At 36.2% G+C, this 244917-nt stretch overlaps 4 protein-coding genes, 1 long non-coding RNA gene and 2 pseudogenes across 16 annotated transcripts; 3 read left to right on the forward strand and 4 right to left on the reverse strand.

The window, feature by feature from the left end:
- Window positions 1-4183: 4183 nt before the first annotated feature.
- On the reverse strand, window positions 4184-52819 carry TSHB (thyroid stimulating hormone subunit beta). Of its 5 annotated transcripts, XM_047871259.1 has the most exons (6): window positions 52696-52766; window positions 49483-49533; window positions 8486-8581; window positions 5917-5979; window positions 4853-5015; window positions 4184-4438 (listed from the first exon to the last, which is right to left on the reverse strand). In XM_047871259.1, exons 5-6 carry the CDS (start codon window positions 5012-5014, stop codon window positions 4184-4186), a joined length of 417 nt encoding a protein of 138 aa, XP_047727215.1. In that variant the 5' UTR covers window position 5015; window positions 5917-5979; window positions 8486-8581; window positions 49483-49533; window positions 52696-52766. The 5 variants fall into 5 exon arrangements, with proteins under 5 accessions (XP_047727215.1, XP_047727213.1, XP_047727214.1 ...); XM_047871257.1 differs by lacking the exons at window positions 5917-5979; window positions 52696-52766 and adding an exon at window positions 52794-52819 and having other exon boundaries at window positions 49328-49533; XM_047871258.1 differs by lacking the exon at window positions 5917-5979 and having other exon boundaries at window positions 49328-49533.
- Window positions 52820-56218: 3399 nt separating this feature from the next.
- Window positions 56219-174777, reverse strand: SYCP1 (synaptonemal complex protein 1). 2 transcript variants are annotated; one of them, XM_047870822.1, is made up of 33 exons: window positions 174624-174777; window positions 174030-174161; window positions 170964-171048; window positions 170742-170785; window positions 170500-170556; window positions 168998-169162; window positions 168246-168313; window positions 159206-159279; window positions 149930-149988; window positions 148418-148487; window positions 147383-147456; window positions 144672-144780; window positions 137397-137491; window positions 136742-136926; window positions 135219-135286; window positions 128490-128551; window positions 121900-122004; window positions 120749-120852; window positions 119368-119485; window positions 118499-118569; window positions 115587-115668; window positions 112508-112570; window positions 110011-110073; window positions 109786-109848; window positions 101475-101591; window positions 100692-100802; window positions 99108-99200; window positions 98508-98582; window positions 77332-77391; window positions 70575-70754; window positions 64442-64585; window positions 56746-56835; window positions 56219-56648 (listed from the first exon to the last, which is right to left on the reverse strand). In XM_047870822.1, the coding sequence occupies exons 2-33, from the start codon at window positions 174135-174137 to the stop codon at window positions 56511-56513; spliced, it is 3000 nt and encodes a 999-aa protein (XP_047726778.1). In that variant the 5' UTR covers window positions 174138-174161; window positions 174624-174777; the 3' UTR covers window positions 56219-56510. The 2 variants fall into 2 exon arrangements, with proteins under 2 accessions (XP_047726778.1, XP_047726779.1); XM_047870823.1 differs by lacking the exon at window positions 112508-112570.
- LOC125172569 (60S ribosomal protein L12-like) lies at window positions 106653-107093 on the forward strand (annotated as a pseudogene).
- On the forward strand, window positions 174653-215530 carry LOC125172570 (uncharacterized). 5 transcript variants are annotated; one of them, XR_007154753.1, is made up of 8 exons: window positions 174653-174738; window positions 189703-189777; window positions 197644-197721; window positions 197876-197931; window positions 202366-202422; window positions 209034-209118; window positions 211999-212147; window positions 215272-215530. It is a non-coding gene; the product is annotated as an uncharacterized LOC125172570 (long non-coding RNA). The 5 variants fall into 5 exon arrangements; XR_007154752.1 differs by lacking the exon at window positions 174653-174738 and adding an exon at window positions 174916-175588; XR_007154754.1 differs by lacking the exon at window positions 174653-174738 and adding an exon at window positions 174916-175588 and having other exon boundaries at window positions 212003-212147.
- On the reverse strand, window positions 176811-227259 carry LOC125172567 (bile acid receptor-like). 2 transcript variants are annotated; one of them, XM_047870826.1, is made up of 11 exons: window positions 223198-223269; window positions 188832-188943; window positions 186352-186714; window positions 184608-184748; window positions 182588-182727; window positions 182378-182482; window positions 182115-182214; window positions 180905-181027; window positions 180376-180501; window positions 180105-180218; window positions 176811-177537 (listed from the first exon to the last, which is right to left on the reverse strand). In XM_047870826.1, the coding sequence occupies exons 2-11, from the start codon at window positions 188893-188895 to the stop codon at window positions 177290-177292; spliced, it is 1524 nt and encodes a 507-aa protein (XP_047726782.1). In that variant the 5' UTR covers window positions 188896-188943; window positions 223198-223269; the 3' UTR covers window positions 176811-177289. The 2 variants fall into 2 exon arrangements, with proteins under 2 accessions (XP_047726782.1, XP_047726781.1); XM_047870825.1 differs by lacking the exon at window positions 223198-223269 and adding an exon at window positions 227205-227259 and having other exon boundaries at window positions 176821-177537.
- LOC125171685 (microtubule-associated proteins 1A/1B light chain 3B-like) lies at window positions 223085-223485 on the reverse strand (annotated as a pseudogene).
- Window positions 227211-236713, forward strand: SIKE1 (suppressor of IKBKE 1). Of its 2 annotated transcripts, none has more exons than XM_047870827.1 (5): window positions 227211-227460; window positions 227686-227791; window positions 228659-228801; window positions 230424-230537; window positions 232618-236713. In XM_047870827.1, exons 1-5 carry the CDS (start codon window positions 227290-227292, stop codon window positions 232717-232719), a joined length of 636 nt encoding a protein of 211 aa, XP_047726783.1. In that variant the 5' UTR covers window positions 227211-227289; the 3' UTR covers window positions 232720-236713. The 2 variants fall into 2 exon arrangements, with proteins under 2 accessions (XP_047726783.1, XP_047726784.1); XM_047870828.1 differs by having other exon boundaries at window positions 227211-227448.
- The last annotated feature ends 8204 nt before the right edge of the window (window positions 236714-244917 follow it).

Here is a 244917-nt window from a genome sequence, read left to right on the forward strand (position 1 = left end):
CTGTACATAACATCCCCATGACTTAGTTATTTCATAACTGGAAGTTTGTACCTTTTGACTCTCTTCACCTATTTCACTCGCCTCCAACTCCCCACCTCTGGCAAGCACCACTCTGTTCTCTGTATCTCTAGCTTATTTTTCTTTTTCTTCAAGATTCAACATATAAGTGAGATCATACAGTATTTGCATTCCTCTGACTGACTTATTTTGCTTAATATAATCCCCTCAGGGTCCATTCATGTTGTCATACATGGCAAGATTTTACTTCTTTTTTATGGCAAAACAAAAAATAAGTGTTGATGAAAATGTGAAGAAAAGGGAACCCTTGTATGTTGTTGGTGGCAATGTAAATTGGTGTAGCCACTATGGGAAACAGTATGGAAGTTCCTCAAAAAATTAAAAATATTACTCTCATATTATCCAGCAATTCCACTTCTGTATATTTATCCAAAGCAAATGAAAACACCAAGTTGAAGAGATATATGCACCCCTATGTTCCTTGCTGCATTATTTACAATAGCCAAGACACGGAAGCAACCCAAATGTCCATCAATGGATGAATGGATGTATATATATATATATGCAATAGACTATTACTCGGCCATAAAAAAGAATAAGATCTTGCCATTTGCAACAACATGGATGGACCTAGAGGGTATTGTGCTGAGTGAAATAAGTCAGACAGAAAAAGACAAATACCACATGATTTCACAAGATGTGAAGTCTAAAAACAAAGAAAAAAAAACACAGCAAGCAAAATAAAACAGACTCATAAATACAGAGAATAAACTGGTAGTTGCCAGAGTGGAGGGGAGTGGCAGGATGGGTGAAGTAGATGAAGGGGATTAAGAGGAACAAACTTCCAGTTATAAAATAAATAACTCATGGGGATGAAAAGTACAGCATACAAAATATAGTCAATATATTGAATAACATTGTATGATGACAGATGATGACTACACTTATTGTGGTAAGCGCTGAGTAATATATATTGTAGTGTATACAACATATGTCATATACATATATATTATACTTTGTTGTATGTATAGTGAGAATTGTTGAATCGCTGTGTTGTACATCGGAAACTAATATACTATCATATGTCAACTACACTTCCATAATAAAACAAAAATATTTTTTAAGGTTGCTTTGGTTATTCAGGGACTGTGGTGGTTCCACACAAGTTTTAAGTTTTAGAATTGTTTGCTCTGGTTCTGTGAAAAATGCCACTTGCGTCTTAATAAGGATTGCACTGAATCTACATGTAGATTGCTTTGGCTAGTATGGATTTTAACAATATTCATTTTTCCAATCCATGAGCAGAATATCTTCCCATTTATTTGTGTCTTCTTCAATTTCTTTCATCAATGTCTTAGAGTTTTCAGTGTCTTTCACTTCCTTTGTTAAACTTATTCCTAAATACTTTCTTCTTTTTGATAGAATTGAAAATAGGATTGTTTTCTTAATCTCTTTCTGACAATTTTGTGGGTTTTTTTTTAGTGTTTGTTTTCAGTGCAACAGTTTTCTGTAGATTGATTTTGTACCCTGCAATTTTACTGAATTTATTTATTAGTTCTAACAGGTTTTTGGTGGAGTCTGTAAGGTATTCTATATGCAGTATCATGTCATCTGCAAATAGTGACAGTGTTACTTGCAATTTGGATGCCTTTTATTTCTCTTTCTTACATACTTCTGAGGAGTTTGGCTATTAGAAAAGCAGAGATGGCGGCTGCACTGATCCCAGATCCATTTACTTATGAAAAAACTCTTTATATTTCAGAGTCAAATGAGGAACAAAAGGGTTTTTTACAGACCTGAGTCTCAAACTTCTGTCAAGAACTGACTCCTTTAAACTTTAGGTTGAATTAAAAACCACTTCAGATGTTCCAAAGTCTCCATCTTTCCCTTATTCCACCAGCAATGATTCTTTATTTCCCATTTCTGAGCTCTCTATTCATTCCGCCTCTCTTAAACCCAAAGAACATCGATACCCTCCGAAAGAGCATTTCCATATACACGTGTTTCTAGATCCAGTTGAGGCAAATTGTTGATCATGCCAATCCCAAACCCTTCTCCTAAGGATTGTCTTAGACTACTTCACTTTTAAAAATAGTTCAGTATAACTTATACGTGCCCCTATTCTAAGTGGATTGCCTTCAGTGGGTGGAGACAAGTTGTCTCTGATATGCCATTCTAGGGTTCTGTGGCCCATGATGGTATAGGCCCACCACAGCCATGTCCAGGCCTAGCCTCCTCCCTACAGGTATAGGAAGCTAATTTATGCAATGTCTTCTGAGTGGAAGTCTGTTTAAGGGGCCTCCCTAAATCTCTCAGCGTAGTCACAGTTCAAGTCGCTGGAAAATATCTTTCAGATTCCATGAAAGCCATGGAATCACGTGATTAGTACCAGTTAGGTTTGAACATTAAAGAGTTTACTCATTAATCAGAGATCTATGTTTGATACACAGTTTTCAGAGGGGATGTTATAATCCTGCAGCTTTAACGTGTTCATGTTATCAAGTGATATAAGAACCCAAAGCCCCAGATTAATACTTGGAAACTGTACTGTCAACCTCAAACACAGTAAGGTAAGCATAATGTGGATTCCTGACTTTGTCTATAAGTGTGCAACTATTCCCTCCCCATTGACAGAGCACGGGCTTGGTGGTAATCCATCTATGCCACCCGAACACTTGCACACATGCGCACTCGCACACACGCGCATGCGCACTCGCCCAGCTCTCCCGTGACTGCATGCGGGCATTTACAAGAATGCCCAGCTGAATGTAGCCGGTGACTGTGGGATACAGCAAAGGTAACCATCCCTGCTGATAATTGATTTTTACCCTGAGGGTAGCAGTTTAGATGGAGAGAAATGGGCAAATACAGGATAAATCATCTTTTTGAGGTCAAGTCTTTTTGAGGTCAGACTAGGTCTGTCTCGCATCACAGGTGTGTTGAAACCAAACTCATGAAAGAGTACCTAAGGAAGGAAAAGAAAAATAAATGGCCACTTACCAAGTGCATTTTCCAGATAACAGTGTTTCAATATTGATGAAGGTTTAGAATTTAGGATGATTCTATGTTATTGAATCCCTTAGCATTCTCCCCCCTCCCTGAAATCTTTCAAAATCCTTCTAGTTTTTCAGGACATCAAAAGGCAAAGCAGCACAAGTTACTCTTGGTATAAATGCTGAAAAGTGTCTCCTATTACTTGAAAGAATACAAAGGATTTAGACTTCCACATGTAAAATGATCATGGCCTCTTTTCTAGGCTTTTGGGCGTATAACTTTCATAAGTCAGTTGGCCCATCAGAGTAATTAAATTAAAGAGAACAGTTTTTAGAATGGAATATACTGTCCTCTGAGTTTTGGTGAAGTTTTATCATATGCATTTGAGTAGCCTAGAATAAAAGGCTATATTGCAGATTTCACATATTCTTTACCCACCATTTCCACTCCAGTCCTGCTTCTAGCCTTTGGAAGTCAGTGTCTCCAGTACCCTGTTGCCATATATTCCTTCACTTTCTGATCACATAACCCTCTACTTATAACTCTGCAGCATCCCCACATTCATTTTCTATATCAGGACAAACCTCATGGCCTTCTGTTAAGAAAGCCTGCTCAGGGGGCGCCTGGGTGGCTCAGTCAGTTGAGCGTCCAACTTCGGCTCAGGTCATAATCTCACGACTTCGGCTCAGGTCACAGTCTCACGGCCTCGGCTCAGGTTATGATCTCACGGCTCATGAGTTCGAGCCCCATGTCGGGCTCTGTGCTGACAGCTCAGAGCCTGGAGTCTGCTTCGGATTCTGTGTCCCTCTCTTGCTGTGCCCCTCCCTCACTCACGCTCTCTCTTTCTCTCAAGAATACATAAAACATTTAAAAAAAAAATTTTTTAAAGCCTGCTCAAGGCTGGCTTTCCTCAGTGTCTGATATCCCTGTTCGCCATTTTACCTGCTCTCTGCCCTTCCATGTGGAAACCATCCTTTATGTGAGCTCAAAAGGCTGTTTCATTGACCTTTTCTTCTAAATCCCCTAAGCTCTCTAATGCATATGTGGGTATAGGTTTGGATGAAAGAGTACTCAAAATGTACACAGTGTGTTGTGAAGCATATTGGTATTTTATTAATTGTATTCCAGGTAAACACATTGAACTGAACCGCAAGTGACCTTGCTATTGAAGTTAGATAGAAACTCCTACCACATCGGACTTCCGGGGTTTGGTACAATCATTTGTCTTGATGGCCTCATGTATGCAGTCGCTATAGTCAGTATTACACTTGCCACATTTACAGCTTACAGCTACCGGGTAGGAGAAATAGGGAGTAACATGGTGTGGGCATCCTGGTATTTCTACAGTCTTGTACAGGAAGTCTCTGTAGGTGCAAACATCTTGGGACAGAGCATATTTGGGAAGAAACAGTTTGCCATTGATATCCTGAGGGAAGAACAGAAGAGGAAGCAAAATGTTAATTCGCTTACATCCCATAGATACAAATAGGACTGGGGGAGGATTCCTTAGTCCCATTCCCCAATACCAATTCAGCATATCCACACTGAATCCTATAGCGACAAAAATGACATACACACACACCTCTCTTTTATCCTTGATCGTGGGAACAAGATAAGGTTTAAATAAACTTTGGGAGTAAAACTATTGTAAAAATTATCTGTACCAACTGTATGGAATAGGTCTGTATATTATAACCTAGGGACTCTACCTCTAAGGAGCCAATGACTGTTAGGTCTGCAAAATGAGGTTGTGATTTATCTCATTTCCTTTCTGGATAGAAATGGACTGAGTCTAGGTTTATCTAATTTTCAGCTAAAAGAAGTGAGATGAACTACATACCCGTGTCATACAATATCCAGCACAGATGGTGGTGTTGATGGTTAGGCAATAAGCACACTCTTTCCTTTCGACATGCATCATATACTCAGTTGGAAAACAAAAAGACATCGCTTGTCCACATGCCAGGCCAAAAAGCACGGACATCATGTAGATTGCAGTCATGCTAAATCAAAGACAAAATTAAAGAATCTATTACATGAATCCTTTAGGACATTCAGAAGGGACATTTAGAAAGAGCTACAGTGCGTGTGCATATGTGTGTGCATGTGTGTGTGTGTAAATATATATATTTATCGAATGCCTACTTTGTCCTAGGCCCTATATTAGGTGTTTTTACATACTTAGTACTCTCAATAACCTTTCTTTATAATGTGGCCATGAGCCATATACGTCATAGTGTAGGAACTCACATAGCAAATGTCCTGCTCGCAAGTGCCACTTAACAACACTGGGCAGTGAAATGGAAGGCCTGAAACATCACAACAGAAAAGTGACAGACACATAAGGTCAACTCAGCATAAAACAATTCATTCAGTAGAAACAGTTTAAATACCTGCCTCTAATTATAAGAAGTGACTTAACAGGCCTCAGTAGGGGCTTTTCAAAACAGGAGTTTTCTAAAATCTTTGGTTCGATAGTTTAAAAGGCCAACAGACTAGTCGTAATTAGAAAGCATATAGAAACCAAGAAAATGTATAATCAAACTGTAGTGCCATCTCAATGCAAATAAGCTTGCATACAATTCTATCCAATGTCTGTCAAGGAAGATGAAGCTAGAGAAAGCCTAGAATGGGCCAACTATTCTAGTGTTATTCTAACCGGTGTTAAAGGGTTAACCCAGAAATCTAGAACCCCCCCCCTTTCCAACCCTGAGAATATTCTCTGATGGTTGAAAGAAGTGGAGTTGGACAAATAAAAATTATTTTACTAAGAAAATGTATGGAGCGCACTATCTTAAAACAAATTATAGAAACAAAAAATATAGGTTGACATAGTGAGAGTAATACCATTCAAGGACAGATCTACTGTGGGTTAGCTGGGAAAATAAAATGAGGTTTGACTACCTGGAAGATAACAGAGGGTCCACTGTGCCTCAAGTAGAAGGAGAATATGTATCTCAATAGAACCTGTTTAATGGAGAGTCTGTTCAATATTGATGGGTCATTCTAAGCAGATGGATAATATTATTATGACTTATAGCAGATAAATTAGATAAACATATACTGAGCATTTGAACCAGACGATGAGAAATACAAAATGGATAAGCTATGGTCCATGACTTCAAGGGCTAACAGTCTAAGGAGAGAAGTATGAACACTAATAATAAAAGCATTGTTCTAAGTGCTCTGAAAGAGTCCAAATCATGACTCCAAGATACAAAATTATATAAAACGTCTTCTGTATAAACAAGGAAGTGAAGTAACCCATTTAAAAGGGTTTTCTGGTTAACTCTTTTGGATAAAATGTTGCATATTCAAGTATTCTTTGGAATTTTTTGGTATTTCAGTTAAGGAGTGAAAATATAAGAATTTCTGGCTCATGGGTCTGGTTTTCTCAAGTGCTTCACAAATGTGAGCTCTATCTATGGTAGAGAATTGGTTCCATTATTTTAAAACCACAGATTTAGAGGATTCTCTAAGAATGATATAAAATATTCAGCCATCATGATCATATGGTTCTTGCCTGTCTAGCCAACTGCTGGGTTTTTGCATAAAAAATAATTAACTCGGATATTTTAACTATTAGCTCTGTCTGTGATTCTATATAAAATAGATCTGTGGTGATCTGGTGAGAATATTGGTCCTGGAGTTAGGAAACAGAATGCTATTTCAAGATCTCCCATAGATCTATGAGAAATTGACTAAAATATTTAATCTATCTGGGCCTTATTTTCTCATCTGGAAAACATAAAGAGACAAGTAAACCTAACCTTTTTTTTTTTTAATTGTAGGATAAAACACTGTTTTAGAACTTTTACCCACTGTTGCCATATTCATTATGGATACTGTATATGTTTTGAGAGTTCCTCTTATAAATGTAAAACTCTGAACTAACAAAAGGAAAAATTAAAAGTGCTGAGTTACTGGGTGGCTCAGTCGGTTAAGCATCAGACTTCATTCAGCTCAGGCCGTGATCTCATGGTTCCTGAGTTTGAGCCCTACATCTGACTCTCTCCTGTCAGCACAGGGCCCACTTTGGATTCTCTGTCCCCTTCTCTCTGCACCTCCCCCATTTGGATTCCTTCTCTCTCAAAAATGAATAAAAACATTTTTAGGGGCTCCTGGGTGGTTCAGTTGGTTAAGTGTCCGACTTCAGCTTGGGTCATGATCTCATGGGTTCATGGGTTCGAGCCCCAGGTCAGGCTCTGCGCTGACAGCGTGGAGCTTGGAACCTACTTCAGATTCTGTTTCCATCTCTCTGCCCCCACCCCCTCCCTCGCTCACATTTTGTCTCTCTCTCTCTCTTGCAAATATAAAATAAAATGAAAAAAAATTTTTTAATAAATAATTTTTTAAGTGCTGAATTACAAGCAATAGTAGCTGTATAATTTTGTGAGTGTAAAAAAAAGTAAGAATTGTTCTTTCCCCTTCATTGCAAATAGTAAAACTTCACCCACAGAATCTTTCTGAGCCTGTTTCTTCATCTATAAAAGGAAGGCTTAGAACTAGAAGATGATCAGGAAGGTCTTTTCAGCACAAATAGATTGTGATTCTATGTGATAAATTAGTGTCAGTTCCCTGAGCTATAAGAGTTAGTGATCTAGAATTCTGCTTCCAGATTTCATTATAATTATGAGTAACTGAGCAATTTAATATCATTTGCCTTCATTTTTCCACATGCTCCTTCCTAAAAATCATAAAAAGAATAAAACAATATGTGTGAAGCTCTTGGAATGCTATGGAACAAAGACTAATAACTATATAACACTATATAAATCACTATTAGTTAATACCTCCCTATATGATCTGCCATAATTTCTCCTTTATTGTCACCTGGATTCTCATCTCTGCAACTTAAATGCCTCTTTAAAGTCATCATAAGTGATTTATTAAGCACCTAAAAATAGAAGGCATGATTTCAGGTCCTAATAATGAGAGATGCCTCTTTCAGTGGTATGACCATCTGTCTACACTTTCAACATTTTTTCTTACATAAAGTAACTTCTTTCCTTTGCCATTTACCCCACCTTTTTCCTCCCTCCCTCTTTTTTTGCTCTCACTACCTTCATTCTTAATAAACACATTGCTCTCTACTCTGCTAAATTCCTTTGCCTATCTTTTGTCTCCAAATTCCTTACTATGCCATAAAAAAAATCAATTGCCCACCCTATGAGCAATCCAGAACTTTGCTAAAGCAATATTTTTCTGGAAACCAAAATATACTATAAGGCAGGTGTGTACATTAGACACTATCCAAAGTGAATTTACTGTAAGTTTTCCCAGAAGTATATGATCATGAAACATAACCATTAGTAATTGACAGGATCTAATACACTGATAAAAATGTTTAAATCAAAATGTAACTAGAGAAAGCCATGAACATCAATCAGCCTTCATTAGAGAACTGACCAGTTGTTCCTCTTACTTTAAGTCAATGTAGTTTTTCATATCTTTATATATGTCATTCACTCACCTCCACCACCATTGAACAATTTTGGAGCAGTAATTAGAATTCTTGGAGTCTATTGAAGCAAATTATCACTTAGCACTTGCCATTTTTGAGTATTGGCTAAAATCATGAAAATGAAGAAAGAATTCAAGTAAGAACATTTCATTTCACAAAGCCTTTTCAGTGTAGACACCTACCTTACTTTGCATTGGTGAGCTGATGGTATAATGACCCAGACTAAAAGCTCTTGGTTCATTTTATACCCTTCAGGATAATTCCTCTCTGATCTTCTTGTTTATATAATTGCGTTTGAATTACTGCTTTCTTATCTGAAAAAACATCTATTGAAAATTCATACTGAACCCCAAATAAAATGTGTTTAGACAAACAATTTCACAACATATTCTCCTGGAAACTCTGACATTATTGCAGCATGAATTTTCCTCTCTCCAATTTCAAAATAAAATTACCCTTTTAAATACATCCTTTATTAATATTTACTAATATTAACAAAGGATACACACAGAAGGAGAAAAAACATAACAAGAAAGAAAAACCCTCAACATCATCTAAGTAAATCTTGGGAATAAATTTATTTGGGGCCTGAGTGTCCCAAATTTTGCCTGAATGCTCCTTTACAGATAATAGAAAATTTTGCTCATCTACAAAACAAAGGCACCTTTTTTATGGAAATCCAGAGCAATTCGCATATGTGTTGTGGATTAAAAGAAAAAAAATATTTAATTAGTTAAAATATTTTAGTTCAAAATATTTTATTGTTCTATCTTTGGATTTGAAAAAATAATAAACAAAATTTACATGTGTGAAAGAATAGTCATTTAAGTAAATGACCAAATCTGACAAGATGTCAAACTGATCTGAGATCAAATCCTGACTCTGCCATTTACTATGACATTAGCATGCTTGAGCTTTAGTTGTTTCATCACGTACTTAAAGGTAGTATCAGTGTTTATGTAAAGCACTTAACACAGTATCTGCCATATAATAAGTGCTCGATAAATGATAGCTAACTTACGATAATTCAATACTCACTTGTTTAATAACTATTTAGTCAGAATGCCTGGTATATAGCAGGCAGTCGTTATATGTGTTTAATGTATAAATGGCTGAGGAAGGGCATGAAAAAATAATTATTGAATTTTTGAAACCGACATACACTTTTCTCCATCTACACAGCTGTAATTCAATTCTACTTCTTTTAACCCATTTGCCTCTGTGTAACAAGGTAATATGCCAAAAGTTCAATGAGAATTTTCTACTGCCCTCAGGAAAAAAAAGTCCAAACTCCTTAGTATCATTTACAAATCCGTGGCAATCTATTTTACCTCTCTGGTTTTATCTGTCACCCCTCACCCTGACTTCCCCACCCTGTCTGCACTTTCTATGTCCTTCAGCCAATCTAAATGGAATTCTCAAATTAGTCACATTCTTTCTTGCCTCCAAGTCCTTTCATATACCATTCTCTATCTCTGGAACATCTGCCTGATCCCCCACTGCGTGCCTCATCCCACCTAATTCCTACTCATCCTTCAATACTTAACTGAGTAAGCAGCCCTTCTGTAAGCCCTGATTCCCCAAGGCCTTCATCATGGTTAGTGGTTTTAAAAGAATTTGAGAAAATAATAGAACATCTGGCACATGGTAGATATTCAGTAAATTATAGATACTATTCTTGATTATTGACAATCCCATTGATCTTCATTTATCCTAGTCTTTCTTGTTAATAAAAGTTAATGCAAAAAAATGAGTCCTGTTATAGGTGAGTCGCTCTGGAGGTAGGATGGAGAGGTCAAGGCAGAATCTGGTATGTATACCAGGAATAGCTAGGCCAGAGGCCTCTAAATATCAGGAATATAAGTTACCGTGTATTAAGAGAAAAACTCTGAAAACAGGAAAAGTTGAAATGAAGGTACCAAACTTAACCTGTTTCATGTGATTCCAAGCAAGATGTTAAGACAAGAGTATGGTAACTGTGAGAAGATTTGATGTTTGTTTCTAGTGGAAGTAATACCTCTGTTGTATAAATTACTGATTCAGGAACTCAGTTTCTAGCACACTTGTATACATATTCCTGGGAAATATATTTGTATAATAGATACACTTGGCCTATTACTTAAAAACTATTAAAAATATCATATATTTGGGTAATGATTTTCTTTTCAGAGGGAATATCATGTATATGATCTGAATCCAGGCAGACTGAACTTTCACTTCTGGCCCAGATTTACCCTCCCATCTAAAATTACTGTAAACAGGACAAAATATATGAAATAATGCTTTGCATACAGTGGACCTTAGGCAATAGGAAAAAAGTGATCCCGGAGAGATGGGAAACAAACAAGAGAATGAGCTTAGTGCCTGGGGAAAGTTTCTGGCAGATGGTACAGTGAGAGGTACCAAGGCTGAGGCCAGTGTTCCCAAATTGAGAATATGGACTTGGGAGTCCATGGAATCTGGAGAGGAATACTGGAGAGGAGAGAAATGCACAGAGGGAGAATTCTTGAGATCTACAGATCTCTTTGAGTATTCAGCTGAAAACAATAAACTCATGCATGTGAAGAAATTAGATGAGGCTAGGAAAAGAAATATCTGGAAGGATTAAAGAGAACAGTCCTGGAACTCACACAGGGATAGGCATAGTGTTTGTACCCACCAGCAACAGTGGAAAATCGCCTAATTCATGGGAAATCAAGTAGTATACTTAGAATGGTTTTGCCTCAATTATGGGAAAAATTAGCCCTAAACTAATCCTGTTTTGATCCTGCAAAAAAAAAAAAAAAAAAAAAAGCTTAAAAAGCAAGACCTAAAAGGATCAACTGTTTGCAAGTAACATAATTGAGTCAATGAACAAAGCCAAAGAATATTTATAGGAATGAAATGATATTTGGTACCCAAGAAGGTATAATCCACAATATGTGGAATTTAATAAAAAAAAATAAGTAGTAATGCAAAGAAGCAGGAAAATACATGGGCCCCTGTGTGGTTCAGCCGGTTAAATGTCCAACTCTTGATTTTGGCTCAGGGTATGATCTCATGGTTTGTGAGTTTGAGCCCCACATCAGGATCTGCAGTCACAGTGTGGAGCCTGCTTGGAATTCTGTCTTTCCCCCTTTCTCTCTCCATCCCTACCCCACTCATGCACATGTGTGCACTCTCCCTCTCTCAAAATAAATAAATAAACTTTTTTTAAAAAGTAGTAAAATACAATTCATAATGAAAAGGAAATTAATCAATTGAAACTGACCCAGAAATGGTATAGAATTAGTAGACAAAGAACATCAAAACTTGACATCACCAAAAGAACACAAAATCTTTCCAGTAAATAATCCCAAAGAAACAGAAATTTGAGTTACCTGAAAAACAATCCAAAATAATTATTTTAAGGAAGCTCAGAGAGATTCAAGGGAATGTAGACAAGTCAATGAACTCAGGAAAACAATCATGAAAAAACAAGAAGTTCAACAACAAGATAAAAATAATAAAAAATAACCGAACAGAAGTTCTGGAACTGAAAAATATGTAAACCACATTGAACTCTAGTATGTAAGTTAAAAGACAGAACTGTTGAAAAAAATATCTGTTAATTTATATTGTGTGGATACACCATATAAAAAGATGTAAATTGGGCACCAAAAACATAAAATGGGGGAGGCAAATAAATGTGTAGAACTTTTTTATGCAAATGAAGTAAAGCTGTCAGCTTAAAATAGACTGTTATAAACATTACATGTTTTATATAAGCTTCATAGTAATCACAAAGAAAAACCCATAGTAGATACACAAATAATAGAAGAGAATCATTATTAAAAAATCATCAATTCACAAAGAGAGATGAGAAGAAGAAAAAGAACTACAAAATAATTGAAAACAATTAACAAAATGGTGATAGTAAGTGCTTTCATATCAATAATCATTCCAAATGTAAATGGTTTAAATTCTCTAATTAAAAGACACAGAGTGGCTGAATGCAAAAAAAAAATAAAATAAAAGACCCATTGATATGCTGCCTGTAAGAGACTCACTTAAGCTTTAAGGACACTCATAGCCAAAAAGTGAAGGAATGGAAAAAGATAGCCCATGCAAACGGAAACCAAAAAAGAGCAGGGGTAGCTATACTTGTATCAGACAAAATAGACTTTAAGTTAAAAGTTGTAACAAGAAACAAAGAAGGTCGTTATGTGATGATAAAGGGGCAAATCATCAAAAGGATGTAACAATTATAAAATACATGCATCCTATATCAGAGTACCTAACTACATTCAACAATAATAAACAAATCTGAAGGCAAAAACAAACAGCAATGCAATAATAATAGGGAACTTAAATACCCCACTTTCAAAAATTGATAGATCATCCAGACAGAAAATCAATATGGAAATAATGGACTTAAACTACAAGTTGGACCCAACAGATATATACACAAGATTCCATCCAACAGCAGCAGAATACACATTCTTCTCAACCATATGCAGAACATTCTCCAGGATATGGAGAGGTCACAAAAAAGTGATAACTAATTTAAGATGACCAAAATCATACCAAACGTCTTTTCTGCCCACTAGAAATCAATAACAGAAGGAAAACTGGAGAATTTCCAACATGTAGAAATTAAGCAAAAACAATCCTGACCTGCCAACTAGTCAAAAAAGAAATGAAAAAAAATCTTAAAACAAATGAAAATGGAAACACAACATATCAAAACTTATGGGGTAGAGCAAAAGCAGTTCTAAGAGGAAAGTTTATAGTGATTAATACCTACATTAAGAAACAAAAAAGATACTAAATATACAACCTCACTTATACCTCAAGGAACTAGAAAAAGAAGAACAAAGCCCAAAGTTAGAAGGAAGAAAATAATAAAATTAGAGCAGAAATAAATGAAGTAGAGACTAGAAAAATAGAAATCAATGAAACTAAATGTCGGGTTTTTGAAAACATAAACAAAATTGACAAACCCTTAGCTAGGCTCACCATGGAATAAAAAAGACATGACATAAATAATAATTATAAATGAAAGAGGAGACATTACACTGACAACAGAAATACAAAAGACCATAAGAGACACTATGAACAATTACCAACAACAAATTAGATAACCTAGAAGAAAAGGATAAATTTCTGGGAACATACAAGCTACCAAGATTGAACCATGCAATGATAGAAAACCTGAATAGGCCAATAACAAGTAAGGAGACTGAGTCAGTAATCAAAAATCTCCCAATGATAAAAGCCCAAATGGTTCACTGGTGAATTCTCCAATTAAAATATATATTTAAAGAAGAATTAATACCAATCCTTCTCAAACTCTTCCCAAATAATTGAAGAGGAAGAAACATTTCCAAATTAATTTTATAAGGTCAGCATTACCCTGATACTAAGTCAGACAAGGACCTACAAGACAAGAAAATTATAAGCCAATATCCCTGATAAACATAGATGCAAAAATCCTCAATGAAATGGTAGCAAACCAAATTTAAGAGCACATTAAAAGGATTATACACCATGATCAAGTGGGATTTATCTCAAGGATGTAAGGATGGTTTAACACATGCAAATAAGTCAATGTGATACACCATATTAGCAAAATGAGGAATAAAAATCACATGATTGTCTTAATAGAAGCAGAAAAAGCATTTAAAAAATTCAACATTCTTTTATGATACAAACTCTCAACAAATTAGGTACAGTAGGAATGTACCTCAACATAATAAAGGCCATATATGACAAGCCCACAGCCAACATCATGCTCAATGGTAAAAAGTTAAAAGCCTTTCCTCTAAGATCAGAGACAAGACGTGGAGGCTCACTATTGTCAAGTCAATGAAGTACTGGAAGTCCTAGCCACAGCAATTAGGCAAGAGAAAGAAATAAAGGCATATGAATCAGAAAAGAAGCAGGAAAATTATCTGTTTGCAGATGGCATAATCTAATGTATGGAAAATTCTAAAGGCTCCACCAAAAAAACATTACAACTAATAAATGAATTCAGTAAATTTGCAGGATATAAAATCATTATACAAAAGTCAGTTGCATTTCTATACACTAACAATAAACTATCTGAAAGAAAAATTAAGAAAGCAATCCCATTTAAAATAGCATCAAAAAAACAATAATATACTTCAGAATAAATTTAAACAAGGAAGTGAAAGAGATATACACCAAAAACTATAAGACACTGATGAAAACAAATGAGGAAGTCACAAATTAATGGAAGTTATCCTGCATTCATGGGTTAGAAGAAATAATAGTGTTGAGGCGCCTGGGTGGCTCAGTCGGTTGAGTGTCCGACTTTGGCCCAGGTCATGATCTCACAGTTTGTGAGTTTGAGCCCTGCATCAGGCTCTGTGCTGACAGCTCGGAGCCTGGAGCCTGCTTCGGATTCTGTGTGTCCCTCTCTCTCTGCCCCTAACCACTTGCATTCTGTCCCTGTCTCTCTCAAAAATAAATAAACATTAAAAAAAATGTTTTTAAATTAAGAAGAAATAACAGTGTTAAAATGTACATATTACCCAAATCAATCTACAAAGTCAATGCAATCTGTATCAAAATTCCAATGGCATTTTTCACAAAAAATAGAAATAATCCTAAAATTTGTACAGAACCACAAAAATCTCTAAAAACTAAGGCAATCTTGAGAAAGGGAAACAAAGATAGAGGCATCACACATCCTGATTTCAAACCATATTACAAAGATACAGTAATCAAAACAGTATGATACTCACATAAAAACAAGCACATATAACAATGGAACAGAACAGGGAGCCCAGAAGTAAACTCATACATATATGGTCAACTAGTCTTTGACAAGGGGGCAAGAACACACAAAGGAAAAAGTGTAGTCTGTTGAATAAATGATATTGAAAAATAGGATAGCCACATACAAAGAAAGGAAACTGGATCCTATTTTATACTAATCAACAAAATTAACTCAGGGGTCCTGGGTAGCTCAGTTGGTTAAATGTTCAACTCTTGAGTTCGGTTCAGGTCATGATCTCACAGTCATGAGATTAAGCCCCACATTGGGTTCTGTGCTGGGCATGGAGCCTGCTTCAGATTCTCTTTCTCCCTCTCCCTCTGCCCCTCCCCAACTCATGTGTGCACTCTCTCAAAAAAAAAAAAAAAAAAAAAAAAAAAAAAAAAAAAAAAACTCAGAATGGATTAAAATTTAAATGTAAGACCTGAAACTAGAATTCCTAGAAGAAAACATAGGAAAAGGCTCTTTGACATATGTCTTGACTATGATCTTTTGGATAGGACTCCAAAGGCATAGGTAACAAAAGCTAAAATAAATAAGTAGGACCATATCAAATTTTAAAAGCTTCAGGAAAGCAAATGAAATAATAACTTGAAATGGCAACCTACAGAATGGGAGAAAATACTTCCAAACCAGGTCTGTTAAGGAGAAAATATTTGCAAACCAGGTCTGTTAAGGAGGTAATATCTAATACACACACACACACACACACACACACACACACACACACACACACATATATACTCATACAACTAAATAGCAAAAAAGTAAATAACGTAATTAAAAAATAGACAAATGGGGGTGCCTGGGTGGCGCAGTCGGTTAAGCGTCCGACTTCAGCCAGGTCACGATCTCACGGTCCGTGAGTTCGAGCCCCGCGTCAGGCTCTGGGCTGATGGCTCAGAGCCTGGAGCCTGTTTCCGATTCTGTGTCTCCCTCTCTCTGCCCCCTCCCGCATTCATGCTCTGTCTCTCTCTGTCCCAAAAATAAATAAACGTTGAAAAAAAATTTAAAAAAAAATAGACAAATGACCTGAATTGACATTTTTCCAACGATGGCCCAATAATACAGTATTCCGTATACTTGAAAGTTGCTGAGAGTAGATGTTAAGTATTCTCACTACATAACAAAAAAAAAAAAGACTCAACTATGTTAGAAGACGGTGTATTTTTTTTTTTAATTTTTTTTTTCAACGTTTATTTATTTTTGGGACAGAGAGAGACAGAGCATGAACGGGGGAGGGGCAGAGAGAGAGGGAGACACAGAATCGGAAACAGGCTCCAGGCTCCGAGCCATCAGCCCAGAGCCTGACGCGGGGCTCAAACTCACGGACCGCGAGATCGTGACCTGGCTGAAGTCGGACGCTTAACCGACTGCGCCACCCAGGCGCCCCAAGATGGTGTATTAATTATCTTGATTTTGGTTATTATTCCACTGTGTGTGTATGTATGTGTGTGTATAAAATCATCATGTTGTATAATTTTAATATATACAATTATTTTGTCAATTATCCCTCAATAAATAAAGTTGGGGAAAAGGTATTATAACTAGTTTCCATATATTAGAGGAAAGATTAAGTATGTAGAGACATGGAGATATAAAAGACCAAAATTGAACTTCTAAAGGTGAAAACAACAATGGTTGTGAAGAAAAATACATTTAAATGAGTTGACAATAGAGGAGACATTGCAGAGAAAAAGATTAGTAAACCTAAAGACATAGCAATACAAATTATTCTAAATAAAATACACAGAGGAAAAAAAATAACAGTAAATGATTGAGTTGTGGAACAACTTCGAGATCCCAAACATATATGTAGTTGGGACTCCTGAAGGCAAGGGATACAGAAAAAAAATACTTGAAGATAATGGCCAAAAAAGTTTACAAACATGATCAAAGCTATAAATCTACAGATCCAAAAAGCCCCAAAATATAAGAAATGTGAAGAAAACCAAACCAAGACACATCATAATTAAATTGCTTAAAGGCAGTAAAAAAGAGAAAAAAATTAAAAGCAGCCAGAGAAAAAGACACATAATGCAGAGTAGAGCAAAGATAAGGATGACAGGAGATTTCTCACTGGAACAATCAAGTCAAACTAAAAGGCAGTGGATTATCATCTTTAAAGTACTGCCAAAAACAAAAACAAAAAACTAAAAAACCTATCCACAGAATTCTTAAGCCAGCAAAAATATCTTTCAAATATGAAGGGAAAATAAAGGCTTTCACAGACATGCACAATCACAATCTGAAAAGAATTCATCGCCAACAGATCTGCACCATAAGCAGAAGGAAATGATACCAGATAGAAATCTAGACATAGACAACAGCATGAAGAACACTGGAAATGGTCATTACATATGTAAAAAATTTTGTCTCATTATTTACATTTTTTTAAAGATAACAATGTTTAGGGGGAAAACAGTAATATAGGGCTCATAATATATGAAGAAGTTAATTATATAACAAAAGCACAATGGCCAAGAGGCAGAAATGGGAGTATCCTGTTATAATATTCTTATGCCATATGTAAAATGATATATATAACATCACTTGAAGATAGACTAAGTTAAAGATGGATAAAGATATAATCCTCAAACTATTAAAATACCACAACAAAGAATTATGAATAATAAGTCAACAAAGTAAATAAAATGAAATTATAAAACATGCTCAATCCAAAAGGAGTCATAAAAATAAGGGAAAAGGTAACAACAACAACAAAACAGATGGGACAAATAGAAAACATCAAGATGACAAATTTAAATCCAACCATGTCAATAACTGTATTAAGTTAAATAGTCTATGGTAGGCAGAATCTTAGCCCCCAAGATTCCTGACTCCTATTATACATACCTTGTATAATTCCCTCCCCTTGATTATGGGTAAACACTTTTAAAACAAGATCAGAAACAGAAAAAGTCAGAAAGACTCAAAGCTATAGCAGATGCCCTCCATTGGTCTTGAAGAAGCAAACTTCCATGTTGAGGAAAGTGCCACATGGCAAGGACCTGAGAGTGGCCTCAAGGAGCTGAGAGTGGTCCCTGATCATAAGTAAGAAAAAGAGAACCTCAATCATACAGCATTTAGGAACTCAATTGTGCCAACAACTTGAGGGAGCTTGGAAGTGGATCTTTCCATAATCAAGTTTCCAGATAAGGATGCAATCTACTGGGACCTTAATGTCAGCCTTGTGGGATGTACCAGACCAGTGACCCATGTAAACTATGAGATTATACATTTGTGTTGATTTAAATTGCTGTCTGTGGTAATTTCTCACTCAGCAAAATAACATATGTTATAAACACACCAATTAAAAGTACAGAATGTCAGTGTGGAAGGGAAAAAGACCCTACTCAATTACATGCCACCTATAACAAATCTACTTTAAACATGAAGGCACAGAGGTCCTAAGGTGGCTCAGTCGGTTAAGTGGCTGACCCTTGATTTCAGCTCATGTCATTATCTCACAGTTCATGAGATTGAGCCCCAGGTTGGGCTCTGTGCTGTTGGTGCAGAGCTTGCTTGGGATTCTCTCTCTCCTCTCTCTCTTCCCCTCCTCTCACTCATGCTATCTCTCTCTCTCTCTCCCTCTCCCTCCCCCTCTCCCTCTTCCTCTCTCTCAAAATACATAAATAAACATTTTTTTAAAAAAAGAATTAAACATGAAGGCACAAATAGGTTAAAAGTTAAAAGAATATAAAATGATAAACTATGCTAACATCAATCAAAAGAAAGCTAGAGTAAATATATTAATACAAAACACACTACATTTCAAAGAATATTACCAGAGTTAAAAAGGGTCATTTGAAAATGATAAAGAAGCCAATCCATCAAGAGGACATAGCAATTCTAAAAATTTATGCACATAATAACAAATCTTCAAATTTGTTGAAACACTGATAGAACTTCAAAGAAAAATTTCCAAATGCATAATTATAAGTGGAAATTTCAATGCCCCTCTCAACACTTGATAGACAAGTGGACAGAAAATTATTAAAGATAGAGAAGATTTAAACAACATTATCCAACATTTCCTAACTGACCTTTGTAGAACATACCACCCAAAACAATATGATACACACTCTTTTATAAAGATTCAAGTCATACAAAGTATAATCTCTGACAAAAAATGGAATTAAATTACAAATCAATAATAAAAAGTTATCAGTAATAACCTCAAATATTTATAAACATACTTCATATAACCCATGGGTTGAAAAAACATTCAAAGGGAAAATTATAAAGTATTTTGAATAGAATGAAAATTAAAAATTAAAACACAACACGTAAAAATTTGGGAAATGCAACTAAAGCAGTACTTAGAGGGAAATTTATACCCTTGCTGCATGGGAAGATAATACCTTAGAAAAGAATAATGGTCTCACAAGAAAAAATTTGAAAAGAACACAAATACTTGGAGGTTAAAGAACATCCTACTAAAGAATGAATGGTTTAAACAAGAAATTAAAGAAGAAATTAAAAAGTACATGGAAGCCAATGAAAATGAAAACACGACAGTCCAAAACCTTTAGGATGCAGCAAAGGCAGTCATAAGAGAGGTGTATAGCAATCCAGGCCTTCCTACAAAAGAAAAAATGTCTCAAATACACAACCTAACCTAATACCTAAATGAGGTGGAAAAAGAACAGCAAATAAAGGCCAAAACCATCAGAAGAAGTGAAATAATAAAGATTAGAGCAGAAATCAATGATATCGCAGGAGAAAAACAAAAAGCAAAAGACAGAAGAACCGATCAATGAAACTAGAGACTGGTTCTTTGAAAGAATTAACAAAGTTGATAAGCCCCTAGCCAGACTTATCAGAAAGAAACAGGAAAGGACCCAAATAAATAAAATGAAGAATAAAGGAGGAGACAGCACAACCAACACTGCAGAAATACAAACAATAATAAGAGAATATTATGAGCAATTACACGCAAACAAATGGGGCAATCTGGAAAAAATGGACAAATTCCTAGAAAGACATAAACTCCCAAAACTGAAACAAGAAGATATAGAAAATTTGAATAGAACCATAACCAGTAAAGAAATTGAATCAGCCGTCAAAAATCTCCCAACGAACCAGAGTCCAGGGCTGGATAACTTCCCAGGCGAATTCTATCAAACATGTAAAGAAGAGTTAACATCTATTATTTTGAAACCATTCCAAACAAATAGAAATGGAAGGAAAACTTGCACACCCATTCTCTGAGGCCAGCATTACCTTGATTCCAAAATGAAAGACCCCACTAAAAAGAATTACAGAACAATTACCCTGTCAAACTTGGATGCAAACATTCTCAATAAGATACTAGCAAATTAAGGTACCTGGGTGACTCAGTCAGTTAAGTGTCCTACTCGTGGTTTCATCTCAGGTCATGATCTCACAGTTTGTGAGATTGAGCCCCACATTAGGCTCTACACTGACAGTACAGAGCCTGCTTGAGGTCTCTTTCTCTCTCTCTCTCTCTCTCTCTCTCTCTCTCTGCCCCTCCCCCTCTCAAAATAAATAAATGATCTTAAAAAAAAGATATAGCAAATCAAATCCAACAATACATTAAAAGAATTATTCATCACAATCAAGTGGGATTTATTCCTGGGCTGCAGGGCTGGTTCAATATCATCAAATCAATCAACATGATATACAACATTAATGAAAGAAATGATAAGGGGCACCTGGGTGGCTCAGTCGGTTGAGCGTCCGACTTCGGCTCAGGTCATGATCTCACAGTTTGTGGGTTGGAGCCCTGCATCAGGCTCTGTGCTGACCGCTTGCTCAGAGCCTGGAGCCTGCTTCAGATTCTGTGTCTCCTTCTTTCTCTGCCCCTCCCCTGCTCACACTTTGTCTCACTTTGTTTCTCAAAAATAAATAAATGTAAAAAATGTAAAAAAAATTTTAAATAAATGATAAGAACGACATAATCCTCTCAATAGATGCAGAAAAATCATTTGACAAACTACAGCATCTTTTCTTGATAAAAACCCTCAAGAAAGTAAGGATAGAAGGAACATACCTGAACATCATAAAGGCCATATATGAAAGACCCACAGTTAATATCACCCTCAGGGGAGAAAAACTAAGAACTTTTCCCTTAAGGTCAGGAACACAGCTGTCCACTCTCACCACTGTTGTTCAAGACAGTAGTAGAAGTCCTAACCTCAGCAATCACACAACAAAAGGAAATAAAAGGCATATAAATTGACAATAAAGAAGTCAAACTTTCACTCTTCACAGACAACACGATACCCTATGTGGAAAACCCAAAAGACTCCACCAAAAAACTGCTACAACTGATACATGAACTCAGCAAAGTTGCACAATATAAAATCAACATACAGAAATCTGTTGCATTTCTATATACCAATAATGAAACAGCAGAAAGAGAAATCAAGGAATTGATCCCATTTACAATTGCACAAAAACCATAAGATACCTAGGAATAAATCTAATCAGGGGCTCCTGGGTGGCTCAGTTGTTTGAGCTACTGACTCTTGATTTGGCTCAGATCAGGATCTCACGGTTCATGAGGTTGAGCCCTGCATTGAGATCCATGCTAACAGTATGGAGCCTGCTTGGGATTCTCTCTCTCCCTTTCTATCTTCCCTACCCCACTCTCTCTCTCTCCCCCCAAAATAAATAAACTTAAAAAAAAAAAACCTAACCAAAGAGGTAAAAGATCTGTACACTGCACACTATACAATGCTTATGAAAGAAATTGAAAAGGACACAAAGAACTGGAAAAACATTCCATGCTAATGGATTGGAAGAACAAATATTGTTAAAATGTCTATGATACCCAAAGCAATCTACACATGCAATGCAATCCCTATCAAAATAACATCAGCATTCTTCACCAAGATATAACAAACAATTCATAAATTTTTATGGATCTAGAAAAGACCCTGAATAGCTAAAGTAATGTTAAAAGAGAAAACCAAAGCTGGAGCCATCAAAATTCTGGGCTTAAAGCTGTAATAATCAAGACAGCATGGTGCTAGCACAAAAACAGACACATAGATCAATGGAACAGAATATACATAAATGGACCCACAAATGTACGGCCAACTAATCTTTGACAAAGCAGGAAAGAATATCCAATGGAAAAAAGTCTCTTCAACAAATGGTTCTGGGAAAACTAGACAGTGACACACAGAAGAATGAAACTAGACCATTTTCTTACACCATACACAAAAATAAATTCAAAATGGGTGAAAGACCTTAATGTAAGACAGGAAACCTTCCAAATCCAGAGGAGAACACAGGCAGCAACCTCTTTGACCTCAGCCACAGCAACTTCTCATTAGACATGTCTCCAGAGGCAAGGAAAACGAAAGCAAACATGAACTATTGAGACTTATCAAGATAAAAAGCTTCTGCATGGTGAAGGAAACAATCAACAAAACTTAAAGGCAACTGATGAAATGGGAGAAGATACTTGCAAATGACATATCTGATAAAGGGTCAGCATCCAAAATCTATAAAGAACTTATCAAACTCAACACCCAAACAAATAATCCAGTGAAGAAGTAGGCAGAAGACATGAATAGACACTTTTCCAAAGAAGACATCCAGATGGCTAACAGACTCATTAAAAGATGCTCAACACCTGTCATCATCAGGGAAATACACATCAAAACCACAATGAGATACCACCTCATACCTGTCAGAATGGCTAAAATCAACAACTCAGGAAACAGAGATGTTGGTGAGGATGCAGAGAAAGGGGAACCCTTTTGTACTATTGGTGGGAATGCAAACTGGTGCGGCCACTCTCAAAAACAGTATGGAGGTTCCTCAAAAAATTAAAAATAGAACTACACTATGACCCAGCAATTGTACTACTAGGTATTTATACAAAGGATAAAAAAATGCTGATTCAAAGGGGCACATGCACCCCAATGTTTATAGCAGCTCTATCAACAATAGCTAAATTATGGAAAGAGCCCAAATGTCCATCAACTGATGAATGGATAAAGAAGATGCGGTATTTATATACAATGGAATATTACTTAGTGATCAAAAAGAATGAAATCTTGCCATTTGCAACAACATAGATGGAACTATTGTGCATTATGCTAAGCAAAATAAGTCAGAGAAAGATAAATACCATATGATTTCACTCACATGTGGAATTTAAGAAACAAAACAGATGAACATAGGGAAAGGGAAGGAAAAATAAAGTAAGATAAAAACAGAGAGTGAGGCAAACCAAAAGAGACTCTTAAATACAGAGAACAAACTGAGGGTTGATGGGGGTGGGGAGGAAGGCAGAAGAGAGGGGAAAATGGGTGATGGGCATTAAGGAGAGCTCTTGTTGGGATGAGCACCAGGTGTTATATGTAAGTGATGAATCACTAAATTCTACTCCTGAAACCAATACTACATTATATGTTAACTAACTTGAATTTAAATTTAAAAAAAAAAAGAAAAGAAAAATGGTCTCAAATCAATGACTTCTGCTTCCATCTTAAGAAACTAGAACAGCAAAGTAAGCCCAAAATGAGCAAAAGAAAGGAAATAAAGGTCAAAGAGAAAGTCAATAAAATAAGAAAACAGTAGAGAAACCTCAATGAAATTAAAAGCTAATCCGTTGAGAAAATTAATAAGATCAATAAGCCTCTAGCCATACTGATAAGAAAAAGACAAAACACATATTATTAAGATTAGAAATGAGAGAAGTGACATCACCACAGACTCCACAGGTATTAAGAGGGAGTATTATGAATAACTTTCTCTCAAAATCAACAATTTAGGGGCGCCTAGGTGGCTCAGTCAGTTGAGTGTCTGATTCTTGATTTTTGCTTGAGTTATAATTCCAGGGCCATGAAATCAAGCTCTGTGTCAGGCTCTGTGCTGAGCATGGAGCCTGCATGGGATTCTCTCTTTCTCTTTCCCTCTGCTCTTCTCCCCTTCTTGCTCGCTCTCTCTCTCAAATATCAACAATTTAGATAAAATTGACAGATTCTGTAAAAGACACAAATTACCAGAGCTAACTCTAAAAAAAAAAAAGGTAACTTGAATAGTTTTATATCTATTTAAAAAATTGAATTTGTAGTTAAAAACATTCCCACAAATACTATGCCAGGCTCTCTACCAAACTTTTAAAAAAGAAATAAAACAAAACTTACACAAATCTAGAAGGTAGCAGAAAACAGAACATTTCTCAACTCATTTGACGAGAACTGCATTACCACTTATATACAAACTCATATTCTTCAAAAAATGTGAAGAGAAGGAAGTACATCCCAATACATTCTATGAAGCCAACATTACCCTGATAATAAAGCTAGACAAAGACATTACAGAAAAGAAAACCACAGACAATAACCTTCATGAAATGAACATACATGCTAAAATTCTTCACAAAATTTTAGCAAATCAAATCAAATAATATATAAAAAGGATAAAACATGACCAAATAGAGTTTATTCCAGGAATGTAAGGTTAATTTGCATTCAACCAATGCAATTCACTATACGAATAGACTAAACAATAGGGGAGAGTCAAGATGAAGGAGAAGTAGGGGAACCAGAATTTCCTCAGCCCTCAAACAGAGCAGTACAGAGGTCAGAACATTTGAAGTTCCAGGAATCCAGGCTACAGAGTGACAGAAACATTTCCATAGGTGTATAGAGACAGTTTGGCAGGACAGAGGTGCATGTTTGTGAATTGGGAGAGTGAACTGGGTGGTGTAGGCATGGACAGGGGGAACCACTTCAGTGGAGAGACAAAGGGAAGAGAAAGGTTCTGGAAGTAAGGGATTGTATTTGGACAAGAGAAAAAACCTCTCTGGACCATGGGCCAGAGAATGAAAAATATGGAGAGAGCCCATTTCTACCTTGCAAATAGCATTCAGGGTGAAGATCTGAGTTTTGAGGGTTGCACAACTATCTCCAGACGGGAGCTGTGTGCACGAACTTCAGGAGGAGGGGAGCCAGCACTGTGACTCAGTAGCAATCTTGGGGGCATAGTGGGAATAAGCAGTCCTCCCTTGAGTACTGTGGGAAGAAGGGTATATTGCCCCTCCAAGGACAAAAGACCTGCAGGCACCAGCCAGAGGCCCTTTTGTTGACTGGGCAGAGTGGTGCTATTCCAGAACGGGTCCCCACAGAGTGGGATCCTTTAAGACAGTTGGTTTTGAATCCCATTCAAGCATCTGGGAGGAGCAGGAGATTGTAAAGCAGGACAAGCCTGCCCACCTGTACTGCTCTGTGAGGGCTGCCTAAACAGAATAGTTTGTGACACCTGGCCCAGGAAGGAGAGATGGGGGTATTGCCATTTTTCTGGCCATCACCAACACAGTGGGGCTTTGGAGAACAGGACAGTGGGTCCCAGTGGAGGCAGGACCCACTTACACCAAACCCTTTCACTTCATGCCTGGCAACTGCTTATCTACAGCAGCAAGATTGACACTGACCAAACCAGACGGCCTCTCCTCCAGACCAGTATAGCCGCCAGTTTCAAGGCACCAACAGACAACCATCCTGCGGTTTTGCATTTTCTGATTTGATTTTTGGCCAGTTCTTATTTTCTTATTTTCTTATTTTCTTATTTTCTTATTTTCTTTCTTTCTTTCTTTCTTTCTTTCTTTCTTTCTTTTCTTTCTTTTCTTTCTTTTCTTTCTTTCTTTTCTTTCTTTCTTTCTTCTTTCTTTCTTTCTCTTTCTTTCTTCCTTCCTTCCTTCCTTCCTTTCTTTCCTTTCTTTCTTTCCTTTCTTTCTTTCTTTCCTTTCTTCCTTCCTTCCTTCCTTTATTTCTTTTTCTTTCCTTCCTTCCTTCCTTTTCTTTTCTTTCTTCCTTCCTTCCTTCCTTCCTTCCTTCCTTCCTTCCTTTCTCTCTCTCTCTCTCTCTCTCTCCTTTTCTTCCTTCTTTCCTTTCCTTTCCTTTCTTTCTCTGTTCTGGTTGTTTGTTTAATCAGGCACTTTTACTCTATTCTTTTTACATCTTTGCTGTATCTCCTTCCTTATTTTCCTCTCTCTCTCTCTCTCTCTCTCTCTCTCTCTCTCTCTGGATTAAGCCTTATAGTTTCTTTGTTTCTCTGCCTGGTCTTTTTTTCCCACCCCTGTCATTTCTTTCTTTCTATGGGATAGGGTGTCTTCCACTCCCCACCTTTTTTCATTTTTTCAAGTGTTACTCCAACAAACAGATCAAAGCACACCTGGTGGAAGGTCCAAACCTCCACTACAAGTAGGGAGATAAAACAACCAGAGACACAACAACAAAGTGCACACAACACACTCTAGAAATGCTTCCTGAAGTTCCAGGACCTGGACGTGGATAACCCCTTTAAAATATAGTAGTACTCACAGGTGCAGTACACATAAAAAGCTATTAAAACACATAAAAGACAGAAAACTAGCTAAAATGATGAAACAGAAGAATTCTTCTCAAAAGAAATTCCAGGAAGAAATGACAGCCAAAGAATTGCTCAAAACAGATATAAACAATACATCTGAACATGAATTTAGAATAACAGTCACAGTACTAATAGCAGGGCTTGAAAAAAACATAGAAAACAACAGAAAATCTATTGCTGCAGAGATCAAGAACCTAAGAAATAGTCAAGACCAATTAAGAAATGTTGTAAATGAGATACAAAATAAACTAGATGCAGTGACAGCAAGGATGGAGGAAGCAGAGGGGAGAATAGGTGAAATAAAAGATAAGATTATGGAAAATGATGAAGCTGAGAAAAAGAGGGCTAGGAAATTACTAGACCATGAGGGGAGAATTAGAGACCCAAGTGATTCAATGAAACATAATATCCATATCATAGGAATTCCAGAAGAAGAAGAGAAAGGGGCAGAAGGTTTATTTGAACAAATTATAGCTGAAAACTTCCCTAAAGTTCTTGGGAGAAGAAGAAGACATCCAAGTCCACTGAGAACTCCCTTCAAAATCAACAAAAACAGGTCAACATCACAACATATCATAGTGAAACTGGCAAAATACAAAGATAAAGAGAAAATTCTGAAAGGAACTAGGGATAAATGAAACTTAACCTACAAGGTTAGACACATAAGGGTAGTAGCAGACCAGTCCACTCAGACTTGGCAGGCCAGAAGGGAGAGTAAGGAAATATTAAATGTGCTGAATAGGAAAAATATGCAGCCAAGAATCCTTTATCCAGTTAGGCTGGATACTCATTCAGAATAGAAGGAGAGATAAAGGCTTTTCCAGACAAACAAAAACTAAAGGAGTTCACGACTACTAAACCAGCCCTGCAGGAGATCCTAAGTGCAACTCTATGAGTAGAAAGCAGCAAAGACTACAAAGGACCAGAGATAACACCACAAGCACAAAACCTACAGATAACACAATGGCACTAAATCCATATCTTTCAATAACTCTGAATGTAAATGGACTAAATGCCCAAATCAAAAGATATAGAGTATCAGAATGGATAGAAAAAACAAGATCCATCTATATGCTGCCTACAAAAGACTCATTGTACACCCGAGTACACCTGCAGATTGAAAGTGAGAGGATGGAGAACCATCTATCATGCTACTGGATGTCAAAAGAAAGATGGAGTAGCCATACTTATATCAGACCAACTAGATTTGAAACCAAAGACTATGACATGAAAAAGGGCATTATATCATAATTACGGGGTCTATCCATCAAGAGCTAACAATTGTAGATATTTATGCCCCCAAGGAGGAAGAACACAAATATATAAATCAATCACAAACATAAGCAAACTTATTGATAATAATACTGTAAATGTAGGTGACTTTAATATTCTACTTACAACAATGGACAGATCATCTAGGCAGAAAATCAATAAGGACAATAGCCTTGAATGATACACTGGGCCAGATGGACTTAACAGATATATTCAGAACTTTTCATCCAAAAACAGCAGAATACACATCCTTCTTGAGTGCACAGGGAAAATTCTCCAAAACAGATCACATACTGGGTCACAAAACACCCCTCAACAAATATAAAAGGATTGAGATTATAACGTGCATATTTTTAGATCACAATGCTATGAAACTTGAAATCAACCACAAGAAAAAATTTGGAAAGCCTCCAAATACATGGAAGTTAAAGAATATCCTATCAAAGAAAGAATGGGTCAACCAGGAAATTGAAGAGATTAAAAAATATATGGAAGCAAATGAAAATGAAAACATGGCAGTACAAACCCTTTGGGATGCAGCAAAAGCAGTCCTAAGAGGAAAATACATTGCAATCCAGACCTATCTCAAGAAGCAAGAAAGATCCCCAATACAGAATTTAACCTCACACCTAAAGGAACTAGAAACACAGCAGCAAAGAAAGCCCAAAGCCAGCAGAAGAAGAGAAATAATAAAGGATTAAAGCAGAAATAAATAATATACAATCCAAAAAAACAGGAGAACAGATCAATGAATCTAAGAGCTGTTTTTTGAAAGAATAAACACAACTGATAAACTCCTAGCCAGACTTCTCAAGAAGAAAAGAGAGAGGACCCAAATAGAGAAAATCACAAATGAAAGAGAAGAGATCACAACCAACACCACAGAAATACAATTAGTAGAAAATATTATGAAAAATTATATGCCAATAAAGTGGATAATCTGGAAGAAATGGACAAATTCCTAGACACCCACACACCACCAAAACTCAAACGGAAAAAAATAGAAAATTTGAACAGATCCATAACCAGCAAAGAAATTAAATCGGTTATCAAAAATCTCCCAACAAATAAGAGCCCTGGGCCAGATGGCTTGCCAGGGGAATTCTGCCAGACATTTAAAGCAGAGTTAGTACCTATTCTTCACAAGCTGTTTCAAAAGATAGAACTGGAAAGAAAGCTTCCATACTCATTCTATGAAGCCAGCATTACCTTGATTCCCAAACCAAAGACCCCACTAAAAAGAACAATTACAGGCCAATATCCCTGATGAACACGGATGAAAAAACCACAAGAAGATATTAGCAAATCGAATTCAACAGTACATTAAAAGATTCACCACAATTAAGTGGGATTCATTCCTGTGCTACAGGGTTGGTTCAATATTTGCAAATCAATCAATGTGATACAACACATTAATAGAAGAAAAGTTAAGAACCATATGATCCTGTCAATAGATGCAGAAAAGGCATTAAACAAAATACAGTATCCATTCTTAATGGAAAAACCTCAATAAAGTTGGGATAGAAGGAACATATCTTAACATCATAAAAGCCATATATGAAAGGCCCATAGCTAAGATCATCCTCAATGGGGAAAAACTGAGGCTTTTCCCCCTGAGATCACGAACACTACAGGGATGTCCACTCTCATCACTGTTGTTCAACATAGTAGTGGAAGTCCTAGCCTCAGAAATCACACAACAAAAAGAAATAAAAGGCATCCAAATCGGCAAAGAAGAAATCAAACTTTTACTTCTCGCAGATGACATGATACTCTACATGGAAAACCTGAAAGACTCCCTCAAAAAACTGCTAGAGTTGATGCGTGAATTCAGCAAAGTCACAAGATATAAAATCAATGTACAGATATCAGTGGCATTTCTACATACCAATAATGAAGCAAAAAAAAAAAAAAGAGAGAGAGCTATAAAGGAATCGATCCCATTTATAATTGCACCAAGAACCATAAAATACCTAGGAATAAACCTAACCAAAAATGTAAAAGATCTGTATGCTGAAAACTATAGAAAGCTAGTGAAAGAAAAGGAAAAACATTCCATGCTCATGGATCAGAAGAACAAATATTGTTAAAATGTCGATACTACCCAAAGGAATCTACACATTCAATGCAATCCCAATCAAAATCGCACCAGCATTCTTCTCAGAGCTGGAAGAAGCAATCCTAAAATTTGTATGGAACCACAAAAGACCCTGAATAGCCAAAGTTTTGTTGAAAAAGGAAACCAAAGCAGGAGGCATCACAATCCAGACTTTAACCTGTACTACAAAGCTGTAATTATCAAGACAGTATGGTAATCGCACAAAAACAGACACATAGACCAATGGAATAGAGAACCAGAAATGGGCCCACAAATGTATGGCCAACTAATCTTTGACAAAGCAGGAAAGAATATCCAATGGAAAAAAGACAGTCTTTTTAGCAAATGGTGCTGGGAGAACTGGATAGCAACACAAAGAATGAAACTGGACCACTTTCTTACACCACACACAAAAATAAATTCAAAATGGATGAAAGACCTAAATGTGAGACAGGGAACCATCAAAATCCTAGAGGAGAAAACAAGCAACAACCTCTTTGACCTCAACTTCTTACTTGACATGTCTCTGAAGGCAAAAGAAATAAAAGCAAAAATGAACTATTGGGGCCTCATCAAGATAAAAAGCTTCTTTCTGCACAGAAGGAAGTAATCTACAAAACTAAAAGGCAACCAATGGAATGGGAGAAGATATTTGTAAATGACATATTGGATAAAGGGTTAATATCCAAAATCTATAAAGAGCTTACCAACTCAACACCTGAAAAACAAATAATTCAGTGAAGAAATGGGCAGAAGACATAAACAGACACTTTTCCAAGGAAGACATCCAGATGGCTAACAGACACATGAAAAGATGCTCAACATGGCTCATCATCAGGGAAATACAAATCAAACCACATCGAGATACCACCTCACACTGGTCAGAGTGGCTAAAGTTAACAACTCAGGAAACAACAGATGTAGGTGAGGATGTGGAGAAAGGGGAACCCTCTTGCACTGTTGGTGGGAATGCAAACTGGTGCAGCTGCCCTGGAAAACAGTATGGAAGTTACTCAAAAAATTAAAAATAGAATTACCCTATGACCCAGCAATTGCACTACTAGGAATTTATCGAAAGGTTACAGGAGTGCTGATTCATAGGGGCACATGTACCCCAATGTTTATAGCAGCACTATCAACAATAGCCAAATTAAGGAAATAGCCCAAATGTCCATCTACTGATGAATAGATAAAGAAGATGTGGTATACATATATATATATACATACATACACACACACACACACACACTCACACACACACACACACACACACACACACAATGGACTACTACTTGGTGATGAAAGAGAATGAAATCTTGCCATTTGTAACAATGTGGATAAAATTGGAGGGTATTATGCTAAGTGAAATAAGTCAGTCAGAGAAAGACAGATATCATATGTTTTCACTCTTATGTGAAATTTGAGACCATAGGGGAAGGGAAGGAAAGGTAAGTTACAAACAGAGAGTGGGGCAAACAATAAGAGGCTCTTAAATACAGAGAACAAACTGAAGGCTGTTGGGGGTGGAGGCTTGGGGGTGTGTGGGGGGGAAATGAGAGATGGGCATTGAGGAGGGCATTTGTTGGGATGAGCACTGGGTGTTGTATATAAGTGATGAATCATGGGAATCTACTCCCAAAGCCAAGACTACACTATATACACTGTATGTTAGCTAACATGATAATAAATTATTTTTTTAAAGCAATAAAAACTATGGTGAAATCACTGTGGAAAACAACATGGAGGTTCCTCAAAAAATTAAAAACAGATGTACCACGTGATTCAATAATTCCACTACTGGGTTTTTACCCAAAGAAACCAAAAACACTAATTCAAAAAGATATATGCACCCCTATCTTCACTGCAGCATTGTTCACAATAGCCAAGATATGGAAGCAACCCAAGTTTCCATCAATAGATAAATAGATAAAAAGATGTGATATACCAAAAGTCTCTTAACATTAGAATGAGTAATACACTGTGACATGTTTATACAATGGAATGTTATGCAATAGTGAAAAAAGAATGAACTACTGAATCATGCAATTGCATTAATGAATCTCATAGACATAATGTTGAATGAAAAAAGTAAAAAAAAACAAAAAGTATACATACTATGCCATTCCATTTACATGATGTTCAAGAACTTGTCTGAAAGAAGGCATGAGTGAACCTTGTGGGAGGGGGATATGATAAGGTTCTATATTTTGTCTGAATAGTCATTGATTATTACTCAGACTTTAAAAAGAAAGAGATCTTGGTGTGCCGGGGTGGCTCAGTTGGTTGCGTGCCTGACTTCAGCTCAGGTCATGATCTCACAAGTCGTGGATTCGAGCCCCATGTCGGGCTCTGTGCTGACATCTCAGAGCCTGGAGCTTGCTTCAGATTCTGTGTCTCCCTCTCTCTGCCCCTCCCCTACGCATGTTCTGTCTCTCTCTCTCAAAAATAAACGTCAAAAAAAATTATTTAAAAAAAAAGAGATCTTGCCATGTGCAACAACATGGATGGACCTAGAGGGTATTATGCTAAGTGAAATAAGTCAGACAGAAAAAGACCATATAGTTTCCATAAATACCATATAATTTCACTTATATGTAGAGTATAAAAGACAAATGAACAACAAACAAAAATCAGAAAAAAGACCCATAAATACAGGGAACAAACTAAACTGATGGTTGCCAGAGGGGAAGGGGTGTGAGGATGGGGAAAATGGGTGAAGAGGAGTAGAAGACACAGATTTCCAATTATGGAATGAATAAGTCACAGGGATAAAAGGTACAACAAAGGGAACATAATCCATGATATCAAAATAGCATTGTATGGTGACAGATCGTAGCTATACTTGTGGTAAGGGTTGCACACCTTTAGGCTTGTCAAATCACTATGTTGTACACCTGAAACTAATGTGACATTGTATGTTAATAAATAAATAAGGAAAAAACGTTCATCCTTGGTCTTAGGAATGTGCACATTGAATGCATATTCAATGATGTGCTACTGCATACTTCTTTGAATGTCTAAAATTTTTAAGTTGACCATATCAAGTGTCAGCAAGGATGTGGAGTAACTAAAATTCTCCTACACTGCTGGTAGGAATATAAAATGGTATAGTTTGTCAAACAGGCAATTTCTTAAAAATTTAAATACATACCTATACTATGATCAACCATTCCATTCTTACACAAGAGATATTAAAGGACATGTTCCTACACAAAGACTTGTACATAAACATTCATAATGTCTTTATTTATAAAAGCCAAAACCTAGACACTAATGCCCATCCACAGCTGATAAACAAATTACACACACACACACACACACACACACACACACACACACACACACAGGAATATTTTCCAACAGTAAATAGGAATAAACTATTGATACAGTAATAACATGGGATGAACCTCAAAAAGTAATTATCCTTTGTGAAAGAGCCAGATCATATGATTCTGTTTATAAAAAATTCTAGAAAGTACAAACTAATCATAAGAAAGAAAGAAAGCATATTACTGAGTGCCTAATATGGGGAAAGGGAAGGAACAGCAGAAGAGAGGGATTACAAAGGGGCAGAAGAAATTTTAGGGGTGATGAAAATGTTTATCTTGATTGTGATGATTTCACAGCATATACATATGTCAAAATGTATCATATTGTGTTCTTTAAATATATGCAATGTTATGGTTTGAATTGTGCACCGTCAAATTCATATGTTGAAGTTCTAACCCCTAGTATCTCTGAACGTGGCCACATTTGGGAAACTGAGGCATTGTAGATGTAATTAGTTAAGATTAGGTCATTCTGGAGTAGGGTAGTCTCCTAGCCCAACGTGATTGGTATCCTTATAAAAAGAGGAAATTTGGACACAGACATGTAGACAGGGAGAATGCCATATGAAGACTGGAGTTATGCTGCCACAAAGCAAAGAACTATCAGAAGCTAGGACACAGGCCTGGAACAGATCTTTCCCGGCACCTTCAGAGGGAGCCTGGCCCTACTAATTTCTTATCTCAGACTTCTAGCCTCTAGAACTGTGACACAAAAATTTCTGTTGTTTAAGCCCCTCGGTTTTGTAGTACTTTATTACAGCAGCCCTAGGAAACTAACACATACAGTTTATTGTATGTCACCTATACCTCAACAAAGCTGTTTTTAAAATCCAGTAGGTACAAATGATCTGTGGCCACTTCTCTGGCTTCATGTCATACCACTCTCTCACTCTACCTTTCACTTACAATGTTCCTTTGAACATGCTAAACTTGTTCTTGCATCAGGACTTTTCATTTGCTGTTGTTCATTATGAAGGGCTCTTTCACTAGATCTCCAAATGGCTTACTCATCATCTCCGTTTAAACTACTTAAAACTACTTTCCTCAGAAAAGACTTCCTTCACCACCGAATCTAATATAGCACTCCGGCTCTGTCATTTGTTAATCCACTATCTCATACGTTTTTCAAAACACTTATAACTTTGATATCATATCATTTGTTTACATGTTTATTCTGTTTCTCCCCTTCTAACTAGGATGTAAGCACTCTAAATAGAGGGAATTATTTGTCTTGGTCATCACTGTATCCTTAGAATTCAAACCAGCCTATTACATACATTAGATGTTCAAAAAATATTTACTGAATGCATAAATAAATGGAAATAGATATGCTTTTCCCAGAGTTTATAATTAGATACTCAGGGGGGCGCCTGGGTGCCTCAGTCAGTTAGGTGTCCAGCTTCGGCTCAGGTCATGATCTTGTGGTTTGTGAGTTTGAGCCCTGCATCAGGCTCTGTGCTGACAGCTCAGAACCTGGAGCCTGCTTGGGATTCTGTGTCTCCTTCTCTCTCTGCCCGTCCCCCACTTGTGCTCTGCCTCTGTCTCTCAAAAATAAATAAATGTAAATTAAAAAAAAAATATATAATTTGATACTCAGAGAGGCTATTAACTGCTCTGATGTTCTGAAAAAATTTTTTGCCCTGTTTTTTTTCCTTTTTAGGTAGGCTTCATGCCCAACATAGGACTTTAATTCACGGCCCTGAGATCAAGAGTCACATGTTCTACCAACTGAGCCAGCCAGGCACCCCAACTGCTCTGATGTTCTATAGATAGTTATAGGCAATGCCAGGCTAAAATCCAAGTTTCCTGATGTCCTTTTATTGCATTAAAATTTTAACTCATTTTCAAAGAAAAAAAAAGTACCCACAACCTTCAATTAGCTAAACAGAGAAACAGAGGAGTGGCACAGGAATATGAATCAGACATATAGTATTTTCCCCTCCTCAAAGAGAGGGTAATTTTGTAGTTTGCTCTGCTTCCATAAAATTCTAAAATCTTGTACAACAATTATTTTTTAATCAGTTTATCTATCTGAATTCTGAGTTATCTGTAAGCATCACATTAGAACTGTCTGCCATTTGAAACAAAATCTGTTTTTTAACTCCTTTTAATGTTTTTTTTTCTTAAACAATACAAATAAATGATAGCAAGTAGAGTTGGGCCTAATGTGCATATTGATCATTTTATTATCCTAAAGTTCCCAAGTAGAGGGACAAAATTGATTTAATATGTATAAAAATTATGTCAGTTTGCTTCTCCCATCTGGTAACAGGTTAAAGCCCCTGATATGCCAGATTTATATGAATTTATATAAGCTTTTTCCATCCTTTTCAAAACATTTCTGAAATTAAGGTCATATATTAATGTTAATAGGAATTGCTAGCATCTTCCGTATCAAGTTTTCTTTCCTGTATATCAAAACATATTTCTTGATCCCTTAGTGTACTATCATTCACTCTATTTTTGTTGCTTTGCATAAACTCTTGGTAATTAGATATTATTTCTCTGGCTGAATAATATGAGTAGTATTAACTGTACTCATAATAACATGTGTAGCTACTTCCTAACAGCTAATCAACAATATTAATCAACAGTGTTAATTAATATTAATTTTTGGTTATTAATCTCATCAAAACTTATTTTAACTTTTCTCATCTTTGTTTAGTACACCATTTATCTTAAAAGAAGTTCATAGTATTTTTATATGCAAAAGTCAATAAAAGATTCTGTTGGTGGGACACCTGGGTAGCTCAATCAGGGAGGCATCTGACTCTTGGTTTCGGCTCAGGTCATGATCTCACAGTTCGTTGGTTTGAGCCCACATCGGGTTCTGCACTTGAAGGTGCGGAGCCTGCCTGAAATTCTCTCCCTCTCTCTCTGTCCCTCCCTGCTCATGCTCTCTCCACCCCCCACTCTCTCAACAAAACAAAACAAAAAAAGATTCTGTTAGCAAATTAATCTGTGGTAGCCAAGAAATAATAAACGAACAATGCAGTTAAATTCCTTAACCACATGTATGTATAAAACAAAGTGAAAAGAAGCTACACACAAAAGATCACACATGGTGCAATTCCATTTATTTGAAATGTACAGAATAGGTAAACCCATAAAGTCAGAAAGCACACTGGTGGTTACCAGGAGCTGCAGGGAGTGGGAATGGAGAAATAACAGCAAATGGGTGCGGGCACATCCTTTTGGGGATATAAAAATGATTTGGAGGGTCACTTGGGGGGCTCAGTCTGTTAAGTGTCTGACTCTTGATTTTGGCTCAGGTCATGATCTCTTGGTTTGTGAGTCTGAGACCCATGTTGGGCTCCTCGCTGATAGTGTAGAGCCTGCTTGGCATTCTGTCTCTCCCTCTCCCTCTGACCCTCCCCTGCTCACTTGCACACATGTTCTCCCTCTCTCTCTCATTAAAAATTAAAAGATAAAAAGAAAATGATTTGGAACTAGATAAGGAACTACATTATGGAACATTTGGGACATTGTGAATGTATTAAATACCACAGAACTGTTCACTTTAAAGCATTTAATTTTATTATGTAATTTTCACCTAACTTAAAAAAAAAAGTGGGGGCACCTGAGTGGCCTAGTCAGTTAAGCGTCTGACTCTTGGTTTTGGCTCGGGTCATGATCTCACAGTTTGTGAGTTTGAGCCCCACATCGTGCTCTGTGCCATCAGTGTGAGTCTGCTTGAGATTCTCTCTCTCCCTCTCTCTCTCTGCCCCTCCCCTGCTCACTCTCTCTCTCTCTCAAAACTAAATAAAATTCTAAAAATTAAAAAAAAAAGACAATTGACAGCTTAAAGAAAAAGTGACAATGTTTTGTGGGATTTATAACATATAAAGAAGTAAACTATACGTCAAGAATAAAACAAAGAACAGGAATGGGAAATAGAAATATATTTCTGTAAGTTTCTTTAACTATATGTGAAGTGCTATAATATTATTTGAAGGTAAACTATAAATTAAAGATGTATATTGCAAATCTTAAAGCAATCACTCAAAATAAAAGTATAGCTAAAAGCCAATTGTGTAGAAAGAATGAGAAGACAGACTGGGAGGAAAATATTGGCAAAAGATATATCAGGTAAAAGATTGCTATCTGAAATATACAAAGAACTCTTAAAAATCAACAGTAGGAAAACTAAGTTTGATTTAAAAGATAACTGAGCAGACGCTGCAACCAAAAAGACACAGCAGATGGCACATAAGCATATGAAAAGGTGCCTCACATCATAGGTCATCAGGGAAATACAGATTAAAATAACAACACAATACCACTACTCATCTAAGAGAATGGTCAAGATCCAGAACAATGACATCACCAAATGCTGGCAAGGATGAGGAGCAAGAGGAACTCTCACTCACTGCTGGTGGGAAGGCAAAATGCTGCAGCCACTTTGGAAGACAGTTTGGCAGTTTCTCACAAAAATTAAACATACTCTTACCTAGCAACCTCACTCTTTGGTATTTACCCAAAAAAAGCTGAAAACCCTAGCCACACAAAAACCTATACACAGATGTTAATAGCAGCTTTATTAATAATCATCAAAACTTGAAAGCAACCAAGATATCCTGCAGAAGGTGAAAAATAAACAAATTGTGGCATATCCAGACAACGGAATATTATTTAGTAGTAGAAAAAAACAAATGAACAAACAAACAAACTACCAAGCCATGAAAAAATACGGAGGAACCCTAAATGCATATTACTAAGTGAAAGAAGACAATCTGAAAAGGCAACTTACTGCATTATCCCAACCGTATGACATTCTAGAAAAGGCAAAACTACAGAGACATTAAAAAGATCATTAGTTAGTCAACACAGTGTTGGAAGTCATAGCAGTCAGACAGCAAAAACAATAAAAGGCATCCAAATTGGAAAAGAAATAAAACTGTCACTATTTGCAGATGACATGATATTATATATAGAAAACCCTGACGACACCACCAAAATATATTAGAACTAATTTAAAAAGTTAACATGCAGTCATGCAGTATCCTGCAATAAAGTTGTAAGATACAAAATTAATATACATAAGTTATTGCATTTCTATACAGTTATAATGAACTTTTAGAGAAATTAAGAAAGCAATCCAATTTACAATTGCATCAAAAAGAATAAAATACCTAGGAATAAATTTAACCACGGAGGTGAAAGACTCATACACTGAAAACTCTAAGACATTGATAAAAGAAATTAAAGACGAACACAAATAAAAGGAAAAATATTCTGTGCTCATGGATTGGAAAAATTAATGTTGTTAAAGTATCCATACACTACCCAAGGCAATCTACATATCAAAACATCGAAATAACAATGGCATTTATCACAGAACTAGGATAATCCTAAAATTTTTATAGAACCACCAAAGACCCTAAATAACCAAATCAATCTTGAGAAAGAACAAAGCTACAGGTATCATGCTTCCTGATTTCAAACTATACTATTAAGCTATAGTAAATAAAAACATTATGGTACTGGCACAAGAACAGATAATAAATCAATGGAACAGAATAGAGTCCAGAAATAAACCCATGGTTTTATGGTCAGTTAATATAAAACAGAGGAGGCAAGAGCATACAACGGGCAGAAGACAGTTTCCAGTAAATGATGTTGGGGAAACTGGACTACATGCAAAATAATGAAACTGGACCACTTTTTTATATGATATACAAAAATAAACTCAAAATAGTTTAAAGACTTAAATGTAAGACAGGAAATCATAAAACTCCTAGAAGAAAACATCAGCAGTAAGCTCTTGGACAATCAGTCTCAGCAACAATTTTTTTGCATCTTTCTCTTCAGGCAAGAGCAACAAAAGCAAAAATAAACAAATGGGACTATATCAAACTAGACGGCTTTTGCATAGTGAAGGAAACCATCAACCAAATGAAAAGGCAATCTACTGAATGGGAGAAAATATTCGCAAATGATATAACTGAAACAAAATGTGGAAAAACACACAACTCAATATGAAAAAACAAACAATCCAATTGAAAAATGGGCAGAGCATCTGAAAAGACCTTTCACCAAAGAAGATATACAGATGGCCAACAGATACATGAAACGATGTTCAACATCACTAATCATCAGAGAAATGCAAATCAAAACCACAATGAGATATTATCTCATACCTATCATATTGGCTATTATCAAAAAGACAAGAAATAACAAGTGTTGGCAAAGATGTAGAGAAAAGAGAACCCTCGTGTGCTGTTGGTGGCAATGCGACATGATGCAGCCACCATAGGAAACAGTATACAGTTTCCTCAAAAAAATTAAAATAGAGGTGGTGAGGGAGCTAAGATGATGGCATAGTAGGAGGACCGTAGGCTCATCTCATAGCTCAAACACAACTAGATAACTATCAAATGATAACTACCATTCTAAATACTCTAGAAATCAACCTGAAGACTGACAGAACAAACTTCACAACTTGAGGGAGAGAAGAGGCCACATTGAGGAAGGTATGAGGTGCAGAGGTGTGGTATGAGGGAGAAACTGACCACAGGTGCTACAGAGGGGAGGGAGCTGTGGTTGTGGTGAAGTGTGAGGGAGACAGGAGAACACAGGGAAATGCACAAGGAGAACACTTTCCCCAAGCCAATGGCTGGGAAAATGAGAGGGGCTGATTTTGGGGAGTTCTTGCAACCAGCCAGGTTTAAAGACCGGTGTTTTAAAGGTGAAGGGGCTTGGCTGGAATAAAGCCCTGAGGGTACTTCCCTACTCCTAGAGAGAGGGCAGGCAAAAAACCTAGGGGCAGACAGGTTTTAGAAACAGGGATCTAAAGAACACCTGGGGCACACAGCTGGGAGATAATTCACTCTTCTTGGAGCAAGTCCCTGAGAGGTAGCATTCACAGAGATGTCTCTCCCCGGGGACAAAGGAGCTGGCTGGCACCATTTCCCTCCCCTTCCCTTCAGCATAAATGCAGAGCCACCTGTGGGAAGTGGTTCAGCCCTGACAGTGGCTGCCTAACCTCCTTACACCAAGACCACATCTGGCACAACTGACCTTCTCAGTGAAGCCCACCTCATTCCCAGCATGGTGAGACCCTCCCCCAGAAAACCAGGGCAGGCCTCTGTCCATACCACATCCCTAAAGCCTGGAATTTTCAAAGTCCGAAGGGTTAGCTGGGAACTGTTAAGAAGGCACTGCACTGTTCCTGGAGAGAAGGCTGGCAAACAACTCAGGCATAGAGTGTGGAAATAGCCATTTAGGATTGTTTGTTCTAGCTCTGTGAAAAATGATGTTAGTATTTTGATAGGGATTGCAGTAAATGTGTAGATTGCTTTGGGTAGTATAGACATTTTAACAATATTTGTTCTTCCAATCCACGAGCATGGAATGTTTTTCCATTTCTTTGTGTCACTTTCAATTTCTTTCATAAATGTATTACAATCGACAAGATAAAAATCTTCTGCACAGCGAAGGAAACAATCAACAAAACTAAAAGGCAACCTTTGGAATGGGAGAAAATATTTGCAAGTGACATACCTTATAAATGGTTAGTATACAAAATATAGTAAGAATTTATGAAACTCAACACCCCAAAAAACAAATAATCCAGTTAAAAAATGATCAGAAGACATGAATATACATTTTTCCCAAGAAGACATATAAATGGCTACCAGATGCATGAAATGATGCTCAATATTAATAATCATCAGGGAAATACAATGAGCTATCACCTCACATCTGTCAAAATGGCTACCATTAACAACACAGGAAAAAACAAGTTTGGCAAAGATGTTAAGAAAGGAGAACCCTCTTACACTTTTGGTGGGAATGAAAACTGGTGCAGCCACTGTGGAAAACAGTATGGAGTTTCCTTAAAAAGTGAAAAATAGAACTATCCTATGATCCAGTAATTGCACTAATAGGTATTTACCCAAAGGATACAAAAATACTAATTTGAAGGGATACATGCACCCTTATGCTTATAGCTGCATTATCAACAATAGCCAAATTATGGAAAGAGCCCAAATGTCCATCAACTGATGAATGGCTAAAGAAGATGTGGTTTATATATACAATGAATATTACTCAGCCATATAAAAGAATGAAATCTTGTCATTTGTGATGACTTGGATAGACCTACTCTTGGATAGAGTATTATGCTAAGCGAAATAAGTCAGAGAAAGACAAATACCATTTAATTTCATTCATATGTGGAATATGAGCAACAAATAAACAAAGGGGAAAAACCAAGAAAGGAAAACCAAGAAACAGGCTCTTATCTATAGAGAACAAAATGATGGTTATCAGAGGAGAGGCGGGTAAGCGATGAGTTAAATAGGTGATGTGGGTTAAGGAGTGCACTTGTTGTGATGAGCATCTGGTATAGTATGTAAGTGTTGAATCACTAAATTCTATACGGAAAACTAATATTACACTGTATTTTAACTAACTGGAATTTAAATAAAAACTTAAAAAAAATAGGGGCGCCTGGGTGGCGCAGTCGGTTAAGCGTCTGACTTCAGCCAGGTCACGATCTCTCGGTCCGGGAGTTCGAGCCCTGCGTCAGGCTCTGGGCTGATGGCTCAGAGCCTGGAGCCTGTTTCCGGTTCTGTGTCTCCCTCTCTCTCTGCCCCTCCCCCGTTCATGCTCTGTCTCTCTCTGTCCCAAAAATAAATTAAAAAAAACGTTGAAAAAAAAAAAAAACTTAAAAAAATAAAACTGTATACCAAAAAAATAAAGTAGAACTACAACTATATTATCCAACAATTCCAGTTCTGAATATTTACCTGAAGAAAATAAAAATACCAATTTGAAGAGATATATGTACCCTTGTGTTCATTGCAGCTGTGTTTACAACAGCGAAGATATAGAAGCAACCTAAACATCTATCAATAGATGAATGGATAAAAATGTGGTGTGTGTATGTGTGTGTGTACAGATACACACACATGGAGGCTGGAAAATGGCAGCAGAGTAGCAAGACCCTAGGCTCAACTTGTCCCACAAATACAACTAGGTAACTATCAAATCATCTTAAATACTCCAAAAATTGACCTGAAGACAAGCAGAACAAACTCCACAACTGAAGAAGAGGCCATATGAAAGAAGGTAGGAAGTGTAGAGACATGGTTTGGGAGAGAAATGGATTGTGGCCACTGTGGTAGGCCGAGAGCTGTGGTCAGAGAGAAGGGCAAGAGACAAACTGTGTGTACAGGGGAACTCACAGGGAAAATGTATCCCCATAGCAAGTGGCTTGGAAAGTGAGAGGGAACAAATTTCCTGACTTCTGGCAACCAGTGGGGCTTAAAGCCTGGCATGTTTTGTTTTGTTTTAATTATTTGTTCATGTTTATTTATTTTTGAGAGAGAGGGAAAGACAGCATGAGCGAAGGAGAGGCAGAGAGAGACAGAGAGAGAGTGAGACATAGAATCTAAAGCAGGCTCCAGGCTCTGGGCCATCAGCACAAAGCACAATGTGGGGCTTGAACCCACAAACTGCAAGATCATGACCTGAGCCACCAAAGTCAGAAGCTTAACCACTGAGACACCCAGGCACCTCCAAAGCCTGGGGTTTTGAAGATCAGCAGACTTGGCTGGGATAGAGCCCCGTGCTCTCGGCAAGACAGCAGGAAACAATCTGTAGGTAGGTAGTGTGAAAACAGTGATCTGAAGAGCACCAGGGACATACACTGGGAAGGTTATTTGCTCATTTCAGAGCATATCCCAGAGAGGCAGTGTTCGTGAAGAAACCCTGCTGGGAACAAAGGAACTGCCCCACAGCACTCTGGCAGAACCACCCTTTCCAGTCTCACTTGCCTCAGTCCCAGCTTTGTTGGACCCCTTCCCCAGAAGACCTGCCCAAACCCATGGTCACACTGCATGTCTCCACGTGGGAGTTTTCTGGAGCCTCATTTCCACTGGGGACAGGCCTCATTTCACACGCAGACCGGAACATATCTAGTTAAAATGCACCCCATTCAGGCCTGGGATCAAATACTGCCCACAAGATGCAAAGACAGCCTCTGCAGATGACTGGCCTGAAAGTTAAAGTGGCCAAGACAAAACATCAGAGAACACGTAGCACACATTGGGAGCACTCGAAACTGCCAGGACAGTACACCATAGGGCACTATAGGACTGCTTCTTCATAAGGATAGGAGACATAGCTAACTTTCTTAACACGGAGAAACAGACACAGAGAGGCAGACAAAATGAGGAGACAGAGAAATTTATCTCAGATGAAAGAACTGGACAAGGCTATAGCCAGTGATCTAAGTGAAACAGAGATAATAACATGCCTGATGGAGTATTTAAAGTAATTTATTGGGGCACCTGGGTGGCTCAGTCTGTTATGCATCTGACTCTTGATCTCAGTTCAAGTCATGATCTCACAGTTCATGAGTTTGAGCCCTGCGTCAGGCTCTGCACCAGCAGCGCAGAGCCTGCCTGGGATTCTGTCTCTCCCTCTCTCTGCCCCTCCCGCACCCATTCTCTCCCTCCCTCTCTCTCTCTCCCTCCTTCTCAAAATAAATAAACTTTAAAAAAATAAAAAATAAAGTGATCATATGAATACTCCCTGGATTTGAGAAAAGAATGGAAGACATGAGGGAGATGCTTAACACAGAGATAAAAAATAACATAGCAGAGATAAAGGGCTCAATAAACAAAATGAGAAACATGTTCCTCCTCCTCCTCCTCCTCCTCCTTCTCCTCCTCCTCCTCCTCCTCCTCCACTCATGTGCTCTTTCTCTCAAAATAAACATTAAAAAAAATAAGTTAGCTTTTTTGAAGGAAAAATATATACACACGTACATACACACAATGAAGTATTACTCAACTAAAAAAGAATGAGATCTTGCCATTTGTGACAACATGGATGAACCTAGAGGATATTATGCTAAGTGAAATAAGCCGAAGAGAGAGGGACAAATATCATGATTTCACTTAAATCTAAAAAGAAAAACAAACAGAAAAAAACAGAAATAGGTTCATAGATACAGAGACAAATCTAGTGGTTGCCAGAAGGGTGAGAGGTATGGAAAATGGGTGAAATAGAATAGGGGATTAAAAGGTACAAACTTCCAGTTATAAAATACATAAGACATGGGGATAAGATATAGAGCATACAGAATATAGTTAATAATATGTAACAACTTTGTGTGGTGACAGATGGTTGCTAGATTTATCATAGTAATCACTTCATAATGTATATAAATATCAAATCTCCATTTTGTATACCTCAAACTAATATAATATTGTATGTCAACTACACTTTAATTTAAAAATATATATCAGTGGTTATCAGGGATTGAGGGAAAGAAGCGATGAATGGGCAGAGAACAGAGAATTTTTAGGACAGTGAAAATATTTTGTATGATACTATAATGGTGGGTATCTGTCATTATACATTTGTGAAAACCCAGAAAATGTACATCAAGAATTAACCTTAATGTAAACTATGGACTTCAGGTAATAATGATGTACTGATAAAGATTCATCAGTTGTAACAAATGTACTACTCTGGTACTGGATATTTATAGAAAGAGTATGCATGTGTGGGGAATGTGTATATGGGAAATCTCCATACTTTCCACTCAGTTTTGCTGTGCACTTAAAATTACTCTAAAAAATAAAGTCTAGGGGCTCCTGGGTGGCTCAGTTGGTTAAGCGGCCGACTTCGGCTCAGGTCATGATCTCACGGTCCGTGAGTTAGAGCCCCACGTTGGGCTCTGTGCTGACAGCTCAGAGCCTGGAGCCTGTTTTAGATTCTGTGTCTCCCTCTCTCTGACCCTCTCCCATTCATGCTGTCTCTCTCTGTCTCAAAAATAAATAAACATTAAAAAAAAATTTTAAAAATAAAGTCTATTAATTTTTAAAAAGTCAATGATGAAGATAAAATGAAATCATGACAATACCATAATAAAACAGAGCAGGCGGAAAAAATAAGAACAGAGGGAAAATTGGGGCACCTGGGTGGCTTAGTCGGTTGAGTGTCTGACTTCGGCTCAGGTCATGATCTCACAGCTTGTAGGTTCAACCCCATCAGGCTCTGTGCTGACAGCTCAGAGCCTGGAGCCTGCTTCAGTTTCTGTGCCTCCCTCTCTCTCTCTGCCCCTCCCCCACGCATGCTCTTTCTCTCTCTCAAAAATAAATATTTAAAAATTTAAATAAAAAAAAGAATAGAGGGAAAATATAAAGAATAGAAAACAAATGGCAATATGATAAACTTAAACCTAACCACATCGACAATTACATTAAGTGTAAAGGGTTTAAACATTCAAAATTACAAAGCAAAGATGATAAGACTGCATGAAAAAATCAAGACTGATATACTCCATCTCCAAGTAATGCACTTTACATATAGGGACACACATGGGGTGACAATAAAAGGACTGAAAAAGATACATTATGCAAACATTAATTAAAAGAAAGCTGTAGTGGCTATATGCAAGTCAAAGTAAACCTCAGAGCAAGGAATATACTATGAATAAAGAGGGATATTCTACAATGATAAAGTGTCAAATTAGTCAAGACCAGAAAAGCAATCCTAAATGTGTATGCACCTAAAAACAAACTCCAAAATATATGAAATAAAAATTGATAGAATTTAAAAGGAGAAATAATCTGCAATTATAGTTGAAATTTTCAACACGTTTTTCTCAGTAATTGAAATAAATACACAAAATATAAGAAAAAATATAGAAAATTTGAACCCTATAAACAACTTTTCCTAATCGATATATGTAGAATATTCCATCCACCAAGAGCAGAACACACATTCTTTATGCACATGAATACATATGGGATATTCACCAAGATAAGACTATATTCTGGGCCATAATACAAGTATCAAAAAATTTTAAAAGATCATAATGATACTGAGTATAGATTCTGACGAAAGTGAAATTAAATATCAACAGAGGATATTTGGAAAATTCCCAAATAGTTGGAAGTTAAACAACACAATTTCAACATTCAATGGTGCAAAGCAAAAAAGCAAAAAGTTAAAAAGTAAATTAGAAAATATTTAAAACTGAATAGAAATAAAAATGTGTCAAAATTTGTGAGATGTAACTAATGTATAGAGAAAAATGTATAGCCTTAAGTGTACATATTAAAATAAGAAAGGTCTAAAATCAAGTTTTTAAGCTTCTATTTGGAAGAAAAGTAAATCCAATGTAAGCAAAATAAAGGAAAAAATTAAAATGAGAATACAATCAAAGAAATAGGAAACAGACAAAAAATCAACAGGAAAACCACTAAAACCATTTTTTTCTGGAAAAGATCAATAAAATCCATAAACATTTAAGTAGACTGGTCAAGAGAAAAAGACACAAATCACCAAAATCAGGGATTAAAAAAGAGCCCTCACTACAGATCCTAAAGACATTAATATGATACTAAGGGAATATTATGAACAACTTCATTTCAAATACACTCAACCATTTAGGAAAAAAATATGCATTTTGTGAAAGATAGAAATTATCAAAATTGACTCAAGAAGAAATAGTAACTGTAATTAGCCACATATTTATCAAATAAATTTATTCATAATTAAATATATTATTAAAGAAACTCTATTCCCAAATGATTTCCCTGGTGAATTCTATCATGCACTAAAAAAAGAATAATACCAATTTGACATAAACTCCAAAAGTTAGATTGCGGGAATGCTTCTCAACTCATGTTATAAGGCCAGCATTACCTTGATAGCAAACCAAACAAAAATATTACAAAAAAACAAAACTAGATGCCATTCCTCAGAAAAGCTTTAGCAAATTGAATCCAATAATATATAAATAGAATAAAATATAATGACCTTCACATTCCAGGAATGCAAAGTTAGTTTAACATTCAAAACTCAATCTGTACAATTCACCATATTAACAGACTAAAAGTAAAATACCATATGATCATCTCAAAATATTCAGAAAAAGCCTGAGAAAATTCAACGTTCATCCATGATACAATTTTCAACAAATTAGCAATAGAAAGAACTTCTTTAATCTGATAAAAAGATATCTAACAACGTACTTAAGGTTAAATAAGGTTAAAAAAAAGGCAAGGATGTCAATTCTCATCATATATATACAACATTGTACTGAAGGCACTAGCCTGTGCAATAAGGCAATAAAAAGAAAAAGTTATAGATTGAAGAGGAAGAAGTAAAAATGTCTTTAGCCATAGATGACATAATCATCCACATAGAAAATCCCAAGGAATCTATAAAAGTGTGACTGGAACTAGTGAGTTTATCAAGGTTGTGGGATACAAGTTGATTAGACAAAAATCTCCACCTCCCCAGGCATCATTATCTTCCCCCTGCCACACTGTATCTGGAGGGCCTGGCCATGCCATACTCACACCTCCTTTTGGATCCTAGGCTCTATAGATGGGTACTGCTAGGGGACCATCCTTGGGCCCATCTACTTGCTGTCCCGCTAGCTATCCTGCTTTAGTTCCCATACACCAAACACCATCTTCTGATTCCTCCAAACACATGCAGACCTCAGCAAGGCAGACTTCCTCAGTCAGTGAAGCTAGCAATAGTAGACCAATGCTCCATGCCAATTTGGCTTTTCATAGACTGTGGCCACCTATTACTGGCCAGAGCTGCCCTGAGGTAGCCCCTAATGTGTCCATTCATAGGAACAGTAGCCTCCAAGTTAACTCCAAATTTTTCAAAGAACCTGGGAGAAACAGGTGTGTGGTAACAATAGCTATTGCAGGCACCAGTCTGGCAATATGGATTCTGTTGACATTTCAGGTATTCCTAGGACAGAAAGGAGGCTTCTGAGGCGGGAGAGAGTCCACTTGGCCAATTTGAGCTAGGGAACTTCTAGAACACAGGTCCTTCTTTTTCACTGTCCCTGTTAAATTTTTACCTTCATATGGTGAGTCAAATTCATTAAAATCCACTGAAAGCGTACATGTCATGGGCATGCATAAGATTGATTTTATTAATAAAAATGAGAGGTAATCATGATTAGCACTTGCTTTGTGCTAGATACCTTTCAAAATGCCTATTATTTTTTTCTAGTTATAAGTATCATCATTTTTTTAGACCTAAAACTCAGCCACACAGAGGTTGTTATTCAAAACATGAACAACAGTTGCTAAGATTCCAAATTCAGTAGGCCAAAACAAAAAATAAAAAAACAAAACCCAAAACAAACCAAAACAAAACAAAACAACAAAAAAAACCACAATACTTTTAACTGACACGTGTAACATGCAGACTGGCCCAAAGAATTAGTTTTGACTTAAATAAACATGATAACCCCAACAAACTATATTTGTGATTTAGCTGATAAACAGAATATATAAAAATCTCAGTTATTATTATAAGGACTAGAAAACTTTTAATGTAATGTCATATAACATAGCAATAATTTTTAAAAATTAAAAAATAATTTAGAATAATCAATTTGTATTACAGTTTATAACTCTTGATTAGCACTTAATTTAATGTTTATTTTTTGGAGAGAAAAAGCATGAGAGGGGGAGGAACAGAAAGAGAGAGAGACAGAGGATCTGAAGGCAACTCCAGCTGACAGCAGAGAGCCCAATGAGGGGCTTGAACTCACAAACCACAAGATCATGACCTGAGCTGAAGCTGGATACTTAACTGACTGAGCCACCCAGGCTTTTATAAGAGAATAAGCTGTACTCTGTAGAATATATTGTCATAGAATATAGTTTCAACTATTAATTACAAAATGATTTGTACACATGATATATATTTCCATACCAATGATTACATATTTTTACTATCGCTCCTAGACAACACCTATTAAAAATTTTAATATGCATATCTGTAGGCCCATCAATTCCAAAATTAATAATTTACAGAAATAAAAGCACAAACATTAGCATTGTTCATAGTGCAAAAAACTGGAAACAAAGAGAATTCTCCTTATATCAGTTAAGATAGAGTAGGTTATGCCAACAATCATAGACAACCCCAAACTCTCAGTTGCTTAACGCTACAAAGTCTTATATCTTATTCATACTACATGACCATGATGGGCTAATGGGGAAACTTTAATTTATGTAATTTTTACTCACATAGAATGACAGGAGTTTTGTCATCTGTAACATCACAAATTGCTGCAGCAGGAGGAAGAATGTTCTAGAAGGTCTCACACTATTAATCAAATACTCTGGCACAGAAGTAATTAGTGCGTATCAGTTCTATCTAAACTCCCTTGGCCAGAACTTACAATATAGGCTCACCAAGATGCGAAGGGAAATGTAATCTTTATCTTGTGTGCCTAGAAGGAGAGAAGAAGTAGGTATAGGTGATCATAAAAGTCTCTACCATACTCTAATATATAGCTAAATTATGGTACATCCATGAAATATTACTACAGCCATTTAAAAGAATGAATTGCAGGGGCACCTGGGTGGCTCAGTCAGTTAAGTGACTCTTGATTTCAGCTCAGGTCATGCATGATCTCATAGTTGGTGGGATTGAGCCCTGTGTCAGGCTCTATGCTGACAGTATGGAGGCTGCTTGGGATTCTCTCTCTCCCCTACCCCCTTCTCTGCCCTTCCCCAACTTGTGCTCACTCTGTCTCAAAAATAAATAAACTTAAAAAAAATAATAATAAAAGAATGAATTGGAACTACACCATGCTTTAAAGAGATTGTCATGAGATACTGAGTAAAGAAAGACTCTGAAAAGCATATATATAATATTATCCCATTTTTGTAAATTAACCATGACAAGAGAATCCTGTGTGTATGCCTATGTAAAAGTATGTAACTAAATATACTACATTTATTATCTACATCTATCAGTGATTGAAAAAAACAGGAAAGGATTTTTTCCCCCAGGAGAGGGAGATTTGGCAGAGGGCGACCCTGATGTGTGTGGAGAGGTGAAGAAAGGGGGAAGACAAAAGCAAAAGGAAAAAAGAAGGCAGTAAGATTTTATGATTATATTTATGTATTGATGTAAAGTATGTATATGCATAGAAATTCAGTTTTCAAAACTATCTTTTCCTTTTAATTATGATTACTTTTATAGGCCTCAAATTATTGATCTATTGAAATTAAATTATCTTTTCAGTTCCCTCCAGCTCTAAACTCTATGATTTCATAACTTAATAATGGTAAGTCCTACCTGTCTCCTGTTTGTCATTTCCTATTTCTAACCCAGAGATGACCTACCACTGATTAAAGTAGATGTACTTCTACAGCCTGTGGACTACTAATTATACTGAATTCAGGTTGCCTAAATTATAAATAATTTATTTCTAACCTTTATATCAACCAAAGCAAGTTGTTCTTTGACATCATTAACTTACATTTACATGAAGGAGGGTTTAAAGAGATAAAATTATGGATGTTTTTCTTATGCTAGGTATTAGATATAATCTAAAAGTCTGTAACTTAAAATTTTTAGTCTAAGAAATTTTCCCATCTCTCATCTGGACTATTTCCATAGCTGCAATAACGTCACCATGTTCCAACTGACCTTTAATGAGCTTTCTAAACACAAAAGTCTTTTTCAATTATGGGGATGAATAATAGAGTTGGGAGACCTTATAAACACTTGTTACACTTTTGTAAAACTTAAATTTTAAAATACTGTATTTTAAATAATAAAGTCTTATTTTCCTTGCTTAAACTCTATTCAATTTTCCATATCAAAAAGTCCAAGCTTTGGAATATAACATATTACATGAAGACACCATGGTCTGGTTCTCCTACCTACTTTTCAGCTCATCCTTTATATTGCTGTTTCTCCTGCCTTAGTTTTCCCTTGTCCTTCTTATACACCGGTAGCATTCTTTTTTATGTCCAAAATTCATCTCTTCTAGAAGGTCTTCTCTGAAGCCAAGACATGAAATTATCTTTCACATCTCTGTATCTCTTACGTGCTGTTGAATTACTTACATTATAAGTGACTCATTTGTTTACACATTTATATTTGCCACTGGACATCAAGTCATTGATGGCAGAGATTGTATGTCATATAGATAAATCCAATTATTTGCTTTCAAGTATTGCCACTCAGAAGGATTGGACATGGGAGAATACTCCCTTCTTAAATCACTTTGGTCTTTAAGCTTCATGACCCCTTACACTTCACCTGTCTGTCCTTCTTAGTCTTTGCAGCAACTCCTCTATTGCTTGACTTTTAAATGTTCCAGTATCCCAAGGGTATTAACTCTTCTCTGTAACTACACACTCATTGTCCACAGAAAGAGTGCACACAGTCTTATGCTTTAAATGACATGTATATGCCAATGATTACCAAATAATGATCCTTCTGGAGAACTCCAGATTCATTTGTTCAATGATCTATTCGACATCTCCACTTAGATATCAAAGATAGCTCAAATATTACGTAGCCCCCACCCCCAAATATTACATCAAAACAAAACTTCAAGACCCAACTTTGTACCTTCTTTTTCTCTCACTTCATCCTTATTTCAAGCCAATCTGTCAGCAAATCTTTTTGGTGTTTCCCCTTTTGCAGCAACCTTGGAAGCCCGTTGTTAAACATGGCAGAACTAAAAGTTTGAAGTAGCCAGGTTTCCTGAATCACTGCTTGGAGGAATGCTTCTCACTAAATAGGAACATTTATGTTGGAGTTTAGATAAGTGACAAGTTGATGAATGATTAGCCAGAGAAGCTTGTTACCTTAATACACTAGCCTGGTGGCTCAGTTGAGCATCTGACTCTTGATTTTAGCTCAGGTCATGATCTCACAGTTTGTGGGGTTGAGCCCCAGATAGGGCTCTGCACTGACAGCTTGGAGCCTGCTTAGGATTCTCTCTTTGCCCCTCCCCAACTCATGTGCATGCACTCTTTCAAAACAAACATTTTTTTAAAATAAAATGTTTGAAAATATATAGCTTCAAATACAAAATATCACATTATCAAGACCAATAATCCTCTAAAAAACACTTGCTCAGGAGAATAATTATAAAATTTCAATTAAGATATCAGAAAGCTGAGGAGCATCTGAATGGCTCATTGGGTTAAGCGTCCGACTTCCGCTCAGGTCATGATCTCACAGTTGGTTGAGCCCGCATCCAGCTCTGTGCTGACAGCTCAGAGCCTGAAGCCTGTTTCAGATTCTGTGTCTCCCTCTCTCTTTCTGTCCCTTCCCCATTAATACTCTCTCTCTCTCTCAAAAATAAACATTAAAAATTTTTTAAAAAAATACCACAAAGCTGGAAATCCCCAAACCATTTCCAGTTATCAGAGTATAGTCAAAGGCTTACAAATTGAAGGAGGAACACAATTTCTGTAATGTCATAGCATTTCCATTTTTTCTTGGCACACAGAATTCCACACTATGAGGGAATTAGAGTTCTACTACACCAAAATTGTTAGAGACAACTGGAACTATTTTTTATCTACTTGTCAGTTGTTTTGACAGTTTATTTTCACTTCCCTAGTTTATATGAAACTTTTACCTGCTCATCTTTCTCCTCCATACTCATTCTCCATTCTTACTCCACTAGGAAAATTGAAGCTTTGAAACCACAACTTCTACAAACTCCTATCCACTTACCAACATCTTGTGTGATACACTCTTCTGTTTCTCTGGTTACTATGGTAGAACTCTCTATTTTCCTACCTAAGGCCCAGCACTTTCATTTTCCACTAGATTCTATTCATCTTGCCTATCATAGAACATTCTACCAAAAAAAAAAAAACAAAAAAAAAAACAGTAAAAAAAGCACTTCCCTCTCTCCTGCATAATCATTTCCCCCCATCCTGAATCCTTCCCTAATTATTAAACATGCTATTAATTATTAGATCTTTAAAAAAAATCCCTTGATCCACTTCCATTTCTAGTAGCTGCTTCATTTATCTTCTTCCCTTTAAAGTGTAACTTCTTCTGTTTCTTACACTTTTTAAAAAAATGTTATTTTTGAGAGAGAGCACAAGGAGGGGAGGGGCATAGAGAGAGACCAAGGATCCGAAGTGGGCTCTGTGCTGACAGCAGAGAACCTGATGTGCGGTTTGAACTCATAAATCATGAGATCATGACCTGAGCCAAAGTCAGCCGCTTAAACAACTGAGCCACCCAGGCATACTGCTTCTCTTTTTTTTCTTTTTTTTCAATATATGAAGTTTATTGTCAAATTGGTTTCCATACAACACCCAGTGTTCATCCCAAAAGGTGCCCTCCTCAATACCCATCACCCACCCTCCCCTCCCTCCCACCCCCCATCAACCCTCAGTTTGTTCTCAGTTTTTAAGAGTCTCTTATGCTTTGGTTCTCTTCCACTCTAACCTCTTTTTTTTTTTTCCTCCCCGTCCCCCATGGGTTTCTGTTAAGTTTCTCAGGATCCACATATGAGTGAAACCATATGGTATCTGTCTTTCTCTGTATGGCTTATTTCACTTAGCATCACACTTTCCAGTTCCATCCATGTTGCTACAAAGGACCATATTTCATTCTTTCTCATTGCCACGTAGTACTCCATTGTGTATATAAACCACAATTTCTTTATCCATTCATCAGTTGATGGACATTTAGGCTCTTTCCATAATTTGGCTATTGTTGAGAGTGCTGCTATAAACATTGGGGTACAAGTGCCCCTATGCATCAGTACTCCTGTATCCCTTGGGTAAATTCCTAGAAGTGCTATTGCTGGGTCATAGGGTAGGTCTATTTTTAATTTTTTGAGGAACCTCCACACTATTTTCCAGAGTGGCTGCACCAATTTGCATTCTCACCAACAGTGCAAGAGGGTTCCTGTTTCTCCACATCCTCGACAGCATCTATAGTCTCCTGATTTGTTCATTTTGGCCACTCTGACTGGTGTGAGGTGGTATCTGAGTGTGGTTTTGATTTGTATTTCCCTGATGAGGAGCGATGTTGAGCATCTTTTCATGTGCCTGTTGGCCATCTGGATGTCATCTTTAGAGAAGTGTCTATTCATGTTTTCTGCCCATTTCTTCACTGGATTGTTTTTCGGGTGTGGAGTTTAGCAAGCTTTTTATAGATTTTGGATACTAGCCCTTTGTCCGATATGTCATCTGCAAATATCTTCTCCCATTCCATTGGTTGCCTTTTAGTTTTGTTGGTTGTTTCCTTTGCTGTGCAAAAGCTTTTTATCTTCGTAAGGTCCCAGTAGTTCATTTTTGCTTTTAATTCCCTTGCCTTTGGGGATGTGTCAAGTAAGAAATTGCTACTTCTTACTCTTTATAGAGATGTTATCTCCACTTCCTCTACTCCCATTCTCTTAACTGTCCCTTTCAATCAAATTCCAGTCACCAAAACTGCCATTCTTAAGATCATCCAGGCTCCACATTAACAACACTTAACCAATTTTACTTTACCTCTGAGCAGTATTTAACACAATTTATCACTCCCTCTTTGTTGAAATACTTTCTTGCTTGACTTCACTATCACTCTTGGCTAATCTTTTGATGGTTTCTTATCATCTCTCTAATCTCCTCTTTTCTAGGTACAGTCACACCCATGATTATACATGTTCTCATCCAGTTTGATAGCTTTAAATATGCTGTTAACTCCCACCAAATTTATATCACTACCCTAAACTTGTCTCTAAGCCTATTTACCATCCCCTATTTGGATGTCTAACAGGCATTTCAAACCTGACATGTCCAAAACTACATTGCTCAGGCCAAAAATATTAAATTATCCTTGGTTCTTTTTCTTATCACGTCCCAAATCTAATCTTCACAGCAGATCCAAAAGTTGACCATGTTATTCCTCTACTGCTTTCACCCTTGTTCAAGCCAAATACCATCTCTCATATCCATTATTAAAATAACTTCCTGGGGCACCTGGGTGGCTCAATCAGTTGAGTGTCCAACTCTTGATTTCAGCTCAGGTCATGATCCCAGGGTCATGGGATTGAGCCCCATCTTGGGCTCCATGCTGGGCGTGGAGCCTGCTTAAGATTCTCTCTCTCTCTTGCTCTGGCCTTCTCCCTCACTTGCTCTAAAATAAAAAAAAAAAAAAAGTTCCTGTTTTGTTTTAGCCTTTTGTCTTCTTTTCAAAATCTGTTCTCAATATAGTAGTCAGAAAGGTCCTTATGTTAAAACTTGAGTCACATCATAGCTCTTCTTTGCTAAAAAATACTATTAATTTCACATCTTATTCAGAGCAAAAGCCACAGTTCTTACAGTAGTTACAGCACTACATAAACTGCCCACCCAAACTCCCCATCCTGATAAAGATAGACCTTTTCTCCTTCTACTCTTCCTTTTGCTCATGATTCTCCAGGTACAGTGACCTCTTTGCTGCTTCTCAAATACAGTAGGCACACTTCCACCTCTGGGTCTTTGAACTTCTGTTCCTTGCACCAGGAATGTACTCCCCAGAGAGCCACAGGCTCACTTGTTAGTCATCAGATCTTCAAATGTTATCTCAGTGAGGCCCACTCTACCTAAAAGTCCAACCTTCTTCATACTCCCTAGTACTCTTCTGTTTTATTTCTCCTAGCAATTACCATTAACAATACACTATCTGTTTTGGTCTTTAAATTTTCTGTCTTGTCTATTTCCCTCACTAACATGTAAGCTCTAGAAAAACAGAGGGTTTCTTTTTCTGTTCTGTTCACTGTCATATCTCCAGTATCTAGAACTGTGTTTTGCTCTTAGTGGGCATTCAATAAATATTTGCTTAAAGTAGTAAGTGTTGAATAAATAATGTTATGAAGGCATACTGGTATAGCCTTATTTCCCCCTACAACTAAATAGATACACCTATTAGTATAGCTCTAAAGTTTAGTATAGCTAAAAGGTATAGCCTTTTCCCCCCTACAACTAAATAGATAAAGCTTCTTCAGAATTATGAAACTTCACTAAAATGACCTTAAGATTTTAAAAACAAATATTATCAAAATTATGATAAGCTGTTCAGATGACCTCACAGAATCAATGAAAAGCATTTATTTGCATTTAAAATATTTTAATAGTAAAGAATAAAGAGTAAATCTCAATGTGTTCCTAGCATTTAATGGATAACTTTACAAATTTGAAAACTTAGCTAAAACAGTTTTCATAAATACAAGAAAAGGTAAAAACAAAATACAATCATCTTATTATTTGAATACAATTACAAGATTTCAGGTAACATGTGGTTATTTCAATTTAGGCCAAAATATACAAATTTTAAAAACCAAATTATTTATGCAAAAATAAAGTCTCAATTTCAGAAACTGTTTGGCTCTTCAGAAAATAAACATTTTTAATTAACTATAAATAAGATGTTATTAGGCTCCTTAATCACACTTATTTTCTGAAATTAAGCAAATAGCTTTTCTGCATCCTTTAGTTTTTTTTTCCTATCCATTTTGGCAATTACAGCCCAACGATCTTCCCTCATTTTCCTCATAGCTCCAAACTTCAGTGTAGATCCAGGGGTTGTTAGAGATGAAGGGGTCTGAATATAAAATAAAATAAAATCATAATATATTTAATTTAAAAAGATAAAGTCCAGCTTTTGAAATTTGCTTTCTGAAGTAAAAATGAAAAGATACCTGTTTTGGTGTTCTGACACAAAGATGAGGAGTTGGTGGATTATTAGTCTTGTACAGTTTTTTCGATGTCTCTTCTTCTGCTACCATGCCCTTAAAGGAAAATACAAAAATATTAATTTGGAGTCTGTCATCACTGATATTTGTTATTAAGATTTTTCCTACATATCACAGAGAGGAGGAGAAAAACGAGGAAGGGAAAAGAGGAAGAAAGGAGGTAAGAGAAGGGAAGAAAGAGGAGAAAGAGGAGAGAAAAAAGAAGAAAAACTGAAGACAATGACAAAATAAACCCTCCATCTGTCAAACAAGGACATAGATTTGGATTCTATTAACTATGTTCCTGAAAGGTTATGTGAAATACAAGATGTGTATGAATAGTACTTATTTTGTTATTTCTATTTCAGTTTCAGAGTCTTTATACTACTACCTTTCCTTCCCCTTCCCCCCAGCCCACTTATTCAAACTCACACTTCGGCTTTAGAATAAGCATTTATAATCCTATAAAGCTATAATGTTATCAATTATCAGTTTATGAGTATTGTAATGTCCCTACACAATAGCTAACACGTATTTAGTACTTTATGTTAGAAACTGTTTTAATCACTTTGTGTATTTTAGCTTTAATCCTCACAACAATTTTATGAAGTAGGTATACTATTATTATCCCCATTTTGAGGGTAAAGAATGAAGACACAGAAATATTAAGTAACTTGCCTAAGATTATACAGCTAGTAAGAGGTGGAGCCAGGATTCAAATCCAGATAGGCTGGTTCCAGAATCCATTCTCTTAATAAATATACTACACAGATTTAGTCAGGCAAGCAATCGGTTTACGTTATCTTTTCCTGCTCCTAATGTCACATTTACAGAAGCTTCATGAATAAAAATATTCAAAGAGATTTTCATGAATTCTAAGATTTCAGCAGAATTCAGTAATTCATAAAAAGCTGCCTTTCATATACACTCAGAACCAGTATGTACCAACTGACCAGCTTAGAAAAGAAAAAAATTTTAAATCATCCTGGAAACTGTTAAAATTTTACTCAGTACATAGCAAACTGATAATTCATTAATGACTGCCCAAATAAAAATAAATTAACCCAATTAAAACAAAACCTTATCTGTCCTTCTAACTCTGTAACGTTCACCTTTTCATGTGCTTGTTGGCCATTTGTATATCCTCTTTGGAGAAATGTCTATTCAAGTCTTTTGTCCATTTTTAAATTGGGCTGTATGGTTTTTGGTGTTGAATTATGGGGGTTCCTTATGTATTCTAGATATTAATCCCTTTTCAAATATATGATTTGAAATATTTTCTGCCACCCTCTAGCTTGTCCTTTCACTTTAATAGTGTCCTTGGATGCACAAATATTCTTAATTTTGAATTCAAATTGATCTATTTTCTCTTTTCTTGGCTGTTTTTGGTTCATACCCATTAGGTCCTTGCCAAATTCAATGTCATGAAAATTTTCCCAATATTTTCTTCTAAGAGCTTCATGGTTTTAGCATTAAGTTTAGATCTTTGATACATTTTTACTTAATTTTTATATGTGGTATAAAGTAAGAGTCCAACTTCATTCTTTTGCATCTGGGTATATCCAGTTCTAGCACCATTTGTTGAAAAAAATGTCTTCTCTACCCACTGAATGGTCTTGGCACTCTTGTCAAAAATCAATTGACTATATATGTGAGGATTTATTTCTGGGCTATTTTATTCCACATATATCTTTCCTTATCCTAGTATTAATCTGCTTAAATTACTAGCTTTGTAGAAAATTTGAAAGTTGAGAACTATGAATCCCCCAACATTATCCTTCTTTTTCAAAATTGTTTTAGCTATTTGGGGACCCATGTAGCTCTATATGAATTTTAGTATCAGAGGTAGTTTTGACATTTTAACAATGTTGTCTTCCTATCCATAAGCAGAATTTTCTCCTATTTCTTTAAGTCTTAATTTCTTCCCACAATGTTTATAGTTTTCATTGTATTTCAGCGTTTTACCTTCTTGGTTAGATTTGTACCTAAATAATAGTAGTAGTAGTAGTAGTAGTAGTAGTAGTAGTAGTAGTGGTGGTGGTAGTAGTAATTTCCTTTTGGATTTTAATCATTGCTGGTGTATACACACATAACTGATGTCATGTGTTCTTCTACCTTTCCATGTTGCTGACTTCATTTATTAGCTCTAGTAGCCTTCTTGTGGAGTCTTTGTGATTTTCAATGGATAGGATCATGACATCTGCACATAGCTGTACCCCATACTCCATCCGTATGCCGGCTTTTTAGCTCCCTCCCTCTCCCTTTGTCTTTTTTGTCTTGGCTATAACTTCCAGAACAATGTTGACTAGCAGTGGTGAAAATGGATATCCTTGTCTCATTCTTAATCTTAGGGGGAAGTTTTCAATCTGTTACCACTGACTATGATGTTAGCTGTGGGTTTTCGTAAGTACTTTTTATCATGCTGAGGAATTTTCCCTTTATTACTAGCTTTGTAAGAGTTTTTAATCATGAAAAAATGTTGGATTTTGTTGAGCGCCTTTTCTATACCGATTGAGATGAATTTTTTTCCCTTTGTTCTATTAATGTGATATATTACATTAATTTTCTTATACTGAACCATCCTTGTATTTCTCAGAAAAACCCTACTTGGTCATGGTGAATAGCCCTTGTAATATGATGTGGAATTTGACTAATATTTTGTTGAGGATTTCTACATATACAATCATAAAAGATAATGGTCTTTAATTTTTTTCTAATAATATCTGTATTTTGCTTTGGTATCAAGGTAATGCTGGCCTCAGGGAATGAGTTAGCCTGAGTTCTCTAATTTTTTTGAACTTGAGAAGGTTATATCCTCAAATGTTTGATACAATCCATCAATGAAACCATCTGGTCCAAGGCTTTTCTTTGTTGAGAGTTTTTTTATTACTAATTCAAATTCTTTACTTACTGTAGGTAAGTCTGTTGAGATTTTCTATTTCTTCTTGAATCAGTTTAGGTAATTTGTGTTTTGAGGATTTTACCCATTTGTCCATTTCTTCTAGGTTATAAAATGTGTTACCATACAGTCACAGTATTTATCTCTGAATAATTAGTAATAATGTACCCACTTTCATTTGATTCAAGTTATTTACATCTTCTTGTTAGTCTAGCCAAAGATTTGTCAATTTTGTTCAAATAAACAAATTTTGGTTTCATTGATTTTCTCTATTGTTTTCTATTCTCTAATTTATCTCCCCTTGAATATTTATTATATCCTTCTTTCTGCTAGCTTTGGGTTTAGTTTGTTCTTTTTCTAGTTACATAAAGTATAAAGTTAAGTTACTGAACTGAGATCTTTCTTTTTTAGTAGGAATTTGGGAACTATGCCTTTCCTCTGAGTGTGGTTTTTGCTGTATCACATAAGTTTTGATATATTGTGCTTTCATTTTTATTCATATCTAAGTCTTAATTTCCCTCGTGACGACTTTTCTGATTAGAAGTGTGTTAATTTTCACAAATTTGTGAATTTTCTAATTTTCCTACTCTTACTGATTTCTAATTTCATCCCATTGTAGTCAGAGAAGATACTTTGTATGATGGCTATCTTTTAAAATGTATTGAGACTTGTTTTGTAATCTATACGGCTTATCCTGAAGAATATTCCATGTGCACTTGAAAATGATGTGTATTCTGTTGTTGTTGAGTGTTCTGTATAGATCTGTTAAGCCTATTTGCTTTATTGTGTTTTTCCAGTCCTCCATTTCCTTATTTATCTTCTGATTGTTTTATCCTTTATTGAAGGTGGGGTATTGAAGTATCCAACTATTGATGTAGAACTATTAGTCCCTTCAATTTTGTAAAGACTTTCTTCATGTATCTTGAGGATCTGTTATTAGGTATAAATGTTTAAAACTCTCATATCTTCTTGCTGTACTGAAACTCTTATTAATATAAAATGTCATTCTTTGCCTCTTGCACTTTTTTGCTTTAAAACCTATTTTGTTGGATAGAAGTATAGCCAGCCCAGATCTTTTATGGTTACTATTTGCATGGAATATCTTTTTCCACCTTTTGACTTTCAATTTGTGTCTTTGGTTCTAAGATGAGTTTCTTTTAGACAAAACACTAGTTGGATCATTCTTTAAAATTTATTCTGTAAATCTATGTTGATTGGAAAGTGTAATCCATTTAAAGTAATTACAATAAAGAGAGACTAACTTCTGCCTATTTGCTGTTTGTTTTCTATATGCCTTAGAGGTTTGTTGTTTCTCTCTCATTTGCTCCATCACTGTCTTCTTTTATGGTTAGGTGATATTTTTTTTGTAGTGAAATGTTTCGACTCCCTTTTCATTTCCTTTTGTGTATATTCTACAGATTTTTTTTGTATGGTTACCATGGGGATTACATTTAATATCCTATAATGTTATAACAATCTAATTTGAATTTATACCAACTTCACTTCAATAGCCTGCAAAAATCCTGCTCTTATACAGCTCCATGCTCCTTTTCTGTTATTGATGTCATAAATTACATCTTTATACCTTGGGCACCCAGTAATGTAGATTAACAATTTTGATGCAATTTCTTTCAAATCCTGTAGAAAATAAAAGGTGGAGTTACAAACCAAATTACAATGCTAGCTTTTATAAGTTCCTGTGTAAATTATTTGGTAACTCCCTCAGCTTTTGTTTATCTGGGAATGTCTTAATTTCTCCCTCATTTTTGAAGAACAGTTTTTGCAGGTATCAAATTCTCGGTTGATGATTTTGTTCTTTCAGCACTTTGAATATGGAAAACTATTGTCTTCTGGCCTCCAAGTCTTCTCAGTGAGAAATCAGCTGATAATTGTATTGAGAGTACCTTGTTTGTGATGAGTTGATTCTCACTACTTTCAAGATTCTCTTTGTCTTTAGACAGTTTGATTATAATGTGTTTTGACGTGAGTCTGTTTGATTTTATACTACTTAGAATTCAATGAGCTTCTTGGATTTGTAGATTCATTTTCTTTCATCAAAGTTTGAGAAGTTTTCAGCTATTACTTTTTCAAATATTTTTTCCCTTTTTTCTCTCTCTTCTTCTGGGACTCGTACAAAACATATTGATGTTTGATGATGTCCCACAAGTCTCAGGCTGCCTACTCCCTTTTCCTTTTTTCTTTCCTTTCCTCAAACTCAGTAATTTCAATGATCCTATTTCCAAATTAATCAATTCTTCTGCTTACTCAAATCTTTTGAATCTCTCTAATGAACTTTTCATTTTAAGTTATTGTACTTTCAACTCCAGGATTCCTTCTTGGTTCTTTTTATAATTTCTATCTCTTTATTGGTATTCTCATTTTAGTCATACATCATTTTTCTGTCTTTGTCTATGTCTTCGTTTAGCTCTTTCAGCTCTTGTCAATCTTGGCTTCCTCAGGGACGTTTTCCGCTGACTTGTTCTGTTCCTTTGTATAGCCCTACTTTCCTTTTCTTTGTATACCTTGTGATTTTTGTTGAAAACTAGACATTGGAATCTTATAATTAGATAGGTCTGCAAATCAGATTCTTCACTTTCCCCAGGGTTTGCTGTAGTGGGTTAGTTTTGTTTTTGTTTTATGTTGTATAAGTTTCTATGCCAGGGATCAGGATGAGATGAAAATTTGAGATCTCAGGTTTTTTCTGAGCCTGTCTTTCCCTTGGCACATGTAGTGGTTTTAAATACCCCATAAATGTGAGTGCTTTTGAGTGTACTAATTCTTAAATGCCTGGTCCTCCAAAGAAGAAAAATGAAAAGAAGAGGAAGGCAAAACAAACAAACAAACAAACAAACAAAACAAAACCCACAGATACAGTTCACTTAAATCCTCTAAGAAGACACAAGCCAGCGAGGGTTGAAAGAACGACAGGAAGTTTCTGTGCCTGCACCTCAGTGGTGAGAAGCAACAATCATGATATGGAACACTGAACCTTGATACTCAGAGAAAAAGTCCTTGTTGCTTACCCTGTCTATGGCCAAGACCTGAGCATAGCTGTCTGCCACAGGCCTATGGATTGGATTATAGGTAGTTACTACCATTCTTAAGGTTGCAAACTTAACTATAATTTACCAAGTTGCAACCCTGGAAATTGCAAGCATTCAAACAGTCTCCAGAGCTCCAAAATAGTTACTTCTGGCAATTTCTGCAAGTACAATTGCTATCTAGGTGGAGAAATAAATTTGTGGTTATGTCCTACTCCACTATCCAAGATCACTTAGACAATCCATTTTTACATCTAACTTTTTATAATAATTTGAATCTTCATCAAAATTTAAACACAACAGTTAAGAAATTTACAAAAATAGTAACTTCAAATGATAATTATAACCAAATAAATAGACATGAAATGTCTTTTTAGACAAGTGGAAATAATTGTGTATACATATAATAGTGTAGTATGTTTATGGTGTTGCAAAGTTGTGATGCTTTTAAAAATGAGATGAGTCATTTTGAATCTCAGATCAGCTAAATTCACATTGCTAGAAAAATAGTAGGGATTCCAACCCTGGAGTGTCTAATCCCAGAGCTCATAGTCTTTCTACTAATTCTCCTTACATTTTTATATATCTGGACTTCAGTTTAAGCTGGAAGTTACTATGTACATGGTCTTACATAGGCTTTGGAGCTAGATGGTCTGTGTTCAAATTTTGGCTCCCTGCCTTACTAGCTATGTGATCTTGGGCAAGTATCTGTGTGACTCAGTTTCCTCTTCTGTAAAATGAGAACAGCAACATTGTCTATACTTCTTAAACAGGAGATTGTTCTAAGAAATAATCTATGTAGTCTTTGAAACATTGCTTGGTTCAGTTTTAATCATTAAAATGCTAATCAACATCTATAAAACAAAGAGGTACTTGAGTAAGGATTCTGTATGTTAACTTCAATAATTAAAGTTTTAAGACTTCAGCTACTCATTTTTCCAGAACAAAGCAGTCCCAAAAAAGCTTGAAGAATCTCAAAAGTTGTAAGTGGCAACAACGAAACAAGTGCTTTTAACTGGAATTTTGTAATTAGGAATCTTTGGTATATTGCTTCATTTTGTCTGATGAGATTTATTTCGTTTTAAATTAAATGAATCTAAGTTTAACTATTCTCACTAAATCAATATTATAACTTCAGAAAACACTGGTATGTGTGGATACACTCATGGTAGGGAGTAATTACTAATACAAACTGCTAGGGGAAATATCTTCCTTAAACAACTCATCTTTAATACATTAACTCTTTAAGAATAATAGTAATGTTAGACCTTGATACAGATTTCAACCAAAAAGTGGTATAAAATGAAGTAACATGTATATTAGCAAAATCAAAAGGGGCCCTAAATAACAAACTTGGCTATAGCAAGATTCATCTAACCTTTCTGAAAGAAATAAAGAGGAAAAAGAAAAGAAACAAAAAAAGAGAAAATGTGGTTAAAAATTCCTTGTAACACTCTGCTGGAAAACAAGATTGTTAATCATGTGTCAACTATGTTACATCAAGTAATTTAAAATGCCATGTTTACTGAAGTTAGATTATTTGAACCCTCTCTGAAATGCTGCAAAAGCATATAGGGCTCTGTGTTGTAGTAGAGTTCTACTATATTTTAGTATTGCAATGGTAGATGCTATGTGTATATATTATACATATACATCAAAAAGTAATGTATAAAAATAATGAATAATGTAAACAAGTAATAAATACTGATTTGTAGTATTTTACCAAAAGATCAGTAGTTTCTGAACTATCCGAGTTAATATCAAACTCAAAGACCATTTTTCTTTTTTTATTACTTTCTTCGGTAGGTATATTCTTGCTTTCTCTCTGCTGAATTTTTAGTTTCGTTGGTGTCTTCACAGTATATGCCTATCCAAAAAGAAAAACAATACATTTTCCCATCAAAAACCCCGTATTATTAATAAAGGCAAGTTAAGTCTTTAGCAATCAATAACTCTCAATTATTAGTGGAATGTATATAGAGATTTTTGATAAGAATTTAATTCAGGTATTTTTGATGCTAAAACTTACAACTTCCTTCCAAAAATTTTTAATAGAAAACTTTTTCTTTGTCCTTCCCTTCAACTTACTGAAGAAAATAATGGCAGGAGAGAGTGCGGAGAGACACTCTTCAACTTCAGGAGTCAACGATCTTAAGAAGAGGGATTTTTAACTTTTTTAACAATGATTCAGACCAAAAAACAGAATGAGTTTAGCTCTCTCTACAAAAATCCTTACTGATTTATGAGAAAATAGGTATGCTTATATTTTGTTGATTAAGTAAGTCACATTAGTCAACGTTTACTATTCCATATTTCCCTGTAAGTTTTACAATTTTTTTTTCAAGTACCTTAAAAAGTTAGGTCAGTGACATCAGCAAAAATGGCACAGTAAGGTACTCCAAAGATTTTCTCTTCCATAAAGCAATAAAATACTAGTAAAATGGTCAAAGTCCACTTTTTCAGAACTCTGGAAATTAACCAAAAGCTTGTCACAAACTGTAGTGTTTATTTAAAAAAAAAAATAATTGGCAGAGGGGTGCCTGGGTGGCTCAGTCAGTTAAGCTTCCGACTTCAGCTCAGGTCATAATCTCACAGTTTGTGGGTTCAAGCCCTATATCAGGCTCTGTGCTGGCAGCTTAGAGCCTGGAGCCTGCTTAGGATTCTGTGTTTCCCTCTCTCTCTCTGCCCCTCCCCCACTCATGTTCGCTCGCTCTCTCTCTCAAAACTAAACATTAATTTTTTTAATTATAAAATAAAATAAAATAATTGGCAGAACCTCCATAAGAACAGCAAGCTTTGCGGTGTCTTAACTTTTCTTCATCCTAGCTCCTATTCTCTATGTTACCCTTAAAAAATAACATCCCACACTCCTGGTCCAGACTGGCAGCCATTAGTCGGAGCAAAACAAAATTGAGAGCTCTTTCAAAGCTTTTATTCCCAAAGAGTTGTCATTATTTGACCTGTCTAGGGGTTCTGTGAAAGACCTCACAAGCTAGTCTGTATTTAACCTGATTCAGAACTCATTCAGTACAAAAGCTTTCTCTTTGGTGTTGAGTAGGACACAGCATTTATCAAGACAATTATAGACAAGTGTTTTCACTTTGCAGTTCCATGAGGCAATGATTTTAACAGGTCAAATGATAAACTAGACAAAAACTTCAAAAATTCTGGCATTCCTGGAAATGTAGAAAGCCACACATGCATAGGACTGTGAATAAGCACAGGAAAGACCTAAGAAGGCCCTAGTTGAGCTTGAAGATTCAGTTATCAATGGTATGGCTGAGTGCTGAAGGTATACCCTAATAAGTACCTACAGTCCATTGGTAAAAATTGGGAGATTTATTGGTACAGGCTCAGTTGGTTCAAACATTAGCTGAACATTAAGCTAACCAAGTAGAAACTTCAGTGGCACTCAAAGAATACAAACTTTACAGAATTAGTTTAGAAAAGTCACTAAACAAACAACAACTGTAACAAGCAGAAACAACAAACCCTAAGGACAGGGGTGAATCTGATCTCCACAGCTGTCACATTATGTTATTTTTAGTGTTCAGATTTCAAAAAAACATTATGAGACATGCAAAGAAACAAAAAACTATGGCCCATCACAGGGGTTGGGATGGTACAATCAAAAGAAACTATCCCTAAGGAAGACCTGTCATGGATTTCCTAGACAAAGGCTTTAAGTCAGTTATTTTAAATATGTTCAAGGAGCTGAAGAAACCCATATCTAAAGAAATAAAGTATGATGACAATCTCTAACCAAATGGAATTATCAATAAAGATAAAACTTATTTTTTTAAAAAGAACCAAATTGAAAATTGCAGTTGAAAAGTATAAGTGAAATGAAAAGTTCAGTAGAGGGGCTCAATATCATATTAAAGCAGAAAGAATCCATGAACCTGAAGAGAGTTCAACTGAAATTATCTGGTCTAAGAAATAGAAAGAAGAAAAATGAACAGGGCCTCAGAGACTTGTGGGACACCATCAAGTATACATAATGGGAGTTCCAAGATAAGAGCAGAGAAAGGGAAGAAGAAACATTTGAAAAAATAATGGCTGAAAACCTCCCAAATTTGGTGAAAACATTAATCTATACACCCAAGAAGCTCAACAAACTCCAAGGAGGATAAACTCAATTAGAACTACACTTAGACATACAATCAAACTGTCAAAAGTCAAAGACAAACTAGAAAAGCAGTAAGAGACAAGTGACTCATTACATACAGTTGATTTCTACCATAAACCATGGAGTTAAAACAGCTGTAGGTTGACTCCAAAGCACTTAAAAAAAAACCTGTTTCCAAATAATTCTATATACACCAAAACCATCCAGTAAAGAAAACTATATAATTATAAAAGATAGTATGCATGTATTTGTTTATAATTCTTTTTTCCTATCTAATCTAAAATATAGACACATAAGCAATAATTATTATACTGTATCAATGGGCTTAAAATGTATAAATATATGATTTGCATGACAATGATATCAAAAGAGAGAGAGAATGAAACTAAGTTTGGGCAAAGTTTTTGTATACCGTTGAAATTACATTGGTATTAATTCAAACTAAATCATTTTAAGATGTTAATACTCAGGTAATCACTAAGAAAATAATTCAAAAAGTATAGTAAAAAACAAGAGGATTAAAATGGTATACTAGAAAATACTTAGGGGCACCTAGGGCTCACTTGGTTAAGTGCCCAACTCTTGGTTTCAGCTCAGGTCACGATCTCACGGTTCGTGAGTTCAAGCTCCACATTGGGGTCCATGCTGACAGCTCAGAGTCTGCTTGGGATTCTCTCTCTCCCTCTTTCTTTGCTCCTCCCCCACTCATGCTCTCTCTCCCTCAAAATAAATTAATTAAATAAATAAACAAACAAACAAACAAACAAACAAACTTTAAAAATTTAAGATCAAGACTAGGGAAGTATGCCAACTAAATGCAAAGTGGTACCCTGGATTGAATCCTGGAAGAGTAAGAAAACATTAATGGAAAAATAAAGTTTAGTTAACAGTAATGTACCAATGTACGTTTCTTAGTTTTGACAAATGTACATGGTAATGTAAAATGTTAACAATGTAGAAAACTGAGTGACTGATATAAAGGAATTCTCTGTACTACCTTTGCAATTTTCCTGTAAATCTAAAATTATGGTAAAAATGTTCTTTTTAAAAAAGTAAAGTCACCACAGCCATGAGAATGGCTAAAATCAAAAAGATAAAAAATACCATGTGGTAGCAAGGATGTGGGGCAACTAGAATTCTCACTCGCTGCTAGCTTAGATATAAATTGATGTAATGATTTTTTTTTAAATGATTGGCAGTGTGGTACAATAAGAAACATACCTTTAGTTTTTGTCCCTGGTTCCTGACAGAGAACTTCTAAAACCCATGTAATTTTCTGAGTGAAAGGAGCATCTTTTGGTACAACATTTGGTCTTTGTTGACAGTAATGTGATAGGAGTCTTTTCCTATTCAGAATGAACTCCTTTCAACTGGACAAGAGTTAATGTTAATGAAATAATTGGCAGTAAAGGGCACCTACATAACTTCAGGATGGTGGCTTATTGCCGGAAAAAAACAAGGTTTGATTAGAAGTTTGTAACCTTTCAGTTCCACCCCCTGACCTCCTGGGAGGGGAGAGAGGTTGGAGATTGAGTTACCAATGGCCATAATTTAACCAATCATGCTAGGTAGTGAAATCTCCATTAAAAAGAAACCCTAAACGATAGGGTTCTGAGAATGTCCATGTTGGCAAACACACAGAGGTGCTGCTGGAAGGATGGAACTCCTGAAGAGAGCATGGAAGCTCTATACCCCTTCCCCTATACCCTGCCCTACTCATCTTTTCCATTTGGCTGTTCCTGGGTTGTATCCTTTATAATAAACTGGTAATAGTAAGTAAAGGAATTTCCTGAGTTCTGTGAGTCATTCCAGCAAATTAGCAAACCTGAGGAGGGGGTTGTGGGAACCCCCAATTTAGAGCCAACTGGACAGTAGTACAAGTGGCAAACCAGGATTGTGACTGGTGTCTGAAGCGGAAGCAGTCTTATGAGACTGAGCCCTAACCTACTGGGATTTACATTAGCTCCACGTAGTGTGAGAATTTAATCAAGTTGTAGGACACCTAGTTGGTGTCTGCAATCAGAGAACTGGCATGAGGGGGAAAAAACAAAAAACAAAAAATACATGTTTTGTATCACAGTAAAAAACAGCCCAGGCAATATCTATTAAAATGTAACATATTATGCATAATGTTATTACCCAGCAATTTCATTCCTAAAGACATACCCAACCAAAATGCATACATGTCAAATACTAGAATTTTTATAGCAACACTGTTCATAAAAGTCCCATCTGGAAACTACCCAAAAGTCCACTAACAATAAATAAAATATGGTACATCATACAATGGATTACTATACAGGAATAAAAACAGAGAATCTACAACTTAAAGCAACAATATAGATGAGTCCCACAAACATAATGTTAAATGAATAAAGCCAAAACAAAAATAATGATTCTGTTTATAGAAAATGCAAAAACAGATACATCAAATATTAGAGTTGGGACAGTAGTTAGCCTTGGAGGAGAAGCTAGTAAGGGGGGCAAGATCTTCAGAGATGATAGTAATGTTCTGTATTTTATTGTGAATGCTGATTACTAAAAAAGTCATCTTTAGTTTGTAAAGATTCATCCAATTGTTTAATTAAGACCTGGGCATTTTTTTTGCATATATTTCAATAAAAAGTTTTTTTTTAAGTAAGGTTCATTTTATACAAAGATCATTTCATGTGAATAATATAGTTCTAAATACAACAAAATAATTTTATATAAAAGCCTCTCTAAGCCATGTAGTTTACTAATTTTCATAATTTGCATGGTGTGGATAATATGTATAAACAGGATGTGAGAGACTCTTCTTTTTGCTCTGGAACTGTTAACTGGGGCACAAAGCTGTTGAAAAAAGTGCTAGTAACCCATATTCTAAAGAAAGTAACCTATGATTAAAGCCCGGATCCTTCGATCCTTCTTTCGGGCTTATTAAAAAGTGGTTAAACTGGCCATACAAGCACCAAACACCTCCTTTCTTCCCAGTTATCTTAAGGAAACTGAGAAGGAAAGGTACGAAATTTCAACTTAGAAGGATACAAAGAGGTAGAGATATTTTTCCCTTCAAGTTCCAAGCCAAGTGAGGAACTAATATAAAACTAGGGGCACCTTTAAGAAGATACACACTTAATGTATACCTCACTAGATACACACTTAGGGAGAAATTTCATTTGTCTTTGCATCTGGCTGAACAGTTTAGAGTATAAAGAAATTAGAGAGAAATGGATGGTGGGGGGGGAGGGGGACGGGGCCAGAGTAGACATTCTGTACTACCATTTAGCATGGAAAGGCTGAATGAATTCCCCGTGGATTAAGTGGGCATATGGAAGATAGCTAGTAACTCAGCCACCTCCTGGTGGTACCTGATCCACCAAGGATCTTAGCTGACTGCTAAGTAAAGGACTCTTGCAGCAAGATGATGAAGGGTAAATAGCAAAGGAAGCAACTGGGGTGAAAAATGCCAAGTCAGAACCAGATTTCCCACATCAGGGAATGCCATCTGGTGAATGCCAAAAATTTATGGAATCTGCCCAAGGTGTCATTAAGCTGTAGACAGTAATTTAAAAAAAAAAAATTTTTTTTAACTTAAAAAAAAAAAAAAGGAAACCATTTCATGCTGGTATCACAAAAACTGAATTGGTTTTATATATGTATGTGCAATACCAGATATATGGCATATGATACTAAAACCTTTTTTAACCAAAACGTTATGAACTTCTTAGAAATTTTAGCAACCAACCTTTGGCAATGGTGTGGATAAAGTACTTTTGGCAGATGTCCACAAATAGTCTCTTTTGTCTCTGGATTTGCCATTGTCCGCTGATGTGATGTTTCTGGACATATTTTGTGAAGGAGCTACTTTAGAATCAAACTTCCAATAATGAGTTTCAGGTGTTTCCAACAGAGATGTCTGTGTTTTCTATATTGAACAACAAATAGGAATAAAATCATCACTATATGTCATTTAAAGTGCAGCAACTACTAGAGATAACACTGGAATAAACTAGAATTTACCCCCAAACTTATTATTAAATAACTTTCAATAAATTATATTTATCACTTTATTTTCCCATTTAAGATGAAAATGGTATCTGCCCCTCTCTGTCTTCATAGAGCTGCTATAAAAAGAAATAAAACATCTCAACTCTCTAACTGACCAAAAGTTGAGGATTTGCTAAAGAAAAACCTCTATTCCTGGTGGCAAAAAAGCCTTTCTTTGTTGTTCATTACAATAGTCTAAAAGCCAGAGGGCAGTTTATTCTCATTTCTATCCATTCTCTTTTATGCTTTCGTATTTCCTCTCTCTCATCTATAAAAATATCGCGTTTCCTATCCACCAGCCTTACTCCCCACCAAAAAAAAAAAAAAAAAAAAGAAAAGAAAAGAAAAGAAAGAAAAATAGGTAAGAAAACCTATAAAAGTAAAGAACCAGAAATTTTTTCCAGGAGGAAAAAAAATGGTTTGTTTTTTTTTTTAAGAAAAAAAATTTTTTGAAGAAAAAAATTTTCTTCAATTCTGAAACAAATTGCAAATTTACTTTAAATACTTAGGTTTTATTTCAATTCAATGTCTTCCATTTTTTTTCTACCTTCATATGTATCTTCTCTTTAGCATCTGACCTTTCTAGTAAAAGTTCGCAGTAGCTACTTTATTGGAATTGTGTTAGTTGCTTTGTATTTTATCACTTCTCTTGGTTGCCACTGTCTCCATGCATGGCAATTACTCACAAGAAAAAACGGAGCACATACAAACCACACACAAAGGGCTATTCTCAAAAGTTCAGTGGTTAAGTCTGCCATAATTTAAATTAGGAGGGTATAAGATGCAGGATTAAGAGGTGACCACATGTGCTATAAAAATATTGGGAGTAGGGGAGCCCGGGTGGCTCAGTCAGTTGAGCATCAGACTCTTGATTTCAGCTCAAGTCATGATCCCAGGGTCATGGGATTCAGCCCCGTGTCGAGCTCCCTACTGAGCATGGAGCCTGGTTAAGGTTTGTTCTCTCTCTCTCCACCCCTGCAAGTTCCTCCTCTCCCCCTTTACAACTTTCACACTCTCACTCTCTAAATTAATTAATTTTAATTTAAAAATTAAAAAACTTGGGGCACCTGGGTGGCTCAGTCGGTTAGGTGTCCAACTTCGGCTCAGGTCATGATCTTGTGGTTTGTGAGTTCAAGCCCTGCATCAGTCTCTGTGCTGACAGCTCAGAGACTGGAGCCTGCCTCAGATTCTGTGTCTTCCTCTCTCTCTCTGCCCCTCCCCCACTCGCACTTTCTCTCTCTCAAAAGTAAATAAAACATTTAAAATTTTTTAATAAAAAATCCCACACTGGGGCGCCTGGGTGGCTCAGTCAGTTGAGCAACTGACTTCGGCTCAGGTCATGATCTCATAGCTCATGAGTTCAAGCCCCGTGTCGGGCTCTGTGCTGACAGCTCAGAGCCTGGAGCTTGCTTCGGATTCTATGTCTCCCTCTCTCTCTGCCCCTAACCCACTCGCATTCTGTCTCTGTCTCTCTCAAAAATAAACATTAAAAAAAATTTTTTTTTTTAAATCCCACACTGGACAAATGGATAAGGAGGATGTGGTATACATACACACACACACACACACACACACACACACACACACACAGAGGAATGTTATATAACTGTATAAAAAAGGATGAGATTGTGCCATCTGAGACACCATGGATGGACCTAGAAGCTACTATGCCAAATGAAATAAGTCAGACTAAGGAAAACCAAATACCATATTATTTCACTCATATGTGAAATCCAAAAACAACAACAACAGCAACAAAAGAATAAACAAAAAGCAGAATCAGACCTATAAATACACAGAACAAACTGATGGTAGTCAGATGGGAAGAGGATGGGAGAATGGGCAAAATTGGTGACAGGAAGTGAGAGATACAGGCTTCCAGTTAGGAAATGAATAAGTCACAGGAATAAAAAGCTCAGCATAAAGACTACAGTCAATGATATTATCATGGTGATGTAATAGGACAGATGGTAGCTACACTTGTGGTGAACACAGCATAATGTATAAACTTGTTGAATCACTATGTTGTACCTGAACTTATATAACACTGTATGTTGACTATATTTTAAAAAACAGAACAAAACATTAGACTAGGAGTCAAGGAATATACTCTTTTCTCCTCAATCTTTCTCCTCAATTCTCCTAGAATATCTTGCTGGGTATTCTAAGTAAATCTCCAAGTACCTCTTGGCTTAAATCTGTCCATCTATATAAATCAAGGAGCTAAATGAGGTGACGTGTAGGCTTCTGCCCAGTTCTAGTGATCTCACTTCATAATCTTTTTTCCAGCAGGTATAAATTTTGGTAGCTTTTTTTCACACACTTTCATTTTTGTATCCTCCTTCCTAAATATTTCTGCATCATAGTTGATAACACAATTTTGATGGAAGTAAATCTTTTTGTCTCTGGACTTATCAGGAGTCATCCTCAGAATTTCCAAAATGTAGCTGTTTTCATAGACAAATTTTTCTCTCTTGAAAGGACTGATAATGACAACTACACCACCTTGTGGCAAGTCTTGGAATTTAACACTTCCTGGGGTAGAAGGGTAGTTTGAAAGAAAATTCACCCCCATTCTAGAATACTGAAATATTCCCCTTCATAATAAGTCATAGAAATGTATATATTCTCCTACCAGTTCATTCTTTTCTGAAGGTTACATTTCTAGTGATGCATATACAGGCATATCTCCTTTCATTACACTTCACTTTACTGTGTTTCAGAGATGCTGTGTGGTTTTTTTGGTGTTTTTTGTTTGTGTGTCAAGCAAGCCTATTGGCAACATTTTTCCTTAACCATTTTGCTCACTTACTGGAACTTTTGTCTCTTTGTGTCACATCCTGGTGATTCTTACAATATGTCAAACTTCTGCATTATCGTTATATTTGTTATGGTAATCTGTGATTGGTGATCTTTGATGTTACTGTTGTAATTGTCTGGGGGCACCATGAGTCACACCCTCATAAGATGGCTAACTTAACTGTTAAATGCTGTGCGTGTTCTGATTGCTCCACTGACCACCCATTCCCCATCCTTCTCCCTCTCCTGGAGCCTCCCTATTCGCTGAGACCCAACAAAACTGAAATTAGGCCAATCAGTAATGCTCCAATGGCCTCTATGTGTTCAAGTGAAAAAAAGAGCATGAGCTATAAATGATTGAGCTTAGAGAGAGGAAGGCATGTTGAAAGTTGAGATAGGCCAAAAGCTAGGCCTCTTGCACCAAACAGCTAGGCAGGTTGTAAATGTAAAGAAAAAGTTCTTGAAGGAAATTAAAAGTGCTACTTCCAATGAGCACACACAAATGAGAAGTAAAACAGCTTTATTACTGATATGGAGAAAGTTTTAGTGGTCTGGATAGAAGATCAAACCAACCACAACATTCCCTTAAATCAAAACCTAATCCAGAGTAAGGCCCTAAATCTCTTCAATTCTATGAAGGCTGAGAGAAGTGAGGAAGCTGCAGAAGAAAAGTTTGAAGCTCGCAGAGGTTGGTTCATGAGGTTTAAGAAGCCATGTCCATAACATAAAAGTGCAAGGTGAAGCAGCAAGTGCTGATACAGAAGCTGCAGGAAATTATCCATGAGACCTAGCTAATTAATTACTGAAGGGGGCTATGCTAAACAAGAGAGTTTCAATGTACATGAAACAGCCTTATATTGGAAGCAGATACCATCTAGGACTTTCATAGCTAGAGAGGAGAAGTCAATACTTGGCTTCAAAGCTTCAAAGAACTGGCTGACTCCCTTGTTAGGGGCTAATGCAGCTGGTGAATTTAAATTGAAGCCAGTGCTCATTAACCATTCTGAAAATCCTAAGGCCCTTTAAGAATTACACTAATCTACTTGCCTATGTTCTATAAATAGAACAAAGCCTGGATGACAGCACATATGATTACAACCTGGTTTACTGAATATTTTAAGCCTGCTGTTAACACCTACTACTGCTCAGACAAAAAGATTCCTTTCAAAATATTACTGCTCCATGACAATGCACCTGGTTACACAAGAGCTCTGATGGAGATGTACAAGGTTACTGCTCTGATGCCTGCAGCCCATGGATCACGGAGTCATTCTGACTTTCAAGTCTCGTTATTTAAGAAATGCATCATGGGGCGCCTGGGTGGCGCAGTCGGTTAAGCGTCCGACTTCAGCCAGGTCACGATCTCGCGGTCCGTGAGTTCGAGCCCCGCGTCGGGCTCTGGGCTGATGGCTCAGAGCCTGGAGCCTGTTTCCGATTCTGTGACTCCCTCTCTCGCTGCCCCTCCCCCGTTCATGCTCTGTCTCTCTCTGTCCCAAAAATAAATAAACGTTGAAAAAAAAAAATTTAAAAAAAAAAAAAAAAAAAAAAAAAAAAAGAAATGCATCTTGGGGCGCCTGGGTGGCGCAGTCGGTTAAGCGTCCGACTTCAGCCAGGTCACGATCTTGCGGTCCGTGAGTTCGAGCCCCGCGTCGGGCTCTGGGCTGATGGCTCAGAGCCTGGAGCCTGTTTCCGAATCTGTGTCTCCCTCTCTCTCTGCCCCTCGCCCGTTCATGCTCTGTATCTCTCTGTCCCAAAAATGAATAAACGTTGTAAAAAAAAAATTTTTTTTTTAAATAAAAATTAAAAAAAAAAAAGAAATGCATCTTGCGTTTTTTTTAATGTTTGCTTATTTTTGAGACAGAGAGAGAGAGAGAAAGAGAAAGAGAGAGAGAGAAACAGAATATGAGTAGGGGAGAGCAGGGAGAAAGGGAGACACAGAATCCGAAGCAGGATCCAGGCTCTGAGCTGTGTGCACAAAGCCTGACACAGGGCTCGAACTTATGAACTGTGAGATCATGACATGAGCCAAAGTCAGACACTTAACTGATGGAGCCACCCAAGCACCGCTTAATAAGTGCATTTTGTAAGACTACAGCTGCTATAGATAGTGATTCTACTAATGGATCTAGGAAAAGTAAATTGAAAACCTTCTGGAAAGGATTCACCATTCTAGATTCCGTTAAGAATATCTGTGATTCATAGAAGAGGTCAAATATCAGTATTAACAGGAGTTTGGAAGAATGTATCCCAACCCTCATGGATGACTTTAGGGGTTCAAGACTTCTGTGGCAGAAATAACTTTAGATGTGGTGGAAACAGCAAAAACACTGGAATTAAAAGTGAAGCCTGAAGATGTGATTTAAAGGCTGCAATCTCATGATAAAACTTTAACAAGTGAGGAGTCACTTCATGTGGATCAGCAAAAAAAAAAAAAGTGGTTTCTCAAGACGAAATCTACTCTTGATGAACATGTTGTGAAGATTGTTGAAATGAAACAAAGGATTTAAACTATGATGTGAACTTAGTTGATAAATCAGCAGCAGAATTTGAGAAGACTGACTCTGATCTTAAAAGAAGTTCTACTATGGGCAAAATGCTATCAAACAGTATCCCGTGCTACAGAGAAATCATTCGTGAAAAGAAGAGTCAGTGAAGAAAACTTCATCGTTGTCTTATTTTAAGAAATTGTCACATATCCCAACCTTCAGCAACCATCATCCTTGATCAATCAGCAGCCATTAATATCAAGGCAAGACCCCCCACCAGCAAAAAGGATTACTACTCATTAAAGGCTCACATGATGGTTAGCATTTTTAAGTAATATTTTTAAATTAAGGTATGTACACTGTTTTTTAGACATAATGCACACTCAACAGACCACAATATAGTATACATGTAACTTTTATATGCAGTGGGAAACCAAAAAATTCATTTACTGTGGTATTTGCTGCATTGATCTGGAACTGAACCTGCACTATCTTCAAGGTGTGCCTACATACAGAACATTCACGATTTTCTGCTTTATTTTTTCAATGGAAATATAATTAACATACAGTATTATATTTGTTACATGTATACAATGTAATGATTCAACAATTCTATACATTACTCAGTGCTCATCACTGTATTTTTTAAACACTTATATGGCATTTTCTATGTGCCACGCTCTATTATAAATGCCTTACAAATATTATCTCATTTAATCCTTATAACGTTAAAAAATAGATACTATTAATTATCCCTATATCGATGAAGAAACTGAGGCATAAAGTAATTTTCCCAAACTCAGAAATGTTTCATAAACCTAATAGTCATTACATATAAAGATTGTGCTATTTCAATATTGTTGGAATAAGGCATAGCAAATAAAAGCTTATTAAAATTTTTTATTTCTTGTATTATTTCCTCATTTGTAATTTATATATCCAGAACCCCAAATGAAATATATGGCATTTACTAATCTAAATAATGGGCCTATATTACTGGAATTATACATGAATCAAAATAACTCCATAAGAATACATGATATACACTGGTATACTCTAAACACATTCTATATTTAGAAATGAATATTAGATGTTCCTTACATATTTATGATCAAAAAAATTTTTCAGGTAGATGTTAGAAAAACCAGGAGAATTATATAAAACTCTTACCTTGTCTTTTTTTTCTTTGAGAAGAACTGTGTTTTCTTTGGTCTCTTTTTTGAGTTTTTCCTATTAAAAATGAGTACACACAATGCAGTCATTACTGTTATCAAAAATTAATGCTATTATCAAAATCTTTGCTGAGAAGTATCAACAAAGAATGCTAAACTCTAAACATTAGAAAATAATGAAAAAAAGCAAATTAGTTTCTTTCTATAGAGCCCATTATTTAGTTTTGATTATCTTTTTTAAAAATTCTGATCTGTCTAGTATGTATCTGTGGAATCCTGAGTCTTTTAAAACTCTGAATCAACTTTCTCATTGGTAAAATGAAGTAGACGAATTGGATTATAAACTAAGGAATACACACAAGTAATAACTGTGAAGAGCTATAAAGAGATCCAAGTATCATGGGCCTTTAGATGCAGAATTCAATTTTTCTATGTTGAGAGAGGATACATCTCAGTTGGACCTTGGATAATGAACTTTCAACATGAGATAATCAAGGATGAGGGAAAAAAGAGTACAATATACTTAGGAAATAATATATCACTTTTGCTGGAGATTAGGGTATGTGTACTCAGTATAGAAAAAAAGTTACCCCTGGCCTACAGAAAAGAATATGTATTATGCCTTTAATATGACAGCCAACTGGAGAACAGAATTGTTACAGCCCCAGGGGAACTTAAAGGACTAAGAGAAGGGAAAGTTCCAACACACAGAACTTTAAGCAAACTTGCCGTGCCTGCCCATGATGCCTATGCCAATATCAATCCTCACTGAATGCCTCTTGTACATTGTGCTCTCTATCCCAGAGTGTTGCCCCTAACCAAAAAACTCACTTCACCAAAAAGAAGCTGGCAGTAAACTAATTTAACAATAGTCACTATTCTTATTATGTATCCTATCAACCACCAATGGTTGATTTTTAGTTATAGTGACAACTGGGGTCTCTACTAAGGGACTAGAATGCTATCTTCTAAAGTACATCCTCTAAACCAGCAAAATTGCACTACCTCTCTGAATATGTATCTTGGCTTCTAGAAGACAGAAGGGCAAAAGCACCTCTTATGACTGCAATGACTCTATTAAAGTCTGGAGACTTTTACTGGTCTGGAGATCTTAGTACAGTCTATTCTAATACAACATGTTTCCAAGGTGGGAATTATTAGCTCATACACAAACATGTATCTTTGGGAGTGTTTAATTGATCTTGAGTTCCTTAAGACCATACCAATGGGCAGTCCACTATGGTCCCTATTCAATCTAAATAACTAAAATATGCCTGTAATACACACTGGCAAACAGAGGATTGACTTCAGCCACAGGAATAGAGAATGACAGGCCTATACCCAGATTTCAGACTTGAACAAATTAAATTTATAAACCTAGAACCCTCTAAATTAAAAGAAAGCCTGGTAACTCTTGTGGAACGATTTTGTAATAGTATCACAAATAAATACTGTATTTTCTAGTATCTTGTGCGCTGAAACACTAAGACTTATGGGTAAGTGGACACTGACTATAAATTAACCCCATTTATTACACCCATAATGTTTACTATTATTTCATTAGATCAAGTGCAGGCGTTTGGGGATCAGGTGAAAATGACATTTAATCCAAGTCTACTTTCACAATGAGCGCATGGAACTATAAACCTAATCTATGGTCGTTTCTTTGGATCCTAAGAATAAAGTTTGATAGATAGTTTAAATTCAGTAAGTGCCATAATCCCCATACTGGTTCTAACCACAGAATGAGGGTTTTAAATTTGGAAGGATCAACTGGAAGACTTTGTTATTTTCCTCCATATCAAGAATGTAAACAAATACAAATCAAATGTCACATCTCACATAGGCAGAGACTAAGGTCCCATTAAACCATGGAAGATATAGAGAAGGTGATTTATCACAGTCCCACAGAGACAAATTTTGGAAAATTAAATTTGACTGTCATCTAATAACAATTTGGTCATACCAATGGGCAAGTAACAGAAGTTAAAATACGGACTGCCATAATGACTGGGATCAAAATTGAGAACTAAGAAAATAGTTTCATATAAAAGATGAACTGAAAAATAAATAAAATGTTAAAAAAATTTTTTTAAAAAAAAGGGGCGCCTGGGTGGCTCAGTCGGTTAAGCAGCCGACTTCGGCTCAGGTCATGATCTTGCAGTCCGTGAGTTCGAGCCCTGCGTCGGGCTCTGTGCTGACAGCTCAGAGCCTGGAGCCTGTTTCAGATTCTGTGTCTCCCTCTCTCTGACCCTCCCCTGTTCATGCTCTGTCTCTCTCTGTCTCAAAAATAAATAAAATGTTAAAAAAAAAATTTTAAAGATGAACTGAATTGGCGGGGGTGGGGGGAGCGCCTGGGTGGCCCAGTCAGTTAAGCATCCAACTTGGGCTCAGGTCATGATCTTGCAGTCCGTGAGTTCGAGCCCCACATCAGGCTCTGTGTTGACAGCTCAGAGTCTGGAGCCTGCTTCAGATTCTGTGTCTCCCTCTCTCTCTGCCACTCCCCTGGCTCGTGCTCTGTCTTCCTCTCTCTCTCAAAAATAAATAACCATTAAAAAAATTAAAAAGAAAAGATGAACTGAATCTATGTAAATATAAAGCTCAAATTAAATACCAGAATCATGGTTACAGAACAAATACATGTATTTATTAATCTTGACAATGTAAATTAATACCAAAATTGTATAAGCAAAGGAAGAAGCAGTAGGAGGAAGTGTTAGATACACTGTTTACAAATACAAAGGTAACCAGTAAAATAACTGAAAATACTACACACACCTTTCAAATTAACAAGATACCCACACACACATTTAGAGAAAAAGAAAAAATAGATATTAATACGTAATGTAAAATAAGAGGACAAAAACATGATATAAAGCATATCAATAAGGGGTTAATATCCAGAAAATATAAGTCAACAACAAAAAACAATTTAAAAATGGGCAAAGGATTTGAACAGACAATTCTCCAAAGAAGATGTGTAAATGGTCAACAGGGGAAGGAAACAATTAAGAACTTCCAAAATAAATTCAATAACATAAACATACAATCACATGCCATAATTTCTGATTCCAGTGAGGCTCAGCATGAGAGCCATTGTAGACCTGTGCTTATTTGATTCTAGTCAATACGGCTCTTAACCTAATCACCACTTGTATATAGTACTGGTGAAAGTGGACACATATAATAATGAGAATAACTGTCACTAGTATACCTGTATTGATAAGAAGTAATCTGAGGGGATAAGTAGGCAGTCCGGGAAAAAAAAAAAGAGGCCTATAAAATGCACAGAGAGTGAAAGTTTCAGGAAAAATGACTAAATTTTTTTCATTTTGGTGTATCTAGTCTGGATAAAGAAAGTACAACAAACATACCCATACAGAATTAATTATCCATGCCAATAAATAGAACATACTAGCAGTAAAGTCAAAAGACAAGTTAAAAAAAAAAAAGAAAGAAAGAAAAGATTCACCTGAAGGAGCAGAAAACACAAAAAGAAGAGATTCACTGAAAAAATAAATGAATTTTGTCCTTTTCCCAGCCTCCCTCTTACCACGCTGTAAGTAGAATATACCAAATCATGATATTCTTATCTTTCTTGCATAAACTGAATGAGGAAATACAGCTTGAAGAGAGACTGGTAAATGGCAAAAGTGAATACACACACTGGAATATTAGCCATGCAAGAGATCTTGCCATTTACAACAACATGAATAGATCTATAGAGTATTAAGTTAAGTGAAATAACTCAGACAAAGACACACATACCATCTGATTTCACTTATGTGGAATCTAAAAAACAAATAAACAAAGCAGAAACAGACCCATAAATACAGAGAACAAATTGATGACTGCCAGAGGGGAAAAGGGTGAAGGATGGCAAAATGGGTGATTGAGAATAGGAGATACAGGCTTCCAGTTATGGAATGAATAAGTCAAGGGATGAAAGGTACAGCATAGGAAATATAGTCAGTGATATTATAACAGCACTGTATGGTGGCAGATGGTAACTACACTTAGGGTGAGCATAGCATACAATACTAAATGCTTTCAATAGGAAAAGAGAAGATTGATGTCAGCAAAATGGCAAGAGTTTTCTACCATCTACCCCACCAAGACAACAGATTTTAACAAAGATCACTCCATCCATGATACTGAGGTTAACTATAAGACTAAGGGGTGAGGAGGCTTGGGACTATAGCAGCAAAAGTTTAGAATGTATTTAAGGGACACAGATCCTACTAACTACATCATGGACTCTATTGGAAAGCCTGCCCAAGAGCTGCTGAGGATACCTTGCTTGAAGATCTCCTCAACTGGCCAATGGGCATTCTCCCAACGCTCCACACATCTCACCCATACATGTCCTACCCCGCTGCCAACCTATGCATGCACCTATAAGTGTGGCAAGTGTGGGTCTTTATAGATGGCAAGTGATCATGTGCAGAAACCTGGGTCAATGCTGCATCATGCAGACATGATGAAAGTAGTCCTTCAAGCTGAAATGAGAGGATGGTAACTAGTAATATGAAAACATATGAAAATATGAAACACACTGGTAAAGGTCAAATTCAAAATACTCTAATATGTATGAAGGTGGTATGTTAATCACTTAACTATCTCTCATATAAAGGTTAAATAAGCATTAGAAATAGCTAGAGCTATAAAATTAACAAGTCAGGAAACAACAGATGTTGGCAAGGATGCAGAGAAAGGGGAACCTTTTTGCACTGCTGGTGGGAATGCAAACTGGTGCAGCCACTCTGGAAAATAGTAGGGAGGTTCCTCAAAAAATTAAAAATAGAACTACCCTATGACCCAGCAATTGCACTACTAGGTATTTATCCAAAGGATACAGAAGTGCTATTTTGAAGGGGCACATGCACTCCAATGTTTATAGCAGCACTATCAACAACAGCCAAATTATAGAAAGAGCCCAAATGTCCATTGATTGATGAATGGATAAAGAAGATGTGGTACACACACACACACACACACACACACACACAATGGAATATTATTCAGCGATCAAAAAGAATTAAATTTTGCCATTTCCAACACATGGATGGAACTAGAGTATATTCTGCTAAGTGAAATAAGTCAGAGAAAGATAAATATCATGATTTCACTCATAGGTGGAATTTAAGAAACAAAACAGATGAACATAGGGGAAGGGAAGGAAAAATAAAATAAGATAAAAACAGAGAGGGAGGAAAACCATAAGAGACTCTTAAATACAGAGAATAAACTGAGGGTTGCTGGAGGAGTGTTGGGTGGGGGATGGGATAAAGGGGTGATGGGCATTAGGAGGGCACTTGTTGGGATGAGCATTGGGTGTTATATGTAAGTGATGAATCACTAAATTCTACTTCTGAAAACATTACACTATATATTAACTAACTTAAATAAAACTTAAAAATTAAATAAATAAATTTTAAAAATGAGAAAAAAGAAATACAGCTACAATAATTTGTTAATGGACACACATTATTAAAAGATGCAAACTGTAACACTGACTGAAAACACAAAATGTAGAAGGGACTTGTTTGCACTACAAGTTATTATCACCTTAAAATAGACTATTAGAACTATATGAGTGTCTAGGGAGGCCTCATGGTAACCACCAAGGAAAAACTTACAGTAGGAACACAAAAGATAAACAGAAGGGAATCAGAAGGGAATCAAAATATACCAGTAGGTAAGATTATCATTTCACAAAGGAAGATGCAAAAGAAGAAACAAAGGAACTATAAAACAGCCAGACAACAATTGGATGGCATTAGTAAGTCCTTACCTAACATTAATTACTCTAAATATAAATGGACTCAATTCTCCAAGCAAAAGATGGAGAGTGGCTGAATGGAAAAATATGGGTAATGGATGAAAAATGGATAAATAAAGATCCAACAATGTGCTGCCAACTAGACTCAGTTATGCTTTAAGGACACTGGTGAGAGTGAAGGGATAGAGAAATATTCCATGCAAAAAAAAAAAAAAAAACAAAACAGTCTACTTGACAAAATAGACTTTCAGTCAAAAGCTGTAACAAAAGACAATGAAGGTCATTACATAATGATAAAGGGGTCAACTTATCAAGATCATATAACAATTGTCAATACATATGCACACAACAGCAGAGCACCTAAATATATTAAGCAAATACTAACAAACCTGAAGGGAGAAACAGAAAACAATATAATAGTAAGGGACTTCAGTACCTCAATTTTTTTATTGAAATATAATTAACAATGTTAAATTAGTTTCAGATATACAACATATTGATTCAACAATTCTATATATTACTCAGTGATTATCACAATAAGTGTAGTCACTATCTGTCACACTGTTATAATATCATTAGAACACTGTTATAATATCATTGACTATATTCCCTATACTGTAGTTTTCATCTCTATGACTTATTTTATTTTTATTTATTTTTAATGTTTACTTATTTTTGACAGAGAGATAGAGCATGAGTGGGGGAGTGGCAGAGAGAGAGGGAGACACAGAATCCAAAGCAGGCGCCAGGCTCTGAGTTGTCAACACAGAGCCTGATGCGGGGCTTGAACCCACGAGCTGCGAGATCACGACCTGAACCAAAGTCGGACGCTCAACCGACTGAGCCACCCAGGCGTCCCTGACTTATTTATTTTAAATTGAAGTTTGTCCCTCTTAATCTCCTTTACCTATTTTACCCCTCCCCACCACTTTCCCTCTGGCAACCACCAGTTTGTTCTCTGTATTTAAGAACCTGTTCAGGGCCGTCTGGGTGGCTCAGTCAGTTAAGCGTCCGACTCTTGGTTTCAGCTCATGTCATGATCTCACGGTTTCATGAGTTCGAGCCCTGCATCAGGCTCTGTACTGTCAGACTGTCAGTCCCTCTCTCTCTCTGTCCCTCCCCTGCTCACACTGTCTCTGTCTCTCTCAAAATAAATAAACTTAAAAAAAAAGAGAAAGAGAGTCTGTTTATTCAGGGGTGCCTGGGTGGCTCAGCTGGTTAAGCGTCCAACTTCAGCTCAAGTCATGATCTCATGATTCATGAGACTGAGCCCTGCCTGCATTGGGCTCTCTGCTGTCAATGCAAAGTCCACTTTGGATCCTCTGTAACCCCCTCTCTGCCCCTCCCCTGCTTGTCCTTTTCTTTCTCTCTCAACAAATAAAAAATTTTAAAAATAAGTAAAATATGAGTCCATTTATTAATTTGTTTTCTCTTTTAGATCCACATACAAGTGAAATCATATGGTATTTGTCTTTCTGTGTCTGAGTATAATACCCTCTAGATACAGCCATATTGTCACATATGGCAAGATCTCTTTCTTTTTTATTGCCAAACAATATTCCAGTGTGTGTGTGTGTGTGTGTGTGTGTGTGTGTGTGTGTGTGTCTGTGTGCGTCTGTGTGTGTGTGTGTGTGTGTGTGTGTCTGTGTCTGTGTGTGTGTATCTCATGTCTTCTTTATCCATTCATCTATCAATAAACACTTGGATCACTCCCACATCTTGGCCAGTGTAAATAATGCTGCAGTAAACATTAGAGTGCATATATCTTTTTGAATTAGTGTTTTTTGAGAAACAAAAAAACCTCCTGATTTTAAGATTTACTACAAAGCTAGAGTAATTGGCAGAATTACTGGATCATATGTTTATTTCTATTTTTAATTTTTTGAGGAATCTCCATACTGCTTCTCGCAGTGGCTACGTCAATTTACATTCTCACCAACAGTGCCTGAGTCTTCCTTATTCTCCATTCTTCCTTATTCTCCTTGTCAACACTTGTAATTTCTTATCTTTTTTTATTCTAGCTATGCTGACAGGTGTGAGGTTGTATCTAATAGTGGTTTTGAACAGTACTCCATTTTCAACAATGGATAGATCATTAAGGAAACATTGGAATATGAACTATGCTTTAGACCAAACAGACCTAACAGACATACACACAACTTTTCATCCAATAAAACATACTGAGACGAATATTCATTCTTCTCAAAACACATGGAACATGTCCATGGTAACTCATATGTTAGGCCATAAAACAAGTCTTAACAAATTTAGGATGACTGAAATCATACCAAGTATGTTTTAGAACCACAAGAGTATGAAATTAGAAATCAGTAACAGGAGAAAAACTGGAAAATTCACAAATAATGTGGAAATCAAACAATATACTCCTGGATAACCAATTAGTCAAAGAAGAAATCCAAAAGGGAATTTAAAAAATATATAAATCAAATGAAAATGGAAACATAACACACTAAAACTTACAGGATGCAAGTAGTTCTAAGAGGAAAAAGTTTATAGCAGTAAACACCTTCAACTAAGAAAAAAGAAAGATCTCAAGTAAACAACCTAAATTTACATCTCTAGAAAATAGAAAAAGAGGAACAAACTAAGTTCAAAGTTTGTAGAAGAATGCAAATAACAAAGATCAGAGTATAAAAACATGAAAGAGACAGATGAGGAAGGGGAGAGGATGGGAGGGGGGGAGGAGGACAGAAGGAAAAGGACAATGGCTAAGTCTGATCATTTGAAAAGATAAACCCGACACACCTTTGGCTAGATCATTAAGAAAAAAGAGAGAACTAAGAGTCAAATGAATAAAATCAGAATTAAAAGAGGAGATATTACAACAAACACCACAGAAATACAAAGAATCCTAAGAGACTACGAAAACAATTATATGCCAACAAATTGGATAACCTAGAAGAAATGGGTAAATCCCTAGAAATATAACCTACCAAGACTGAATCATCAAAAAATAGAAAATCTGAATAGACCAATAAGAATCAGTTGTCAAAAGTCTCCCAATAAGAAAAGTCCAAGACAACACCTGATTGCTTTTCTGGGGAATTCATCCAAACATTTAAAGAATAACTGACACCACTCTTTCTCAAAATATTCCTCCCAAAGTGAGGAAGGAACACTTCCAAACTCATTTTACCAGGCCAGCGTTACCCTGTTAACAAAGCTGGGGAAGAGAATTATAAGAAAATTACAGGCCAATATCCCTGATGAACACAAATGCAAAAATCCTCAACAAAATACTAGTGAAGAGAATTCAACAGTACTGAAAGAATCATACATCATGATCAAGTGGGATTTTTCCCTGGGATACAAAGATGGTTCAAATACACAAATCAATAAATGTGATAAACCACATTAACAGAATTGAAGGGTAAAAATAATATGATGATCTCAACAGATGCATAAAAAGCACCTGACAAAACTGAACACTCTTTCATGTAAAAACTCTTAACACATTAGGTAAAGTAGGAATACACCTCAACATAATAAAGGTCATATATGAAAAGCCCACAGCTTACATCATAGTCAATGGAGAAAAGCTGAAAGCCTTTCCTCTAAAATCAAGAAGAAGACAAAGATGCCCACTGTCACCACTCCTATTCACTTATTTCTCTGCCAAAGAAAGCAGACAAGAAAAAAAAAAAGGCATCAAATATGGAAAAGAAGAAGTAAAATTATCTCTATTTGCAGATGACATGATTTTATATGGAGAGAATCCTAAAGACTCCACCAAAGAGCTGCTAGAATAAACAAAGTTGCAGGACACAAAATTAATGTACAAAAATCAATAGCATTTCTATACACTAGCAACAAGTTATCTGAAAAAGAAATAAAAAAAAATAAATAAAGAAAATGATCCCATCGATAATAGTGTCAAAACTATAGGGTATTTAGGAATAAATTTAATCAAGGAGGTGAAATATTTGTGCATGAAAACTTTTCTTTAAATATAATTTATTGCCAAATTGGTTAACATACAGTGTGTAAAGTGTGTTCTTGATTTTTGGCGTAGAGTCCCGTGGTTCATCACTTACATACAACACCCAGTGCAATGTACATGAAAACTTTAAGGCACTGATGAAAGAAATCAAAGAAGACACAAATAAGTGGAAAGATGTCCCATGTTCATGGGTTGAAAGAGTTAACACTGTTAAAGTGTCCATACTACCCAACACCATTTATAAATTCAATGCATTCTCTATTGTTTCCAATGGCATTTTTTACAGAAGTAGAAAAAACAATTCTAAAATTTACATGGAATCACAAAAGACCCCAAGTAACCAAAACAATCCTGAGAAAAAAGAACAAAGCAGGAGGCATCACACCTCCTGATTTTAAGATCTATTAGAAAGCTAGAGTAATCAAAAAATAAATAAAAATAAAGCTACAATAATGAAAACAGTATGGTAATGGCATAAAAACAGACACATAAACAAATGGAACAGAATCAGGAGTCCAGGAATAAACTCATGCATATATAGTCAACTATTATTTTACAAGGGAGCCAAGAATACTCAATGGAGAAAAGACAATCTCCTCAATAAATGGTGCTGAGAAAACTAAATATTCATAGTAAAAGAATAAAAGACCACTATCCTATATTTACACCACACACAAAAATTAACTAAAAATGGATTAAAGACTTAAATGTAAGACTGGAAACCATGAAACTCCTTGAAGAAAGCAGGGGAAAAGCTCCTTGACAGGATCTTAGCAATGATTTTTTTGGATAGAACACTAAAGCACAAACAACACAATCAAAATAAATAAGTGGGACTATGTCAATCTGCACAGCAAAAGAAATGATGGATCACATGAAAAGATAACCTACAAAATGGGGAAAAATATATGCAAACTATGTGTCTTATAAGGGGTCAATATCAAAAATATATAAAGAATTCACACAATTCAAGAGCAAAAAAATCCAATAAAAAAATGGGCAAAGGACCAGAATAGACATTTTTCCAAAGAACATATATGAATAGCCAATAGGTACATGAAAAGGTTCTCAACATCAGTAATCATCAGAAAAATGCAAATCAAAACCATATTGAGATACCACCTCATGCTTGTCAGAATAACTATCATCAAAAAGACAAAAGAGGATGTATAGAAAAGAAAACCCTTGAAGGAAGCTAAGACAGGGGAACAGTAGGAGGACCCTAGGCTTGCCTTGTCCCTCAAATACAGGTAGATAAATATCAAATCATTCTGAACACCCAAGATATCGATCTGAGGACAGAACAAACTGCACAACTAGGAGAGAAGAGTACACATGACATTGGAAGGAAGGAGGTGCGATATGTGATTGGGGGAGAAAAGGATCTCAGGCGCTGCAGGGGAGAGGGTGCCCTGATCACAGAGAGAGGGAGGGAGAGGGAGGGGAAGGGAAAGAGGAAGAGGGAGGGAGGAAGGAGCACAAGGAAAACACTTTCCCAAAGCCACTGATTGAGAAAATGAAAGGGGCTGATTATCATGAGTTCTTACAACAATCAGAGTTCAAAGACTGGAGTTTTAGAGGTCTGTACCATGGCTGGCGTTGAGCCTGGTGGGCATTGCAGTGTTCCTGTGGAGAAGGAGGGCAGAAGGCTGGGAGCAGACAGCGAGATCTGAGGATCTCCTGGGATGCACTGGGAGAGACGGATCCTCCTTCTTGGAGCACAACTGGAAGAGGTGGCATTGCTTCTTGGCAGACAAAAGAGCCAGCAGGCACCATTACACCCTCCCGCTCCTTAGCATAGGTGCAGAGACAACTGCTGAAGACAGCTAACCTGGACATTGGCTTTTTGCTGAGCTTTACTCCAAATTCAAAGTTCCTGCATATTGGTGTGACTGCCCTTCTGGGATAAACCTGCACCAGCCCCATCATGGCAAGACCCTCCCCCAGAGGATCGGCATGGATCTGCTCCATGCCAGGTCTCTAAAGTTTGGAGTTTAAATTTTTTTTTAAGTTCATTTATTTATTTGGAGAGGGGGGGTGGGCAGAGAGAAGGGGAGAGAAAGAAGCCCAAGCAGGATCTGTGCTCTCAGCTCAGAGCCTGACACAGGGCTCAATCCCACAAACTACAAGATCATGATGTGAGCTGAAATCAAGAGTCAGATACTCAACTGACTGAGCCACCCAGGTGCCCCTAATGTTTGGAGGGTTTCTTTTCCTTAACGTGTATTTATTTTTGAGAGAGAGACAGAGCACAAGCAGGGGAGAAACAGAGAGAGAGAGAGGGACACAGAACCTGAAGCAGATTCCAGGCTCTGAGCTGCTAGCACAGAACCTGATGTGGGGCTTGAACCTACAAACCTCAAGATCATAACCCGAGCTAAAGAGGAATGCTTAACCGACTGAGCCACCCAGGCACCCCTGGAATTTTTTAATCTTAGCCATCCTGCATTAGATAAAACTCAGGTGTACTGCACTGCCAGAGTGAGCAGATCACCCAAACACAGGCAGGGTGAAGGCAGGGATCTGAGGGACACCTGGGACACATGAGTGGAGATGGTTCGCTCTTCCGTGAGGGCTTCCCAGACAGCAGTGGGAGCAAACTCCACTCTCCAGGGACAAGAGAGAGGGCCGACATCATTTTCCTCCCCTATCCCTTAGTGTAAACTAATTTCAGTTAGCAGGACAGCACCAAAATTGAAGGCCTAAACCACTTATGCCAAGCCCCACCCCCCAGTGTTCTGCAGGTGCTTCTTTACTAGGGTAAGTGTGCCTGAGAACCAGAGCAGCAGGCCCCTCCCCAAGAAGACCAGCACAAACCCCCCCACATGCACCAAGTCTGCTGACCTAATAGAATGCTGCAAAGCTTCAGGTCTAGTGCAAATAACTGATCAAGTCTATTTTAACAAGCAGACAAGAACACACCTAGTTAAAACTCACTACACACTCTGGCCAAGGTCCAAATACTCCCCACTGCAGGCAAGGAGAAACTGCAGAGGACTGACCTAAGGGAAAGAGCAGCCAAAACACAGTGTACACCAGAAACACTTCCTAAAGCACCAGGCCCAGAATATATGACCTCTTCTTAAAGCTATTACTCTCAGAAGCAAGAAACATAACAGGCTTTCCTAACACACACAAAAAATACAAAGACCTAGACAAAATGCCAAGACAGATGAATTCATCCCAATAGAGCAAGAAAAGATCATGGCTAGGGATCTACTGGAAACAGATAAAAGTAATATGACTAATCCAGACTTTAAAACAACAATAATATGGATACTAGCTGGACTTGAGAAAAGCACAGAAGACACCAGGGAGTCCCTTACTGCAGAGATAAAAGACCTAAAAACTATTTAGGCCAAAATAAATATTATAACCGCAATGCAAAACCAATTGAATGTAACAATCATGACAATGGGAGAAACAGAAGAAAAAATGACTGATATAGAAGATAAAATTATGGAAAATAATGAAGCTGAAAAGAAGAGGGAAAGAAAAATACTGGATCACAAATGTAGACTTGGGGAACTCAGTGACTCCATAAAACATAATAACATTCATACCACAGGAGTCCCAGAAGAAGAGAGGGAAAAAGGGACAAAAGGTTTATTTAAGAAAATGATAGCTGACGACTTCCCTAATCTGGGGATGGAAACAAACATCAAAATCCAGGAGGCACAGAGAATTCCCATCAAAATCAAGGAAAACAGGCCAGCACCAAGACATATCATAGTAATATTTGCAAAATATATACATAAGGAAAAAATACTAAAAGCAGCAATGGAAAAGAGGTCCCTGATTTGCCAGGGAAGACAAATAAGGTTATCAGCAGACCTCCACACAGAAACTTGGCAGGCCAGAAAGGAGTGGCATGATATAGTCAATGTGCTGATGGGAAAAATATACAGCCAAGAACACTCTATCCAACAAAGCTGTCATTCAGAATAGGAGAGACAAAGAGTTTCCCAAACAAAACCTAAAGGAGTTCATGACCACTAAACCAGCCCTGCAAGAAATAGTAAAGGGGACTCTTTCGGAAAGAAAGACCAAAAGCAATAAAGACCAAAAGCAAAATAAAAGAAAAGAATAGAGAAAATCTCCAGACACAATGACTTAACAAATAATACAATGGTACTAAATTCATATCTATCATTAACCACTCTGAGGTAAACAGGCTAAATCCTCCAATCAAAAGACATATAGTATGTCAGAATGGATTAAAAAAAAAAAAGACCCATCTATATGTTGTTCACAAGAGACTTATTTTCTCCTATTTTATTTGAGAGAGAACAAGCAGGTGAGGGGCAGAGGGAAAAAGAATCTTTAAGCAGGCTCCATGCTCAGTGCAGGGCCCAACATGGGATTTGATCTTACAACCCTGGGATCATGACTTGAGCCAAAATCAAGAGTCAGATGCTCAACCGAGCCACCCAAGCACCCTAAGACTCATTTTAGACCTAAAGGCACCTGTATACTAAAAGTGAGAGAATGGAGAACCATTTATCATGCTAATGGATTTCAAAAGAAAGCCAGTGTAGTAATACTTAATTCAGACAAACTAGACTTTAAACCAAAGACTAACAAGAGATGACTAAAGGCATTATATCATAATAAATGGGTCTATCCAACAAGAAGATCTAACAATTGTAAAAATTTATGCCCCTAACTTGAGCACACACAAATATATAAAACTAGTAAATAACATAGAGGAACTCATTGATAATAATACAGTAATATAACACCCACTTACAGCAATGGACAGACCACCTAAACAGAAAATCAGCAAAGAAACAATGGCTTTGAATGACACACTGGATTAGATGGGCTTAAGAGAAATATTCAGAACTTTTCATCCTAGGGTAGCATACATTCTTTTCGAGTGCACATGGGACATTCTCCAAAATAGATCACATACTGGGTTACATATCAGGCTTCAACAAACACAAAAAGACTGAGATCATACCATGCATATTTTCCAACCACAACACTATGAAACTTAAAGTCAACCACAAGAAAAATCTGGAAAGACCACAAGTACATGGAGGTTAAGAATACCCTAGTAAATAATGAATGGGTTAAACAGGAAATTAAAGAAATAAAACAATACACAGAAACAAATGAAAATGAAGATATGACAGCCCAAAATGTTTGGGATGCAGCAAAAGCAGCCATAAGAAGAAAATATATAGCAATACAGGCCTACCTCAAGAAGAAAGAAAAATCTCAAATATACAATCGAACCTTACACCTAAAGGAGCTAGAAAAAGAACAAATGAAACCTAAAGTCAGCAAAAGAAGGGAAGTAATAAAGATTAGAGAAAAATAAATGATATAGAAACAAAAAAATAAAACAGATCAATGAAACTAGGAGCTGGTTCCTAGAAAGAATTAACAAAATTGATAAACCCCTAGCCAGACTTATAAGAGAAAGGACCCAAATAAATAAAATCACAAATGAGAGGAAATCAAAACCAATACCACAGAAATACAAACAACTGTAAGAGAATATTATGAAAAATCACATGCCAACAAATGGGGCAATCTGGAAGAAATGGATAAATTCCTAGAAACATATAAGCTACCAAAACTGAAAAAGGAAGAAATCGAAAACGTGAACAGAGATAACTAGCGAAGAAATTGAATCAGTAATCAAAACACTCCCAACTAAAGGAAGTCCAGGGCCAGATGGCTTTTCAGGCAAAACCTTTAAAGAAGAGTTAATACCTATTCTTTTGAAACGGTTCCAAAAAAATAGAAATGGAAGGGAAACTTTCAAACTCACTCTACAAGGCCATCATTACCTTGATTCTGAAACCAAAGACCCAGCTAAACACAAGAATTACAGACCAATATCCCTGATGAACATGAACACAAAAATTCTCAACAAAATACTAGAGAAAGTCAAATCCAACAATACATTAAAAGAATCATTCACCACAATCAAATGGGATTTATTCCTGGGCTGCAAGGTTGGTTCAATATTCACAAATCAATCAATGTGATACATCATACATAAAAGAAAGGCTAAGAACCATAATGATCTTGTCAATATATGCAGAAAAAAAGGATCTGATAAAGTATCTCATCCATTCTTGATAAAACCCCTCAACAACGTAGGAATAGAGGGGACATATATCAACATCATAAAGGCCATATATTAAATATTCACAGCTAATATAATCCCCAATGGGGGAAAAACTGAGAACTTTTCCTCTACTGTCAGGAACAAGACAAAGATATCCACTCTTGCCATTATTATTTAACATAGTACTGGAAGTCCTAGCCACAGCGATCATCAACAAAAAGAAATAAAAGGCATCCAAATCAGCAAGGAAGAAGTCAAACTTTCACTATTCGCAGACATGATACTCTATGTAGAAAACCCAAAAGACTCCACCAAAAATTGCTACAACTGATAAATGAAATTAGTAAAGTCAAAGGATACAAAATCAACTTACAGAAACCTGTTGCATTTCTAAACACCAATAATGAGGCAGCAGAAAGAAAAATCAAGGAATCTATGCCATTTACAACTGCACTAAAAACCATACAATACCTAGGAATAAACCTAAGTAAATAAGTAAAAGATCTGTACTCTGAAAACTATAGAACACTGATGAAAGAAACTGAAGATGACACAAAGAAATGGAAAAACATTCCATGCTCACAAATTGGAAGAAAAAATATTGTTAAAATGTCAATACTACCCAAAGCAATCTACATATTTTATGCAATCCCTATCAAAGCATTTTCACAGAGGTAGAACAAACAGTCCTAAAATTTATATGGTAGCACAAATGACCCCAAATAGTCAAAGCAATCTTGAAAAAGAAAAGCAAAGCTAGAGGCATCACAATTCTGGGCTTCAAGCTATATTACAAAGCTGTAATATGCTACTGGCACAAAAACAGACACATAGATCAATGGAACAGAACAGAAAACCCAGAAATAGACCCACAACCATAGGGTCAACTAATCTTCTACAAAGCAGGAAAGACTATCTAATGGAAAAAAAGACAGTCTTTTCAACAAATGGTGTTGAGAAAACTGGACAGTGACATGCAGAAGAATGAAACTGAACCACTTTAATTTTTTTTTATGTTTGAGAGAGAGAGCATGTGAGCAGGGAGGGACAGAGAGAGAGGGAGACACAGAATCTAAAGCAGGCTCCAGACTCCAAGCTGTCAGCAAAGAGCCCAACATGGAGCTCGAACCCACGAACTGCAAGATCATGACCTGAACCGAAGTCAGACGCTCAACCAACTGAGCCACCCACACACTCCAAAACTGAACCACTGTTAACACCATACACAAAAATAAACTCAAAATGGATGAAAGACCTAAATGTGAGACAGGAACCATCAAAATCCTATTAGAGAAAACAGTCAACAACCTCTTTGACCTCAGCTGCAGCAATTTCTTACTTGACACATCTCTGAAGCCAAGGGAAATAAAAGCAAAAATCAACTATTGGGACCTCATCAAGATAAAAATCTTCTGCACAGCAAAGGAAACAATCAACAAAACTAAAAGGTAACTGACAGAATGGGACAAGGTATTTGCAAACAGCACAGCTGATAAAGGGTTAGTATCCAAAATCTATAAAGAACTTATCAAACTCAACAGCCAAAAAACCGATAATCCAGTGAAGAAATAGGCAGAAGACATGAACAGACATTTTTCCAAAGATGACATTCAGATGGATAACAGACACAAAAAATATGCTCCGCATCACTCATCATCAGTCAAATACAAATCAAAACCATGATGAGATACCACCCCCATACCTGTCAGAATGGCTAAAATTAACAACACAGGAAATAAAAGACGTTGGTAAGGATGCGGAGAAAGGGGAGCCCTCTTACACTGTTGATGAGAATGAAAACTGGTACAGCCACTATGGAAAACAATATGGAGGTTCTTCAAAAAGTTAAAAATGGAACTACCCTATGACCCAGCAATTGCACTAGGTATTTACCCAAAGAATATAAAAATACGGACTCAAAGGGATATATGCTCCCCAATTTGTTTATAGCAGCATTACCAACAACAGCCAAACTATGGAAAGACCCCAAATATCCACTGACTAATGAATGAATAAAGAAGATGTGGTATAAATACACACACACAAGGAATACTACTCAGCCAGCAAAAAGAATAAAATCTTGCCATCTGCAATGACATGGAGGAAGCTAGAGTGTATCATGCTAAGAAAAATAAGTCAGAGACAAATACTGTCTTATTTCACTCATACATGCAATTTAAGAAATAAAATGGATGCACATATGGGAAGGGGGAAAAGAAAGGAGGGAAACAAACCATAAGAGACTCTTAAGAACAGAGAACAAACTGGGGGTTGATGGAGGGAGATAAATAGGTGATGAGTATTAAGGAGGGCACCCGTTCTGATGAACAGTGGATATTATATGTAAGTAATGAATCACTAAATTCTACTCCTGAAACTAAGATTACACTATATGTTAACTAACTAGAATTTAAATAAAAGCTTGAAACAACAACAAAAACAAGAAGAAAAGAAAACCCTTGTGCCCTGTCGGTGGGACTGTAAATTGGTACAGCCACTATGGAAAACAGTATGGAGCTTCTTCAAAAAAATCAATAATAAAACTACCATATGATCTAGCCATCCCATTTCTGGGAATACATCCAAAGGAAACGAAAACACTATGCTAAAGAGATATCTGTCCCCACATGTTCATTGCAGCAGCATTACTTCCAATAGCTAAGACAAAGAAACAACTTAAGTGTTACCAACAGATGAATGCATAAAGTGTGATACACATACATACACATATATACACACACACTGATATATTATTCAGCCATAAAGAAGAAGGAAATCCTGCCATTTGCAATAACATGAATGGACCTTGGGAGCATTATGCTATATGAATTAAGTCAAAGAAAAACAAATACTTACATGTTTTCATTTATATGAGAGTCTAAAATTTTAAAAACTCCGGGCACCTGGGTGGCTCAGTTGGTTAAGCATCTGACTTCTGCTCAGGTCATGATCTCACAGTTTGTGGGTTCAAGTCCCGTGTTGGGCTCTGTACTGACATCTCAGAGCCTGGAGCCTGTTTCAGATTCTGTGTTTCCCTCCCTCTGCCCTCCCCCATCCCGCTGCCCTGCTTGTGCTCTGTCTCTCTCTCAAAAATAAATAAACATTAAAAAAAAATTTTTTTTTTAAACTCATAGAAAAACATCAGATTTGTGGTTACCAGATGCAAGGGGCTTGGGGCTGGGGAATTAGATGAAAATGGTCAAAGGTACAAACTTCAAGTTATAAGATAAATAAGTACTAGGGATGTAATTTACCACACAATGACTATAGTTAACACTGCTATATGGTATACGTGAAAGTTAAGAGAGTAAATCCTAAGAGTTCTCATGAAAAGGGAAAGAACTGGGGCGCCTGGGTGGCGCAGTCGGTTAAGTGTCCGACTTCAGCCAGGTCACGATCTCACGGTCCGTGAGTTCGAGCCCCACGTCAGGCTCTGGGCTGATGGCTCAGAGCCTGGAGCCTGTTTCCGATTCTGTGTCAGGCTCTGGGCTGATGGCTCGGAGCCTGGAGCCTGTTTCCGATTCTGTGTCTCCCTCTCTCTCTGCCCCTCCCCCGTTCATGCTCTGTCTCTCTCTGTCCCAAAAATAAATAAAAAATGTTGAAAAAAAATTTAAAGAAAAGGGAAAGAACATTTTTTTCTTTTTTTTTTTTTTTGGCATCTATATGAAATGATGGATGTTAAATGTATTACAGTAATCATTTCACAATATATGTAGGTCAAATCATGCTGTGTACCTTAAACTTGGACAGGGCTGCATGCCAAATATATCTCAATAAAACTGGAAAACATTTGGAAAGAAAAGAACTTTAAGAGTAGTTAAAAACAATGAAGAAGACCTCTTCTACTAAAACAGCAGGATAAAGGTAAGTATATGTTACTAATACAGGTGAAGAGAAAACCATTTAGTCATTCCTCTGACAACATTCATTAAAAGCAGAAACTTTTCAGAGCCTCGTGGGTGGCTCAGTGTTAACCCACTGAGACCTTTGGCTCAGGTCATGATCTTGCGGTTTGTGGGTTTGAGCCCCATGTTGGGCTCTGTGCTGACAGGCCTGCTTCAGAATCTGTGTTTCCCTCTCTCTCTGCCCCTTCCCCTCTTGCACTCTGTCTTTCTGTCAAAATAAACATTAAAAAAAGAATAAAAATAATAAAAAAATACATTAAAAATTTTTTCAAAGCACTGTGCTCAAAGAGAAAACAAAAATAAATAAGATATAATCCTTGCCTCTGAAGAGCCTGAAATATAATAGAAGCATAGAGTGACATAACTATTTTTAATATAAGTACAAACTGCTATGAAAATACTTATATACAGTAAGCTCACCTTTGGAAGTTGAAAGATGTGTCAGATTTGCCATAGTGAAGAAAGGAATTAAGTACAAGAAACAAAGTGAACAAATGCACAGGGTCTTGAAACTGAAAGTGCAAGTTACCTAGGCTGCTATTGAGTCATTAAGAGAACAGGTTTTGGAATCATGTAAAATAGACCTAGATTTGAATTCTAAGTGATTTTACTTTTTTATTACGTGATCTTGAATAAATAACCTAAACTCTGTAAAAATGAGGATAATATGTATTGCTTATACCATTGTTGTAAGGATTAGGTAGGATAGTCCTATAGAAAGCAAGAATAAATAAATAGTATCTGCCATTTTAAAATAAACCCATTATTTTGTCAGGGTGCCTGGGTAGCTCAGTTGAGCGTCCCACTTCGGCTCAGGTCATGATCTCGCACTTCGTGGGTTCAAGCCCCATGTCAGGCTCTGTGCTGACAGCTCAGAGCCTGGAGCCTGCTTCAGATTCTGTGTCTCCCTCTCTCTCCACCCCTCTCCCACTAACTCATGCATACGCACTCTCTCTCAAAAATAAACATTACAAAAAATTTTTAAGTAAGTCAATTCATTTTGTAAACTGCAAAACACTATACAAATATAAGGCATTATTCTTTCCTAAAACCTGATGAATAGTTTAAAAAACACATCTAAATATAAGCATTTTATAATATATGAGATAATATTTTCCAAGTACTTCTATCTAAAAGCACTCCTAAAGTATGGCTATATTTATATGTTTAATATTTCAATAAAGGAATATACTAAATATGTCTGAAAAAGAAGCTAATGGGGAAAACTATATTTTAAAAATATATGTTTATTATATATATATTTAATATAAATATAATTAATATTAATATTTAATTAATATTAAATATATAAAATAAATATATATTTTCTAGCATGACATGTTTATAAGAACAATGTTGCAATTACACTTCAGTAAAAAATTAAGAAAACAAAGTCACACCTAAATGGTACAATTAGTTACTTTAATGCCACAAAACCTACCTTTTCTTCTCTTTCTATTTCAAGTTGTTTCTTAACAGACAAAAGCTCATTTTTGAAATTAGATAGTTCAGCTTCCTAAAGAAAAAAATATATGAAATTTTCAAGTACATCCATGTATTTCTCAAAACAATGCTAACAAATGCTTCAGATATATTCGGTTTTTCAGAGAAATAAATTCACTAATAAAATATATACACTTTAAAAGTCTACTGATAGACAGCCTGCTAGCTGAACATGACTAAAGATTTCATTTAGACAAATTTCTTATAGTTTTCTCTGAAGAAATATTAACACCATGTATATTCTCCTCCTCAGCATCTCCTAATATATCCCATTCCTCCTCTCCCCATCTCTATCAGAGCTCCAAATTTATTTGTAACTGGAGTTTATATTTATTCATTTGAAAAAATAGTTCACTCCACCATACCAGAATATAAATTGGAAAACCACTTAACTATCAAACCCATAAGATCTTTTTCAAAATGTAAGATTCTTTGATTCTATAGCTCTAAAATTATGGCTTTACTTAATATATTACTCTTTACCACCAGCCATGCTGATATGAAAATTGGCATTAGTACTATTTGCTCTGTAACTCACCAAAGATGCCTTCATTGATGACTGTTCTTGTTCTTTGCTTTTATAAAGTCCTAATTCTGCATCTCTTTCTTCAACTATTTTATCATATTGGTGCTATATTAAACAGAGAAAATATTTTAGGTGTATCAGAACACAAATAGGTCATGTTTTATTAATGGTGGTATTCTTAAGCATTTAATATTTGTTAGACAATGTCTAGGAATTCAGTGATATATATCTGAGTTTTTTCCTAACTTTTCAAGTCTTTTTTATTCATATAATGTAATCAATGAAACATAAAAAAACAGTCTTGAAAATAATCTAACACAAGAGCAGCAAAAAATTCTTTTTAATTAGAAATGTTGAATGTCATAATTTAAAAACTAAGGTAGGAATGCCAGGACCTCTTAGAAAAGTAACTGATTCCAGATCTGGGAATACAGGATGAGTCTTGAGCATTTGTCACAATAGAAAGCAAAAAAGCTGTCAGAAATTATTAAGGACAAAAGGACTGGCCAGTGGGTTTGAAGAGCCTCCCGCTGGCCAAAAGATAAACAATTTGAGCATCAAGGATTATACTGGATTGAGATATATAAAATATACTTAAATCTATGAGTTCACAATATTTTAAAGTTAAGCTCCACGCCCAGCGTGGAACCCAATATGAGACCTGAACTCACGAACCTAAGCTGAGATCGTGAGTAGGATGCCTAACTGACTGAACCACCCAGGCACCCCGAGTTCCCAATATTTTTATGAATTTTGTTAATATTTATTACTTAAATACTTTTAATTCTTGTTGGTTACCTCATAACAATGTTATATTTCACCAACAATTAAAAAAATTTTTTTTTCAACGTTTATTTATTTTTGACAGAGCATGAACGGGGGAGGGGCAGAGAGAGAGGGAGACATAGAATTGGAAACAGGCTCCAGGCTCTGAGCCATCAGCCCAGAGCCTGACGCGGGGCTCGAACTCACGGACCGTGAGATCGTGACCTGGCTGAAGTTGGACGCTTAACCGACTGCGCCACCCAGGCGCCCCTCACCAACAATTTTTAACATGGATAGATAGATAGGTATAGCCTACCTCCTCTCCAAATCTTGAAGGGAATAAAGGTAAATTCCCCTAAAAGAATGACTACTTTTAGAACGTTACTTTTAGAACAAAAAATACAGCATACTCACAAACACAATAAACATGAAGTCTTTCATCTATTTATACCACTGATAAAAATTTGTTTATCCTAATATGTGCTAGCCATATAGATGATATAAATATTTACCAGATACATATCCTGGGGATGTACTTAAATAAATAGAAGGTGGCTATAAGAGACTACTAGGAAAATTCAGAAGAAAAGTGATTACTTCCATACATCACAGATGACAAAGAGAGATTCTACCAAGGAAGTGACACCCGAACTCAGCTTTGTGTAGTTAAGACCCAAACTGTGAGAAATGAGAGATCAAGAATATTCTAGCTGTAATAAGACATTCTTGCATAGCTTTCTGACATATCAGAATGTTATCCTGATTTCATCATTTTATTCATAAATATGGCTCCAAATAATAGTTTTCAATACACAAAAAGGGAAGAGTTACCTTATGTTTTTCCATAAGTGCTACCATTTCAGCTATTTTATGTTGACATCGTTTATCAATTTCTTTCTGTAATTTTACTGCTTCATCAGCTATTACTTTTGCTTTCTCAACCTATCAAATAAAGTGATTCTTAAAATTAATGCACAAAAAACAAATTTAACTTAAATCCAAAGACCATACACACTACTTACATAAAATGCAGAAATCAAACACAAGGATATTAGGAAAGCCAAGCAGAAAATGCATTACTGTTTTGGTTTATTTTAGGGTGTTCTATCAAGTAAGATGACAATATAACACTGTAATGTTATAACCTTTTAATGTTATAATCTTAGTCTTGGCAAAATATACTACTCGGTACTCAAATACTTACAATAACAAAGATATTTTTAAGCTTCATAGAAACTGTCTCATATAAATTTATTAAATATTTTAAAAATCATAATTTAAAAATAAGAATTGCTTTTCTCTTAAAGTGCTAATAAAAATATAGGGTTTTGGGGGGGGGTTTGTTTTTTTTTTATTTTTTTTTAACATTCATTTATTTTTGAGACAGAGAGAGACCGAGAATGTACAGGGGAGGGGCAGAGAGAGAGGGAGACACAGAATCTGAAACAGGCTCCAGGCTCTGAGCTGTCAGCACAGAGCCCGACGCGGGGCTTGAACTCACAGACCGTGAGATCATGACCTGAGCCGAAGTCGGACGCTTAACCGACCAAGCCACCCAGGCGCCCCATAAAAATATAGTTTTAAGATAACAAATTTTCAAACAGTTTTTCCTACCTCTTCCAAAAGATTTTCTTCTGATATCGTTTTGTCTTTAATTTCTTTTTGATAGATGTCAGTCATTTCTTTAAATTTTTGTTTGGCAACTTCTAGTTCTAACTCTAATTTATTGACCTTTGAGCAAAGAAAATAACATGAACATTAGTAAATGCTGTGCATTACTTAAAAATATTCTCTATTCATTTTGGGGTTTTGTGAATCTTAAAAGATTACTTATTCATTGCAATTGTGGTTAGATCATTTTCTTACATTTTTTATACGGTGAGATGTGCTTTATTTTTCACAAAATCTATCTTCTACCCCGAAGTATGTATGTAGTCTTAGCAAGTAATGTTTTAAAAGCAACCATATATATTTTTTAATCCATTCCTCAGCAATATTTATTTAGTCTCAGGTTTAGGTTTATTATAGTAAGTACTCCATTTGGATAGAACATCCATGTGACTCAAAGAAAAGTCTGCTCTTTTACCAAAACAAACAGCTTTACTGAGGTACAACTGATACACATAAAAAAAACTACACATAATGTATACAATTTGATAAATTTAGACATATGCATATACCGTAAAACCACCACGATTCAGATGATAAGACATAATGCATCACCTCCAAAAGTTTCCTGCTATCCCTTTGTTTTTTGCTATTAAGAACATTTTAACGTGAGATCCTCTTAAATGAATAAGTTCACAATACAGTATTGTTGACTGTAGGTACCATGCTGTACCATCTGCTGCTGTACAGCTGATCTTAGAACTAACTTATCCTACATAATGGAAACTTTATACAAATTGAGGAACTCTCCATTTCCCCGTACCCCTTGCCCATTCTAATCTCTGCTTCTGTGAATCTGACTCATGCCTCAAAAAAGTGGAATCATGCAGCATCTGTCCTTTTGTGACTGGCTTTTGTTGCTGAATTGGAAGTGTTCTTTATATTCTGAATACTAGATCATTACCAAGTATATGACTGGCTAATATTCTCTCTATCCTGTGGGTTGCCTTTCACTCTTTTGACACTGCCCTTTGATACATTCAATAAAATTTCTACCAACATCCCAACTATCTTTTTGTCAGAAAATATAGAAGCTGATCCTAAAGTTTATATGGAATTATTAGGGACCCTGAATAGCCAAAACAATCTTGAAAAAGAATGATGTTGGAGGACACATACTCATTAATAATTTATAATAAAACTTACCACAAAGCTACAATAATTAAAACAGTGTGATATTGACATAAGATAACATACAGATCAAGGCAATAGAATTGGGAGTCCAGAAATAAGGCCATACAGCTATGGTCAATTTGTAATTTATTTTCAACAAGAGTAACATGACAATTCAATGGGGAAAGAATACTCTAACAAATGTTGCTGAGACAACTGCTATTCACATGGAAAGAAATAAATCTGGACACTTAACCACATATCATAAAAAAAAAAACCTCAAAACAGATTAAAGATTTAACTGTAATAGCTAAAACTATAAAACTCTTAGAAGAAAACAGGAGCTAACATTCATGGATCTGGCAGTGGATTCCTAGATAGGATACTAAAAGCATAAGCAAATGAGAAAAATAGATTTCATGAAAGACATAGTCTTAAAGAGATTTTCTATAAAGAATTAATATCTCTGATTTCTATTTTTTTCATATATTTTGTACAAAAATGTACTGAGTTGTGTAGACATGATTCAAACACAGAAATTATCAAAAGAAAGAGAAACCTGAATTAGCATATCCACCCTCCAGAGTCACTTATTACTTTAGAGCTGAATTAGAAATGAAGAGTAGGTATATGGCAGGGACAAGAATTGGGGAAGGGAGGTATAAGTAATTTAACAATGAATCAGACCGTATACTGTACTCAAGAATCAACCAACTTTAAGATGGAATAGTATCAATATTGATAAATACTTCTGAGTGCCTCTCTTCATTGGTTTGCCCCTTCTGCCCCTCAAATGTAACAAATATCCTTAATATTCATTTTTCCTTGCTCTTCTTTATAGTTCTGCTGTATATTTATCTACCAATATTTCAGAGTTGTTTTTGAACTTTATGTAAATGTATGTTTATTTTTCTTTCTTGCATTTTTTTATTCATCAGTATATTTCAGATACTTATGTGTGTAAATACACTTCCTTCATTTTCACTGCTAAACGCTGTTCCATTGTATGAGTGTACTGTAGTGCTTGGTGATGAGAAAGAATGAAATCCAGTCATTTGCAACAACATGGACGGAACTGGAAGCCATTGTGCTAAGAAATATGTCAGAGAAAGACAAATACCATGTTTTCACTCATATGTGGAACTTGAGAAGCTTAACAGAAGACCATGGGGAAAGGGAAGGGGAAAAATAGTTTCAAACAGAGAGGGAGGCAAACCCATAAGAGACTCTTAAATACAGAGAACAAACTAAAGATTGATAAGGGGGATGGGAGAGAAGGGAAAATGGGAGATGGGCATTGAGGAGGGCACTTGTTGGATGAGCACTGGGTGTTGTATGTAAATGATAAATCACAGGAATCTATCCCCAAAACCAAGAACACACTGTATACGTTGTATGTTAGCTACTTGACAATAAATTATATTTTTAAAAAAATGAGTGCAGGGGCGCCTGGGTGGCTCAGTTGGTTGAGTGTCCGACTTCGGCTCAGGTCATGATCTCACGGTCCATGAGTTCAAGACCCGCGTCGGGCTCTGTGCTGACAGCTTGGAACCTAGAGCCTGCTTCGGATTCTGTGTCTCCCTCTCTCTCTGCCCCTCCCCCGCTCACACTCTGTCTCTCTCTCATAAATAAACATTAAAAAAAATTTTTTTTAATAAAAAATAAAAAAAATGAGTGCAGAATTTTGTCAGATGCTTTTTCTGCAATCACTGAAATGATTATATTGTTCTCTTTTATTACTTGATACAGGAAATTACACTGATAGTTTCAAATTTTAAACTACCTTCTCAAGATAAACCTTCACTCGTTCAATGTAAGATAGTTTTCATTACAAGGTTAAATTTACTATTATATTAAGGATTTTATACATATATATTTTTTAATGTTATTTTTGAGGGAGAGAGACAGAGAACAAATGAGAAAGGCAGAGAGAGAGAGAGAGGGAGACACAGAATCCGAAGCAGGCTCCACGATCCAAACTGTCAACACAGAGCCTGACACGGGGCTCAAACTCATGAGCAGTGAGATCATGACCTGAGTCGAAGTCGGACGCTTAACTAACTGGGCCTCCCAGGCGCCCTTATACCTATATTTTTAAGGGATAGCGAAAAAATAAAAGATATTCTTGTAATGTCTTTGCCAGGATTTGGTATCAAAAAAACTAGTTGGGAATTGTTCCCCTTCTATTTTTAGGAAGAGTTCATAGAAGGCTGATATTATTTTTAAAAATTTTTTGAATATACAGTTTTACATTACTTTCAGGTGTACAACAAAGTCATTCAGCGTCTCTATACATTATGCTATACACTCACCACAACTGTAGCTACCATTTGTCATCACACAATACTATTAACAATAGTATTACTATGTTCCTATGCTGTACCTTTAATTCCCATGACTTACTCATTCCATAACTAGGAAGCTGTATCTCCTACTCCCTAACACCCATTTTGCCCTTCCCCCAAGACGGGTATTATTTCTTCCTGAAGCATTTGTTAGAATTCACCAGTGAGATCTTCCAGATCTGGATATTTCTCTAGGAAATTTTTCATGACAAATTCAGTATCGCTGATATATGGTTCTTTAGATTTTCTGTTTCATCTTGTGTCCATTCTATTAAATTAGGTTTTCCAAATTTTCCCATGTCATCTAAGTTTCAAATTTATTGGCATATAATTGTCCATGACATTCCCTTATTATCTTTCCAATATTTATAATATTTATATTAATGTCCTATTTCATTCTTACCTTTAGTGAGTTTTATTATTTTTGTGATCAATCCTGCTAAGGGATTATCAATTTTAGTAATATTTTCAAAGAATCAACTTTTGACTTCATTGATTTTTTTCATTTTTTTTTCTCTTTGTCTCTCTTCTGTTTCTTTGATCTCTCTTTACTATTTCCTTTTGTCTACTTTCTTTCGGTTTAATTTGCTCACCTTTTCTCAGTTTCTGAATAAAAACGTGAGTCATTTCTTTTCTAAAACAAACATTGTTTATAAATTTCCTTCCAAAACCTGCCAAATGCATGCCACAAATTTTGACATGCTGTATTTCTATCATTATTCAGTTTAAAATCATTTCTAACTTTTCTTGTAATTTCTTCTTTGGCCTATGACTTATTAGTGTGATATTTAATTTCTAAATATTCAGACTTCTCTAGGTATCTTAAGGTTACTTATTTCTAACTTAATTCTATTGTAGTTAGAGAATATACTTTGTAAAACTTCAATCTTTTTAAACATATGGAGACTTGTTTTATAGCCCAGCATATGGTCTTTCTTGGTAAACATTCTATGTGTCTACAAAATAATTCACAGCTTAACTATAGTGTTCTATAAATGCAAATTAAGTCAAGGTAGTAAATGGTGTTGTTCAGAATTTCTACATTCTTACCAATTTTTTACTAGTTGTATCAATTGCTAAAAGAGGTGTATTATAATTCATTTTAGTTTAAGTTTTTGCTTCATGTATTTTGAAGCTCTGTTATAAAATACAAACATACTCATGATTGTTACATCTTCCTGATACATTAATGCCTTTATCACTGTGAAATGCCCCTCTGGATCTCTGATAATACTTTTATCTTAATCTATTTTGTGTGTTATTAAAACAATCACTCCAGTTTTCCTATTCTTACTGTTTTGCATGGTATACAATGTATCTTTTTCAACTTTATTTTCAACTTCCTTGTATCTTTACATTAAATAAAGTATGTCTCTTATAGGTAGCATATAGTTTGGTCTCAATTTTTTATCCAGACTAACAATCTCTGCCTTTCTTTTTATTATTTAGTTCATTGATATTTAAGGTAATTATTGATATGCTTGATTCAGATGTATCATTTTGCTCTTTGCCTTCATGTCATCTCTTTTTTTGTTCTCCTCCTCTTTTGGATTTATCAAAATTTTTTAGTCTTCCACTTTTTTGGCTTTTGGCTGGGAGGAGATGAAGGTGCAACTGTCTTTGGTGGTCCCAAATCCAGATTCATCCAACATCAACTGCTGTCACCATGCCAGTAAAGTTTGATCCCAATGAGATGAAAGTTGTATACCTGATGGGCAATGGTAGAGAAGTTGGTGCCACATCTGTCCTAGCCCCGAAGATCAGCCCCCTACGTCTGTCTCCAAAAAAGGTTTGTGATGATATCACCAAGGCAACTGGTGATTGGAAGGGTCTGAGGATTACAGTGAAACTGACCATTCAGAACAGACAGGCCCAGATTGAAGTAGTACCTTCTGCCTCTGACCTGATTATCAAAGCCATCAAGAAACCGCCAAGAGACAGAAAGCAGCAGAAAAATATTAAGCACAGTGGAAATACCACTTTTGATGAGATTGGCAACAAAGTCAGACAGATGTGGCACCGATCTTTGCTAGAGAACTCTCTGGAACCATTAAAGAGATCTTGGGGGCTGACTGCCCAATCTGCGGGCTGCAATGTTGATGGCTGACACTCTCATGACATCAATAGTGAGCAGTGGGGCTAAGCTGGTGAAGAACTGTAAATAAAAATATTTCAATAAAGGATCATTTGACAACCAATGGAAAAATTTTTTTCTTCATTCCATTTTTCTATTGGCTTTTCACTGTTTCTTTCCATTATTTTACAGTGACTGCTCTAGAGAGAATATGTATCACTAACTTATAGTCTACACAAGGACTTAATAGTGTACTACTTCATGTATCATGTAAAAATCCTACAACAAAATAGTTGTATTTACCTTCCTGCCCTTTGAGCCATGGTTGTCATATATCTTATGCACTGTACATAGAATTTTTTTATAGAAGCCGAATACACATTTTAAAAATTAAAAAAGAGAAAAATATATAGCCTTTTGTATTCATTTAGATATTTACTGTTTCTAGTACTTTTCATTCCTTCCATTGATTCAAGTTTTCATCTGATGTCATTTTCCTTCAGACAGAAAAAAATTCCTTCAGCAGGTCTTTAACGATTAGTGTAACTCTCAATGTCCTTATTTTTGCTGCATACAGAATTCTGGCTTGATGGTTTATTTCTGGCACCACATTACAGATGTCATTCCTTTGTCATCCAGCCTTCACTGTCCTAATGCAAGGTCAGCCCTTATTTGTGTCATTGTTCCCCATATGCAATATGATGTTCTTCTCTGGCTGCTTTTAAGTTTCTATTTTGGGTTTTAGCACTTTGACTAAGATACACCTGCCTAGGTATCATTTTCTGTTTATCTTCCTCTGGATTTGATAAAAGCCACAGATCTACAAGTTTCTGTTTTTTATTAAATGTGGGAAATTTTTCAGAAATCCTTCAAATAACCTTCTTTTGACCTATTCTCTCTCTACCCTCTTCTTAGGGTCTCCAACTACACACTTAAAACCACTTGATATTGTCCCGCAGGCCACTGAAGTACCATTCCTTTTTTTATTTTCTTCTCCATCTTTCTTCTGTGCTTCTCTGATCATTTCTATTGATCCAGCTTCAAGTTCACTGACACTCTCTTCATCCATTTTCAATCTACTACTAGGACACTTGAAGTTTAAGATATTTTACTTTTCAGTTTTAGAATCTCCATGTGATTCTTTTTTAAAGTTTCCATTTATTCATGGAGATTCCCCATTTGTTATTTCATTATAATCATACTCTCCATCTTTGAACACAATTAAAATAGCTACATAAATGATCTTATCTGCTAATTCCATCATCTGGGTCATCTTAGAGTGATTTCCTATTGACTTATTTTTATACTGCTAATGGTTATCTGTGTCATCTTCAGTTTAGGGCTACTATAAGTAATGCTGCTATGAAGATTTTGTACATTTGTCTTGATTCTACCTACAGAAGGCTGATTTATAGGATATATGTATCAGTTACTTTTCTACATAATTCCAGCAGTTTGAGACTTCTTTTCATTTTTAACACAATGTTTATATATTTTTAATCTCAAATAGTATTACAGGAAGGTGTAATATTTTTGCTTTCCTAGAAAAGGGCCATGTCTCAAACACCGGGAACCATTGTTTTCCATTCAAGACTCGAAAACTATTTGAGTACTGTCAGTTGTTGTTCAAAGACTTGGGCATATGATAACAAATTAGAGCTCTGACATCATGAGCTGACATTCCCTAAGTTTAATTTGTTTCTGCAAAATCAATGGTTCGCAAACTTCTTGGGCAGCCAGATAATATGTAGAGCTTCTATAAAATGTAGATTCCATGCAAATTGGTGCAGCCACTCTGGAAAACAGTGTGGAAGTTCCTCAGAAAATTAAAAATAGACCTACCCTATGACCCAGAAATAGCACTTCTAGGAATTTACCAAAGGGATACAGGAGTACTGATGCATAGGGGCACTTGTACCCCAATGTTTATAGCAGCACTCTCAACAATAGTCAAATTATGGAAAGAGCCTAAATGTCCATCAACTGATGAATGGATAAAGAAATTGCGGTTTATATACACAATGGAGTACTACGTGGCAATGAGAAAGAACGAAATATGGCCCTTTGTAGCAACATGGATGGAACTGGAGAATATGATGCTAAATGAAATAAGCCATACAGAGAAAGACAGATACCATATGTTTTCACTCTTATGTGGATCCTGAGAAACTTAACAGAAACCCATGGAGGAGGGGAAGGAGAAAAAAAAAAAAAAAAGAGGTTAGAGTGGGAGAGAGCCAAAGCATAAGAGACTCTTAAAAACTGAGAACAAACTGAGGGTTGATGGGGGGTGGGAGGGAGGGGGGGGTGAGTGATGGGTATTGAGGAGGGCACCTTTTGGGATGAGCACTGGGTGTTGTATGGAAACCAATTTGACAATAAATTTCATATACTGAAAAAAAATAAAAAAATAAAGTTAAATTAAAAAAATAAAATAAAATAAAATGTAGATTCCAAGACTCCACCCCAAAATCTACTCAATCTCAATTGTGGAGGTATGGGTAAGGAATATGAATACACACATATACCACACACGTTCATGTATTTTAAGCTGCTTATATTATTTTAATTCAGCTAAATCACAGACAAGTACTCTATTACAACTAAAAGGATTCCTGTAAACTCAAAAGATAATTTCTGAAAATAACTGCTACAATATGAAAAGTTTAAAATTCCTAAGTTCTCATCTACTTACTAGTATTTTAAAAACAAAGAGTCCAAATACCTTTATCTCATAAATATTCAGTTGCTTGCTTTCTGCTGTACCCTTTTTTTTTAAGGCCTTATTCTGTAAAAAATTAAAAATACAGAATTACATTCAGTGATTCAATTTTGCACTGCCACTGACTTAGACTGAAATTACCAAAGGAAAGAAAAGCATTATTCTCTAAAAGTATAGTGAAAAAAATAGTTTTCCTTTAATAGTTTGATTTTGAGAATCAGTACATACCTCTTGTTGGAGTTCTTCAATACACTTGCTTTTATTTTCAACTTGTTTCCTTAAATTGTTACACTACAAATTATGAGAAATTATAATTATTTTATTCAATATTCCAGTCAAAATAAGTAATTTTAAACAAAAATATTGCATAAGGTAAAAAAGAGGTCATTTCAAAAATCATGTGGTTAAGTAATTCCATTAATGTCAAAAATTATGTGATCAAGTATAAATTGTAATGAAGAAAATGTGCCTCTTGGTAAATTCTATACAGAAGGCTGTATTATATTAATTGGATTTTCAAAAGCTACAGCCAGAGATAAGATTAACTGTAATTTGTTCCCCATTATTACTCATTATTCCCCATTTCATTATTCCCCATTTCTCATTTCTGAGTCTCTTTTACTTGTTATATTTGGGGAAGGGAAATAATGTGATACTCTATGTTCTAGCTACATTCTAATTCCTCTTATCTAAACCACTTTTTTTTTTTTTATCTCACTTTAAGAGACTATTTCACTTGAGTACACAGGCATGATTGGACCAGGAGGCATTAGGGTAAGAAATATTTGGAGCACCATAAAAGTAGCACAGATTTCTAACCAGTCCTAAGACATTACAACTTTGTAAATTGTCCTAATTTCCATCAAAATAGAAACTCCAAAGGGGCGGGGGGAACTAACCTCTCTTAGCACAAACTATTCTGTTAAATATTTTTACTGCAAAACCCACGTGCAGTCATAGTTAGCTATTATTCTAAAGCTGAGTAATACACTGCACTGTTGTTTAAAGTAACTTATTTATCTCATTTTTAATATCCCCCACCCCCAAACCGTCTACTTCACGGAAGAAAAGTTAAAGAAAAGTGATTTTCACAGCAATTTTACTGGTATAAACATATTAGCGGGTACAACTATTTGTGTATATAATTTTTCCTTACTTCCAATTTTGACAGAAAAGCCAGCTAGATACTCTGAACAACCTTCCTGATAATTTAAAAGTAAATGGCTACAAAACAGGTAATCTGCTTACTTGAAATTATAATTTAAAGTGATAATAGTAGGTTTGGGGGTAGCACCAAAACCAGCTAAGGATGTATGTTGAAACTACCTAGGGTAAGGGAGATAGATAAAACTTAGAGCTCACTAAAGGTAAAGAATTCAATAACACAACCCCGCATAAAGCCATAAACTCAAAAGACTACCTACCCTATGAAAATGTAAACAAGAAATAAATCTGCCACACAGAAGGGTACTGTAAGAAAACTTGTCTGTCTTGATGCTAACACCTAAGTGAAAGGTATCAAAATCTTCCCTGAAATTTGTAGACATGAGGTGGCCTTATATGAGTTTATAGGCTGAATTCATGCTATCTCTATTATTTGGAAAAACTTAAAAATGGAGAATTTAATTTAAAATGGTTCCTGGTGAATAATGCTCCCAAGAAAATCTTTTGGGGAAGATCCCAACTTCAATACAAACCTCAAAGAAATCCCATAGATGAAATTCCAAAGAATCATTAAAAAACACAAAAGAATCAGCAGAAAGAACAAAAAGCAGAATCAGACCTGAAAAGACTTCAAATACTGGTATTCCTAAAAAAAACCCTTCTTTATTATTGGCATTACTACCATCCAAAAATTATATACCTTACTAAAATGATAGTGGCATCAAAACTATCAACTTTGAAGTCATTTTGACTGCCCCATCTCACTCTCCCTTCTTTCTGAATAAGCTAATGAAAATTAAAATAACAAGTTTTCATTCCTTTTAAGTTTAAATAATCTCCAAATTTAGGGCTAATGAAGATAAATATATTTGGTAGGATGTCCAAAAATTCTTGAAAAGTATTTAAACTATCACAGTTTTTGAAATCACAGTTCAATTTTAAATAAAATAATTCATGTGCATAGAAACAAAGAATTTTATTCACCAGAATTCTGGGTAGAAGAAAACAGTGTTGCTTATTAGAGGTCAGAACTTCAGAGAGTGAACTATACTTTTCCAGAGGACTACTCAACTATAAGGAAGGTCAAGTTTAGGACAAGTGTGTGGTGAGGGATAGAGAAAGGAAGAGTGAATTGGGATGGACAGCCAGGCAGTAAAAACACTTCATAACTTCACATAAAAAGACGAGAAAATTTTCTGTAGCTCCCTTGATTATAAGAATGAGAGCAAAGTCTAACAATAATGTTTAAAAGCATCTTGCTGCTCTAAAGATATCTGCAACAAATACAGCTGCTGAGAGTGTGAAATCTGGGGAAAGGGAAGAGATAACTAAAGAGGAGTTTAATGAAACTTTGCTGTTTGAAGCACTGTACAAAACTCCTGAACTAATGGCCTCTTCAAAGAAACCTGCAGTAAAAATCCAAACTTATTCCTTAAAGCCTTCAGTGGAGAATTGAGATCTCTTTCTACAAGACAGTGTAAAGATTCCTAAAGAATCTAGTCATACATATATTGTTACAAAGTCTCTTTTCTCAAAAACATTTTTTGCGATTTGGTAATACCTTGTTCTCTAATATCTTCATTTGTTTATCTTTTTTTAAAACTTCACATTCAATGCTGCGAGCCTAAAAAACATTATATGACATCAGATTAAAAATGCTAACAGAATTTTCTTCTATGAGAATCTTATCGAAATGGAATTATAAAACTTAGTCTTATATTTCTACAAAAATATCCATTCTCCCAGTTTATTTCAGTATTCTTTTTTTTTTTTTTAAAAGAAACTGTCTTTAATGTTCATCATTCTTATCTTGGCCCAATAATCACTTTATATTTTATTAACTTCCCAGTTTACCCTGAAATTTAAAAAAAAAGTTTATTTATTTATTTTGAGGGAGAGAGAGTGCATGTGTGTGCGTATGCACACATACAAGTGGGAAAGGGGCAGACAGAGAGGGAGAAAGAATCCCAAGCAGGCTCTGCTCCATCAGCACCAACGCAAGCCTCAATCTCACAAACAATGAATGAGATCATGACCCGAGCGGAAATCGAGAGTCAGACACTTAACCAACTGAGCCACCCAGGTACCCGCTACCCTGGATTTTTAACAGTTGTCTTGTATACAAATGTTTATAATTTTTTAAATATGTCTTTCACAAACATTTGTTAGATCTGAACCTTGTAACAACCCAATGATAAAGACAGGTCAGGTATTATCATCTCCATTTTAGAGATGAGAAAATAGGCTCAGATAAAGCATGCATGAAACAATATAAATGTCTAAACTAAGGTAGCAGATTGGGGGGAAAAGTGTAATGAATATCAATGCCAGGCAAATATCTGAGAACTACTTACAAACTGGATTCTTTCTGAGAAGCTGTTTCAATAGGTAAATAGAAATCCAACCATGGAAAACGCTTAAATATGCTAACAACTTGTTTTGCATTTGGGTTTTTTCCCTTAACTCATCACTAATATCTTGTACATTGATAACATAAATTTAAATTCTTGGTAGAGAATTTTTATTTTAAACACTAAATTCATGTTTTACCACATCACAAACAAAAGGACTGAGGTCTTGAGCAGCCTCCGATGCAAATTTTAAAGCAGTAAATTACATAGCAAGTCTTTAGGATAAGATTAAATTGTTTTTTTCTGGTTGAACATAGTAAATATGAAACTGAAAGTAAAAAATACGTTTTTGGAAGAAAAAAATATGGGAGAGTCTAAAGAATGGTAGAAGTCCAGCACTACCACTACTACTTCTTATTCATGACATTCAGAGTCTCAATTTCTTTTTTTTTTTTTAAGTTTATTTATTGGGGGGAGGGGGCAGGGAGAGATGAACAGACAAAGAGGCAGACAATCCCAAGCAGGCTCTGTGCTGCCAGCCAGAGCCTGATGCAGGGCTCAGTCTCACAAACTGTGAGATCATGACCTGAGCCGAAGTCAAGAATCAGACGCATAACCAGACTGAGCCACCCAGGTGCTCCCAGAGGCTTGATTTCTTAATTCATAAAAAGAGGACAAAAGTAAGTTCCAGTTAACTAAGATCACATATATAGAGAACTAGAATGTTCCTGGTACACTGTAAGCCCTTCAAAATATTAGCTCATCTCATCCTTAGTTGAGATGGTCTGACAACTTTCTAAAAGTAAACATGACATTCCTCAGGTCAAAACTCTTCAATAACCTCAAATTCCTAAATATAGTTTATGAGACTTTACATAATCTGCCCTCATCTCTCCCAACTTTCATTTCCCTATCCTCATCTCTCCACTCTCATCTTTCCCTACTCTCTACACTATTACCACAATCTTGAACTCTACCTTTCAACCAAGATGAACTTTTCATAATTGCTTAAATACAAAAGACTCTCTCATGGTCTGTATACAGTGTGTGTATACTTGTAAATTATAACACTCTTTTCCCTGATATATTTATGTCCACCTCTCTGACTTCCACTAATTCCTATTAATCTAAGGTTTCAAATTGAATGTCACTTCTTCCAGGAAACGTATCCTGATTAGATGCCCCGTACAGGCTCCAACAGCATCTATATAGAGGACCTATGTTTTGGTCTGGCCACCATTCTTTCCTGAGAAAACTCTGTTAGTGTAAATTCCATGATAATCCTGCTAAATCCATGTTGTTTGATCGAAGCTAATCTGTCTCCAGGAGTAGGTGGGTAAGTACCTCAGGCTTTGCCAAATTACTCTACCCCTTACCCACAATAATTAATTCAGGAATAAGTAAGTAAACTAAACTAGGCCAAAGTCCTTTCCAAGATTTTTTTCCCAGAGCTTTCAGGACACTTTTTTAAAGCCTTCCAACTGACTCCAGCACCTTTCATATCTCCTCATTCCATTCTTAAAGATTAAAAATATCATTTCCCTAATAACAAATCTTAATAGGGGGCACCTGGGTGACTCAGTCAGCTAAGCATCTGACTCCGGCTCAGGTCACGATCTAGTGATTCATGAGTTTGAGCCCCACCTTGGGCTCTGTGCTGACAGCTCAGAGCCTGGAGCCTGCTTCAGATTCTGTGCCCCCCACCCCCCACTCTCACTCTCTGCCCCCTCCCCCCATGCTCTCACTTGCTCTCTCTCTCAAAAATATATAAGCATTAAAAAAACAAAACAAAACACTTTAATTGGATCACACATTATCCACCAGAACAAATGAAGTCCAAGCTTGATACCCAGAACAGTGCCTAGAACATGGTGGAATCACATACTTCGTACTATTCCACTTTTGTGATATTCTTCCCGGAAAACCTTCTTCCTATGTCTATATATTGACATCATACCCACCAAAGCACAACACAAACTTACCAATTTTATCGGTATGTTATTTACTGACAAATTTTTTCTTGAGCCTCTTTAGCCTAAAAATGTATATCAACATTAAATGTTGAGGATTTATGAAAGAAATTTAGAATTATAGCACTATTTCTTTTACTCATAAATCCTATAAGCAAAATAACTCAGCTTTGCCTGTATTTTTAAGGTCAGCAGCCTACAATAGTCCCTATATCACTATTTATACACTAGAATATTTCACTTTATTTTTTTTTTTACACACGTGGTGATTTTATGATTTGAAATTCCATTCTACAATTTATTATTAAATATAACATACATTTTCTTCGCTCTTGTCCAATTTACATTTAACTTCATCTCCTTTCTGCTTTAGTTCTTCTCGCACAGATTCCAGTTCATTCCTTAAAGGAAATGGAAGAGTGATATAGTAATAAACTTTATATTTTTTGTTCTATTCATTTTCTGGGATTTCTAAAATGCTTGACTATATTTTTTTGTTGGTTTAGATTTTCATTTTGTTTGGTAATTATTCATGCATTAATGTCAACATATATACCTCCTCTCCTACATTTAAATGAATTTATACATTTAACTTGAAACTATCTAGATCCTTTTTCCACTAAAAAAAACCTCTAGAAAGAAGTACTTCTGATTTAAATCAAGATTGCACTTTACTCTGCCTTAGTCTTAAATTAGTCATCATAGTCAAGACATAGTTATTATTTTATACAAATAAATTAGGGACATAAATACAAGCGATTTTTAATGAACTACTACATGACAGATATTTACATAGACAAATATCCTTACATAGAGACAGAGAGAGACTATCTCTGGAAACACACATAAGAAACAGTGATACCTCTGGGGAGGGACACTAGACAGCAGAAAGACAAAGGAAAGACAGTTTTCTTTCCTTATGTGCCCCCCCTTTGTCGCTTTGAATTTTGTACCATATGCATTTATTATCCTTTCAAAATTTTGTAAATTAAAAATTTGTTGCACATGAAAGCAATGGTCTTTTGGATCCTTGAAGCTATTTCTTTTTTTTCTTTTTTTTAAATTTTATTTTAGAGAGAGCACATGAGCAGGAGAGAGGGACAGAGGGAGAGGGACAGGGAGAGGGAGAGAGAGAATGCCAAGCAGGCTCCATGCTCAGTGTGGAGCCTGATGCAGGGTTTGATCCCACGACCTTGGGATCATGACCTGAGCTGAAATCAAGAGTCCGATGCTCAACCAACTGGCCACCCGGGCACCCCTTCTTGAAGCTATTTCTATTTATAGAAATATATAAATATTATTCAATCATATGAAATAATTGGCCTTGTAAAAACTGAATTCAGGCTATTTACTCTTTAACTGAGTATAAAATTTTTAATTGGCATATTCTTACTTCTATAGGAGTATATATATATATACGTATATATATATATATATAGTATATAGAGTTGTGATATATGTTATATTGTATATATAATTATATAATATATATAATATAATATATAATTATATAACATATATAATTATTATATATAACTCTTCAAAGTGTATATATACATATATATTCAGAGTTATTTATGTCCGTAGAGTAGGTAGATGTACAAAAAGATATTTTCTAAGTAATTTTAATTCTCCTAAATAAAAGATAGCCTTTCCCTAAAATATGTCTTCATTTTTTTATCTCCAAAATGTACAGTGCTTTAATCACAGAGATTCAATCTAGAAATAACAGCTACTTTCTCTGAAGGAGAAAATTGAGCAACAACAACAAAAGCAATCATTAGAAGTGTAATAAAAGATGACTTTCCAAACCTAGAAAATAGTGACAGTCTTGTGGCCAGACACTATATGTAGTACTTTATTCACATTACCTCATATAATCCTCAATCCTATATATTAACCAAAATGAGAAGCCAAAGCTTAATACTTCAGGATATAAGTACAGACAAGGATCTCCAAGTATTTAGAAACCATCTAAATTAACTAATGGATTAAAAGGAAACTTAAAATACAGGAACAGGTTGTTTAGAAAATAAACATAAAAACACTATATATCAAAACCTAAGTCATAGATCCATAGCTGTGTTAAGAAGTAAACTGCTATCTTCAAATGTTTTTATTATTTGAAAAAGAGAAAGAAAACTAAGTATCAATATATCAATTTGAAAAAGAACTAAAGAAAAGATTAATATGTGATTTGAAGCAGGCAAAACATTTCTAAGTAGAAAAGCAATGGAAAAATTACCAAAAAAAGACAACTAGATTTAATTCAAATTAAAAAAATTTACGCACAACAAAAAATTACCCAAAATGCAAGGAAAACCACAAGTTGGGGGAAATATGTACTGTAATATATTGTAAATATATGTAAATATATTATTTAAAGCTTAAGTAAATCAGTAAGTAAACAAGACCTCAAAAGTATTAACAGGCAACAGATATAAGCAATTTTAGAAATAAGAAATTCTAGCAAGCAAACACAAAAAATTCCAAAACTTACCCCCCAAAAAAGAAAATTACAAGTCCTAATAGCAATGAGTTGTTTTTATCTATTATATGATCAAATAAATTAATAATAATACCCAAAACAAATTAAAAGATTGTTGGAGCCAGCATTTTCATACAATAGTGACTGTACTGCATGGTTTACAACTAGTATAACCTATTAGAAACCATTTGACTATCAACAGTTATTGAAATCGTTATTCCTATGACTCAGTAAATTCTCCTTGAAATGTATCCTATCAAATTCAAAATAAGGGAAAAAATCTGTATGCTCCAAGATGTTTACTACAATACTATTTATGATAGTGGAAAACTGGAAAATGTCATCTCTAAAACCAACAAGGATTAAAATAAATTGTTATATCCACTTGACTGGTTTATAGGCATTAAAAATAGACGATTGTGAAAACACCTAGAAACATGGACGTTTTAAAATAACATTAATTTTTTTTAATTTCGCTTCTAAATTTTCTTGCATATAATTACTTTCTTCAATATTAAATATAAGAAAGTTCATGATGCTTTAAAATTCCTGTCTAACCTATTTCAACACTAGAACAAAAGACATTGTTATGATTTTGTTTTTAAGCAGAACTCCAAAGCAATCATTCTAATTTTTTACTTTATACCATATCCAACATTAAGTGTAATATAAATTAAGCATAACAAATAGAAAAATACTAAAATCTTTTGCCAGACAAAAAAAAGCCAACTCATTAGTCTTGCCTTAATTGTGTTTCAGTTTTTTCCATATTTTCTATTTGTTTCAACATCCGTTCTTCTTTCTTTTTGCTATTCTAAAGAAATAATAAATGTTGTTTATGTTAATAATTCTGTTTCAACAAAAATAAAATTGAAACTAATATTTAAAACCTTTATCTGTCACCATGAAATTCAGTAAGTTATATATAAAACAAGACAGTGAGCTATTTAACTTGCATAGTTACATACTATTTTTCCAGCCTTATTTTAATTATTCCCCTAGTAATCTCTATACAGCAGCTAAAAAGCAAGTCTTACTTATTGTCTCCCAGTGATACTTTAAGGCCTTCTATCCTTGTTCATATTATTGTGACTTCAAGGAATGCTTTTCCATTCACTATTACCTACTGAACTTATAATCAGTCATCTTTTAAGACCAAAATCAATGCTATGTTCTCTCTGAAGCCTTCTCTTCCTCCAAGGAAGAAGATAACACTTTGTCCCCAAAACAACACATATAACATAGTATTTTAAGTTATTTGAGCATTTAGTTCTTCTCTTGAGTCATAAGATCTTAATGAGGAAAGAAGGTATTTTACATCGTTGTATCCTCCACATTGTCATATGATTTACCTGATAAATACTTGTTGAATAAATATTCATAAAAATCCTAACGCTTAAAATTACATTAACTTTATCAATGGGTAGTTCTACAGTCTGTTGCCCATTATCACCATCTAAATCAATATGCATATTTTTCTTCTGAAACAGAGGATCAGCTCTAAGATAATCAGATTTGTAAAGGGTAAAGAATCTTGGAAAGTCATCTATTCGAGCCCCCTATATTTACAGGTTAGAAAACTAAGTCACTGGTACTTTCTTTTCCAACTCACATCAGTATCTTCTTGCTGTTTCTTGAGTTCTAGGGCCATTTCACTTGTTTCTTGTGCTAATTTTTTGTTCTCCAGTGAAAGCCTGTTGCAGCTTGCATTTAGTTCAGTAGTCTTAAGCCTGTTTTTTAAAAACATATCAGACCTAAATATTTACCTATTAAATTATATGATGTAGAATTTAATTCAAGATAATCTTAGGGGAAAGGGAGAAAGAGCTGGGAATATAAATAAAATTGGCCATTAATTAATAATTTCTGAAGTGCAGTGATAGCTATGTGCTGCTTCATTACATTATTCCCTCTACTTTACACGTTTGAAATTTTCAACACTAAGTTAAGATGCCACAGATTTCCTTGCATATTCCCTACACCTCATCTCCCCATACTTTTCCACAAATTTTGAAGGGTGTCTTACTTTCTCATATAATTTTTTTTCTCTAGTAGACGGTCTCAAAACGATTCCAAACTTCTGGTGATTTGATTATAGTAGTACATGAGGCAAGAGCTATTTTTAACAAAATATTTTCATTAAAATAAGTAAAATGAGGTTTAATTTTTGTGCACAACACTTAAACTGCTCTTATAAGATCTCAAATACTCCACACTGGAAGAGAGATTACTACTGCTATTAGTGCAGTCAGGATCAATTTTAAATCAAAGAAGGGGGAACTGTGTGGTTCTATGGAATGATTTCAGTAGCAAGCACCTATTATCTTCTCCTACTTAACCAATACTGGAAATTCATCAAAGAGTAGATTAGAAAATGAAAGGTTGAAAAAGCAAACATAGCTTTGAAAGGTTGAAATAGGAAACATTAAACTAACGTATAAATAACCAGTCCATTTACTAAAAGGAATTTTGGTTAATAAGTTTTACCCAGAATTCAATGACGTGTATGTATTTTGTCACTTCACCAAAACAAATCTATGAAATAATTTAACAAGCAACCAAAATAAATGGGTAGAATTGCAAATAATTATTTTTATGAGGAACTAAGTATCGCCAAGAAAAGTAATATATTGATATTCTAAAGAAGTTCTCAACTTTGTGATATACTCTTTTTATGTCAATTATATATATATGTGTATGTATATATGTATATGTATTTATCTGTATATATATATTAACAATGGTGTGTGTGTATATATATGTGTGTGTATATATGTATATGTGTATATGTATATACATACATATATATATACACACACACACCATTGTTAATTTCATCAGCAGTAAAATTAATAAATTATTTTGATCTCTAATTAGGAATAAATACAACTTTAACCCCATTCAAATAAACATTGAATATAATTTACTAATTTATTAACTACCAGAAAGCTTAAAAATGAAATATGTAAGTTATTTATAGATAGAAAACTTACTTCTCATTTTCAAGTTCAGTTTTCAGCTCTTTAACCTGTCTGGAATAATGTTGCTCACTTGTCACAATGGCAGTTAACTGTACTTCCAAATCATGCACCTTTCTCTGGAAAATAAATGTGTATAATCACAGCAAACATTTTTACAATATTCTTATTTTAAAAGTATGGCCAATCTGTAATCAACTCATATATTAGGCAAAAATTTGGTAAGAAAATGTCACATTTTAAAATTTAATGGACTTAATGCCAAAAGCATTATAATTTTAGAATAATGAATAATGACAAATGTAATACAAGTAAATTCCATCTTGATATTCTAAAGCTCAACCAGTAAAATTATATTTACAAATTATAAAATATTTTCATCAGTTTTACTCAACCAGGTAATTAATCTCCATTAAAATGTTATATTATCAAGAAAAAATATAATAATTAATGAAGTCAGGTAGTATCTTAAAAACTAAGCTGTTCTTACTATTTTAAACTATTGTATAGTTACAACGTAATACTGTTATGGATTGAAAAAATACCTTTATAAAATAAAAAACATATTCCAAAATTGTAACATAAGCACTATAAAAATTATTGTAAACTAAGAACTTAACAAAAGTTAAATTTTAAATGTTTAAATTAAGAATATTGAAGACATCGGGGCGCCTGGGTGGCGCAGTCAGTTAAGCGTCAGACTTCAGCCAGGTCACGATCTCGCGGTCCGTGAGTTCGAGCCCCGTGTCAGGCTCTGGGCTGATGGCTCGGAGCCTGGAGCCTGTTTCCGTTTCTGTGTCTCCCTCTCTCTCTGCCCCTCCCCTGTTCATGCTCTGTCTCTCTCTGTCCCAAAAATAAATAAACGTTGAAAAAAAAAAAAAAGAATACTGAAGATATCAAAAATGTGATTGTTATAAACCATAGCATGATGCATACTCCTGATATCTTAAATGCTGACCTTGCTCTCCCACATGAGAATATGAAGATTTTCTAGATGTGTTTCACATTAATCATTAGTACATTAAATGTAGCAGGAACACTTCCTTTGAAAGGAATTTTGTGAAGAAATCTTTCACAAAGCTAATAGCTATACCATTATCTATTCTGTAAATCTGTACTCTACTAACAAAATGTTGCAGGACAAAATGTATCTTTTCTAAACAAACCTCTCTGGTGTGAAGAAGACCAGTCAGTTCTTGCTGTGTTCCTTTTAATTCTTCAGCAATCTTCTCAAATTGTTTCTTTTCATCTAAAAGCTTTTGGTTTTCTACCTATTTAAGAACACCATAAATCATGACAACCAAAGCACAAACGTATGCAAAATGATCAAACTACCTAACTAGAGTGAAGAGACTTACGAGTTTCTCTTTGGCTAAAATTTTTTAAAAAGAGAAAACAAGTAATTAATAAGTTAATTCCAAAACTAAATATGATAACAAAGGATTGAATAAACAGAGCCCTAAAATTTTTTATTTAAAAAAAATCAGACAGGTCATTGAATTCAAACTTTATCTTATGCATAATTCACTCCAATTTATTAGCATTTATTAGTCACTCACTATCCTACCAATCCTGTTTGTCTTTATATTGCACTAAAACGTGCTTCCCTATAATTTCCATGCAATTGTCATTGTTCTGCCTTTCTTAGTCGCATAGAAGTCTAATTCCTTTTTTACATGATAGCTGACAAATATTTGAAGAGAATTATCAACACTCCCTAACTTTTCTTTTTCTCTTAACCATTCTAAAATCTCTAATTCTTATTATCATTCTTCCTATGAAATGGTTTCAAATTACTTCATTCCCCGAGGATTCCTTTGTCAATATACAATTTTAAATAAGGTATCAAGAATTAAATTCAATGTTGAAATATGGCCCTTTGTAGCAACGTGGATGGAACTGGAGAGTGTTATGCTAAGTGAAGTAAGCCATACAGAGAAAGACAGATACCATATAGTTTCACTCGTATGTGGATCCTGAGAAACTTAACAGAAACCCATGGGGGAGGGGAAGGAAAAAAAAAAAAAAGATGTTAGAGTGGGAGAGAGCCAAAGCATAAGAGACTGTTAAAAACTGAGAACAAACTGAGGGTTGATGGGGGGTGGGAGGGAGGGGGGGTGGGTGATGGGTATTGAAGAGGGCATCTTTTGGGATGAGCACTGGGTGTTGTATGGAAACCAATTTGACAATAAATTTCATATATTGAAAAAAAAAAGAATTAAATTCAATGTTCTAGACAATCAAGGATCAACAAACTACAGCCCACAGGCCAAATCCAGTCCCTACTTGTTTTTAATAAAGCTTTACTGTAATAATACAGCCAACATATTTATGTATTGTATATTCCCATTTTGCCTTGTAACAACGAAGCTGTATAGATGCAAGAGAGACCAACCACATGGCCCACAAAGCCTAAAAATTTGCTACTGGCCCTTTAAAGAAGAATTCTGTCAATCTTTGCTTTAGATGGGTCCCATACAATAGAACTTTCTGCAATAACAGGAACATGCGGTAGCTACTGATCACTTCAAATGTGGCTACTGGAGCTGAGGAACTGACTTGTTTTTTTTAATTTGGTCTATTTTAATTAATTTAAATTTAAGTGCCACATTTGGCCTCTAGTTACCATACTGGATGGCACAGCTCTAGAAAGTGAGCAAGACTAAGTATAAAACAAACATTAACTCTTTACTCACAGGTGCTTAATTACTATCAACTCCTCCTGTTATCCAACATAGATTTAAGTCAATTTTCATGTTGTTTACTTAAGCATGAGATCACAACAGTGGATCTATTTAAAATTTTGATACAGCTATAACATGATCGCATCTGTGATTTAAAAAGCTAACTCTAGCAATAGTGCATAGGAAGACCCAATTATATACAGACTACATATATACATATACACAAGTGTTTACAAATAAAAGACTAATCCAGTTTGAAAGATATACCTTGCAAACCATAAACATTCTTCAAGACAAAAAGATACTGTCAGAGATAAAGAAAGATATTAATAATGATCAAAGGTCTATTTGTCAGGAAGACAGAATAGTTCTATATGAATGTGAGACTTATAACAGAAATTCAAAGTACGTGAAGCAAACATTGACATAATTATAGAGAAATAGACAATTACTAAATCAAAATAGGAGATGTTAACACCCCTCAGTAATAATAGAACAGGACAAAAAAAAATCGACAACACTGAAGATTTTCACAACACCATCAATCAAATGAATCTAACTAACATTTAAAGAACACATATAGAACCTAACAACAGCAGAATACACATTCTTTTCAAGTACACATGGAACATTTACTAAGACAGATTATATCCTTTATAAATTTAAATAATAAAGTATATTCTTGAACCATAATGGAGTTAGACTAGAAATAAGTAAAAGAGGAAAATCTCCAAATACATGGAAATTAAATAACAGACTTCTAAATAACCCCAGGGTCAAAGAGGAAATCGAGAAATTAGAAAATATTTTAACCTAAATAAAAATGAAAATACAAGATATCAAAATTTGTGGGATGCAGTTAAGGAAGTGATTAAAGTAAATTTAGCATTAAATGTTTAAATGGAAAAGAAAGGTCTCAAAACAACAATCTAGGTTTTCATCTTAAGAACCTAGAAAAAAAACAAAATAAACCCAAGCAAGTAGAAGAAAGGAAACAGTAAAGATAAGAGCCAAAACTGATGAAACTGAAAATGGAAAAACAGTAGAGAAAAATCAACAAAACACAAAGCTGGTTATTTTGAAAAGGTCAGTAAAATCAATAAACTTCTATCAAGACTGACAAGACAGAAGACACCAATCACCAATATTAGTAATCAAAGAGTATAGACTATAGACTCCATAGATATTAAAAAAAATAACAGAATGCTACAAACAACTCTATGCACAGAAAGTTGACAACTTCAATGAAATGGACTAATTCCTTAGAAACCACAAACTACCAAATCACCTAAGATAAAACAGGTCACCTTAACAGTTCTGTAATAATGAAAAACATTAGATTCATAGTTTAAAATCTTGCCAAAAAAGAATCTCTAAATCCAGATGATTTCACCAGAGAATTCTACCAAATGTTTAAAGAAGAAATAACACTAGTTGTATACAATCTCTTCCAGAAAACAGAAATGAAAGAAATGCTTCCCAACTCATTTTATGAGGCCAGTATTAGCCTGATTCCAAAACCAGATAAAGACCACTGAAGAAAACTATAGACTTCCCAAGAACACAAAACCAAAAATCCTCAACAAAATATTCATAAATTCAACAATTTAGAAAAAGGATAATATACCACACCAACTGGGATTTATCCCAGAAATGCAAGCCTGGTTCAATATTTGAAAATCAATGTATGACATTGATTAGAATATTAATATTCTGAATAAGAAAAACATGATCATATCAGTAAACACAGAAAAAGCACTTGACAAAATTCAACACAGATTCATAAGAAAAAAGCTTAAACTAGGAACAGAAGGGCACTTCCACCAAAAAAAAAAAACCAAAAAACTAGAATTAAACATCGTATTTAATGGTGAAACACTGAATATTTTCCCTTAAGATCACATCAAAGATGTACATGGTCACCACTCCTTTTCAACATCATACTGGGAAGTCTGAGCCAGTGCAGTTAGACAAGAAAAAAAGAAATATAACTGTCCTTATTTGCAGACAAAATAACTGTCTACATAGAAAATTATAAGGAATGTGCAAAAAACTCCAAGAACTAGTCAGTCATTTTGAAAAGGGGTACCTGGGTGGCTCAGTGGATTGAAACATCTGACTCAGGGTTTCCGCTCAGGTCATGACCTCACCAGCCATGAGATTGAGCCCCACATCGGGCTCAGCACTGACAGCATCTCTCCCTCTCTATCTGCTCCCTCCCTCTCTCTCAAAATAAACAAACATTAAAAAAATAAAAAATAAAAAAAATAAATGATTTTGGCAAGACTTTAGGATACAAGGCCAATGCATAAAGCAACTGTATCCCCACCTGCTAGTAATGTACAACTGGAAAAATACAGGTTTTTTGAGAAAAGTACTTTTAAATACTACTTAAAACACTTTCCAGAAAGGAAGTATTTAGGTATAAATACAACATGTACAGATCTGTATGTTGAAAACTAAAAAATGCTAAAGAATGAAGGAAGATCTATACAAATGGACAGATACCATATTCATATATTAGAAGACCCAACATAAGTAATAACAGCAATTCAACCTAACTTGATTTCACACAATCACAATCATAATCACAATTACAATTACAATCACAATTACAATCATAATTCTGGTAGGATTTCCTTAGATAATAGACAAGCTGAAAATCTAGATGATAAAGGAACTAGGATAGCTAAAACAATTTTGAAAAAGAATATTAAAGCCAGAGGAACCATACTACCCAAACCTAAGACTAACTACTAAGCTACAGTAATCAAAACACTAATATGTCAGTGAATTGATAACAAATAGATCAAGAAAACAGAAATAATCCAGAAACAGATCCACACAAATATGGCCAATTGATTTTTTATAAAAGTGCAAAAGCAATTCAAGGGGAAAAAAGAATCTTTTCAACAAATGCTAGTATCATCCTGGATCAACCTAAGTATTTAAATCTTAAATATCTCTCAAAACCATCCACTTTTTCTCACCACTACTTCCCAGCCTAAGCTACAATCATCTCTCCTCTAGCTACTATGATTGTCTAATTAACTGTTCTATCTTAATCTGTTCTCAATTCTGCAAGCCAAATGAGCTTTTCAAAATGCAAACCAAGTCACTCCCTACTGAAATTCTTTAGAGTTTCTCATACCTCTTGGGATAATACAAAATTATCCTGATAAGATTTAAAAGGCCATGAACTGCCAAGCTCCTACTACCTAACTTTCTGGACTCATTTTGTACCATTCTCTTCTTTTCACTCAAGGTTGTGCTCACCATACTCCTTCCTATTAAAGAAACTTTGCACATAAATATTTCCTCTACCTGATAAGCTCTTCCTTCTCTGAATTTCAGTTCAATATTTATTTTTTTAAAAAAAGACTTTCCTGACCTAACTAGTTCAAATTCCTTAATTATAGGCCTCATAGAACTGAAAAGTAATCCTTTATTGCCTTTGTCACCATTGTAATATTACCTTTGAATGACTGCTTATATTTAAATGTGATTATTTCATGACTGTAGATCCATGAAAGCTGCATATGCATCCATTTGCTCCCAACTGTACCCCCAGAGTATAGCATAATAGAAACTCAACAAATGTTTGTTAAAAGGGCAAATGTATTATTTTATTTATCCCTTACAACTACCCCATTAGCTATGTGCATTTCAGAGATGGAGATCTGAGGCATCAAGAGTTTAGTTAAATTGCTCTTAGTCCCCTCAGTTAAGAAGCAAAGAGCTAGATTACCAATCAAAACATAATTTTAAGGACCAAGATATTGTGTTCTATTGCTGTCCAAATATAACAAAACCCTAAACCAGTTCTTGTCTGCATAGGAGTGAATCTTCACAGTAAAAATAATGCTTTAGTATTCATTCATTCAACAAATATTCATAAAGTGTCGGTCACTGTACTAAGCACTAGGTTTACAAGGAAAACAGGGCATGGATTCTTAGCCCTTAGCCCTTATGGGAGCATACATTCATTCCACTATTTATTAACTGAAGACCTACTGTATACCACCTACTGTGCTAAGTAAGGGGGAATCAAAAGGGTGAATAAAGCTTTAAATAATTTTACCAAAAATAAAGTAATTCTATTTGTGATAAGTGCTATACAGGAAAAGTACAGGGTGGCTATGGGAACAGGCCATACAGAGACCTAAACTAGATAAGAGAGGTTTCCTAAACAACTGATATTCAAGCTGAAACTTAAAGTATAAGTCTGCATTATCAAATCTGAAAGCAATGTAAACACACTATTCACAAGAGTTTGAGTTAAAGCAATTCAGTGGAGAAAAGATAAGCATTTGGAAATAATGCTTCCCAAGAGATGGAAGAATCAGGAGTTGCAAAGTCAGGTAGAGACACAATAGGTTAAACCCACCATCAAATATCTATAATCATAAACAATACTATATAGCAAGGGTTGGCAAACTACAGCCTGCTAGACAAAATCAGCCCACAATCTCTTTCTGTAGGCCCTTGACCTAAGAATAATTTTTACATTTTATTTAAAAATAAAAGAGAGGAGGAGGAGAAGGGGGTGTGAAAATAGGAGGAGAGGAGAATTAACATTCTGTATATAGCTTATAAAGCCTAAAATATTTACTATCCAGTTCTTTAAATAAAAGTTTGCCACCCATGCTCCACACATTATAATCAATTAAAACATAATGAAGCCTACCCTAACAAATTCATTAAACGTGATTCTATCTGAACACTTAACATAGCTACTGAATATATAACATACATATCTTCCTTAAAAGTATAGCTTTATGGTTCAAAGGTATCAAAGGCATACCAAATTTACAACCAGCTATATCGTATGCATTGCTCTTACTTAAATGTACTGTCAACACATGTTCAAATAACATAAACACTTTAGCCAAGACAGATGTATAAAACTTGGTACAGATAAGAATGTGGTTTACTAAAACACAAGTGTATTTTTTTATATTTAGCTGAAAACACTAATATAAAATATCTGTAGTGTATGAGACTAGGTCAACAGATTCATATTATTTTGAAAAATAACTGCTCTATATTAATAAGAGAAACTATATACTTACCAAGATTTTCTTCAATTCTTCAAGTTCTACTTCTTTGTTATTTTTAAGCTTAGTCATCTCTTCTAAAATAAGCAAAAGAATAAAAGGTGTGAAAAGCCAGATTAGAAGAACAGGAAAGGAGAGATGAGAAATAAGAATACCACAGTTTGAAAGGGAAGAAAACCGAGATGGTTTAGCGCAACTAAAGAAAGCACCATAAAAGGACAGGTTTCATTCTTTCTCATTGCCAAGTAGTATTCCATTGTATATATAAACCACAACTTCTTTATCCATTCATCAGTTGATGGACATTTAGGTTCTTCCCATAGTTTGGCTATTATGGCCTTTTGTAGTAACATGGATGAAACTGGAGAGTGTTATGCTAAGTGAAATATGTTACACAGAGAAAGACAGATCCCATATGTTTTCACTCTTATGTGGATCCTGAGAAACTTAACAGAAGACCATGGGGGAGGGGGAGGGGGAAAAAAGTTATAGAGGTAGGGAGGCAAACCATAAGAGACTCTTAAAAACTGAGAATAAACTGAGTGAGGGTTGATGACGGGTAGGAGGGAGCGGAAAGTGGGTGATGGGCGTTGAGGAGGGAATCTGTTGGGATGAGCACTGGGTGCTGTATGGAAACCAATTTGATAATAAATTTCATATTAAAAAATAAATAAGTAAATGCCTTAGGTAAAAAAAATAAAATAAAAAAGAAAGAAAGCACCATAAAGCATAGAGGAAGTCCAAATGGAACTACGCAAAAATAATGGATATGTATTAATAGCAATGTTTGTATCAAGTTAATTCCACAACCAAATGAGCCCGGAGTTCATTAGTCAAAATAAGCAATACACACACACACACACACACACACACACACACACACTCCAAATATATTTGGAATGAGGTCACTCAGCATGTACCTTTACCTTTAATTCATCACTGTCTAAATACCTGGCCTCTTAATCTTCACTCTCAACTAAAAAGGACAAGTGATCCACTTTTCTCAAGCTAATTCTGACCATTGTACTCTGGACTTCAACATTCCTACCTCCTCTGAGACTTTAGTTGCTTATATAACCAATATATATACTGACTCTCTGTAAAGGAATCTTTCATTTCCCCCATCCCATCGAAACATCTATTTGAATACAAAACAATATCTGACTGACCTCTCTGCCTCTTCTTACTACTGTCCAATTTCTTTGGTTTGCAAACAAATTCCTGTTTGTTATCTACACATTTCTTTCTTAGTCCTATGCAAAACTAATGCCTATCTCATGACATTACATTAATTACATCTCTTACATTATTTTAAATTATTTATAAGTATTTATAAATATAAATACTTTAATAAATATTTATAAATAATTCATATTTTATATTATTTATAATTACGTTATTTATAATTACATTATTAAAACTATGATCCTCAATAACCATTCTGTGGTACAATTCTCAGTCCTCTTTATTGTGGAGCTTTCTGGCATTTAATGCTATCAACTACTCTCTATTTTTCTTTGATTTTCAAGACCTTGTGTTATTTGCATTTCCTGTTTTCTCTGCTGACACGCTTTTTTTTTTTTCCTACCCTAAATAATAACACTCTACACAAGGCTTTTATGTCTATCTGCTATTAATTCAGTATTAGACTAATAAATTTATAAAACTTTTCCAGGCCAAACCACCTTTATCCTTCTTTCTTAAATTCTTCAACTGCCTACAAAGTTCCCAAATGATGCCTAGCTGTCAGCTACAATTTTATTGTATTTGAAACGTTGTCTTTCTTCACTGTTAATTAAGCGTTTTTAATAAATGGAGATATAAGAGATTTACTGGAAATTTCCAAGACTCTGTACATTAAAAATAAACAGGGATACCTGGGTGGCTCAGTTGGGTAAGTGTCTGACCTCTGCTTGGGTCATGATCACATGGTTCGTGAGTTTGAGCCCTGCGTCAAGCTCTGAGTGGACAGCTCAGAGCCTGGAACCTGCTTTGGATTCTGTGTCTCCTTCTCTCTCTGCTCCTCCCCCGCCTGCACACACACTCTCTCTCAAAAATAAATATTTTAAAAAAATAATAAAAAACAAAAGTGAAAATAAAAAATATTGTAATAATTGCCCACAATTTTTAAGGAAAAATCAAACAAATAGGAAATGCCAGCATGGAGTCAAAAGAAACACCTGTCACAAGCAAAGCTTATTTAACCACAATTTTCATTTTAGGTAAAAAGAGTTTTTCAAACTCAAGGATTAATTAAAAATAGTTGACTAAGCATATCTTCACATTCTCTCATCCCCACTCCCATAAAATTTTTTAAAGATATATATATATATATATATATATATAAAATATAAATCATATATAAAAATATATGATGAGGGAGTGCAGGACAAGCTGAGGGCAAAACACAGGCTAATGGCACCACCCACCCCCAGGTGGGATATGTGTGATATTCCTCAGACAGTCCTGGCTACCCAAGAAAAGGAAAGGGATTTAAGTGTTTGCCATGATGATGTGGAAAACGAAGACAAATGAAAAATTAAATTGCCTAACTGTCTACAGCCCACTGACAAGTCCTTGGAACAGGCAGAGTGACCTCTGCTAGGGACAAAAGGAAATCTTGGCTTATCCTGACCCCCCAGGAATCTGTAAGTCTACTTCAACATATAAAAATTCCTTTGGAAACTTCCTTTATCTCAACTCCCCTAAGATATATGCTGGCAATTATACTCCAAGCTTATGGCCCCCTGATATACATATGAAGGGTCTCATGATAGGTTTTACTGAAAGGTAATAAATGGTGTTTTCCTAACACAGCTAGCCCCTCAAAGTCCTGGAAACCTTGCTTCCAAAATACCTTAGAGAGTTACTCTATCCCTAATCCCCTCCCAACCTGAGGGTATATAATCAGTTACCTGTCACAACCCCAGCACAGCTCTTCCTGCCCACGGGTCTTGTCCCTGTGCTTTAATAAAATCACTTTTTACACCAAAGATGTCTTCAAGAATTCTTCCTTGGCCGTCTGCTCTGGACCCCACCATCACCCCAAAACCTCATCCTATATATATATTTACAACAATAACAAAACCAGACAGACTACCATAAGCAAACCAAAATACTGAAGAATCCTAGAAGGAGGAGGGGTCACCTACATTAATTCATTGAAGACTATGTGCAACAACTAGACCAGGTGACTGTACCTCCTACCACAGAGTCCACCTCAGGTTAAATCAAAGATCCTAGGAATTGGAGCCCATGGGGTAAGGCAGTGCCCCCAAACAGCTCATGATCTCTACAAACAATCCCCTAAATCCAAAAGATTAGCTACCGAGCCCACCCTTCTTCCCTACAGTACCTCCCATCTCCCCCCAACATAATCAGAAAAATCACATCATAACATATATGGGAGAAAAAAGATTCTCAAATATTTAGATGAGTAAATAATCAAAAATCACCAATTAGTGAAGAAAAGCAAAACCATAAATGTTAGGCACCAAATTCAGAGAAGAACTAAAATAAAACTCAAGAAGGAATTAATAGAGCAAACAGAAGCAGAAATCTTGCTAAGTATAGTATGTTCCAACAGGATACAATATCCATGAAATTAATCACCTAGAGCTCTCAGAAACTTAAAATTTGGTAACTAAGACTTTAAAAACAGCAAAGTAGGGGTGCCTGGTGATTCAGTCATTTGAGTATCCAACTCTTTATTTCAACTCTAGTCATGATCCCAGGGTCGTGGGATCTAGCCCCATGTCGGGCTCTGCACTAAGCATGGAGCCTGCTTAAAGATTCTCTCTCTGGGGCACCGGAATGGCTCATTTGGTTGGACATCCGACTTTGGCTCAGGTCATGATCTCATGGTTCATGGGTTCAAGTCCTGCATGGGGCTCTGTGCTGATAGCTTGGAGCCTGGTTTGGATTCTGTGTCTCTTTCTCTCTCTCTGCCACTCACCTGCTTGTGCGTGCACTCTCTCTCTCTGTCTCTGTCTCTCAACAAATGAATAAACATTTTTTAAAAAAATTAAAAAAAAAAAAAAGATTCTCTCTCTCTCCCTCTGCCTCTCCCCACCCAGCTCATGCATGTGCTCTCTACCAAAAACAAAAAAAGGCAAATTAAACATATCTAAAGACTGAATTATTAGGGGGAAGCCAAAAAACTTTTTTCCCAAAATCCCCCTCAAAATAAACTAAAAAGTAAAGAGTTTAAGAGAGAAATTTTAAAATACGAAGATTGGGGCGCCTGGGTGGCTCAGTTGGTAAAGCGTCTGACTTCGGCTCAGGCCATGATCTCATGGCTTGTTAAGTTCAAGCCCCGTTTGGGGCTCTGTGCTGACAGCTCAGAGCCTGGAACCTGCTTCTGATTCTATGTCTCTCTCTCTCTGCCCCTTCCCTACTCGTGCTCTCCCTCTCTCTCTCTCTCTCTCTCTCTCTCTCTCTAAGAATAAAAAACATTAAAAAAATTTTTTTAAATACAAATATAAAAGATTCAGAATTTCTAAAATCCACCTATCAAAATTTAGAGAGAGAGAACAATGACACTAGAAAAGAAGAATTAAGAGAACTTTTCAGAGCTGAAGACAGTGTCCTCAGACTCAAGAGCTCACCAAATGCTAGCAAAAGTGGGATATGATTCCACTTTTAAAAGATAGTCTCTCATGCCTGTACCACTCAAACGGCTTCTAATATGATTTCTCCTCTTTGTCCTTTTCCTATCATCATTCCCCACCCACCACCAAATTTATCTGCCATACAAAAGTCGCAGTGATCCTCTAAAAATGTAAACCACAGGCACCTGGGTGGCTTAGTCGGTTAAGCGTCTGACTTTGGCTCAGGTCATGATCTCATGATTCATGAGTTTGAGCCCTGGTAGGGCTCTGCACTGACAGCATGGAGCCTGCTTGGGATTCTCTCTCTCTCTCTCTCTCTCTCTCTCTCTCTCTCTCTCTCTGGCCCCTTCCCCACTTGTGCACCCTCTAAATAAATATTTTTTAAAAAGACAAAGATTTGCAAGACAGAGTTAAATTAGTTAGATCTTACAAGCTAGATAGATATTAAAAGTTAGAAACAACAGCACTGGATAACCAATTAGAAGTGAAAAGTAAGGGAGAAAGAACAGTACAGAATATCATCCAAGATTTTGATTCTGAGAACTATACTATTAACCAAAGAAGGAAATAAGCTAATGCTCAGTACTTATGTCATTGTTAATGCTGCTCTCCTACAAGTAATGCTTTACACATTCCATCATTCTCTACAACTACCCAAAGCCTCTTTATACCTTAAAGTCTACTTTTAAAATCTACCTCTTCTAGAGAATCATTTCCAATTCTGCAGTCCACATTGATACCTTTGGTTTCCTCTTGTCATCAGCATTAACACATCTCCATCAGCAACAAGTCTGTGAGCATTCACCCCAAATATATAAATATGTATAAAACACAAATACATACTTATGTATCGTGTAAAATTTTAAAGTATAAATATGTGTACTATACTAGTCATTATGAAATATATGCAAAGCATAAAATAAATAGAAATAGAAACTCTAATATTCCCTTCTCTTAATAGAATTCTTGCTCATCCCCTCATTTTGGAAACATTGCTCTAATGATTTTATGTGTTCAACCTTTCTCTCATTAAATTAGAGAGTTCTCTATTATGAGAAAAATCACCTTATGCATTTGATTTGTTAATCTGACAATAACAGCCACTTAACTTCAATATCGGACTGAATTGTTACAAATAAATATCCACTAAAGATATTTTAAGGACTAAACTTATTCCTTAGTCTACCACATTCAATTGAATAATTCTAAGAAAGTAGGTATGTGCAGTGATTTAAAATACTACATTATGTTTTGAATGAAGATTTAAAAATTAGATGAAAAATGCATTTACAGTCATTGTAATATAAAATAATACCAAAGGAATTATTTACCACTGAAAAGTACAATTTTGGATGCTCAAAGATTGGTCTAGTCTATAGTGGGAGATTAAGCATTGCCAAAGGAAAGGCATAAATAAGTTTCGAAGTTCAACCAAACATCCTAACAGGGCAAAATTTCTTACAATTATTTTAATTACACAATTTTTCAAACCTAATAATAAAGTTTACAGAATGTTGTGTAGAGTCTAGAAAACACCTGCAAATTCCTGAGTTAATTTATAAAAATAATTCTTTTCACCAAAATTGGAAAAATGTTTTTATATCTTTATAATTCTCCACATCTGTATATATGAAGATTTGTAAATATGAAATACAGGAGTTAAATTAGGATTAGCTAATTAAAGGGTTATAAATTCACAACTACAGAACTTCTTTCTCTTTTGGCCATGAAATCTATTGAGTATTAACAATACTACGTGACAAAACAGGATAGCATTCTCCTATAGATAGTTCATAATCCAACATGACTAATCAGTAAAATGTCAAAATTCAATTAAAATATAACAGACCTTTTCCATTAAGAATTATGAAGGCCTCTAAATCCTAAAATAAGAAAAATAAACTAGAAACATCTCTTAAGCTCCTTCCACTTCTAGACATCTATGAATTGCATAATGGCACAGAATAGTCTTTCTTAAGGTTTAAATTTTCTGTCTTTGAAAATCAAATTAAAAGTTACAAAATAATTATTATTGATAAATGACAAAGGAGAAACTATATCATAATCTGAAATAGCATTTATATCTGTATAATAGACTAATATTATCACGTACATGTTATTCTCTAAATCTTACCGAGTTCACTTGATTTCTGCTGAAGCTTCATGGTAAGTATTTTCAATTGATCTTCACTTTTTTCCAATCTTGTAAAATATTAATTTACATGTAAAACATTCTTTTAATCACAATTCACCTAGTAACTAAAACTGGTGCAATTTAACAATATATCTTTCACATATTCACCCAATTAAACAATTTTTGAGTACCTACCATGCCATATAGTATAACATTTCAAAATAAGGTATCACTATTATTAATCCATAGTTGTATGTTAATTATATCTGCATAAAACCTTAAAGCTTATGGTCACAATTTATCTCTTAGCTATTGATGATAATCAAATTAATGCATCCTAGAACTTTAAAAGAGACTGAATATGTAACTACTGTTACATTGAATTCTGCCTTAGAAACAATGTAAATGTGAGAATTGGTCAATCCACTTAACTCTTCTAGCTTTCTGCTTCCTCATCTATAAAACTGAGGTAATTGGGGGCCCCTGGGTGGCTCAGTCAGTTAAGCATCCGACTTCAGCTCAGGTCATATCTCACTGCTGGTGGGTTTGAGCCCTGCATCGGGTTCTGTGCTGACAGCTTGGAGCCTGGAGCCTGCTTCAGATTCTGTGTCTACCTCTTTCTCTCCCCTCCCCAGTTCTCTCTCTCTTTCCCTCTCTCTCTCTCTCTCTCCCTCTCAAAAATAAATACTTAAAAAAAATTTTTTTAACTGAAATAATTGGAACAGATGATACTTAAGCTAACTTACAATTTCAAAATTTGAAAATCACCTGTAAGATCAACAAAGAATATATAAGATGAGCTGAAGTAGAAAAACTAGCTTTTCTTCCACCACCATACATAAGCAGTAGAGAAGAAATACTACTAGGTTCAGGTCATGAATTCACAGAAAAGCGTGTTCCTGTCTTTCATCCTACTAGATTTACTAAACCCTAATGCTAATGGGACAAAAATAATAACTTAGGCCTCATAACACAGCTTTAAAAATACACATATAGTGAAAACAGAGTAAGTTTTTAATTCAAGCTTTAGACAAACTGTTATTTAGATGAAATTCAAATGAATATCTTACATATAATATTCATTAATTCATTAATTTAATAAAAAAATGTTTTGAGTACCTACCCTATACCAGGCTAGTACTAATTTTATACATCAGAGAGGTTACAGACCCAAGTAAAACAAACCCACAACCTGGGAAGTTATTTCTATGAAGCTAATAATGATCCACAGTTTAATTAAATATGTCCTATCACTGCATCAGCACTTATGAGCTTGTTTATATAGCTGGACTCTGTGGCCAAGTATGCATGGGAACTATCCTAAAGAATACCTGCTATCTTTTCCCAGGACACCTGCCTACCTAATACAAACTTTTAAAATGTATTCCCATTTTATAAATTAAAAAAGAGACTTACTTGGTTACAGATACTATAGGAATTAGAAGTCACTTGACAATTAATAGAAAATACAGTGAATATTGGAAATAAGTTGTTTTTATCAGCTAAATAAAAAATAGCTTTACCTTTGCTGTTCTGTTGTCAGTAATTCTTTCAAGCTGCAGACAGAAGTTTTAAGTTCAGTAACCACAAAGGAATGAGCAGCTTTAGCTTTATTAAATTCTTCCATCTGAGTTTCTTTTTCTCCAGTGAGCTGATATATTTTTTTTGTTGCTACCTGTAAATCTTCCTCTAAAGCCTTCTGAGTAATCTAAATGAAATAAAATACAAAACAAAAGCTATAATCCAAGGGCCTTAAGAAAAAAACTGAACTCATCTGCCTTTGCCGCCTCTCCTCCCTCCTTATTATTCTATCACCCTCCTCCATTACCCCACCCTGGCCAATTTCAATGCCCATTCAGTATTCCTACTTCAATTTACCATTCTCCCAAAGCCAACCTATAGTCCCAACCTCCCAATGGAGTCTTCTTAGCCCACAGTGTTCTTTCCATTTTTAGAACTACTGTAACAATTTTAGCCTGAATCACTCTGTTGGTATTTAGCAGAGTCTTCTATCTTATAGTTTTGATGCGTTTTTACCCAATGTTTCTAATTAAACTATAAGCATTTTGTAGACTGGGATGAAGTTCCGGGTCCTTGTACACAGAATTAGCATTTTATAAGTATTTACTGACTCATAGTGTGAGGCTTATCACACACGAATCAGTTTTTAAATCATACCACACTTCTTTGCAAAGACATTTTAGTATCTTCTAGTTCTGATGTCAAATGATCCTGCTTCTCATTTGATTCTTTTAAGTTTTCATTCTGTAATTCTAAAAAAGAGAGTTGTGGATTGGTAGTACTTAATAAAAAAAAATACATACCAAGAAAACCAATTACTTGTTCAACTACTTTTCTTTCCTCCATGAGATACTCCAAAATGAAGGAAAATTATGCAAATATAGATGCACTGATATTGGCCATCATCTACTTTTACTGACTTTTCAAGACTATTAACTCCCAAGTACTCACCAGTAAACATGAGGATGTTTGATGCTACATTTTAATAACAGCTAAACAAAGGAAACAATCTAAATATTCAATAGGATATAAATTAAATTATGATAGTACATACACACAATGGCATACCATGTAACCACTATAAAAGATAATGGACTTCACTTATTCCAAATTGGAATACATATTCACAGAATATGTATTAAATAAAAAGGGCAGAATAAAAAGGGTAAGTTTAAATGGTATTTATAGACATAATGCATATGAAAGGAAACAATACAAAAATATTGCAAGTTATTTACCTCTTAATGGTGAAATTATTCAATACTTTATTTTTATCATTGCACATCTTGATTTTTAGAGTTTTCTAAAATATTACATTTATATATTGAAATATTATGAAAAAAGGCTTTTGACTCTATAGCTAATATTTATTAAATACTAAATGTTACGTACTAGTCTATGTGCTTTATATGTGTGCATTCTACTTTTAAACCTCATGGAAAAAATAGGGTGAAAAAAGAAGTTCATGCTCTTCCATGGATTCAAATTATTCTATGTCCTCTTACTAGCTACCTAAACTTAGGCATGATAATAAAGTAGTCTGTCACTACTTTTCTCAACTGGAGAAAGAGAATAATCATAGTTATTCATATCTTGAAGGATTAAACAAAATAATGCAACTTAAAATGTTTAACCACAGTGTCTAGCATATATAGTCAATTAGTGTTAATGATTAGTATGATAATGATGGTGTAAACTAGAAACTGGGCCTTAAAAATTCATGGTATTTACAATGCAAGCAGACAAATAATCAATGATAACTGCTGATGGGCACTCACTCAGAAATTCTGGAAATATACAGATGGGGAACCTAAGCCAAAAAGGATCAATGAAAGTTAGAGGTAAGGGGAGACAGACATAAAGAGGGAAAGTTCAAGGAAGGCTTCCAGAAAGTGACAGATCAGTTCAAACATTTGAAAGCCACTAAGAATTAATAAGAGTAGTGGGAGCTAGGAGAGAAAGAAATATCACAGACAGGTCAAAGAGCATGTACAAAGACAAAAATGAAAGAGACGAGATGACACATCTAAATGTCTAAATGAAATGCATTTCAGTAGCATGAAACATAAAGTAAGAGGGAAGAATCATAGCAATTATGGTTAGAAAAATAAGGACAAGATAACAGGATTTATATGACTTGTTCAGAGGTAGTTCAGAAGTCATAAAGACTATGAAAAATGATGAAAGATGCTAGACCACAGAATGTTTCAAGTTCATATTTTTTTAAAGTTCCACTCTGAAAATCTGTGTAGAAATGAAAAGGTTAGTGGTCCACCTCTGAAAACAAAATGGGAAAAATAGATCTGGAGAGAGGAAATGATTACCAAAGACTATGGTGTCTGCTATGGTACTATTTATTACAGTCTGGTAATAAATGTCTCCTCTGAGAAATCATAATCACAAACTAGTACTTCAGCATGTATGAGAACTGAATGTATGCTGCTTGAATGTCCTAAAAAGCTCCAAGCCGAAACTTAATTTGAAATGTCCTTAAGTTCACCCAGGATTCCAGAACTGCTAATGCAAATTTTCTCTGTAGAAATTTACTTCCAATCCAAGTCTTAAAGAAGTTCCACAGATGAAGTTACATGACCTCAAAATCACAAGAGAAAACAAAGCACCATGAGCAGAGTCAGCATAATAAATGAAAGGCGTACTTGGATCTGCAAAAATTTCAGATGTTAGAATTACTGGCTGTGGATTAAAAAAAAAAAGTATTATAACATTCTTTAAAAACTAAAAAAAGGAAGATATCTATAAACTAAATAAGACTTCTAGAAAAGACTTTTTAATTTTTTTTTAACGTTTATTTATTTTTGAAACAGAGACAGAGCATGAACGGGGGAGGGTCAGAGAGAGAGAGGGAGACACAGAATCTGAAACAGGCTCCAGGCTCTAAGCTGTCAGCACAGAGCCCAACGCGGGGCTTGAACTCACGAACCGCAAGATCATGACCTGAGCCAAAATCGGATGCTTAACCGACTGAGCCACCCAGGCGGCCCTAGAAATGACATTTATAAAACTGAAACTGAAAATTCCATTGGGGTAATGAGTAAGGTATGTCATTCAAACATTCCTCTAAAAAGGAATAAAAACCCAGGATCAAATATTAAGAATATTAAAATCATTAAGCTCCTGACAAAATCGTAAGAAATTACCAGGACCAAGTGAAGGAGAAAACAGAAACTTGGAGAAGTAAGATAAGCACAGAAACCCTCTTTTGCCCTGAAAGCATTTGCAGATCCTGGCAAAGTTAGACTTTTGATTTGAAATGAGGTGATGAAAAAATGAGGTCAGGAAAAGAAACATGAAAACCCAAAAAGACTATATAAGACAAAGAATCCAAGAACTGAGGCGCCTGGTGGCTCAGTCAATTGAGTGTCCCACTTCGGCTCAGGTCATGATCTTGCACTTCATGGGTTCAAGCCCCATGTCAGGCTCTGTGCTGACATCTCAGAGCCTGGAGCCTACTTCAGATTCTGGGTCTCCCTCTCTCTCTCCACCCCTCCCCAGCTTTCCTCGCTCTCCTCTCGCTCTCTCAAAAATAAACAGACATTTAAAAAGGAAAGGAATCCAAGAACTAAACCTCTATACAATAAGCTGAGACACTGTTTATGTAAAGGAAGCCAAAGGAAACCAATCCTCAAGCAGATTTGCAGCCCAGGTTCCCATGACCTGAGTGGTCCAAGGAACCCGAAGCCTTGAAACTGAAGCTCGGAGCCTGGAGCCTGCTTTGGATTCTGTGTCTCGTTCTCTCTCTGCCCCTCTCCCACTTGTGCTCTGTCTCATTCTGTCTCTCAAAAATAAATAATAAATGTAAAAGAAAAAAAAGAAAATTTGAATAGACCCATAACCACTAAAGAAATTAAATCTTACTCAAAAACCTCCCAACAAACAAGACTCCGGGGCCAGACAGCTTTCCAGGGGAATTCTACCAAACATTTAAATAAGAGTTAATACCTATTCTTTTGAAACTGTTCCAAAAAATACAAATGGCAGAAAAACTTCCAAACTCATTCTATAAGACCAGCCACTATCTTGATTCCAAAACTAGATAAAGACCCCCACTAAAAAGGAGAACCACAGCCCAATTTCCCTGATGAACATGGATGCAAAAATTCCCAACAAGATACCAGCAAACCAAATCCAACATTACATTAAAAGAATTATTCACCATCATCAAGTGGGATTTATTCCTGGGATACAGGACTGGTTCAACATCTACAAATCAACCAACATGATACATCACATTAATAAAAAATAAAAAGAACTACATGATCCTCTAAAGAGAGAAAAACCATTTGACAGTATACAGCATCCTTTCTTGATAAAAACCCTCAAGAAAGCAGGGACAAAAAGGAACATACCTCAACATCACAAATGCCATATAGGGAAGACCCACAGCTAATATCATCCTCAATGGGGAAAAACTGAGAGCTTTCCCTCTAAGGTCAAGAACATGACAGAGATGTCCACTCTCACCACTGTTGTTCAAGATGGTGTTGGAAGTCCCGGTCTCAACATTCAGACAACAAAAAGAAATAAAAGGCATTCAAATCCACATGGAAGAAGTCAACTTTTCACTATTCACAGATGACATGATACTCGATATGAAAAACCCAGAAGACTCCACCAAAAAACTGCTATAACTGATACATGAAATCAGCAAAGTCACAGGATATTAAATCAACATACAGAAATCTGTGGAATTTCTATACACCAATAATGAAGCAGCAGCAAGAGTAATCAAGGAATTGATCCCATTTACAACTGCACTGAAAACTATAAAATACCGAGGAATAAACTTAACCAAAGAGATAAAAGATCTATATGCTGAAAACTACAGAAGACACAAGAAATGAAAAAACATTCCATGCTCATGGATTGGAAGAACAAATATTGTTAAAATGTCAATACTACAGAAAGCAATCTATGTAGTCAATGCAATCCCTATCAAAATAACACCATCATTCTTCACAGAGCCAGAACAAAGAATTCTAAAATTTGTATGGAACCAGAAAAAACCCTGAATAGCCAAAGTAATGTTAAAAAAGAAAACCAAAGCTGGAGGCATCACAATTCTGGACTTCAAGCTGTATTACAAAGCTGTAATCATCAAGACAGTATGATATTGGCACAAAAACAGACACATGAATCAATGGAACAGAATAGAGAACCCAGAAATAGACCCACAAATGTATGGTCAACTAATCTTTGACAAAGCAGGAAAGAATATCAGTGGAAAAAAGGGAGTCCCTTCAGCATATGATGTTGGGAAAACTGGACAGTGACATGCAGAATGAACCTGGACCACTGTCTTACACAAAAATAAACTCAAAATGGATGAAAGACCTAAATGTAAGACAGAAAATCATCAAAATCCTAGAGGAGAGGGTGCCTGGCTGGCTCGGTTGGTAGAGCATACGACTCTTGATATCGGGGTTGTGAGTTCAAGCCCCCAAATTGGGCATAGAGCCTACTTAAAAAACAAACCAAACAACAACAAAAAATCCTAGAGGAGAAAACAGGCAATCTTTTTGACCACGGCCACAGCAACTTATTCTAGACATGTCTCCGGAGGCAAGGGAAACAAAAGCAAAAATAACTATTATATTTCATCAAGATAAAAAGTTTCTGCACAGTGAAGGAAACAATCAACAAAACTAAAAGGCAACCAATGGAATGGAAAAAGATATTTGCAATGACATACTGGATAATTGGTTAGTATCCAAAATCTATAAAGAACTTACCAAACTCAATACCCAAAAAACAAATAACCCAGTGAAGAAATGGGCAGAAGACGTGAACTTTTCCAAAGAGGACATCCAGATGGCTAACAGACACATGAAAAGATGCTCAATATCACTCATCATCAGGGAAATACAAATCAAAACCACAATGAGATACCACCTCACACTGGTCAGAATGGCTAATATTAACAACTCAGGAAACAACAGATGTAGAATTACCCTACAACCCAGCAACTGCACTACTAGGTATTTATCTGAAGGATACAAAAATGCTGATTAAAAGGGGCACATACATCCCAATGTTTATAGTAGCTCTATCAACAATAGCTACATTATGGAAAGATCCCAAATGTCCATTGACTGACGAATGGATAAAGAAGATGTGGTATATATAAACAAAAGAAAATTACTCAGCGATCAAAAAAAATGAAATCTTGCCATTTGCAACAACACGGATGGAACTAAAGTGTACTATGCTAACCGATATGAGCCAGTCAGAGAAAGATAAATATCGTGTGATTTCACTCATATGTGGAATTTAAGAAACAAAAGAAATGAACATAGGGAAAGGGAAGGAAAAATAAGATCAAAACAGAGAGAGAGACAAACCATAAGAGACTCTTAAAGTACAGAGAACAAACTGAAGGTTGCTGAAGGGGTATTGGATGGGGTGGGGGGATGGAGTAAAGGGGGAATGGGCATTAAGGAGGGCACTTGCTGGGGTGAGCACTGGGTATTACATGCAAGTGATGAATCACTAAATTCTACTTATGAAATCATTATTACACTATATGTTAACTTGGATTTAAATAAAATTTTAAAAATAATTTAAATATTTTAAAAATAAATTAAAAAGAAAAGCAAATTAGACACAGAAGGTGGGATTAGGTAACAGGTCAATAGAAGATCTCCCAACTGAAACAAAGAGAAAAAATAAAAGATATACCGCATATGGGACACAATGAAAAGTAACTTAAATGAATACATTTCAGTGCTTATGAGTCTGCAGAATCACAGAGAATTAGTTACTTAGTACCAGGAAATTGTTTCCAGTTTAAATGATAAGATTAAACATTCATTCATCCTAACAACTCTTTAGCTATTATGTACACAGCAATATGCTAGGCATTGAATTACACAGATACTTAATGAAAGACACCCATAGTCACAGATGAGTAATGGTTAAGCCATTCTTAAGAATAAGGAGTTCACTGGAATTTAGGCAAAATATTTGGAGTGGAGGTAAGAGGCTCATTTGTGGTAGAGGAAGTAGCCAAAATCATGATGGAGAGGTAAGAAGAACAAAAAACGTATGGGAAGTTAAACTATTTCATACCTGGAGTATACCGATTTAGTAATGACAGTAATGTAAAATGAGTGGGCATCGTTTCACCCAAACTATGTAATCATTTGCCATGTGAAAAAAAGAATTTTTTTTTAAGAGAGAAGTGACAAATATCACAAGATCTATATGATGCTCTGAAAGGTATACAGTATTTCACAAAGTGTATTATGCCTTTCAAGTGCCCTGCTACCTAAACAAGTTTGAAAAATATTCAATAAGGTGGTCTAAACATAACATGACATTCAAGAACCTTCACAATCTGATCCAAACATTCTTTTCCAGTCATGTACCTGAGTTCTCTAAGATATAAACACACAAATCAGTGTTTCAAATATACCCTAACTCTGACACTTCTATGACTTGCACAAGGCATTTCTTCTGCCTACATTCTCCCCTCCAATTCAGTAGAGAAACTTTAATCATCAAAGGTATATTTAGTTTAACAAGCAATTTTCCCTAATACCTTTCCCAATACCTCTAGAGTGTTCCCAGGGTATTCATTCATTCATGAAATATTTATTGAGTATGCTGTATGCCAAACACTGTTCTAGGCACTTGGAATGCATCAGTAAACAAAAGAAAGAAAATCCCTGTTTTCTTGAAGCATTCTGTTGAAATTCTGAAGAAAGGGACAGTATGGAAAAGTGAAAAGAGCATATGTACACTGAAAAATCTCCCTAAGTGACTCTATTACACCCTCCTCCAAAGATCCAATCCAGGTTGAGAATTACAGCACTAGAAAGCATTACGACAAAACTGTAATGAAAGCCAAAATTTTAAATATAACAAGAGTAATACACAAGACACATTGTTATATTTTCTTATGTAAATTCTTACTTGTCTTTTCCTCTAATCGATTAACTTTATCTCTGGATTCCTCCAGCAGAAATACCAAATTTTTCATTTCATTTTCTTTCTCAGTATTTTGGAGCAATAGTAGTGATACCTAAAATGAAATATTTAAATAATACAATATAAATATGAAAAATTAAATATAATACCTTAGCATTTACCATTACCTACGATTATTTATGTGTTTATATGCTTTTCAACTGGTTGTGCCTGGCATTTAGTACATATTTGCATAATAAACATTTACTAAGTGAATGAACAAACTAATATGATCTACCCAATGATCTACTCGATATTATAATATGCATTTAAAGTTAGTACTTAGAATACACAGATAATGAAATAGATATATAATGAAATCTATTGGCTCATTTATTCCATAAATATTATGGAGCACCTACTTCATTCCACAAACCATAATAAGCATTGAGTATACAGAGATAAGGAAACTTACCTTAAAGAAACTCAGAGCCTTACACCAGGAGACAACTATACTTGAATATTATTAGTAACAGGACAAAATGTTATATGAATCAGTGCGCGCGCACACACACACACACACACACACACACACACACACACACAGACCTAAATCAGTCTTAGAGGATGTAAACAAAAATTAATCCTTCTCAGAGTACTGAATTGAGTCTTGATAGACAAATAGAAATTAATCAAACACAGAAATTAACATTCTAACTCATACAAGAACACAAAGGATCAAGAGATCATATTTTATTTAAAGAGCTGACAATATTCAGATGGCTAGAGTATAGAGTCCATGTGAATAAAAAGGTAAAAGATAAACTTATAAAGACAAGCTGAAGACTCGCAGATTCAAGATGGCAGAAAGACCTCTCTGCCCTGTATTCAATTCCAAATCACCCAAGAAATAACCAGGAGAACAAAGACAGATTCCATTTCCCATGAAACTATGAGACTTCTATGACCCAAACCACGATATGTAACGAAGGAAAGCAGTTAAAAGGAACGGAAAATGATGTAGTATAGAAAAGCAAGGTCAAACCTAAGAGCCTACACAGGGAAGATACTATTGAGAAGCAAAACAATTCAATCCCAAAGGACTCCAGAATGTTTCAAGAATTAGAGGCAACAGACACTGTGGAAGGTAGGTATGAAAAAGACTAAGTATAAGGAGGCTATTTGGAAGTCTGTATAAAGAGTATGAAAACCTCCCCAGGTCCACTTAATCCTCCTTTTTCGGACTCTCCTCCTTGATAGCCAATGTAGTCAGAGAACTAACCTGACTAAAGATGCAGACGTAGTCATATTGAAAAAGAGAATCTCGGGGCGCCTGGGTGGCGCAGTCGGTTAAGCGTCTGACTTCAGCCAGGTCACGATCTCACGGTCCGTGAGTTCGAGCCCCGCGTCAGGCTCTGGGCTGATGGCTCGGAGCCTGGAGCCTGTTTCAGATTCTGTGTCTCCCTCTCTCTCTGCCCCTCCCCCGTTCATGCTCTGTCTCTCTCTGTCCCAAAAATAAATAAAAACGTTGAGAAAAAAAAAAAATTTAAAAAAAAGAAAAAGAGAATCTCTAAACCTAGGTTTTCTAATCACAGGGAGGGTTGTAATGAAAGGTCAGCCTGTGGAATAGTAAAACTCATCCTGTCCTTCCTACTCTGCCAGCCTCAATCCAAAATGCCATCAGTCAAGTCTGTATCACCAAGCAGGAATTTGGAGAATTAAAAAAAAAAAAAAAAGGTATTATAAATAATGACATTTAGGAGTCCATAGCAAAACACTAGTTGGCCACGCCACCATTTCACAGGGAACCCCACCAATCTATAAGCCCTGCCCATGCACCCAGAACTCCAACAAGCTTTTTAGCACTTCCTTCTTTTTTTGTGTTCTTTATAATACTCACAATTTTAACTTTTAAAAAGGCCTTCTCTCAGAAATCTGGTTTAAAAGTTCAGTTACAATATGGAAAATTATTAAGTCTTTCAAAAGATCTAAGCCTTAACACATAAATTTAACCAGAATTTAAAAATACAAGTATCTTCTTTGTACTTTCAATTAACTTTTGTTATTATTGTTTAAGTAGATATCCTTGTTATCTATCATTACAAGATATCTTATAAAAAAAAAAAAAACTCTGAAAAAATAGGGGGAGACAGAAAGAAGGGGATTCCTTTCTATAAAACATTTTCCATTGGTAAGCATGACTTGAAACTGATTAAGTTGGCATAATAATTGACATTCTTGTGAATGTCAAAGAACACAGACATTATTTTCACATTTTCCACTATGTGACATTAATAGAAAGAAGCAAAAGAGTATTTTAGTTCCCCCTCCTTGGTGTCATTAATAACAAATACATTTCAAAATAAACTGCAAAATAGGAGTTGAGTGGTCAACGATCATCATCTTTACATTTGATAAAATTTTTATCTAAACAAAAGTTCTCATAAAATATTTTTGCAGCAATGTTACCCACTAATATAAATATTGTAGAAAATTCACTGAGTTTTTAAAAAAGGGTTGCCATTCAGGGCATGCATGTTTGAATCAATGGAAATTAATTCTGCTAGGTAAATGGCTAAGTATTTGGAAATGTATATTTAAAATCTCTCACAGAAATTTATCATGCAGTCTGCAATACAGATTTCTTTTGAAATTTTAAGTATTTTATGAATTATCAAATACAAAGAATACAAAGAGTTGATTTTTTAAAAAAATACCTGCTTTTCCTTGTCACGTACTTCCTTCTTATATTCCTCTTCAAGGTGTTGGAATTTTTCATGATCTTCCTTTACTTTAAAAATAAAGCCGATATACTTTAATATCTTAACACAATTACACAATAAAATTTAAAGTTTCTGAGACTTTATTTCACCTCCTTATTTATGTAGATACTAAACCTCAAAGTTCTATCAAGTTAAAACTGCTATTTTCTTGCTGTTTAATAAAATATTGAATTTAAATAATATCAAAATATAACAAGAAAATTCTATAATTTTTATTACAGCAAATATTTAAAAGCTTATACTTTATAACATTTTTTTAAATAACAGATTTTAAATATATACAGATTTTAAATAACAGATTTTAAATATATACAGAGTTGACCCTTGAACAACAAACATTAGGGACACTGACCCCTACACAGTTGAAAATCCACGTATACTTTTGACTCCCCAAAAACTGAACTACTAATAGCCTACTGGTGACCAGAAGCCTTACCCATAACATGTTTTGTATGTCATACGTATTACAGACTGTATTCTTACACTAAAGTAAGCTAGAGAAAATGTTAAGAAATTCATAAGAGAAAGTACATTTATAGTACTATGCTGTATTTACTGAAAAAAATCCACAGAAGTGGACCTGCACAGTTCAAATTTGTGTTGTTCAAGGGTCAACTTGTTATTTTATCATGAAACTTTACCAAGAAATGTAAAAATAAGACCAAATCACCCTTCTAAAAAATTAGTACAAACCATAGTAAGTTTGATTTCAGGGAAAATGTAGCTTTGAAGCCAAAAGACTATTTTTAACATATATCAATTCCCTGCCACATTCCACAAGATTTTGAGGGGTTTACAAAACCCTGAGTACGAAATTTAAAAGACCTGAGGAATCAAGCTGAAGCTAGGAAAACATTAAAGGAATCTAATTTTTTATTATATTTACATATTTTTATATATTTTTATTTTATTTATTTATATTTTTTATAAACATCAGTAGAGTAATATAAAATTAAATAGGATCCATACATTTAAAATGCATTTCCAATCTGGAATTCTCAGCTTGCCCACGAAGTTCCTCAAAAGCTATTATCATTTTCTGAAATATAAAATTTAACTTTTAAGAATCATACTTACATTTTTTAAATAGGTTCTTCAAACTATGAAAATATTAATAAATTTGTCTCATGATCACTAGATATAAAACCACTCAACTTTGAATAATGAAATTCCCATAACTTGTAATAATTAAATAACTTACTAAAAATGTATTAATAGTGCCTACTAAATTAGCTTCCCAGATGCTTAAATGCACTGGAGACATGTTACATACTACCAAACAGCAGCAAAATGATTTTTGGTATTCTAGTCATTTACTTAATAGCCCATATCAAAGTCTATAATTTTACATATTTTTTTGTTTACTTAATTTCTGTCTTCCCCCCACTAAAGTGTAACCTCTGTGAGGTCTCCCTCTTATTAGAGTCCAAATTAACACTTACGTCATCTAGCAGTGTTAAGTTCATTCAGGATTCAACAAATCCTGATTTGCAGATTTGTACGAATTCATTTACTTGTTCAATAAATAGTTACTGAGTATCTACCATGTGCCAGCCACTGTTTTAGGCACTTAGGATATAGGACAAGGTTCTGATAGGGAACTAATTTATATTCCAGGGTAATGGAAAATACTTACATATACATCTATATCAAATAAATGTCATGTGGCTTTCAGCAAAGTTAAACAAGGTGAGGAGATAGAGAAAAACTGAAAGGAAAGGTATTTTAGATAAAGTAGTAAGGGGGATAATTAAAAAGGAGAATGAAGCTTAAGAGTTCTCATAAAATCTTGGACATAAAAGTTCTAGACAAAGTCAAAGAACCAAGATCATAAAGAGGTTACAAGTTTGAGAAACATAAGAAAGAATGGCTATACCTGAAAAAGCAAAGTGGAAAACAAGAGGGATAAGAAAGGTAAGCAGGAACCAGACACATTAGTAATACTTTGTATTTTTTTTTTTCAAATTAATGGTTATGTAACATAATGTGACAGTCTCTGACACAGAGTTAATACATATTTGATAAATTAAGTTAAATGGTGTCACTAACATGTAAATTCAAAAGCCACTGAATAACAAAACATTAACACACCTAGTACAGAATCTTAATCTTATTGGATATAATCCTATGTCAACAAATAATAATCCTTTTATCAAGAAGAGTTACATATATCTTTGTAGCTATCACTCAATTTGCTTAGAAATGTCTCTATTTAGCAGTGTCTATGTGGCTCAGTCAGTTAAGCGTCCAACTTCAGCTCAGGGCATGATCTCATGGTTCATGGGTTTGAGTCCTACACATCAGGCTCTGCACTAAAGGCTCGGAGCCTGGAGTCTGGTTCAGATTTTGTGTCTCCCTCTCTCTCTCTCTCTGCCCCTTCCCTGCTTGTGTGTGCTCGCTCTCTGCCTCTCTCTCTCTCAAAAATAAACGCTTTTTTTAAATGCCTCTGTTTAGAACATTTAACTTTTCACTACGACTTACCTCAATGTTATTATTTAGATCCACATATACTTGCCTAGTTTCTTCCCGTTCATATTCATCTATTAATATAAAATAATTCAGAATTAAATTTTAAAATGATTATAATGCCAATAATACTCCAAATGCCTCAAGAAAACATTAAAATATTTAAAATTCTGTTAGTGAAATGTATTAGTATATCCTGAGTCTCTGAAAATAGTATCAAATGTACAGAATTGTTGATCACTATGTTGTACATCTGAAACTAACATAACGTCGTATGTCAACTATACTTCAGTAACAAGTTTTTTTAAATAAGCTACTTCATAGTAGTCTCACAGCAAGGCACAGCAAGGCATAGTAAGGCATGATTTTATTTCAACCTCAAAAGTTCTAATTTTCTTTTACCGAATTACTACCCATGAATTTATTCAAACTTTGTAAAATATATTTACAGTTTTAGCCTTTAAAATGAGTAGGGATTTAAAAATTATTCTATTAAGTACTTTCTCCTGTGTATATTTATGATTCATAGAGTCCACATGAAAACCAAAGCCTACGATCTCTTGCTCTACTTCAGAGGAGGCAGAAAGGAAGATAAACTTGCTCTTCATGTCTTGAGGTTTAAGAATAGGTGTGGCTCCAGAGAGAAATCCCCTATAAATCCTCTACAACCTTTTTATTTTTCTGGGTGTTTTTTTTTTTTTTTTTTTTAACCTGAGCAATGATTCCCTCTAGCTATACTGAGGGGAATGAAGGTAGAAGGCAGTACCTTAATTACAAAGCAGTAACAGACAACGTGGCTGTTCCTTTATCATCCCCCCAAATGAGACCAGCATTACATTAAAGCATGTTAAATTTAAAGATGGTAGGGGCGCCTGGGTGGCTCAGTTGGTTAAGCGTCCAACTTCAGCTCAAGTCATGATCTCACAGTCTGTGAGTTTGAGCCCCGCATCAGGCTCTGTGCTGACAGCTCAGAGCCTGGAGCCTGTTTCAGATTCTGTGTCTCCCTCTCTCTCTGACCCTCCCCCATTCATGCTCTGTCTCTCTCGGTCTCAAAAATGAATAAACGTTAAAAAAAAAAAATGTAAAGAGGGTATTAGTCCCAGATTCTCAGTAACCACCTGAAAACAAGAGAATAGCAGCTGTCAATGGGAACCCAAATAACCAAAAAGAGGGTACATGAACTATCTTTAGAAGAATGCAGGTGTCCTAAACCCCTAAAAAATAATGGAGAAAGCTCTGGACTTACAGCATATGAAACAGGAACTGAACCAATTTTATCTGAATATTAAAGGGCTGGAAATAAAGGGCTGGAAAATTTAAGGAAATAGAGGCAGAATATATCAGCATTTGAACAGAAAGATAGTTCATACTTCTCACTCCATCTATTCTGTTTTATATTCACTACTTACACACTTAGTAACACATCTCTATTCCTCAGAAATGATTTGTGCCAAAGAACTGCATTCTACTGCCAACACCTCCAATTTTCCCATTACCAATACCATTAGTACTTCCAAGATACCATCCAGCCATTCTTCCAATAGAAAAGTACTGGAAATTAAATAAAACTACAGAAAAGAACATAAACAGGTATAGATATACTTTACAGTTGTCAGAAGCAAGACCCTATAGGTAGTACAAAGTAGGGACTCTGGTAGCTGTTGAGTGTTCCAATGTGGTAATGTAGTATTGTAAAAATATAACCCTACATTTTCTGTTTTTCTTCTTGATATTTATCTATCCATTGATCTATCTCCCCACCCCCCATTTCACTCCCTTCTCTTTACTACCCTCCTTCCCTCTCCCTTCACACTCTACCCCTCCTCCCCACCCCACACACACACATGCTTTGCCCCAGTTTGGGCAACTAGATCTTTCAGCATTTACTGCCTTAAAGAAGAAATGATTCAGGGGTGTCTGGGTGGCTCAGTCGGTTAAGCATCCAACTTCGGCTCAGGTCATGATCTCATGGCTCATGAGTTCGTGCCCCGCATCACGCTCTGTGCTGACAGCTCAGAGCCTGGAAGCTGCTCCAGATTCTATGTCTCCCTCTCTCTCTGCCCCTCTCCCACTCACACTCTCTCTCTATCAAAAATAAACATTTAAAAAATAATTTAGAAAAGAAGAGATGATTCAAACAAAAGCAAAGAAAAACTCTTTGGGTTTCAAAACACCAGATTGGGGATTAAGGGAAGGATTCAGGACATAAACACTAGGTTTTTTTTAAATATATGAGTCAGAACAAAGATTCTCATCCTCTACGTCAAAGAAATATTTACTAATTTGTGGGAAAAAGCCTTTAGAAGGGGAAGCTAAGAGAGCTTGGTAGGTTCTGGCAGACACTTAAGAAAAGGTTCTGGAGCCCTCTACACTCACCAGACTAAGCCTCGGTGTTGAGGACCACAAAACCCCCAGCGAGTGTGGGCCAACCAAGAGCAGAGTGAGACTATACTTTTTTCTTCAGTAGGGCTCTAGAAAGATGACAAAACCTAAGAAGAAATGCCTGTGAAGTATATCTAGGCAGATAGGGCTTTACACAGCTTCCATTACCCTTGTTGCAACACCCGATACAACTGAGCATGGTGGGACAAAGCACAGAGAACCAGCAGATATGAATGGGCCCTGAGGACAGAAATGAGGGAGGACTCAGCAGCAACCTATGTGGACCAGTTACCGAATACCAGTCGAAACGAGAAAAGTCTCCATGGATAACAAATGTCCTTCTCTACCACATGGTACAATATGGGAACTTCCAAATTTAGATTCAACCCCAGGGGGAGGGGGAAAGTTCCCAAATTAACTAAGATTATGTTTCTTCTATGTTAGCAGCATCAAGGCTTTAAGATATTAAAAATTAAGATTTTTTTATATTTTAAGATATCAAAGTGTTATGCATGTTTCAGTTTATTGATTACAATTATGCAGAATCATAGTTTCTACATTTATCAGAGCATCAGAAAACCAGCCAGAAGGGGCAGAGTCACACAAGGTGAAAACTTTACAAACTGCTCAAGGATCTGCCATACAACTGTAAATATAAAAAGAGGATTCAGCCACTAAACCAGAGGAGGTAAATCCAGACTAAAGTCAGTTTATCACCTAGTTTATTTAGTCTGGATAGTTCTTGCTTTTTTCAATGGCATATATGGTGAGAAAACCCACATGAGGCCTACAAAAAAATACTGTCAAACAAAGGAAAGGTAACAACATGAGAGATGTTAAAAGGAATAACCTATCTCTGAAAACAAAGTCTATCTAGAGAACCCAGATGAAGATTTCAGAAAACTATCCAGTATCCTCAACAGAACCAAGAAAATATGGTCAATGAAAGAGGAAGATACAGTGATAAAAGACAGAACAGGCCACAAGAGAAATGCAAGAAGTGGGATAAATCAAATAGAAAAATAAATGAGGAGGAAAGGGGCAATGAACTGGATGACACTACAAGAGAATTACAGGTTAGAGGCAGAACAGTACAGAATTGATATTTCAAAAGTCAAACTGGAAATATAAGAAACAAACAGGATGAGGGGGAAAATATTAAAACAATTAGAGAAAAGAAGAACTGAAGGCCAACAAACAAGTATTGCCCAAACAAAAATCAGACAGTGCCCATAGATATCATAAAGCTTTCATGAGCTAAAAAAAAGACCGGTACAGATGGAAATGGTTGTACTGACAAAACTGTGAATTATAATGATCAAACACACACACACACACACACACACACACACACACACATACACACAATATCTAGGTATAGATCTAGGGAACTGTGATTACCCCCATTTCACAGATGAGGAAATTGTGAGACAGAAAATTATGTTATTTTCCAGGATCCCAAAGCTAGTGAGTAGTGGGACATGATTAAAACACAGGTGTGCCTGGGGGCACCTGGGTGGCTCCGGTTGAGCGTCTGACTTCAGCTTAGGCCATGATCTCATGGTTTGTGGGTTTGAGTCCAGCATCAGGCTCTGTGCTGACAGCCTGGAGCCTGCTTCAGATTCTGTGTCTCCTTCTCTCTCTGCCCCTCCCCCACTTGTGCTCTGTCTCTGTCTCTCAAAAATAAATAAATGTAAAAAAAAAATTTTTTTTTTTAAACATAGGTGTGCCAGGGGCGCCTGGGTGGCGCAGTCGGTTAAGCATCCGACTTCAGCCAGGTCACGATCTCGCGGTCCGTGAGTTCGAGCCCCGCGTCAGGCTCTGGGCTGATGGCTCGGAGCCTGGAGCCTGCTTCCGATTCTGTGTCTCCCTCTCTCTCTGCCCCTCCCCCGTTCATGCTCTGTCTCTGTCCCAAAAATAAATTAAAAAACGTTGAAAAAAATTTTTTTAAAAAACTAAAAAAAAAATAAAAAAAATAAACATAGGTGTGCCTGATTAAATCTAGTTTGGATAAATGCAAAGAATGCTATCTGGATCCAAAAATGTAAATGTACATGCAAAGAATAAAGCAAAAAAGAAAATGTAAAGGTTTTAATTAATAGTGAACTCAGTAAGCCTATAATGCATTGTGACTATCAAATAAACTGACCTTAGAGTTCATTAAAGACACCTACAATTAGACAATAAATAGTCCCTTACACAGGTTAAGTTACAAAACTAGATTACCTCAGACAGATCTGGACTCTGTAACAAAGATGTTCAACAGATCAACCAAAATGCCAAAAGCACTTAAGAATCTTCAAATGTCTAGGCTAACGACAAGATTCAAAAAGGACAAGAAGCCAGCTTTAAAGATCTAAAGAGATAGCACATAAAAAATGACTTAGACTTTTTCCACATGCCCTAAGGAGAGCTACAATAAGAAGACAGAAACTATGTCAAGATTTCAGCTCAACATAAAAATAAAGAGCTGTCCTTAAATGACAATCTTGGGGTTAGTGAGTTTCCATCACTGAATATATTCAAACATAAAAAAGACTACCACTTGGTTAGACATGCTATAAAAGAAAGTAGATCAATGGAAATGTAAGTAGACTACAAAAGCTTCAAAGTCTTTCCCAACACTAAAACACTAACTACTTTAGGTTAGGACTTAAGGCTACAAAAAAAAAAAAAAAAAAAAAAAAAAAAAAAAAAAAAAAAAAGCTAACGCAATATTTCGAATGGCAGGCTAAATAATTCAATATCATTCAGTGTGCAACAGCCATTTAAAGGGTTTTTTTTTAAAGGTGCATCTAAGAACAGATTTGTTCTTTTTTTATTAATCTATCGCCTACTATCTTGAAAGACATTGTCTAAAGAACGGACTATACTGAATTAAGATATGATCCCTTGCCCTTAAGCTTGCAGTGAGATGTCTAGCATATAGTAGTAGACACTCAAATATTTGTTGAGGGAATTCATAAATACAGTACATGGTAAAGGTATACAAAGAAGAGGAGCATCTAAATCAGACTACAAAATTGGGGAATATTTCCCAAGAGTAGTAACATTTATTCTGAGTTTTGAAGGACAAATACGAGCTAAGGAGATGAAGGAAAGAGGATCAGTCAATAAAAAAAATACATTCAAAAGCTCAGAAGCATAATCTGTTTAGGGAGTAACAAGCGGTTCTCCATGAGCCTGTATATATGGGAAAGTGGCAAACACCATGCTATCCACCAAAAAACATATGGAAAGCCATTTAATGAATTAGACAGTAACATGATTTGGTCTATATTTTAGGAAAGCATCAAGGACTCTGTTTTCTGGTAATAGCTAAGTAATTCAGACCAACCCTCCTACTGCAGACAGTTAAAAATCTGGAGGATCTTTTAATTCTTAAAGGAATCAAAGATATAAAAACATAATGATGAAAACATAATCAGGCCAAGAATAGATTGAGGGTTATAATTCAAAAACACCAAACCAACTTCCAGTGCCAGTCAAGATGAAGTAATTCCACTATAGCTTTTTCTCTCCCATTGCTTACAGCTAAGATCCCTGAATGAAATACATAAAGCAACTACTTTAGGACTCTGAAAAGTAAGCAAAGGCAGATATATTGGAGACAAAAAGTAAAATCTTAAAGAAATGACTCATGTGAAGGTGAGTTTCCTGTTTAGGTTTTTTCCTATCTTCCCTCCTAACAGTAGCCAAAGTGTAAGGCCCCAGCAGAACTGTAACAGGAAACATGAGCAGCAAGAGGAAATCCTGATTTTTTTCTTTTTTTTTCCCCTCACAGCCCTGTCCCCAAAATGGCCCTAGTAGTGGAATAGTAGCAGCCATGGCAGCAAGGACATACAAAACCCCAAAAGAAATTCCACATTTACAGCCAACGGGCAGGGAAAATGGGCCCAAGGCTGAGCATGGGGGAGAAATCTTAAAGACAGCTCCAAAAGAGGATTACCTAAATTATGATATGAGTCCCATGGGAAAATTGAGAGAATATACATGTACAAGACAGACCCAAAACAAATACAGCAAGGGCTTTGAAAACTAAACTCCAATATAAACCACTACCCACATCCCAGACCTAATCTTGAGTGGAGCATACAAGAAACAGAGCCAGAGCAGTATACCAAAGGCTTTGAAAACTGAACTGATACTGGAACCCAGCACACAAAAGGCAAGATAGAACTTGTGATCTGATCTGGAGTTGACAAACTGCTAAAAAATAAACAAACAAACATACATTGTCCTGGGGATTTTAAAAGGACCCAGATTCTCACAACATATAATTTCAAAATGTCCAGGATATAATCAAAACTTTTCAACATTCAAAGAACCAGGAAAATGTGACACCATTCTAGGTCTCAAGCAAATAATCATGGATAATGAAATACACAATGAGATAAACAAGAAGTAGAATGTAGAGGACGACACACCAGAATAGACCCCTTTAATAAACTTTATTAAAACCTTAATAAAATAATGTTTAATTTATTATGTTCATGGAGATAAAAAAAAGCTGAACTTAAAAATTTCAGCAAGGAACACTAGTGGTGAACATCGCATATTAAATCACAATGTTACACACCTGAAACTAATGTAACATTGTCCATCAACTTTATGTTAAAGAAAAATTTCAGCAACAAACCTGAAAGTCTAGAAAGTGACACTACAGATATTTTTAAGACCAGCTAATACATACAAAACCAGAAAATGCAATAACAAAAATTGAAACTTCGACTAATGAATTAAAAAACAAACTAGAACAAGCTAAAAAGAGAATTAGTGTACTAGAAGAGAGATTAGAAGAAATGTTCCCGAATGGCACACAAGAAAAAAGATGAAAAACATATACAAGGCAGAAATACGAAAGGTAACAGCACAGTGGCCTCACTGACTTGAAAAGATTAAACAGGCTTTCATCTAAGGGACTTTGCACTTACTATTTCCCAAAATAACTACATGGCTCACCCCCCCACACACACACACACACTTACTAGGGTCCCTAAAATACTTCCCCAATCACCCTATCCCAAAATACTCTCTCCTTAAGTAGTTACCATCACCCAACATATAATTTGTTTATGGTCTGTGTCCCTCCACTAGGATGTATCCTCCTTAAAAGCAGAAACTGTTCATTGCTGTTTTCCTCAGCATTCAGAATATTTCATGACCCAAAGTAGACACTTTAAAAGCTGGTGAATGAATAAATGAGACAGAAAAATCCAATAGCAAAAGGAAAGACTTCAGGAAGAATCTAGATGGAGTTTACATTAATAAGTGTAAAGACTTTGTATAGGAAAAAACGATCTACACATCATATCAAGATACATTCATCGGTTCATTTAAGAAATCACCTAAAAATCTTTTTAAAGATTCTTCAAACCTCTCCCACCATCTATCTCTGACTTAGAGAACATAAAACTAAACAGAGAAAAAAAAAACCTAGCAGCCTTGTCTCTATGGCCCAGGTTACTTTCTACAAAGCAGTCAACACACCATCCCTCTACACCCATCAGTGTATACTTTTCACCATTTTTTATACATAGATGGGAAAGCTAATATTGAAAGTTGAATAAACAGGATGCAGTGGAGGAGATGGTAGTGGTACACTACATTCTGGAAAATATATATAGTTCTAAAAGCAAAGTACTATGTGCAGGGACAAAGAATTAAAAACACTAGCAATAGTGCATACTGGAAAGAGAAAGAAAGAAAGAAAGAAAGAAAGAAAGAAAGAAAGAAAGAAAAGAGGACAAGGAAGAGGAGAGGGGGAAGGGAAAGGAAGAGGAGGAGGAGGAAAAGAAGAAAAAGAAAAAAGAAGAGGGAGGAGGAGGGGTGGAGCACTTTGCACTGTTACAAGCAATTTATATTTATTAACAAATTTAATTCTCAAAACAACACTAAGAGGCACTTTATTAACCAATAAACAGTGGATCAGAGATTATATAACTTATCCAAGGTCAAGTAGACAGCAACCTAACCCTTAAGCCCAGGCTCTTAAGCAATAAGCTGTGTGACACTAAAATTTTAGCTATCCTGAAAAAGCAGATAGACAGTATATCCTAATAGATTCTTGGCAGAAACAAAGTAGAGCTAGTGTGAAAATAATGACAAAGATGAAAGTATTATTTTTGAAAATAAAATTTGTTTTTCATCAAAATGAAAAAAAATTCCTACAAGTAAAATCAAAATATGCATACAATGAAAAGGTGTACTTTCATATATATACCACAACCTTATTTGAATATTTTAAAAGCATGTTTCTTTAGGAGAAACTTGAGAATTCTATTTAGATAGGAAATAAATATTGCACTACTCTTAAGTACTATGCCTTCAGCATAGCCCTCCACCAGTCGTTTCTATTATAAACATGGTTATGCATCAAAATTCAATATGCTGGTTGTTCCAGACAGAAAGGTTAGTCTCAAGATCACATTTTAACTGAAATAAGAACTACAAATGTCAGATATATAGCTTTTGAAATAACTTATCTTTCAAAAAAACTCTGAGCTTTGAAAGCTCAAAGAACTGAGAATCAAATTACTACTTATGCAAAGAAATGGTATGAGGCACATGTAACTTGTTCAAATCAAAGTTGGCTCCAAAAAGTGAAAAAACAATTTCTTCCCTTCTCCATTAAAATAATAATATGTTGACAGGGCGCCTGGGTGGCTCAGTTGGTTGAGCATCTGACTTCAGCTCAGGTCATGATCTCACGGTTTGTGAGTTTGGGCCCCACATCGGGCTTGGGCTAGGTGCTGACAGCTCAGAGCCTGGAGCCTGCTTCTGACTCTGTGTCTTCCTCTCTCTCTGCTCCTCCCCCATTCTGTCTCTCTCTCAAAAATAAACATTAAAAAAAATTTTTTTAAATAATAACAAATTGAGAAAATCACATAAAACAAGAAAAATATTTACATTTCTTTGTCTTTTCTGCAGATCTGGCACAGGTTTCTTTGAGTAAATTGCATAAATGCCTTGTAGCATTATTCCTGAAAGAAAGCAAAGAGTCTGTGTAAGTGCAATCTGATCTCAAAGCAAAATCATATATAAAAGTTATGAAACATTATTTTTATAATTTTTGAAGAAAGTCTTATAATACTTTAATATATATATCCCATCCCTCATAAATGACTATATGAAAAAAAAATGGGTTGACTACACTATTCGCAAAGATGATTTAGTAACTGCTTCCCTTTAAAGTAAAAAGGATAGTTCCTTAACAAGTTTCTATCCAAGTAGCTATCAATAACCCTTCAGTAAACAGTTCTAGATTTGCAGAAGAAAAAATATGAGAAAAGAGGGTAGGGCTTTTCATTTACTAATTACCCCACATACACTCTAGCTGTCTTACCTTCAAAACAGTAAACAGGTAATTTTCTGACTAGCCTTTCATTACATGAATAAGACGACCTCTGATCATCTCAATAGATGCAGAAAAAGCATTTAATAAAATTCAATATCCATTTGTGATAAAAACTCTCAACAAAGTTGGGTATAAAGAGAATGTACCTCAACATAATAACGGCCATATATGACAAGTACACAGCTTGCATCATATTCAACAGTAAAAAGCCAAAAGCTTTTCCTCTAAGATCAGAACGAGAGAAGAATACCCCCTCTTACCATTTTTATTCAGCATAGTATTAGAAGAACTAGTCAGAGCAATGAGGCAAGAAAATAAATAAAGGTATCAAAAAAAAAAAGGCATCCAAATTGGAAAGGAAAAAGAAACTCTTAACATGATATATAGAGAAAACTCTAAAGACCCCACCAAAAAACTGTTAGAACTAAAAAACCAGTTCATTGAAGTGTGTAGGATATAAAATCAATATACACAAAAATCAGCTGCATTTGTGTACACTGATAATGAACTATCTGAAGGAGAAATTAAGAAAACAACCCCATTTACAGTTGCATCAAAAAGAATAAAATACCTAGGATTAAATTTAACCAAGGAAATTAAAGACTTGTGTACTGAAAACTATAATACGTTAAGAAATTGAAGACACAAATAAATGGAAAGATATCCCATGCTCATAGATTAGAAGAATATTGTTAAAATGTCCACATTACCTAAATGGGTCCTAATACCAATTCCAATGTGGAGGGGCAGCGGTTCAATTCTTGGGACCAACAAGCAATTCTTGGGACACCAGTTGAGTGTACCACAATTCAATTCAATCTGACACTACCTACCTGGAGATAGCCTCAGATTCTAAGGGTTCGGTCCTACAAAAACTGCTGTTCCCCCAGCCCCACTTGAGATTCTACAAGTTAAGGGTTCGGTCCTACAAAACTGCTGTTCCCCCAGCCCTACTTGACCAGTTGCAAGCCCAAGTTATTACCTACACTCCTGTCCAACTGGCTATAAATAAAAAATTCCCATGACTCACTCCTTAGTTTTCAGACACCAGTAACAAGCTCAGATTGTTACCTATACTTCTGACAAACTGCCTATAAATCTGAGGTTCCTTAGGTTCAATTAATTTGCTAGAGCAGCTCACTGAACACTGAGAAACAATTCACTTGCCATGTTACTAGTTTATTATAAAAGAATATAAGTCAGAAATAGATAAAAGAGATGCATAGGGACAGGCATGGGGAAAGGGTGGGGAGCTTCCATGCTCTCTCTCTGAGCTCACCACTCTCTTCAAATCTCTTTACCAAGCTCGAAGTTTTCCTGAACCCTGTCCTCTTGGGTTTTCATGGAGGCTAAGTTACATAATCACGATTGATTAAATCATTGGTTAATGATGACAGATTCGACTTCCAGACCCTCTTCCCCTTACCAAGGTGGGGGGGTAGGGGTGGAGAGGGACTGTAAGTTCCAACCCTCTAATCACATGGTGGGTTCTCCTGGCAGCCAACCTCATCCTTAAGTAGGTTCCAAAAGTCATCTCATTAACATAATAAGAGATACTTTTGTCACTCTTAGCACTTAGGAAATTCCAAGGGTTTTGGAAGCTATGAGCCAGGAATGGTGGATGAAAACCAAATATATATACATACATATATATATATATATATATATGTGTGTGTGTGTGTGTGTGTGTGTGTATGTATGTGTGTGTATATATATTTATATGAGAAATACACCAAATATATTTTTCTTATAAATATCACACTACCCAAAACAATTCACAGAATCAATGCAATCCCAACCAAATTTTCAATGGCATTTTTCAGATACAGAACCTAAAATTTGTATGATATCACCAAAGAGCCAAAGCAAACTTGAGAAAGAAGAGCTAGAGGAATCACACTTCCTGATTTCAAACTGTATGACAAAACTAGAGTAATCAAAACAGTCTGGGAGGAGGGGGGAACTGGTTAAATAGGTGACGGGGATTAAGGAGTACACTTGTTGGGATGAGCACCAAGTACTGCATGGAAGTGTTGAATCACTGTATTGTACACCTGAAACTAATATTACATTGTATGTTAACTAACTGGAATTTAAAAAGTTTTTCAAAAGTATGGTATTAGCATAAAAACAGACACATAAATCAACAAAACAAACAAACCCATGCATATATGGTCAGTGAGTTCATTACCAAGGAGCCAAGAATATACAATGGGGAAAGGAGAGTCCCTTCAATAAATGGTGTTGAGAAGGGGCACCTTGGTGGCTGGCTCCATCAGTTAAGCATCCAACTTGGGCTCAGGTCATGATCTCACAGTTGGTGAGTTTGAGCCCTGTGTTGGGCTCCGTGCTGCAGCTCAGAGCCTGGAGCCTGCTTCTGATTCCGCGTTTTTCTCTCTCTCTCTCTGCTTCTCCCCTGCTCGTGCTCTCTCCCTGTCTCCCAAAAATAAATAAACATTAAAAATTGTTTGAAATAAATAAATGCCACTGGGAAAATGGAACCACTATCTTATAGCATACACAAAATCAACTCAAAATGGATTAAAGACTTGAACATAAGACCTGAAACCATAAAACTCCTAGAAGAAAACATAGGTGGTAAGTTCCTTGACATCAATCTTAGAAATGATTTTTTTGGGGGCGCCTGGGTGGCGCAGTCGGTTAAGCGTCCGACTTCAGCCAGGTCACGATCTCGCGGTCTGTGAGTTCGAGCCCCACGTCGGGCTCTGGGCTGATGGCTCAGAGCCTGGAGCCTGTTTCCGATTCTGTGTCTCCCTCTCTCTCTGCCCCTCCCCCGTTCATGCTCTGTCTCTCTCTGTCCCCCAAATAAATAAACGTTGAAAAAAAATTAAAAAAAAAAAAAAAGAAATGATTTTTTTGGATTTGACACAAGCAAAGGCAACAAAAGCAAAAATAAACAAGTGGGACCACATCAAATTTAAAAGCTTCTGGGGGTGTCTGGGTGGCTCAGTTGGTTAAGCACCGACTTTAGCTCAGGTCATGATCTCAAGGTTTGTAGGTTTGAGCCCAACATCCAGCTCTGTGCTGACAGCTCAGAGCCTGGAGACTGCTTCGGATTCTGTGTCTCCCTCTCTTTCTGCCCCTCCCCTGCTCGCATTCCATGTCTCTCAAAAATAAATAAACGTTAAAAGTAATTATTTAAAAAAAGCCATGACAACTGAAATCAATACATGATCAGTATTTAAAAAATAATAATAAAAAAACAAAAATAAGTAAGTGCTTCTGCACAGCCAAGGAAACTACCAACAAAATGAAAAGACAACCTACTAAATGGGAGAATATATTTGCTGTCATTTTGCTATACATATATTCAATAATTATGTTTCATACCTAAAATTAATGTCATAGATAAATTATACCAATAAATTTTTTTGGAAATTTCAATACAATGTAGTCTTATATATTCCAAATCTCATTACATGTTAATGAAAATTTTTAAAAAAGAAAGAAGAGGGAAAAAAGACCTCTAGATAACATGAAGTAATCATATATTCGACAGTTAGATATAATTTTCCACCTTATAAATTTTCCATAGAAATGAACTGTTACAAATTAATCATTAATAATTATTTTTGGGGTGTTTTTATATTTATTTTTGAGAGAGCACAAGCAGGGGAGAGGCAGAGAGAAGGGAACAGAGGATCCAAAGTGGGCTCTGTGCTGACAGCAGCACAAACCACAAACCATGACATCATGACCTGAGCTGAAGTCGGACGCTGAACCGACGAGCCACCCAGGTGCCTCTCATTAATAATGATTTTTAGCGGCACCTGGGTGGCTCAGTCACTAAGTGTGGATCTCAATTTCAGCTCAGGTCATGATCTCACTGTCCATGAGTTCAAGTCCTGCACTGGGCTCTGTGTTCAGAGCACAGAGCCTGCTTGGGATTCTGTCTCCCTCTCTCTCTGCCCCTCTCTCACTTGCATGGGCATGCTCTCTCTCTGAAAAATAAATAAAAATAAACTTTTGAGTTTTTAAATCTACATATTAGTTTAGTAAAAAGCAAAAGATTATTACATAGACCATATCCTTTGACATTTTCAATAATCTAATAAATGAAAAAGCTAAGAAATCACTGAAATCAAGTGTGGTTTTTTGTCTGCTTTTTCAAAATGTTTTACTTATTTTAATTCAGGAGTAGTCAACATACAGTGTTATATTAGTTTCAGGTTTATAATACAGTGATTCAACAATTCCGGAAATTACTCAGTGCTCATGATAAATGTACTCTTAATACACTTTACCTATTTCACCCACCTCCCACCCACCTCACCTCTGGTAACCATCTGTTTGTTCTCTGTTTTTGGTTTGCCTTTTTTTCCTTTGTTCATTTGTTTCTTAAATTCCACAGGAGTGAAGGCTGGAGGTATCACAATTCCAGATTTCAACTGCTACTACAAATATAGTGATCAAAACTGTGGTACTGGCACAAAAAGAGACACACAGGTTAAGGGAACAGAATATAAAACCCAGAAATAAACCCACAATTATGTGGTCAACTAATCTTCAACAAAGGAGGCAAGAATATGTAATGGGAAAAAAGTCTCTTCAACAAATGGTAATGGAAAAAGTGGACAGCTACATGCAAAAGAATGAAACTGGACCACTTTCTTATACTATCCACAAAAACAAATTCAAAATGGATTTTTGAAAGGCCTAAATGTGAGACCTAAAATCATAAAACTCTTTCCAATTTGGATGCCTTTTATTTCTTTTTGTTGATTGCCCTAGAAGAGAGCACAGGCATATCAGCCATAAAACATCTTTCTAGATATGTCTTCTGAGACAAGGGAAACAAAAGCAAAAATAAACTATTGGGACATCAAAATAAAAAGCTTTTGCACAGCAAAGGAAACAATCAACAAAACTAAAAAACAACCTACTGAAGGGGAGAAGATATTTGCAAATGACATATCTGATAGAGGGTTAGTATCCAAAATATACAAAGAACTTATAAAACTCAACACACACAAAAAACCTGGTAACCCAATTTAAAAATGGGCAGAAGACATAAACAGTTCTCCAAAGACGACATACAGATGGCCAACAGACACCTGAAAAGATGCTCAATGTCACTAATCAACAGGGAAATGCAAATCAAAATCATGCCACCTGTCAGAATGGCTAAAATCAAAAACACAAGAAACAACAAGTGCTGGTGAAAATGTGGAGAAAAAAGAACCTTATGCACTGTGGGAATGCAAACTGTTGCAGCCACTGTGGAAAACAGTATGGAGGTTGCTCAAAAAATTAAAAACAGAATTACCATATGATCCAGTAATAGCACTACTGGGTATTTACCCAAAGAACACAAAAACACTAATTTGAAGGGATATACACAGTCCTATATTTATTGCAACTTTAAAATAGCCAAAATATGGAAGCAGCCCAAGTGGCCACTGATAGATGAATGGATAAAGAAGATGTGGTGTATGCACATACACACACACACACACACACACACACACACACACACACACAAATGGAACATTCTATCACTCAGTCCTAAGAGAATGAAATTTTGCCATTTTCAACAACATGGATGGATCTAGAGAGTATAACGCTAAGAAAAATAAGCCAGTCAGAGAAAAGGTGGGTTTGTTTTATTTTTAAAGCCTGTGACTGTTCTCTAGTACAGAGCAGTAGCTCCCAAAGTATGATCCTTGGACCAGTAGCATCCACATCCCTTGTTAGAAAGGCAAATTCTGAAGCCCTACTCCACTGAATCAGAAATTCGGCGGGGGGGGGGGGGGGGGGGGGAAGGAAACAGTATATTCTTTAACAAGCTCTGCAGATAATTTAGATGCTTGCTAAAATTTGAGAACCACTGGTCTAGAGAGGGTCTTTTTTGTTAGAGGTTTTGTAAAAATCAGAACAAGTGACCATAAACCTAATTTTTCAATTACAGTTTGAAAAAACAACTTCAGCCTCTTCCTGCTAATCTATGGTGAGAGGTAAAGGACAAAAGTGTCTTTAGCAATACGCTCCCCAAACCACAAAGACCCTTTGAGCAGCACAGCTTGGTATAAAACCAGCCATACATCCATATACAAGCAATCATCCAATCAAATATTTCAAGTCTACTCTGTATTCACAATGGCTCAATTTTAGAATTCTGAAAACCCTTCACTGGCTTCAAAACGACCATCTGCAGCAATTTTCAATCTTTTTTTTTTTTTCTAGAACCAAAATTCTCTTACAAAATGAAATCTTAACTGGATACACAAGATTTTAAATTATACTTAAAAAATAAAACTATTCTTGTTGAAGGGAGCCATAGCTATAGCCAATCAGCCTTTCTTCAGCCCACTCTTCTTCAGCCCTACCCTCCCACCCCACTTCAAGATAAAATCAAAACTCTAGCTTGTCACAAAATGCCAGAGTCGCAACCTCTAATTCTCCTCCTGGTTAATTCCTATTCGTCCTTTGGACATCCTCATCTATAGAAAGCCTTCTCTTCTCTGATAACTATCACTATCACATGCATGCCACAGGGCTTGATAAGGGTTTAATTCATCAAATTATCTAAACAAATCCCAGATAGGAGTCTGACAAATGCTGCTTTTTTTTTTAATTTTTTTTTCAACGTTTTTATTTATTTTTTTGGGACAGAGAGAGACAGAGCATGAACGGGGGAGGGGCATAGAAAGAGGGAGACACAGAATCGGAAACAGGCTCCAGGCTCCGAGCCATCAGCCCAGAGCCTGACGCGGGGCTCGAACTCACGGACCGCGAGATCGTGACCTGGCTGAAGTCGGACGCTTAACCGACTGCGCCACCCAGGCGCCCCCAAATGCTGCTTTTTAAAGTAATTTCTGAATTATGTGATTGTGGATGCTTCAGGTTTGACTGCTGAAATTTGAAAATTGAGACACTAATATATGGAAATAAAATCACATATAAGGTCCTGCACTCCACTCAAAAAAAAAAAATCCCTCCCAAATTATCTAAACTATCTCAAAAGTCTTTTCCTGCTCAAAACTGTCAATAAATTAAAGTGTCCATTCCCACTTAAACTTCTACTACAGGCCAGGCATATGGTTTTGAAATACCCAAAGTCTCTTTCAAATCTATATCCCTTTTAGAAAGTCATGACCAGTGAATAGGCTGGTCCTGAGCAACTTTATATTAAGTCTGTCATCCAATAATCAAGTCACTGGACCTTAAGCGCAACTTTGTTTCTCACCAACATTTTGACAAAGCTCTTACCTAAACGTCAAGGTTCTTTCAGATGACAAATGACAATTCAGCATTTGAGGGCAAAACTGACACACAACTCAAACAAGTGCTTAAAATAGAAGGACATCCCATCCAAAATAAACTACCCCTCACCTCAAAAAAATGGTGTAACTCCTATGTCACGCTACACTACGTTACATTATACTATGCAATTAAACAGTCACAGTATTAACAAAAATACACATGTTCATTAATGGAGGTAACAGCAAACTTAAGAAAGCTCACAAGTTATCAAATACTGGTATTAGGGTGACAGTAAGATACTGTAGGAACTCAGTCACATACCCTACGAAAGTGACCGTAAGTACAAAATATACAATAGGCACACAATGTCAGAAACTTCCTCTTCACTCTCTCTTCTCCCTAATAGCCAAACCTCAAGTAGGCAGAGAAAAAATTAAAGTATAATATTTCAATTTGATCTGGGAAGTCATAGGTTACCTTTTTTAAAGTTTGTTTATTTATTTAAGTAATCTCTAACCCCAATATTGGGCTCGAACTCATGACCTTGAGATCAAGAGTCACATGCTCTTCCAACTGAGCCAGCCAGGCACCTCCACAGGTTGTCTTTCACTTGGGCTAAAACAATTTGTCATTAAGAGCCCTTTTCACTTATCAGCAACTTCACTGACAAGGTGATAGGTCTTCTAAAACCATATTTAGCAAGCAAGTAGGAATAAGAAAGTTTTGCACTCTTTGTGGACCCATACATTACATTCTAACTATTCAATATCTATTTAGCAGATGAATTAAATAATTATATGTTTCTATTAAATTGTATATGATATAATCTGAATGAGGATGAGGTAAGAGTGTATAAAATAAGGCTTAGCTACTGCCTAGAACAAAGAAAAGGAAAAGTTAAAGATGACTCTAAAATTTAAAGCTAATGTTCATGAAACAATCATTAGGCCACTGACAAAAACAGGAACTTGAGAGTGAGAATTAGCTTGGAACTAAATTGAGCACTATTTATACTATTTACTATACTATTATACTATTTACACTATAAATACTGTACCTAAAATACTACAACAGAAAGGTAGACAATATACATAGGCAGTTGTAGATTCAAAATTATCAGATACCTTTTTGACACCCAATTAATGGTTTTTTTCTACCTGACATTTTAGAAAGTGAAAAATTATTAGTCAGTGACCACTGTTTGCCAAACATAAGAATGTAGAATAACTATGTCTTCCTTCTCCCACAGTACTCAGGTAAAATTCTGTATATAATACATAATAGAAAGTGTTCAATACATTTCTGGAAATTATTTTAATAAATCTGGAATAAAATTTAGAGAGAACGATTCATTAAACGATTACTTACTCTTTTATTAAATCTTTATTTTCTTGAATTCCTTCTTCTAATTTCAAACTTACTTTTTCATTTTCAAACTAATTTACAAAACAGAAGAACAGTGCATCACATTTTGCTTAGGAAAATAAACATGAGTATAATTATTAAGCAGCATTTCTTTGCTAACAACTAAGAAGTGTAAAAAACTTTTTTGCACACAAAAAAGTTTTTTTGTCACAACTTATGGATTTTCCCATAAGAATACAGTCTCACTTTCACAGATCTAAAACCAAGTTTGCTGAATCATCTCCAGAAAGTATCCAACAATATTTTAATGCAATATTATCTTCCCTAAACATTTTTAAATGAGGTCTTATTTTTGTCCTAACCCAATGGTGCATTTTCTCAACCTTTTTCTTTCACTAGGCCACAAAACTGAAGCTCAATAGTTTCAAATACAGTTTTAACCACCAATATCATATTCCAATTAATAAGACATTTATTTCAAACAGAACATCAGTAATAGGAATTAAAAAATTAAAAGTCTATAATTAGAATCATTAAATCAATCTTTATCTAAAGTAATTTATTATTTCCCTAATCATTTGCATTAAGCTCTGTACAACTTGTCTTCTGTGTTCATCCTAAAGTTGAAATGCAGTATCGCTGAAACTTAAAAAAAAGTACTGTCCTTAAAATCCACACCACAGAAAAACTCTATTTTAAATACTATTATGACAAAATCTACTACACTACATTTTCAATTCCAAATCTCATTATACCTGTAGTTCTTGAATGGCTTTCCGCTGTGCTTCAATTATCTTTCTATTTTCTTGCAACTTATTTTCTTTCTGCTTCAATTCAAATTCTATATTCACTTTCCACTTCTTGATCTTTTCAGCCTCCTTATACAGTTTTGAATACAGTCTGCTCATTGGCTCTGAATTCTATTAAAACAAATAGATTTTCAAAGATTGGTTACACTAAAATTATGAACAATTAATAAACTACAGCTGCCTACTGAAAATATCCAAGACTAATAGTACCTTACTAGTTGACAATAAATCTCTCCTCAAATTATGCCCTAATATCATACTGAAAGCTACATTAATTCTTTAAAATACTAAGGCAGTATTAGCTACTTTACTAAAGTTACTGGTCACTTGATTAAGTTATACCCACTGAGTATAATCATATACCTTCAAAATGTACCTAAGTCAGAAGTTGGAAATATTTTAATCAGTGAGAGAGTATCGCTGATTAAAAGCTAGAGTAAATCCCTCTACATGATATCTATAAATTTTTACCATGGTCTTAAAACATTTTGGTTATACAGTTTGAAGATTACCTAAAGGACAAGAATTTTAAAATATAATGACAAAAAATATAGTTAACAAAAGATCTAGCTTTCATTTATTCGCAGTTTCTTTTTTTTTTATTCTCAGGTTCTATTTAGATTTTATTTGGATTTCCTTCATTATCCACTTCAACATTATAAGGTAATGCCAGAGTTTGTATTTTTTAAATCATATTGATTTCTGTTTTCTGATTAGCTCTGTTATCAAAATATATGAATATTAAATTCTGTGATGCTATAATCACAGCAACAAACATATAGCATTTTATCAGGCCATAGTTTCCCTCTGTTGGTTTTTTGTTTTGTTTTTTTTTTAAAGTAGACCCACACCCAATGTGGGGCTTGAACTAAGGACCCTGATTTAAGAGTCACATGCTCTGGGGCCTCCTGGGTGGCTCAGTCAGTTAAGCACCAGACTCAGATAATGATCTCACATTTCACGGGATCAAGCCCCTTATCAGGCTCTGTGCTGTCAGCTTAGGATTCTCTCCCTCTCTCTCTGTCCCTCCTCTGCTTGTGGTCTCTCTCAAAATAAATGAGCCTTAAAAAAAAAAACTCCTTAGACAGCAAACCAGCCAAACAATCATACCTATTAGTTTTATTTGTAAAATAGTGACTTGATTCTCAGCCTTTTCATAAGCTGAGCCTATGAAATTGTAGCCACAGCCCCTCTTCTATTCTTGCTATATTTTAAAATTAAATTTCTCCTAAAGGATGGTTGCTTGTATAACCCAGGAAAATACAGAAGCCTAGTGTTTCAATAATTTTAAAAGAAAAACAAAGAGGGGAAAAAGATTTTGAAGGGTATAACTTAAAACATTAGCCAAATTTTAATCCTTTAGAAGCTTCAAAAGAAAAATATAAACAAATAACAATAAATGATACTCCAATTACAATAAATTGAATATGGATAGGAAAACTTCTGACCTCAAAATCAGAGTCTTTTAGTCCTTCCTGGTAGTGACAACTGTCAGAGTTATCAACCTAAAAAAAACGAATAAATGTTTCCTGTAAGAAAATATTTCTGATGAGAGTTTCCAAATAGTAGCAATTAAATACTGAAGGCTAGTAATCCAACAAATAAAGAATTTTTTTTCCTTTTTTCAAACAAGCAACTCAAGACCTAAACATGTCATATGTTATAGTATTGTACGTTATACTTAACTGACCTGTTCAAGCATGGGCAAAACCTTAACTTTTTGTAAAGCAGGATCTGCAAGACAGAAGACAACTGATATTAAGTATGCCAACACCTTATTTTTTAGGTCAAGTATTATATCTAGCTTTAATGTCAAGGCTATCAATATAATACTTACATTTTCAATATCTAACAATGTATATATAAAAAATGCTTATACGTATAGTGATGTATTGCTGTTCCAGTTTCTTACCTGAATCAACGTTTTCCCCATTTTTGGAGAGATTAGTCATTGCAAATGGAAAGCCAAAATCATCTTCAATACATTTGTTGAAACTCTAGAAACACAAAGAAGTTCTTAAACATACTGTTCCATATCACTCTGGTAACTAGGAGTGAATATGTAGTTTTATATGGAACACACATCTGCTTGAAAAAGTGACTTTAATTGTAAATCCTTTCATGTATATACAGTATTTAAAATATCAAGTGGTTTTGCTATATAAGAAAGCAAAAATTTTTTGACTTAGAAGATAAAGCTAAACTATAAATTTCACAATAACATTTTGGAAGTATTCAGTAAAATCTTATTTTATTTTTAAAAGTTTATTTATTTTTATTTATTTTTGAGAGAGAGAGGAAAAAAAGCATGAGTGGGGGGAGGGCCGGGGGGGGAGGAGAAAATCCCAAGCAGGCTCCACATTGTCAGTGCTGGGCTCTAACCCATGAACCATGAGACCATGACTTAAGCCGAAGTTGGGCACTTAACCAACTGAGCCACCCAGGCACCCCAAAAGTAACAGTAATTTTAATTACTAGCTTAATATATTAGTCTTCTTCAATTTCATTATCTTTCCCTTGAGAGAATTGAGAGTTGTCTTCACTGAATAGCATTTTAATGTTATCCTCTTAGCTATACAGACATAGAAATTTTTCTACAGCATATAAAATTAAAATATTTTAGCATTTTATATATTTAGTATATAAATATTATGTATTATTGGTTATAATTATATTATTATTATATTATATTATTACATGTTATATATATTATATATAGATTATATATTATTATAAATATTGGAGATATTTATATCTCCAATATAAAGTTCCACAGAGAAATTTTTAAAATAATTTAGTAGTAAGAGCTGTTTTGCCTGAGAAACTTGGTATGATTCCCCCTTTCTGGTAAGAACTCTACTACAGAAATGAATTTCTCTTTTTATCCTGTCAAGCAGGAAGCTCAAAGCCAAATTTTAAGCTTAGTCAGACACTAATTTTTACCAGTATATTGACATATTTGTCCAAATTTTCTTATTTTTTTGATCCTAATAGTCTCTGAATATACTTTTATATCTTGCTACTTCAATGTACATGTCTTATAAGTTGCCTCCAAGAGAGAGGATTCAAATTAGGACCCATTATGTACCCAGAGTTCTATGGCAACAGTGATTATTTTTTTTAATGAACAATGCTCGCAAACATTAAGTATGCTCATTATTCATTCAAAGCAATACTATTCAAAATTCTTGGGTACTAAAAATCCTGGAAGACAACACAGGCAGGAGTTTCTCTGACACTGGCCATATCCACATTTTTCTAGGCAAGTCTCCTGAGACAAGGGAAACAAAGGCAGAAATAAGCTATTAGGACTACAACAAAATAAAAAGCTTCTTTGTGCACAGTGAGGAAACAATCAACAAAACTAAAAAATAGCCTACTGAATGGGAGAAGATATTTGCAAATGACATATCCAATAAAGGGTTAGTATCCAAAATATATATACTAGTAAAAAACCCAAATAATCCAATTTAAAAAATGGGAAGAAGACATGAAATAAACAGGTCTCCAAAGAAGAGATCCAGATGGCTAAAAGACACATGAAAAGATGCTCAACATCACTCATCATCACGGAAATGTTAGTCAAAATCACAGTATCACCTCACACCTGTCAGAATGGCAAAAACCATAAACACATGAAACAAGTGTTGGTGAGGACGTGGAGAAAAAGGAACACTTGTGCACTGCTGGTGGGAATGCAAATTGGTGCATCCTCTGTGGAAAACAGTATGGAGGTTCCTCAGAAAATAAAAATAGAACTACCCTATGACCCAGTAATTCCACCACTGGGTATTTACCCAAAGAATATGAAAACACTAATTTGAAAAGATGCATGCACCCCTATGTGTCCTGCAGCATGATTAACAATAGCCGAGCCATGGAAGCAGCCCGAGTGTCTACTGATAGATGAGTGGATAAAGAAGATGTGTTATAGGTGCCTGGGTGGCTCACTCGGTTGGGCGTCCGACTTTGGCTCAGGCCACCATCTCACAGCTTGTGGGTTCGAGTCCCACGTCGGGGTCTGCGCTGACAGCTCAGAGCCTGGGGTCTGCTTCAGGTTCTGTGTCTCCCTCTCTCTCTGCCCCTACCCGGCTTGCGCTGTCTGTCTCTCTCGAAAATAAACATCAAAAAAAAAAATTAAGGATGTGCTATAGATATACAACGGAATAGTACTGATTTATAAAAAAAAGAATGAAAGCTTGCCATTTGCAACGACAAGCACAGAGTTGGGAGAGTATAGTGGTAAGCAAAATAAGTCGGTCAGAAAAAGACAAATACCCTATGATTTCATTCCTATGTGGAATTTTAGACACAAAACAAAGGAGGCTACAGGGAAAAAAGAGACAAACCAAGAAGGCGACTCATAACCATAGAGAACAAGCTGGTGGTTGCCTGAGGGAAGGTGGTGGAGAGAGGGGTGAAATAGGTGAAGGGGATTAAGAGTACCCTTATCTTCATGGGCACTGAATAATGTACAGAATTGCTGAATCACTGTATTGTACACCTGAAACTAATATAACACTGTATATCAAGTAAATGGGATTTAAATTTTTAAATAAATCTGTTTACAAATTCTTGGGCTAAAATAAAAATCAAAAATAGGGCGCCTGGGTGGCTCTGCCCATTGAGCGACTTCGGCTCAGGTCATGACCTCAGGGTTCCTGGGTTCAGGTCCCGCATGGGGCTCCGCGCTGTCCGCTGGGAGCCTGGAACCTGGAGCCTGCTTCGGATTCTGAGTCTCCCTTTCTCTCTGCCCCTCCCCCATTAGTGCTCTCTGTATCTTAAAAATAAAAAATAAACATTAAAAAAGATTTAAAAAATAAATTAAAAATAAAAATTCTTGGGCAAATCAGGCCACACTTACTGAAAAACAAATTATACAATGTACAAATAAAATTATACAATATTACCAGTTAGAAAGTACACCGTGCCTCTTTACCTGAAGAATATTCAAATCAAGATTCATACGCAAATTTACCTTGAAGAAATTAGAATCTCCTCCCAAATTCTGAGGTTTCACTGCAGATACTTGACTGCTACTTAATCTTGGTGGTACGAACAATTTAAAAGGCTTTTGCTTTTCCATTTTCTCTCTTCCAGTTGTAATAATCTGTTGCCCCAGCGGGCGGGGTGGAGGGAGGGAAAGCGTTTTACATGGTTTCATTAATACCCTCTTTATTTCAAAAGGCGACGTTTGCACAATAAATGCTGTGTCAAGGAGCAGGTGTACCCTTTGCCACAATGTGAGTCTGCAGCGTCACATCACTGGGCAAAGTAAAAGCACCCCGCAGTTGTTCCCTTCCACCCCCCACCGCCAATGGCCACGCTGGCCCCGTAGATAAGCCAGAAACTCCCACCCCAGAAAAGAAAGCTCTGCCCCCACCGGCCCTGGTAAATTGCATCACCCAGCCGCGAGAACTACCTTAGGTTCTTAGAGGGCTACAGCTACCAACGAGGCGCCGGGGAGGAAGGGGGAGGAGGGGGGAGGGGGGGGGGCGGGCGGCCAGAATCAAAATATCGCCCAGCTCCGGGTTCGGTCGTCAGGAAAAGAACTCAGTACACCTGCCCTTACCTCTGAATAGTCAGCGGGAAACCGTGGACTCGGTGCCCACGCGAACTGCTACCCGCTGTCTACTAGGGCGGCAAAAAGAATCTACGAGAACTTCTGCCTCCGAACCTCCAGAAAAGTAAGAAATCGCTCCGCCTCAGCGGCCGGCCGAAAAGGGCCGGGTGCACAACGGTTTAACGGCTAAATAACGGTCAGCCGCGACCGTTGGCCGGCTCCCGATTCTCGCGAGATTTTCCTTTGTGTTAGTAACAATTCTTCTCTGGATTCTGTTTTTCCTTAGACATTCTTGAAGCTTCTGCGATTGTCAGAGAATGCAAGGAAGACTATAGCAAGTCCCATGACAGATTGGAGCGAAGAATAAAAAATCCACTTGTGTCTTCCAAGAGTTCAGTCTTAGGGCAAAAAACAGATGGGCAAACAGTTGTAGCCACATGTAATCATTTAAAGGTGGTAATTTTCAAAGACTGGTTAGGATACAGGGAAAGCGGTACTTTCAGTGGCCTGGGGAGTCAGGAGAGGCTGCCCAGATGTGATAGGCTTCTTTAAGGCTTCCGTCAAGAATAGAGTGACTATAGACAAATTGGGCTAGTCAATGGGGAAAGACTACTCCTGAAGGTAGGCGAAGGCCCTGTGATTGTGAAAGAGATTAGTACAAGAGAGACTCCAACAAGTGTGGCGTAGGTGTGTGAGGACAAGGTCGGGGAATGGCAAGAAGGAGACTGCAGGCTTGACAGATAAGGCCTTGCAAAGACCTTTGGATTTTAGCCTCTGTGGATGGGGAACTTGTAGAATTCTGAGTGGAGAGGGAGGCAAGATCAAGTTCAGAAGAAAATTTGTAGTATGAGAAATGGTTTAGGCAGGCATTGGGACTTGAGTTAGGGAGACAGTTTTAACAGGCTGGGTGAAGTATGAGGACCCGAGCCATGACAGTGGCGCTGGAGATGAGGAAGAGGCATCAAAAGTAAAAGGTATTTAGAAGTAAAATTAATAGGAGTTGATGGGCTGTTTTAACAGTAAGCAGTGAAAGAGAGAAGTCTAAGATGACTTCCTAGTTTCAGACTTGGGCAAGTAAATGCAATAAATATTGTGATTCTAAGTACCTAGGTTTGAGCAATTAGATGAGTTCCGTTCCGTTTTGAGCACATTTGACTTTGTTTTCTAATGTCTATAATTGATGTTTTTCCAAAGGACTTGAGTAATATTTTTAAATAACCAATTTTGTTTTGTGTAAATTTAGTGAGACATCAGAGTTTCTGCTAGAATTTAAAATTTTTTTGAGCTTTGAAAGAGATGAGCCAGGTTGTCCTTCATTTTACACTTTAAGGAAATTGAGTCTAGATACCCTTAAAAAAAGAATATTCCCTCCAAGAGATGATTCCAGGTTTATGCCCAAGATACCCCCCCCCCGGGGGCAATAATTAATACATTTAAATAAGATCTTTTTGAAGTTGAGGATATAAATCCAACTATGTCTTTTTCTTTTTAAGTTTTATAAATGTGAAAAATTTAACTATGGGCTTTTTTTTTTTCATCGAAAACCAAACTGCTACTACTGCTATCAAATTAACTTAAATTCACAGTATTGAAAGACTTACACCCAGTCTTTCAAAATAATAATACCACCACAGAATTTATTAATTTCATGTATTTCATATGAAATTTATTTTTATTAGATAGCCTTCCTATCCTTACAAGGATTAAAATATTTGTGGGAAGATTTCAGTTTTTAAGAACTTCATTTTTTTCTGCAAAAGACATTGGCAAAAATGTCAAAGTATTGTCTGCCAGAATAAGCAGTAAATCGTGCCAGTATTTCCCAATATGTGTTAAAACATTTTAGGGGCGCCTGGGTGGCTCAGTTGGTTAAGTGTCTGACTTTGGCTCAGGTCATGATCTCCCGGTTCCTGAGTTCGAGCCCCATGTCGGGCTCTGTGCCAACAGCTCAGAGCCTGGAGCCTGCTTCAGATTCTGTGTCTCCCCTTCTCTCTCTGCCCCTCCCCACCTCACGCTCTGTCTCTCAAAAAATGAATAAACGTTAAAAAAAAATTTTTAAAAACCATTTTAATGATTTGTCATTTTAACTTTTTTCAATATTTTACCATCACAATTTTTTTAAATTTAGACTTATAAAAGATTTATTTTTAAAAAACATTAAGAAAAGGCAAGAGTTGAACAAAGTTTTGTTCCTCTTTAATAATTCATAAAATGCCATAACAGGAATATGTTTAAAATGTTAGTTCTTTATCCATCAACCTGGCCTAATTAATGAGGTTCACAAACTGCCTTTATTCTGATTACAATTGTTTCCACTAGATACCCTTTCTCATGTCTATAAGTAATCTACATATTTTCGTTCAGTTTTCTACTAAAGGGAAAAAGTAGAGCATCTTCAGGAAAGAACTCTATTTAGCATTTTTCCCTTTAGAAGGAACCATGCAAACAGTAATCCTTGCTTCTTTTGAGTCAAATCTGGAAAAGAATCCTGGATGTCCCTCTAGTGGTGGTCCTATATCCCACAAAATTTGATGAGCACTGATAATGTCCCATTTTATGCTGATACATTGGTAACCTAGCAATCCTGTTTATGTTTTTCAAAGCAGTCATCCTATAATGATAAACAATCTAGATTTTGAAAGTTTTAAGACAAACCACAACCACATTCTAAAATTTCAGCAATGTGAATACAAATTCCATTTCTCTGAGAGTAAATTAGCCAATTTGGGGTCCTTTGCTTTCCAAGTGCTAAGTATTTCTGAGTAGTTGTGATTCAGTGTCCTCAGTTCTGTGAGCCTCCCTATGAGACGAGCAAAATGCTGTAGGTCTTCTGGATGATAAATTTTTGAATATTTGTATAAAATCTGTAAAACTGGTTCTTGTAAATTTTCCACATATTGCTTATTTTTAAGGCATGGACGATCTGAAAAACATCATCATATACATCTTAATGAACACTGGAAAGTGGTAAAAGATAGCAAATTCATTGAAAACAATACAGTTTGTAAATAATAAAAATAGCAAATATTTACTGAACCCTTAATATATGCCAGATATTACACTAAGTAACTTATTTCAGGCAATGTCTTATTTAGTCTTCAGAGTACACTATGAGGTAAATTCTATTATTACCGCTGTTTTTTGGACAAGCTTCTTAAGATGTAGAGAAGTCAAATAGGAAGAGAAAGGTCAGTAAGTGGTTGTAAGAATATAAAAGCAAGTTTCAAGCTTACCTGAAACTTAAAAAGATTAATTTCCTCCAGGTCAACAATAAGTAAAAGGTGAAGCTTCTTTTTTTATTTATTTTTTTAATTTTTTTAATGTTTTTATTTATTTTTGAGAGAGAGAGAGAGACAGAGCATGAGCCGGGGAGGGGCAGAGAGAGAGGGAGACACAGAATCTGAAACAGGCTCCAGGCTCTGAGCTGTCAGCACAGAGCCTGACACGGGGCTCAAACTCACGGACCGCGAGATCGTGACCTGGCTGAAGTCGGACGCTTAACTGACTGAGCCACCCAGGTGCCCCAAAAGGTTAAGCTTCTTAAGTACCTAGTTATAAAAATAAGAACCAACCAAGAATTTCTTAACGCTTAGGCAACAATTATTTATCCAGGCATTTTGGTAGAGATACAGCAGTGAACATAAATAGACACAATTTCCTGCCCTCATTAAGCTTATATCCTGAGTTTGGGAGGAGTGGATGAGAAAAGAGACATATACACATTTTAAATAAAAATATAATATGACAATGATATGTGTTACAGAGACAAACAGAGAAAGGGATAAGAATTTAGGGGGGGAGGCACACTAGTTATTTTTAAAAGGATAATCAGAGATAGGATGACATTTAGCAGAGATCCAAGATGAAGGAGGGAGGCATGTAGCTATTCTGGGGAAATAGGTTTCCAAGGATATTTGTCAAGTACAGTACAACCTGTGGCAGGAGACTGCTTGACATTTTCAAGTAGCAAAATGTATCAAAAGTAATGTGGGAAAAAAAAATGTGGCTGTGGTGGTGTAAGCAAAAGGAATAGTAGTAGGCAATAATGGAAAAAACTGGGCTTTAAGCTATGTAGAATAGGAAACCATGAAAGGGTTATGAGCAGAGAAGTGAAATGATCTGGCCTATGTTTTAAAAGAATAACTCTGGTCTCCATATAGAGACTAGACCCTAGGGAGGAAAGGGCAGAAACAGGAAAGCAAAAAAGGACACTAGTTTGAATTAGGGTGGCAGGAACAGAACAGTAAGACATGGTTGAATTCTGGATATATTCTGAGGCTAGAGCCAACAGGAGATGTTGCCTTTTTGATATGGGTTTTTGGTTTGTGCAACTTGAAGGATGGAGATGCCATTTAGTAAAGATGGAGGAAGAACATAGGAGGATCGGGGAGAGATCAGGAGTTCATCTTGGGATAGGTTAAATTTGATATGCCTTACTGCAGGTTGAAATCTTGAGTAGGCTATTTAGTGGAGTTAGGGGAGCAGTCCAAGTTGGTATATAAATTTGGGAATTGGCTGGGTCGCCTGGGTGGCTTAGTCAGTTGAGCATCCAACTCTTGATTTTGGCTCAGGTTGTGATCCCAGGGTCATGGGATTGAGCCCCACACATCAGGCTCCATACTCAGCTCAGGCTCAGCAAGGAGACTGCCTAAGTTCTCACTCCCTCTGCCCCTCCCCCACTCACTCTCCTGCACACACACGCGCTCTCTCTCTCTCTCTCTCTCTCTCTCTCTCTCTCTCAGATAAAAAAATTTGAGAGTTGTTAACATGTAGATGGTGTTCAAAACCATGAGATAGGATGAAATTTCAGGGGAAGTGAGTATGGAAGAGAAAAGAACTGAGCCTTAGAACACTCTTAGCATTTATCAGTGTGAAAGATGAGGAGGAGTCAACAAAGGAGAAGGAAAGAGCAGTCATTGAGGAGGAAAATCAAGAGAGTGTGATGTCCTGGAAATTAAGTGGGGAAAAATTTTTTTTTCAAAAGGGAGGGAGTGACCAACAGAAGCCAAGTGATGAAAGTGTTCCAAGAAAGAAGGAATGATCTGCTCTGTCAGATGAAGTTGATGATGGGTCAAGTACACTAAGGACTAAGAATTGACCACTTGAATCAGCAATGCCAGATTACTAAAGATCTTGACAAGTTATGGCAGAATGGAAAGAAGGGGACAAAATCTGACTGCAGTGGGTTCATGAGTAAATGAGAGAAATAAAGGCAGGAGCACAGACAACTCAAAAAGTTTTTTTTTTTTCTGTAAAGTAGAACAGAGAAATGGGAGAACAGCTGAAAGGGGATTATAGGTCAAGAAGGCGTTTTTTGAGATGCAAGAAATTATAGCATGTTTGTAAGCTAAAGAGAATTCTCTCAAGGAGAAAGAGATTTTGATGAAACAAAATTGTTACATTTGGCATCAGTGAATAATGTAATAACCACAGACATCATGATTTGATTGCCAAACTTAATCCAAATTTTTACTTTTGAATGGTTTTTACCTGAAAAAAACACAGTTGTTGCTGCAAGCAGAGCATATTCAGTATTAGTAATATTAAGCTCACTCATTCTTCTGTAGAAGTAAAACAATGTGTTAATAAATTCTTCAGCAATACCTAAAAAGATTAATATCAAATGTATTTTCATCAGAACATAGTGCAGAATCAAACATATTGTCATTATCATTTTTTCTTAAAGCAGAATAATAAAATAAAACATTATATCTGACCAATTTTTTCCACCCATTATATTTTGTATGATATGTAATATTACCAGTCAGTGTAGTAGGAGGACAGTCTCCGTTGCAAAAGGTTTCCATAGAATAAATAACACTTCTATTAACACTCTGATTGTGACAATTCAGTGAGTGATCTGAATGATCTGATATTCTCATAGTACCTAGTAACAGGGGAAAACATAAAGTCTGATTTTTGAAAAAACTTTACACAGATAGTAAATCCATTCTCTCTAATCTGTTAGGAAACATTCCCAACAAATGGTAGATTTATAATTTTTATTACTGAAACGGGAAGTGAGATTAATAGTTTAGATTTTATATAAATTTTGTGTAGACAACCTTCCAAAAAGATTTTTCTTATGATGCCATATAATAAAAATGGTTTACTTTAAAAGAAAAGCAAAAGCTAGACCAATGAATTAGAAAAGCTATTACGAAATTCTTATTACTACACTAACTAGTAAAACAAAAATACAATAAGAAAAATAACTCAATTTGTATAATTTGCTGCTGTATTTAATAGTAACTGTTAACAGTAAGGTTATGTTGGCCGGACTTTTTTACTTTCAGAAGCTGACGAAAGACATTTTTTCAGGCTGTAAAGTTGGGCCCCGTGAAGAAACATCACTTCAGTTTTTGATCCTTTACGTAATGCAGTCTGGTCCTCAGTTGTCAAATTTTCAAATCCTTTAACAAAAGATCACATAATTGTTTGAAATCAATAATGAAAAGATAATTTTCAGGTATAAGATTTAGTATTTTTAACTATCCATTTAGTTACAATATAAATCCTAATTGTTTCCTTAGAATAATCACAATTTGTAACTTCAAATCTAAATAAAATTCTTGATTCCACATGATAATATTTTGGAGCACTTTCATCAGAACTAGATCATAATACTTTCATATGGCAAGAGCAAATCAAACATAGTTTAGCCTCAAAGAATTTATTTTTACAGTGAGTTATCTGTATATGTAGATAGGTAAGTTTTGGCCAACTGTACCTTGATTTTTTCATACTGTACCGGCAATTTTGTTTCATGTTTTAGCTAAAGTTAAAAGATACAGTCAGTCATATTATTTCTCTTGCTCCTAAGTCCTTGGAGTCATTTGAATATTTTAAAATATTTATACTTTCAACTACCTGATTGTTTAAAGCAGACAAAATGGGGTGCCTGGGTGGCTCAGTTGGTTAAGCGGCCAACTTCAGCTCAGGTCATGATCTCACGATCTGTGAGTTCGATCCCCGCATCAGGCTCTGTGCTGACAGCTCAGAGCCTGGAGCCTGTTTCAGATTCTGTGTCTCCCTCTCTCTGACCCTCCCCTGTTCATGCTCTGTCTCTCCCTGTCTCAAAAATAAATAAAACGTTAAAAAAAAAAATTAAAGCAGACAAAATGAACCATTTCCACCAGCTTTGCTGGAAAAATAGAGGTTTTTGTTTTCCTAAATGGTCCCCTTCCTTTAAAATAGGAAACTTAAAAAAAAAAAAAAAAGTGTTGGGGCGCCTGGGTGGCTCAGTCGGTTATGCGTCCGACTTCAGCTCAGGTCATGATCTCGCGGTCCATGAGTTCAGGCCCCACGTCGGGCTCTATGCTGCCAGTTCAGAGCCTGGACCCTGCTTCAAATTCTGTGTCTCCCCCTCTCTCTGCCCCTCCCCTGCTCATGCTCTGTCTCTCTCTGTCTCAAAAAAATAAATAAAAGCATTAAAAAAAATTTTTTTAATTAAAAAAAAAAGTGTTAAAGTAATTTTTTTTCCAAAGGTGAAGTGATTACCTGGGAGTCCCTTGGTAAAATCCACTAACCCCTGTAGGTGTAGGACCATGGTCTCCGAGAGTTGCAAAAAGCTCAGCTCAGGATTTGCATACTTCTGGAGCTAGCCAGCAAAAAGAAATAAGGTTAATAGATTTTTTTCTTTTAAGTAAATTAAAATGTTTAACTTTTAAATTACAAGTTTAAATTTTTAACTTTCACATTGACACTCTTATTTTCTAACATAATTAGTTATAAATTATTTCCTGCCAATAATGAACACATACAAACATCTTTGTTTCCTCTAAAGGACTTGTGTATTTTTGATGAGCAGCCATAATGTCCTTAATGAGCTGATGTTCCTCGTGAGTTAGTTCCATGCTCTCCTTAATCTGTAAGAAAACATGGGGGAGGGAGGAGAACTATAATGAATTCTTATTAAACAAGACATCATGTCATCATTAAAGAAACAAGAAATTTTATAAGAAGAGTCTTGCCACTTTTCCAGATCTAGTGGTGGATGATACAAGCTTGCTGTCTACTTCCTCTTCCACTTTGATGCTAGAGGAAAAACTATTCTTCTGCTTAAAATTCTTTCGAAGTCTCTTTGATTTGCATTGGATTTCTGTGAGCAAACCTGTGATATTACAAAATTCATATAAAATGTTTTAGGTATGGCAAATAACATTCTAGGATTTGATGAAAATTGTCTTATACTGGATACATATATAATCATAGACTTGTCTTTTCACAAAGAATCTTTCTTTTATGGCAAGCAGTAATTAAATTTACTACATTACTTTCTCCTTTTCCTTCCATCACTACCTTCTGCTTAAAAATACATAGTTAGCCTACGGGCACCTGGGTGGCTCAGTCGGTTGAGCTTCCAACTTCGGCTCAGGTCATGATCTCATGGCCCGTGAATTCAAGCCACGCATCAATCAGGCTTTGTGCTGACAGCTCAGAGCCTGGAGCCTGCTTCGGATTCTGCATCTCCCTCTCTCTCTGCCCCTCCCCCACTCGCACTGTGTCTCAAAAAATAAACATCAAAAAAAATACATAGCCTAGACATAAATTAAAAATTAATTTTGCATCTCCAAACTATAAGTTTAGACCTTTTTATGTCAGAGAAATATACACATTAATTAGATGTTGGAAGTAATATAAAATATCAATTGGTATAGCAGTTGAACTAACTACCTTATCCATGAGCTTTTTTTCTTTGATTTTTATATAAGGTCAAGAGAATATTTTGTGATTTTTCAAATGAGCTAAGTCAATTTTTTCCTAACAAGACAAGAAAATGGTATTTTGTTATGGCAGCCCGAGCAGTCTCAAGACAGGGATAAAGTAAAGGATTCAGGCTGGACAGGATAACCTTAAGATCTTCTCCAACCCTAGAATCTTAAATAGGAATCCTTTCACTCAAAAACTTTGAAGAGTTTGGATTTTATTATAATAAGCTGTATAAAATAAACAGGATACTGCATTGGTATTTATTGAACAAGAATGTAACTTAATAAAAATTGAAGAATATTATAGCAGTGGAAGGTAGATTGAACTAAAAAACAGAAAATGAAGAAATAGCCATAAAATTAATATAATAGTATAAGTGCAAGATGATAAGAGTTTGTGCAAGATTAGACATGAGAAGAAAACATTGATAGTACCTTACTAAGAAAAATGAAATTTTGAAATCACCATGAGATTTTGAGCCCTGGGAAATAGGAGAAATTGAGGAAATAATGCCAAAATCTTAGTGCTACTCTGAGGATTAAATGACATCATGTAAGTTATCAGCTAAAAATTCAGTGAACATACAAGAAACCCAAACAGCTTAGGTACTCTTTTGCCTGTTGAGTTGGGTTTTGACACCTATGGGTTGTTAGTAGGTTCTACTTCCCTATCATGGTATCATGTAGGCTTGTAAAGATACCAGACCAAAGAAGGGGAACTACCAATTTAAAATTCTGCTCTTTTGGGGCGCCTGGGTGGCTCAGTCGGTTGGGCGTCCGACTTCAGCTCAGGTGACGATCTCGCGGTCTGTGGGTTCCAGCCCCGCGTCGGGCTCTGGGCTGATGGCTCAGAGCCTGGAGCCTGCTTCCGATTCTGTGTCTCCCTCTCTCTCTCTCCCCTCCCCCATTCATGCTCTGTCTCTCTCTGTCCCAAAAATAAATGTTAAAAAAAAAATTTTTTTTTAATAAAATTCTGCTCTTTATAGATACATTATATAACTTTAAGTTAAGTAATATGGCAGTACAAGGATTTCCAGTTAAGAAGATATGATTACTGGCAAAATTACAGCAATATAGTATAGAATGGGGTTTATGGAAATAACTACCTAGATTGGTTACTGGTCATCCTAATTTATCAGTTGCTAGAGAAATAGCTTAAATCTAGATAACTATGTTACAATTCAAAATGACAATCTGAGGAATGCATTAAGTTGTCAGGAAGATAAGAAAAACTAAAATCCACCTCAAAAAAAGAGCCCCCCAAATCCACAATAATACTTACATTCTGCCAACATTCCTACTGCCTTACACTTTTTTAGTCTGCACTCTTGACATTTCCTACGCATGTACATGTCCATTTCACAGTGGCCACCATTCTTGCAATGATATACTGCATTTTTGGTGATGCTACGTCGAAAAAAACCTAATGACAAGAAATACTACTTTTAAAATTTACGATTAGGTATTTTTAGTTGTTTTTCATTAATATATACCTTCCTAGTAAAATGATTAAAATAAAATTATTTCAATAAAGTGTGTTTTTCTATCAATAAGAAGGTTTGGTTTGATATACATTTATATTCCCTCGTGATTGATAATATTCTATTCCAAGGGTATTCCTTTCAATAATCACATCTGAAAATTAAACTAAATAGCTCCAACACATTAAGATTTTATCTATTTTACTATGGTTATACTATATCATCTAAAGCATTTTTATAACTATGTTCTGCAGACTATCAAGATTCCATGAAGCATCTCTCTAGCTGCCTTTGAAATAATATGTGCTCAGGTGAAACCTCTTTTCTGCTCTCCTCACATTTCCACCTCAACCCATAAAGGAAGAGTTATTCTTTGAAACTTAGTCCCCTGTCCTTCCTTTTTTAGCACCCCCACAGGTGAGAAAATATTTTTAAGTTATTTGGCCTGAGACATTGAGTCGGCTGTGTTATGTGTGTGTGTGTGTTTTGGTGGAGGTATCTATATTTTCTCTTTCATTTCGTAAATCCATGCATAGCAGTCCCCCTTCCCATTTCCTCTTTTATTTCCCATTTCTCTGTAGTCACCCCTGCTACCTTCTTAATCCATTCCAAGCAGTAAAGTTGATAAGCCATGTCAATGCCTCTCTCAGAGGCCTGCCATACCTTTTTTCTGTAGCCACACTTGAGAGTGAGAGTTTCATGACTTAGATTCAACAAAGGGAGCAGAAAGGTCAGCTGAAGTCTTCAAGAACTATGCCTCATCCTCCACCTAGTTTTAACAGCAAGGCCCTGCATTTTAAGAGTAAGCAAATACATGCCCAGCTATTCTATTCACAAAGCTGGTACTTCATTTCCCACAGTCTTTATTTGGCTGTTCTTTGTGAGGGGTATGCTGTGAGATTCTGACAGTAAGTCTTCACCGTGAACTTCTAATAGATATGTTTACCTAGTGCTGCATTGGCCTAAGCATTTCCAGGTCTGTCTCAACATTGCATTTGTAAATAAAAATAGTGCAGAAGTGTTTTAATACCTCAAAATTTCATCAAGGGCTATTTCACTTTTTGAAAATTTCATTGTCAATAATGATCTTTGGTTGCAAACTTCCCATTTGTTTTCAAAAAAGCATTCCAAAAGAATTAAAATAGACTCATAGAAGTCATTTAATTTCGAATTCCTTTCTAATGCATGAATTATACCAGCCGCATGAGAAGATGTATTAGTTACCCTTCAGATGGTTTTAAAAGTCATTTTCCATTCCAATATCAGATTCATCTAGGAACACAGAAACCTCCTGCTATTATATAAATATTGAAGTTTGTATTTAAATGTAAAAGTTTTCATCAAAAATGAAAACTAAATCAAAACTTTATTACATTCCACTTTCATGTCTTTTATGCCACAGATGGATCACCTTTAAATACATCAATGGGTCTCCCTGGTTTTCTTTTTCACACTTTAAAAAGTAAGGCTATTCTTACAGGCCTAAAATTTCATGTCTCTTCAGTGAACACTAGGACTTCAGTTTCGTTTTAACTTTATCCTTACCTTTGCAACCTTCACAAGTAAGTGCATTATAATGATATCCTGATGCTTTATCACCACAAACTACACAGAGGTCTTCCTGTCTCTTAATTCGCATAGAAGAATGAGTTAGTCTGGACCTTTTTATTCCAGAGTACCCATCTTCAACATCATGGTCAACCACATAAGTGGGTTTATTTAATTCACAGGAAACAAGTCCACATTCTCCACCACTGAACTGTGGATCCAAGCTGTAAGTGTTGAAATGACTTTGTAAAGATTGGGACTGTAGAGCTGTTGGCAACTGGACGGTAGAATACTGGCAAAAAGGCGATTCTTGAAAATCAGTGTCGTATAGCTGATAACTGATTTGCTCTGGCAGAATATCTAGGTGTTTTTAGCATAAACAAAGAACAAATGGTAAAAAGTCAAAATTTCATAATTGTTTTCAAAGGTCAAAGAGTTTTATGCTCAACAAACAGTTCAACATGTCCACTACATCCCAAGGACTTGCTGTCCAGCATGAGGAGCAGGCAGTAAACTGTATTGCAATGCATCGTAAGTGCTGCCGTCCCAGTGGTAGGCAGAGGTTGCCCAGGAGCTGGGAGAAAGGGCAGTTGTTGCTAATGGCCTGCATACCAACTCCAGCCTCCTTCTTAAATATAAATGCGTATTTCCCAAAGTTTGGAATGAAAGAAGGTTTTCCCCACTGTATGCATTTCCCTTATTGTGGATACAACCGTTTGCAGTGCAGTCAGGCCAACAAAGAGATGAATTCATAAATTAGCACCTCCCCAAAATACCAACCTGAAATACAATTTTACCAGTTACCTGGTTATTTCAAGCAAAGAAAAATTTTTTTTCTGGGGCTCCTAGCTGGCTCAGTCAGTTAAAGTGTCCAACTTCAGCTCAGGTCATGATTTCACAGTTCATGAGTTCAGTTCATGAGTTCAAGTCCCGTGTTGGGCTTTGTGCTGACAGCGTGGACCCTGCTTGGGATTCTCTCTCTCTCCCTCTCTCTCTGCCCCTCCCTGACTCGTGCTTTCTCTCTCTCTCTCAAAATAAATAAATTAATTAAAAAAATATTATTTACTTGAACTCCCCATTAAATATACCTTAACACTCTCCTTTGCAATTCATAGGCCTGATTTAAATTACTAGTTTCTTTTGTGTTTTGTTGACTAACAGTTCTAACTAGCAATTATGTGGTGATAAGTTCACCTACCTCAAAGGGTTACTGTAAGGATAAATAAAAGATGGTATGCAAAAGCAAATATAAAACATAAAACATAAAATACAAAATAATGCTTAATGAATATCACTATTATAATTATCAGAAGCTCCCAAACACCAACTTACTTTTCACTTTCAGCAAAATTGTTAAATCTAAATCCAGAAAATTGGCTCCAAATGGATCCAGGAGTACTGAGTGCCCTATGTCTGTAACTAGCAATATTTGTACTTTTCCTGATGCTGAATCACCACCAGGTGATTAACCTCAAAATTCTACCAAGATCAGTAAACATTATAATTTTCATTAACTAACTCACATAAGTCACTTGCAATCTTAGAGCATTCAGTCTAATGCTAAGTGTTGAGTAAATACTAATGACCACCTGATATGAAAAGAAAGGTTATCGGTAAAAACAATGTAACTTTTTTTAAAAGAAGAAGGCCCTTCTTGACTGAGTGTCAAAAGACTGTAGAATACTGGCTGATGTTCCATTGTCATGGCAATCCGAGTTGAAATCTCAACCCTAACCTTACCCCTAACAAGAAAACTGCCCCTAAAATAAATTTATATTATAGCCTTACTCTTTTTGGAGAAAATTCCTGTCATATCCTGCATTCTGTTTCTATTTCTTTCCCTTTGATAAAAATCTCATATCAAGATTAAAATTTCAAGTATATTGAATAGCACTCTGAGCTACATTTACTAAATTGCATGTGAACTAGCTACAACTAACTCCTAAAACAACTTCTAATGTGCATGTTAATTCACATTTTAAAAATTAAATACAATTTTGTACTATCTTGATTTTCCCTCCTTTTTTTTTTTTAAAGTTTATTTATTTTGAGAGAGAGAGAGTACTCCCGCAGGCACACGGACGAGGGTCAGAGCAAGGGAGAGAGAATCCCAAGCAGGCTCCTAGCTATCAGCGCAAAGCCCAACTCAGGGCTCCATCCCATGAACTGTGAGATCATAACCTGAGCCAAAATCAAGAGTCTGATGCTCAACCGACTGAGTTACCCAAGCACGCTGGGCTTTTCCCTTTTACAATTGATTCTGGCTTACAATATTTTAATATTACTGATTTTTTAAATTACATTCTCGTAGAGGGAATAATTTTTTATTAAGTTTTTTATTTTAATTCCTCTTGTTGAGAATAATTTAAAGTCTTTGGTTTACTTGTTTATTTCTTTTTTAAAAAACCCTATTAACCAATATTACACACACACACAAAAATGTTTTATTAACTATTATACTGTATTTGTCTACATACCATAGTACTGCACTGGTTCAGCAAGACAGTACCCATCAGATGTAGTAACATAAGTATTTGCCATTCTCTGGTCCAATTCTCACTTACTCATCAGTGAATGCTGAAATAGAGCCTGAAGGAAATAAAACTTTTGTAGACTATCTGAAAGCATGATTATCAACTCAGCATGACTTTATAAAAGTACAGTACTATTTTTGGAAAAGAGGAGTTAGCAGAATTTATACTAAAATTAGACATCTACATTTATACTTTAATTGGAAAAATAGTGAGTTTTCAATTTCTAAACGCCAAATTATTAATTCTGCCAATTTCTTTATACATATATATATTTTTTAATTTTTAATGTTCATTTTTGAAAGAGAGAGAGAGAGAGAGAGAGAGAGAGAGATCATGAGCAGGGGAGGGGCAGAGAGATAGTGAGACACAGAATCCAAAGCAGGCTCCAGGCTCTGAGCTGTCAGCGCAGAGCCCGAAGTGGGGCTCGAACCCATGAAACGTGAGATCATGAACCAAGCCAAAGTTGGACATTTAACTGACTGAGCCACCCAGGCATCCCTAATTTTGCCAATTTCTTATTGCTCAGCTCTTTACAAATAACTCATTAAACCTTGGTAATAATCAATGTGGCTTTTTTTTTTTTTAATGTGGCTTTTGAAAGTGTACCAAGCTTTGGTGTCAGGCTTCATACACTGCTTTCACCACTTACTTATGGGTCATTTATTAAACTTCCCTAAACCTTAGTTTCCTCATTTGTAGAAGAAAAATAATAAAACCCTCCTGGCAAAATTATTGGGAGAGTTTAATTAATGTATGTAAAATCCAGCACACTTCTTGTCTTAATAACTGATTCTCATAATCTCTATTCTAATAGGTTCAAGATTTCACTGTTCTAAATTTAGAGGAACTAGGAAGAAAAATGAGACTTTTTCACGAAGGAAATTAAAGAGTAAGAAAAAATGCCTTTCATAGCACTTGTGTTTATCTTCTAAGTCCTCTATAAATATTTTTCATAGTCCTATGATATGCTAAACATTAAAACATTAATTTTGGTTCTGCTTAACTAACTTTATTTATTAAAGAAAGTTTATGGATTACTGGAGAAAGTTTTATTTTTAATAGTAAAGCCTAAAAATCATAAGCTGTTATAAGAAAAATTATTCAAAATCTAAGGCTATCCTTTAAGGGGAAAAAAAAGTCTTTATTTTTGTTATTTCCTAGAAAGGAACTCCAAAAATTTAAATACCCTTAAACAGGAAATCACAGTTTAAGAGATTGAAAATTATTGGAAGAAAATAAAGTTCACCCTAGAGTCCATCGTATCTTACAGCTTTATCTTCTCTACTGGAAGATAAAGACTGTTTTCACCTTCAAAAAGAACCAAAAAAGGAGAAATTGGGGTTTTAAATCATGCCAGAAAATTTATGTGACCAACTTCTGAGACAGTCTCTGAGCTTATATTGAAAAATCTTTCACTTGGATTTATTACCCATGTGACGAGTTCGTGGCTAAGATTTCTATGTCCACGAAGACGGTTCAAATAGTAATATCTCTGAAATGTGTCCCCTTTATCATCTAATAGAATGTATGCTCCTTTAAAAGCGTTTGAATCTCCAGTCTTCTGACAGCATAGCAGTCAGTAGAATGAGCATTGGATGGAAGAGATGAAGCAAAAACAGTGCCCCCAAATAAGTGCAACTTTGATATGAAGTTTTCCTTCCTTGAAAAGTCAGGACTAAAATCAGTATGATCAGTCAGCATACACTTCTGTGTTTCCTATATTGCAACAGGTCAATTGGCCCTCCATAGAAAAAACAATTCTGAATGCCATCCATTTAATTTGTGTGGTCCCTTTTAGCAATGATCCTGTTCAGTTCTTTCCAAACTTCTCTTTGGAGTCTCAATTCAATTTCATAAAATTATAAATGAATGTGAAAACTTGAAGTTGTTATTCACCCTCCTTTTAAAATTGCTGCATTTGCCATGAGGCTTTATACAATATTGAATATCTGAAGAAGTCTGATAATTTAAAAGTATTTGGTACTACTTAGATACAGACTTTGCTGAGGGAGAGTTTGAGAAATAATATAGAACAAACCAGAGGTAGCACATTAAAACAAAACTGGTAGTATCCTGACAAAGACACACATAAGTATCCTGTAGTAATGCCACTATCAGGGTTCAAATCACAATGATGTTCTAAAATCCAGTCCTTCCAATGCTAGTAAATAAACACCCAAAAATATTATCTAAAGTAAACCTGTTTTTATCAGTTTATGGGCTTGTTATATTCCAGGGCATACATGAAACATACATAAATAAGCCTTTGATTAAAAATATGCTTCTTAAAATATGAAATATTCATCTCTCTAAATGCTCACAGTAATGTTGTATTATTTTCTACATAAAATTTTTCACTAATTTTCTTCAGCCTTTTAGATGTTTAATAGAAGTATTTTAATATGCATACATAGTAAATAAAAGCTTTCAGAAATACAGTGTTCGTACAATTAGTCTAAGATCACTTAAGTAAATTATTAATAACATAGAGAAAGGTATGTAATCAAAGACTTCCTATCCTGTTAAAAGTTACAATAGGCCTGGCGTGATTCTGTTTTGTTATCTTTCCTAGTAAATATTTACTTAAAAACAAAAATAACTTAGTTAAGAGAGAAGCTTTTATCAAGAGGATCAATTTGGCATGGGCAAAGTCTGTATTTTCTTTCTACAACAAATATAACTTTATTAAAAAATTGTACTTTCCACAGATTATAATAGCTATTTACCTGAAAAGATGCTTAATTGCAGAAATGAATTTGCATCTCCTCTGCCTTAACCCTAAATCATGTGTAGGAAATCTTCACGTAGCTAGAACTTTTAACAGGAAAAACATATTGACTCCAGAGAACTACAGTGACACGTTAAAGGCACGGTTTTTACATTTTCACTCTTGCAATAGGTCACTTGAATCATGAATAATGCATTGCATAAAACTGATATCACTGAAAAGTAGATATCTTCATAAGAAAAACATTTTACTCTTCAGAGTAGCCTCTACTAGAAAAAAAGGAATGATAGTGCTGTATGATACACAATTATAAAAAGGTTTTTCAGAGCAGAACTTCTTTGATCCAAAATTCTCTGAGCTTATTGGAACCAAAGAAAATGAAAAGAATATATTTGAATAACAGCACAAATTAAGGCTTCTGGATTCCTTTACAAGGATCTGTCCTTTAACCTTCGAATACTTGGAGGATTTTATACTGTGAAGTCTTCACATATAGTTTTATCATGCAGCTTTTTTGAGATGTAATTTACATAATATAAAATTCGCCCTTTTAAAATGTACAATTCGTGGTTTTTAGAATACTCAGAGTGTGCAACTATCACCACCATCTAATTGCAGAGCATTTTTATTACTGCAAAATGAAATCCTATACCCATAAACAGTCTCTCCTCATTCTCTTCTCCCCCCCCCCATCCTTAGCAACCACCAATCCACTTTCTGTGTCTATGTATTTGCCTATTCTAGACATTTCATACAAATGGAATCCTACAATTCCATATATAGTTTTAAATGAAAAAACATATTTAGTTAATATCATGTCAAGTAATTTTTACAGCTTAAGAAAGAGAAAACAGATTAAATGTTTAGAAAATTCATGGCTATGAATTTAATGTATACTTCAGAGATGTGGAAATACAGTTTGTGTCTACTTCCATAATCTGGAAGAATGTTTATAAATATCATCATAGCATTTTGAACAGAGGTGTAATTCCCTGAATATACCCCTATCAGAATATATTTCAAGTTGGCTTCAATTTACATATAACCTATTGCTTTAAAAAATAAAATGTGTTTTAAGAATAAGTTCTTGATTAAAAACACATCTCATTTTTAAATATGAGAGTAAATACCACTGTGAATCAACTTACATTATTACATCGAATGTCACCTGAAGTCCAACTACGGTTCAAAATTGCCTTGTCATTCTTCAGGAGAAAACCAAACCACTGTATAAGCTACTTAAGTTTCTTGTTTTCAAGGAGCAAATGCTTTTTATAGTTTGACTATCATAGCAACAACATTGGCTTATTTGCTTTGCAAAAATTAAATTAATGATGATGGAAACTAAAGGGTTCCAAAAATACCCTTAACACCTTCCAGTTTAATAATAGTTTAAATTGCCAACAAAATTAATATTCATATTTAATTTAGACAGCATAAAATTATAAAATTTTGTGTTTTGAAAGAAGACAAAATACTCACAGTTAAATGATATTACTAGAGATTGTCCTTTTCCTTGCAGAACGAGTATAGATAGATTTAACAAGGACTTCAACTTTCCAGCTGGAGCAAATTGGACCTTTTCCCTATTTATCAAGGAGCGGAGAGGGGGGCACTCTGCATACACTTAGGCTCCAGACACTCTGCAGAGCAACGCTTCAGCTCTATCTCAGAGACAAACTTCCCAGACAATCCTCTCTTAGGTCAAAACAAGGGCAGTTATTATTTGACATAAATCAAATAATAACCAGATCATCAGGGATAGAGTTCTTTGGGACCTTCAGGTCACACTCTCCCAGAGTTCCTTATTGTTTACTTAATAAATATTTTGTTTTCTTGATTAAATTTGACATTCTCCCACTTTGGTTACAAAACACTGGGTCTCTAGAAACTACTAAGCAATATGTACAGGAAAGGAAAAACCGTCATTAATTCAAACGTCATTAATACAGGTGTTATAACAATTCAACTTGAAGTTTATCTCTGCGTTACCTACAAAATAATTGTTAATCCAATTAGAAATGTTGATAATAATTCAGATCGGTACAGTGTTATATGTATACAAGTCATCTAGTCCAACCCTCTCGATGTTTTGGCTTAAAAAACTGCAACACCAATAAATACTACTCCTGGTTCAAGTTCTCATAGCTAAGCCAGTTAGTAGCAGAGGTGAAACTCAATGAAAATTCATGTAGTTGAACAAGATACATAAATAACTTCACTATGATTTTTTTTAATGTCACTTATGTAAACAAAGTCTGTTGGCTACCAGGCTCATAGTATCATCCCTGTAAGGCATCTCTACAGAGGCATGTTCCACCATTAACCTCCAATTCTTCTGGTAACACCTCCTCTAACTCACCTATTTTACGTGACTCTAGGCTCTGGTCTCTGTCCTGCCCAGTTCTGCTTGCACATTAACGTAGCACAGTATACATTTCCACCTTTCTTGGCATCTTAGTCCACCTCCCGTTTCTGACTTCACAACTACTATATCTGCTGAATTCTTTTTTAAATTTTTTTTTCAACGTTTATTTATTTTTGGGACAGAGAGAGACAGAGCATGAACGGGGGAGGGGCAGAGAGAGAGGGAGACACAGAATTGGAAACAGGCTCCAGGCTCTGAGCCATCAGCCCAGAGCCCGACGCGGGGCTCGAACTCCCGGACCGCGAGATCGTGACCTGGTTGAAGTCGGACGCTTAACCGACTGCGCCACCCAGGCGCCCCAGTATATCTGCTGAATTCTTCAAGGGACCTTATCTACTACTGGGAAGAATTTCATGATAAAATCTGCAAGTCATGTCACATAGAGTTTTGTTTATTTCTTAAAAGAATAGGCCCTGTGTCTATGAATTTTAATCCGTGAACCAAAGAATAATAGTTCCAGCATGATAAATTCATTTATTTGATTATAAAATATTCCAAAAACAGGCTCCAAATTATGTCTCAAAAGAACTGACACTCTACTGGAAACCTTACAATGAAATAAGGCAAAACAAACATACACTACTTGATGTGTTTTAAAAGCAATGTTTAACTTCTAAATATTTATCAGGAACATTTGCTTCTAAAAAAAAAACATTTTTAAAAGAACTTCAGCCCTTTCAGTATTAGTATACAAGTATCAGGGATAGTTTATAAATTATTTTATCATTTTTTAATCTTTTTAATTGAGGTGTAATTGACATAAGACCTTGTATAAGTTTCAGGTTTACAACATAATTCAATATTTGTATGTATTGTCAAATGATCAACATAATAAGTCTAGTTAAGGCCTGTTACCATACATAGTTACATTTTTTTTTCTTGTGATGAGAGCTTTTAAGATCTACTCATTTAGCAAATAGCAAATATGCAGTACAGTATATTAAGTATAGTTACCATCCTGTTCATTATTTTATTTTATAGCTGGAAGTTTGTGCCTTTTGATCCCCTTCACCCATTTTGCCCACCCTCCACTCCCCACCCCCCCGGCAATCACCAGTTTGTCCAACTGGTTGTTGTATTTTGCTTTTTTTAGGATTCCGCATATAATTGAGATCATGCGATATTTGTCCTTGTCTGACTCATTTCATTCATTTCACTTAGCATGATGCCCTCAAGGTCCATCCCTGTTGTTGTAAATGTAAATGGTATACATCATGTTTTCTTTATTCATTCATCTATCCATGCACACTGAGGTTGTTTCCATATGTTGCCTCTTGTAAATAATGCTGCAATGAACATGGGATTGCATATTTATTTCCAAGTTAGTGTTTTCATTTTTTTTCAGATAAATATCCGGAAGTGTAATTTCTTGATCATATAATGGTTCTATTTATAATTTTGGGGGGATTCTCCATACTGTTTTCCATGATAGCTGCACCAATTTGCAGTCCCACCAACAGTGTACAACAGTTCCCTTTTCTCCACATCCTCATCAATGCTTGTTATTTCTTGTCTTTTTGATAAGACATTCCAACAGTTGTGATATGATATCTCATCATGGTTTTGATATGCATTTACCTGATGATTAATGATGTTGAGCACCTCTTTAGGTACCTGTTGGCCACCTCTATATCATCTTTGAAAAAATGTCTATACAGGTCCTCGGCCCACTCTGTAATCAGATTGTTTACTATTGAATTATGTGAGTTCTCTATATATTTTGGAAATTAACCCCTTACCAGATATATGATTTCCAAAAGTTTTCTCCCATTCAGTAGGTTGCCTTTTCATTTTGTTGATTTTGAGTATTTCCTTTGGTGCGCAGAGGCTTTTTAGTTTAATGTAGTCCCACTTATTTATTTTTGCTTTTGTTGCCTTTGCTATTGGTGTTAGATCCAAAATATCATCACCAAGACCAATGCAATGAGCTTATAGTCCATGTTTACTTCTAGGAGCTTTATAAATTAATTTTATTATTCAGATAATTACCAATTTTAGCCTCTACTTATAACTATGATTATTAGTTTCTGTATTCAGTGATGTATCTCAAATGCTCAATGATTCAAACGTTTCATTAATTCATATCACCATGACCACTTACACCCTCATTCCACCCTTACTATATCTGAAATATTACAATTCATTGCCACCAGCTTCCTTGTTTAGCATTGCAAAGAGTAATTCATTCAGACCTTTTCTGTTACAAATTTTTATATGTACTTCCCTGGTTTATGATAACACCTAGACTTACTATGTTGTTCACATAGTACTCATTCCAAGTACTTGAAAATATGTGCAAATATATGTTAATACTTTAAAATAGAGAATGCAGAACATATTTTTAAATTTTATACAACAGGCTACTGTCACCTAAGCACTCTATAATTACATAGTTCACTGATATTCCTTAATAAGCATAAATGGGGGAATCTCCTTAAGTTTATTCTTTTCATACAGTCACTCAATAGGCAGCTAGCCCAGATAGATAGATACATGCCATTTAAAATAAATATTAACATTGTTATCTTATCAATACATGCCATTTAAAATAAATATTAACATTGTTTCCATATCAGTAACAAACAATCTAAAGAGTTATAAATCTAACCAACTAGTTTGCTGTAGGGTTGGGAGCATCATTACGGAAGGCTCTTAAGGAGATGACATCCAAGCCAAGACCTAAAAGATGAGAAAAAGCCACAGAAGGGTTGGGGGATGAATGTTTTCGTGTGAACAACACAGTGTTGTCTATTGGCTTGTGTAATATGGAAAGAAGTCCAGTGTGATGAATGGGGAAAGAAGACACAGTTAGCATAAAATGATACTGGGGAAAAGACATAAACCTGATTTTTTCCCCTTTGTTTTTCTTTCTTTTTTTTTTTAAGTTTTTATTTAAATTCCAGTTAGGTAACATAAGAGCCTTAGAGAGACATCTGAATTTTATTCCAGGTATAATAAGAAATCATTGAAGGACTCTACCCAAAAAAGGCACGTAATCTGAAGTATATTTTTTGTTTTGTTTTGTTTTGTTTTTTTCCTGACAGAGTGAGGATGAGCACACGTGTGCGTGTGGGGGAAGGGTACAGGCAGGGAGAGAGAGGGAAAGAGAGAGAGACAGAGACAGAGACAGAGACAGAGAGACAGAGAATCCCAAGCAGGCTCCACGCTCAGCACGGAGCCTGATCCCGGGCTCAATCTCATGACCCTGGATCATGACCTGAGCTGAAGTCAAGAGTCAGATGCTCCACTGATTGAGCCACCTAGGCGCCCCTTTTTAAAAGTAATCTGTACACCCAACATGGGGCTTGAACTCACAACCTTGAGATAAAGAGTCACATGCTCTACCTACTGAGTCAGTCAGGTGCCCCTGCTTTTCTTAATGGAGCTTTCATTGACATCATTGTCAGTTCATTTGCAGAGGTAAGGAATAATACAGAGAGATCTATCTATGCTTAATCCAGTTTTCCCCAATGGTAAAACTTGCAGAACTATACTACAATAGCAGAACCAGGATATTGACATTGATACTGATTTCCCCAATTTTGCTTGTACTTATTTTTGCATGTGTATTAAATTCTATGTAATTTTATCACCCATAGGTTCATGTATCCATCACCACAGTCACAGTCAAAATACTGAATAGTTCCAACATCACCAGAAGCCCTCGTGTTGCCCTGGTTTGTATATACCCACTTCCCTCCTCCCATTCCCCATTCCCGAGTGCTGGAGATCACTAATTTTTCTCCATTTCTAAAATTTTGTAATTTCAAAATGTCCTATAATGGATCATACATTATATAACCTTTTATGGTGGGCTTTTTTTTTTCTCAGCATAATTCCCTGGAGATTGATCCAAGTTGTTGTACGTATCAATAGTCTACTCATTGGTGAGTAATATTCTATGGTTATAGGTATACCGCAGTTTAAACATTCACCTATTGAAGGACACATGGGTTGATTCCATTTTCTGGCTATGGCAAATAAAGCTGCTATGAATATTCATGTACAGATATGTACAAGTATATGCTCATTTCTCTTGGGTAAATGCCCAAGAGTGTGATTACTGGGTTTTATGGTAATTGTATATTTTGTTTTATAAGAAACTGCCAAACGTTTCCAGAATGGCTATACCATTTTATAATTCTACCAGCAACATGCAAATGTATCTCTGTATCTTTGCTAGGATGCAATATTTTCACAGTTTTTAATTTTAGCCTTTCTGACAGATGTGTAGTGATATCTCGTGGTTTTAATTTGCATTTCTCTGTTGGCTAATCATATTGAACATCCTTTTTCTTTTGAGAAAGAGAGAGAGAGAGAGAGACAGCAAACTTGGGAGAGGGGTAGAGGGAGAGAGAGAGAGAACCTTAAGTAGGTTCCATGACCCTGGGGTCATGACCTGAGCCAAAGCAACTGACTGAGCCACCCAGGCACCCCTGAATATCTTTTAATGTGCTTATTTGCCATTTGTATATCCTCTTTAAAGAAATGCCTGTTCATGTCTTTTTCCTGTTTTCTAATTGGACTGAGGTTTTGTTTTGTTTTGTTTTACTGTTTTGAGGGTTCTTTATATATTCTAGATACTTACTAATCTTTTGTTGCATATGTGATTTGCAAACTTTTTTTTCCCAATTTGTGGTGTGTCTTTGCATCCTCCTGAGGGGATCTTTTGCAGAACAAGTTTTTAATTGTGATAAAGTATAATTTATCAGTTTATCCTTTTGTGGATTGTACTTTAAGTGCTAAGTCTAAGAACTCTTCACCTAGCCCAAGATCCCAAAGATGTTCTCCTGTGGTTTTTTTTTTGCAAGTTTTATATTTTAATTTTTTTTAATGTTTATTTATTTTTGAGAGAGAGATAGAGTGTGAGCAGGGGAGGGACAGAGAGAGAGGGAGACACAGAATCCAAAGCAGGCTCCAGGCTCTGAGCTGTCAGCACAGAGCCTGTCGTGGGGGTCGAACCCACAGGCCATGAGATCATGACCTTAGCCCAAGTCAGATGCTGAACCGACTGAGCCACCCAGGCACTCCTTAAGGTTTTATATTTTAAGTTTCACATTTAAGTCTACGATTTTAGTTACTATTTTTAAAAGGTATGAGGTTTAGGTTAAGGTTCATTTTTTTGCTAAGAGATGTTCAATTGATCCAGCACCATTTGTTGAAAACGCAATCTTTCCATTGGTGAATTGCTGTTGCACCTTGTGAAAATTCAGTTAGACATATTTGTGTGGATGTATTTCTAGGTTCTCTATTCTGTTCCATTGATTTGTGTATCTGTCTCTCCACCAGTACAACACCACGCTATTTTGATTGTTACAGCCATCAAGTAAGCCTGTAATATTGAGTGAAGAGATCCCCCCCCCCACTTTATCCTTCTTTAGTAAGATTGCTTTAGTTATTCTGGGACCTGTGCTTTTTCGCACAAATCAAATTTCAAAATAAGCTTGTCTGTTTCTAAACAAAACAAAACAAAACAAAACAAAAACTTACTGGGATTCTTCATAAAAATTGTATTAAACCTATTGATCAGTTTGAGAAGAACTGACATCTTACTACATTGAGCCTTTCCAAACATGAACGTAATACATCTCTTCATTTATTTAGGTCTTCTTTGATTTCTTTCATCATAATTTTCAGCATCTATATCCTATACATGTTTTGTTAAGTATATACCTAAGTATCTCATTTTTTTCGAAGTGATTGTAAATAGTACTGTTTTTAATTTCAGTTACTTCATGTTCATTGTTGGTATATAGAAATATGGTTTCATTTCTTGTGTTGATCTTGTATCCTGCAACCTTGCTGAACTCACTTGCTAGTTCTGGAGTGATTTTATTATTCCTATGGATTTTCTTTTCTTTTTTTTTTTTTCTTTTTTAAAGATTTTATTTTTGGGGCGCCTGGGTGGCTCAGTGGGTTAAGCATCCGACTTCAGCTCAGGTCACGATCTCACGGTCCATGAGTTCGAGCCCCGCGTCGGGATCTGGGCTGATGGCTCAGAGCCTGGAGCCTGCTTCCGATTCTGTGTCTCCCTCTCTCTCTGACCCTCCCCCATTCATGCTCTGTCTTTCTCTGTCTCAAAAATAAATAAACGTTAAAAAAAATAAAAATAAAAAGATTTTATTTTTAAGTAATCTCTACACCTGGGGCACCTGGGTGGCTCAGTTGGTTAAGCATCCAACTTTGGCTCAGGTCATGATTTTGAGGTTCATGAGTTTAAGCCCCACAGCTGGCTCTGCACTGACAGTGCAAAGTCTGCTTGGGGTTCTCTCTGTCTCCCTCTCTCTCTCTGTACAACCCTCTCCTTGCTTTCTCTCTCAAAATAAATAAACTTTAAAAACAAAGAATAAATAAATAAATAAATAAATAAATAAATAAATAAAAGTAATCTCTACACCCAACATGGGGCTTGAACTTACAACCCCAAGATCAAATCAAGAGTTGCATGCTCTACTGACTAAGCCAGCCAGGTGCCCCCCTCCTTTTTTTTTAAAGATTTTATTTTTACCCTATGACCCAGCAATAGAACTGCTAGGAATTTACCCAAGGGATACAGGAGTACTGATGCATAGGGGCACTTGTACCCCAATGTTTATAGCAGCACTCTCGACAATAGCCAAATTATGGAAAGAGCCTAAATGTCCATCAACTGATGAATGGATAAAGAAATTGCGGTTTATATACACAATGGAGTACTACGTGGCAATGAGAAAGAACGAAATATGGCCCTTTGTAGCAACGTGGATGGAACTGGAGAGTGTTATGCTAAGTGAAATAAGCCATACAGAAAAAGACAGATACCATGTTTTCATTTAGGTGGATCCTGAGAAACTTAACAGAAACCCATGGGGGAGGGGGAGGGGGAGGGAAAAAAAAAAAAAAAAAGAGGTTAGAGTGGGAGAGAGCCAAAGCATAAACGACTCTTAAAAACTGAGAACAAACTGAGGGTTGATGGGGGGTGGGAGGGAGGGGAGGGTGGGTGATGGGTATTGAGGAGGGCACTTTTTGGGATGAGCACTGAGTGTTGCATGGAAACCAATTTGACAATAAATTTCATATATTGAAAAAAATGCAAAAAATAAATAAATAAATAAATAAACAAATAAATAAATAAATAAAGATTTTATTTTTGGGGTGCCTGGGTGGTACAGTTGGTTAAGTGTCTGACTTTTGATCTTGGCTCAGGTCAAGATCTCACAGTTCATGAGTTCTAGCCCCACGTCGGGCTCTGCACTAATGTCATGGGGCCTGCTTAGGATTCTGTCTCTCCTTCTCTCTGCCCCGCCCCTGCTTGTGCTCTCTCTCTCTCTCTCTCTCTCAAAATAAATAAATAAACTTAAAAACTAAAATAAAACAAAATAAAATTTAAAAAGATTTTAAAGTAATCTCTACACCCAACATGGGTCTCCTTGGAATTTTCTATGTAGACAATCGTGTCATCTGCAAATAGAAACAGTTTTATTTATTCTTTTCCAATATGTATGCCTTTCATTTGTTTTCTTGACCTTTTGCAGTGGCTAGAACTTCCAGTACTATGCTGAATAAGAGTGGTGAGAGCAGACAGCCTTCCCTTGCTCCCAATCTTGAGAAAGCATATAGTTTTTCAGCATTCTGTGTGATATTAACTGTAACTTTTTATAGATACTCTCAAGTTGAGGTAAATCTCTTATATTCCTCACTTACTGAGTGAATATTGTTTTTAAATAACTCTGGATGCTATAAGAGGAATACATTAGAGGAGACTTTAAAAAGTAGTGAGGTAGCCAGTTAGGTGACTATCACAGTACTCCAGGTGAAAGATGATGATAGCCTAGGCTTAGATGATGATAGTGATCTGAACCAGGAGATAGGTGAGTGGATTCGAGATATATTTTGCGGTAGACTCTGTAGGATTTGCTGATGGATTGGATGGTTAGAGTTAGAAATTGCATTTGGATGCAACTAATAGAAAGTCTACTACAGGGCACTTGGGTGGCTCAGTCAGTTAAGTGTCTGACTATTGATTTCAGGTCAGGTCATGGTCTCAGGGTCATGAGAGAGAGCCCTGCATGGGGCTCTGTGCTGGGCATGGATCCTGTTTAAGATTCCCTCTCTCCCTCTCCCTCTGCTCCCCCCCCCCCACCTCTGTCCCTCCTCCTGTTCGCATGCTCTCTCTCTCCCTAAGAAAAAAAAAAAAAAGTCCGCAACAATGACTTAAGTGGAGGGTTTTTCTCCCCCATATAACAATAATCTGAATGTGACAAGTCTAACAGTTTAACAGTAGTTTTACTGATGTCATCAGTGTCTCAAGATACTTCTATTCTTTGCTTTCTCATCACTAGCATGTAGCTTTGAACCATATGGTCACAAGATGGATGCTGTGCCTCCAGGTATCACAGGTAAGTTCCAGTAAGGAAGATAGAGGGAGACTTGCAAAGATTTTCTTTTAGTAAAACTTTATGTAGAAAATTAAGCACTTCTAGGATGCCTGAATGGCTCAGCAGGTTGAGCGTCTGTCTCTTGATTTTGGCTCAGGTCAGGATCCTAGGGTCATGGGATCAAGCCCTACATCAGTCTCTGTGCTGAGCATGGAGCATGCTTAAGCGTCTCTCTCTTTCCCACTCCCTCTCCTTTCCTCTGCCCCTCTCCCCCACTCACACTCTCACTCTCTCTCTAAAAGAAAAAGAAAAGAAAGTTAAGCACTTCTGTAAAGATCCATTCATATTTCCTTGATCAAAACTATGTAAATGGTGGGCGCCTGGATGGTTCAGTTGGTTAAGCAACCAAGTCTCAATTTAGGCTCAGGTGATGATCTCATGGTTTGTGGGATCAAGCCGCACATTGGGCTCTGTGCTGACAGTACAGAGCCTACTTGAGATTCTCTCTCTCCCTCTCTCTGCCCCTCCCCTGCTTGTTCTTGCTCTCTCTCTCTCTCTCTCTCTCTCTCTCATAAAATGAATAAACTTTAAAAAAAAAGTTAAAAAAAAAACTACGTGGCTACTCAGCTGCAAGGGAGGCTAGGAAATGAGTATTTCATTTTCCAGTCTTTAAAGGAAAGAAAAGCAAGGAGGAGTTTATTGTAATGGGTGTTAGGTGAGCCAACCCATAGTATCTGCCACATTAAAGATGATGGAGAGTAAGGAATTATGGATAACTCCTAGGTTTCTGATTGATGGATTATATTACAGTTTACTAAGATATATAGACATAAAGAAGGAATACACTTTTAAATGGAAAAGTAGTAGTTCGATTTTGGACATATTGAGTTTAAAATGTTTGTGAAGCATCTGGAATGTCAAGCAGATAATATGAAGCTGGAATTGAGAGAAGTCCATGCTGGTGGTAATACTGTGGAAGTTTTCAGGATACTGATGGTATTTAAAGCTATTAAAATACATAAGATCACTGAGGAAGAAAAAAGTAGTAGAACACAGCCTTGACAAACTCCAATATTTAAGTATCGGTTTGACAACAGAGAACTTGCAAAATAGAGAGAGTAGCTAAAAGGGTAAAAGAAAAAACAAGAAAAAGGCATCAAGGAAGTTAAAAGAGACATATGTTTCATGGAGAAAGTGCTCAACAGTGTGGAATGCTAGTGAGAAGTTAAATAAGATGAGGAAAGAAAAGGTTCTATTGAATTTAGCAGCATGAAAGTTGGTGGTGACTCTATTAATAGGAACTGATTTCAGAGTCAGGAAATGACAACAACAAAAAATGAGATTAAACCCAAATAAGAATCTGGGATTTTTTCCCCACACATACCACCAAAAGTCTGGAGGTATCACCAGCTACAGGCGCTAGTTGGCAGTTGAATGTCAGAGCCTGTTATGCTCTGATGGCGGCAAGATGGGTGTCACTGTTCTGGACTCGTGTACAAGGCGGGGTGGGGGGGGGGAGCTAAGATGTGGAGCCCACACTCTGGAAAGCAGTGTGGAGGTTCCTCAGAAAATTAAAAATAGACCTACCCTATGACCCAGCAATAGCACTGCTAGGAATTTATCCAAGGGATACAGGAGTACTGATGCATAGGGCCACTTGTACCCCAATGTTCATAGCAGCACTCTCAACAATAGCCAAATTATGGAAAGAGCCTAAATGTCCATCAACTGATGAATGGATAAAGAAATTGTGGTTTATATACACAATGGAATACTACATGGCAATGAGAAAAAATGAAATATGGCCTTTTGTAGCAACGTGGATGGAACTGGAGAGTGTGATGCTAAGTGAAATAAGCCATACAGAGAAACACAGATACCATATGGTTTCACTCTTATGTGGATCCTGAGAAACTTAACAGGAACCCATGGGGGAGGGGAAGGAAAAAAAAAAAAAAAGAGGTTAGAGTGGGAGAGAGCCAAAGCATAAGAGACTGTTAAAAACTGAGAACAAACTGGGGGTTGATGGGGGGTGGGAGGGAGGAGAGGGTGGGTGATGGGTATTGAGGAGGGCACCTTTTGGGATGAGCGATGAGCACTGGGTGTTGTATGGAAACCAATTTGACAATAAATTTCATATATATATATATATATATATATATATATATATATATATAAAAGAATAGAAAAACTTTCCAAGAAGCTTCCATCCCCAGAATTCTTTTGTATCTCATCAGTCAGAGCTATGCCACGTAGCCACCCTGAACTGCAAGGGAAGCTCTGGGAAGGTGAGAATTGAATTTTTCTAGCCTCTACGGAGAAAGTAGACAAGGGAAAAGGGAGTTGGTAATGAAGGGTTAAGTCGATCAAAAGTGCCTGCTATGATGACCCTGACCACAACAGTTTTAGTGGTGTGATGAGAACAAAACCAGATTACATAGGAGACTGAAGAGGGAACCCGAACTATGCCTGCAGCATGTCTCCCTGTGTCACCTGCTTTGGACCTCTGTCCCCACCTCAGCCGGAAACGGACCCAACTGCCCCTGCTCCACCAGTGGCTTCTGCACATGTAGAGTGCAAATGCACTGCAGGAAGTAGAACTGCTGCTCTTGCTGCCTGGTGGGCAGTGCCAAGTGTGCCCAGGGCCGCATCTGGCATCAGAAGGAGGCATCAGACAAGCGCAGCTGCTGTGCCCGATGTGACGGAGAGCCTGTTCCAGACATCAGTAGAGCAACATGAACAAACCTGCAGTTTGAAAACATTTTTTCCTATGCCTCTGACCTGTTGGCTACATTCTTATTTCTGTAAAATACATGGAATTATAATAAAAGTTGTTGACTTTTTAAAAAAGTGAACTGGAGGGAGAGGCAGCAAAACACAACAGATGGAAACATTCTTCATTTGGCTAGAAGTTTAGCTGTATGGAGGAGCAGAGAAGTGGGATGGTATCTAGACTGGGATTTAAGGTCCAGAGATTTTTGGTTGCATTTATTTATTTATTTATTTTTTTTTTTTTTTTTTTGCTGTTGTTGTTTTTAATGCCAAGGAGACACTCTGTCAGGTGACAGGAGTGATCGCAGTGAAGAGGGGAGAGATTAATGATGCAGTGAGTCAAGGGAATAAAGAGGACTCCAAACAGCTCATGCCCATGGGTTCCAGCCTACTTGTGATCTTCTCTTCCTGTCCTGTCTTGCCTATGGACTTTGGACTTACTTAGCCACCCTTCACAAATGCTTCAGCTAATTCCTTGCAGTAAATCCCTTAAAATTCCTGGTTCTGCTTCTTTGATTAAATCCTGACTGATACTGAATTTGATCCTTAAGAAGCCATTGAAAAGGCAATTAAGTTATCCACTGGTTTCTAGGAAAGCAGGGGAGTTACACTTGACTTAGAGAGGTGAGTGAAGACTTCCAGAGTGAGATTTCACTTAAACTGAATTTTGAAGAATTATTAACAATTAGTAAGGTAAGAGAGAAGTGGAAGCGGTGGTAAGCTAGTAAGCCAGCTTGCTGGAAAAACACAAACTTGATTTGTGGTGGTTGATTATTTCACTGGTGCATACACTCCCACCATGGCCAATATCAAGCCACCAATGTGATGTTATAGGACACAGATTCAGGAAAAAATGCGCACAGTTGGCTTTTATGAGTAGTGGAAGGTGGAGGGAGAACAGAATATACAACAGAAAAGTATACACCAAGCTTCTTTCTTCTACAGTACACCTTGTCATGGAAAAAAGACCCAGTGGAGCCTCTTTCTCACACAGTTGTCACTGCAGTAAAAGAACAAAGTTCAGAAGCATGACTGTAGTGTTGGGCAGCTTACCAATCACGAACACCATTATAATAAATTCAGCGAAGAAATGTTTAGACACTGTCCTAAAGAAGCGAATAATGTTATTTGCCTAAGATTGATGACAAGTAAATGCAGACATGGGATTCAAAGCCTAGACAGTGTACAGAGCCTGCTCTTTCCACTGTAAAATGCTTCCTCACTACCATTTCTTATTATAGGAACTAAACTAAGAGACCAGAATGTATAACATCAGGAAAATCCTTATACACCCCCGCTAGCCTTGGATCAAATTTTTTAGAACCTCCGTAGTAAGATAAAAATGACTAGTTGGTTTTGCAGTAATTTAAAATCCAGTCTCTAATTTATTCATCTATGGCTAATTCATTTTTGACAAAGATGCCAAAAACATCCAATGGGGAAAGAATAGTCCCTTCAACAAATCGTGCTGGGACAACTGAATATCCACATGCAAAAGTGGATATTTTTGGAAAAAAAAATATATATATATCCATATATATGATATATAACATCATATAAAAAATTAACTCAAAATGGTTTAATGACTTAAATATGAGCTAAAACCATAAAATTCTTAGAAGAAAACATAGGGGTAAATTGACATGATCCTGGATTCAGGAATGGTTTTTTAGATAGGGCATCAAAAGTATGAGTTACAAAAGAAGATATAAATAGATAAATTGGACTTCATCAAAACTAAAAACTTTTATGCATAAAAGAACATTATCAAAAAGGTGAAAAGAAAATCGACAGAATGGGAGAAAATATTTGCAAGCCATATATGTAGTATCCAGAATATATCAAGAACTCTCACAACTCAACCACAGAAAGATTTAAAAAGTCCAATTTAAAAATGCATAATGGGGGCGCCCGCGTGGCTCAGTCAGTTAAGCATCTGACCCCTGATCTCAGATCATGTCTTGATCTCAGGGTCGTGAGTTCAAGCCCTGCATTGGGCTCCACACTGGGCATGAAGCCTACTTTTACATAAATTAAATTAAATTAAAATGCACAAGGGACTTGGTTACACATTTCTTTAAAGAAGACCTACAAATAGCCAACAAACACACGAAAAGATGAACATCATTAGCCACTAGGTAAATGCAAATCAAAACCACAATGAAGTACCACTTCATACTCCCTAGGATAGCTATAATTTAAAAAAATAGTAAATAAGTGTTGGCGAGTGTGTGCAGAAATTGGACCTTTAGTACACTGCTAATGGGAATGTAAAATAGTTCAGTATTATGAAAAACAATTTATTGATAACTCAAAAAGTTAAACATAGAATTAGCATATGACCAAACAATTCTACTCCTAAATATATACCCAAAAGAATTAAAAACAGGTACTCAAATACATATTCATAGCAGCACTATTCACTTTAGCCAAAAGATGGGAAACACTACAAATGTCCACCAACAGAAAAATGGATGAACAAACTGTGGCATAAACAGACCATGAAATATTAATTAAGCCATAAAAAGAAATGAGTCCTGACATATGGTACAATGTTGATAAATCTCAAAAATGTTGTTAAGTAAAAGTAAGTAGATACAAAAGGTCACATATTGTATGATTCCACTTATATGAAATATCCAGAATAGGTAAATCATAAAGACAGGATGCACACCGGTGGTTGCCAGGAGGTGGGGATGGGATAAATGGAGAGTAGTAGCTTAAATGGGTATGGGCTTTCCTTTTGCGGTAAATGAACATGTTCTGGAACTAAAACAGAGGTAGTAAGTGTACAACACTGTGAGTATACTAAATACCACCGAAATGTTCACTTTTTAAATGGTTGATTTTATGTTTCGTGAATCTCAACTTAGAAACAGAAAAGTTGGATTCTAAATTTGGCTCTACACTTAAGAGTTCATATTAAGCAATCAAAAAGAATGTCTCCAGTTGTACTGATTTTCATTTCATGTTAAGATCAAGTGAATTCCATTTTGTGTTTTGGAGCTGTTTCACTGAATTTGAAAACCAAACTAGATATGGCTTTCAATACTAAACCAAACAGTAAGAAATAAAGTTACAACATAGGTGGTTTGGTTGGTTTTTTTCTTAAGGGTTTTAAAATATTTTTGAGGTTCTTAATAGTAAAAGGAAATCATATTTAGTACAGCTGGATCATTTCTACATAATTGGCTTTTCATTCTTGATCTGGTTTTGAACTGTTTACTCCCCTTTAGTAATTAACCATTATCAGCTTCATTAATGAAACAGAAACCACCTCCTATAATCATTTATAAAAGGCTTGTCAAACAAAATTTAAACAAAGAATAGGATCTGGGCAAAGTAACAGCTCTTTGAAAGCTACTGCAACTAATTATAAAGTATTCTAGTTATTTTGTTGTTGTTTTCCATTTATTATGAAAGAATCCTTCAGGACCTACAGATTTTCTCTTGGCATAGTTATCTGAATTCTTTTATCCAAGAGGAATTTTTTTTTTAATTTTTTTTTTTAACGGTTATTTTTGCGACAGAGAGAGACAGAGCATGAACAGGGGAGGGTCAGAAAGAGAGGGAGACACAGAATCTGAAACAAGCTCCAGGCTCTGAGCAGTCAGCACAGAGCCCGACGCGGGGCTCGAACTCACATACCGCAAGATTGTGACCTGAGCCAAAGTCGGACGCTTAACCCACTGAGCCACCCAGGTGCCCCTCCAAGAGGAATTATTTTAACAATACTTTTTATCCGCTGTTATGAAAAGCTCTGAGTTTTCAGCTGCTTATTTATGTCTATTATAAAAATCAGATTCCTATTTAATCAAGCCACCTTTAGAGACTTTATTTTCTATTTACTTGATTTTTAGGTGACTGAAAAGGAGCATGGGAGATAGTTGAAGACATATTTCTTAGTTCAAGATATATTTATGAGACCACACAAGCAAAATTATGGTTTGTATATCCAAAAACAAAATTAGATTTAAGTATTCTAAAAGACTGCTCCACTGGCATTTTTTAAAAATTTTTTTTAATGTTTATTTATTTTTGAGACAGAGAGAGACAGAGCATGAATGGGGGAGGGGCAGAGTGAGAGGGAGACACAGAATGGGAAGCAGGCTCCAGGCTCTGAGCCATCAGCCCAGAGCCTGACACGGGGCTCAAACTCACGAACTGTGAGACCGTGACCTGAGCTGAAGTCGGACGCTCAACCGACTGAGCCACCCAGGCGCCCCATCCACTGGCATTTAATGAGAATGCCACAAAGTTTTAAATGATTTCTAGGAAAATAGGCTCCACTATTGTAATCCTTTCTCTCCAAGGCTTCATATTTTATAGAATTTAGAATATTACTAATTTAGAAAAATAAGGCAAAAATTAAAATGTTAATTCAGAATACAAGGGACAATGATGAGATGCAAACTTTATATATATAAATGATGCAAGTGGTAGATCACCAACTGAGCATGTTCTTTGAGCTTCTTTTCTAGTACCCAATTGTACTTTGCTAGCTAAAAGATCAACAGTAGCAACGGAGCAGGAAAAAGCACATCGGGTGATTTAATCCCTGATCTTTTTTCATTACTATTCTATTAGAATGTTGGTCTGTGGCTATCTGCTTCCCTATTGTGTTCCCGGTGCCCATCTCAGGGCCTGGCTCAGAATGCGTGCTCAGTATTTCTTGTGTGGATGAATAAACAAATGGGTGAATGAAGGATGAATGACGGCTATGCTAACCAATTGAGCTAACTGTCCAGAAATTGAAAGCGAAGACGTAATAAAGTAATACTTCTGGCATTCGAGAAAGTCAAAATACTCAATTAAGGAGCCCATTATCTTACACCTTCACTTTTGAACTCAATATTTATTTATCCTCATTTTGCAGGAGGAAAACTGAGCACTAGTAGTTAACAGTTTATGCATCTGTTAGCACTTTATCTCCCTGGGCCTTAATTGTTTTCATTCATATTTATTTAACCAATTAGTCATGTATACCTTATGAGCAAACACCAGGTTCGTTTTTATCTTCCTGGCGCTTAATACAGTGACTTGTGCATAAGAGATGCTCAATAAATGCTTGCTGAACCCAAAGTTTAAACTTTTCTAAAAATATTTTCCTTTTCATTTTTAAGTTGTTTCTAGTGTATTAATATAGTACAGACCTTTCAGAATTCAGGAATGTGCAGATAATACCATGGGCATTTCTACTTATTTGTGACAATGTATTTTTGAAATCTTATTGATTAGCTCTGACTTACGAAGAAATGGCTCCAAAAATGTATGACTTCTAATTAGCATTAAATAATCTTTTAGAAATTTCTTCATTTCAATTTTACAGAATATTACACATTTAAAAAATTATATTAATACAACAACCAATGAAAAAATTAAATCTTGTTACAACCCCAATTTCAAGAGCAGAAAATTTATCTAATGTTCCAGTTACAATTTTCCTATCTGGAGAATTTAGAAAATAAAATTTCCCAGAATTTTCCCATAATATCAGGGACAATCTAGGAAAAAATATTCATTTTTCTCCAAAGTGGCAAAGGTACATAGGCACCTGCTAAGGGTCCGTATTCTGAGAGGAAACACACACACACACACACACACACACACACACACACACACACACACCATCTGATTTAAATCGACAAGTGAATCTCCTTTATATGAATTAAAGAACTGAATGATATCAGGGAGAATTTCAGTCACCACTTATGATACTAACACTTTTTACCTGGAAATTTCACCATTGGTTTTAGACTGTCAGATATGTTTTATAAATGCACATTAAAATATAGAATTAAACACTCTAACATTTTTCCCATTATACTTCCCCTTGTTCCTTGATATTATGTTTGGCATAATGTTATAGAAATGCACATGATTTCTGAGGATTGTTTTTTGGCATTGCCAGTCTGTTTTGTGTGATGCAGCACTGACAGATCAGCTCAGGCTCTAATTGTAAGAATAAAAAATTTTTCACATTTTTAATGTAGTGTTTATGACTACTTGACAGTTCTCTTTACATTAATGTCAGAGTTAGAATGGGTATTTTTTTTAGATTAAGGAGGAGGATAGTTGCTCTGGATGATAGCTGCATACAGGGGAAGAGTTGCCCTTTCTTGTTTTTAACTAAATCAAGTAATTCTTTGTTAGCAGCTCTTCTGAGTCCAACCAGAATGGAACTTGTCTCATTTTGACAAGATGCAGAAGTGGCACTACTAGATATTAAAAGCATTAAAACATTAACCTTTAGCAACCTCATTTTTCACTCAGTACCCGCGTTTCAGTATTTTATCAAACTGAAGTCAAATGCTAAAAATTGGAGTGAACAACTGATCTATTCCCTTTAACCTAAAAGAATAAATGTGATAGAAAGTAAGGCATTAGAAGGAAGAGACAGTATAAATAGTTGTTTTAGTGTTAACATAATTCTAATCACTTATGACTGGTAAAACTAGTGTCAGAAAGGGAATTGGTCGAGAAACATCCTCTGTGATTATCGGGGGGGGGGGGGGGGGGCGGGGGTGTGTGGAGAACAAGCTCTCTTGAATTCACTTTGACCCCAAGGCCCTCCACTCCCTGTTACTAGCACTAAGCTCAATTAACTCACTTACAATTCCTGTCTGGCCCCTCCTGGTCTTTGAGTTTACAACTCCTAAAAGGAAAGAATATATATTTAGAATAATGCATATAATCATTCCAAGTTGTTGTGGAGATGCAATTCCCCAGGGTTTTGGTTGTTTGTTTGTTTGTTTGTTTGTTTACATACCTGCACATCTTGTAAGCAATACACTTATTCCCTTTGTTCACACTATCTTTTCAAAGACAGGTTTAGTGGATTTTGGTACTTGGGCTGTCCAAAGCATCAGACTCCAACAGTCTTCAACTGATGAGCTGCCGTAAAGAGGCAAAGTTGCTATTTGGCACCTTTGCAAAGAAACTTCCCCAGGAATCTGGCTGGATAACTGTTCAGGGTAAGCTGAAATCTGCAGTAATGACTGAAGAGTATCATGGCAGGATGTGTGCTTCCAGCCCTAAGGTCAGTTTTTCTACTTCTGCCTCACCTTAGGACTGTTTTCCTTAGGAGTCATTTCTCAATAAAATGACTAGTTCCACAGCTCAATCTTCTGTGCTATTTAACCCTGAAATCATCCCAGACTAGCACCAACTATTTATGGACCAGGCACTATACTTGGTTCTTTGTATATATTGCCTCTTTCATTTCTACAGCCACCATGTTACACAAGTACTCATGTAATCCTCATTTTATAGATGAGGGAACTGAGGCTCAGAAAATTTAAATGGCTTTCTCAGGGTTACACAGCTGGTAGGTGTCTATCCAGATTAAACCTAGGTATATTCAACTAGGTATATTCAAAGCCCATACAGTGGTTCAGGAGGAGTAGGTGAAGACAGGAGATAAACTGGCCTATCCTCCTCAAAACGCCAATCACAGAGGGGCACCTGGCTGGCTCAGTAAGTGGAGCATATGACTCTTGCTCTTGGGGTTGTAAGTTTGAGCCCCATGTTGGGTGTAGAGATTACTTAAAAATAAAATCTTAAAAGAAAAAAAAAAAAGAAAAATGCTGATCACAGCATAGCATAATATATAGAGATGTTGAATCACTATGTTGTGCACCAGAAACTAATGTAACATCGTGTCAACTCCACTCAAATTTTTTTTAAAAAGTAAAAACAAACAAACAAAACACTGACCACAATATGTATGGCCTTGTGACCAGAGAAAAGGAAGAGGCCTGAAATAAAAACCATAATCCTCACTTCCTGGGAGCACCCTGTTGGAACTTCTTGGCTTGTTCTTGAACATGGCCCATCTCATACAAGACCATCAGTAGAACATACAAACTAAGCTGAGTGGTCCAACAGGACAGTATTATGACATAAACATAAGACTACATTTTAGTTCTCATCTACTGGGACATGGAACTATCCATCAGGGAGAAGACTGTAGAAATGGGCATAAAGGAGTAGCTGGAGGCAGAAGCTTGAGGCAGAAAATTCTCAAATGGCCGAGAAAATAGTCCCCCACATTTTAGCTAGATCAATAAAGTCAAATATGATAAAGACATTTAAGGCTACTGACTTAGAGTCAGAGGGACCTGACCTTAAAATGAATTCCTCTTCTATGAGATGCTAGAGCTTCAAAGGAGACTTGATTATCCAAGATACATTGAAGGAGTGTTCCTTCAATAATTGAAACATAGGATAGTAAAATATCTTGATAGTCTCTAAATGAGATTAGACTGAAGTCTCAAAAGAACACTAACATAAGTAATCTAAGTGAACAGCCTCAATCATGTTATTTACAACCGAAATACCCAAATTTTTAGTATGTTCACAGAGTTGTGCAACCATTACCACAATCTAATTGTAGAGCATTTTCATCACCCCCAAATAAAGCTTGATTCTGAGACTTGAAATACTTAAAATACTAAAGAATATAATACATTGTATTCTCTTTCTCCTAGATAATTAAGAATAACTGTTAAGCAAGATTTGGAAAACTGAACTTCCACTATGCTTCAATTGGCAATATTATATATTACACCTTAAGCCAATTTAAAATGACTAAGAAAGTCAACTTAAATATTTTCCCATCTAGCCTCCTGCCAGCCAAGCAATCACAAACCAGAATCCGCCAGCCTGACCCAGACCACAGGGACTACCCTGCAGACTCATGAACAAAATAGTTATTGTTTTAAGCCATTAAGTTTGTGGGTAGTTTATTATGGAACAAGAAATAAATGATCCGCCTTCTGAGTCACTTCAGTACTTTATTCCAAGCATTCAATGACCACCCCCGCTACCATTCTAGGTACCTAATTTTACCTCCTTTTTCAAATAAGAAAAACAGACATACTTAACTCCCCACCCTGACCAAACACCGCACTATAGCATAGTGGCCAAGAATACTAATCCTAAGGCCAGACTCCCAATTCTTATCTGGACTCTGGCACATATAAGCTATAAGGCTGAGAGAAAATTACGTGTTCCTTCTCTAAGAGTAGGGACAGTGATAATACCTACCTCATACAGTTGTGGGGAAAAATATGAATAAAGCCTTGAGACCATTTTGTTTCCCATAGTCAACACTAAAAATATAAGCTACTATTATGTTTATTGTGCACTGGCCAGTGACCTTGACTTTTTAACAGTTTCATTCACAACCATATTCAGTATTCATATACCATAAAATTCATACATTTAAAGTGTACATTTCAGTGATTTTTAGTATGTTTATAGACTTGTGCAACCGTCACAACAAATCTAATTTTAGAGCATTTTCATCACCCCCAAACAAAGCTTGATTTTGAGACTTGAAATACTAAAGTGGCTGTCAGACACATCCTTGAGGAAAGGCCAAGAGTCCAACAGGGAATACCAAATACTGATGCCAGTCTAATGAGCAGGAGCAGAACTGTAAATAAGAGGTGAAGCCAAGAATTGGGGTCAGATGGAAACAGACTGGAGAGGAAATGAAGTTCAATACATTGCCACAAACAGTACTAGCCTGACTACGGCTAACACTTTCACATTTGCCAGGCTGACTTAAAGGTGTGGCACCAGGGAAAGCTTCTCACTTCCCACCTTCAGACCTACTCTGTCAAGACTTAAAAATCTAGGACTTCCCACAAATCTCTGCTCTCTAAAAGGTTCTAACATAGGGGCGCCTGGGTGGCTCAGCTGGTTAAGCATCCGACTTCAATTCGGGTCATGATCTCATGGTTCCCGGGTTCTGTGCTGACAGCTCAGAGCCTGGAGCCTGCTTCCGATTCTGTGTCTCCCTCTCTCTCTCTCTCTGCCTCTCCCCTGCTCACACTCTGTGTCTCTCTAGCTTTCAAAAATAAATAAATATTAAAAAATTAATAAAAAAAAAAGATAAAAGAAATTACAACACAGGAAAAGATGATTATTTAAAACAAAATTTTAGTCATCACTGCCCTTGTGTCTACTGGCAATACTTTACCACAGAGGGTTCCCTACCAGTGACCTTCAGTTGGCCACAGTGGTATAGAATGACAGTTCTCCTCCCAAAGTTCGGGGTCCTTTCAACGCTTTTTATCCTTTCCTTCCCAGGCCCTGGGCTTTCCTGCTCTTTCCCAGACCCAGCCAGAGTAAAAGGCTGGCCTTCTCTACTTAGGAGCCTCATCTTCTTCTCAAGGATGACCGACGGTGGGAACAAGTGTGGTATTCAGGAGAGATCTCCTATTTCCCACCACACAAAATATGATGTGGACCCTGGCCGCAGGAAGCCACAATAGTTTAGAGTTTCCAAAGTCTGACTTACCCAGCCTTAACAGGGATCACATGTGGCTCACTGACTGTCTCACCCAGCTGCCACCGTGTCAGATCCAGTCCAGCTCCTTTTCCCATACTTTCCTCCAGGTTACACCGAAAAGATTTCAGATCTTCATGTTCCTCTTGTGGTCTGCTCTCCCCATGTCTTACAAACAAACATTCGTAACAAAGACATACACGCTCCCAAATAAAAGTAATGATTATATTCTGTCATAAAGCAGCCTAATTCTGGAATGATAAAGAAAACAATTAACTGTAGGCAGCCTGTTCTGTAAAAGATGCAATTATGTGTAAAAGATGCACATAATCCACACTGTTAAGCCAAACTTTAATCATCTCGAAATTAAGCATATTAATTTGTTTTGTTTCACCAGGTCAGGATCATCCCCATACAGTAAGTAGTATTACTCATTATTCAACATCTCCAACACTGAAAGAGGTCACCAAAATGCTTACAGAACAACTCCAAGCTCCATCATACAATATAGAGACTGGCTACTGTCCTTAAAATGACATTCTTTCCAGTTCATGTGACTTGTCCATGCCTACTTCGACCACCTGTGGTCAGGGGACAGGATCATAAGGGCCTATAATCCCTTAAATATTCTTACAAAATCCAAAAATCTCCGAAATTTGAAAGCTTGTTTTCATAACTCATTTGGCAGCAAAGCTGGCTACCTCCCACTATATACAAATATTAACTAAAAATGGATAAGAGACTTGAAAATATAAAACTCTTACATGAAACAAAAGTAAAGTTTCATGACCTTGCAATGTGCAGTAGTTTCTTAGCTATTACAGCTACAACATAAAAAAAACAAATTAAAAACAGGTAATTTACATTCCATCAAAATTAAAAAACATTTGTACTTCAAAAACTACCATAAAGAAAGTAAAAAGGCAAGCACAAAATAGAGGAAAATATTTGCAAATCATATATTTGATTAGGGACTTAAATCCAGAATATAAAAAGAATTCTTATGACTCAGCAAAAAGACAAAAAATCCAACTTAAACATGATCAATGTGTTTGTATAGACACTTCTCCAAAGGAGATATATCAAGGGCCATTAAGCATATGAAAAGATACGCAACATCGTTAGCCATGAGGGAAGTGCAAATCAAAAACACAGTGAGATACCATTTCGCCCCACTAGTATGGCTCTAACAACAACAACAAAAGGAAGGATAACAAGTGTTGGCAAAGATGAGAAGGAACTGACAGTGTAAAATGATGTGTGGCTGCTTTGGAAAATAGTTTGGCAGTCCCTCAAAAAGCTAAATGTAGAGTTACCTTATGACCAAGCAATTCCACTCCAGGGTATTTAACCATAAAAATCAAAAGCATATGTTCCCACAAAAACTTGTACACAGATGTTCATAGTAGCATTATTCATAATAGCCAAAAAGCAATCCAAATATCCATCAACAGATAAAGAGGTAAATAAAATGTGATATATTGTTCCATTGTATGGAACATTACTCAGTCATAAAAAGGAATGAGGTTCTCATACACACCACAATATAGACAAACCTTGAAAACACTATGCTAAGTGAAAGAAGTCAGACACAAAAGATATATATTCTATGATTCTGTTTAATCTGAAATACTCAGAATAGGCAAATCATTAGAGACAGAAAATTGATTAGAGGTTGCCAAGGACTAGGGTGAGAGGGAAATGGGAAGTGACTGCTAATGGTTATGGAATTTCTTTTAGGTAATGAATGTCCTAGAATTAGTGTTGATCAATACACAACTTCTAAAATCTACTAAAAACCACTAAATTGTATGCTTTTAAAGGGTGAAATTCATCATACCTGATACCTCAATAAAGCTAGTATTAAAAAGTAAAACAAAAAACATGACTTGGGTTATTGCTGAGTGAGGTTATATATAATCTTTAATACCCATGTTAAATCAATATGCATTTATTTGCTGCAGAAATCTGTTTAATTTTGAGTACTTCCCCAGACCCTGCCAAGGGTGTTCTATAATATCAATATTATAGATCTCAGTGCCTCCGTAAAATCTTAAATTTTCTGAATCTCAGAATACATGGGACCCAAGATTTTTAGTAAGGAATTATGGGATTGTATAACCAAAACCTGACTTATCATAAAAGTCTGAGCTTGACAGATAATACTAAAGCTCTTTCATGCATGAAGTAGGAAATAAAAGTATCTAATACATGGGGCTGGTCCGAGTGCAGTGGTGTTTATAATTAATTGATCATAGCCAGTTACAGATTTCTTTGTTCCTTCTCCACTCCCACTGCTTCACTCAACTAGCCTTAAAAAAAAAAATAAAGAAAAAAAGAAAAAAAAAATCTAACACATAGGATAATCATGAGGATTAAGTAATTAATACAAAGTCCTTAGAACAGTGACTGGCACATAGTAAGCACTTATTAAACATGAGTATTGCTATTATTCTTGTTGAAGTAGGAGTTTGGTTGCAATGACAGCTCTTCTGGATCTAATCCCTTCCATTAGACCAGGTATCAGAAATGTTTATGGTTCTATAAAACCAGTATTCTCTTCTGTAAACTTTGGCTTCCCATGTCAGGAGAAGGGGGGCAGGATGTAGGCCTCCTGAGGCACAGTACAGAATGGTAATAGGAAAAAATATCACAGAATAGCATAATGAGAGGTAGAATTCAATGGAGTTGGCTATCTCTGTGGCTTTGAATGGACCCAAAAAGTCGTCTTCCAGATTTTGATAGGAACAGATTGTACAAGCATAGCAAGAGAATTAGACAGGGACTTCCACAAGACTGCCTCTCCTATAGGCCACTCTCTGTTGTGCATACTGAAGCACTCTGCTTTGTATAATGTAGATGTCCTGGAGGGTTGTGGTTCAACAGTGTGGGAAATTGTGGGAGAGTACTGGAATTGTGGGCTTTAGTAAAAAGTATATTAAAGTATTGTTTGCAGTTCTGCAGTGGTGAGGTAGGAGGACCAGCAGTGTTATCTAGAGTAGATATGGTAGAGAATTTGTCTTCCAGAATTCTGTTGATATAATCTGTTTGGCAAATTGGTCCTAAGGTGATTGGCAATGGACATGTGGACATACACAAAGGAATCTGACATGATTACCAGAGTCATAATAAGTCTGAGGGTCACAGGTAAGTTGTTAGTAAATCTCTGGAGATAACTCTTTAAAACAGTGGAGATGACTACATCAATCAGGAATCTAGAATATGGGCCTTTTGATTAGAACCATTTCTTTCAAAATTCAAGGGGGGAGACAAAAACAGTCTAATATATTTTTCAGCTAGGGCTGAAAGCTGCAGAGTTTTCAAGAGTTCTCAGGGAAGCTGCATGGCTTTTTGTCAAAGCTTATAAACAAACCTACGTTCCCCAGTTCTGGCTGTATGCATGATGTGAAAGGCAAAACTTTGATAAAATTGCCCATTTTATCTGGCATAGGCTAAGCATTTTCATTTTTCTCTGAGTTGATGCAAACCAAGATGGTCAGACTTCATCATCTCAGGATTCCCATTTCCTTCAAAGTAGTTTTGAAGACAACTTGACTATCTTCTTACCACTTCACAGCTTTGCCTCAACCAACACAGTCTTCCTTACAAAGGCCTAACAGTTTCTTATGGAGTAGACTCTTAACATTCCTGAGTGAAAAAGCCTGAGACTTTTATGATACTGCAAATTTGAAAAGATGACTGCAGCATATAATTTTCCCCACAAAATGAATACAAAACCACATACGCAACAATAAAATGGTGCCAGTGCAGAGTTAAGTTGTTGCTTAAACCAACTCACTAGCTAAGCAGAGACCCTACACACTAGCTTGTAGTAGAAAAATCACCATACTTCATGGACTGTCACGATCTTTTGAGAATACTCAAAGGTCACGAATGCTAAATCTTCAAATTCCAAGAATCTTCTGTGATGTGGCTCTCCATACTATGGAAGGGGATCTGTCACTGTTGGTTATATGTTTCCATAATTTAGGGACACACTGATCAGTCAAGGATGAGGGTAAGGGTGGTAAATCTTTTGAATCAGAACACAGTGCCTACCCATTTAGGTGGGCCCATGTTACAGAGTGAACTATTTACAATCTCATTCATGTTTTACGGAACATTCAGTAGGCTTTGGAGCCAACTTTGCCTCTTAACCCAGGTTGATACTCTATATTATACAGTGATTCATATGTCACCTAATTCAGTGTTTCTGCTGACAAATAACTCCATAACTTCATAACATATATTGCATTTAGAAATAATACCTCATTTGCTTTCTTATTAATCAACTGGCCTCTCTTTCCTTTCACTTTACAGTTCCAAAAAGGAGGGAGGGGATACTTTGGGAGTGTCCAGGCCTGAGAGGAAGTAGAAAAAAAATATCTTGCCCTTTCTGTCAGGGTGGACTGTGGGAAAAATCAGAAGATTGTGGGAAGACACAGACACATACAGGTCCTGACCTTTCTTCTATGAAGTCCCAGGTTAAAGTCCAAAATAGAAGAATGTTTTGTCCTGCTTCCCATTTGAAATTCTATGCAGATATAAAGCATTCCATTCCATACCCATTATTATTTCTTCTAGTAAAATTTGACCTCATCAGGTCTGCTCTCTCATATAATACTAATTTAAATTAAATTAAAATTAGTTAAAATTCCAGAACCTAACCTTCTAAATGCAAGTTTTCTTTTTTTTTTCAAGTTTTAATTTAAATTCCAGTTAGTTAACATACAGTGCAATATTACTTGCAGGTGTAGAATTTTGTGATTCATCACTTACATACAACACGCAGTGCTTATCACAAGTGCCCTCTTTAATACCTATCGCCCATTTAACCTGTCCACCCCCACCCCCGACTTAGGTAGATTTCTTTTAAACAAAGAGTTTGATAATCTGTATCTCGTTAGTTAAAGAGGAGGACTCCTTGCTGGCCCCGCAACAACCATTGCTGATATAAAGAAGAGAAATGGTGGGACACCTGGGTGGCTCAGTCGGTTAAGCATCTGACTTCAGCTCAGGTCATGATTTCACGGTCCATGGGTTCAAGCCCCACATGGGGCTCTGTGCTGACAGCTCAGAACCTGGAGCCTGCTTCAGATTCTGTGTCTCCCTCTCTCTCTGCCCCTCCACTGCTCGCTCTCTCTCTCTCTCTCTCTCACTCTCTCTCTCTCTCTCTCAAAATATTAAAAAAGAGAAAGAGAAATGGTGATCACAACATGGAAGACACCCAGATGTTCCCACTGGCCTCTAAGGAAATGAGAGCAGTAGCTGAGAAACTGGCTAGGAAACTTACCAGAGGAATTCACTGCAACATCAGGAGGTACCCAGGTGGTCCTATAACTAAGGATTCCAAATACTGCCTCAGCCAGGAACCTATTGAGAGGTATGGCCTTAAGGAGGTATTAGATGTATAAACCCCTCCCCACTGCTGCATATGGGTCAGGGAGGACTACTAGGTCCCGAGTCTAGAGAGGAAAGACCAAGCTTTCTGAGGGATGGAACCAGACCAACCACAGACTAACCACACCTCCAAAGGCTGGGGTTTGCAGGGGACACTCTTTGCCCAACACCTCCAAATACCCATACTCCATCATAGGTTGAAGTGGGGAAAGGGGGATGAAATCTGAAAAACAATCACACATAAGAATCTGATTTACCTAAAGAAGCTGTTAAATTACTTAATTAGACTCAGTTTATCAGACTCAACTAAAAGCTAGGGTTGGGGTTTTTGCCCTATTTTACCTAATAAGGTGGACATGGGGGTTCACAAGAAATTGCAGATTACAGAAAATAAGCTACAGTTTGTGCACATATCTGTGTAATAAAAGTAAATTTGTGACCCTATTGCATATAGTTTTACAAATTGATCAGAATTGGTCAGCACAGTTGTGAAAGATTTGGAGCACATTAGATGATAAACACTGGATTATACACAGAAGTGTTTTTTAAAAATAAACCATTAAAAGCATAGTCAGCCACCCTTTGGTCTGCACTGACTCCACCATTGTTAATAGGACTTTGGGGCTGCATTCACCTGCCTTCCCACTCTGCCAGGCAAGCAGATTCAGCAGAGTCTAATCCAACAAGAGGTAGTTTGGGTTTCATAACTAGGACCACCCATCTTGCTGTTCTCCCAACATTGTGATAATACCCCAAATGCCTGTTTCTTGGATTCCCTCGTTAATTTAAATAAGAATAGGCTTTTTGTTTACTTAAGAAATATACCCATCACAGTTTTTGTTTCTTTGTTTTTAATCTCCATACATGAAGGAGAAGAAGGGTGAATTTATGGAAAGGCATGGAATAGATTTCCTCAGAGCCTCCAAAGGGTATCAACCCTGCTGACACCTTGACTTCAGACTTCTGGCTTCCACACATGTGAGAGAATAAACTTATGTTGTTAAGCCACCCAGTGGTAATTTATTATGATAGCCCTACAAAACTGATACACACATATAGTTGTTTTGTTTTTTGTGGGTTTTTTTAAACGGAATCAGAAGAACATCGCCAGTGATCACCAATGATGTTCTTCTGATTCTGTTAAAACACACACACACACACACACACACACACACACACACACACACACACACAAAACAACTATATGTGTGTATCAGTTTCGTAGGGCTATCATAATAAATTACCCCCGGGTGGCTTAATACAACATAAGTTTATTCTCTCAGATGTGTGGAAGCCAGAAGTCTGAAGTCAAGGTGTCAGCAGGGTTGACACCCTTTGGAGGCTCTGAGGAAATCTATTCCATGCCTTTTCCCTAACTTCCGATGGCTGTAGGCAAACCTTGGCATTCCTTGGCTTGTAAACACACCATGCCAATTTCTACTTCCGTCACATGACCTTCTCCTCTTTTTGACTCTGTGTGTCTTCTTCTTTTCTGTCACTCTTTTTTTTTTTTTAAGATTTTATCTTTTAGGTAATCTCTACACCCAACACTCAAACCCACAACCCTGACATCAAGAGTCGCATGCTTTACTGACTAAGCCAGCCAGGTACCCCCTTTTCTGCCCCTTCTAAGGTCGACTGTCATTGGATTTAGGGTTCATCCTAATCCAGGATGATCTCATTTTGAGATCCTTTTTTTAATTACAAATGCAAAGATCTCTTTCCAAGTAAGGTCATATTCACAGGTATAGGAAGTTAAGGCTTGGACATATCTTTTGGGGAGACATATCATTTGGGGAAAGATCTCTTTCCAAGGAAGGTCACAGTCACCGGTACAGGGAGTTAGGGCTTGGACAAATTATTAAGTAAAACAGCAAATCAGAATTACAGACTTCTTAGATGTTAAAGGTTATTTTCACAGACCATAGCAACAATCTCTGAAGTCAGGGTGTCTCTTAATTAGAATTAACATTTACAAGAAGTTTTATGATACAAAATGAGTATCTGCTTTTCTGACTTTCTAGAAGACTAAACATTTTTCCTTATCTTATCGAGATTTCTTTTACCATAATTATGAAGGTCTGTGGTTTTTCAAGACCAAGTCCTAGAAAGCCATTAGTTAGCAACAACATGAAAAAAAAATAGGTATGAGAGCTCAAAACTTACCACATGGAGGACAAAGGAGCAAAATAAAATAGACCCAGTTTTCTAATCTTAGACCAACAATTTCATTCCAAATGTCTCCTAGAGGCATATACCATATACCAGAAACCATTTTCATGCTTCTCACTTTCATACACCTCATAAATTGGCATGGATCCACTCACCATGCTGTGTCCATTCACAACCAGGAAGAAGACTTGATTAGCATTGAATTGTAAGAGCCTGCTAATTATTTTGATGAGTTCACTCATTTTGATGTGATCAGGTGCAAAGAGCTCAGTTTTATCCAGGATAGGAAACTGCTTCTCACCCTTTCTTGGTTCTATTATCACTGGGATTTGGGTAGGATACTGCTCTTGGGTAAATTTGGCATCTTTTATTCTTTGTTGCAAGGTGCAGAGCCACTTGAAGGTCTTCTCCAAGATCTTGGCATAGGAGATTGAGATAGGATGGCATCAGCAGTGGCTCTGACTGTGGAGATAGTAACTCCTGAAAAAATTTATTAAATAGTTACTATGTCCCTTTTCTTCTGGTTCTTCCTCCTTCATACGTCCCCCTCCTCTCTTTTAACTCTTCCTCCATTGGATCCTTCCCATATGAAGGCTATAAACATGCTCAACACTTGTTCATAAAAATAAAAGCAAAAATGGCAACAAAAACCCTGTATCCTGTTTTAACCACTACTAGAATCATAGTATTGGTCAAGGGTTGGAGTTTACTGTTTGCATTTGGCTTTTTAAAAAAGTGCACAGAGGCACCTGGGTGGCTCAGTCACTTAAGCATCCAAATCTCAATCTCAGCTCAGGTCCTGATCTGAGCCCTGTGTTTAAGCCCCATCTTGGGCTCCACATTGGGCATGAAGCCTACTTAAAAGAAAAAAAGATATATAAATATACACATATATAATTAATAATTAATGTATGATAATTATACATAACATGTAACATATTATATAATAATATGGCTTAGTATATATAATAATTAAAATATATTATTGATTATTATTAATTATATGCACAGAAATTAAGGGTACTAGAGAGACTGTGGTTCACATTGGCTATCATAAGTTCCCTGTCTATTCAGGGAAAGAAAATTAGAGCATAACAAAATAATCTGATAGGTAGAGAGATTATGACATATTCAGAAATGAAAGAGCTGGATGAGGTCAAAGAGACAGTAGTGGGAGAAAAGGCTGCAAGAACTAGACAGATTAAAATAAAGGTTGCAGTCAAATGATTAGATATGAAAGTTTAAAATCCTTTTTTTTTAATGTTTATTTTTAAGAGAGAGAAAGAGAGAGCACAAGTGGGCGAAGGGCAGAGAGTGAGGGCGACAGAGTATCCAAAGCAGGCTATGCACCAACAGCAGCGAGAAGCCCCATGCGGGGTTTGAACTCAGGAACTGTAAGGTCATGACCTAAGCCAATATTCAACCCACTGAACCACCCAGGTGCCCCTGAAAGTTTAAATTCCTGATGAGGAAAAATTCTTAGTGAATGATCAAGGGTGTGGTCATGGATGCCCAAAATAAATTCAATGTCTCTTGAAATGAAAAGGCGAAGGAAGACATTATATAAATTGTCCACATAGACATGAATGTCACCCAAGATGAGAGCAAACCAATGAAGTAATCAAAAAGACTGTAAGCCAATTCCTTATCCTACGAATAAAGGGGACTATCCAAGGTAGTCAGTAACTGACAACAATAAGGAGGGACAGAAGATTCTTCAGCTGCATGATGTAAACTTCAAATAAAGTAGAGGTTGTAATTACACAACCAAGTACAAGTAATGGTTTGGCAGTGTCATTGGGGAATTACAATGACAGTCTAGTTTTCAGCCCTAACATGGGTGGGGCATAGAAGAATAATTGCCACCATGGAAATGGGAGCATGGCTTGTGGTGTCCTTAAGGGAGAGCTATTAGAGAAGAAGAAGACTTGAAGTAGGGAGAAGACCAGTTGGGAGACTGTTGCTGCATCTGGGTGAGAAAGGATGATGGCCCAACTACCCAGTAGCAGTGAGAATAAAAAGAAGGAAATACGTCCTAATGGTATAAAGGAGATAGATTGCTTTGATAACTAATTAAGTGTAAAGAATAAATAGGAAGAATAAAGGACAACTTTCAGGATGCTCTTTTGGGCAAATGGATATATGAATATGCTCTTTACTGAAACGGGGAAGAGCAGGTATATAAACATCAATAATGAGATCGGGTTTTGATCTTCTCCCTCTGTGAATACAAATATATTCTAGGTTCATGGAAAAGATTGGGGCTACAGAGATGAATTTGAGAACCATCATCCCTGAATAGAAGTCAAAGGTAAATAAGTGAAAGAGATCACTTAGGGAGGGTATTTTGTTTTGTTTTAATGAATGAATGAAACCTCTTTGTATCTGTGGCTCTACATTATTCTTTATTCTGTCGGTCAGTGGTCCTGATTTGTTATTTTTGTTTAACTTGTTCCCCATCACCCTCTTGACAATCATTGAATGTCTCCATTGTGCCATGTGTTGAAATACAAAAGTAAAAAGCATAGTTCTTTCCCCGCTGCTTCTCTAACCTGTCACTACTTCTCTGAGGCACTTGCCTGTTTTACTAGCCTCCTTATGCTGTCATGAACTTCAATTATTCATAAGAGTATGAACTCTTTCTCCCATTAGAATATAAACTCCCTAAGGGGAGAGACCTTGTGTCATTTTCTGAAGCATTCTCAGACACTAAACAGTGCCTGAACCAAAGCAGTCTCACCAAAAATATTTATTAAAGTAATGAATGAAAAAGAACAAAGATTGGCATACAAGCTTGATATGGTAAACTCTTATAAACCAATATAACAAATAGTATGGAAGTCAGTGCCATTCTGGTTAAATTTATTATTTCTTAATTGAATTAGAAAGGAAAAATAGGCAAGCAGAAAATAATAATGACTGCATCTCATACCCATGAAGATGGCTATCAAAAAAAAAAAAAGAAAAGAAAGAAAGAAAGCACTAAGTATGGGCAAGAATGTGGGGAAATTGGAATCCTTACACAATGTTGTTAAAAATGTAAAATGGTACAGCCACTGTGAAAAACAGTATGATCTTTCCTCAAAAAATCTAAGGCAGAATTATTATTATATGACCCAGCAATTCCACTTCTAGTAAATACCTAAAAGAATTGAAAGCGGGGACTCAAACAGATAAGCAAACATCCCTGTTCACAGTGGCCAAAAGGTGGAGGTGTCCCTCAGTGGATGAATGGATAGGCAAAATATGGCACATACATTTGATGAACTATCATTCAGCCCTAAAAAGGAAGTAAATTCTGAAATGCATAGATAAACCCTGAGGACATGTTAAGTGAAATAAGCTAGTAACAAAACAACAGATATGATTTGTATAATTCCACTTACTGTACTTGAGGTGTCTAAAGTAGTCAAATTCATACAGACAGAAAGTAGATTAGTGGTTACCAAGGGCTGAGAGGACTGCAGAATAGGGAGTTAGTATTTAATGGACATATTGTTTCCATTTTGCAAGATGAAGAGTTCTGGAAATGGATGGTGGTGATGGTTGCATAAGGAAGGCAATGCACTTAAACAGTACTAGAGTATACACTTAAAAAAGGTTCACTGGGTTAAGCATCCAACTCTTTATATTGGCTCAGGTCACGATCTCACCGTTGGTGGGATGGAGCCCAGTATCCGGCACTGTGCTGACAGCGTGGAGCCTGCTTGGCATTCTCTCTCTCTCTCTCTCTCTCTCTCTCTCTCTCTGTCTCTCCCTCCCTCTCTCTGCTCCTCTCCGACTTGCTCTAGCTATCTCCCAAAATAAATAAACATGAAAATGCTTAATATGCTACATTTTATGTGTATTTTACCACAATTTTTAAGAATTAATTTTAAAAAGAAACCAAGCACCAATTAAAAAAAAAAAAAAAGATGACTGAACAGCAATCCACATCAGTCAGAACCCACTGGGAAAAAAGACACGGACCAGAAGCCAGCTTGACTACCTAGCCATCGGAGCCAGAAGCCAGAGGCGAGGCCAGGCGGGACCAGGCCAGGCCTGGGGCTCCGCGCAAGGCTGGGCCGCACGGCGAGGCTGCTGGTTAAACTGGGTCACCGGCGGACTGGGCCGCCACTGCGCAGGCGCATATGGCGGCTGCCTAGGCGCCTTTTAAACATACCGGAAGTGACGTCTGTAACGCTGAGACAGGTTCAGGGAAGGTTCGTGTAGGTGAGCAGGGCGGGGGGCCGTGGTCCTGGGCCGCTATGAGCTGCACCATCGAGAAGATCCTGACAGACGCCAAGACGCTGCTGGAGCGGCTGCGGGAGCACGACGCGGCCGCAGAGTCGCTAGTGGATCAGTCCGCCGCGCTGCACCGGCGGGTGGCCGCTATGAGGGAGGCGGGGACGGCGCTTCCGGACCAGGTCGGGCAGAGGGTAGGGGGCCGTGCCCGCGGGTTCTGTGCACCGGGAGGGGTCGAGGGCATAGGACGGTGGGAACCCGGCTTTAAATTTATGCCTGCTCTCAGAGGGTGGCGGTGAGACCTTTCTGCGGGGTCGGGGCTGAGAATGTTGCCCTGGAGCCCCGACCCCAACTTCTTCGGTTGCATCCGCGGCTGTTTTCCTGTTAACGGCGCGCTTAGTCTGTCTCTGTTTGTCCAGTATCAAGAAGATGCACCCGATATAAAGGACATGTCCAAATTCAAACCTCACATTCTGCTGTCCCAAGAGAACACACAGATTAGAGACTTGCAGCAGGAAAACAGAGGTTAGTCAGGTCTTTTTCTGTAGTTATTATTTTCTAATATCCAATAATGTTTCAAAAGTTCTTGCCAAACTAACTTCACATCTTATATATATCTCCGGATTAGTACTTTGAAAAAGGGTTATCCCTTGCTGGCCCAGTAACAATAAAGTTTACGTTACCCTTTTTAAGGTCATCTGACTGATTTTGTATTTATAGGCTGCTTACCAAAGGGGGTGCTTAGTAGAGTTGAATTATTGCATGGCTTATTTGTGTATCCCCATATGGATATTTGCATAAGAAAAGAGTTAATATCCTCAAGAGCTTAAATTTTTTGTTTATTAATTGACATAAACACTAAGATTGAAGAAGTTTTTTAAATGTTCTTGTGCAAGGTGGAAGAAATGAATTTTATCCTCAGGGTATATATTCTCAGGTTTAATGAGTAAATTATCAATGATAGTATGAAGTTATTTGTATGTCAGTTTACAGAGAGCTTTCACATATATCATCACATTATATTCTCATATCTTCATTTTGAGGTAGATAAGCCAGTATTTAATATTACAATGCAGTTAATAGGTTCAGAGAGGTTAAATGATTTGCATAGGAGTAGTAGTAAGCTAGTAACTCACAGAATTGAACCGAAACCCATGTCTTCTGGTTCTACATCCCATGTTGTTTCTACCAGACTATGCTGCCTCTGCCTAGAAAGTTATTTTTCAGATAGACCTTAACTGTTGAGTTTTGTGGACTTAATCACTGAGTTATAACTTTGCATTCACAATATCTCATGGACTGTCATAAAATTCCAACTTTAAAAGCTTTGGCTTTGAGAGCTCTCTCTCAGACATCACTGCCAAGTGATTTTATTGATTTATTTTCTTATAGAGCTATGGGTTTCCTTGGAGGAACACCAGGATGCTTTGGAACTCATCATGAGCAAGTACCGCAAACAGATGTTACAATTAATGGTTGCTAAAAAGGCCGTGGACGCTGAACCAGTCCTAAAAGCTCACCAGTCTCACTCTGCAGTAAGAAATTTTGATGAATGAGTTCTAAATGACCAGGATTGAAATCTTGAATTGTTTTAAATTGTTTGCTTGTTTTTGAAGAAAAGTAAGCTTGTTTTCCTTTCATGTTTATCATATTTGCTTTGATTTCCCTATACCTTTGTAAGGATATGAATAGAAAGAAGGGGGTAAGGGACTGTTCAGGTGCTTTTCTCTGAGTGGGATTAAGGTTCTTCCCTTCCTCACCAAGATCTCTTTTCAAGATTAATGGATGCTTAGTTCCTTGACCAAACATAATGCCAGGTAGTGCTGAAGGTACTCAGTAAATATTTGGTTGCTTATTAAATTTTTTTAAATGTTTTATTTATTTTTTGAGAGACAGAGACACAGAGTGAGCAGGGGAGGGGCTGAGAGAGAGAGAGAGACAGAATCCAAAGCAGGCTCCAGGCTCCAAGCTGTCAGCACAGAGCCCAATGCGGGGCTCAAACTCACAAATCACGAGATCATGACCTGAGCCGAAGTTGGACGCTCAACCCACTGAGCCACCCCGGCGCCCCAATATTTGGTTGGTTATTATTGTACTTTCACTAAACTATAAGCTCCTTGATTGTAAGGAGCATGAATTCTTCTTTTATCCCTAACATAGTACTTGGCACATAGCAGGCAGTCAGTAAACCTTTATTAAACTGAACTACATAGCATCATACTATGTTGTCAGAAGTATGGTTTTAAAAAAATACATGGCGTAGTTTCTATGGTTTGGTTGCTTATGATTTAATTTGGGAGACCTAGTAATTGTGCTTATGTTTGTAGAGTGCTTCATAGTTGTCATTGTACATTCACATGTACTATATCATTTAAAACGGGATTAAAAGATGGGCACCTATTTGCTCCAGGGAATTTATGAAAGATAAGTTGCATCTTAGATTCCTTTGAAAGCATTTTACTGACTTAACAAAAGTCTTAGGGAGCAGGAATATTTTAAATATGTGAATAGCTCTCATCTAGAAGAGAAAAATAAACGATTTTCTGTTATGTGGAGGAAAAAACTTGAACCTTAAAAGAGACAGTTTAGTTTGGGGCGCCTGGGTGGCTCAGTTGGTTTAGCATTGGACTTCAGCTCAAGTCATGATGTCACGGTTCATGGGTTCAAGCCCTGCGTCAGGCTCTGTGCTGACAGCACAGAGCCCACTTTGGATCTTGTCCCCCTCTCTCTCTCCACCTTACTCACTCTCTCTCAAAAATAAACATTTAAAAAAGAAAAAAAAAAAAAAACAGTTTAACTCACATGAAAAACTTGTGAAGAGATATGTCCAGTGATAGAATAAGGTACCTTGGAATGCGGTGAGCTTCCTGCCAATAAATATATTCAAATTTAAGTTAAACAGCCACTTAGAGATGTTGTTCAATGGCCAGTGGTTGGTTAGACTAGAATCAATCTTTTGAAAGCAAATTATTTATTTGTGAATACCACAAGATAACTTGATTATGTCTTTGCCTCTTCAGACTCAGATTGTGATGAAACTCCTGTATAACTTCTATAGCATAGATAAAAGGAATTTTTTAACTCATAATGCATATGTTCTCGTGAACATCTATAGAAAAGATAACTTTTCACCTTTGTCTTTTCTTAATCTTTCCAGGAAATTGAGAGTCAGATTGACAGAATCTGTGAAATGGGAGAAGTGATGAGGAAAGCAGTTCAGGTGGATGATGACCAATTTTGTAAGATTCAGGAAAAACTAGCCCAATTAGAGGTAAGATTGTTGCTATTATAGGGTCACAATATTCAGGGAGTTTTCTTAGAGTCCAGAAGGTATGCCATTGCTATCCTAGGCAGTGTATTGATGTTTTCTGTGTGTTCATGATTCAAAATTAAAACTCCTGTTCTACATCCTTTCCAAGAAAGTAAATACAATCAGCAGCAAACAATGAAAATGCCAACTATGTATTGGCTAGAAATTGAGATATTATCATATTGAGAGGGTAGAGAGAGTAGAAGAGACAGATTACATGTGAGCTAAAATCCCTCCTCTGCTATAAAAGGAAGTCAGATAATGTCTTAAATTGATCATCAAGAAATAGCAGTACAGGGGCACCTAGGTGGCTCAGTTGGTTAAGCATCCATCTTCGGCTCAGGTCATGACCTCACGGTTCATGAGTTCGAGCCCCACATTGGGCTCTGTGCTCACAGCTCAGAGCCTGGAGCCTGCTTCAGATTCTGTGTCTCCCTCTCTGCCCCTCTCCCACTCACACTCTCTCTTTCAAAAATAAACATTAAAAATATATATATAGCAGTACAGGCATAATAATTACTATTAATTATTCATTTATTAACTATGGAAGTAAGTACCAAAAGAAATAGATAAAAGTTTTAAAAGTAGTTGCCCTTGGGGAACAAAGCCAAGGGCATGCTATTTATTTTATAAGCCTTACAGTTTTGATTTTTTAAAGGCTCTTTTCATGTAAAATTTTTATTATAATAGCAATAATTTACCAAGGGAAAAAAAAAGACCTGGAGGTATTAGAATCCCATAAAATTATTAAGAAAACACATAACAGTAAATCATTTGAATGTTGCTTATTACAGGATGCTGTCATGGCCCCTTTGAGAAATATCAGAGAGAAAGAGAGGATCCCTGCACAGAGTCTACTGAAAGGAATAAGACTAGTACTTAAATGATATGAAATGGTTTGTACATGCTAGGAGAGATGCACAGTACTAAGGGAAGCACTTTATATGTTAGACGATTTAATGACCATGGACGCAGACTCTTGATGAAGCCTAAAAATGCTATGGTTTCCTAGAATTTCCTACAGAGAGAATGAGGATACAGAGTGCAAGCTGCCCTAGCTGGAAATCAAAGGGAGAGACAAGGTCCCAAGTAGGAATTAGGAGTTAGTTAAAACAGTAGAACAACCTTGTCTATACTATCCCTGATGTACCTCAAATATGGAAATAGCCCTAAGGAAATGTGGAACAAATTTTACTCAGTATTTTAAGCGGAAAGGACACCAACATCAGATTGAAACCCTAGCAGTATCACATCCACGTTGTCTGCGTTTGGACAAGTTTTTGGACTTTGGTGAGCCACAGTGTCCTCGTCTTCTAGAGAACTTGGATGTAGGGAATGGTACCTGCCCTACATGTTGTTGTGAGATGATGTATGTAGGACACCCACTGGTACCTGGCTGTGGACCCATGAGTAGTTTCTTCTCCTTTTCTTCCTTCCTCCAAAACTGTAGCACATTCAGGAGAAAAGACTGAGCACAGTAAAAATATTATTAGGAAACAGGGCGCCTGGGTGGCGCAGTCGGTTAAGCGTCTGACTTCAGCCAGGTCACGATCTTGCGGTCCGCAAGTTCGAGCCCCGCGTCAGGCTCTGGGCTGATGGCTCAGAGCCTGGAGCCTGTTTCCAATTCTGTGTCTCCCTCTCTCTCTGCCCCTCCCCCGTTCATGCTCTGTCTCTCTCTGTCCCAAAAATAAATAAACGTTGAAAAAAAAATTAAAAAAAAAAAAATATTATTAGGAATTTAAAAGGTAGAAGAAACAGTAGTAAAACTAGTGGGAACCACAAAAAGTACAACAAGCACCGAATACCTCAGGTGGAGAGAGACTTTGGTTTTTTTTCCTTGTAATCCTAACATGTGGTTTATATAAATTACTCAGTAAATGTATATTAAATGATTAATAATTAGTATTTTAGGAAATTCTCAGTTACTTTGTTTCTTTCAAATGTTTAAAATTAATATGCTTTCTGTTCCTGGCCCAAAACAATGTATTCTGATACAGTTTGACAATCAAAATACTGAAATAAACATACCTTTTTTTTCCAGCTTGAAAATAAGGAACTTCGAGAATTATTGTCCATCAGCAGTGAATCTCTTCAGGTCAGGAAGGAAAACTCAATGGACACTGCTTCCCAAGCCATCAAATAACTCCACTTCTGAATGACAGCTGGAGATTGTCAAGGAAGGAAGTTATTATCTTTCTATTTGAGTATTGTCCATGTAATGTCTTGCCTCAGACTTGATTTAGTGTTGATTAAAGGTATCAGGTGGCAGTTCAGAAATTCGAAATCAGATTGGCTGTCCACAAAACAATTTTTGGGTGTGTTCGTGAAAATACACACTGAGTTTCACCATTCCTTTCTCTGAGAGACTACTTTTAATTTTCAGTTCTGGGACCTTGATTTATATAAACTGTATTACCAGTTCCTTTTTGTTTGTTCATATCTCTGAAACTTAGAGCCTTTTATTATAAGCCAGCAATTTTATTTTATATAGGATTGTAAATTACAATTCTAAAAAATTTTTAAAAGAGATTAGCTTTTTAAATCTACTTGGCATACACCTAGATTTTTTTTCCAGTTGAGAAAAGTAATACAATTCCATAGAACTAGATTAGTAGATTCTCTGATTTGTAACGTCATTCACCTCCTATGAAGTTTTAAGTCTCTCTGGTGCTAAGAGTTGGCACTTTATGACCTGGTGTCTTTACTCTTAATTTGAGAGAACCTACTGCTAGTCCCCAAGAAACATACTTGAAAATAAGTCCACCTTTTTTCTAGTGATAGTAAAGTCATTGTATTGTTCAAAGAATCCTGAGAAATTTGTCCCGTGTATGTGCATATACACATGTACTCTTAGTTAAATCCTAAAGGTAGCTTTTATTTATTCTATTTGATATTAATAGTCAATTTTTCAATATTGTCCTCATAGAAAATCTTCAACTTGGGTGATTCACCCAGTTGAAGAGCATACAATAGGTTTATTCACATCATGGTTTTTAATGTACACCATTCTGTTTACTGTACGTAGAACTTCTTTTTATAGTTGAGTACCATCACTTACTTGGATGTCTTTCATTATTAGTACTGGCAGTTGGCTTTCTTTTTAGATCCACTTTTCACAAGGAAGCAAAAGTTTATCACCTAATGAGAGTTATTAGATTCATCGTGTTGTGCAGACAACAAAGCAGTGTTGAGATTCAAATGCTGAGTGGTCAACTAGGCTCACTCATCAACTCATTCTCCCATCTCAATTTAGTCACATGTGATATTTACAAATTACTTCATGTTATACTGTCAGATTAGGTTTGCCTAAAAATAATTGAAATAACAAATCCTAAACCTGTCCACATTTTCCAGTAGTACTAAGCACCATACTGCATAGGAGAGACCCAGTATTAAAAAGAGTTTTTTGTTTGTGCTTTGTGTGATGTAAACTTTCATACTGCCATAAAGAATTAATTCCAATTAAAACAATAAAACTTCACTAAGATATCCTAAAAGCATCTGATCCCAGTAATACTGAAATGACTTTGCCTATAGTGGTGGTCTTTAATAATCAGGTATTTTAGAATTTGTCAAATTTCTATTCAAAGTCCTATACAGAATTTGAAAAATACTACCACCCCCAGTGTAGGCATTTTTATCTTGTTTTCCAAGAGTAAGTAAACCTTTAGTCCAGCCATTTGGCTTGAAGTATATACCCTAAGTGCCACTGTGTGTCCCACAGTTCCACTCAGGAGGCAGCGGACTATACAGGGCCATCAAATGGCCCATTAAAATATGACATGGTGTCTCTTTATCTGCCTTATGTTCCTTTAAAGGTGTTTATAAAGTACTTACATCTTAGATATCAGGATAAATGTCTATGTTAACTTTTCACCCCGGCAAATCAAAAGCTTGAAGTCTGAGTCTAAAGAGCTCTCAGCACCCTACATAATGTAATTCTGGCTAGTGTTAATATGAATGTTTCTAATAAAAACTTCATTTTGAGAATAACAGTTAACTTTATTCCACAGTGAGTCTAATTATCAGGAAATACAAAGGTCTATTTTTCACATAATAGCAACATGTCAAGTAGACAGGGCTTTTCATAAATATTTTATAATTAGCATAATGTAGTCAGATGTATAAGTCTACAAATAGTTGCATCTAAAATGGTTTTAGAAGGGTACTTCCATGGCTCAGTCGGTTGAGCATGATTCCAGCTCAGGTCATGATCCCAGGTTCGTTGGATCGAGCCCCACGTCGGGCTCCATGCTGAGCTTGACCCTGCCTGAGATTCTCTCTTCTCTCTCCTTCTGCCCTCTCTACCCGGCTCATGTGCTGGCTCTCTCTCTCTCTCAACTAAATGAACAAATAAATGAATAAATAAAATAGTTTTAGAGATTTCCTCATGATTTAGAAGTCCAAAATTATATGATTACAAATCAAATTACAAAAACTGAGTTTAGAAGTACCTTGAAAAATGCTTAAATATTACTGATCTTACCTTAATACCTTTTACCTTGACTTACATTGATAATTTTCACATAATTTGATTCAAACATTGAAGGTCCATTCCGTGTTCCCCAAAATTGTTTGCTGACTACTGAAATAGAAACTTAGGAATGGGATCCAGGAATTTGTATTTTATAATCATCCCAGATAACTTCTACGGATACTAGTTTGAGAATGTCTAATCTGCTATGTACCAGGCACTTCATTTGGAGTTACGAATAGAAAAAAGGTGAGGGAAAGGCGTTGACACTGTTTTTGAAGAAAAATTTGGTAGAAGAGACAAGTATACATATAATTACAGGGCAGTGATAAATCCAATATGAGAATGTATAGGATACAGAGAAGGCTCTATGAAGAGGAGAAAGCTTGGTGCTTTCTAGTTATTTTATAATCTCCATTTCAACTATACCTCATTTTACATACACTCAGGCACAAGGAGGTTATGCTGTCTAAACTGGAACCAAGATTCCAACCTAGAGAGACCCTTAAACATACTCTTAACCACTAAGTTAGGATGCCTTTAAATGCCAAATACGGATCAGAGTTCAAGTGGTTCTTGATTGGCAAAATCTATTTTTACTAATAGTGCAAAAGAAACACCACAGCCCATATGTTAGAAAATATGAATTCAATAAATGGAGTCTTAACTCATGAGACGTAATTGTCCTCTCTTTTCTAGAGTGGTGCAGCTGAGACCATGTGTGCATACGATTAAACAATGTTTAATCGGTGGTCTTACCTACATACAAAGAGTGCAGTGCTGTCTTTCAAATCCGCCTCCTGAGCATGCCATTTTTCATCCTTCATGCTCTTTTCTTGTGGTTGCAAGGTCGGTGCTGTGCCAGATTCCATGTCACTACTGAAGGCAGGAAGATAAAGGGAAATGGCCTGTGCCAGCTCTGTGTATCCTCTTTTACGAAGGAAAGCAAAGCTTTCCCCGAAATTCCAGACAGATTTCCCCTTGTCTTAATTTGCCTTCCATCTTTAAATGGTAACTTCTATCTTCAAAGGAGGCTGTGTACATAGCTGCCTCAGATAAAGTCAGTATTCCATTAGCAAGGAGGAGAGTATTGAGAAAGCAACTAACAAGGTCTGACAAGTCCTTTTACTCTGAATCATTCTTAATAAGTGAAAGTTGAAGGTGTTGGTGTTGAGTGGCCAAGAGTGGCTGTGGCAGACAACTGTCATTTCTTTCCTGGCTGCCCAATATCATTCCTATCCTGTTAGGGAGTCCCTCACCTAATGAGGCAGAGGCCTTCCTCCCTCCTAAGAAATGTAAGTGTCAGATGTTTTCCCAGCCTCTTTTGCAGCTAAGGAAGATATATCTGCTTTAAACTTTAAAGTTAGGCATACAAAGAAGCAGGGAACTATGCAGAATTCCTTTTGAGTAAAGGCCTACAACACTGGCTACTATGTCCAGTTCCACAGAGGAACAGCCCAAGCGGCTTTAGTGACAACATTTCAGTATCCAGTGTCAGCAAAGTCAATGGTGCGGCTGCAGTGTCTCTGCCACACAGTGAGATCTTCAATGAAGCAATTATCTGAAGTGATTAGAGGCTCTGTAGCCTCTCATTTTGGTTTTCTGCCTGTCTTAGAGATCCTGAGGATTGCCTTTTAATAAAATCACTCTTTGTTAAAATTAACCTGACTTGCCTCTAATTAAGAACGCTGATCAAATAAGCATAGTCTAAAAAACAACTGTGCAAATACAAATTTTGCCAATACTTTATACATAATTTTGCACTTACGTTTTAATATTTAACACTTAGAAAAGGATATGTAACATGCAAATAAGCTATCAAACATAATCATTCATCACCTAACTTAAGAATTAGAACATCACCCATACTTTGCATTTATCTAAGCTCCTTTCCTATTTTCCCCATCTCCCTACTCCCTCTTTTTGATAGTTCTACCAGATGCAAAAAGACCTAAAATATGTATGCATCCCTAAAGTGACATTTTTTAGTTTTGTTCCATTTTGATTTCTATAAAAATGGTACCATATTTTACATAGTCTATAGGGATTTGATATTTTCAACTGAACATGTTTCTAAAAATAGTTTTGTACATAGCTGTCATTTATTTCCACTGATGTTCACTATTTCATTGTGTGATCATATAATGTATTAAGAGATACATATATAATACTACAATTATGCATTTTGTAAATCCTTGCTAATATCTGACTTCCTGAATTTTAATTCTCCATCCACCTTTATATTAGATACATTTCACAATAAGCAGTTATAGTGCACATTTTTCAGTATTTTACTTGCAGGTGTCTCAGCAACTTTTAGAGGGAATTAAGGACTATTATCTGCTAATATAATGGAAAGCAGATGATGCTTTTTCTTTTGTCACCCACAAAGAATGCTAAAGAGGAGGCAGAACCTTCAGAGCTGAATGAACTGCAATTTACTCAACATTTCATCTAGCCTAAAAATACAAGAGGAATTGATGGAAGTGGATTTCTATGTTATTGATCCTAAGCTTGATTTTTATTTCATATGTTAACATCCCTGTAATTGGGATATGTCTTACACATGTAGGGGTTTGTGGTGTAGTTGACTGTAAGTATAAGCATAATTGGCTGTGTTCCTGGTGGCATGACTGGACAAAGGTAAGCTCTTGCTATTTTGGTCAAGAAACTATTTTAAGCACTATTTGAGAAGGGAGTAGGGGTTCAGCTGTTTTCTGTGAACTTTCCATTCATGTGAACCTTCTGGTAAGATCAAGAGAGTGCCAGCATAAGAACTTGGGAGTATGGCTATATTCGTTCTTTACTGCTATATAACAGATGACCACAAATTTCCCACCTTAAAACAATGCCCATTTCTTCTCTTACAGTTCTGTAGGTCAGCAGTCCATGCAGGGTTTAACTAGGTTCCCATCTAATGATGTCACAAGGCTGAAATCAAGGTGTCAGCATAGGCTAGGCATCTCATCTGAGGCTCTGGGCCCCCTCCCAAGCTCACATGGTTGTTGGCAAAATTCATTTCTATACAGGTGTAAAACTCCCAGGACTTCAAGGCCAAAAGGAGATCACTCTCCAACCTTCCTTGTCTCCCATCTCTAGACTCCCTTTTAAGAGCTTACGTTAGGCCCAACCAGAATAACCCCCTCTTGATTAACCCAACTGATTGGAGATCTTAATTACACCTGCAGTAATCTCTTTGCCATAAAGGAGATATGAGGTATCCTATAATATCCACAGGTCTAGCCCATGCTCAAGGGCAGGGGACTATACACAGCATGTACACCACCAGGTGGTGGGATTCTTGGTAGCCATCTCACAGTTCTGCCAGCCACACAGCTTTTGCTAGCTTGAAATAAAATTCTGGACACCACAATGAAGCACTCTTAGGAAATCCTGTGTTACCAGTATTTTTGGTGGCCTAAGAATAATCCTGTGTGGGAAAACCTGCACATCTATAAGCCAAAAAGAGATTCAGTAAGATTCATCAATGTATGCTGTAATCAGTGAACTAAAGTGGTTTTTTTTTTTTAACGTTTATTTATTTTTGAGAGAGCACACATGAGTGGAGGAGGGGCAAAGAGAGAGGAGGACAAAGACCCAAAGTGAGCTCTGTGCTAACAGTTCAACGGACTGAGCCACCCAGGTGCCCCTAGTGAACTAAAGTTTAAACAGAAAAAGGTATTTGCTTAGCTTCTGTTAGTTTCCTAGAGTTACCATAACAAATTACTACAAACTGGATAGCTTAAAACAACAGAAATGTATTCTGTCACAGTTCTGATGGCTGGAAGTCTGAAATTAAGGTGTTGACAAGGTTGGTTCTTTCTGGAGGCTCTAAGGGAGAGTATGTTCCATGACCTTTTTCTAGCTCCTGCAACTCTTGGCATTCCTTGACTTCTAGATACAGCACTGCAATTTCTACCTCAATCTTCACATGATTTTCTCCCTGTATGTCTGTGTCTGTATCCAAATATCCCTCTTCTAAGAACAGTAGTCATTTGATTAGTTGTTGCTATAATTCAGTATGACTTCATTGTAACTTGATTACATCTGCAGAGACCCTATTTCCAAACAAGGCCATGTTCTGAGATTCTGAGTAGATATAATTTTAGAGGACAATTCAATCAAGTCCCAAAGTATCTCCCCCAAAACATTTAGTAATTATAATGGAAAAATAACAAGTTTACTATGAATAATCCTGGCAGACACCACTTTAACCAACTGATTAACGTAAACATCACTAATAATAAATTTCAACATCTTATGCCCCCTGGTATAATGCAATGAGAAAGGTACATCACCTCCATAACATTCTTTCAAATAATGCATCACCTCAATCTAACCCAGGGAGGCATCAGACAAAAACAAGTTGAGGGATGTTTACAAAATAACTGATCAATGTTCCAAAGTGTCCAGGTCACGAAAGGCAAGGAACTGTCACAGAATGGAGGAGAGTAAGGAGACAACAACTAAATGCAGGGTGTGATCCTGGATTTGATTGTGGAAGAGAAAATGGATATCAGGGAAAGAACTCATGAAACCTGAATTTTGTAGTTTAGTTAATATTGTGTCAAGGTTAATTTCCTCGTTTCAAAAATTGTCCTATGGCTAAGTAAGCTTAACATAATGGAAAAGTGGGTGAAGTGTTTATGGGAACTTTCTATATAGTTTTTGTAATTCTTTTGTAAGTCTAAAACTATCTCAAAACAAAAATGTATTCCCTGGATTACTAATGAGGCTGAGCATAATATCAAATGATTATTTGCCTAACAGTTTTCTTTTTTCTAATTTTAGAGAAAGAGAGAGAGACAGAGCTCGCACACGCCGGTAGGGGTGAGGGAGACAGAGAACCTTAAGCAGGCTCCATATTCAATGCAGAGCTCGATGCGGGGCTCAATCCTGTGACCTTGGGATCATGACCAGAGCAGAAATCTAGAGTCAGACACTCAACCAACTGAGCCACGCAGGCACCCCGTACCTATACAGTTGTTCGTTTGTTTGTTTTAACATTTATTCATTTTTGAAAGACAGACAGAGGCAGAGCATGAGCGAGGAAGGGGCAGAGAGAGGGAGACACACAATCTGAAACAGGCTCCAGGCTCCGAGCTGTCAGCACAGAGCCCAACGTGGGACTCAGACTCATAAACTGCAAGATCACGACCTGAGCCAAAGTCAGACGCTCAACCGACTGAGCCACCCAGGCGCCCTTAACGTTTTTTTTTAATGTTGACATTCAAGTCATTCCCCCATTTCTTTTCTTTCACTTTTTCCTATTTATAGGTATTAATTTAGTATATATTTATGATACTAATACATTATCAGTTTTACATGTTGCAAACATATATTCTAGTTTCTTGATTTTTTTAAGTTTTTAATGCTGTCTCTTGATGAATGGAATTTTTAAAATACAGTCAAATTTATTACTACAAAGAAAGATTCAGAAGTTAGGTTTCGTGAAGAAGTTTTAGGAAGACCACCACTTTGCTTATTTTTTTTTCACTTTATATACACACAAGAGTGACACATGATGAAAATGTTTTTAAAGTTTTATCTAATTAGACCTAAACCAGGTCTAAATAACTTTAAAGCAACTCCATTAACAAATATAAAAATTGTAACCAATGACAGTATTATGTCAGAGTGAAAATGGCAACATATTTTCTTCTTGCTGATGCACAAATAATGATGTATGGTACAATCAATAATGTCTTAGAATTAGTGAAATGGATAATTCATCCATTCGATGAATATTATTAAGTACTTACTGTTATGTCAGTCCCTGTCCTAGATTTAGGGGATGTAGTGATGAACCAGAGAACTGAAACTTGGACTATTGTTTAGAAAGAAGGGGAATAAACAACTAAATTCATAAATGTGTTAATTTTGGATAGCAATACATATTATGAAGACAATAAAACAAGCTAATACTGTGGAGAGCGATGGTGATAGTGGGTACTTTTACTTTAGAGAAGATCTTTGTGAGGCAGTAACATTTAAGCTAACAAGTTACTGATGAGAAAGTGCCACAAAGTGATAATTTGGGGAAACAGCATTCCAGACAGCAGCAACAGTAAATGCAAGTTCTGAGTAGAAACAAATCTGCAATGTGGGAAAAACCAAAATAGCAATGGAATTGAATCACAGTGAACCAGAGGTTAGAGATTTAGTGGGAACTAGGTCAGTTAGGGCCTTGTAGGCCATGGTAAAAGAATTTGGATTTTATTCTGAGTACAATTGGTTTCATTAGGATCTAAATTAAGTTTAATTAACAATATTCTTTTGCTCCACCCTTCCCTCTGGCTTAGCATATAATTCTTCTCTTATGTGCAGTGTTGACACTTTAAAGGGAAGCATAGGGGCACCTGGTGGGTCAGTCAGTTGAGCGACTGACCTAGGCTTAGGTCATGATCTCACGGTTTGTGAGTTTGAACCCTGCATTGAGCTCTCTACTGTCAGGGCAGAGCCCACTTGGGATCCTCTGCCATCCCCCGCTCATTCCGTCTCTCTCTCTCTCTCCCTCTCTCTTTCAAAATTGAAAAAAAAAAAAAAAAGGGGGAAGCATTATACAAAGTTTTTGCATTATTCTTATTTAAATTCTAATATTTGATTACATGTTGTTATCCTTATATCATTCTTATTTACATAATGCATTTTAACTGTTAGAGGCTTGTTAATGAATAAAAAGTTTTGGAATGCAGGGTTCTAGGATTAAATCTTATTTACATTCTTGTGGAAATAATGATTCCTTATGAAAGTTTCTGCTCTAAATTGTGTTTTTCTGTTCTGAAATCTTGAATGTGGATACCTTTACCATCCACTATTAGCAAAATTGTATAAAAGTCCCCGGGGGTGCCTGGGTGGCTCAGTCAGTTGAGCATCCGACTTCGGCTCAGGTCATGATCTCCCAGTCTGTGGGTTCAAGCCCTGTGTCAGGCTCTGAGCTGACAGCTCAGAGCCTGGAGCCTGCTTCTGATTCTGTGCCTCACTCTCTCTCTCTGCCCCTCTCCCACTCATGCTCTGTCTCTCTCTGTCTCAGAAATAAACATTAAAAATTTTTTTTTTTTTAAAGTTCCCTTTAGGGGCGCCTGGGTGGCTCAGTCGGTTGAGCATCTGACTTCAGCTCAGGTCGTGATCTCGCAGTCTGTGAGTTCGAGCCCCACGTCGGGCTCTGTGCTGACAGCGCAGAGCCTGGAGCCTGTTTCAGATTCTGTGTCTCCCTGTCTCTCTCTGACCCTCCCTCATTCATGCTCTGTCTCTGTCTGTCTCAAAAATAAATAAACGTTAAAAAAAATTTTTTTTAATTAAAAATAAATAAATATGGGGCGCCTGGGTGGCGCAGTCGGTTGGGCGTCCGACTTCAGCCAGGTCACGATCTTGCGGTCCGTGAGTTCGAGCCCCGCGTCGGGCTCTGGGCTGATGGCTCAGAGCCTGGAGCCTGTTTCCGATTCTGTGTCTCCCTCTCTCTCTGCCCCTCCCCCGTTCATGCTCTGTCTCTCTCTGTCCCAAAAATAAATAAACGTTGAAGAATGACGAAAACAGAATGTTAAAAAAAAAAAAAATAAATAAATAAATAAATAAATAAATAAAAGTTCCCTTTACCTCCCCTAAATAGGAAAGACATGTCAGAATGAAAACAGCCCTTAGAATCTTGAATAAGTTTAGCCTTATTTTTTAAAAAATCTCTACATTGACCTAATATTTCTCATTTCACAGAGAACTGACAAAAATCTCATCCTATACAGTTGCCATCACTGCTCAAGAAAAACTTACAAATGTGTAAAAGATGCTTTTGATTGTCAAATAGATTTGAGAGATATGTGCTTATTGATAATTGTAGAGAGAAAAAAACACAATCATAATCAATTTCACTATCTATTTAAGTTTCTCAGGGAAGAAAAATTGGGATGATAAATACCAAAAAATAATGTATGCATTTTTTTTGTTTCAGTTTATTCCTTAATAGAATAAATATCTCCTCAAAATCCATAACTACCCCATTGCATAGGAGATGGTTTCCCAAGTGACTTCACAAGTTTCTGCTTTAACTTTGGTTTTAAAAAATAAACATAACATGATAACTACATTTCAGTTTTTTAATTTCACTTCAAAATTAATCTGAAAAAAATTATTGCCCTAAAATGTAGCAATCTTCTAAAAATGAAACCTACCTCTAGTTATGGGTAATACTTGTAAAAAGAATAAATCACATAAGCTAGTGATTGAAATCAAATGTTTCCATCTTTTACTTTCTTTAATGCCTTGGATGCTAAAATGTATGCTTCTGGGTGTATGCATATTTGCATTTTGTGTTTAATGTAAATTGATACTAATTATGGATCATGGAGGAATTTAAAGGCAATTGAGACATAATCAGAATGATGAGGATGAATGGTTGTATGATTTAAGAAGGCATTTAGAAACTATGTGTAATAGTAGAAATCAAGACTTATTCTTTCTTATTAATAGGGATTGTATATATAGAATTTAATGAGACTATTATTTTTTACATTTCCCATTACTGTGATATTTGAGAATGCGTGCTCTTAGACCTAATTCTACTTTTAGCCCAGCTTCACATGACCTTGTTTCTAGTGCAAGAGCCCGGGGCAGTTTCTCTGTAACATTAGATTAGAATATCCAGACTAGATCTATTGCTGAGAAGGAGAGATCTCAATTTAAGAACTGGACAAAGGAAACAAAACAGCTGGTTTGATAGATGAAACGTTTTGTACTTCCCCAACAGAACACTCTAATTTCTAACAACATCCTACACTATTGTTCAGTGCTACTCATTCAACAAGCTTTTGAGAGTTGTCTATGCCAAGTACTGTCAGAAACTAGGGATGCAAAGATGAATGTCATTGGTCCTGTCGTAAAGTATCACTAGGTGGTATAAACCAATAATTACAATAGAGTGAGCTATGAAAACATTGAAAGCAAATATGAAGCAAATATCTTACCTTGGAAGCATGGGAAGGCATCAAAGAGAACAAAGGCAGCTTGGAGGTGGAATGGAATTGGACTAATAGCAACAGAGTTCAGAGAAAAATCTTTTAACATCATAACTAGAATACTGCCTCCTCTTAGAATTCAAAATAATTTGCTCAGAATTGGAGGCTATTTACTCTTAACTCTGTGCATCTTTCCTTCACTGCACTTATGTCTCTGTGTACGTTTAAATTTGTTTTTGTGATTACTTAATGGTGCTAGACTGAAAGTTCCTTGAGGACAGAACTATATCCATTTGTCTTGAGAACTGTATACACCCCAATGATGACAGATATGAGATGCAGAATAAATGTATCTTGAAAGCGAAAATAAAGCGTAGGGGAGTTCTCAGGAGCGTGACTGGTCATTGTTTATCCAATACTGTCAAGAGGGAGAGCCACAGAATCTGGGAAAAGCATTCCTCTCACCAGAGGGTACTGCCCTATTGTTTGACAAGGGATAACTCATTGAACTTTTCTGTGGCCACAATGAACTATTTTCTTTCTTCCCCATACCCCGTTGGATTAATCATCATTTGCCCTGATTTCAACCTTTTGGTTACTGATTCAGCCTCTTTGATTACCAGATACAATACGAATATCTTCTGGTGACTAAAAGGTCAGTTGAAGGAGTTTTTTTGTTTGTTTTTTGTTTTTTAATGGTTATGCTGCCTTGCTCACTCTTGTCCGTCTGTTGCAAGCACTACGGTTTCTTCGAGACAAAGGTCTCACGTAGAACTTCCAAACTACCTCACTAAAACCTACTCTATACTAACGAAAATTCCAGTATATTATAGCAGACAAGAGAAAAAAAGCCTTGCGCTGTGAGGAGAAACTGGGGTTTGGGGCTTCTGAATGATGTCCGAGAAAACAGAAATCCTTT

Source organism: Prionailurus viverrinus, chromosome C1 (genome assembly GCF_022837055.1).
Source record: "Prionailurus viverrinus isolate Anna chromosome C1, UM_Priviv_1.0, whole genome shotgun sequence".
NCBI lineage: Eukaryota > Metazoa > Chordata > Mammalia > Carnivora > Felidae > Prionailurus > Prionailurus viverrinus.

Coding starts and splice junctions, on each gene's coding strand:
- TSHB (XM_047871257.1), bottom strand. CDS start 5,014: ATGACTGCAATCTACATGATGTCCGTGCTTTTTGGCCTGGCATGTGGA. Junction 4,439..4,852: donor CTGGATATTGTATGACACGG/GTATGTAGTTCA, acceptor TTCTTCCCTCAG/GATATCAATGGCAAACTGTT.
- SYCP1 (XM_047870822.1), bottom strand. CDS start 174,137: ATGGAAAAGCAAAAGCCTTTTAAATTGTTCGTACCACCAAGATTAAGT. Junction 170,786..170,963: donor TGGGGAAAACGTTGATTCAG/GTAAGAAACTGG, acceptor TCTGTCTTGCAG/ATCCTGCTTTACAAAAAGTT. Junction 128,552..135,218: donor GCAGAAATCAAGTGAACTCG/GTAAGATTTAGA, acceptor TGCTTATTTTAG/AAGAGATGACTAAGCTTAAA.
- LOC125172567 (XM_047870826.1), bottom strand. CDS start 188,895: ATGGCAAATACTTATGTTACTACATCTGATGGGTACTGTCTTGCTGAA. Junction 186,715..188,831: donor TGAACCAGTGCAGTACTATG/GTATGTAGACAA, acceptor AAAAACACCTAG/ATATTCTGCCAGAGCAAATC. Junction 184,749..186,351: donor TACTTGTGAAGGTTGCAAAG/GTAAGGATAAAG, acceptor TCTTGTCATTAG/GTTTTTTTCGACGTAGCATC.
- SIKE1 (XM_047870827.1), top strand. CDS start 227,290: ATGAGCTGCACCATCGAGAAGATCCTGACAGACGCCAAGACGCTGCTG. Junction 227,792..228,658: donor CTTGCAGCAGGAAAACAGAG/GTTAGTCAGGTC, acceptor ATTTTCTTATAG/AGCTATGGGTTTCCTTGGAG. Junction 230,538..232,617: donor AAAAACTAGCCCAATTAGAG/GTAAGATTGTTG, acceptor TTTTTTTTCCAG/CTTGAAAATAAGGAACTTCG.